At 40.7% G+C, this 288358-nt stretch overlaps 4 protein-coding genes across 8 annotated transcripts; 3 read left to right on the forward strand and 1 right to left on the reverse strand.

Moving 5' to 3' along the window:
• The first annotated feature begins 962 nt into the window (after positions 1-962).
• kcnk9 (potassium channel, subfamily K, member 9) lies at positions 963-48884 on the forward strand. Its single transcript, XM_069703375.1, has 2 exons — positions 963-2475; positions 41186-48884. Exons 1-2 carry the CDS (start codon positions 1863-1865, stop codon positions 42067-42069), a joined length of 1497 nt encoding a protein of 498 aa, XP_069559476.1. The 5' UTR covers positions 963-1862; the 3' UTR covers positions 42070-48884.
• A 16600-nt stretch (positions 48885-65484) lies between these two features.
• Positions 65485-126223, forward strand: col22a1 (collagen, type XXII, alpha 1). Its single transcript, XM_069703376.1, has 64 exons — positions 65485-65590; positions 65670-66236; positions 70181-70261; positions 78924-79035; positions 80743-80866; positions 81203-81478; positions 81576-81656; positions 82201-82317; positions 82432-82476; positions 82583-82645; positions 82865-82903; positions 84531-84584; positions 84681-84734; positions 84824-84877; positions 87360-87413; positions 87510-87554; positions 89568-89621; positions 89733-89786; positions 90297-90332; positions 91139-91168; positions 92185-92238; positions 92409-92462; positions 95365-95418; positions 97155-97208; positions 97315-97368; positions 97510-97563; positions 98815-98868; positions 99049-99093; positions 99189-99251; positions 99602-99655; positions 99823-99864; positions 99984-100016; positions 100202-100255; positions 100790-100843; positions 100916-100969; positions 101056-101109; positions 101199-101252; positions 101811-101915; positions 103546-103590; positions 104139-104216; positions 104297-104332; positions 105455-105508; positions 105736-105780; positions 108324-108359; positions 108452-108565; positions 108855-108908; positions 109181-109234; positions 109370-109423; positions 109570-109623; positions 109801-109854; positions 109943-109996; positions 110125-110178; positions 110265-110309; positions 112542-112595; positions 115229-115282; positions 115455-115508; positions 118298-118369; positions 118477-118512; positions 118628-118672; positions 119700-119879; positions 119954-120020; positions 120122-120304; positions 122320-122397; positions 122487-126223. The coding sequence occupies exons 1-64, from the start codon at positions 65500-65502 to the stop codon at positions 122678-122680; spliced, it is 4869 nt and encodes a 1622-aa protein (XP_069559477.1). The 5' UTR covers positions 65485-65499; the 3' UTR covers positions 122681-126223.
• A 1235-nt stretch (positions 126224-127458) lies between these two features.
• LOC138623699 (collagen alpha-1(IX) chain) lies at positions 127459-151309 on the reverse strand. Its single transcript, XM_069703356.1, has 37 exons — positions 151240-151309; positions 149764-149835; positions 148833-148962; positions 146679-147075; positions 146204-146284; positions 144486-144503; positions 143250-143339; positions 143094-143129; positions 140668-140739; positions 140361-140405; positions 140224-140259; positions 140105-140128; positions 139940-139993; positions 139093-139164; positions 138198-138236; positions 137882-137938; positions 136684-136737; positions 136462-136515; positions 136302-136355; positions 136173-136226; positions 136024-136077; positions 135874-135927; positions 135732-135785; positions 134656-134709; positions 134046-134090; positions 133832-133885; positions 133659-133712; positions 133486-133539; positions 132414-132485; positions 132285-132320; positions 132128-132172; positions 131991-132023; positions 131579-131725; positions 130812-130866; positions 130528-130722; positions 129955-130041; positions 127459-128214 (listed from the first exon to the last, which is right to left on the reverse strand). The coding sequence occupies exons 1-37, from the start codon at positions 151307-151309 to the stop codon at positions 128012-128014; spliced, it is 2805 nt and encodes a 934-aa protein (XP_069559457.1). The 3' UTR covers positions 127459-128011.
• A 12599-nt stretch (positions 151310-163908) lies between these two features.
• fam135b (family with sequence similarity 135 member B) lies at positions 163909-214914 on the forward strand. Of its 5 annotated transcripts, none has more exons than XR_011311094.1 (21): positions 163909-164270; positions 172087-172183; positions 175284-175363; positions 186418-186557; positions 190422-190492; positions 191923-192096; positions 194152-194278; positions 197931-198090; positions 199422-199471; positions 200499-200654; positions 202501-202574; positions 202655-202809; positions 202904-204893; positions 206673-206839; positions 207144-207235; positions 207341-207438; positions 208345-208496; positions 208629-208739; positions 209285-209398; positions 210953-214529; positions 214586-214914. XR_011311094.1 is itself a non-coding variant. In XM_069703377.1 (20 exons), the coding sequence occupies exons 2-20, from the start codon at positions 172107-172109 to the stop codon at positions 211156-211158; spliced, it is 4194 nt and encodes a 1397-aa protein (XP_069559478.1). In that variant the 5' UTR covers positions 163909-164270; positions 172087-172106; the 3' UTR covers positions 211159-214914. The 5 variants fall into 5 exon arrangements, 2 of the variants coding, with proteins under 2 accessions (XP_069559478.1, XP_069559479.1); XR_011311095.1 differs by having other exon boundaries at positions 210953-214523; XR_011311096.1 differs by having other exon boundaries at positions 210953-214509.
• The last annotated feature ends 73444 nt before the right edge of the window (positions 214915-288358 follow it).

Below are 288358 nucleotides of genomic sequence, written 5' to 3' on the forward strand. Positions count from 1 at the left end.
AAAAAGATGATCACTGATTAAGTTGGTGCTCAAACAGGAACTTCGTAATGATTCTCGGATGAAGATCCAAAGTGAGAGATGAGTTTGACTTTAATTTTTTTTGTCTGAAATCTTGATCCTTTAAATTTCTATGGCTCAGTGCTTTCAGGTAGTTACAGTTTATACCATAACATCAGTTCAATGCCAAATCCCACCTCTTGTTTCTCTCCCTTGTCTCCTCTCAGGTCATAAAACACCCAGAAACACTTTACAGAAGACAACAGACTGACTTTTGGCACCGAGTCCTGGAACAAAAGTGAATCCCTCCGATGAACCCGAGTCAGCGAGCAACACTCTGCATCATTCATGCTCTAACATGCTCTAACAATGGAATCCGTACAAACACTGGAGATCAATGGAAAACAACAGAAACACAAATGGAGGAACAAATGTGACCTGTTCATTAGTCTGGTGCCGTTGCCTTCAGCACCATGGACAGCGCACCGACATGTGCAGCTGCATCCCGGCTTGCAAAGTTGATTTTTCCCTGCAGTTGTAATGCTATATATATATATATATATATATATATATATATATATATATATACACACACACACACACACACACACACACACACACACACACACACACACACACACACACACACACACACACATATATATATATGTATATATGTGTGTATGTGTGTACACAGCACTAATATGAGTCCAAGTGAACCCTCTGTGTCCATATCATGAGCACAAGTGGTTACTGTGGGAAGGGTCGCGCGTGTGTGGAGAGATGAGGTGTGGAGGAAAGAGGGTGGGGGTTGAGGGGGGGGGGGGGTTCGCCCGGAGAGAAAAGGCTTCAGGGAGTCAGGCAGCTTCTCAGGCCACAACTCGGATGATTCGTGACACTTGGAAAACAGAGAAAAAGAAGAAGAGACGGGAGGAGCAACGCCCACCGATTTAGAGTCTGGAGTGTGAGGAGACATACAAATGTGGAGACTTCAAAATACGAGCAGCTCGTGACACGCATGGTTAACTCCGAGGCCCCCGCGCGCGACGAGGAAAACCACATGTGTGCGTGTCTTTTTTCTTTTTTTTTTTTTTTTTTTACAGCCTCCAAATCAGCTCAAAGGGATCCGCAGACAGTTCGGGAGAGGAGCTGTGGAGTGCGCTTGGATGTGCGCAACGGAGCATGAGTGCCACTGCGGGCACAGAGCGCGTGCTAACCTTTAGAGAATATCTCTTATTCCTGCTCTAAAGTGTTTTTATTTCGTCCCTCAGATTCATCCCTAAAATTCATCCGAGGAAACTCATCTGTACGATGGAACCTGTTGTTGTTTCGTGCTTGGAATATTTTTTTGTTCTTCTTTTAACAAGTGGTGAGTTGAAGCAGGAATAGAGCAACAGATCAGGGAAATAAGGCTGTGATATTTTCTTTCATGTCAAGTAACATTTCCTGACTTAATGTTCCTCTGTGACCCTCTCGTCTGGTGGACGACTCAGCACATTTCTGCTGAGGATGCTGCCTGTTGTTTGTGAGGAAGATTTGAGGATTTCACGGACAGTAAATAGATTTTTTTTTTCCTGTCTTTCCTGTCTAAGCAGAATGGCTTCTAAAAATAGCCTGAATGCTGATCAGGTTCCAGTGACCGGGGAGCTGTTTGGCTAAAACTTAAGAGACGTGCGAAAAGATGCCCGGTTGTAGGACATTTTAATTCCCATCACAGACTAACTTAGAGTGGAGCATCAAAGAAAGGAGGGAAAAAGAAAAGAGGATCTGTTGCCGCTGATTAATTCGGTTGGAAGCCTTTATTCAGATCAGTGTAGGGTCGAGGAGAAAAGAGACCAACAGGCGTTCTTGGAAGCAGCTTGTTGATGGCACTGCGCACCGGGAGGACTTGGTTTGGGCAGGTCTTGCGCAGGGTCTCTCGGCTGCAGGGCTCCTGGTCCAGGCGATCCAGCAGTCTCTTGTGTCTCTCTGCGAACCAGGAGCAGGATCTGGGGGTCTGTCACCGGGATCACTACAAGGCGGCGGATATCCACCGGTGCTCCGACTCCGGCGTCCGCCGCGGCCACCGTAACCGGAGTGCACCTTACTGCGCCTCCGCCTCCAGGCGCTGTCCACACGGCTTCCCTCACGCTTGCTGCGCCTTCCCGGGGAACCCGAGGGGACATGAGCCCCTCGGTCGCCGGTTCCTGTTGGCCATGAAGCGGCAAAACGTGCGGACCTTGTCCCTGATCATTTGCACGTTTACATACCTGCTGGTCGGGGCCGCCGTCTTTGACGCCCTGGAGTCCGACTTCGAGATGCGCGAGAAAGAGCAGCTGGAAGCGGAGGAGAAGCGTCTCCAGGGGAAATATAACATCAGCGAGGATGATTACCGCAAACTGGAGAGCATCATCATGGAGGCTGAGCCCCACAGAGCCGGGGTGCAGTGGAAATTCGCAGGCTCCTTTTACTTTGCCATCACTGTTATAACCACCATAGGTAAGCATCAGTCTGTTTGGTGAGTCCCGGACTCTAACGTGTGTGTAACCGACTTCTTATTACAGGCAGCGCAACAGGATGGCTTTGTTTTTTTTGTGTGAGGAAAACTACAATTTCAAAGCGATAAAAGGGTTTGTCGGCGCAGCACGTGTTCATCTTCAGAGCAGTCACACAGAATCAGACCTGAGCAGATTAATCGCTCACCGAGTGTTTAGATAAAGTTTTTAAGCAACATGTTGCAGCACTCACGCTGTGCTCCTAAAGGGAGCTGCGCTGCGAGGACGCGTCACTGTGTCACCATCACATGACACTAGTTGGATTTAGGCTTCCTAAAAAAAAATTTTTTTTGAAAAAAAAAAAAAAAAAGAAATCACATAGGATCCATAACGCTAAGGGATCACGAAGCGTGACGGACTCGCGTGCTCAGCTGATGCACACACACATCATTTCTTCTCGTGCAGCTGCAGAATTTGAACTTTTGTGCGTCACCAGGAAAAGTGTGAGAGAGCAGAGGGGGAGTGGAGGGTGGAAGACATGCCGAGGTTATTATTGTGAAAGGGCTGCAGAAAGGAGACACACGGAGCTGTGCTGCTCTGTGAAAGCGGCCCTGACGGAGCAGCAGGCGGTGTAGTGGTGCTGAAAGGACAGCTCCTCCGAGTTCAGCCGCAGGCAAGAGAAAAGTTCAGCAGCCTGACGTCACTTCAACTCATCCTACTCACTTTCTTTTATGTTGTTCTCTAATATAACATTTTCAGGCTTATTTCTGAGGTTAGATTCACATTTTGAAGTTTTTTTCCCCAAAAATAAGAGAATAAAACCCAACCTGGATGAAAACAGCTGCTCACGCCTGGCTGAAATCACAAATCAATCTGCTTTACATTTGTTTTTCTGATCCCCCCTCAAAATGCAACATACATTACATCAGTTTGACTCTGCTCCCTCTGATGCATTTGCGTCATAAAGGTTTATTTCAGGCTGGAAAGGAGGGGGTAAATCTGAGTGTCTCTTTGTTTACACTCCACAATCCAGCCACACTGCTTTTTGCATTTTAATCAGCATGCGTGCCGAGAGAAGCTTTGTTGAATTGACTTGGACTAAATTGGATTAATTTAAAGCGTGCGTGGCCATGTTACAAAAAAAACTAAAAACTAACAAGTTTAAATCCAGTCTCTCAATCAGCTGAGTTTAGAAGACGGGCCAGACTTTTTGTAAAAATGAACGCAGGTCACAAAGACGCGCTTTCTCCATTTACAGGAGTCAGACTCTGTTATTCAAGATGAGGACTTTTTAACTTCAGTAGGGGGAAGAGCAGGGGGAGGGGTAGGAGAAAGGGGGGGTACTAATGCACCACAAGGCCTGTCCTCCAGTTTGCCAGGCAACACTTAAAAGGGACAACTGCGCCGCACTGTGAAGCTGGATCTGCTGCTGTCTCTAGGCTACAGCAAAGAGAGCCATTGTAATATTCATGTTTCTGTGAAGTGGTTCCATTTACTGCGGCCTCCTCTGTAGGAAACACACCCGCTCTCTCTCTCTCTGTGTGTGTGTGTGTGTGTGTGTGTGTGTGTGTGTGTGTGTGTGTGTGTGTGTGTGTGTGTGTGTGTGTGTGTGTGTAAACGAGGAGTTTGAACATTTCAGGGGACATGCAGACTTTTTTTTATTTTCCCACTGCAACATGTGCAGGACTGACCTTTATTTGACTTCTCCGAGTGATGCAGGAAGCAGCGACAGTTGTTCAGAATGATTTCACAGCAGTGGCTGCTTTCATTAAGTTCTAGAGAGAAAAGATGTGCGGCCAGAGAAGTTATTGATTGCCAGAGTTTCATTTCATCGCTTTAGGTCCACCAAAGATTCTGATGACATAGTAAAACCATTCTGCAAAGTGGGGTGGAAATTAGTTTGATGCGCTTCCAGAAGAATTCAGAGAAAACTGTCACTAAAAATAAACAAATATAGCTCTTTAAGGGTTCCTTTTTACTGATCATAAAACATCAGCAGAACACAGTTCAATGCACTGACCGTCAGTTTGATGATTTTCCATTTCGACTGCCAGATGAAAACAAGAAAAAAACATGTGATATTGACCAAATTTCCTTCACACAGCATCAATAAAATCTCATCATACCTGATCTTAATGAATAAGTCTGGACACTATTGTCACCAAAACACACGAGAAACCTCAAACCAAAAAACTGATCCTACTAACATGTATTTTCTGTAAACCTGAAAATTGTTATATCACAATCCTCTGTGACGTAGAGCTCCACTGTTGCGCTGACTGGTTCGTTTTACACCCTTATATGCTTACTTTTTTATGAACTGTGTCTCAATCTGCAGGCAAAGATAGTCCCTGACAGACACAGAATTCCCTCCTGGTTCAGTGTCCAGCTGCTTTAAGAAATAATTCAGTCTGTTTTGAATGAATCCAATCATCTGAAGATTTCAATATTTACATCTCCATCAGGAACCAGTGAGTTTGAGACCAACACGCAGGCTAAACCGCCGTTAGAGATAAACACAATTTGACAGAAGTGTTAGACGTACTCTGTTTAAATGGCCAACTGTCCGTATTCAGCCCAGCAACACAGCCGTCAGTGTGCCAGAGGGCACCATGTCAGTGTCACGTTTTGTCTCGCCTAAAGGTGAAAAGTGATTGGAGGGATCAATGATCAAGAACATCTTTATGATCCCCGTTTTGTTGTACAGTCAGCGGTAACAAGACAGGTAAACAATTATAATGTAAAAAAAAAAACATACAGTTGTAAAATATAAAACCAAAAACCATATAAAAATCACAAGAATCAAATAGAAAATAAATACAGGCTAAAAATAACATTGAATTATTTAAAAGGCCAACAGCAGCTGGGACTAAAGAGTCTATTTGTCTTGCATGTTGGCAACTTGCACTGGCAGCCAGACGGACACAACACGAACTCTTTGGACAGGAGACGGCTGAGATCAGCCGAGAAGTCTTGTACAGCTGAGTGAGGTCGTTCAAGGTCGTGCCAGCACACTTCAGCATTACTCTGTAGTCTATTCTTATGTTTAATGTGACCCGTGACCCGTACCAGGAGATAAAGGAGAAAGTGATGACAGATTCAATAAAACATTTTCATAAACGTCTTGTCAGCAGTAAAACTTCAGATTAAACCGGAGCTTTAACCCAGGAGATCAGGGTTCGAGTCTGTTAGACAGCATCGTGGATTTAGTCAAAGAAATCTTTGCCTAAACCGAATCAAGCAGTTTTTGTGCCTGAACCAAACCACGTGTTTTTTTTTTTTCTTGACTCTAACCACATGGGTTTTTTTTTGCTACTAGGGTGAAGCTGACACTGACACAGTAAGCATAGTGGACTGATGGGTGTTACACCAGGATGACATGCAACGCCTGTCTACTAAAGCAAAATGTGTTATTCTCACGCCTCGACGCCACGTAGCTATTGCACGTTTTGCTTTTTTCTATGGGCGTATCTATTACATGGGCGCTTTATAGGAAAATTAAACCTAGTGCTAACCCATGTGGTTATTGGTCCAGGAAAAAAAACACGTGGTTAGAAGGAACAAAAACGAGACAAAAAATAAACAAAAAAACATATTGTGACTGCCTGGATTCATCCCACCAAGCTACCTCTCTTATATCACACAAAAAATGTACTTTTCATTTTGTCTCAAGTCCTTTGTTGTGACATGACTGTCACATTACCTTTGTCAGGTGATATATTTACGTGCGTGTTATTCTCATGCCTAGACACCGGTGTGTCTATTACACGCTTTGCCGTGATACCGGGCTGTGACATATTCGGACGTGGCCAGCAGTATGTCTGGTTTTCTATAAAAGAAGAGATGACTTTCTTTAAGGTAAAAAAGAGAGGCTGTGAATGGACGAAATTGAGCGCCATCATTAGATGAAGCAGTCATCGAGTGCGATATGTTCAGCGCTCTCAATGATATTACTGTAGGCTTTGGACAGATAGAATTTTCTCGCTGCCTCGGGGACGATATAAGACTAGAAAGTTAAGACAATCACAGGAAAGTGTCCTGATGTCAGTTTGATATCTCTTTTGTGATTTGCCAGCCATTTCATCCGGCCCTTTGAGTAGGTTAAACCCAAACCCAGAGAATTATTTGCAGGTAGTTTTTGCCGCAGCCATCCGTGTCTTTAGGCAGCCAATCTTTGATTTTTTTTTTTGTAAAGTTTTGATGAGTTCACCCGGTGATTGAAAGGCCGTACTCCAACACACCATTTAGCTGACAGAATAAGATTCATACTCTCACCTGTTAATACCTTGGAAGGGAATTTTCCTCTTAGAAATAATGAAACTAGATTTGTCCTCCTGCACTTTATCAAAAGATTTTCTAATCATTATTTGGGCCACTAAAAGTGAAAGTAGCTTTGTGTGAAATGAAACTCTGCCGCAAAGATAAGGAAACAATTTGGGCTGTGTCAACTGTGAGCTGTTTGTGGAAACTAATTAAATTCAGTGTCATCATGTGGGACTGTAAAAATAAGGTACAAAGATGCCCATTAAGATATGTGGTGCTACATGCTGCGCTGCTGGATGTGAACATTTAGAGCTGAATGAATCGCACAAAACATCAAATATCCCGGGACAGTTTCCACAATGCAGTCCACCACGGTGCGGTTAAAGCTGTCATCATTCAGCCAAACACGTTTCTCATCTGTTTAACATAAATGTGAGGAGATATTTCCATTGACATCACAGCATCTTCCATCATTATAATAAGATGGGGATACCAGAGTCTTTAATTACTCATTAGCGACAAATGAAAGGAAAAACCTGAATAGTTTAATGAATATGAACGATTTAAATCATTTTCAGATCTCACCTGAACCAAAGATCTGCTGTGTGAGAGCCAGATAAGTTAAACACACTTGTAGAGTCTGTGATAAAGAGCGCTGTACTGCAGATATGTATATACTGCAGATATGTTGGCTTGGTCTAGTAGTGTTTGTGACAGCATTAATGGTAATAATAACAATAATAGTGGTGGTAGTAGTTGTAATAGTAGAAACAACATAGAACATAGCTACAGGAGCAGGAGTATTAGCAGGTTTAGTGCTAGCAGCAGGAGTAATAAAAACCCTGAGCAGAAGCTGCCATAGTAGCTTTAGCAACAGTACGAATAGTGGCAGCCTGTTTTGTTCATTTTCAAGAAATAGTAATCCAACTGTAAAGAAAAATACAATAACATGGGAGCAATTTTATGGAAAACTGATACTCCTCATGTCATCTTAGTTTTTGGAGTACAAAAGAAAATAGTTCTCACTTTCCATTTATTTCAAATCCCACCGCTGACCCAATCGGTTTCTTCCTCCAATTCTTAACAAATCTGCCTGAATCCCTCAGCAGCCTGAGGAAGAAAGGACAAAGCTGTGTACTCAGCAATCATCACTTCTATATACACAAGATATAATACATGTTTTTATTAGTTTGGATTGATAATATTCTTTTAGACAAAGAACATGTGAGTCTTAATACAGTACAATCCAAATGTGGATAAAACATAGCAGCTGTACTGTAATATTAGCAGTATAAACAGCAGTTGAAGTAGTAGCTGTGGTAATAATCGAGGAAGTCACAGTATAAAAATGCTGAATCTCAGACCTGCACTTTAAATGGAAGCTGCGAGGCTGAGCACTCGCGGAGGATTAAAACATCTGTCATCTACAGCTGGAGTCCTCAGCTCCCTGTTAGCAGACCAAACAAAGCAACATCAGTAACAAGTTCGAGTGAGAGTCAGTGATCAGGTGCTCAAACTCACTGTCACCATACCGCCATAAACTGAGGGGAAGAAAAATGTCCCAAGGTCCAGCTGTGATAATGTTAGCACATGTCCGACCAGATGTCTGGAGGGGCCCATGACGGCTGCCAGGATGAGTGTCTCTCCACCCCCCCCCACACACACACACACACACAAACATCCACACCGACCTGCGAGTTGACTCTATTTATTCCCGGTGATTAATTGCACCAAATGTGACACTTAGTGATGGCAGCATGTGGCGAGGTGTTCTTGCTGGAACTAACCCCTGGGGGGGGGAGGGTGGCGTGCTACAGTGTGTATATGTATATATGTATATCTACACCTGCCTGTTGTTGCGTGTTGCCGGGAGACCGCAGACGGCTTAAGAGGTGAAAGTCATCTGTGCTAAATGTCTGGAAATATCAATATGTGTTGTACACACATGCAGATATGTGGAGTTCAGGGAATGACGACTGACACCGGGGAGGTTTCTCAACTCAAGTTGTAGCAAAAATGATTGTCGATAGAAGAATTCAGTGTTTCCTTTCTTATACCAAAACACCATCACAACTCTCCCTGAAACTAATACAGCTTAATCAGGGCAAGCAGCACTTTCAGGCCGTACTAAATGGCAGACAAAAACATAATTACTTTTTAATCAACAATACATTTGCCGCTAACAATTGAAGATTAAAAATACTTTGTTTTTAATTCAAATGAATCGGAGATTTGTTTCCTGCTGTTGGAACGTTCATTTCTTTGAATGTCACAACTGACAATTACTGTATATGTAATTTCTAATAAAAAGCAAATATCATCCAAACGTAATGGAAAATAATGATGTAGTCCCAGTAATATATTAGCATAACAGTGTTTGCTTAGTATGAGCGTTAGTTTCTGAGAAAGGCAACGAAAAGACGCCAAAGTGATGAGCCTTTTCACTTCGCTGCATTTTATATTGAAAATAAAAATAAAAAATAAAGTCCTGATAATGACAATGAGCACTGAATATATTTTAATAAAAGTGTGAACCTAGTACACTAAAGCTGCATTAAAGGGGCATGAATGATTTTTTTTTCTACTTTTTTCTACAGCTAGTAAAGTTGAAGAGTATCAAAACAGGACAGACAGACGTGATCATCATCAGCGGTCATTTTTGGTGTTTCTGGTGACCTGACAAATCTAAATACATCATTTACCTTCACTTTAGCTCTGGTTTGGTCTCCACCTACTCCAAAGTAGAGTCCAACGATGTTGCATTTTTGAGGCTGATACCAAAATTATGTACTCAGAGTTCTGATATATTTATATTTATATTTATATTAATATTTCACAGTAATCCCTCAATTGTTGTCAAGTGCAAACATGCTTGACACTTGTGACAATGGAGGGAGATATTTTACAGTTTATGGTCCAAACTGACATCAGTGCACTGAAATAATGAAGTAAACTGGGAATTTATTCATTATAAATAAATATAAAAAAGAAAAAAAACACAAATGGAACAATTTCTAAATTGCTACAAGCATCTTTTCCTGCACTAGGTTCTGTTAAAAAAAAAGAAGAAAAAGTACAACACCCGTACAAATATCTTTTGTTGGCCAATACAATCATCCGGTGTATCGATCGAGCTCTACTCTTCAGGAAATTATTTGTCAGTTTTGCCTCTTAAAAGCTCATTTATATCCTCCAGCTAGCTGCTGATGAACTTCATCTATCAGCTGTTTTGTGCTGGGAAGGTAGAGCACCATGTGTTTATTTCCTCCAGAAAACAGCTGTCAGCCGGGAACAGGTTGATGCAAACAGTTTGTGGGCCAGGACAAAACACAATTAGCTAAAAATACAACAATATCATCATCAACAACAACAACAACAAGCTCCATCGAGCTAAGATATGCTGCAGAGTGTGAAGATAATTATACGTGGGTTTGTCACTAGAGCTAACCATTGTGGCCATTGTTAACATTAAAATATTGATTATTGCAGTGTTAAAGCTCTACATAGTAACATATTACTTTTGAGTGGTGGTTATAAAACACTGCTTTTAAGCCCAGTGAGACAACAATTTAAGGAAACCCCTGATAAATGTTCAAAATGTCAACAGCCTGAAAATGAAATGCTTTTATTTTGTAGTGCTCCACAAGTGAACAGCGTCCTTGCCGATAAATGAATCAGCCGTCCCTGCTAATGAAAGCGCTTTGTGAAGATGAGTCAGGCGCCGTGTCTTTGTTGGACCTGTTGTGGCGGCCACAGTTTCCGTTACGCCGCACAGCGGCTGTCCCTTCCAGCTCAGGTCTGTCTGCAGGCTTTCTTAACCCGCACTCATTAAATTCAGTCCATATCAATTTTACAGAATTAAGTATGTGGCTTTTAATAATATCTAGAAATAATATCATGGCAGATAAACAGGGGAAAACTCTGTATTCCAGTTAATGATAGTTATTATAAAATCAAGAAAGAGCCACCCTCTGCTTTTTGGTGTTATGTTGCAAATTATTTTTATTCATGTATTCCACAAAAGATCAAAAGAAAGGTGTGTGTCCAGAAGCACATAAAAGCATCTCATATGTGAATTAAATTCTATAGAGACGGTGTCTGCAGGGCTGGGCGTGCAGAGAACTTTTCGTCAGGCCCTTTGCATAGAGCAGATGCACTCTGTGATTAGTCTGACGCTCCACGCAGGCCAGAGGCTGCTAAAAGCTGCACTTTGCCCCCGGTCAGCTGTCGTCCCCTGCTTCGACAATAAACATTGTAATCTTGCCAGGGATTGTTCGGTGTGAAGACGGTGATTGCCGTGTGTTTACATGTGTGTGTGTGTGTGTGTGTGTGTGTGTGTGTGTGTGTGTGTGTGTGTGTGTGTGTGTGTGTGTGTGTGTGTGTGTGTGTGTGTGTGTGTGTGTGTGTGTGTGTGTGTGTGTGTGTGTGAGAGGCTCTGAGTGGAGGAATACACAGATTCTCCATCTCTATGCTTCCTCTCGACAAGGACTGATTGGAGAGCTGTGCGTACAACATCAACACAGTTTTTGTGCCACAGCTGTAACACCCCCATGTTCGTTAGTATGGATTATGTGAATCTCCACTACATCGAGGCCACGGGAGGCCATGATGTCTCTTCTCAAGCATCAGTCGATAAAATGATTGAGCATTTTTTAATCCAGGTGATTTGCTCATTCATAATGCATGACACTGAGTTGCGTAACAGGTGTGTATATATGATGATTAAAAGCTTACTTCATGTTTTTTTTTATGGTCCGATTAAAGCGGCTTTGATTAACGGAGCAATTAGTAAATGCTATGGACGAGGTTTGTACTGATTGGACAAGACTTTAGTTTTAATCAAGCAACACAAATGTAGAATAATAAATAGATAATGTGACAGCGAAAAGCACACTCAGATCATTTTATCTTCTTCTGTGAAAGTGTGAAACTGAACCTTCACAGTCTCAGGATTGATCGCTGAGAAGCTTCTTTGGGGGATATTTCAGAAACATATTTTATTTCTATGCCAAACCATGTTGTTCACATAACCATGTTCACAACAGTACAAAAAAAAATCACCAGATTTTGAGAAATATCTCAAAAACTTCTAGATGGATTGAATTAGTACAACAATGACTACCGCCTGACAACACAAAATATTTGTAGAATGTTTTTAGAGAACGTTATCCCATCTTTAAGAAAAACGTTCTAGGAACGAAAAAACAACAACAACAACAACAACTTCCAGCTGAAGAAATAACTGGAACATTGAATAATATTTATATTCAACATTTTTAGAACAAAAATATTATAGCTGGCAGTCACTTTCTTGCTTAGAATTAGATGTGAAGGTTTATACCACTCTCATGTTTGTGAGAAATTGTCTGTAACTTGCATCTGGAATTTTGAGTAACAATGGAGAGACATCCATTAAAACAAGTTTATTAAACAGATGAAGATTGGCGCCAGCGTTCTATTAGCTGTACCTCTCTCTATGTATCCAGCATCTATGATTCAGTGGTTTTAAGTTTTTATGTTCATGTCCCCAGTTTCTAAATTCAAATCTGTGCTGTAATTTGACACCTTCCTGTTTGGCAGCTGTTACTACCCTACTTCATCACGATGGCTGAATTTGTATTCACCTCTCTTCTGAAAACAAGAGAGTTGTTAATATACTGTCTGACTGCTTATTGAAAAATTATTCGAGGCGTTCACCCCAGTTGCACTTTTCAGCGGGTAGATTATTTTCACTTTGCTGGAGCGTCCTACCGGGAGCCTGATGGAGGTCTCCACACAGATCGATGGGAGTGTGTTCCTGCGGTGCTGATGCTCTCTGTGGGAGTCGCTGGCTCTGGAGCTGGCGAGTCTGTTTTCACTGCTCAAAGGGTAAACTGTGCACACAAGGTCCCTGTGTGCAGCACAGTTCGGCCCTGCAGCTTTATCCTAAAAAAAAAAAAATGACGTGAAGTATTGTTAGTGAAAAAGACAGATTTAAAGGACTCTGGTATGTCAAACTATCTTCATCTTAAAGGGCGCTCTTCCTCTTTTCTAAATCAAAGGCAGTGTATTCGTTGTAAGAAGTGCCACTCAGCCTCTACAGACAGCTGTATCATTGAGTCTGGGGCTCTGTAGACAGATTTTCCAAGGTCTATGAAAATAACCTGATGATGTCATCAATAATTCTGATGATATCATCAGGGTTATTGTTTTGGCTTTGAGGCAACAGAATGCCTTTGATACACACTGCAGATGTGGTGTATGAATTAATTACAAGGAACAGGGTTTTACAAGAACAACAAATCATTTTTTATTACTTTTAAAAAATGAGTTTATGACTACTGAATAAAAGAGGTCTGGTGGATTAAAATAGTGAAGGTTGATCTGGAAGAGAAAACAAAGCTGAGCAGTAAAAATAAATACCCAAACTGTCGATTGCAAACATTTATTTTCCCTGTGCAAATTGACAGAGGCACTTATGTTAGGATTGTTTGATTCAAGATTTAAAGTTGTGTTTATTTCATGCTTGTGTTTTGGGCTGTAACATGCAGAAAGGTACGCTCTGTAAGGCTTGTGTGCAATGGCCACTTGTATGAATAAAACTAAACTAGGAAAAAAAAGATATGGAGGCAAAATAAAATAATAGAGATATTAAATGTAATATATGTATTCAAATGCTCATGTGTTGCTTGGCCCACTGTGTAGATTCGCTGTGCAATTAAATACTTTAAGTTTGCACAAAAAAGGAGAGCAATGTTGTTACTCTCAAGTCAGACACTACGACAACTGTGCTGAGAAGCTTGAATGACATCAGAAAAGTATCATCTGTAGCAGCCAAGCGAAGCCACACAAAGAGACAAGACCCTTAAAGCTACAGTAGCTGACTCCTCTTCACCTTTATGCAACACGTGTTTCTAAAGTTTTGCTGTATACTCGCCTCTCATCCGTCTAAATCCTGGTTCAGAGCTTTTATCAGTCGTCTCGAAGAGCTACCAACCTCGGAGCAGCAACTATCCTGAGGTTAAAGAAAGCAGCATCCATTGGGCTACAGTAAGAGGCGAGGGTTAATGTAAAATAAACAAGGGGAACAGATTCTATTTGCAGCTCATTTAGCTTCAAAGGACTCTGCTGTTCTTACTGCTCACCTCCAGTTCCGGTGGTACGACTTTGCTGCATCGTGTCTCTGATTTGATCCCTGACAGCTATGTTAGTTGTTGCATGTGAAGAGAGACGCCTCTGCCACAGAGATAAACGTGTCCCAATGCCCACAGGGCAGCAGGGATGGAGGCTTCCTCTCTCCCTTTGAGTTTCATAGAGGACTCAAGTGGTGGATGTTCCACTTCAGCATGGATGAAGCAGCAGCAAGCACAGTGGGCTCATCCAGGCTCGAGTGGGCTGGTGGGAGTGGAGAGTGAGCTGTTGCTTGATGAACTGCAGTGCCTCTTTGTTGTTGGCTGTGGAAAAAAAATGGGAGGATGAAGCAGGAAAAAAAGAAGATAAATGGAGAAATCCAGACAAATTAGGGGTCACAGTATGTAAAGATTAACAAGAAGAATTTTGATTGTCTTCTTTCAGAATTAAATGGTGACAAAAGGGCTCCAATATTTGGCTTTGGGAATCTTTGTTAGAAAACAAAAATCATAATAATAGCCTATATATAAGTGTTCGTAGCTTCTGGGTCTGAAAAATGAGGCCGATAAGCTGTAATACCACTGAGGGCCACTAGATGTTTGCTCCAAAAAGGCTCCGGCTCCGTAGACTCCCATTTAACTTCCATCACGAAATATGAAGTCAATAAATTCTTTCCATGAGTAATTTTGGTGTTGCTAGCTATAGTTGCTCCTTTTTATTAGTTTTTATCTAAAACTGATTAATCAGTCATTAATTAAAAAATAAGCTTCAAAAAGCAACATTTTGGGGGCTATCAGTTTGATTGACAGGCCTGTGGTGCAGTCAGGTTGTGGCTATCGGTGGGCGGGACGTTGTGTCGAGTTTCCAATCACATCGAGTCAGATCCACCGCTCGCTCCCCCGCAGCTCGACCAAATATGGTCACTTCCTGCTCCAAACTGCTCCAAACTAGCAAGATGGTGAAAATCCGAACTCGAGGCTTCATAACAGCCGTTCACAAACCAACGGGTGACCTCACGGCTGGTTGCCGCTTGGTCCAAATACAGTACAAGCAATCCGATGTCCAACACACCTGCTCCACCGACTTTACAGTCCATATAACAGGCACACCTTTTGCCACCTGTCATAAGGTAGCAGCACTGGTTGACAATATGAATGTGATATTTGACAGAAATAGTGATGCTGGAAGAGAGAAGTTTGCGCCAGTAACCTCTTATGGCCTGCATGATGGGCTACGTCATGCACGGTATGTAACGAGATTATATCAGACTAAAGTTTTGAACTCAGATACAACACTTGACACAAGCACACAGTAAAACATTTCAATACATTTTTTTCATGCTGTTTGATATATGATGAACTTAATAGATAATTTCAATTTTTTTACGACCATAAGGACCAGACACAAGAGACCCTATAATTTACATGTTTACATTTCAAGGTCTCACTTTCTAAAGGTTTCAGCGGTAAGTCATCATGTTTATCTGTCTTAACAACAGTATTTTCACCAAGTTAATTGCTGCAATATTACTAAAAGGAGTCAGATGGTGGAAGAAACACAAGCAGCATGAAGAGCAGGTGAATAAACAAACCTCCAAGTTGGACAGACTAATTTGGAGGAAGAAACAGAAGCAAATGATAAAATTATTACCCAAACCGGTTGTTTAAACATCCGTTAATTACACATTCTAACCGACATTTCGGGTGCCCTCACTTTCAGTTTGACCTCCTAATAAAGTGATCTATAAGACCTGTTGGCTTTTTTGTAAATAGTCATCAGACCGCTCACTTTTCTTGCCTCGTTGGACTCATCAGCATCATGGCTGTAAGCAAACAGAAACATCTCAACATCGACAGAAAATATAGACATGAAATGTTGTACGTTTCATCCAGCCTGAACACTCCCTTCAGTGACTCAATGCAATCTCTCCTTCAGCTGGTTTTAAAAAATACTTTCCTTATTGTAAGACAAATGTGCATCCACGAAATAAGTACTGTATTTGTCTTTGTTTTCTGCTTCTGCAGTGCGTTTTTGGTTGTGGTGTTTTAAGTTGCCCTGTGCTGAGCTCTCAGGTATTCATATTGGTTCATTTTTGAGAGTGCCAGCTGTTTGCTCCAGCCTCTCCAGTCTCTATTATAATATGGTTCTTGCTCCATACATAACGGACAGATAAGAGAGTGGTATCGATCTCGTCATCTAACTCTTGGCATGAAAGCGAAGACGCTTATTTACCAAAAAAAAGTCTTCAGTAGCAACAAATAGGATTGGATAGGAAGTCCAAAACTTTTTGGAGACAAACTAGTATGTTGTTGCTTTTCTTTATTTTTACTTGATATGCAAACAAAAAGAATACACAGAATATAACCCTTTTTTTTTTTTTTTTTTTAAGTATCTTACATTGTGAGGATTTCTAATGCAGCCATGTAAATGTAGCAAAGCGTGTAATACAGGCGCCGGTCCACTAGAGGGTAGCGTGTCTGTGTGACTGCGTCGTCCTAACATGAGAAGATGTATGTTACCCATAGACTGTATATAAAAGTGGACAAAGCTGGGTCTGAAAATTGAGGCCAAAGCGGAAGTGCAATACTACCATGGGCAGCTAGAGGTTGGATCCAAAAACCCTCTGGTTCCATAGACTCCCATTCAACTTCAACAATCAAAAAATACAAAGTCAATACATTTTTTCCACAAGTCAGAATGGTGTCTTTGGCTGAAGACACTCCTTCTTATTAGTTTTCTGTTGGTCCTTCTGAAAATAAACCTATCATTAAATATATTTTAGGCTTCAAAAAGCGGTATGTGGTGCTGTCAGGTTTCCGCTACAGGTGGGCGGGGCCTAGTGTCCTAGGCCTCCCTATCAGATCAAGTTGGATTCACTGTTCGCTTCTTCCTTCCTTCCCTGTCCAGTAGTGGACTTTCATTCAGAGGGGAGGAATTTGAATCCCTGAGAACGTGAAACAGATTTCTTTAAAGCATCATCATTTTGATGTGCAAGTCTAACCATGTGTTTTTTGACACCACATGAGGCAAAGCTGTGTCTTCCAGTGAACTGGTGAGTGTATTACATGCTATGACCTTATACCAGGTTGTCTAATGTGTAATACCTGAAGACCTTTGAACTTCTACTCCTGAATCTAACTCCTATTTCCCAGCAGTCTGGGAGTCAAGTGGGCTCTGCAACATAAGATCTGACATTTACATGACGTCATCCTTTGGCTGCTAGTTGCATTTTGATCCGCTGTGGCCGCCCCAGGCTGTGAGTCAGCATGACACAGTACCCAAACTTCTGGGTCTTCCTGCCCGGACACAAGAAGGATCTGCATTTTGTCCCGTTGTTCCGGTCCTGGAGCCATACATTGGGCTCATTTTCCCACTCCGATATGTTATTCCCTGAAAGAACCTGCGTGCCAGATGATTTTATGTAATTTGTCAGCAGATAGAGAAAGAGTGCAGATGAACAATGCTACTCCATCACTACCACCTGCTGTTAATTCTGTCCTGCTGGACCCTGACAATCATCTTCCCTCTGTAGCTCTGCACTGTAATACACTCCCACACGGTCTTATCGCAACCACTTTATTCCATCTGTAGAAGGAGTGGGAGTGTGTGGTCTCCTGTATGAGTTATTGCCACGGAACAGCAGCATGAAATCCGCGTAGGCGGTTTGTGCACAGTGTGTGGTCCGCTAGCATTTTTTGATACAAGAGTAGTGTCTCTGATACTAAATGCGGGAGCCCTGGAGGGTGGAAAACAAATACAGTATGGTAGCACAGTGACAAGAGAATTACATTGGTTGAAAAAAAACAAATAAACCAGCGTAATATGGGCAATAATTTTTCCTGCATCACCTGCTATTTGCATTATAAAATGACAATAGTGCAGGTGAATAAAGTTGGTTCTTAGTTGCAGGATTACTTCAGAAGAGGAATATGAACTGCTGCTTAATAATCATACTGAAAAATATGCATCGTGTGCTTTCTGCTGCAATATTACGCATGCAGGTGTTTGTCATTTTGTGCTGTGATATACAGCCCTGTGAAAAAATATGTACATCTCATATAAATTATTGGCTTTTTTGATGTGTTTGGAGAAGCAACCATTTGATCCTCTTTGAAATGAAACAGTGCCTACAGATAAAGGTGGTATACTTGAATAACACCAAAAGGAAAACCTTTCTTTGTCCTTTATTCAACAAGAATATCAGTAGATGTACTTTTTCTGTGTAAAAGTAACTCCACCCCCGGCTTCAGAAGCTGCTACTGCCCCCTGCAGCAGAAACTTCCACTTACTGAAATTTCCTTCCATACGTGCAAAATCCCTTCATTTAAAAGATATTTGAGGGATCTCTTGCATGTGGACTACTCCCCGTTTCAAATCCCACCATAACATTTCAATTGGATTGAAATCGGGGCTTTTTTTTTTCTTGACTGGTCATTCCATAACCCTCAATTATTTATATTTGAGTCATTCCATGGTGGATTTGTTCGTATTCTTATAATCATTATGTTGTTCAAAGGTCCACCTCCGGTTCAACTTCAACTTTCAGATAGATAGACTTTCACATTATTTTAAAGCAGTCTTTAATATGCTGCATTTGTAGATGAATCAGTGACTGTGAGCTGCCCAGTCCCTGAGGCAGCGAAGCAACCCCGAACCATAACACTCCCACCACCGTGCTTCACAGTTGGTGTGGGGTGTTCTCCTGAAAAGCTGACTTGTCGGCTGTTACTATGGCCAAGCTAACTCTATGTTCGATCCATCGTTCCAGACATTACTCTAAAAGGCCTGTTCTCTGTGTTCATTGGCAAACTAATTTCACTCTAATGTTTTTTTCTGGACAGCAGAGGCTTTTCCTATTCAGGTCAACTTTCTTTAATGTCTTTCTGACTGTAAACACTGCACTTTGACGCCAACGGATGAAAGAATTACCTGCAAATCTGTGATGACATTTTAGGGTTCTTTGAGATTTCTTTATACATCAGTCAGTCTGCTTTAGGGCTGAATTTTCTGGGCAGCCAGTCCTGTTGGCAGTTGTTTGAAATCTACATCACTTGAAGATGATTTTCCTTCCAGTGGAATGATTTATTTCAAATAATTTGGAGATCTGTTTAAATCCCTTGCCAGACTCAGAAGCATCCACAACTTTTCCAAAGGCCGTAGAGAGCTCTTAAGATCTTAGGTATGATGACTTCACACACTTCAACAGCGCAGGGAACAGTGGAGCCTGCATGTGAATAAATAGGTTCCACTATATCCCTCGTGAAGAAGGTTATAATCAGTCGCTCCTAATCTGGAACATCTGATTCTAAAATTATAGATTTGAAGGTGAGATAAATGTACTTACTTTTTCCATGTGGCTGATCTGGTTTAGGATGAAAATGACAAAATGTCAATTGTACAGTATGCGTTGTTTGTTCGAGTATATCACAATTACCCGTAGGAGCAGTTTCGAAGAGGATCAAGTGTTTGCTTCTTTAGATATGTTGAAAAGGTCAACAATGTATAACAAGGCACTTTAGATGTTTACCTTTGGCCTCCTATGTGTTTGTTTACTCTCTTCTTCTCTAGTTTTTCCTTGACATTTGTATTTCATTATGCTGTTTTCCTAGTCTGCGAGGTGTATTGGGATGGTGTTACATGGTGATACTACACTCTATATAAAATAAAATAGAAAAACAAAATGATGATAGAGTATCACACAAACATTTTAGCCGCTAAATGTAAAGTGAGGATGGTTTAAAAAAATTAAAATGTATCAATTAATTTCATTCAAATCAAAAAGAAAAAAGTGCTTTGCCTTTAAAACAGTACCAGTTCCCCTCGATCCACCTGCACCTAGTTTTACGAGGTCGGCTTTTATAGTGTCTCTGAGAACTTGCCACAGTTCTTCTGTGGATTCAGGCTGTTTCGGTGTCTTCTGTCTCTTCATGCAAACGCAGACGGACTCCATCATGTTGCGAGAAAGGTTCTGTTGCTGAAGAAAGTTCTTTAAGGTTCTGGTGTTTGGGCTCGTTGTCATACTACAGAATGTGAGACTGATCAGACTCCTCCCTGACGGATACAAATCGATACATTTCGATGTAAATAAAAAGTTTGATTCACTTCATGTGTGTGTGCTAAACATGCACATCTGCCATTAAAGTCCCAGAAAAGCAGTTTGAAGTATAAATACAAAAGTGAAGGTGGTGACCTGGAAAGCCAGTTTGCATCCTCGTCTTTCAGCCATGTGACAGACGAGCTGTAATCTGGAGCCATGAGGCGACTCGCCGACCATTCGTGAAGGCCGCACTGCTGCTGCACTTACACATAATCACAGACCTGTGATGAACATCGCATGTCTCCGTCTTACAAAAAAATACCACAGCAGACATCCGTTTGAGATGACCTTCTGACTACGGCCAAACACACCCCTGTTCCAGGTCTGTGGTCAGGGAGGCAGCAGGGCCACGCCAGGCCAAGTGGTGTCAGCTTCTCCAGAGAGGCGATTTTAGTGAGAACAGCACGAGTGCTTGTTGCTTAGCAGCACTCAGTGGCCATGTTCCCGATGCCGGACAATGAGCTTCATTAGGTAAAGTCTAACAAGAGGATTGAGAGTGACACCTGGGACAGCTCAGAGTCCTGCGAACACAACGCAACTTTAAATATGTGAAGAAAATGTAATGGTTCTGCACTGGGAGGATTTGTGATGACCACACTGCTGCAGCACGTGTTCAGCGTAATCTTCCCTCCAGAGGTTGTAGGAAGCACAAGGAGATTATACTTTGAAGTTAATGACGGTTATCAGCAGCGAGCAGAGCGGATGCTCCAGGTTTCCCTTCTCGAGTTCAGCTGGTAGAACGTAACACGACAATTAATCTCGCCTGAAGCTCATTCAGAGCAGTTTGTAAGAGAAAAACACCCATTTTCATATGATGCACTTTTACAAACAGACATAATTCAAGTAAAAGATGGAAAATGGATCCGTGTTACAGGACATTCAGTTTGTCAAGTTTTAGTTAAGCAATATTACACAAGAGAGTAACCTGACCGCATCACTTGTACAAATAACGACGTTAAAGCTCACCCAGGAGTGTAATATTGCGATTATACAAGTTGCCAACTAAATATCATACGTAATCAAAGAGTATTTATATTGTGGAGCATTTCGCTCTCAAAATATAAAACTTTTTGTTAGTGTGATCTCCGTTTCCATGGCAGTAGTCCGACCCTAGCAACAGAGACCATCTGTAGTTCGTTTTATTGCTTTCTAGAGATCTTTTCTCAAACTGAATAACTACAGCACATAGAAACACTCAATTTCTTAGTTTAGATTTAGCACCGTGTCCTGTGTTAAACCAAACCGGTCCAGCTAGCCGTCGCTAGGATTTTAAGTGTGCGACTGTTGGTGGTGTTACGGTACGGGTGCTCGGAGTGACACAAAAGGAAAAAGAAAGACCTGATTTTGCCAAATGGGACACATTTAATAGAACTATAACAAGTAAAAACAACATAATATTGCATATTATATAAAATTAAATTCCAATTATATATTTGCCTTGGAGATGGCGGAGTGATATTCAGCTCTCATTCTGATTTGAGCCCGTTCCAATGATCAGTATCAGATGTCTTGGTCGGAACTACTTGATGCATGATTTAAAATCAGTTTAGAACAACAACTGTATTATCAGTATGGAGGATGTAGTTTGTGGTGCTGTCTGTAAACACAGAGGTGTTTCTGTTATTAAGCTTAGCTTCACTGATTTAAATCGGGTGGTCAGAATAAGAGAAACACCTGTCAGTATACATCTTCTTTCGGCTCTTCCCATTAAGACTCGCCACACTGGATCATCTGTTTCCTGTCCTCTGCATCTTCCTCCATCATGCAGGCGCCAACCGCCTGCATTTTCTCCCTCACCACATCAATAAACCTCCACTTTGCCCTTCTTCTTTTCCTCCTCTTTGCCTGCCAGCTCCATCTTCAGCATCCGTCTCCTGATGTACCGAGCATCTCTACTCAGCACATGTCCAAACCATCTCAATCTTGATGATCTCACTTTGCCATCAAATCCTGAGCTGTCCCTCTAATATACTCCTTTTTTAATCCTGTTTGTCCTCGTCACTCCCAATGAAAACATTTTGCATCTTTAGCTCTATTTCTAGGGCCATCTCCTGTCTTTTTGTCAGTCCCACCGCCTCTAAACCAAAGCTGGTCTCACTACCTTCCCTTCACCGTACCTGCATTCCTCGCTCCACCTCCTCGTTACTTTGGACCGTATTTAAACTCATCCCAACCATTAGGCTGCTCTCCCTCTCCTTCACACACATGTATTTCCTTTTAATCCTACAGCCTATCATTCCTCTTCTCTCTAGTACAAACCTCCACCTCTCCGGCCTCTCCTCAACTCGTTCCCGAATCTCTCTACACATCACACTGTCATCCGCGAGCATTTTAGTCCACGTAGACTCCTGTCTGGTCTCGTCCATCGACCTGTCCGTCACCACTGCAAACAGGAGAGAGCTTAGGCCTGATCCCACCTCCATCTCGAACCCATGCGTCACTCCGACTGCACACCTCTCCACTGTCCCACATCCACATCCTGCACCACCCTTACTTTCTTATCTGCTACCCGTGACTTCCTCAGACAATACCACACCTCCTCTCCGATCACCGTGACATGTACTTTCTCTGAATTGACAAAACGTTCCAGGCAGCTCCCTTTGATTTTCTCTATTCTTCTTCATTGACATTCTTAATCTCATCCTTAGTGCACCATGAAAACATACTTCTGCTCACTACCTTCCTCTTAACCCAACTTCCTCTTTTCCATAACTTCCTGCTGTGGCCGTTTTACCTCCGTAGTGACTACATATCGGATTTATGATCCGCATATTTGATTTGGCACGGGCATGCCCTTCCTCATGCAACCCTCCCCATTTAGTATATACTGACCATATGAAAATAACATAATACGATAAATGAACTGAACACAATAACATGATTGAAAATGCGGTCACAATAATAAAAAAAAAAATTGCAATTTATGGCAAACTCATTATGTATTTAGAATTATGAGAATCAACTCAAAAGGTAGTTTAAAATAGATAATATCCATATTTCTTCCACTAAATAATACAATACATGACTATATGTATGCAAAAGTGTTGTTTATAGTGACAAACATATCCCAAATGTTGGAAGAACTTGACCCCTTTAGATTCTAAGATTGCATTGATTCGTATGAGAATAATGTGTTTCCTTTCCTTCATACCAGACAAACATTAGTGATATAAAGTAATTTGTTAAATTATCTTTTTATATTTTAAACAATGCTCTGGTTTTAAAATGTGCTGCCTGATCCATCTGCTTAATGCTTACATGTGCTCAAATTAAAGGTAATATTCTTACAAATATCATGTACAGCAAGTACTGAGCAGCTGTGTTCCAGTGACTGAGAGAATAACCACAAATTGAGTTTCAAGCTGTTAAATCAGGTGCAAACTGTGTGCTGCAACACGGTGCAGAAGCTCGCTCTTCAACGATGAGGAAGAAATCCATACGGCTCGTGCCCATTATTGTCAGGTAAGAACAAGTAAGCCTCCCTGCACAGCACTAATTACTGACCTTTAATTTATTGACAGTGTATCGACATTTTCCTTGACTGTTATTGGTGAAATAACTTTAACGTCTGAGTATCTATTTCTTAAAATAGCTTTCGTTTTCGACTGCCTCTATAATCTGGCAGCTCTCTTTCTGCTAAATGCCATTTAAGAAGGTGATATCTTTTGCTGTAAACTAAAACGATGCAATAGGAAAGTATGTGGAGTGGTGTTGATTACATGAGTTCCAGAAACTATATCATCCTGAAGTGTGTAATACACCCGTCAGTCCACTAGATGATACCGTGTCAGTGTCACGTTTTGCCTTGGCGTGAAAAGTTTGGGCACCAAAAACCATGTGGTTAGGTTCACGAAAAGATCATAGTCAGAGTTAAATGAGACAGAAGCAATTGGATTAAGTTACCCGAACCCTGGTACCTAAACTATTGGGTGGGAAGAGATCATGGTTTAGGTTAAAATACAAAATAATATATCTTATTTCAATGCAACTTTCTGAACTCTCATTATATGTAAAGGAGGGAAGCTAAAGTTTCACGGTAAATGGTCTTATGCGGTTGCTATAGCTAACTAGCACTTTCTGCTGACCTGCAGGTTGGGAGGGCTGCACACTGTGGTAAACAAGTTATTTCAGCTACAGACGATGTCCTTGTCTGTCTGGCAATCTTTGGGTTTTAGAGGGAATTTCTTCGTTGTAGCTGCATCTCCAGATATTCAAAAAGAGCCAATTAAATATTGGGACAATGTCTCATTGATATGGACAAAGGACAGGACAAAGGATAAAAATGATGTGAAGTCCCATATAAAATGAGACACCTGGTAACCCTGCTGACCAACTAACTAAATAAGTTAGTTTGAATGCTGTAGTAACCGAGTATTACATGTAGTCATTTAATTGAAATAATATGTAGTAAACACAAATTATGCTTTAAAGCTCTCTTGGACAACTTGACAGGTTGGCAGAGGCAAAAAGCAGTGAAAGGTGACTTCAACTTCTTTAAGTTTGGATGCTCAGTAATGGTGCGAAGTTTTAGTGTGCGTTCAGGCACTCGACTAAGCTGCTCTGCTCTACATCATGTGACGAGCCTTGTGCTCCATAATCATCAAACATACGCATCCTTCCAATTTGGCGGTCTGTTTAAACTGCTAAAATTTCCCATCTCTCCCCATAACAACTGTTTGGCCAACTGTTAACTCTGCTGCCCGGTGTCAGTACTGCTGCCTGAACTTTCAGCCCCAGCATCCACCTGCAGGCTCCAGGAGGTTAAAGATACTTGTTCGTCACTCCTGAATATCTCTATGTAATCACGTCAGCGGGGACTGATGAGTCTGGAGCCGAGAAGCAGACCTCTATTCACGTCCTGCTGCTGGAATAAACCATCGAAACTCGAGTTCTCTGACTGAAACCCAGTAAGCGGACATCTCAACTGCACACTGCATAGTTAACTTTTACCACTCAGGCTTGTCGGTGGTCGTTTTTATATCAAAGAGAAAGTTTCATTGCAATCGACCCTGAAAACGCAGCATTTCATCTAGTGTGGCTTTAATATCATGAGTTCTAATGTAGCAGACATAAAAGTCTTGACAGCCAAACGTCAGTCCAAAAAGAGTCCCAGGTTAAAGAAGGTTTCACTCACACTTCAGAACAAATCATACTTTTTTTGACCTGCATAATGACTCCAAAACCGATTTGGTCGCCCGCTGTGAATTTCAAATGATCACTTCGGCGTGCCGCTGACAGCTCAGCATCTCATAGTGAACCCCTCCGCAGCAGCTTTGTTTACAGTCTGAGATCGTTGGCGGCACACAGACACAAACAGTCCTCAGAAGGGAGACTTCAAAGACAGCTCCCAGCATGCATTCAAAAAGGAGAAAATTAGTAAAACATTCCCTCAAATGAAATATGGAATTGTGATTTGCCTTGAAGGTTGCAGAAGCACGAGTCACCTTTGTTAATGCTCGTCTCACCCGTGGTGTTTTATCACTGAAATTACTCGCAGGCGGCGCTGCGCTGGGAGCTGAGGTGGGAAACAGAAGATTGAAGAGCTGTGCTACGGCGATTATCTGATAAGATGTTGGGTGACTCATTGTTGATTGGTAGTTTCAGGAGATAGCTTGGCCTCCGAGTCCCCTTTGTGAAACTATGTGTGTATGACTGAATGCATATGAAAGCAACAGTGTCAGGAAGATAAACAGAATTGCAGATGTGAACCTGAGAATAAGCAGATTTAGTCGTTCTAATATCACAGCTGTAATAAACACTACAACTTTATGAAAGCCAAGCCAATCTGCCAAGGCTGTCTGCCAGGTCAAAACTGAACAAAGGCAGGTAAGAAACACCTACCTGATGGAGGATGAAAGTGACGATGCCGAGCTAATCTCCCTTCATCCTTCAGCATGTGTCTGCTCAGTATGTTTAAAGTGGGATTTACCCACATGACCGTGCGCATACCTGAGACAGCTGGGGTATTTTGGGCCTCTGCCGCAGCTTGCCTGAGACATCATGAGCGCAGACAACAACAAAACACAACAAAGGAGAGGACGATAAATAATTCAGCCAGAGTTTGAAGCTGCGCACCAGAACTGAGGTGGTGAGGAAGCATGGGTGTGATGAGGACGCTCTGTGGATGTGGGTTACATCCTTCAGCAGCAGTAAGAATGTAGCCCGAGTCTGTGTCTTCTTGAGGCTGCTAATCGATCGGAGGACGTTGCTATGATGTCATGGTCTCACTGGTCAGGCTGACCAGGCAGAGATGCTGTTTGCAGCGGTATTGTAGAAATGGGTTGCCAATGACTGCATTGCTTTCCAGCATGAAAATATGTTGTCTGTTGAAGCAATGAAATCAAACGGCGCCCGCTTGTCTTGTCAACACGACTGGTGTCACTACACTCCATCATACAGGGTGAATGTGTATCATAAATATTTCTTGTTTCAAACAGTCCCAGCAGAAGCTCTTCAGTGTGGAGTATGTTGTATGAATCTGGAGTCAACAGTACGTAGACTCAGCCAGAGTTGAATGAGAGTTCAGATCCTATATTTACAAGGAAATACGAATATCGCAGGGTAAAACTACTCCACAAGGAAAATACATAATAAAATATTCTGCAAATGACCCATAGAGCATTGACATGGTCCTTAACTTGCACTTGTCCATAAAATATCTGCTCTGCACACTGGTTTATAAACTGCCATGTATTAACAGAAGGTAGACCAAAAGTTTCAGTTTCAGTTCTATTTAAACTGATCACATCAAGCATGATTTTGGCCATTTACAGCACAAATCATGTCTTGACATGCAACTTAAAACTGAAAAGTTGTTAAATGCGTGAGTTACATGTTACCATTGTTTCAGCAGCATCTCAATAACGGTATTCAAACCATGGATTAAAAATGGCTGTAGCCTCCATGATGTCACTCATAACTTTGAAACTCACTTCCTGGTGTTTCGGGTCATTGCCATCTTGGCAGTGTGAGACTCCACTTTACTCCTGGCTGATCCAAAAATTTGCGAAAAGAAGGTTCATGGGTTGAGCTGAGGTAGGCCGAATGAAGCCTGGTGCAGAAACCTGCAGGCAGCGAGCCAACTGTGACGACAATGGTCAACAACAGTGTTTTCACGCCGGCAAGTGCGTACAAAGGTCCAAACCAAAGTTACTTTTTAATTTTTTTTAATTTTTTACATTGGCCACGAAATTTTATGAACTTGTTAAAAAAAAAAATAAATGTTTGCATGACATTCCTACATCCTGTCAACACCACTTATGTAGGCAGTGTCTCCCTCCACTTGACATTTATTGGTTTGTAGAGGAGCGTGCATCTGACATCAGCATGCTGTCAGTTCGGCCGGTAGCCTCGTCCATTTCATTGGAGAGCAATGAACACACACATCGATTTTGTTTCCACGTGTCATTTTCCTCCCAGGAAATAAGTAATATTTTTCGAGAATTGTATGCGTTTTCCTACCGTGGACCACTTTTACATGTGTTCCACTTCTTTTTACTCTTCTGTTGTTTAATGACGGTAGCCGGCCTCAACTTCCTGCAATTGGTCCGACATAAGAGTGTTGCCGTAAACCAAACAATAGGTCAGTTTTATTTGGACCGAGACCTCCTCCTTTATTCTGGTCCTTTGGTCCGGACCCTTTTCATGTGTGCTGTTTTAGTTCAAACCAAACGGAAAAGTTCAAAGGTTCGGACCACACAGAATAGGATTGAAAAGCACCTTGAGAAAATGAGATGTACTTCTGACAATGTCAGTAACATTCATGATGCCATCGTTCAGGTCTAACTCCTGCTTGTTGCTCCTGCCTGCTACACATTTCTGTTTCTCCCTATGCCACACCGACTTCTTCTTTTCTACCGTCTCATTACCATACTTGGCGATGGCATCTCCCGCCTTGTGCGTTCAGTGTATCCCGTATCTCGTTGACATGTGTCTGCTGGCTTCTGTTGTATACAGCCTCAGGGGGTTGTTTGTTGCGCTTCCTGCTGCATCCTGCACTGCTGCGCGGATTCATCAGGGAACATCCTCATGAGAGGAGACTGTCTCACAAAATAAGGGTGTAACCATTCATGGAATACATGGAGCTACGTCCTCTGATGCTAGTGTCACAGAGAGAATTACAGTCAGGAGAGACATAACAGGACTTACTTATGAGATGGATTACATACCCAGTATACATCGGCTCTACCTCAAGGTTTAAGAAATCTTCAATTCTCTGAGGAGCTGCAGCATCGAACTTCCACAGGCAATACTGAGGATTACCAGCTTTACTGTTCACGCTGCTCAGCTTGTAGCTCACACTCCCTTTCTATATACCGTCTACCTTGTCTCCACAAGAAAAAATATATAAAATTGAACTCGCCAGAGCAAACAGACGATTCAGGGACAACACATTTGAGGCAGGACTGTCCTATTTGTAAGTTGACTCTGCAAGGGTACACTTGCATTTCTTAATCCATCTGGCTTTATATTTTATGCTTGACGGACAAAAACCTAATGACCCCACACGCTCAGAATTCAGTCTTGTATATTTATCCTTAATTGCTGGAGCAGGCGGTCTGACACTTGCTCATGCTGTGACCTTGAGAACTTCTCTACCATCACTCCCAGACAGGAAATGATTAAATAAGAATGCGTACTGTGTGAGGTTGTTGATACGGTGGGGTAAGAGCACCTTCATTGCATACTGTTTCAGTCACGTGATCTGTCTGTTGTTGGTGTTTGACATCACCTACTATGACTGATTTATCAAATTTATAAGGATGTTGTATTTGGGTGTACTCCACACTGCCATCTCAATAAATTCAGACATTTATCGGAATTCTTCTCCTCTACCTGTTACAGTAATTATTGTCCTCCTCAAGTCTAAAAGGCAGGAACACTGGATTGTAATAGGAGTAGTATGGCACAAAATAAATCACGGGAACGAGGTCCGGTTGGGTCGTCAAAACTTTGACACTAGACTGTAGTTCTTGTGTAGTTTAATACCATCAGCAAAAATGGTTTCTTTTAAATATGATGGCAATGTTTTCCTAATATGTTCATTATGTGGCATGAAACATTACTTTAAATGAATGCTAATAATACTTTACGTGTGGTTCAAATGTGTAAATAGTCATGTCTCAGTGTTGTGTTACAACTCGTTTCATATTTTCAAATATTGTAGTTTTACCATCATCTAGACACATGTTATAAAACCTAAACTGATTGTTGAAAAAGGTTTGACATGAAGCAGCAAGTTGGGTGTACAGTATTCAGTAAAACTGCATCTTGCTGTAGTTGGATGTGATAACATGGAGATGAGTGACTGAAGGCCCTTTTCACCATCTTTCCCCCCCTTTTTCTCTTAGACATCCTGCCGCTCACAATAAATGGAAAATCTATAGTTTTGGTTGAAGTAAGCAGCAAAAATTGATTTGCTTATTATTATTTTATGAAGCATTCTGTATGTTAAATGCTGACTTTAAGGTGAATCTGCTTTTTGTGTGTACGTTTTATGTTACTCTATGCCATTCTGTGCTCATTGTAATTCCTGAATAAGAGCTTCAGACAAAACACTTAAAATGTAAATGTGATCTTTCTAAGCTGCTGGCAGGCATCTCTGATGTCGGTGGAATTGACTCTTCGTCGTCATAGAATTTTACATTTGACATTTTTCCCTTAACAATAGAGTTAAGGTGACTAGCAGCTGAAAGACCATAACCGTTCTCGTGCCATAACAAAGTGGAATTGCAGGGAGACTTAGTGTTTTACAAAACATTGAAAGTGAAAGGTTCCCAGCACGTAGTAGGTAACCATGGAGTCATCACTTCCCAGACACATTAAGCTCTTGTCGGTGACGTGGTGGAGACTCAGGCGCAGAGATGAACAAGGTGTTTTCACCTCTGTGCCCCCTGCTCTTCTTGGCCTTCATTAAAATGCCATGGCCCGCAGCAATTAATGCCACCGGGGCATCTGAAATAATACGAGGCAGATTAACCTGTGGTTCAAACGAGCCAAAGGCGTTGGTTTAAGCAACTGCTCGACACTTGTAGAGTAACAATCCAGCCTGTGAGTGTGTGCTAATGAGGGACTACCTTGCTGGCATTATGAATTATGGATGAAACATATTGTATAACCAGCTATGTGTGAAAATAAATCTAAACCATATGGAGATATCCACTTCTCTATTTCAGTGTCAGCTAAAATTACTGTGTTTAGAGGATCACATCCTTAGCAGGTATGATTCATTTATGGTTTTGTTGTATTACTTGTATTGTATTTCTATTGCATACTGTGTTCTACATGGATAACTTGTGCTCTCAATGCAATATATGCATAGTTAGAGTACAACAAAGCAAAGTGATATATTTACAGCTGTCTGATAAAGAATATAAATGGCATGAAAGTCAAACTTAAATTTCAAATCCCTACAACTGTTAGCCTGATGCCTGTTTTTGGTAACACAAAGATTACAGAAGAACAACACAAAACAAACAAAAATGAAAGCTGCTTTAATCAATATTTTTTATTACAACAGATCAAATGTAAAAAGTGAAATGGGTTAATTGTAGTGACAAATCTAAAGTTTATCTTCATCATTGTAGTTTCTCTCAGCCGTGCTAAGGTGTTTAGCATCTTTCAGCTAATTGTTTTGGTTTTCAGGTGTTGCCGTTTTGATTCATGGGCCTCGTTTATGGCCACAGGAGGAAACTGTTTTATGTAAACAAGACCAGTTAAAAGCTTAGTATATGGCTGCACCATGTATGACACGCTATAGGGATTTTAATTTGAAACGGATGGAAGAAGTTGTGGGATTCAGCTGACCATTGGTGATGGTGTAACTTACAGACACTCACCTTCATAGTGATGGCTATGCTGTTGCAGTCCTGCCAAAAAGCTCAGGTAAACCTCTGGTATGCGACCTGCCCACCACCTAACGGCTTTAATCTGCAAAGGAGCATCACATTGTTTTTCTCAGAAATCAGTGGAACCCAAAACAAAGCTCAAAGGAAAGTAAATATGGTACATTTATGAGATGGACAAAAAATTAACTCAAAATGAATGCCAGAGCTAAAATGTATGCTACATATGTAAATAAGCAACGACTATCAACTATCAATCTAATAAACTAATATTAGGCTAATCTTGTGTTGTCGCTTCTCCACCGTCTCCAAGTGACTGACAAAAATCTATTAATGCAGCTTTAAAAAAAAAAAAACGAATCAAAGACAGTTCACAGGTGACTGTATTATTTACATGAACAATGTTTTTATGTTTTTGACTTTACTCTCCTCACTGATCTCACCCAGACATTTCCATGCCCCACTCAAGATTTAGCATGAATATTTAATGATTTCAGTTGCTGTAAGGATTAATGTTGAATCACCAGGTAGGAGATGAGATGCAACTGGGTCTTTGCATCTGTCCTTTCACAAGAACCCGTACTCTTTCAAGGTGTCGGCTGTTGGTTAATTCATTAAGCCACTCGATGACCGTGGAATGTTCCCTTTTCTTCGAGTAGAGGATAAATTCAATATTTATGAAATAATACTAGAATGATATAATAATTGGACTGAGGCTGCCAGCTGTGTCAATTTTGAGTTTGAAAAACAATGACTCACGCTCACTCACACAGACCTATAGAGCTCACATTGTGGGTGTGGGCAGACATTCAAAATAAGTCATAGTAAAGTGGATTGCAGCCAAACAAAGGTTGAGTCATGCAATCTATGATGAAAGCTGCTTTGGTATGTTCATTAATGTGTAAAACACAAGAAGCACTTTGGATGCGACTGGATAGCCACAGGGGATGAATACATGGATTCAGTTATGGATTGAATTTAGTGATAGCTGCATATGTGCATTTTGTTTGAGGGAATATATCATTCTGTTCACATATGTGGGTTTGAAGTGTTGATGTAGTATTTGTCTAATGTTATCCTGTTTAGTTTTCAACAGTGATCATCTTGGTCATAATCATATTAAGTTAGTCCACTATGTTGGTTCATATGAAAAATCCCCACCACTGACTGCCATGACATATCCTACAGCTATTTAAGGTCCTCAGAGGATCGATTCACAGTACCTTTAGCAAATATATTTAGAGTCCCCAGAGGATTGATTCACCGTAACTTTGGTACATATATACAGTATATATATATATATGGTCCCCAGAGGATAGATTACAGTAACTCTTGTGATGATGGTGATGATGAACAATGAGGATGATCTTTTTGGCTTTTAGTAACATTCCTTGCGGTCAAATGTCCACCATTAGATGGACTGCCATTACCAACATATACAGATATTTATAGTGCCCAGAGGATGAATCCTACTAACTCTGGTAATTCCTTGAGTTTGAATCCAGCATCAGCAGCCGGTTACAGTTTTCAGTTATCCAGTTAAACAATTTTTGGACGAGTTGGAATACAATTTGTTTAGATTTTCTTGGTTCTCAGATTGTGTTCTTTTGACTTTTCCTCTATCGTTGAATTGAAGTTTCTATTCAAATGTTATTCATTTTTAAACCAAATTTTGTGAAACTCAGCAAAAGAGTTCATGCCAATTTACATCCACAACTCTTTTGCATATTAGGAGTTGATTCATCGAGATCAACAGCTGGTGGCCGTAATTCTCCAGGCAGCTGCAATTAAACCACAAAACACCATTCACACAGGGCACTTAAAATGCTTTATAGAGGCATGGAAATGCATCAGAAACAAGATATTAAACATAAACTAAAGTTGTAATTGTAATTTAAAGACAATAAACACAGGACAATTCAAAGTGCTTTAAAGAGGCATAGAAATGCAAGTCATTGAAATTACATATTTATTCATGGTAGCCACAAAACAATAATGCTTTAAGACCTGATTAAATGAGCTGCCCATTTTAGCAGACCTCAGGTGTTCAGGAAGATTGTTCCACGGGGGGGGGGGGGTGCTTCACATTACTTGGTTCTGATTCTGGGAACCCTGAGTAAACTGTCCTAGATGACTTGAGGGGTCTGGATACTTCACAACGAGCAAATAAAGTGGATATTCTTGGTTCTGTATTTTGCAGACGATGAGGGTGTGTACCTGAAAGACCACTAATCAAACTTCAAACTGTGAAAAGGTATGTAGAGAACATGATGGAAATAGGACATTTGTGTTTGTGTTATGTATTACTTTGAGGAAGGTCCACACAGATCTGATGCTTTCGTCTGCAGATGTTTATTCTCTCTGGATTTTGAAGTCACATCCTTCATATGTGTCAGAATTTAGTTGCCGAGTCTGTTGTTGTTGCATTCTGGCGTTTCCACTAAAACATGGTGGTTTTGGATAAAATGTATTTTTTTCATAGCTAGTACACTGATTGTGTTTGCATCCTGGGTTTGAAGCACATTTACTCAAGTACTGTAACTAATTACAATTTAGAGATACTTGTACTGTTCGAGTATTTCCATTTGATACTATTTTATACTTTCATTGGACTACATTTCAGAGGAAAATATTGTACTTTATACTTCACTGCTCCATTTATTTCACCGCTTTAGTTATGTGTTACTTCTCAGATCAATATCTTACAAATAAACCGCATGATCAGTTTGTTATACACGTAATGTTATCTGTAGATTAGACAATTCAGCAGCATCACGTGTTAAAATTAGCTTTAGCTATAAATTAAAATGTTGCTCAATATTCCAATAATTTAAATTCAATAAATGTAACAATCTAAATTGAGCCATTTTGAATAATAAGTACTTTTAATTTTGATACTTGGATTGATGAACTGAGTATTACTATTACCACTACTTAGTATACAGACATCGATGTTCCCCTGTGTTCATCCCCTGACATTTTGTCTTGTGTCATCATGATGTAAAATTTGTATTTGTCTAATGTTGACTAATGACATTCCATCAGCCTGAGCAGCAGTGTTAATTAGCAAATATTAATATGCTAAACTAAGATGTCCACCACAGTAAACATCGTGCCTACCAAACATCTGCATGGTAGCATATTGACCTGTTGATCAGCACAGCCTCACACAGACTAATTTGATTGAAGGGTTGTAGAAAAAAGAGCGGGACATGAAAGTGTATCGAGCTGCAGCTTTCTACCTCCTCCTACTCCAAATTGATAATCGCACTATTTTCAGGAGGCACCTTTGTGTAGACATGTTATCACACTTCCCACTCTGGCTTGTTCAAAGATTGGTAGAGTGACTCAACAGATGTGCAGTGATACAGAAAACTTGTTAAAACTGAAATGTTTCTGTGGGAGAAGCTGCAGCGCTAAATTTAAGCTCATGAAGATGCACAGAAAAATTTGATTATCACTTCATTTCTTTTCTGTTTACTCTTTAATAGATGTCCTGGGGATTTATTTTTTAATTCACTTTTGAATGCCAGGTTTATGCAGCAAATTACACAATGTTTCTCTTTTATTAAAGCAATCAATTATTGTATTGTTTTTTATAATCCTACTACCTTGCATATTAATATGTTCAAAAAGGAAGTACCAAAAACATTTCTGCCGAAGGAAAATCTGCTTCGGAGATCATTTTTTTCTGAGCTTCCCCACATCAGATTGACATTTGAGCATACACAGCAAATTTACAGCATCTCAATTAATGGATTGGGAGCTGTTCTCTGTTGCAGCCTCACTTTGTGGTTGCGGCTGATAAGACTGGTGTGTTTTTACAAACACATCTTGTCTGCCGCAGCTTGTTGGAGAATACAAATTAAAACACATTACGTCTTCTTCCTCCACCTTCAGGAGGCCTGCAGAATATAACCCCTCCATTTTTAAGATGAGCCTTATTATGTAATATTTGAGTGACCCCACCCCCTTTGTGCTTTTATCCGTCACTAAACAGTGTGATTCTCTTTCTGCCGTACACAAACGTTCACCTGTGCACACATGAGCACAAAAGCACCTGTGCATGGCAGTGCTCGGTGTGCGGCAGGGCAAATATGTCTGTTCCCAAGACGACAGCAGATAACAGAGTCGTTATAACAGGACAAACAGATTACACAGCGCAGGGCTGCAGCAGAAACTGCACATCCCATCAATGACATCAAAGAAATTCTTTAAGAGACATAATCACTAAAAAGGCCATTTTTTTCTTCTCTGTTGTTTCAGGCTTTGTAATGCCTTTTTGACTGTTTCTGATTTAAAGAGACCACATTTGAGAAATGCATCAGAAGTTACGCAGTTGAGGATATTTTTCTCAGAGTCCCTTGACAAAATGTATTAATGTATCATCTTATTACCTCATATCAATCGATGACAGACAGTACCCATGTGGACAGTATCTGATTCAATAAATGTCAGATGATTACTTTTACAAATTAATATGCACTCTGTGGGTCCCTTTAAATCCATGTTAATCATATTGTATTTATTGCCCAGGAAATGTGAGGACACTAATGAATGTTGGGGCAGGAGACCTCAGACTGACAAGAGGGGGCCTTTTGTTTTATTTGTTTACTTTTAATGCACTATTTTCATGATTCCTTAGAAGTCCAGACTTTGGACAAGGCAATGCTATCAACCATCATCACACACACTTTGTCGTCCAGCTTTAAACTTCAAAAGAGCATTATAAATCAAATAGGGCAGTGATTTCCAAAATGGGGTACTTGCACCACCAGTGGTACGCGAGGCTCCAACTAGTGGCAGGCAAGAGAATTGCTGAGAGGCCTTAACAACTCCACTCCAACTTGCCCAAGTCCCAAAAAATGTTCTTTAACTTTATTTTATTACTCATGGCTTTTATATATACACATCACTCTTCAATAATATAAACATTTATGGTTAAACATTTAGATATTTAAGAAACAAAATTAGCCTGCGCGTAGTCACATCGGATCCAAGATCACGCAACGCTAACGTGAGCTCGACAGAGCTGGGTTTTAACACCTTGGTTGTTGATTTTAGCCAGTAGGATGAGCGGTATTTCCAAATGGTTACGAGGTACAACAAACAGTCGAGAGGCAAGTTAACAACACTGGACCTGATGGGTCAAAAAACAAACAAATGGCAACCCCACTGTAGCGCCCCCTATTGGTTTATGAACTATGGTTTTGAAGCCAGGAGTTTGGCATTTTGGCCATCGCCACTTTGATTTTTCATGGCTAAAAGTGTCCATATTTGTACGAATTAGGAAGGCGCGAGGGGTGGATCTGACCCCGAGTACACTCTGCTACACCCACCTATACAAGAAACCTGACTGCACATCAGACATGTCAATCAAACCAGACACGCACCAAAGAATACCTCTCTTTGAGGCCTATTATTTAATCAATTTGAAAAACATTTTGAGAAGGACCAGCAAAACACTTATCAGAAGTAGTGAATGTAGCTAATGAGACCATAATGTATTTACTTTGCATTTCATTAAAGAATGTGAGTCTTATGGAGTTTTTTTTAGGAGCCAGTCCCTAGTGGCCCTCAGTGGTATTGCAGTTTAAGACTGACATTACCTTCACTCTTCAGCCCGGGTGCCTACATTTATTTGTAGAAACAGTCTGTGAACGAACCTTTCACTGATGAAGAAGCTTCGGTAGTTGAGCCACTGAGTGGTGCCACTTCTCTGTTTTTGAAACAGTATCGTTACGTCGTTGTTATATAACCTTTCTGAGGATTTTGCATTGTGAAATCAGTGAATTTTATTTTATGAAAAAACCTTTGGTATTTGCAGTAGGAAGTGGAACTTGGGTCATTCAGTTTGGTTCATGGTCTGAAACGTTTGGGAACCTCTGAAATACAAAATATATATTTTGTATAACAGATATATATCTATTTTGTATTTCAGAGTTTCTCTTGAATGTATAGCTATTACACTGTGTGATTGCAGCATGGAGAGCCTGCTGAGAAAAAAAAACTTAAATGACCACACAGAAAGAGTATTTAGTCGGTATGACGTCTCCCAGTGTAAAATATAACGTTGAAAGATTATCTGCGGACTAGATTTGTGGTAATCTGCCGGCATAGTCGAGTTGGAGCGCGAATCAAATGAAAGCTGTCACTTCTTCACAGCTGCCACTGTACTTCATTATGTCATAATTACTTGCCGAGAACAAATTTAAGCAATAAAAATCAATATCAATTAATTTGCTAATTTCGAGCAAGATGGGTAGAAGACAGATGGCTGGGTATACAAATCTGTCCTCAGATGCAATTATAATTGTGTAATACTTTTAGGATGCAACAAGCATGTTTTGCTGCCTCGTGTAGATGATATTTACTTTGTCCATTCCATTTTTTGTTCTCCTACATTACTGGAATAAATTATGTTGGAACAATGAAAATGAATTGTCTATGAATTGTTAATATCTGTTGTGAGTTACAGATTTGCTTAATATCTTTCTTGGTCATCTTATATTCACAAAGCGCATTACCATTAATATTCTATCTGTGCCACAAGCGAGAGCAACAGAGAGTTATGTATTTGGGATATTTTCAGTGAAGTTGTTTTGTTGATAGAAGCGACTCTCCCTTGGCTGCATGTAGAAGTAGCGTGCACCTCGCTGCTGATTGGTCAGGGAATGTAATCAGTCCATTTATTGTCAGCACGCACCAGCAAAACCTCCTGCATACACATCAAACTTCAAATATTTTCAAATCAGTAATGCGGCATGTTTCTTTGCATTTAAAGGCAAACACTTTGTTAAGATTTGTGCTGATTATTTTCCAGAACCAGCCACAGTGATGTCAGGGATTTATTTTTAAGGTCCAATCAGCCCCCTAAATTCTAAACACCAAACTCTCACCGACTTAACTGACATCACACGTGTTCGCAGCTGGAGAAAAGAGTATTATATCATATATATACATGTACTATAAATATATATAATGTATGTGCCTGTCTAACACATTTTAACAAATTACTAATAACATACACGCAATGCAGCTGTTTGACTTAAAATAGAAACAACTTTACAAACCATAACCACAGCGGCAAGTAGCCAGGTGCTCTTATACTTCTTAGTGGATTTCCTCCCGACACCATCCATGCTTGGTTTGTTTACATTTTGTGTCGGGACAGGACAACCACGTTTTATAGGCTACATTACCAATTTCGCTATGAACTAAGGGAAAGTCCCTCAGGAAAGTCTGTGGATTGCAGACTCACAGAATGTGTCAGAAAGTGCACATCAGTGCCTTCATGGATTTAACAGTTTGACATTGGGAAAGCCCGAGGCCCTTGTGGACTTACAAGGAACTTGTTTTAAAGTCTGTAAATTAGCGGATTGGGCCGTTGACTGACATCAGCTTAAAACACTGCAGAACTATTTAGGTAGAATTATTGCTGGCTTCATTTGGAGATTTCAGCTGTGTTTTCTGTCCTCATTAGCAAGTGAAGTTCGATCAGTTGATATGTGATTTTAGTGTGGAAATTCAGTCACAGATAATAACAGGTGGTCGTAGAGCACAAACTGAATGAGGCAGATTGTAACATACGTTAATGTTTAAGGTTTCTTGTTTTAATAAGTGAACCGTATGTTAAGAGCATTCTGTTTCCAAGGTAAAAATGATCGATCAGCCTCGAACATTATTCTCAGTCGATACTGTACTGCACTTTTCTTATTTTCATCAAGTTCATTTTCATTAAGTTGATTTCCACTGTGTTTTGAAATAACAGAAGCCAATAGTAAGTGGAAGGTGTGCAGAATAAGGAAAGTACATTCTGAAACTAATAAATACAGTAAACTGTACAAGATTGTTAGGTAAAATGTAACTTCACATTAACTTTGAAAGTAGTAATATCATAGCTGAGCTGGCCTACAGTGACATCACGACTGCCTATCGTACTTCTCTAGCTCGGTACTGTGGTGGCACGACACATCGGATTATTAGACTGCCTGCAGTTACCGTTGATGGCCATTAACATTTCAGATAGATGGATGGATGCTGGCGTGTTTATTCATGGAGAAAAGGCTCTCACTTTTCTTATATTCCCATTTGTCATCTCAGAAGTGAACAAGTGTCAGATCTCTACATCAGATGTTGCTGTGAATTAGGCAGCCAGTCCTCGGCCGGATATATGATCTACAATTGTTCTTTTCCTGCAGATACCAACAAGGCTGAGGAGGAGACTCATCCTCAAATTGGCTCCCATTGCTGTCATTGTATCGTAGAAAAGTTCTGTCACTGCCACTGGTTGCACTTGTAAAATGTACTGTCAGTGTGCTTAATGTAATTTTAGAAAGACAATAGAACAGCAGGAGACTACAGTGCATGCTGGGAAGTTAAATATTTGAGGGTTTTTTTTGGTTAACATAATTAATAGGAAGCTGAAAGTTGCAGGATCAATATATATATATATATATGTATATGTATACATATATATATAGTGTTGGCTTTTTTTTGCAGGAGAACATGCTGGAAAACAATTGCTTGTTTACACGTTACTGTTTATCTGCATTTTTTATATTTTTTTGCCATGTTTTGTTCTCCACCTCCTCCTGAGGGAAATATCTCGATGTTTAGTTGTTAAATGCTCCACTTTGTTAATCTGCTAAAGTTTGTCTGTTTGCTGTTGGCTGTCACAATTGTGAAATGTTGGTTGACGATTGTCATACAAATAATCGGGATTTCATTGTGTTTTTTCTTTCATTTTACGCAACAATTTTAGTAGAAACCTAATCATTATTATAATAATACACATAAACCTTGTGAATAAGAAGAGCAGATTTTAAGCTGTGGTATTCAGCTTTGCAGCTAAATCCATGAGGTTAATATTGAATGCTCATTAAAATACAGTCATTTTGAGATAAACAGCTGCTGGTGCTAATTGTACACTTATGTGCCATTTACCATAGAAGAAGAAGAGGGGCGTGACGAGATGACTTCCTTAAGGGAAAATAACAGTCCAACCTCAAATGTTGGGAAACAATGTGGCGATACTGATGGATTTCTGCTAGTTTCATCCAACTGTAATGAGAAATAATTGATGCCAGTTTAAATACTTGTGATCAGTCGATTATGTAATACTTGTGAGATGCCAAGTGAGGAGCAGGTATAGTAGACCTGTGATGATGATGATGATGATGATAATGATGATTATTCATTATGGGTTTATCAGTACCAATACACCCTTTCACATTATGCAAAGTCATTTAGCTAATTGTTAATATGAAAAATAATGAATGCGTCTCTAAATTTATTTAAAATATAAAGTTAATTGTGCTCTGAGTAAAGATGAAGAAAAAATGGCTCAAAATTTAATAAAAATATGTAAACCTGCATTTTAATCCATTGAATTGCAATGCTTACTGTATAATAAAAACAGTGTGTTGCTTTAAAGTCCACTTTTCAAACTTCAGGTCAATAACATGCAAATATCAGCTTTCTGCTTGTTGCTGCAAATCAGAATGCTCGAGCCAAGATTATTATTTTTTTAAGTGCATAACTAAACACATGCCCGTGTGGGTGGAAACCATATGGAAAAAAAGACAGAATCAATATTTGAGAGTTCAAAAACACAGAACTTGTTCAGGACATGTAAATAAATAAATAAATAAAATGTTAAAAATTGCTGTACAGCACACCAAAAATATGTTGTCTCCTGTTGGAAGGCAGTTGTTGAAATGGTCCACATGCCAACTGATGGTGGGTGTTTCTTGGCTCTGAAGTTGGTGTTTAATACTCACAGTTGGAGGCTGTGAGGGAGGAGAGCTAATCAATAAGACACTGCTTTTGAAAGCCTGCATATTCAGGAGCTCCATTCATGCTGTAATCCCTGAAGTAACTTCGTGAAGAGCCCGCCACTCACGTAAATTCATTAATACTGCATTTAGAAATTAAAGTGAATATAGTGTATGAATCCTATTGTTGGCCGTACAGGTTGATTTCCAAAAAGTCTATTTGTGTGTGAGTCAGCAGCTTGTGGTCTAAAGATAAAGTCTAATTAAGCTAAAAGCTTCACTGGCTCTCCCATGACTCCCTTTTCCGATCCCTCCTCCAACTTCTTTTTACCTCACCGGAAACTTCTGACTAATTGGACGCCCCTCCCGTCATCTTTGAGCCCAAATAAGATTAATGAGCAGACACATTTCCGTGCCGTGCACCTATTCAATACCTCTTTTGGCAGCGCTCGCACACTCTTAGGCAGATTTCTTGCTTGCTCATGTTTGTAAACAAAAGCTGATCCGGAGGTTGTTTTTTTTTTTTTTTAGAGTAGCAGTCGAGGCCGCCTCAACCACCCGGCACTTTCACCAAATTTGTTTCCGCATCACTAATTGCTACTGTCTGTCTTGTCTTCTTCTCAGGCTACGGGCACGCAGCGCCGGGGACCGATGCAGGGAAGGCTTTCTGCATGTTTTATGCCGTCCTGGGAATCCCTTTGACTCTTGTCATGTTCCAAAGTCTGGGCGAGAGGATGAACACTTTTGTCAAGTACCTCCTGAAACGCATCAAGAAGTGCTGCGGCATGAACATCACCGACGTATCCATGGAGAACATGGTGACCGTGGGCTTCTTCTCCTGCATCGGCACGCTGTGCATCGGCGCCGCCGCCTTCTCCCATTACGAGGACTGGAGCTTCTTCCAGTCGTACTATTACTGCTTCATCACATTAACAACTATAGGCTTTGGGGACTTTGTGGCCCTGCAAAAGAACCGGGCCCTCCAGAAGAAGCCCCTTTACGTGGCCTTTAGCTTCATGTATATCCTGGTAGGCCTGACTGTCATCGGGGCCTTCCTCAACCTGGTGGTGCTCCGGTTCCTGACTATGAACAGCGAGGACGAGCGGCGGGACGCCGAGGAGCGGGCCTCGCTCGCTGGCAATCGGAACAGCATGATCATCCACATCCAGGACGAGTCGCTGCAGCGGGGCCGGCGACGGCGCGAGCCCTACCGTGCAGAAGTGACTGACTTGCAGTCGGTGTGCTCCTGTATGCATTACCATTCGCATGACTTCGGCAGCTCTGGGGGAGGGATGGGAGGCCTGGGCTGTGCCTTCTCCCATCAGAACTCATTCAGCTCGCAGCTGAACCCCAATCAGTACTTTCACTCGGTTTCCTACAGGATCGAGGAGATCTCGCCCAGCACCTTGAAAAACAGCTTCTTCCCGTCGCCCATCAGCTCGGTGTCTCCGGGCCTTCACAGCTTCACAGACAATCACCAGCTCATGAGGAGAAGGAAATCTATCTGAACGCTCACAGGACAAATGAGTTTCCATGTTTTATACACAAGGTCAAACATTTCCAATGCTGCTCCTTACCAAATCTTATTTCAGCACTTTTTTTCCCCGGTTTGGTTGTATGTAATATACGTATTCTTGGGATCAGATAAAGGACACTACGCAGAACAGCAAGCGTGGACACAATGGGATGCAAAGCATGAAGCATGGATGTCTATTTTTTCAAGAGATTGCACCATTTAAAAGACACTCAACACAAACTGCAAAACCTTCCTTATGACAGATTTACACGACTAAATTGATATATTAACTTTGGTTTCATACCAAATGATGCACACTGGGGAAATGCTATTTTTCCAAGGGGAGTATGCTTGTTTCACCTTAACTTGAAGAAACATTTCTGTACTTATTCCATGGCCTCACTGCAGACATAGAATTTAAAATGACTTAAAGCATCAGGTATTGTTTTCTATAAGCAATCATATATTTCAATGGTTTCGTCACACATCAAGCCAAAATATTGTTGCCAATATTAGCATGTGCATTAGATGTCATTTAATAGTATGCCATGGTTTTGTGACATTGTTTAGTCTGTTTTCAGAGCAGCTGTGTGTGAAGGGTGTGTGTTTGTCTTGGATTCAAAGGATCATGCTGCTGTTATTGATATTTCCCTCTCATACTGAACGATCCAATCTGGACACAACAGCTCTAATTTCACCACGCAGCCCTTTTAAGTTAATAGCGGCCTAAAAGAAAAAAGAAAAAAAAAACACCTTCCACGCCATTCTGTTGAACAGATTTTCCCATTTTTGGGTTCAACCAACCAAAAGGTTGATTGTGTGTCTTTCGCCCACCGAGCTTCACACTAAATATGAGTTCAGTTAAAGTGCCCGTGCTCCGCTCTACGATTATTATTTTACAAAGATATTAAACAGTCCTATAGGGATACAGCCTGGTATCAAACCAAAGTGTGTAATACACGTGCCAGTCCACTAGAGGGCATCATGTCAGTGTTTCATTTTGCACCGCTTCTGCATGAAAAGTATCACATGTATTAGCAGGGTTAAAAATTGATGTTTTGTGACAGAGGTAACGTGAGGAAGTACAAAGAGTTATAAAGTCTAAGTATACAGGAAAAAGGATAGGGGTGGTTGGTTGGAACAAACAGGGCTTTCACTCCGCAGATCATTTGAGTTCGAGCGAAAGATAAAGTTAAGGTGTATTTTTTTTTAGGAAAATATTAAAGTTACATATATAAGTATGCTAAGTAACTTATGTGACATACATTATGCTAGTTACATAAAATAATTTATAATAATTTAAACCCAAACCATGATCTTTTCCTAATCCTAACCACGTGTTTTTGGTGCCCCAACCTAAAGCACTTTAGCTTTCATGCTTAGGAGAGGCAAAAACATGACACTGACACAGTGCCCTCCAGTGGACTAATGGGCGTATTACACGCTTTGCAGTGATAGCAGATTGATTTTATAAAAGAGACACCAGGTTTTTTTTTTAAATTAAAAGTTGCCTTAATGGACCAGCATGCAATGCAACCAAGATCTTTCAGGGATTTAATATTCAGCTAATTTGGGAGACACACAAAGAATGCATGTAAAAAAAAATAATGATTAATATGGATGTAGCATAGAATTTTAGTCTTTAGTACAGATTAATCCCTATGAACAACGGGATCCTACAATTCCCATGATGCAACCCAAGAGCATTTTTCATTCAACCCTCACTGTCTCCTAAATGACAACATTTGACAAATTCTACAACTGTAGAGTCACACAAGCTTTCTGTTTCAAAATTTAAGTTTCAAGCAAGTCTGATGACATCACTATGACTTCACCTGGGTTATTTCTTACCAATAGCGTCTTAAAGAGCCACATTATACACCTGTTATCACAGACAGTACTGTTCATGACAAGTACATTTAATGTCATCAGAAACATAAACTGAAGCATTATGGGAGTTTGTAGTCCATGACTCAGGCTGAGGGAAGTTAATTTACGGGTTCTTGGAAAATCCTCGAATGAAGATCAATGAAGAGAGCATTGCCGAGTCATGATGTAAAACAGTGTAAGAGGATCAGAAGGTGGGTTTTCTCTTTAACCTGCAGCTACAAAGTGCAATTAAATGACTCCAGCTGAGTTTAAAAGCAGTACATATTTGAATCAAAGGACATGCATGGTCATGGCTCCGGAGCACTGCACTTCATAACGTGATGCTTGCCTGCAGCAACTGACCCCCGAGTCTGCTGCTGAGACCTAACCACAGAAGTGTTCGCCGGGACCGGGAAGCATGCAGATCTAAACTGACAACTCTTGAGGTTTGCATGCACTTTGGAACCATTAGGGAAAAACAACCTGATAAACATGCCAACACGGAAATAAGCTGAATTAGTTAGTATGAGTTTATGTGAGGGTACAGCGGAAGATCCCAGATAAGGAAAGCTTAATAACATCAGGATGATCCTTTCAGTGTCTGTAAAATATCTGAAGAAGAATAAGAGATGTGGATGATTACTTATATGTTGGAAAGAGCTGATAAGTGCATGAACTTTATATGATGAATGGGGAAATTATTTCATATAACAATGTATCTTAATGGCAAATAGTTAAGAATGATTTACAACATGAGCTGTTCCTTTTTTTTTTTTTGCCTATGTCCGGCGGTTGTTTACCTGCTTCCTGATTTCCCCATTCAAACGAGCTGTACAATGATGTTTGTTCTCAGGTTTGAATGAATCACCGTTTCCTTTGGTTTGCTCCTGTAACCAACACGATCCCAGAAGTGCATCAGCCAGAGATTTTTCTGAGAAACGTGACTGAGATGCATCATCTCGCTGTGTCTAATGCAGATGTGTACACACCAGGAGTCACTTTGCATTATAGATTTTGTTTGGGATAGCTACAGGGCTGGGAAAATATTTGATACGACTTGGGATGTTTATGTTAATTGCAGGCTTGTGTTAAAGTCCGGTCCGCTTTATGTGGTCACAACTGTTGAAATTTTCACCATTTAAATGAATCAGGATTAAATGACTTCTCAATACATTTAACCTGTCAATTTAAATATTGTTTGTAAAGACTGAATTAGGAGGGGAGCTTTTTTAAGTTAGCTTGGACCTCTTTTGTTCCCATAGCGATTTATAGCCTTCAAAATTAATGAATACTTCTACAAACCAACAATTTTTAGGATGTAAACTTTCAAGCTAAACTGTTACCTTTAGTATTTTTTTTTTTTTTTTTTTTCCAGCCTAGTGTTTAACAAGCTTCTTATTCATTTCCTGGCTAGCTGAGCATGCCTCACAAGCTGAATGCTGCTCTGTTTGGGCGCATGGTAAAATGCCATGGACCCTATTCATTTGTGATAAATGTGACCAGGCGTGGAGTCCGAGATAAGCCCGCAACACATTGTTTCATTATTGGAACTATACCGGCTTATCTAAAATATCCTGTACAATATGTTTATAACAACCTTTGGAATAAAAAGGCCTTTTCGTGGCTGATATGCATATGTATTTTTACACATTAGCATATGTGCCTTGAAGAAACAGCGGTCAGTGTTTCTGTTGAAGTGGGCACATCGGAATACGACGGCTGCAGATCTGTTTGTGCTTTTGCAAGCCTGTTGGACGACTGTGGGGGTCTGGCTTTAAGGCTAACAATAGAGCAGAGGAGGTTAATGTACAGACAGATCTAAGCCCTGATATACAATACAAGCTCATATGACGAGATGAAAACCAACAGATGATCTTATACTTCTAGAACTTAGTACACACCCAGCGGCAAAGCAGACTGAATCACTTCTTTACCTTTTTAAAAGGCATAATCGTCTTATAATGGCTTAAAAGATAATTCCGGGTTTATAGCAACTTGGGTCTCCTTCTCATAGTTTTGGCCATCACTCCTCTCTGTAATAATAACACTGTGCTTGCAGAGGTAATTGCTAGGCTTTGGGAATACGGCAACCTCGCTCACAATGCAGGCAGATGGTGCAAGAAACACGAGCAGTGAGATGATTAGACAGATTTAAAGGATAAAGCTGGTAATATTCTGGCAGCAAATCCCATGAAAAGACCAAAACCAAACAAAAAGTAAAGTGTGTTTGTGCAAAGCCTGACATATCTTATTATAATCTTATATTTTTTATCAATAAATCATGTGTGTATTAATCCACATTTGAAAATACTTAACAAATGTTTCGTTTTTTTCCTGCTTGAGTAACATTTTCTAGAAGCTACACTCCTCAGCTGTGCAGTCTGTGCTTTTTTTTTTTTTTAAAGCTGCATCACTTGATTTTGTGGCCACTAGGCGGCAGCAGTGCAAGCCAAAAAGAAGATGGACCCATTATTGCCTTTTAAAAATGATTAAGACTGACCACTGAGAAGTTTATTTACACAACCAACAGTCATATAAACATTACATTTTATTTTGGCTACAGACGCCTGATGAATTCATGTACAAGATGAACCCTTTTTTTAAGTACTGAGGAAAATATCTGGCTCCTTATCTTGTTAGTTGCTATGCTACGTTCACCAACAGGTCAATACCTTTGTCTGCCTGCTGTTTGGTACTGAGCAGAGTTTTTTTTTTTTTTAATTAGAATTGTTTCACTGAAAAAAGTTGCCTTCTAAACCTCAGAACAAAAATGTTGAGGTCGGCCCCGGAAAACCAAAACAATCATCTACAATAGAACATATAGAACTTGTAGCAAATCCACATTCAAGTGATAATTCTCTGTGGGCATGTCACTCCAAGTAACTGTTTTTTTTGTCATATGATCCATGTTCACACAAAAATATTTACGAGTGCAGCTTTAAATGTTTAGGGAACCAACGGTGTCACAAACAGTGTGGGTAAGTCTGAGAACACTGACAGACCGATTAATGCATCGGTGGTTTTGATCTCTTCATGGCATTTGTTCATAATATGAAACACCTTATCTGTGAACCAACTTAAAGGACAAACTTGGAAGAGAAAATTGAGAAAAACAGGAAAAGGGAGACCCAAACTGTTTTTGTTAAACATTCATAGGTTTCCATTCAGTGTTTTTCTGTGCAGTGAGGGATTCCCACCAACAGTTTGGGTGCTCACACTTTGAACTCCAAATAAAGTGGTTTAGATCTGAACCATTGGCTTATTCAGATATTGTTGTTCCATCGACTGAATATAAAAATAGATGTAGTCTCCGGGACTGAAACGTGAAGCCAATGCAGAAGTGCCTTAAAGTGTAATACCACTGAGGCTCCGATATTCCTCCGGCTCCAATACACTCCCATTTAAAAAGTGTCAACTTCTCTCATGAAATACAAAGTCTATACATTTTCTAAACAAGTCATTATGGTGTCATTAGCTTCATCCACTCCTTCTGATCAGTGTTGAGGTGGTCAGTCTGGAAATAATTCAATCATTAATTATATATTAGGCCTCAAAGACAGGTATGTTTGAGGGCAAACTGGTTTGATTTACATGGCTGGGGTGCAGTCAGCCTTCCTAGTGTCTTTCTCAATCCAAATATGGTCATTTTTAGTGCAAAAAAACACGATGGCAACAGCCAAAATTCCTGACTCAAGGCTTCAAAACTGTTGCTTAGGAACGAGCGAGTGACAGCAGAGTGGATTGCCAGTTGTGCTGTTCATTTCTTGGCTTTCTGGACTTTGCTGTAGTGATGTTCCAGTTTTCCCAGATCTGACATATTACTTTGATGATTACAGTGTTAAGAATGATGTACCAAGTTGTGATGAACCAGAATTATAATTTACGACACTGATAGGGTTGAAGGATTATGTACCTGCAGTAGGTGATTAGTTTCATCTGCTTTGCATTCACTTCACAGTTCAACTTTTCCAAGCAGAATTTTTTGGGGGAATGTATCAGCCATAATAGATTTTTTTTTTTTTTAAATTTTTAAAGGAAGAAGCAAACAAATGAACTCATTTGCTCTTCATGAGCTGCGAGTTATGCCGTTTTTCACCCACCCCTTCTCTCCCACACGCTCGCGTATTACTCAGATTTGTCTGCCATCGTGCCACATGTCACACTGATGGTCCTCGACTGAATGTTACTCTATAACACAGATGGCGTGGAGAAAACCGCCACACACACACGTCATTGCTCTCAACAGACAAACACACGCGCTACATTTTGTCTTCTGCTACGTGGCGTCAAACAATGCTGAGGTGAATTGATTCCTGGTGGTTTTTTAGCTGTCGTTTGTTTTTTGCTGCATTTCATGCTCGGCTTCCAGGCGTCATTTACTGCATAGGTAGGCGCGGGCCATTTCTCTGTCAACAGTGCCATGTTTTCCTCTAACAGGGACAAAGAGACACAAATTGCACTATCTGTGTAATACGATACAGTAGAAAGGCTGTTTTCCACAACCTCTATTTGTGAGCTATCCTTTGCAATAGGTTCTTCTGTAGGTCTAATGAACAAATAATACCACGTACCATATTCCTCGCTGGAGATTTATATCCTGTCTCGTTGGCATCCATGTGGTTTGACGGTCATGTTAAACCGATTTTACGTCTTATGTCGCAAGTTTGAAACTGATGTCTGTACAGTCCACTCCAGTATGAGTCCCCTCTCTTTTCAACACGCAGAGAAGAGATTGTTGAGATTTGTTCAGAGTGAAATGAACATTTTACATAACATTTTACATTTGTATGTTTCCTTTATTTTTTTCTTTCTTTGACAGATTTTTTTTTTTTTTTTTTTTTTTTGGTGAGTGTGTGTGCATGATTTGGTGTGGATGACTCACCAGGTTGAACGGCCCAGGTGAAGCCATAACGCACTTGAATAAAAATGATGAGCCTCCTTCTGAAACCTTTTGTCTTTTTTGTAAGTGCCTAACATCTCAAGCCGCTGGACTTTGAAGTCCAATTACAAATTCAAAAGCGATTTTTATTTTTTATTGTTGTTGTTTCGGTTAAAATCTGTAAAAATGCACTCATTAAAAGAAACGTTTCATTAATTTCTAAATGTCCGTTTTTTAAAGCCAAACTAAAACAATTTAGTATTTCAATATCAACTTTAATAATTCATTAAAAAAACGCTTTTTGGGATACTTAATCTACAAAGTTTAAACAAATGTCCTTTAGATGTTGTTGATTTTATTTGTACTGTTTTTTTTTGTAGAAGGTTGACCTTCTAACATCTAAGCCAGAAGTTTCTGAACCCCGAAAGTATCTGCCGATGAATAAAAAGAGACACCTTGACCTTAACTGCCTCACTGTTACATATTCAGGCAGTCAGGCAAGGATCAGATCAGATCAGAAAATCTTAGCTGCAAGTAAAAAAAAAAGAAGAGGTATTATCATATGCAAACCCAATCGCCTCTGCTTTAAATATTTAACTTTTACTTTATTTCCATAAATGGCAGTGTTAAAGGAATAATTTTAACCTTATGGGAAATAGACTTATTTTCTTTCTTGCTGAGAGTAAGATGTTAAGATTAACATTCGCAGGTTTTTTTCCCAGCAAAGTTAAACTTAGCAAATAAAACTGGACAGCTATGGCTCCATCCAAAGGTCACAAAATCTGCAAACCAACACCTTTAAAACTCAATAAATAACTATTCATTTCTTTTATTTTGTAAAAATTTGTACAAACCCAAAGTGTAAAAACAATATACATAATAAAATAATTAGACATGAGTTATTTTGTGAGCTTTAAAGCTGCCTTTAGGTGGCTTTTGTTTCGAGCTGTTTAAGCTAACCAGCTGTTGGCTAAAACTTTAATTTAATCGAACTAATCAATAAAGTAAATTTTGTGTTGTTTTAATGCAAGCATAAAAAAACCAGTTTGAAGTGCAAATTTCTTAAACAAGTTGTTGTTTCTCTTTTAGCTGGCTAGCTATCAATGTTGAGGATGAGAATCTTTAGCTTTTTCTCATACATTCTTGTAGAAATCACTACCATAGTCATAATCTTTTCAACTTCATACTTCAGTAGCAGAAAACAATGTGTTGCACATGAGGAGCTAACCAAACCTAACAATCTGACAAAGTGTGTAACGTCAGCCAACAGAGGTGTTTCACGTGAAGATGGCAGCCATCTATCTCGTGCTTTGAAAAAGAGACTCTATGACATTGACAGCATGAAATAGAAATATAATATAAAAGTTTATAATTGTGCAATGCTACAAAAGAGCAGTACAATGTCAAGTGACCTCAATGTAGTTCCATACACTGTCCTTTCCTGTCGAATCTTTACAGTGGGAGCGATGGGATTGTGTATGTTTAGCAATACTGTGCAAGTCAAATCCACCAATGGAAACTTGTCTCTCCTCCATCAGTGTAGATCGGTTTTTAAGTCCAATTCAATGTGCAAGCAAATCAAGGTTTTTGTGTCATAATAAAGTCTCGCTTCATGAGCAAGATTTTCTCTGTGATCAAAACCAACAAAACTGTAAGTCATGATTTGTTTGAAATCCACATAATTTAACTGTCAGTTCATATTCTTTTGACTTACAATTATTTGTCATTATTGTGCAAGGAATTTTCTATCAATGCTGTTTTTTATGCTTGGATTAAAATGACAAAAACATCTTCATAATATCCGATCATGGAATTCTTGTCAAGTAAGTAAATAAGTGTATTTTTAAAAAAATGTTGAACTGAATCCTTTCAGGAACATTGTGTCAGATTTACATCCATCAGTGAGTACAAAATATTTGAAACAATTCACACAAATTGTGAATTCATTTAATTGTTTTTAAACTCTTGTAATTGTAACATTTGGTCTGAAAGTAAGTCGAGTGACATTGACTTTGCAGAACAGCTTGTAAGTGTTGGCGCATTTGCCTGATAAAAGGATCCCTGCCATGCAGTCGTCTTGTCCTTCCGTCCGAGCGGCCCGTGCAGTGCAGCTGGATGTTCAGTAGGTGGGAGAGTGGGGGGAGCACACAACATCCATTTTTATCCCTTCCCACACCGCGGTAATTATACTGTCAGCCACGAACGTCAGGCAACGCAGACGGCGACACAATAAGAACAGTGGCAGAGGGGCGGCAAGGCCTTCTCTTGGCGATAAGCCTGTAATTTTACATCTCAAATGATCATGCAAGCAGAGCCAAGTGGTGTTGCAGGGGGACCGTCTCACACCGTACCAATGATATGATGAAGCCTTGCAAAATGCAGGTGCTGACGTGCTTTTTTTAGGGACAGTGTGTGTGTGTGTGTGTGTGTGTGTGTGTGTGTGTGTGTGTGCGTGCGTGCGTGTGTGTGTGTGTGTGTGTGTGTGTGTGTGTGTGTGTGTGTGTGTGTGTGTGTGTGTGTGTGTGTGTGTGTGTGAAGGGTGTGTGTGTGTGTGTGTGTGTGTGTGTGTGTGTGTGTGTGTGTGTGTGTGTGTGTGTGTGTGTGTGTGTGTGTGGGGGTGTGCGGGTCTATGTCTGTGTGTGTGTGTGTGTGTGTGTGTGTGTGTGTGTGTGTGTGTGTGTGTGTGTGTGTGTGTGTGTGTGTGTGTGTGTGTGTGTGTGTGTGTGTGTGTGTGTGTGTGTGTGTGTGTGTGTGTGTGTGTGCGTGCGTGTGTGTGTGTGTGTGTGTGTGTGTGTGTGCATGTGTGTGTGTGTGTGTGTGTGTGTGTGTGTGTGTGTGTGTGTGTGTGTGTGTGTGTGTGTGTGTGTGTGTGTGTGTGTGTGCATGTGTGTGTGTGTGTGTGCATGTGTGTGTGTGCAGTAGAGGAGATTTTCAACGATGATTGAGTTTGTCTGCCTGATGAAACATGGATCTACTGTCTGAAGCACAAACTGCACACTAACACCAGTCCCATCCATCCCGGCAAAACTCTGCGACAGTCTGCCTCTAAATACAATAAATGAGGCTGACGTCGGAGCGGCGGAGCTCACATTTAAAACAAGCCGCTGTCAGAGGGTGATTATGATCAGCGGATAATCCTGCAGGCAACACACACACAACATCATTGTCTTATCTTGCCTGTCTGAGGATATTTAGAATGAAAAACTATTACCAGCACTGCAGCTTGGAAGAGAATTTGATCAAAGTAAACTCCAGTGAATGTAGATAATATTAAGGACATCGCTCTGATTATGCACCTTCATCCTCTATTCAGTTGGTTTGAAGGTTACAAATCCCTCTGTAACACTTCTGCTTTTCCTTCATATTAACTTTTTGTGGCTTGTTTAAATCTCTAAGTGAAGTCGATAAGCTATAAAAGCCTTTACCCGAATACATCGGGAACATCCGCTGTTTAAATGACTATAAAAGGCTATAAAGTTATTGTATTTTATAGATGAACATAACACAGCACGGTGATGTACATGGAGAACGGGGGAACTAAAACCTTCTTAAGTAAGCACTCCAAGTTACATCACGTGATCAACGTCAAAACCTGCGCTACACATGTTTTTCTGACGACTGGTACATGCGCATTTGCGATTTAAACTCAGACCAGAAGGATGAGCTGAGAGCATGCAAAACATTTTGTGTCAAAGTCCCAAAGTCCCAGGGAGCTAAATCTGGAGAGTAGTGCCATCGTGCCACAGTTCAGTGTTTTCCATCAGACGCGTCATAACATCAGAGTAGAACTTCTTGTTGACAGTCTGAAACTGGGGAATGAATTCACAATGCACAACTCAGCAGCTGTTGAAGAAAACCCTCCTGAGCTGACGTGCCTTTTTCAGACTTGGACAGTGATGTTCTGCCCCACTTGACACACAAATGTCACTTGAAATACCTCGACTGGCTCATTGCTACATTGCCACAGGCTTCTGAACCATTTCAAGGGTCTTCATTGGCGATTTCCTGAGTTTGACATAAGATCTGACATGCGCTCTCTGCAAAAGTCCCGGGTGAAATTGCAAATGCTCACAAAAACGTGTAACTCAGCCTCCCCCTGCTCTGTTCACGTCCCTGTGCTGCCCTCTGTTCTCGTGCAACAGGAACAGTCTTGGAATATTTTGATTGCCCCTCATATAAGTTGAAATCCTCAAAATGTTGTATTTTTGGCCACAACCCAATCTTTGATGTCACAAGGGATGGTTTCCATTCAGTACTGGGAGCAAACAAATGGCATTAACCACCTCATACCCCTTAATACTGTACTGTCTAAGAGCTGTGGGCAAACTGATTTGATTCACTGATTTGAGTGATGTCAGTCACTTCAGTCCCTGACTGTAAATAAAGTAGATATCGGTTTCTGGGTCGGAAAAATGAGGCCGAAGCGGAAGTAACTTTAGCTGCAATACCAACGAGTGACACTAGAGGTTGGATCTGAAAAGCCTCCGGCTCCATAGACTTCTATTCAACTTGTTTCATGAAATACGTAGACAGTCAATTTTTTCCACAAGTTATTTTGGTTTTGCTCTGCAAAGTCACGCGTCTTTGGGGAACGTGTCTGTTTGATTGACAGGCCTGTGGGGCAGTCAGGTTACAGCTATCTGTAGGCGGGATGTCGTATCATTGGGTTTCCAATCAGATCGAGTCAGATCCCCTCCAGCTCGTCCAAATATGGTCACTACCGGCTCCAAACCGCTCCGAACTGGCAAGATGGCGCCGGGTGGAATCTGAACTCGAGGCTTCATAACGGCCGTTCACAAACTTGGCTACCGCTTGGTTCTGTCATAAATTCATTGTTAGTCAGAGCTGTTTAATTCAGATTGACTCTATGATGTGGAGACCAGACCATCTGTTGCAGAGGTTCTCGTTCTCTTGTCGCTGATGATCGTTCTTTATGACTCCGGCTGAATGTTTGGGTTCAATGTCTTGCTGCAGAGGGAACGTAGGACCAATCAGACGCTTCCTTGGTGGTACTGTGTGATGGATTAGAATCTAAACATGTAAGGCTCCTAAAAGCAGCTTGTAAGTTTAATGTGACACGTGAAGAAGGAAGTGGAAATTGTACATAACTGTACTTTTGCAAAACCAGCTTTAGATACTGTGTATAAATATTTGAGGATAAAACAAACAGATTCATCACAAGGCTCTGCTGTGCTCCCTTTCCTGCAGCTCACTGACAGCTGGCCGTGCTTTTACAGGAAAAGAATATGAGGTCACAAAACTCCACTGTCGATGCTAATATGCAAAGGAGGTCTCTGGCACCATCTAGTGGCCAATTAAATACATCATTATCATTTGAACAGCATGGGCGCCACTCCTTTTATATTAGTATGAAATCCGACTGGAGAGGGTAATGAAATCCAACTGTAGTTAACAAGGCCCTACCGTGAGTGTGTCCAGCACTAAGCAGGAGATCATTAGAGATCACTGTGACCCTAATCTGCCTAATGACACTGCTAAGACCCAATGGAGCTATAGTGTCAGTGCCTTTGGCCAGGTGGCACAAACCAAACAACAACAAGGAAAACAACACCAGCGTTCCTCTTCGCGGCTCGATAGGAATCAACAAAAATTCAAGCAAGAGCTGTTCGCCAAACCGGTGAGTATGCTGTGGTAGATTCTCATCTGTCACCATTAGAGGAGGTTAAAGTGCATCTGGACATGTAGCAGTAGTCTCCTGCTGTGTTCGAACTGTCTACTCGTCCACGAAACAGCGGGAAATAAAGTGGACAATCTGAACACACCAGCTGTCTTAGAGAAGTCACGGTACCACCTTCTGAAAAGGCTTCATTTATAACTAATGACTACAGTCTACAGTAGTAATTACAGTAATGTCGTTCATTAGGAACAACTGTTTGGTCTCCTGGGAAGTCAGAAAAATCTCCCCTTTGCTTCTGATGAAGATTATATTTTGATAAGCAGCTATTTTTTATGTTCTCTTGAGTTAGATTTAAAAAAAAAAAAAATCATATATGACAGTAAATTACATGTCTCGTAGTTTTAGACCGTTAGTGGGACAAAACAAAGAAACCGCCGACATCACTGCAACCTCTGATAACCATGATTACCATTTTTTTCCCCTTTCATTTAATGGACTAAACTAGTAAATACTTAATTAAGAAAATAATTGGTGGGTTATTTGATATAAAAATAAATATTGCAGCTTCTGTTCAGAGCATTTTAATCAAAGGCTGATATTTGATTTAATTATTTTAGAGTTCAAACTAAAATATTTCAAAACAGGAAAGATGAAAAATAAATCTAATAAAACAATTTCTCTGAGCGTGTCAGAGTTTTTCTGAATATTAATATCTCGACCCATTAGAGTCGTCTTGTGGCCCTGGGTAGGGGTCCTGACCTCCAGCTTGAGAACCGCTGTTCTACAAAGGAGTTGCAAAGCATCTGGTTGAAAAATATATCGTTTAACAACTTATGAGCATCTACATGTCACGACTCAAAGATTATCACAGGGAAAGAACCATTTAGTAATGACCTCATATACATTTCTGACTGCAGCCAAAGCTTACTGCAACTTATGATAATAAAATCCCATATTTATACAGCACTTTTCCTAAAAAAAAAAAAGGTACAAAGGGTAAAACAAAACAATAAAATAAATAAAGTTGATTAAATTAAATTATTTAAAGTCACTGAAATTACAGCTTTTTTATATGTGAAGACCAATTTAAGAAGATTTCAATTAAAATACAATTGTAGGATTCTTTATCAATGGCTCACTATTTAACAAAAAAAAAAGCTGTTACGTAAGTTTGTTAAACCAGAGTTTCTCAGTTTCTGAGAGACCTTCAGGTCAGCAGCTGTAAATATTCTACAGAAGGATTCCTTTAAAAGGTTCTACTGATGAGCTGTAAGAGCTTTAAAAAGATAAAGCAACTAAGGGGATTTTCTATGACTAAACTCATCCTGATTAATGGCTTGTCGAGTGATTTGTTTTCATTAACAGAGACCATAATCAGCGTAAGGGTTGACCCTTTCATAGAACGTGTCTTAGTTAGAAAGTGGAGGACATTATTCAACTTCCTGATAGTATTGCTTGTTACTACATTGGAGTGTTGAGTTGAAACCTGTCTCTGTTTATTGGATGATGAAAGTAGTCATTTCAGCTATATGACTGATGTCTTCTTTGTTCAGGACCCTCAGCAGCAAGAAGACATGTTGACCATCCAAGTTAAAAATAACATGTTGCAACTCAACGGTCAAAACCTCCGACTGGCAGCTAAAAATGGCCGCAATTCAAAAGCACCTGGCCTCCATCTGTCAGCCACACATGGGAAGGAGGCAGTGGCTCGATTTACAGCCTCCTCGCCGACCCAGGAGGGCACGGCACAGTTGGACTCGTTGGTGCTGAAGTCACCCAAGCCTGACTCAGAGAGGCTGGCTGAGAATCAATCGGCGAGGCGCCCCCTGAAGCTCACCCCGCTGGGGCTGGACCTGCCGGAGGAGGTGAGTGAGGCTCAGAGGCAGAAACTCAAGTTTATCCAGCAAGAACCTGCCTCCTGTAAGCTGGATGGGGCGCTGAGTGAGCCCCGAACAAGGAAGGTGAAGTCCTGCGTGAAGCAGAGGCTGGTTAAAGCGGCAGCGTGTCCTTCAGCTTCCACTGAGTCATTTAAATCCCAAAACAGATCCTCCAGGCCCCAGCTGACCCGCTCCAACCCCATGGAGCAGAATGGAGACAGGCATCTGGACGCCGTGGTGTGTCGAGGTACCCCGGCAGCTCTGCACAGCAAACCTGCCCCTCCTTCACTGTCACCCCGAATTAAAGCTCAGTCCCCACGGGCGTGCAGCAGCCCCGGCACCCTGCCGCACGAGACGGGGAGGAGGCGACTGAGGCTGACCAGAGAGCAGTGCCTCGAAGAGGATCAGTGCAATTCAAACACGTCAACCGGGGGATTATCTGCAGATGAAGGCAAGCTGGCCCAAGTTGTTCAAGGCAAAGGGCAGAGGATTCGGAGAGGTCGGCCGCACGCTGGAAAAGGAAACAAAGAGCCCGCTGCACCCGCGGTCTCCTGGGAGAAAGGAGGTACCGCGAAGGGCCGTCAAGAAGATGGCGGACAGCAGTCTGCATGGTGCACTCTGAACCGACAGTCGGCCAAAGGAGGAAGCAGTGAACACGCGCTCGATTGTGTTCAGACAAGTGCTTCCACCTGCAGACCGAAGAGGAAAAAACCCTTGATCACAAAGCGTTAACAGCGCAGTCCCTCTGAAATAGACCTGCATTCCAGTTTGGAGGCTGATTTATAATCTACAAAACAGACATAAATGAACCAAAACATTTTCTATGAAGGTAGTTTTGGATCTTTTTAATGCAAACATGAAAGACAGTTTCGAGAGAAAATTTCTAGCACTGAAAAATCAAGTTTGTAAGTAAAACTTATGAACTGAGAATACATTTAACAATTAATTTGTTATTGTTCTCATAGTTTTGTTGTTAGACTTGAAAATGTTGCTCTTAAAACGTTCTTTTATTCTTGCAAAAAAAGGAGACAAAACAACCTTTATAATTTTCCTCAGCAGGTGAATCTCAGCGTAGTAATCTGATCATGCTTTCTGAAGCTGTACCATCATAAACTGCTTTTCAAAGTTATTGCTTTTCATGAGCTCAAATATGCAAAAGAAACTTCTAATGACAACATCAGCAACTAAAGCCAACTCTAGAAATGACACCATGAAATCTCTGCGGTGTATTTCAACAACATATTGATGGCTCAAAGCCTCAATGGCTGGGCACAGTTTCTCTTGTGCTCCCAAAATAGAAAAAAACATTTTTAAAAAATTTAACAGAACACTTTTTCTTAATAAAAGCGGACGCCAGGTTGCTCTAAGTTCTGGACTGTCCCATTTCCAAAAGCTATTCCCTGGATCACAGTGTGCACTGATTCAATTAGGAGAAGCAGCCATGGCACAGACCGAAGCTCCTGGCACATCACAAGAGCCCCGAGACTACTGCAGTTGATCCAAGATAATGAAACAACACAGATATTTTTTAAAGGGAGAAAAATCATGTGGACTGTGAGCAGAAGTTTAGAGGAGTGTTTGATGTTTACCTAGTCATTTTAAATGGCGGTCATGAAAAAAAGAGCTCCTTTCCATCAGTTTAAAACTGTGTTTAATAATGAAGATGATACAGTATGTACAGTACAATTAATCAATGACTAGTTTTCTCCTTTATCTATGAATCATACACTGTAACATTGAAAATGTCACTTTCTCTTCCTGCAGGAATTTATTCAGAGTATTTCTGCTTTTCTTATTAAAAGATGACCTCTAAGTAGGAGCAGGAGTTTCTGAATGCCAGCCGTGTTTTTGTTGTTTTTGCTCGATGGTCCTCTTCCACACTGGAAGTGCTTAATGTGGCCTTTGGCTATTAGCCAGACAGGTAACATTAGTGATATATAACTCAGCCTAAAAGAGGAACTGACGATGTCACCATCTGCTGTCAGGATACATCGTATGGTTCATTCTTTAATCTATCTTTGCTAAATGAAGGAAACACCACCACGGCCAAAACATCCACTGAAATCTACTTCAGGAGTAGAGTTGTCCCAATACCAACATTTTGGTTAATTGGTATAAATTCCCCCTAAACTCTAATTTCTCAATACCAGGGCAAAAAAATGAATCAATGAAATCTTTTTTTTAAATTGAACAGCACATTCAAGGCACAAGACCGGGGTGGAGCCTTCAAGTTATAAAGAGGACATTACTGTTATGTCAAACAAATATACGATCCAGCTTGAGCGGGCTTCGGTTGCTTAATGCAGATAAACAATCCGCGTGGAGAATAAAATATTATCTGTTGCCCCCAGAACCAAAATCTTATCAGACTGATGGTCAATGGGTTTCCCCATTTCCAAATGGTGTTATGGAAAAATGGTAAATGGTTATATTGTGTTTTATCACCTTAGCGGTGTCAAAGGGCTTAACACCATTTCCCATTCACACACTAATGTGACAAGGTGCTCACTTGCCTTCAGGAGCAATTCAGAGTTCAGTGCCTTGCCCAAAGACACATCAGTATGCGAACAGGAGGAGCAGAGGATAAAACCGCCAACTTTTCAATTAGTGGGCAACCCGCTCAACTGATCCCCAATCTTACTAAACACATTAGTCTTACTAAGTTTGCTGTGGTTAAGTACAGGCCATGATAAATGACAGTGTAGGAGGGAGGTTCAGTGGGGCTGAGTGTCAAACTTCTTTTATGGCACTGACCGAGTTGCTTCAACACTCTGTGGTATTAAAAAATGTCCTGTGATTCGGTACCATATGCTGTTGCCTCTGCTCGTCACTAACACCCACAGTTTTGTTTCAAATGTATATCTTTTGATGTGTTTAAGCAGGAGTAAATCTAATCAGCGTTATTGAGCTAAAGGGTTTACCAAACACAGCTCCACAGCTGTCCCTGGACAAACCACCCACACAGATAGAATCCATCAGTTTTAACATCGGTAACTTAGTCTCACACTAAAAATGCCTTATTTCACTCTTTTCAAACAAATGTTTGGCTACAAACCTGTCTGAGTCGTGTGCGCTGTAGTAACTGAGGACCGGATGCTTGTCTGTGTGGAGCAGTTGAGGAAACATCTACCGATAAACGACATGTGGGATGTTTCGGAAATATTCGTAAATTATAGTGTCTGCCAATAGCTTGCATATGAGGCATTCAAGGGACTTCTGTAAATTGTAGCAAGAGAAAATAACCTGGGTCATACTCTCCCCCAAAAAAGAACATAAATATAAAGATTTATACTGCAATGTGTACTGTGACTTTCAAGGTATTAGTACCAGTAGAAGTATCGAACATTTTTGAACGATACCCAGCCCCAGAGGGCAGGAGAGACTATTCAAAAATGTCTTTGTCTTTTTTTTTTTTTTAATAATAATCATACAAATGAAATGGACGAGGTAATTACTGTGTTTAGGTGGTAAAATATGGTTATTTCCCAAAAAGTGTTCTGCTTCACCACTAATTTACACATTAATATAATATTTAACACATTTGATTTTGGAAGGACAGTCACCGCCTGTGATGTGGGAGGTTGAAAGCTGGCTGTCAGGCAGATGACAGATGGCTTTCTCCGCCACTACACGGTGCTCGCAGCCTCTCATTCACCCAACGCACCGGCTACCTCTTTAGCCCACTCAACCACGGCGACAGACGCTTCCTCAGACTGACACCATCGCTCATAACGTGCATCTGCCCCGAATCATCAGCCCACTTCCCTTCGGCTCCACACGGAGCCTAAACATAGCCTGTCCCGCGCACACGTTCCTTGGCTACAAAGGCACCGTAAATAGGCCTGTGTGTAATGGCCAGCTTGTTTGTTGTCCGTGACATTCAAATATTGACACTGTGTTTCAGAGCGTTTTGGAGGCCTCGAGAGCTCCGCACATGATTCGGGTGTGTTTCCGAGTCCAGCAGCAGCATGTGGGGGACAGCTGGAGGAGCACTTTAAAAAAAGGGAAAGTTCAACCGAGAGCCGTGTGATGAACGGGAGAAACAGAACGTCTGAGCAGATGGGGACTGAGACGGGGCAGCTGTGTTTCACTGCAGCTTCCTCTCCATGACCACACATGATAAGGACATCACCGTGCACCCAAATGTGAATCCCACTCATCCTGTAGGCGTCTAAATCAAATCAGAACAAATGTAGAGCTACAGGTTCACAAGGAAGCTGGTACGGGGAGTAAAAAACGTTGCATGTTGCATGTGTGTGTGTGCGTGCGTGCGTGCGTGCGTGCGTGTGTGTGTGTGTGTGTGTGTGTGTGTGTGTGTGTGTGTGTGTGTGTGTGTGTGTGTGTGTGTGTGTGTGTGTGTGTGTGTGTGTGTGTGTGTGTGTGTGTGTGTGTGTGTGTGTGTGTGTGTGTGTGTGTGTGTTTGTGTGCTTGTTGTAAATAAAAGATCAAATACATCTTTCACCATCTCTGAGGAACTTTGGATACCACAAAAAGGAAACAGTAAAATGTCTCGATACAAGAAAAAAAAAAAGACCAAAGAAATAGAATAGGAAACATATTATTACCTCCAAGAAATAATTATGGCAAATTCAGGCACTATTTAGGATACTTGCAATTTTCAAAATTCCTGCGATTTTTCCGCAACAAAAGCTGAAACTATAACAGCAGAGTAATACTTTGAAAGTAGTCTTTCCAAACAAAACTCGCTTTATTAACAAAAATAACTCCTCATTTAAAATCAGTGTGGGTCTGCTCCCTCTCCTCATCAGTAAAACAAACTTGCTAATAAAAAAAAAACGGCATGATGGGCGTTGTGGGAAATGCGGTTTTATCAAAATGAGGAATGCTGGATGTTAAATTTGTTTCATAGACACTTTAAGTTGTAAGAGAATGCACTTTGTTTTTGTGCATAAAGTACAGTGTGTGTTGACTTGATAATCATTAAACAGCATCTAAAGCTCTTATTTTGACAGAGATGTAGCTGTTGTTTTCTTTGCTGCAGTCACAGACTTTCATGAATTTTTTGTACAATAATTTAAAAAAAAAGATGATAACTACAATGTCCCTGTGATATGCAGCAGGAAGCAATTACATGACTCTTTATTAGATAGTCATAAATTAAGTCATAGATACATTTTTTTTCCTCGACATGCGTGAGTCTTGGAGGGACTGCTATATGACAAACCGCGGCGGGAAAAATAAGGAGTACATGGAAATATATGTATATATATGAAAATGTATTCTGAAAAAGTGAAAGATGTACGGTCTGACAGGAACTTAAACTTGTCAAAACAGCACCACAGGAGTAACATAGATCACAGAGCTTTTACTGTAAGTCAGTGCAAGGACAGATATTCAACCCAAAGCTGTGAGCACGAGTGTTCTGTAATCATTTCCCAAACTTAAATACAGCCCTTTCCATAAGTGTGCGGCTGCTTGAAGCCAACGTGGCCCGGCCCACCACCAGCCTCAGGGCGGCTCCGCTGTGGCTATCGCAGAGGCAAAGGCCGGACAGTTGAGGAGGTTGCCAAAAAAGCTGTGCCTTTTTCTTCTTGAGGGTACCACACGACTTCACGGAGGAGAGGGTGGGGACAGGAGGGGGTGTAGGGAGGTGGACAAAAATATCCAGAAAGTTGAGTCTATAATTGGCTGCGCCTCGCAGCCTGTTTTTATGTGTGCACAACCCAAGTCAAGAGCAGCAGAAAGCCACCTCGTCCCCCAGTGAAACCCTACACTTTCCCCTTCGGCTGCTCCCTCCCACTCCCTCCAACCATCCACCAGGGTGCTGGAGCTCACCTCAGCTCACTTTTTAAAAACACTGTACACTGGATTGTCACCCTGGATTATATAATAACCTCATCTTGATTTCTGGGTGCCTTCAGGGGAGACGTTTTGGGATTATTATCACCTGATAATGATGCTGCCCCGCTGCTGATTCAGGGTGTGAGAGCTGGAGGCAGAGAGAGAAAGACACCTCCAGTAATACTGACTGAGTGACAGGACAGGTGAGAAAAAACAATCATCCACGTGTTACTGCTGTTTTCTTCTAAAAATCAGTGCTTATTTATTCTTTAGTTCTTCTGAATTGTTTTTTGTTTGTTTGTTACTGTTGTATTCATGTTGCTCAGACACTATCAACAAACAACACCTCCTCTTTTTTTTTCTTCTTCTTCTTCTTCTTGGGTTGCAAATGGAAAATAAAAACCCCTCTGTTTTTTCCATTTTGGGAATGATAAACGCGCTGCTTCTGTTATAGACATCTACTGTATGTTGCAGTCCCAGGTCTACCATTGAGAGAGGAAGTGGAAACAGGCCTGATGATGCAGACCTGCACTTTGTGAGGTGTCTGGCTTCAGATTCAGATGTTGAAAGAGGCGAACCAGCTCGTTTTCAGCTTTACAGCTGATACTGTATCGTAAAGCTGCAGATTTATTCAACGCAGCACTGGAAGAGCCATACGGTGTGTTTAAATGTAATCAGTGATGAAAGGGAGACAAATTGGAATATGTTAGACTTGTACAAAGTTGGGTAAAGAGGATTAGGAGCATGAATCCAAATCTTGTTCAGTTGCTTTTATAGGAAGGCTGAGATATTTCTTTTTTTATTCATCAAAGTCTTGCTGGGCTGAATTTCTCTGATTTTAAATGCACACTAATGGGGGCAATTAGAGCACGTCAACTAGCGTGCCTACTCTGCTCATTAATAGCAACAGTGAATGCAAGTAGCAGAAATAGCCCAGTGGAGAATCAGATAAGGAAAATAGTGCCTGGAAACCAAAGCACTTTGCTTTACCCACGGTAAATAATGCACTCTCTATTTCACAACCCACTCAGGCTAAACCACAATCAACAGGCTGCTGTTCTTAAACATATCCACAACATTTCCTGGAGTCACTTCCTGCTCAAATTACTTTGTATTTCTAAATGAGACATCCATATATTTACTGTAATTACATTCATTACTTCTTCATTTCTATTCATTATCCACTAAAAAACGTCTATTCAAGATTTAGTTTGATAAATTGGGTAACACTTTAGATAGTGTTAGATAGAAACTGTCACCAACAGTGTATGTTTGTTGAATACAAGCATACAGCCTGGACAGCTTAGCTGATCTTATTTTAATGGCTGGAAATGGGGGTAGGAGGGTGTGTGTGTGGGGGGGGGAGGGGGGGTGATCTACCCACCATCATTTATTTACTCATTACACTTAAGCTCACTTATATATGTGATCTCTTGTTCATGTAAAAGTGAAAAAAAAAAAGAAGACAAATTGTGGTTTTATGGATGTATTAAAGACATCCTGGACACTGTGTTGGGACTCTATTGACTCCTTTATGAAAGATGCTAACTTAGGCCATGTGCTGAAACAATTCAGTATGACGCTAAAGCCTGTAATACACCCATCAGTCCACTAGAGGATGACGTGTCTCGCCTGGCTGAAGGCACTGAAAGCCACGTGGTTAGGTTTAGGAGAAGATCTCCGTTTGAGTACAAATAAGTCACTTTACATAATTAACGTTACGTACATCACATAAATCTAGTGGACTGACGGGTGTATTACAGCATCCTTTCCATTAAGTCCATTAAGCACGCTCAACAGAGTCCTTCTCCAGCTGGACTTCCTGTTGAGGGATAATGTAATTGATTTAAATGATTGATTACCAAGTCACATGGCTCTTCTACTCTTTTTAAAAGTTTTGGTCCAAATTTTATGAGGTTTGTGAAACTAAAGTCATTACTTTTTCAAGGACTTTGATGAAGGTGGAAGTTGAAAAACCTGTCCATCACAGCAAAATGGCTTCAGAGCCTAGCTGTGTTTCTGAAGGCCTTGAGCCATTGCACTACGCTTATATTTTGTACGAATTAGACATGATTAAATGCGTTAATTAGTAGGCTTCAGATACTCAATTTACCTTGGACCTTGCTAAGCTACCCTAACTAAGAGATACGCAAGTGGTTTTGACCCTCTCACATTATTCTTAACAAGAGTAAATGAATTACCCAAAATGAAGCACATACTCAAATCCGGCCTGCAGATTTCAATGCCTCTCACTTGTGGAAAACAAATACATTAACAGCATAATTTGGTAGAAATATCAGAGCGCACTGAGCGGTGGTGAAGGATGGTGAAGAACTTTTCAGTTCCTGATGTATGATTGCTTTTCAAGTTGTGCATAACTCAGACTTTCCTCATCCTCCCCCGGCGACCCCCCACAATGAGATGCTCTTCCAGTCAGGACAAGCCCATGTTATGGCTACGGTCAGTCACACATCGGTCCTAATAGCAGGCTGCTCAGCCTATATTGTACAACAAGTGCAGGAATAATTTTGTGTTTATATGACAGGATCCTGTCAGCGCCACCAGGGCTAAACAGAGACTGACTGATTGGTCCTTTGCAATACGATCAAACTTGTGTAAATTTCACTCCAGCAGCTGCAAATATCTAGAAATACCTGAGTGAACTTTAAAGAAATCACAGTAAAGAAATCAGGCAGTGAAAACTGCACACTCCTGATGTTATTCTTTTACTGTCTTGTGGGAAGAGGCGGCAGAAAAAAAATAGTTTGGCAGCAAGTTCCAACAGTCTTTGGTGAGTCCAGATTTCTCTGGATGAAGCCTTCACTCGCTGCTGTAGAGAAATGTGTATTTCAATCTTAGGTTTCAATTATCACATCCTGAGAATGGAGAACATTTCCTGCCAGCTTCCATACCAAAGAGAGGACAATAGAGACACTAGACAATAGTGGGGATGAGATAGAGAATTATTTTTCTATGTTGGAGACCAAGTTTCTTTATAAATATAAAGTGCCAAATGCAATTTAAAATCAGCTTTGCACCAGGCCCCTGTCAAAGACAAGATGTGGCAGGAGCCTTTGTGAGAAGCCTGCGTTTCACAGCAATCTCTCTGCACTACAGGACGTGTTTCATCTGCTTTGGTTTCTGTATTGGAGGTAGCTAGTTGAAAATTATGTTTGTCTTTCATTGATAAAAAAAAAAAAAAAGGTGTGAGGGACAGCTTTATATTCCAGGTTGTACATTTACAAAGCAAGGTAACTGCAGTGGTGAATTGTTGATGTTTTCCGCTGACTTTTCCGCAGACTGGACAGTTTGATGGTGGTAATAAACTAAACAAAACAGACACAAGCCGAAGCCGAGATGGAATTACGAGTGGGATTTAGGATCACCCTGGTCTTTGTCATCCTGGTCTTGACTTTTTCCAGAGAGGGAGTAGAAGCACAGAGGGCAGGTAAGACCATTATAATCAGTAGTCGTAGAGCTTTTATTGACTGTATGTGACTTAAACTGACTGTATCTGCCTACTGCAGGGTGTAAAAATGTCCACTATGACTTGGCATTTATCCTGGATACCTCATCCAGTGTGGGGAAGGAGAACTTTGAGAAAATCAGGCAATGGGTGGCCAACCTGGTGGAGTCTTTCGACGTTTCACCTGACAAGACGAGAGTAGCCGTGGTGCGCTACAGTGACCGACCCACCACGGAGTTCAACCTGGGCCGACACCAGACCCTGGAGGACGTGAAGCGAGCCGCCCGTAACATACGCTACCTGGGTGGAAATACAATGACCGGGGATGCTATCAGCTACACCACCACCAACATCTTCACGGAGCGCAGCGGAGCGAGGCCGATCGCCAGAGGCATTCAGAGGGTGGCCATCCTTCTCACAGATGGCCGAAGCCAGGATTACGTTCTGGAGCCCTCGAAGGCGGCTGCCAAAGCTGGCATCAGGATGTTTGCCGTTGGCATCGGCGAGGCTCTGAAGGAGGAGCTGGAGGAGATCGCGGCCGAGCCAAAGAATGCCCACGTCTTCCATGTGACCGACTTTAACGCCATTGACAAGATCAGGGGCCGGCTGAGGAGGCGGCTCTGCGAGAGTAAGTCAGCGATCGGGTTCATTGCCAACACATCATTCACACTGCACGCCGCATGGCTTCTCTTTCAAGTTTCACTTTAAAGAGCCTGCCTCACCCTCAACGTGCACTTCATCCATTTAGACGCTTATTTTAACCTTTAGCCACTATTGCGGAGGAAAAGACCCCACCCGCAAAAACCCCACCCCAACCACAAAGAGCTGCACATGTTCACTGTGCTATCCTGGCTGTCTTTGATCACTTATGAAGCGTGAGGGGGCTGCTGCTGCAAAAAAATTGGCTCGTAAATGGCGGTTTCCTAACCAAGACATATCTGTGGTGGAGCTGCCTTTTTGACTGCTGCTTTGGTGCAGAGGTGTTTAGCACTGGAAAGACGGTCTTATGCTAACCTCGATGGTTTTTCCACTGGTGTGCTGAGAACATCTTTCAACACAGGCACACGCAGGCTTAGAAAGTAGTTAACATAGCCAAATAGATTAGCTAAACTAGGCTTGAAAATAAAACATTTAACAGCTTTGCCTTGTCGGTTCGGAGAAGTGTAGAGGGGGTTGTCAGAGTGTTTTCATGGAGAAGATGGATGCTTTGCACTCCAGCGCTTGAAATTCCTGCCTAAAATTAGCCAGACAGGAAAGAAAAGGATGCCATGAGCCTTAGCCACAAACAATAATGCAAAAATGGGAATGACATGATTACATGGTTTGCTTAAAGATGAACAAACTCTCAATGTTAACGTGGCTTTTAGTTGTCAAGTTTGACAAGGCAAAAGAAGAGATTTCTGAGGAAAGTGATGATTCAGACTACAATGCCTAAATTCTTTTTTTTTTTAAACCAAATCACTTCGCACAAGTTACACACCACTTGTGCTTTAGAGGCAGCTCAGAGATTCATTTTAAAGTCACTGATCTCTGACCTTGCTCCTTGGCTCCATAGACTTTCAGTCTGGCAACCAATAATGATGTATATTATGAAGCGTTAAAGCAATACAAGTTTGTAGGCTTGAACAAACCAAAGGCTAAATTTACAATGAAAGAAAAAAGCTCCAAAGTCCTCTGTCTGTAATCTCTAAAATCGCCATGACTGAGCCTCCAAGTATATCAGTGGTCAGCACAACTGGCTCACTGAGTGATGCGAGTTATTTTCACCCAGAAAATTACAGCTCTAATGTTTCAAGTGGGTCCAGCGCAGCCGCTCAAATGCCCATGTCGAATGTTTTCACCTTTTAATCTATAGGTTTAAAAATGGACACTGCGCTGATTCATTAGAGCATGTGTGGCCTCGCCTCTGAATACAAACTCATAAGATCCCACACTTGACCTCACACGACCTGCGTGACCGAGAACCAGCACCTGCACATCCGAGCGACAATTAAAAGTTTACCAATCTGCGCTGGCAAAATATATTGCTTGTAGTAACGCTCAAGCCTCTGCTGATAACTTTGAACCTGTCTGAGACATTCACTTCCAAAGGCAGGTTTTACGTTTCTTTCCATTTAACTCGCAGCCGGATCCCTAAATTATAGCTTAAGGGCCACAAGTGCAGGGAGTAGCTCGGATATCTAGCATGCTACGTCTCAGGACCGGGCAACAACACCTTCTTTAAAAGACTGACGCATTTCCATTCATTCACAGAATGGTAATTTGTTTTTGGTAGACTCGCTGGCCTTATAAACAATATAAAACCAAGTATTCTTTCCGAGATCTTCCATTATCACTTTAAAAAAAGACTTTTAGACAGAAGAAAGACAACTGCTTCAGTTTTGACTGCTAAACAAACCCAAAGCAGACGCAAACAAGAGCAAAGTATACGACTGAAATTAGAAATAAAGCATGAGAAATGGAGATAGCTCCGCCGCATGTGGAGTGATGAAAAAGTATACAAATGCTGACAGTTAAATTAGCGCCTTTGATTTTTCTCATTAGGCATGCTCTGGGCTATGCATGGAGCAGAAAAACAAGCCATGTCAACAGAGCCGTCCTCACAATCAACGACGCAAAAGTTAAAAGCCTCTCTGATGTGATGTTTTTTTTTTTTTTTCTTACAGCTGTGATTTTCAGAAAATTGCAGTGTTTCACAGGAGATCTTTGCCAAATATTTGATCCGTGAGGCAAGCTGCAGTGTCTCACTGGGATATTTTCAGTCACAGATAACATTCAGGACTGACAGTCAGGATGCCGACAAATTGTTGGGCTAATAAAAGTCTTAATGAGAAGTTCTTCTGTACAGATTGTTTACAAACTGCTGACGGGGTCGTGAGTGGGGTGGGTGAGTGTACGGTCATATTGTAAAGGTGATTTTTATCGACGAGTCCACATATATAATGACTGAAGTGGGATTTAATTTGGGCAAATAGTGGAGAATTTATTCTGTCAGTAGAGTTTCTTCTCATCTGAAACGTGCGCAGTTTTAAAGGGTCAGTTCACCCAAATGTGAAAGAAAACATTATCACTTGTCCCTTCTGATATTTTGTCATTCAGATAGTTTCAGGTTTCAGGTTTTTGCCCAACCTGAATATAATGAGTTTGGTTTATTGTGCTCACAGCATTCACTATTTTTGTTTAGAGTGTTAGCATGCTAATGAGCATGAATTACTTTGGGGGCTACTTTAGTGCCACTGAATATGGTGCTTGATGGAATTAAGTATTTACAATGAAGCAGAGACTTCATGTTAATCCTTCCAACAGTTCACCTCTCGCCACCTACTGCTCACAGCTTTAGTCTTAGCTATGATTACCGTCTGTAAACCCTGTTGGCATTAAGATTTGTCAGATTCAGCCACTCTGTCGACCGTACCAGTCAGCAACCAATCAGAGCGGCTGAGTGTGTTGACGTCGAATTAGTTTCAACAATGGGGGCAGTGGTATAATTTCAGCACACAGCGACACTACAATTGGTGGTCAATGCCAATTGTTTAAAAACTTCAAAATGAACCTGAGTTTTCTGCCCATTAGAATGCAATGGTGACGTTGAAAGAGTCGGAGGATCCCCAGAGTCGCTAGGATTCATCCTCTAGCAACCGTGAATGTCTGCACAAACATATAAAGCATACCATGTAGTGGTTGTTGAGCTATGGGAGCCTGGAAGAAATGATTTGGACCCAGTGATCAACCAAGAGACTGATATTGCAGCAGAACAATAATGTTGTTTTTACTTTACTGGGGGAATCCAGACTCACTGGTTGACAACGAGACATTGCTGTAGAAATATAATTCATTTATTCCAGAAACTTCCAGAGTCTTGATTTCTCCATAAAATCTCCAGACTTCATTACAAACAGTTTCCAGGAGGTTTTCTTTTTCTATTTTTACTGCTGTGAGAACCATAAACACCTCTAAGTGAGATTTTTCTTTTTGGAACGCACCCTTTGAAAAAAAAAAAAAAAAAAAAGTCACTCAAATTAAGCCAACATTCACATCTATTAAACCAAACAGCATCCCTCTCTGCGTTCATCGGTAGCGAAGCTGGCATCTCGACAGAAATAGAAAACAGCCCTCCTGCCAACACAAACTCAACCTGAAGGTGTTGCCTTTCCCACTGTCACCACCAGCACTGAAATACACGTGTGTGGAAATATAAAACTCTGACTGCTTCTCGGGTGTGTGGATATTCCCCCGTCTGGTCGTGATTGTAGATCCACCTCAGCCCTCACTCACCCATCAGCACACTTCAGTGCCCCAGACTTCAGACAGAAGGGATGGAGGGCAATTCGTCTGCTCGTCAGATCACATATCAGACTGTGTTCCAGTGAGATCACCGCTTCCTAAAACAATCCGCCACTTTTTCATCTAAATTCCTTGTAAAGTTTCTGACTGACTGCTTCTTCAAATAAAACAATAACACACGATAAGATTTCAGGAAGTGTTTGAACATTTCTCTGCCCCTGTGCTCCAATAAGAGCATTACTTTTAGCCTTACAGCGTGTCTAACCCAACGATTGTCTTTCTCCTCAGATGTCCTGTGTCCCAACATGAAGGTTCAACCTGATCGCTTTAAGCCCGACAGCACCAGTTATGGTCTTGAAGAGGTTCCTGGTATGTGCAAACTGCTGCTTTCCTCATGGCAACACGTAGTGCTGGCAATACTTGTCAACCACAAAGTCAGCTCTCTTTTCTTTCAAAACATTTCCTACATCCACACTACATATTTAACTTGTTTTTTTTTTTTTCACACAAAGGGAGACAAAAAGATTATTTCTTATGTGCAAAGATTTAGACAGTTTTGACTCATACTTTCTCTCTTTCCAGCTCATCTGAAAATGAATTGGTTTTATTTTTGGCTTTTCTGACACACTAATTTTCTGTCTTATTTTAGGCTGCCATCATAAAAACTCAATATATTTGCAAAAACAAAATGCTGTCGCTTTATATCAAACCAATTTGAAAATCAAGTTTCTGTGTTTCGGGGGAGCTGTTAGCTTCCATCCATTTCCATAAAACTTCAATACGTGGGCTAGACTATTTAATCTTGTATGAGCAATCCCTGCAGCAGCATAATGAAAAGTTGTCATCATTTATAGTAAAAAGAAAATGTTTGGGAAATACTTTCTTTCACTATCTTGCTAAGAGCTGGATGCCTCCACAGTAATATGAAGCTGCTGCCAGCAGCCAGTCAGCCTATCTTAGCATAAAGACTGCAAACAGGGCTCGGTGCACACAAGTTCTGCTAAAAGTCACTAAGAAGTGAGATCTTGTTTTTCTTTAAACATCTTAACCTTTGGATGTAGCCAAGCTATATGTTAACCCCTGCCTCCATTCTTTACACTAAGCTAAGCTAACAGTCTGCTGCTGAGAGCATCATATTTACCGCACAACTACACATGACATTGGTGTCGTCTTGTCTGGTAACTTTAAGCAAAAAAGCCAATTTCCAAATATGTCATTATTTCATTTAGTAGGTACAACTTGCAATCAAACCAGAAACATTAATGGGGTCTTTTAACTACACAGCATGTAATTGCTTCCACTTGAGTATCTCACTAAAAACAATAAGAAAAGGCTGAGTTTGATGACATACTGAAATAGCACAGGCTCAGGGTTGCACTCTCCCCCTCTAAAATACATGAGAGCTAATGTCGTTTTCTTTCTCTTACAATGGATTTGATAAAATTGGTATCACAAAAAGTACCAGTATTAAAGACAAGGTATCAGTAACAGTATCGAACATTTTTGAACGATGTCAAGCCGTAGTTCGGCCTGTCTTACATTTGGTTATTCCTCTTTTGAAATGTTGCTTATTTGCGATGTTGCAGGCGAGGCTAAGAGAGTTAGAAATGTGCCTTTGGGTGTTAAAAGCCATTACCAGTAGTTCGTCTGCTTTCAGGAGCCAGTGTGAGCCGACCCGTTGTAGTTAGTAGTCTGTATGATATATAACATAGGTTTGGTTGTTTTGTATATTTTAGTGTATAAAAGTTACATATCAAACCCTTAAATGCAGCTGTTATTTTCAAGATTGGCAATTAAAGAAGTCTTTTACCAAGTGAGGAGAATTACTAGTCCTCCATCATTTTATGTTTTTAGTTCATACATTCCAAGCTGCTGTGTTAGAGGTTGTTTTTTTTCCTCAGAAATCTTGAATAGCGTTTATCCAGAAAGGTCGGATGTTGTTACAAGAGTGTCTTTTGGGGGATCTGAGTTCCTGTCTGTGTCTTCCACCCACATCCATCTCACTAAGAGAAAAAGCAGATGCAGTAGCAGGACTGTTTGGACTCCTGCTTTGTTCAAGTTCAAGTAGAAAGCGATGTCAGCGCAATGAGCTATGTTTCAGAAATGTTGACTGTGAACACGCTTGGCTGGCACAGTGGAAACTGATCATTTGGTCAACTGATACGTGTTTTTGAGGGCAAATTACTGCAGTAACACGTGTTCTTGTTAGACTCTTTTGTGCCAGTATTTATTTGCTATTTTCTAGTTGTATACAAAGTGGTTCAAGTAGTCTGTTTGGCCTCTAAGACTGTGTTCTTCTTAATAAAACCATCATAGGCCACTAAAATAACAGTTTTATTGGTCTGCATTTAAAACATTTTAGAACCTTTTAAAAGAGAAAAATAATGCTGTATATATTTAAAATAACCAATAGCTGAACGATTGAACACCCTTGCATTGATCTATTTTGCATAATCTATGGTCGGCGTCATAATGGCGGTGGAGCCTACACTGCAGCACACATAGGGCAAGAGACAGGAAGCTCGTCAAACAGGTCCACACGTGGACAAACAAACACATCGCTCCTACGGTCCGTTTAGAGTCTCCAGCTCAGCGAAGCTGTGTCTTTGGACTCTGGGAGGAAACCAGAGCCGATGGAGGAAACCCACTTAGACATAACATGTGTACTCTACACAGAAAGACCCCAGCTGGAAAGTGAATTCAAAACCAAGAACTCTGCTATAATGCTACCGTGGTAACCACTGAGTCGAAAAATGAAAAAAACAACAACAAAAAAACAACATTTTGGAAAGGAAATGAAATGTCTGTACAAGTTTCATAGCCTGTTGTTCTGGCTGTAGATGTGAGGAAAGCACTATCATATCAGTGACGGATGACACACTGGCAGATATTTGATGTGTCATATTGGTTCTGTATCTTCCTGAGCGCCTGACTGAAACCCAGACATCCTCTTCTAGACTGCTGCTTCATATATAGTAATGATGCAGCCATGCTGAGCTCATGTGATTGTTTCAATCAATGGTCAAAATACTTTTTTTACATCTTTCACTTCAGTAAAAGTGTATTTTCTAATTACAAGATAAGATTTCATAATTACAAGAAAAGATTTCGCAATTCAAAGATCAAGATCTCGTAATTATAAGAAAAGGTTGAGGGGATTATCAGTCATCGCTAACCTTGAAAGGACAGGGACCGTAGTGCTCCCTGATCTAATGTGATGAATGTGAGCTTGACGATAAACATACGTGGGATTTCACTTTTCAAAGAATTTCAAAGGATTTATTAATGATGGAATTATTTTCTGACACACCAACAGAACAACATAAGCAGGAGTGAATATAATTAAAAAAAATTTAGAGGATTTTTTTTAAAACTCAGTGGTATTGCACTTTAAGGCACTTTCCACACTGGCTTAATTCTTCAATTCTTCAGACCGGGAGACTAAGTATATATATATATATATATATATATATGTCAGTGTATTCATCACTTTACAGATGTAAAGTTTTACCAGAAACAAGAATCATGATGTTGCCATGGACACTGACAGTTGAACTATGGGCTGTAATAGGGGCCTCATTGTACAGCCTTTATTTGTTTACACTGTGGAAAATGAAGTATGACGGTTCAGCTATTAACTGTTCTTTCTTGTGATGTCCCATCGGATGTACTGGCGTTTTAATTCCTGCTTAATTAGTCAAACTTTTATGAGATATAATGAGATAATTAGCCAAACTTAAGTCCTGAACCATCTTTTTCTTTTGTGAATGGAATGCACTTGGCACTTAGCAAAATGGTCGTTTCCCTATGTATTATATTATCAGATGTTTCTATCTATAACAAGGCCTTATACTGATCATACATTATTCACATACAGTCTAACTACTTATTTCCACCACGCAAGAGGAAGCATTAAGTTTGATGTCATGTTCCTACACGTTAAAGATACTTTTTGATCCAAGTTAGGTAAAGACCATCCAATCAGCAGTGATTAGACAGGACACAGTGGAAGACTGTGTGTTCATGATCACAGACGACAGCAGCACTTCGCACTGTCGAGACACATTATCACATCCTCGTTACAGGGCCGGCGCAAATTACGTGGTTTTGCTTTTCCTCTCAGCCACAAAAACAAATTAGAAGAAACTTTTTGATAAATCACTGAGAACTGCAGATGTTTGCTTAGGCACTGGGATTGAAGTAAATCCTCCGGAGCTGTGTTTTTTTTTGTCTTTCTTTGTCAGATCCAAAATCTAAATGTTGTTCCACTGGAAAATTATATGAGTTATTGTGGACCTGTCCATAAATACACTCCACTGATTTATATTTCTTTTACATTTAGCTACCAGCACCACAAATGAAATGGTGCTCCTTAAGAGCTTTGACCCACTATAATTTAAATACTTAGGTGCTGTCATGATACAAGTTTACCTATCTAAAAATGTACTTCTATACTTAATCGGTTCCCACAGTATGGTGCAGGGACCACCAGGAGTACACGAGGAAGCCAAAGCAGGTCGAGTGAATTTTACTTTAGATGTTGTCACAGTGAGAGAAAGTAGAAGGATGGTTATTGGCTTTCTCCTGAGGGAAGCACAGACAGTTGTGTCATAATCAGATCTACTCGAAGAGCCAAAACCTGCTGTGGGGGCCAACTTGGGGCAAAATGTTATCGAACAGGCGGTCTGAGGTCTGAAGCTCCCTGACACGACAAAGATGTCCGGGGATTTCCAAAGTCTATAACTGCAGCCTAACTCTGAGACGAACACTGTCAAACTTGCTTGAGTAAAGAACTTTTTTTTAAAGTTTTTTTCAGTTTGTGGCAAAGCACATGAGAGATGTTCTGTTCATGCAGTGAAGAACTAGACAGACAGTATTTATCGTCACTACCCCGGCAGCTCCCACTTATAATTATACAACAAATGCGTGAGTGCAGTTCTCCGGGAGAAATGTCAGGACTATTTGCCACTGATTATGATTTGACAGCCAAGAGACCTGCGGTTTGAGTAAGACTCGTATTTATCACGGGCTGTCTAGTCTGACCCCTCGGGCTGCTGAGCAAACACAAGAGTGCTGCACAGTGTCTTTGCGGCTCCGCGCTCGCTATCTGCTGCACAAATGTTGCCATCTGCTCCGATCAAATGAATGCTGTGTGCAGCGCGCTGGCCTCTCCCAGTCGGTGCACTCATCTGGCTCTCACCGCAGATCACCCTATTGGTCGCTTTTTTTTTTTTTTTTTTTGGCAGTCCAAAATAACTTTTTCGGGCTGATTATAGGCTATCCGCTGCCAGTCCAAATTACAGCTCTGCGCTCGGATGGCCCCCAAAACAGCCACACAGAAACGGAGCAGTGAGCGAATGTGCGCGATGCACAAGAGCGCTGTGACAAGGAGAGCAGAGCACAGCTGCAGGGCTTCCTCCAGCAACCCATAACCAGAAAAAAACAGCACTTCTGGTGCAGAAACACATCACCAGGGCTCAAAAGATCTGAAGAGCTGAAACATTTGCAGTTTCACCTGCTCATTTAGTTATTAAGCTGAAGTGTTTTTTTTTTAATTTTTTTTTTTTTTTTATACAAGAACTCGCTGATTCTTGATTTCTGTTCTGATTCAAAAGCAAGACAACAATTGCACCTCTCTCAGCACACTTCATTAACATCTTTAAAATACTCTCCTTTGATTATAAACATGGGAAATGTCTGAACTTAAAGCCTCCACGGGTCACATCATGGAGGTACAGGCAGGGGTTGAAGGAGTACTCGGTTCTTTTAAGTAAAGGCAGCAATACCACAATGAATTTTATTTTTATTTTTAAGTAAAAGTCCTGCATTTAAAATTGAATTTAAGAACATCACTGTCGGCAAAATGTAGGCTACTTCAAGTATGAAAAGTAAAGGTACTCTTCATGCAAAATGTCACACTTTCCAGTGTTATATTTATCATATGTTGGAATATTGCTTCATTGACATGGAGATGCGAGAAGCATTTCATTTCAACACTGCTGAATAATTGTATAACAATGCAGATACAACAATCTAGTCATGTGTTGAGTCCAAGCATACAATTGAAAAACAAACTGCACAAGCATGAAACGTAGTAAGAGCAAGTAATGTATAGATGTATAAATGGCTCTAACAAAGATATTGATCTGAACAGTATATAGCTGTGAAATAAATACAGTGAGGTAGAAAGTACAAGATTTCCTGCTGAAATGTAGCAGAAAGGAAGTATAAAGTAACAGAAAATGGAAAAACTTGAGTAAAGTACAAGTACCTCTAAATGGTACTTTAATATAGTACTAGATTACATGTACTTAGTTACATTCCACCTATGGCTACAGGCTTTTCAGGTGAAGCAGTTTTAAAGTAAAGGGAACCCGTTCTGTGACAATTAAAATGTTATTCTGCGTTGGATAAAAGGTGAGCTATACCAAATACCTTGAAATAGATATTGTGGGATGAATATAAGTGTTTTCAAGGACATTTACGCAATAACATTTTTGATAAATAATCATCAGAAATATGGACATAATGTGAAAGCGGGTGAAGGCAAATAATTGAACTGCCAGAACAAACACATTACTATAATGCAGCCTTTAAAACCTGGAAAAGGCACTTATGCTCAAGGCTCTCACAATATTACAATATCCATATCACAATACCATGTAATATCAATATATCTCCCAGCCACACTCTGAACAGGAAGTTTCACACTCATAAATCACAGACAAGACTTGAACACAAGCAACACACACACAGGTGTGTTCGCATTTCAGCCTCAGATATCTCAAAGTCCTGCAGCCAGTTACAAACACCTGAATCCACAGACCTGATGCTACATGAACAAGCATCACGTTGAGATAATATGTGCCTTAATAACTGAATGCATTACATTTATACACACAGGCAACAGTAGGTAAATAAAGTCATGTACTGACCATTCGTCTCTGTTGAAGGCCAACAGTCAACAGCTGTTCAGAAACTGCTAATAAAACGCCGACAAGCGAAACAAACCGCTGCGTTTTCTGTCACACTGCATCTTATATATTATAAATCCAGGTGACTTCCGCTGATTCCTAAATGTCAGTGTGGCGTGTTTTTGAAGAACTGGGCCGTCCTGAATGCTAAGTTTTTGGCTAAGAGGAAGTGAAATTCAGGTTGAAAGTTCAACCAGGCGAATCAGGTCACCTGTCATGTTTTTTATTATTATTATTATTATTATCATTGGTTTTTAGTCTAAAAATATTTCATTTATTTCATGAATGTATCCATTCATTCAAAATACAAATACTGGTATAAAAACTAAAACTAAATATTATAAATAAACACATTTCTTTGGGGGTGCAGGGCGGGGAGAAGGGGGGTTGCTATGGTTATCTTACAGACATACACAGGTACAGGTAGCCTACACCTTTAGGGGAGATACACAAATTACTAACAAAGTTCAGCATTTAGCATCAGGCTTAACAGCTTTTGAGTGTAAATCTGGCAACAATTTAAACTATCAAGATTAAACTGTATTATAATACTCATAGTTCCCACAGGGACCCTATAGTGATGACAATATCACCAAAGAAGTCAAAGAAGACTTGATCAAAACCTGGTATGTGACTGGACTGTGTATGCAACGCTACAGGGCTTTTAATTTGAAACAAAGGCTTTTAATTTGACAACTAAGTCACACTGCAGTTGGCAGACAGGCGGTGTAACTTCATTACCCACTCACTCTGTGACAAACATTCAGGTATGAACTGGTGCTACATCGGAACAGCAGGAAGGACACTCTGCTTGTGATTGGCTGTTGCTTTGTTAGAGGGTTTAGGTTTGGGTTAGGATTAGGGATCAGCTGATTAAAAACAACCAATCACAGCAGCGTGAGTTTAGAACGAGAATCCTTCCGGCTGATCCAATCTACCACCAACCCTCAGTTAAGTAGTGCTTGCCCTATTGGTCCCGCCAATAACTGAAAAGCACCGATACAAATATATCTTTCTGCATTTTTAGCCAAAGAAAAAACAGCACCACCTTCTGGCCGGTACATATCAAAGCAAATACTTGGCATTCAAAATAAATTGTGGTGTAGAAGAAATGTCTCCTAAAAGGTTTTTCATATTGATAGAACTGGCACAGACACTGAGACACTTTACTGACAAACAGAGGAGCTGTCGGCCGGCGGACCGAGGATCCCCTCAGTTATTCAGTCTGTTATGACGGCTTTTGTTTTTAATGTTATTTTTTGCTCGGCTGCTAACGGCGCGGCGGCAGCGCATGTGTCTTACCACCTGTTTCCAGGCTATTTCTAATGACATCCTCTAAGCTTTTGCCAGACTCTCACATTACCACCTTCACGCCCCAGTTTCCTCTTTGAAAGATTAGTGCGCTGCTGTTAATATTCCCACCGGAAACCTCACATCTCACAGATTCTGCTGCATTACTGAGGCTGTGCAGGAAAATGTTGAGGCTGTCCTGCTTCTTGTTGACTCACTAATGGCACAGTCTGCTTTCAGAAGAGCTCAGTCCACACAACATAACCACCGGCTTTCAGTGGTATCTGCTGGACAAACTGGCAGCAATAGTGCTGTACAAGCTCTCACCCTGCTGGCATCGCCATAGCTACAGCACTTGTTTGTTGTACAAGGGAGTGTCCTTTTCTAAACCACCTAAATATGGTCTGTGGTTGCAACCACATCAATTCACAAGCTGCAGGGCAATGTACCCACACGTGCACACACTCTCAGACCCACACCAGGACCTTATGGCAACTACTTTATTCCACTTTGACTTTTAATGGCCCAAACAAATAGCTCTATTTTCCAGTTATTCAGTAATACGGTCATTTTAATCTCTTTCCAAAAAACCCACAAACACAGTGGCTGCAGGGTGTGGTGCGACTGACCCACTTAAACCTCAGTATACCCCGAGAAATCTGACATAACCGTAACTGAACCTCATGACTGGAGAGCCTGGCTGGCTCGTTTATGAGTGTGGGAGACTGTCCAGAGTCCAACTGGACTATTTTACTGTGTTGCTGCAGGGTTCGACCTGATGGACTACTTCAAAGTGAAAGATATCCTGGGAAGCAGAGATGACGACGGCCAAAGTCCCTACGTTCGTCTCGGCACCATGCCTATCGTGCAGCAAACTGGGTGAGTGACCAGCTCATACTGCAGACAAGTGTGTATAATGCACACTTGCTTCTGAATATTTGTAAATGTGGGACTTAAAAGCGAAGCCAGACTGAGCTGGTAGAGGAACAAACATGTCCATCTAAGGCCCTTCTGAATCTACTCACCCCCTTCCACTCACATGGATTGTTCTAAGAGTACTATTATGTTTCCTGTGGGTCAATTGTTTTGCAGTGATTTGACACCAAACAATTGCGTTAAGAATATTCATTAAAGAATTCAATTGACCTCATTCAAATCACTTCAGCTTTGTATCATTCAGTTCATTTCAAGTCAAGTCAATTGAATTGAATCAATTCAGCTCAATTCAGTTGTGTTGTATTCAATTCTAATCACTAATCTTAAACACTTTACAATCCCAAAACAACACACAGCAATGACACAAAATAACAACTGGACACATTAGAAACATTAATGTTTAAAAAATCAACCTTGGCCTGTAGCAGCATGACTATTGGTTCATGGTCACTTCAACCAGCCCGAACTATAAGATTTATCAAGTAGGATATGTAAGCCTGCTCTCTGCCTCCCGAACCCAAACTGGGAGGTGGTCCCACAGGAGAGGAGCCCGACAGCAAAGGCTCGGCCTGCCGATCAAAAAAGCAGAGTATTGCAAAAATATTTGATGGATCGGTTTAAAAGATAATATTTACAATAGGTAATGCTGCAGGGACTTCCTTCGGTAATATTGTACTTCAGTGATCCAAGTTTTCTAATAAAACAATGAATCAAAGTGCAGTGACATGCAGTGAATGTGTGGTTTCAGTTTTAGCCCAGGACAATTTCCAGCTATCTCAGACTTAGATGGAAATATTCATACCACTCTCATATCAGTAAGAGAAATATGAAGCTTCAGTCAACAGCCAGTTAGCTTAGCTTAGCACAAATACGTGAATACAAAGGGCAAGCCTGGTGCAGGCTAAAGGTAGAGATATCACACTTGCACTACTACAGCTCACTAATTAGCACGCTAAATCCTTGTCTAAAAAAAAAAAAAGAACAAAGTGTAAAAATGACAAATCTGGTCTTAAACTGGAAGGCAGATTTTGTGCTGTTTCCACCTCATTTCCTTAAAGCTAAGCTAAGCTAACCGGCAGAGCTGATAGCTTTCCGATATAGAAATGACAGTGGCATTGATCATACCATGTAACTTCCAGGAAGAAAGTAAATTAGCACACTTCCCAAAGTTTAGAATTATTCCTTAAGAAAAGAATGAAAAATTAACCACAAATTTAGAAATATTTTTTGGGACTTTCTCCAATTAGGCTTTTTAAATATTTTAATAAAAAAAGAGGTCTTCAAAGGTAACACACTTTTTATTTTTTTATTTTTTTTTTTTTTTAACACAAATAGCTCAAAATCATCTGAAATAATACATACAAAGTGTATATAATACATGTGTAGTGCATGTAAGATGGGTTTGATTTGCCACAATTAACAAAATAATGTCAAAGCAATTTAACATCATCTTACCTCCTCTTAGATATTAAATATCAGTGTCAGTCTGCTGAGGACAGCAGGATCAGTAGCTATAAAACAGAGTGGTTGTTAGGTAAAACATAGACAATGTCTATACATAGGCAAAAATAGACATATTTAAACAGTCACTGCAACAGTGTGTTTGTCACGTCCGCTACACGGAATAACAATGTGCTTTTATTCCCGCAGAGACGTGTTTCCTCAAGGTCTGCCAGATGAGTACGCCTTTGTGACGACATTCAAATTCAGGAAAACCTCAAGACGTGAAGATTGGTACCTGTGGCAGGTTTTTGATAAATATGGAATCCCACAGGTGAGTCAGCCAAATGTAAACAGTAATAAACGTGACTGCATGTGGCCCAATTTGGAACAACTTAGAATAGACTCTGCTCGCTCATCATTCAGTTTCCTTTTTAGGTTACTGGGCTTAAAACATAAAAATAGTGTCATAAAAAGTTAAATTCAGACAAAGCTGAAATGTTCAGTAATGCAACCTACTGTATTATTGTCAAACTTTTTCTTCTCATCTGTTCCCAAAATCTGATATTGAAAAGCAGAATAACTAAACAGTACAGTAGGCCTCCCAAACATCAAGCGCCTGCATGCTTCCTCTCTGGTCGTTAACGTCGTCTTGCCTCTGACCCGTCAGGTGTCCATCCGTCTGGATGGCGAGAACAAGGCGGTGGAGTACAACGCCGTCGGGCTGACAAAAGATGCCGTCCGAGCTGTGTTCAAGAACGCCGAAGTCGACAACCTGTTTGACCGCAGCTGGCACAAGATTGCCCTCAGCGTGGAGGCCAAGTCCGTGTCCCTGTACCTGGACTGCAAACACATCCAGACGCTGCCCATCGAAGACCGGGAGGACATCGACATCCAGGGGAAGACGGTGATCGGGAAGAGGCTGTATGACAGTGTGCCGATCGATGTGAGTTTTTATCTCTGCTGTGAGGATATTCTCGCTATCCAAGGTTGTTTTCTTATGGTTTGATCTGTTCATCAACTGTGTGTCTGTGTTGGTGCAGTTTGACCTCCAGAGGATGATGATTTACTGCGACTCCAAGCATGCAGAGCTGGAAACCTGCTGTGATCTCCCCAATGGGCCTGTGAGTATTACAGTCTGTCGACTGTCCGCCTGCACCTTTCTACTGACTGTGAAACCGTGTACATGGTTGTCTACAAATAAACTAATGCATAGTTATTATGAAAATTACAACAGAGAAAAAGACTGGATGATGTTACTGTTCAAAGGAAATGTGGCATCCAAATAAGTCAATTTATTTGTAATTGCAAGTTGCTTTAAAACAGTAAAGTGTCTGCTCGTTGGCTTAACTCAGTCTCTAATTTGAAGATACTGAACCCGAAGTTGCTACCAATGGCAGGCGAGTGCCTTGCACGGTAGCTTTGCCAGCATAGGTGTGTGAATGTGTGTGTGAGTGTGTGAATTTGAGGCAAACTGTAAAGCGCTTTGTGAGACCACTAAGATGATAAAGTGCTGTTTAAGTAAAGACTATGTAACGTTTAATATTTGATTTCACCAAAAAACAATAATTGTTGAGTCACAGTAGTATAAATCTCATCAGACAGTCCTGCCACTCTGTTCACACAAGTATGCTGCAGTTTTTTTGAAAAGACATTGTTTTGTTGCAGTGCCCTAAGAAAGTGGTGACAGAGGCCCCCCCCGTGGAAATCCTCACTCCGACACCAACCGTGGTGGAGCAACAAAGAGGCCCTCAAGTGAACTGCTCCTGCCCTGCGGGAGAGAAGGTAAAGCCACCTAATTTTACCCCTCTCTTAATCCCCGTCTATTACCTCCACGGATGAGTGGGAATCCTTTCTTCAACGGCTTTCAATAGACGGCTGTGTTTTCATTTCCCGCAGGGAGACATCGGTGCACCCGGTGTTGCAGGTCCTAAGGGTGAAAAGGTCATCTACCATTGCCTTTCAGCACTAGTTTGTGTGTGACAAACTTCCATTATGTTGGTTCGGCTTTCTTTTTTTTTTTATTGTGTGAACATGCCTACCTTTTCAGGGTGACGGTGGCCCTAAGGGTGGCCTCGGATCGCCCGGCCTCAGAGGAGAGAAAGGAGAAACTGTATGAAACAGTCAACATTCACACTATTTATTTCTTCTAAGACGTAAAAATCAGCTAATTGCTAATGTATTGAATTTCACTTTACCATGTGATCATAGCTTCAAAGCATTTAGTTAAACAGACTGTCAGGCAAGTCATTACATACTGCATGCCTTCCAGCTCTCCTGCTTTTCCTCCTGCCTCGATAATAATTGATCCTTATCGATTAATTATTTGCAGGGCAAAGTAATCTCTGTCAAAGGTGACAGAGGTGAGAAGGTAAGTAAACTTGATCCTTCCCGACTCTGCATGAGCATCACCTTTAACCCAAAGACATGTTTTATGCATATTTTATATGCATGTAGACAAAAACCTCTAATCTGCTGCTTGAAATATATACTTCTTCTTTCCTATCTTGCTTGTTGTGTTTATCTTATTTATGTATTTCAACAATTTCTGGCAGGGAGTGTCTAGGAAAATGCTCATTCAGCTGTTATTGTCAGAATTACAGGACAGGTTACCACAGAGGATGTGTAGCGGAGAGGGCAGTGCTACGCAGACGCCCACCAAGCCTTTAGAAATCACAGCCTCTGCGCTGCCTGCCAGTGCCAGCTCGGAGTCTCACAGTATAATTTATTCCTTGAGACAAACTCCCCTGCATGCATCATTCATGTCCTGTCCTGAGAGGGACACTTAAAGCGGCCACAAGAGGTCTGGCAGACAGGACGTAGACCTCTGACTTGTCTTATGTGCTTCGGTTGTGTTGAGAGTGCGCCTGGAAATCCTTTTTGGATGAAACAGGTGCACTGCAGGAAGCAGTCAGGCACTTTTTCTTTCCTTTAACAATGCAGTCAGACAGACAGCAGAGCTCATTTCATGATAAATTTATTTTCATTTTGTTTTTCTCGCTGCGAGAAAACCCCCTGCCTGGTTTGGTAAAAGTGCATTAAATCAAACTTTAATGCACAGTATTCCCGCTGCTTTTTCCATTTCTTACTTTCTGCGAAAGCATCTGGCTTCACTTTTGTTTTTGTTTTTTTTATCCCTGAGAAGGCTGCAATTTGTTGCTGTAAACTTTTCTGAAGCTGATGCAAACACATGACGTAAGTTGACTTCAAGCTGCGGTCGAAAGTGGCTACGTCGGTCATCAAGTCGCACGGGGTGAAAGTGAATTCATCCCGCTTTGATGGCGTCTAATTGCATCTTTAACCAGCTCGAAAAGCGACAATTCCCCCACGTAGCTGTGTTGTTATACAGTTGATGATGTCTTTTTCTGTTAAGGGGTGCAGCAGAGCACCGTCTCCTAATCTCTGTGATGAAAGAAATGACATGCATTAATATGATAGAAGCCTTAAACTCAAATTAAAGGGCAACCTTCTGTGACTTGTAAAGTGGTTTATGAAGCAGAGGGAAGTCTTGCAGTGGGCAAGAGCTCGTGGTACTGTGTAATTTAACAGCCATTGCTTTTCTTTACTTTGAATTCCACGGGATTCTCTGGCACAGAAGATGACATCAGTGTACAAACCAAAAGTGCAACTCTTTGAGGACAATGGGAAGCCATTGTTCCTTGAGTCTTTGGTTTGAATGTGCGACCAGACCGTTGCGGCTCCTGGTGCAGCTGTCATCGTATTCTGGCTACCAAACCTTTACTCAAAAGTGTTTTGTTCATTCCGATCTCGTGTGACTCTTTGTGTTCCGTGTGTAACTCCTATGTGTGACGAATGTAGTCCAATAATACATCTCTAACCTTTGTACTTTGTTCTACATTAATCCACCACGTACTAAACCGTATTTTGTGATGCCACCAGGTTGACTTTCTGACACCATCACCGCCGTCCGTATCGGCCAACTTGCATGCCTGTGTTTGACAGATATATAAGAATAAACACTTGTTTTCCATTTACAGGGTGATAGTGGCAGGATAGGGTTGACAGGTGCTCCTGGACAAAAAGGAGAGAAGGTGTGAACCTGGAGATGTCGACTGTTTTCCTTTTTAATTTTGAGCCTTAAAATGTCAAATACTGGTATTCATTTTATGTTTCCAATCATCTTACAGGGACTTGGTGGCGTGCCAGGTATCGATGGCTTATCTGGCGACAAAGGAGACAACGTAAGAAACAGCATTTGTGTATTTCTGTGTAAAACACAATCTTTGTAACACTTCAGAAATGTATAAATGTGTATTTCTTTTGTAATTAGGGTGCAGCAGGAAAGAATGGTGATCCAGGCCGAGCAGGTCCAGCTGGACCAAAGGTGGGTGAAATGTGGTTCTTCCAGTATTAAATCCATTCACAAAACAGTGCACATGTATGTGGCTCAGCATTGAACGTTTTTTTTTAAAATAAATTTCAGGCAGTTAAAAAAAGAAGAAAAATAACACAGAATGTCTTAAGTTTTTCTGGTTTTGGCTCTGATCTCAGAGACAAACTTGTTCTCTTAAGTGGGCGTACATGCGTTTTTATGGACAATTACCTCTCAGCCTGGTATTGATTTCCTGTGAGAAGAAGTCAGAGGGGTGCAGTTTGGTTGACTTTCCTTTGGATGAAGCAGCAGCTGGTGGGAGAGGCAGCAGGGGAAGGGAGGAGGGTGGTGGGAGGAGGGAGGGGTGGTGGCTTGGGTTGGGGCAAGCGACTGTGACCAGCTGCCCAAGTCCATAAGGGAACAATTGCCCCCTTTTGTTCCAACATAGTGAATACTATCACAGAGCAATGGCTTACGGGAAGGAAACACAATCAGAACGTTGATCAGCTCCTAATCTCAAGCTGTGACCTGTTGTGAACAGTAGTAAAACCATTTCAGTCTAAAATTAGACGCAGAATAAATAAAGTGACTAAAATATACACTCAACTACTCAAATAGCAGCCTCTGAGATCATTTTTCCTAACCCCTGTTTTGCAAATGTGCTAATCTGCAGCATTTACAATCATATTTTTAATGTTGTGTGTCATGAAGTTTTATTGAAACTACTAATTAAAAATAAAATGTTATGAAGTGAAAGGGATCAGTCCCAAGGTTAAAGTCGCAGATAATTATTGCAGGCTTATTCAGTCTAATAGGCCAGATATGACATAGCCAATATATCTACATTAGTGTACATAAATGTAAGAGTTATTCATAGCCATTCATTGACAAAATATTTTGTGTATTCCCAGGGATTTTCCTGTGGCCATCTTGCTTTGAAATTGAATAGCCATAGTGGATTATCTTATGTTATGTTTCAACCCAGTATCACACCAAGGCGTATGGTACACCCAACAGTCCACTACAGGATACCGTGTCAATGTCACATTTGGCCTTGGTTAGGTGTGAAATGGAAGAAACCTCTGGTTTATGCACCAAAAAAACACTTAAATTTAGAAAAAGAAGTTATATTTTGTAAATAATGCTATGTATTTAACGTATTTAAGTTCAATGTAAGTACATGACGCTATATATGTATGTATGTTACATTAAGTGGAGTCCATTTTGACAGTGGTTTTCTCACTGACTTGATCACCGATTTCCTTGGTGAAATTCCTGTGTTTGTTCCATCCAACTACCCATGACCTTCTTCCTCAGTTGACGTTTGTACCACTGGGAATGAGAGCAGTCATGCATGAGTGTACTTTTCATGCCTAGGTGAGGCAAACAATTACACTGACGACGTATCTTCTGGTGGACTGACACAGGTATATTATATGCTTTTGGGGGATGCTTTAGTTCGTGCTGCGTCCATTTCTAATAGTAAGACAAATCTCTGATAAACCAGCTTTATTCTAACTACAAACACAGACTACCTAGACAGAAAAGGTTACCCAGGTTATCTAATGAAAACAGACATTAAGCAGCTAAAGAGAAAGACATTATTTAGCAGCTGGTGGAGACCAAAATAGAGCTTAAACAAGAATGAATATTGGACTTGTTGTTAAATTATCATTATAAACTCATTAATATCTGATGCTGCACATGTTGTGTAGAGCCATTTTCATGTAGAGCTTTGAAAAGGGGCTGATTCACACATCAATATCATCATATTCTTTGAAGCAAATCTTATGTTTTCATTAATTCAGCCTTTAAAGCCAGGTGCCAGGTTATAAAGTTAAAAGTTACTGCTTTAAATATCAGTCAGACAAACTAGTGCGGTATGCTGTGCAATGAGACAACAACCCAATTCAGGGACGTTTCCACCAACATAAAACCCATACTATTCTGGTTTGTGAACTTAAATTTGAACTGTTCCACCAGAAAAAGAGACAAGTTGGGTCAGACTGGGAATCAGAAAATAGTAGGGCCTGACAAATGAACCGTGGCGACATCACCTGTTTGCTTTTATTTAAAGGGAAAATAGTCAATTGTAACAGTGACGCATTGGTTTCTCTACAAATTGATGGAAATCCACAGTTTGGTCCTGGATTTGGAGTTGAAAACTTTCAAAGAGAGAGAGTAAACTACCTTACTACTGAATGTCTGAAAGAACATTTCTTTGTTTCTCTGCTGACAAAAGAATGAAAGTGAGGTCAGAGTTCAAGTTTCTCCTCTGTGAGGGGGTCTTGTCACTGACAGCTGCTGTTTGTTTTGGGGGGTTTCAGGTTCCTTAGTTGGTCAGTTGCATTTTCTACATTGATTCAGCTCTGACTCAGCAGCCCCGAGTTGGCCTGTAGTTTATCACTGAGTCAGCATTGCTGACACTTTGGTGAGAGTCCCGAGTCGATAACTAATACACTCATACAATTGTTGTTCATTTTCTTTTGTACAGGGGATTCAAGGGGATGCGGGAATCCCTGGGACACCTGGGCCAAACGGTGTCACTGTGAGTATAATCTGAATGCATTTCATTAGTTAAAGCCTGATGGTGGTTAATTAAACTTTGTAAATGATAATATGATGTTGCTTTGTGTTGTTTTAGGGTGATTCAGGTATTAAAGGTGAAAAAGGAACACCTGGAGCCACGGTACGTTATACTGTAACCGTTTTGTGATCTAACATCTCCATCTAATGATGATGTTTTAAGCAGTTGCTCCACATATTCATCCAGGGGGGGCTGCCTGCTACAGCCATTTGTTTTTTGGCGACTCCGCTCCATTGCAGCAGATACGTGCTCTGCATTTGGCTCGAGAGCACTTGATCAAAACAGTTGTTGCTGAGGGACAAAGAGAGAGATACTCATTTGCGTTCGCTGTCCGTGTTTACCCAGCATGCCCTGGGAGTTGAACCTTGAGTTTGAACCTGTACAGAAAAACGGGGTTAACTTCTGTGAGAGAGAGAGACCATTCATCTCACAGGACCAAAGAACTGAGGTGCATAATTGTGCAAACAGATGTGGCTTCCTTGATTCACTCTCCACATTTCCTGTCTGGAACTCTGTGGGGGCGTTTGGGGTTATAATGCACCTCATTCAGGCCTGTTGAAGCTTCGTCGATGTCTGAAGTTTCCTCTAAACCTCTAACATTACATTGATGTTAGAAAGTAATTTGGATTCAGTGAGAGGTTATTGCTCTGCATCGACTGTGGTTTCCAAATATGGTCATTAGATTTGTTGATGCTTTAGATGTCAAGATGTTCTTGTGACACCAGAAAGATTAAGTTAAGTCGAGTTAGAAGACTTCAGCAGGCAGTTTGTGTAAGGCACCTGAAACGGAACCAGTACATTGATTACTTTGCCATATGGCATGAGGATGTGTAGCAGGCTAACACTGTAGCTCCATTCAGACATGCTGATGCCAGATTTAAAGCTGTCTGTCAGCCAGTCACTCAGTCAGTAAGCAATTTCCTGTAGGTGCTGGAAAAGTACTTGAGTCAGTGGAGTGATAAAAGGAATAGGTGGTTGAGGAGGGACGTGGGGTTGAAGGCATCAGGACAGTGTTTGTTGACTAAAAAGTCAGAGCTGTTTTTTGGGTTACAAAGCATTCTTCACCGCAAGAAAAAAAATAGTCTTTATTAGGCATGCGAGTTGCACTGCTCTAGGGATGGCATGTTGGTTGGCTGATCCACCACTTTGGTCCAGATTAATATGTCTGAGCCACCATGAAATTTAGTAACGATACCCTACAAAGCCATCGGATGAATTCTAATGGTTTTGCTGAACCCCTTTTACTCTCGCATCACCAGGAACACTTGTGAGTGAAATTCCTTGACTGGATTGCGTTGAAATTTGCTCCAGATATTCAGGTTTCCCTCCAATTGAATTGTAATAACTTTTGTAAACCTTTAACTCTTTATCATACTAATAATGTTGTAATGTTTAAAAAATTTCCCCTCGGGGATTAATAAAGTATATACCTACCTACCTACCTACCTACTTATTAATACATTCTTGGCTGAAGTTTCTGAAGTGAAGAAGGATGCGCAGTTTGATACGACTGTTTGGTCAGCCATGTTTTGTAGTTTGAAATAATTTACCCAGCATTCAGTGAATTAGCCATAAGACAGTCCATTTCTGTATTTTGAAGTCTGACCATTAGTTCAATTTAAACCACAGCAAAAATCGATATTTGTGAAAATGGCTCCACTATTGTTGCACATTGTTCCCTATTGTGAACAGTTTAGCATGCTAAAGTTAGCATTTAGCTGCCAGCATGTCTGGAAACCACAGTCTTGTTTTTTGATGTATCCTCCATTTCACTTCGACCTTTGGCCCAAGCAAGCCCAGTGATAGAGCCTCAAATTAGGACATTATACAAACATGAATGCCATATTTCAATCTTGCTTTCCACTGCCGGTTGCTTCCCCTTTTATCACATTACAATGTTGTTGTTTATTAATGGTTTAATGTTTCCACCTGAAGAATGACCCCGAAACGTCTATTTGTATTACAGTAGTGGATAGAAATAAGTATTGTTATGGATTTTCTTTTGCCAGTTTTCAGAAATGAAATTCTGTTTATCTTATTTTATAAATTTGTTTTGATATATTATGGAAAGCTGATTGTCGTCTTCAGTTAGGAATACTTTGGTTTCCATTTTAGGGTGGTGCAGGACAGGATGGATTCCCTGGAAAACCTGGTGTTCCTGGGAAAGATGTAAGTTGTGATTCTCCGTTTAAAATGCTGCAGTTGCAAACGGATACCGATATTAAAATGTGACACATTTGGTGAGAATTATTTATCAATCTTTCGTCTAAAATTGTTTAGGGGTTGAGAGGACTAGCTGGAGCACCTGGTCCCATTGGAATCAGAGGTGACAAGGTACAGTCACCCCGCTGCTGTTCTGTATGCAAAACAGCCTGATCACTTGATTAGAAACAATTCATAGAAGATACACTGTGCTGATATGAATCATTTTCAAAGAGGTATCATCAGAGGTTTCCCAGCTGTTGTCTGCCCTCTCCAGACATTCCTCCGTCTCTTCCGTGCATCATCAAATCCAGCCCACTCATTTGTCTGAGTAAATAAAATGCAGACATCATTTGTCTGTCTGTAATTACGGACTTTGATGATTCTTCCAGCGGTGCACACACATGCTTACGCCACACCCATACGCATGCACACAGATCCACAAAGAGCTGCAGTGGTACTTCACCCACAAGTTTCACTTTCCTTCAGCCTACAAGGAGCACATGCAATCTTTAACATGACTAATCTCATGAATTATGGTCGTAGCTGTGTCATTTCTAAACTGCCCGAGGGGCTTCACCCGGCAAGCCTCTGGAGTCTAATGACGGGGTGTTTATCCTTGTTGTGTGAACTGTGTCACAGGGCGAGAGAGGCCTTCCCGGATTACCTGGGGATGTGGTGAGTACCACAAATACACCAAAGGGATATAAGAGTTGTGTTCATAAGAATTACAAGGTTGAAATGAAGAACGTAGTGAAGTTATAGAGTTAAAAATATGAGCAGCATTTTAAAATATACATGTAAGAAATTCAGTTTGTACATTTAATTGTACATGTTACCTTGATTTTTATGGTTATTGCTAAACACAGACCAGGTAATCATGGACAAGAGTAACCTATTGATCTCGTTTTTTTAACTGAAGCCCATAACTTTATAAACTAAATAATTGTGTCTCCTGTATTTATGAAGTATAGGACAAGAGATGAAACAGTTAAACAAATAAAAGGAATTAAAAAAAAGAAAAAAAAAAAAGGCAATGTTGAGGACTGATTCATTATTTAGGTTGTTTTAAATACATTTCTTTGGATTTTGGTCTTTTAGTCAGATAAAACCGCAATTTTAATATTTCTCATCATATTAAAATTGCAATGCGGGCATTTTCTTTTACAGTAAACAGATTCATTAATAAAGAAAACAAATGTCAGTTGCAACCCTTTGGCAGACAAAGGAACATGTCCTTCCACTCTTTATTTTCTTTTGTAACAAAAAAAATGGGGGATAATCTGACATAAAAAGCAACATTTTCTTTCATGACACCATAAAGGAGTTTTGTGACAAATGAAGTGTAAAACACATTTTTAGATGAGTATGGTTATCTTGCCCATTGCTATTTCATCACAGTAATTAGGAGTAATGAATTTGACAATGACACACTCATATGGAAACTGCATCATGTAATGATTTCTTCGTTGTTTTAATTGCAGGCACAAAGAGAAGGCTCATGGGGTGGAAAGGTGAGTAAAACAAAACAACATTTATCATGTTTAGTTCATTGACAGATAAGCACACTAAATAATACCTGGTAGTATTGAACATCAAGTATATGTTAGTTAACCACTGTATATTAGGACGAGAGATAAACAGCAGGTGCAGCGTTCGTCAAAACATACAGTATCAAAATGTATACAAACATTTGTGTGTAAAATATTTTATAAACAATTTCACAATGTATAGTTGTCTCAAATACTCGCACAATAAAAATCATTTTATGATTGGAAACTGTTGCCTTACAAATTTGAGTTGACTGCTCTTAGGTTGATGAATTAGTTCAAAGTCATTTTGAGTTGAAGTTGTAAAACAAGCTAACAAAATTACTTATCTTGAAAAAGAAGTTCAGTAAACTTGAGATATTAAGTTGAATCAACAGATTTTGTTCTCAGTTTAAAGAGGGAACTTGCAGATACAGCTGTTTCAGTTCTTTTGTATCAGAGCCAGTAAAGACAACAGGTGATGCTGCTCACAGTCATTTTGATTTATTATAAGTGTATACAGGTGGGACTGAATTAATCTTTGCCATGGTTTGAATTATTTTCATTGTTATGGAAAGAAACAAGCATGACTTAATTAATTAACACATATTTACATTAAATCCATCATGCCATTGTTTTTTTTTCACTCTGCAAATAATAGAGTCCCTCGGGAGCTTTAACTCTCAGCACTGCATTCTGGGAAGTCTATTGAAATGCCACTTTTGTTTCTTATAAACGTAATTTAAAATTATGTAAATTTGGAGCAGTTCATTCATTCAACTCCTCATTTCAAGTCAAAGAAGCTCAAATTCGAACTCATGTTTTTTAATTCTCAAGTGGTCGAAATTTTCGAGAAAATACGACTCTTCTATATTTACATAAAGTCAGTTTGAAAAGATTAACATGAAGTTTGATCATACGGAATATATTGTCTGTATTAATAGGATATATTGATATGTCTGATATATACTCACATGCTCATCTGTTTGACCTGTTTCCAGGGAGAAGCTGGACCTCCTGGTCTTCCGGGTGCCGAGGGCCCTCCAGGGCCTTCGGTAAGATTCCTGATTTATTACTTCCTTCCTACCCGCTTCCTTCTTCCTGCTGTTTTGCTTTTGATATTCAGCTGTTGTGGGAAGGCCACCTGTCCACATGTGATGACAGTTTATTAAAATACCAGTCATGCTGCATGGATTCTTTCTAACGGCGACGGTTCATTCCTCAGGGTCCTCCTGGTGTACAAGGTCTACCTGGTGAACCCGGAGAGTTTGGCCAAAGGGTAAGCATCTCATTTCCATTGAACATAGCTGACCTGATTGTACCAGCAAATCTTAAAGAAGTGCGTCATTTACCTGAGATCTGTATCAACACACGCTGGAAGTGATGTTTTCATGGTGTTTCTGGGTTCCCATCACAGTCTGGCTGACTCAGTATGGCCGGTTTAAACTCTGAAAAAAGTATTGATTTAAATGGGAAACTTCAGTCTTCAAACACTTCACACCAACAATGGGCTCATCCCAAATACTTGCCCCGCAGCTCAACCCAGGCGATGTGCCGAGCTGCTGCTGAGGTCAGGTTTAACAAGAGTTTAGCAACTTATTATCCTTGTTAAGCATACGGTGTCTTTAGAAAACCTGAGAAGATGGTTCCGCCTAGAAGGCTCAGTTCAGGGCACAACATTCCCGGTCATATTAGCTTCCTCCTGTCTTAACCTCCTCCTGTATGGAGTACCTGACCAGTCAATACTACTCACTTTGTCACACTGTAAAAAATGTAAATATATATGTTCTCATCTCAACAAAATGCAAGAAAATGCCCAAAAATATTTGAAAAAATGTACTTTAAAAATATTTTAAAAGCTAAACATGTTTTGCCTTCACTTTAATGTTCAAATCACAAAACAAGAATTTTGCTCTAATAATATATATTTTTTTAAATAAAGCAGAAAGAAGCCTACTTGACCAAACTGGAATTAATCTGCAATAACGGGATGCTTAATGTCCAAAAACAGAAAATTATCATATTCCAGCCACATTATTTTGATTTTGAAAACCCCAATGTTTACTCCTCATGCTAATCAGCGCTAATACTGTAGTTGGTATTTGTGCTTTGTAAAATTATCTACAAAAACTGCCCCTTGTTTTACATGTTCCCTCTGTCTCTCTCCACATTGGTCCCATTACACAGCAGTATGAGATGAAAAACAGATGCAGAGGTCCAACATAATTTGCTCCCCTAAAACATTAACAATGATGCTGAACCACCACCACCCTCTCTCACACACACACACACACACACACACACACACACACACACACACACACACACACACACACACACACACACACACACACACACACACACACACACACACACACACACACACACACACACACACACACACACACACCACCCCAATCCACGTCTCAGCAGTGTGTTGGAATCAACATTTGCAGCTGCTCAATTGGACAGCAGAGTCAAAGCAAACCTCCTCTGACCACGAATCAAAGTCATCTCTACCACCAGAGCTTCTCAGAGACCCAGCATGGATTTATAGTTTATTAACATGAATAAAGCGATTACTCTAGACCTATTTATGCTAGTACATTCACTGCACACAGGGGCATATAGAAAATGCCCCTGTGTGCAGTGTTGTTTTTATTTTGTAGTATCACTGGAGGTCTTGCTGAAGCATTTTGCTGCTTCTTGGGAGGCTTTCCAGGATGATCCTTAAATAAAGAAACAGATTTTGAGGAGCTTGACCCATTTTCTTGAGGTTTAGGGTTGTTATGCCTGAGTTGAAGATGCACAGGGAGAAAGTGTGTGTGTGTGTGTGTGTGTGTGTGTGTGTGTGTGTGGCAGTGGAGGAGAGGCGGGCGAAGGCAGGCTGTTACCTGTGATAATGGGGTCTCCTCTACTGCCAGTGCTGATAGAGTTGGCTGGATGGTTGACTTGCTGTAGATTGAGCTGCTCTCACCTGCACTGCTGCGAAGCTCTCGTTACTCATCCGGTGTCACCTATCTATTCACCTTTATCCTGATATGACAGCTGAGGGAAGCCTGGGCTGTGGACAGACTGTCTTAAAGGACTGCTGAGGATGGCATCAGCAAACGTACAGAAAAATTACGGGAGAAAATAGATGAAGGGCCTTTGCCAATATTTTTTTGGGGGACTTGAATGGAACGAAAAGGGAAAACAGTATCAACACAAATATGTTCTTTTAGCTTCCTGTCCATTCTAATAAAATAAAATAGTTTGACTACTCAGACTTAATGGGGATAAAATGGTTTTGTTTTGAAATATAAACTCTATAAACATATACTGTATATCATTTAGATTTAGCTTGACCAAACTAAATCACCTGAATTCCACTGGAGTTGAAAGCTGAGGTCAAAATTACTGCTGTTAGCTTCAGCATCAGTTTATTTCTTATTTATTTCTCCACAAACCTGGATTTAGTTGGTGCCTTTTTAGCTGAAAAAAACAAAGTACATGAGCAAGTTTTAGCTCCCCAAAGTGGATATTATTTAATTACCATTAAAAGTTAGTGAGTGGCTATCTCCCCAGTTAGTATGCTGCCTCGATGTTATCTCCCTCATTATGTAGTTATCCGTTTCTGTGAAGAGTGCATGTCACAGTTTCTCGAGTCTACAGAAATGTTTACAGAAACTGAACAAATTTATTGTGAAATGTTTTTTTATGTCTTTGCTCCATTTTGATCAAATGACCTATGTTTTGGCTTGCAGGATAGAACTTGAACTTAGTATCACCACCAACACCTTATTAAACTTAACAAAAAGCGATTGTCTCAGAAGATTCTGTTTTCACTGTTATATGAACCTAGTTATAGTTACGTAGTTCTTTTCAGGAAGATTCCTAGAGAAATAAATTACGCAGCCATAAATGAAGGCTCATTTCTCAGCTTTGAGGTATGAATATTGTTCTAAAACCTGACATGGTGGAGAAGTACTGAATACAAAGACACAGGGTCTAAAATTAGCCGACTGAAGAAAATTTTAACTGCAGAATCTAAATTCTTCCAAATTGACTAAACTCCCTGAATGTACAGAAACCTCACTTTTCTCAATGGTTACTACAACCCTGAAAAATGCTCACATTATGTCCGTACTGTTTTTTATATTATATTATTCCGTTTTTAATTCCACACTGTTGTCTTTCAGGGAAAGAAAGGTGAAAGCGGACTGCCTGGAGTCGATGGTCTTCCTGGACCTCCTGTAAGAAGAATTTGAATTTGCTAATAAAGAATGGGTTATTGTTTGTTTGGTTGTTTGTGGGCACATTATAGACAACACAGGTTAAACGAATATATACATACTAGAATCACGACAAATGTGCAGACAGCATCCCTGTATCCATTTGTAGCCACCAGAATCTACAATATTGTTCAAAATAAGGTACTGAGTTTTCCAAATGACTGGAAATTGAATTCCAAATATGAGGATCTGTTTTCTAAAAAACGGATTTTCTGCGGTTCCTCCTACATTATGCATGTTGCAGTAACTTTCATAGATTTTTAAAGCAACATGAAAACCAAACAATAATTTATTCTGTTTAAAAAATAAAAAAAAATTGTAACAGTGCCTACCTTTAAAACGGGGCAGAGTGTAGGCACTTTAGCTACAACTATGTTGTTACGTCATTGCCCTCTGCTGGACAGCACATGGTAATGGCTAATCTTGGAGTAATGGATAAATAATGTCCTAAAAGGCTACCATACTATTCGGCCAGGTGTGAATAGTTTTTAGGTGAAGAGTGCCCTTAGGGCTTTCTGCTCGGGTCCGGGTTAAAGAAAGAAGAAAAGAGTTGGATTTCTGTTAGAAAGAAAACCCTGAGGGCAAAACGGCTCCTGCCTGCGGGAAGAATGTGGAAAAGGTGAATAAAGTTGGAGCTCAAAGTACAGCGATGTGTCGCCTCCTGTTGATATCACAAATATTCAAAATTTATTTCTCCAAAATAAAGATTCCAAATGCAGGGTTGCCATTTTGTAAATGCTGCTTGTTAATGACCTTTTGGGCTGGAAACAACACCTGTTCAACAAGCACAAAATAAACTTTAAAAGATGACATCTTAGGCTGCTATTCCTGCAGTCACTCCTTATTCACAGCAGAGCTGTACTAATAACAACTTTAAAGAAGTAACCAAAATATAATGCTAATTGTAGGTAACAGCTGAGCCTAATTATGCATCTTAAACGGAATCGAATGCTTGTAAACTTTAAAGGCTGAGACCGACCAGCACACATCCTGCCAACCAGCACCTGTCACATCAGCAGCACAGTAGTGGAGTCCAACGACTTAACCATTAATTAGTCTGAGAGTATGTGAAGTTATTCTAACAGTAAAGTCTCTTTTGAACTCCTTGAGGTTTTTTTAAAAAAAATTTTTAGCTTTTTTTATGGTAGGAACAATTAAAGCTCTTTAAACATTTATGTTGTTTTTGAAAAGTAAATGTCCCCTTTAATCAAAAGATTCATTATTATTTAAACTGACCTCTTGTTTATGCGCTGCTCTCATCAGTGCTTCTTCCAGCACCTTAGTGACCTCTCAAGGAGAGCTGAGGAGAATTAATGTGGTGCTTTAATTGTGCGGGCAGCTCATTATTTGATGTGACCCACAGAGCACAAAATTACTACTCTCTCAAAGGTGTCCTCATTGTGGGTTTTAATAGAAGGAAAATAAACAGCCTGGATTCAAACCAACAGGTTATGTCAATTAATTTTACAAATTGCTCCCTTGAGCAAAATAGAAATCCACCCGTATTCGAGTGGAATTGGAGGTTTAACGAGCTCTAAACGGTGCTACAATACCTCCCTCTAGTGGCTGCTCTGGAGAATAGACATGTAGTATCTTGTGGACAATATACAAATCTGAATATTTGGTTTGAACAACAATTAAGAAAATGAGAATGAAATAAAATATTTCCACATGATCAACTTGTTGTTGTTTTGCAGGGTCCTCAGGGTCCTCCTGGACCACCAGGAAACCAGGGACACACTGGACCTCCTGTAAGTGACCAGAAAGGCAGTCGTCATTAAATATGTTCATTTGCGTTGGCATCGAATGAACGTCTGCTGTTGAACATGTTGACACGCCTCTTCTTTCTATTTCAAGGGTCTGCCGGGTGAAATTGGATTTTCAGGCAAACCCGGAGAGTCTGGAAAGCCAGTGAGTTGACCTTTTATATTCTCAGATAAAAATAAACATAATTTTCTGTTAACGCTACTTTTCGTCCTGGGAGTTCAGTGTGTGTTGCTGTTCTTCTGTTCGTGTCACTAAATGTCAGCGTTTTGTCCCTGATCTTCAAAGGGTCTTCCTGGTAAAGATGGTCTGGATGGTCTTCCTGGAAACGACGGCGCCATGGTCAGTATGACCTTTACATTTCCATGAACAAACACTTTTAAAGCACTAAAATTTGATATGAACAAAGGTTTGAATGACTGTGTAATGTTTAAGGGGTCTTATGTACACACAAAAACAGAGAATTATGCCCCACATTTTCAGTTTTGCTCCAGGATGTGGAGGTTCTTTAGTGTCCTTTAGCTCATTGTTTTGTTTTATGAACCCTAAATGTACTGTATTGCTATACTCTCCCTGTTTTCATCAACCTTGTTTCTCGCTGCAGCAGGTGGACATTTTCAGTCAAACAGCTCTGATAAGCTCACTGATAACTGATGAAGTTATAGCAAGTAGCTGGTGTGGAAAGTTTATCATCGAGCAGATTGATAGCCACGTGTATTTGTGAGGGGTTAGAAAAACCAAAAACCAAGGCAAAGGATCAGTGAGTGTTTGTCAAGAGTCAAAATTCAATCGGCGGGTACTGATGTAGCTTTCCGCCGGTTATAAAATAGGCAGCTGATTACTAACATGTTAGCCATGGCAAATTTACAGGTCCAGAATATGTCAGTGTTGTTCAGGATCTGGAGTTTTTATACAAAGTGGATCAAAATATACACGCACCCTTAAATTGGTTCACTGTCGGCCCTTCAGTAGACCTTTTTCACAGCAGGCATGGTAGGGAAAGTACAAGTGTTTGAATGATGGCGGGGACCTCCCCTACGTGAAAAGCAGCCATCGTTAATACACCTGCGCTTCCCCGAGAATGACAAGACCACATTTTTTTTATATTTATATATAACGTTAGGAAGGTTACTGTGAAATGTACAGATTACTTGTTACCTTATGAAAGATGTATTTAGTAAGATAACTGTTAATAAGGAGAGGAGAGGAGAGGAGGTGCAAATTCAAACAAGAGAACCAATCAAAACAAGGCTCAAACATTGAGCACATCCTGCTAAATGAATGGAGCCTGCCTGGACGATTAACTTACTGATTACGATCACATTTATTTTGTAATTTATATTATGTAACTACATTACATGTGATTAGTTACTCCCCAACACTGTTTATACATGAACTACTTGTGATTCCTTTATTCATTTTTTAGATTTATTTTTGAAAAACCTTTTGTTTTAAACATTAACTTTTGACTGACGTATGTAAATGTAACACTGGGACTAAACTGACTTGTAGGACATACACTTCCTGGCAGATTGTTTAAGCTGGTACAGGGTTTGAAGCGATGAACTCTGATTCGTAATCTTGTGTGTGAAGGGACCCAGGGGAGAACGGGGAACAGATGGTTTTCCTGGCAAGCCTGGACCGAAGGTACTTTGACTTAATCTCACTCAGAAACACACACCGCAATGAAATAAATACAGTATGCAGCTCAGGAGATAGCGTGTGTATTTTCCATATGTAAAGCTGACATTTTAATTTGTGTGTGTGTGTGTGCGTGCGCGTGTGTGTGTGTGTGTGTGTGTGTGTATGTGTGTGTCTTCTCCACAGAGTGACGACGGGCCTCCTGGACCAAGAGGACCTCCAGGGGAGAGAGTGAGTTCACAGCTGTCTTTTTTTGTGTCATTATTGGGATATATTGTGTGATAATGAAACCCATTTTATGACTTTGTTTTTATTTCTTTCTACAGGGAGAAGCTGGTTCTCGTGGACAACCAGGTGCTGACGGAACAAGAGGTGACAGGGGAGTGCCGGTAGGTGTGACTCGAAGCTTTAACAACACCAGAAATATATACGTTTACAGCTAGACTCATCATGTAACGCTCAATGTCTCATTTGCATCTGCAAACATGGATAGTTAAGAGATTGCACTTTTACACTTTATAGAACTGAAATCATTTCTGGAAAAATCAAACCTCTCAATCAACTTTGTAATTGGTTTGGGCCCCCTACTGGTACCCCTTAAGGGACTGCTGGGTGTCCCCAAATACCACTGTAGTTGATTTTCCAATTTAAAAAAAAAAAAAAAATCCCCATTTGCCTGTTTGTAATCGGTAAGAAATAAGTAAATTATGAAATATTAATTTTGGCTTCTTTTTTGTAGGGAGAGAGAGGACAGGAAGGGCCACTGGGGCCAACAGGTGAAAAAGGTGACAAGGTAAGTGATAGAAAAGGAATCTCTTTTGTGTGTTTGACAACTTTCTGAATTGAAATGAGCATCCTGCAGTGTTGGTGTAGTTACAGTGGTGGTCACCCTGCAGTGTTAGCTGTAACAAGGTCATTAGCATGCAGACTCTGTGAACATATTGTCTCATATTGCTTCAGGGTGAAGTGGGAGCTCGGGGACTGCCCGGCACTCCAGGAAATGTAAATACACTTTCTAAGAGTGCATGTTAACATAATACACAGTTACAGTCCTGCAGTATATTCTCAACCATTTATTATTCAGTGCAGATGTAATAAATTATCATCTGTCCTCCTCACAGGTTGCAAACGTCATCCCAGAGCCCGGCGAACCTGTAAGTAGCCGTCACCCACCAGACTTCATTGTAGGATTAGGCATTTTTAGAGTTCCTTCAAAAGCAGTATATCTGGTTTTGTGTGTAACCGCACGCTGTGTTTTTTTGTTACTCCTCTGCACACCAACTTCTTCTTCTTTGCCGACATCAAAACTTGTCATTCCTCTGCTTGTTCTTTCCTCCAGGGGACACCCGGACAGACGGGAGAGAAGGGGGATCAAGGGAAACCAGGAGAGATGGTGAGTCTTATTTCTTTCCTTCAACATAAAACCAAACTTCCTCTGGCAGTACGCTCAATGATCCACTAGATGTTAGCAGAGATTTGATACAAGTGAGGTCACAAAGAAAGCTCGGAGTAAATTAAACTGTTGCAGACAGTAATGCGCTGACCTGATTCTCCATTCACTTTTAGTTTATAGATGTATTAAATGGAGCAGAATAGAAATTATTGGTAAATTTAGCAGGATATACACTTCTACTTATACACTTACAATTACACTTACTTATACAGTTAAATGTATACATAGTCATACGTTTGATACACTACAAAAAGGCCAGCATATGTTTCTATGATGTTCTAGGATTACTTTTTCAGGTCAGCCAATGAAAGTGTTTCATTAATAATTAAGTCCCAGAATATTTTCTTAATGTGTGGGTGTTGTTTTACCTTTATTATATTTTACCTTCTCTTCTTTCTGGAATCATAAAAATCCTTTCAGAGTTCTATGAGAAATGTTAAAACACATATTTGAATAAATGTGTCTTCTCTAAAGGGTCCGAGAGGTTTACCTGGTGAACAAGGCTTTAAAGGACAACCTGGACTCCCGGTAAGCAGGTTCACTCTTTTACTGTCCACTCATTTTAATTGCAGTCCCTTTCATTAGCTGTGTTGATTTCAGGGTCCGCAGGGTGACACCGGACTTACAGGAGAGACCGGACGTGTTGGAGACCCGGTAAGTGGGTCCGTTTAATGGGATTCACCTTTTTTTTTTATACAAGATGTTCTTTACTGTACTGACTGTAATGCCTTATCTTCCAGGGTCCACCTGGCATAGCTGGCCTTCAGGGTGCTCGTGGATTACCAGGAAATGTGGTAGGTCTTAATTTAACGTTATTGATGGGCATAGGAATTTCCTGCTGTACATGCTTCAGTTTTAAAAGTAGCTGTCACCTGTTTTTAAGGGCATACCGGGGATCATCGGGCCTCCTGGTCCAGCCGGACAAAGAGGAGACAAGGTCAGTCACCTGTCCTGGGTATATTTGGTCGGATATGGTTTTTAAATAAGATTAAAGATCACGTTGAGAACGGCTTTGGCGGCGCAGAGAGAAAATCAGACTGCAGACAAGAGAGAGCGACCTCGTGTATCCTCCATTATTGTTTCCAGTCTTTGAATTAATTTCAGTCCTGCAGCAGCAGCGACATGGAGGAGGTTCACACCAGAAATTCAGAGCACTTTCCTCTGCCTCTTGTGGCTTTATCTTTTTTTCTATTGGCTTTTATCCACAGAAGGAGCTGCAGTGACATTTTTAACCGTGTCATTACTGCTCATTCTCTATTTTAGAGCAACTGGAAGCAGATCGTTTTCTCAATACGCAGGACATGATACGCATAATTTTCAATGGATATGATCCTGTGGTTGTAAAGTGCAGTGTTATCCTTAAAAATCGCCTAAAATTTGCAAAGTAGAAATCACACTGTTCCAAATTTGGAGCAATAAAGGTATGTAAGGCATCTGCTAGTGTGTCTGTTGGGAGGCAATACCAAGTCTCTGTATTTCTTGCTTTTTATTTTAGGGTGAACCAGGTAAAACAGGACAAGCAGGCCCCCAAGGCCCCCCCGGAGATCCCGGTTTGACTGGATCCCCTGGACCAACAGGGAAGGGGAAAGACGGCCAAAATGTAAGACATTTATTTGACCTGCCAGGCTATATTTAAAGTGGAGCATCCCTCAGACATACAGTATTGTAGATTTGTTTACCTAAATTCACGAGACAAACATCAGGGCTTTTTGAATGATTTAATGACAATGAAACAGATTTGTGTTTATATCACATATTATTTTCCTTTAGATGTTTTTTTTACTCATCACTGTGTTCCAATATTTAAATGATAGATTCAACATTTTTCAACCAAGCCACAGATATTAAAATGTTTCATATTATCAATAATTCAGTTTAACAAGAGAAGCTACAATTCTTCAATTAAATAACCTCTGTGCTGTTTAATTACATTATTATCACATATAATATATTCATATATATATATTATACCCCATGTATTGCCATGGAAACGGAGATCATACTAACAAAAAGTTATATGTTTTAAAGGCGAATTGCCGCACAATATGAATAGATTTTCATTACATGTTTTATTTAGACTTGTTGTTAATTGCAATTTTATACTCGAGGGTGAGCTTTCACTTCCTTATTGACACGACAGTGATGCAGAGCAGAGGGGCTTGCGCAGAGCATCCGTAAGCATCACCGAAGTCATTTGAAATGAGTCATTAACCATTAGCTGCACAGCAAAAAGGAATGAACAGTTTCTACCCCGAAGCCATCAGCATACTAAACTCTCCACCTAAATGCCCACAATCAAAACCACTGAATGAACCCCGATAGACAACACTTACACTGTGCATCACCACCTGTGTGCAATACCAGAACTGTGATGTGAAGTAACTCTGTATAATATGTAGCAATGTGTGTGTGTGTGTGTGTGTGTGTGTGTGTGTGTGTGTGTGTGTGTGTGTGTGTGTGTGTGTGTGTGTGTGTGTGTGTGTGTGTGTGCTTGTGTTAGGTTGTGTACCGACTTTTATATATATTTTTTATACTTTTATACTTCTGGTACATGTATAATATATATTCTTGTTTGATTTGTTGGAGCTACACTTGGGTGATGTGCTTGAAAAAGAATTTGTAGGCCAGGACAACGACAAATAAAGAAATTCTATTCTGATCTATCGACTGACACAGAAAACCAGAAGATTAAAAGCAATTGGAACCAACATTTCAATGCCTGGTTTAATATGCGGTTATTAGTATGAGGATCATTATATCTGATATGTTACTGAGCCTCCTGTATTCCACGTGTTGTGCTTGTAAACATCTCCCTTCCCCGTTGAACCGCAGCGTAATATGAGTATGGCAGAAAAGAAAAAAAAAAAAAAAAAACGAGCCTGAGTCGGCACTTTTTTGCGCTGCAGCTCAACATGTTTCTTCATAATTTTTCACCACCAACCAGACATGTGGCCGTCCTGCTGACGAGGCAGGCGCAAACAGGAAAGACATTGTTAAGACATATCACATTAAAGCAGCGCGGGGTCTCAACAGATTATTTTTTTTACAGCTGCCAGGTGCGGCCCCAGGGGCCCCCGGCTACAGTTATGTGCGTGGAGAACAGCGGCTCACTTTCAACCATAAATGATTTATTGAAAAAAAAAAAAAAAAATAAAAAAAAAAAGGTGTAATTCCAGTGTTTCCAGTGTTTGAGGAGCAAGCAATGATTTATGTCATTTATGATATTACAGGGAGATCCAGGACCACAGGGAATTCAAGGACCCTCTGGGCCAAAGGTAAGATCATTTCAGAAGTTTGCAACAACTTTCGAGGTCGCCTGAGGTGTTTTTTTTATTTTATTTTTCTCATGCACAGGTGCTCTTTTGTTGATGTGAAAAACATCATCTTTTTTTTTGTTTCTGGCACGGATGAGAAAAACAATTCATTTTTGTTGAAAGCAGCAAAAGCAATTTCTGTGCCCACTGCTCTGTGACCGTCGCTCTGATTATGACTGCCTGTTTGCCGTGAGGAGCTTGATGTCGGGGGCACAGAACGGGTGAGGCTGGACAGGCGCATTTGCTGGATTTATGGTGTCAAATCGCTCACCCTCATCACCAATACATTTTCTCTTCTGAGCACCAAAATGTCAACTCTAGATTGTTTTTTTTGTTGTGTTTTTTTCCATCACAGATTAAAAACAGTGGTATTTCTGGGATCAGCAGTCATTGCTGAATGGAGCAAGCCCAGACTCTTAGTCAAACATTAAAGCTGAATTGATATTACTTAAGAGGCAGGATGGTGAAGTAAACTTAGATTTTTTTTAAAATATTTCTTTGCCCTCCAGGGCCAACCGGGCTCCCGAGGAGAACCTGGGGTGCCAGGGGACAGAGGTTCTGCAGGAGAAGGCAAAGTGGGACCACAGGTATGAACACCGATACCAGTGTGTTAAACTGATCCTCTTCCAGTGTATTTACTCACACATATCTATATTGTCTTTCACAGGGGCCTTCAGGAAATAAGGGGGAACCTGGAGCTGCGGTAAATATCTGATAAAAATAACACTGAATATATTTACGCTCATAAATTGTGTTTCTTTGAAGGTATAATTATTAATCTTGTAATCTGACTTTGTACATTAGGGGGCGATGGTGAGTCACTGTAGCGTTCATGCTCCAAACTCTGTGACCCGTCAGATTAAGTGACCTGCAGTGTTGGTTGGGTTGGTTTAGTCATGAGGGTGAGAGCACCGGCAGGTCACAGAGTCTGACAGGAGACAGACTTCAGTGTAACACCAGTTTCATAGAAATTACATACTTCTGCCGTGAGTTGTTGTTTATTTTTTAACGGATGATTGTAAAGTCAGATTGTATGCACCCCCTAGTGGATAAACTAGGCTGAAAAATTTGGTTAATGCAAAAGCGCCTTAAACTGCAACACCACTGAGGGCCGCTGCTCCAAAAAGCCTCCAGTCAATGCATTTTTTCCACAAGTTATTTTAACTGTTGTTAGCCAAAGTCACTCCTTCTTATTAGCTGTTTTTTGGGGGACGTGTCTGTTTGATTGACAGGCCTGTGGTTACGGCTAGCAGTGGGATCCACCGCTCGCTCCCCCTCAACTCACCCAAATATGGTCCCTTCTGGCCCCAAACCGCTCGCCACTAGCAAGATGGCGACGGTCAATATCTGAACTCGAGGCTTCATCGCGGCTGTTCATTAACCAATGGGTGACATTACTGTTGGCTGCCACTTGGGATAAACAAAAAAATGGCGATCAGTTAAGCCTATAGTTTATATTATTGGTTTTTCATCTCCATTTTTAGATCATAGCATCAAGAAAACAGCCACACTTATTCTATATATTTTGCCAAAAGTTTCAGCAATAAACAGGTTAAAATAACCTTCTTCTTCCGCTCATGTTTGACTGAGAACAGACTCGACACTACAGCGACTCACTATCCCCTCTTGTGGTACAGAGTGGTATTATGAGATTAGCGTGCTCACTTTAGTAAACGTCTCTGCAACACAATAAATAGACTCCTTTGAAAAAAAACATCAACGCTTCGATTTCTTTTCATTCTGTGGATCATTTTAGTTCGTTTTTGAATGTTTTAAACTAAATAGCTTACATAATGCCCCTTTAATGTGTGTATCTGGGTTTCAGGGTTTGAGGGGTCAACCTGGAGTCCCTGGTCCTCAAGGCCCAGCAGGACACAACGTAAGTCCAAAAATGAATTAATTACACAAAAATCTGTTAATTAATGAAGTGAAAACGATCTGAAGAATTTAGTTACTAGCCTTGACTCTATTTGTATTCCCATTTACCATTTTAACTTTCCGTAAAAAAAAAATAATCAAAATTTTGTTGAATGACAATACATGCCTGTAAATTTCCATTCATGCTCAGCTAATCAAAAATGTAATTTTTTTCTTTTGCAACTGCAGGGTCTGCCAGGAAGACCAGGAGAGAAGGGGACACCAGGAGAGCCTGTGAGTAAAAAGCCAGAGACCAACCAGTGCTATCGGAGCTTTTGATTGAACTGACAGTAGGACATGAAAATAGTTATTTTTCCAGATGTTTCTCAGCTGAAGTCCACTGAATATTAAGTGGAGTATAAGGAGACTGTCTCCTTTGAAAAATAGTACACACGAGGCTTATCACTAAAGAACTTCCATCAGTGGCTAAAATGAAACCGTTTTCTTGTCCGAGCGCAGGTATTTTAAATAGTTTTAGATTTCTGACCCACAACTTTAACGTTCTGGTTCATGTTTCCACTGAAAGGGCACCAAAAAAACTGAACATAGCAGAGCATTTAGCAGCTAAATATGTTTCTCAGGAGTTGGTGCGGACCAAAATCAAGGTAAAAGGAGAGAGGATATCAAACAGGAAACTAAAAGAATAGCACGAGCTGCTAACATCAGAACATCTTTTTAAGGCTGTACTGTGTCTCATATTTGTGATGTTCAATTTATTGACGAGTTCTGGCGGAAAAAAACACACACTTTCAGTTTAGATCTGAGGAAACCAAATCATTTAGTGGATGCTACTAGATATAAAGAGGAGTCCACAGTCGTTCTCCTGATTGCGGTGACAACACTCTCTGTGACGTGGTTTGGCACCGTAGTACCACCTCACATCCCAACAACAACAGACCACAGCCAGTTGTGATTTAAAGGTTCAGTGTGTAGGATTTAGATTCATGTATAATCACCAAAAACTAAGAACCATTGAGTTTTAATTACCAAATGAGCTATATCTTCATAGTGTCCTCTTCCACAGGGCCCATCATATTAAACTGCTATGTTTCTACGGTAACCCAGAAGGCACAAACCAAGCACTGACTCTTAGAGAGTGTTTCGAGGTGACTATATTCTCCTACACGCATTTGAAAGGGAGGATGAAGGCGGAGGATAGCAATGAATTATATTTTGGGTAGTAGATTGGTTACTGGTTGGAGAGGGTCCCCTCCTGTCTTAAAGGTCCCATATTGTATGAATTCAGATTTCCATTCCTTGTTTGATTATAAAGCAGATATTGGTGCTATATAAATATTGTGACAGTGTCCAAACACTCAGTCCACAGAGAAATACACACAGTCCGTATTGACCAACTGTGGCATTTGGACTGTTGTAAGTTGGTGATGTCACAAACTCAGGCTCATGTCGTACGTCCGCCCTCCCCACGACCCACTGTCAAAACCTTTATGTGGAAGAAAACACTGAGTGGTCATTCTGTCATGAGCTAAAAGATTGAAGAAAACCTGTTGTTGGTCCGGGTGTGTGTTTGCCTGAAAAGAGTCAGCCAATCAGAAGAGAGGGTCATTAATATTAATGAGTCTTAAAGGCACTGACACACAACAGCCTGTTCTTGGTTGAGTTTTAGATTAAAGCACAACAAAGGGAGATATAAAACTATTTAGGTTTTTTTTTTTTTTTTTTTTACTTAAATCCAAGACGATTTCTTCTTATGTTCGGGCAACACGGATGTCCTCTTCAAGAAGGGCCAGAGTCGACTCCATCTGCTGAGAAGACTGAGGTCCTTCGGAGTCTGCAGGACTCTGCTGAGAACATTTTACAACACTGTGGTGGCGTCGGCCATCTTTTATGCAGCAGTCTGCTGGTGCTGTACAGGTACAGAGAGGGACAGGGGGAGAATAAACAAGCTGGTCAGTCCTGTCCTGGACAGTCCTCTGGGCTCCATAGAGGAGGCGGGTGAGAGGAGGATGTTAGCCAAGCTGACATCGATCATGGACAACACCTCTCACCCTCCATGAGACTGTAGGAGCTTTAAGCAGCTCCTTCAGCGGCAGACTGCTGCATCCTCAGTGCAGGAAAGAGTGCTACCGGATAAAATAATGTGGCACTATTCATATTCATTTCATTTCATTTTATTGCACTGGTCACTTTTTCCGTTCATCCCAAGCTGTATTTATTTGTTTTTTGTGTTTATATGGTCTGTGTGTGTGTGTGTGTGTGTGTGTGTGTGTGTGTGTGTGTGTGTGTGTGTGTGTGTGTGTGTGTGTGTGTGTGTGTGTGTGTGTGTGTGTGTGTGTGTGTGTGTGTGTGTGTGTGTGTGTGTATTTATTCATTGCTCTTTTTCATATTGTGTGCACCTTTTTGTTCTTTCTATGCTGCTGTGACGACCAAATTTCCCCACTGTGGGATCAATAAAATGCCCACATCCAAAAGTCTAGGTCCATACAAAAATCTGTGCTCAAAGCCCTGACCTCAAGTCCATCCAAAACCTCTGGGATGAACTGGAACACTGACTGTGATCAAGACCTCATCAAACAACATCATAGTATAGTTGGACTTTCACAATTCACTTGTGGCCAAATGGGAGCGAAATCTGGTGGAAATGTTGACTCCAGAGGAATGGAGGATATTAGAGCAGCTCTGGAGCAAATGTTCAGCAGTCACAGTCATGTGGCTTTAACCTACTTCGGCCATATACTAAACCTATTAAGACATCTTTGGACAGTTTATTCTGAACAGAGCCTCTAACGTTGCTTCTTTCATTTGCTGTCTCTCAGGGGAAGGCAGCTGACCTCTCTGATCTGAACCTGAAGGTAAGGACCATCTCCGCTTCAGTGAGGAATAACTTTACGTTTGGATCCTGGGACCAATTACTTTATCACCAACATGCCTGTGCTTTCTTTAGGATGTTTGCTCAGACTGCCCTGCAGGTCCAGCTGGACCTCCCGGACTCCCAGGAGTCCCAGGAGATAAAGGACACGCGGGACTTCCAGGGAAAAACGGCCAAGACGGATACCAAGTAGGACAAAGTCATTAACATCTCGATATTGTTGTTACTAAGCCTGCTTCTCCTGTGATGTGAAGGCAGTTATAATAACCCCGTTCATCTTTAAAGGACTAGTATAAAGTGCGTGTCTCTGTGTGAGGGATGAGTGCTGAGTTTCGTCATCATTAGTCACGGCCGCGGTGACGGATGGCGAGGCTCTGCCTGCATCATTAGCTCGGCTTCCTCTGGGGGCAGCAGTGAACGATTAGGACCCGGCGTTGTCCTCCCGGACAGAGACTGATGGTCCGCTGTGTCATTACAGGGCCCGCCGGGACCCGCCGGACCTCAAGGGCCCCCTGGAGCTGACGGCGGGAAGGCAAGTTTGCACACTAACTGCGCCTTAAATTGCTCCCATGGCCGAACGCTAATTAGTGGCTTCTGCCTACAGCTTTTAGTTTTGTTTTGCATCACAGAGTTCAGGTAAAAGTCTGAACAGGTGCTGAACCATATTTCAAAACCAACATTTTTTATTTTTTTTTCCATCCTCCTCCTCCTCGCTGATCTTTTGAACTCTTAAGGTTTTATTTTTTTCAGCTTTCCTCTTGAAATATAACATTTCACACAATCTTTCTTTTTTTCTCACCACAGGGTACAAAAGGGGATCGAGGGCCCGTGGGAGGCCCCGGGGACAAAGGAGACAAGGTATATTTGTCATTTCTGACTCATAAGTCTCCTCTCTGGCTTTTCCTGTCTTCTTTCTCTCCGTGCTTAAAGAAACAACCATTTGAATATTTGCTGCAAAATTATATTTCAATCACTATTGTCTGTATCAAACAGGGTCACCCGGGTCCCCCAGGACATCCGGGCCCTGCTGGACTCATGGGTATACCCGTAAGTAACTACTCTGGGCCGGTCTTTACATAAGATGGTCCAAATACTTAATTATGTTTAAATGGGGCTCATTTGTTTGGATATGGTCTCATGGTTGGCCTTTCTATTTCTGTTGTCCTCCACTGACTCTGCCCCTTTCTCTGCAGGGTACCGATGGACAGCCTGGCCCCGTGGGTCCCCCGGGGCCGCCTGGAGAAAAGGTCAGGCCGCTCTCCATGTACTTTCCCCTCAGAAAATGTATTACCCATGTGTCATTATTGTACAAACCTCTTCCCTCTAGCATGTAGGTCAGGCAGCCTGTGCGGTAATAGTGGCTATAAATCATTTCTTCTTTCTTTGTTGACGCTGACCTGTTTGTGTTTGTTTGTTTTCACCAGGGCAAAGAGGGTCTCAAAGGAATCCAGGGACCACCGGGTCTTCCTGGCCTGATAGTAAGAAGAATCATTTGATGTGCAGCATCATGAATATACGTGGAGCTCCTGCAGTGAGGTGTAACAGGCTTGTTTCTTTCATGTGCAGGGCCAGCCTGGAAAAATGGGGAAAGATGGCCGACCAGGTGAAACAGGAGACCCTGTGAGTAAATGATCCAAAGAGCATGCAGAGTTTGAACACCAACTGTAACACATCGTCTATATTTAGATGAATTTGATGGGTTAATGTGCACAGACTTGATGCTGTATTTGTTTCTGTTTTCTTTCCAGGGTAAACAAGGTGAACTTGGACCTGCAGGAAACCCTGGTCTCCGTGGACTCCCTGTAAGTAACCACTGGTAAACAGATGTGATGGAAGAAGCGGTGCAAATTACAGTGGCTGATTGTCTTCGTCTTGTCTTCCTGTTCAGGGATTTAAAGGCCACAGAGGAGAACCTGGAGCTCCAGGACCGAAGGTCAGTTTGGGTTTTCATGGATTGAATTTGAGCAGCCCTGTTTGTAACTAAGTTAAAAATTACTGTTAGCTAATCTTTGACACTGTTTTCCTGCCTAATGAGCTTCAGCATCGTAGGGGAACCGCATTGGTTTTCTGTCTGGAATATTTTTCACAAGGAGAAAAGGAACATATTTAACTGTAACTACAGGAATATCCTTCTTTACTTTGCGCTGTTAGACTCCTGAAGCACTTCCAACAAATTAAATTACGACCACAAATTAGTGTAATGCAACTGCAATGGACTTTGTCCGACTATGCAACAGAAAAAACACGAGTTTCCAACGTTTACCACATTTTGCAAGATAATATAATAATAATAACATTGGAATTTACATGGGCTTCACACATTACACCAGCAAATGTTCCAAAACCACATTTCCCATGAGCACAATCACAGGTGTATGTTGTCACGAGTTTTTGCACATGTGAAATTCATGTTGTGTTTTTTCTGTAAGGGATGACATTAAAAAAAACACATAACTGAAGACTTTGAGGGGCAACATTTCCTTTTATTTTGACAAGGCCATGTAGAGTTTAATTGTTGTAGTTTAATTACATTTTATTTAATTTAATTATTCTATTTTATTCTATTTATTGTATATACTGTGCATTTTTATATTTTCTATCTATCTATCTATCTATCTATCTATCTATCTATCTATCTATCTATCTATCTATCTATCTATCTATCTATCTATCTATCTATCTATCTATCTATCTATCTATCTATCTATCTATCTATCTATCTATCTATCTATCTATCTTCTTCGCTGAACGTTCTGGGTTTTTTGTGGTCGCTAAGAGTTGAAAAATGTGAAACGTTGCGCTCATCACTGTTAGTTGTTACCCAGCCATCCAATCACAGTGTAGGAGGGGCGGGACAAATGCCCAACGTCATGTCTTTTTCACCTCTGCACAACCTTAGACTAATGGAAAGACGTTCCTATGAGCTGATGGCTTCCTGGTAGTTTGTGTCTTTTCCTTGAAACTTAATTTACGGAGCAACACTTGAAACCGTGCCGTAGATATTTGGTGTCATAGCAACCGAAGCGTCTCAACTGAAATGAACGCTAGGACTTCCGAAGTGCTCCCAAGCACTCCGTGCTAGTCGTTTTGAGAGCGGCTGATGTTTTCAGCTGCTGAAAAACACTTAAAACAGTTTTGAGAATCCACTGCTGCATCAGTACAGTTCTGTTTATGTTGGTTGACAGTGTTTCGATGAGGTGTGCAGTTTCCCAGACAGCACAACAATGGAGTTGGATGCTGAAAAGAGCTTCTCAAAACAAGCTGTGTGTGTGTGTGCACGTCACAATCAATTCATGAAACGTCAGCAAAACACACAAATGGAATTGTTTACACTGCTGTCTCAGACTGGAAGCATCTTCATTTCTGGTGTGGCAGCTTCTTTTTTTTGGTATAACTGCACACAATAGTATTCAGCGTATATTTACATTGAGAAGAAGGTAATATCTTCTGCTCAGCAGCCCACAGTCTTCACAGCAGGAGGGCAGCGAGCAGCACGCAGACACACTCTGAGTTTGGCGTGCCGCACTGCGATGTCAGGATGTGTCTGACACCTGCAGTTTGTTTTGTTTTTTGTTTTTTTCCACACACCTTCTCTGAGAGAATCTGCCGCTCTGCCTCTCACACAGCACACACACCTGCAGGCGAGCTTTCGGCCGCAGCCCCGTGTCCAATCGCACGGCTCATTACAGGCGGCTCGGAAGGAGGCAGGCAGCCTCTCACGCGCTGCCACACTGCAGACAATTTACTACAGGAAGTGTGAAGTGTTGCCATAGACACAGAGATTTACCCTGCACTGCACTGCCTGTAATTACTGCCTGTAAGCGTCAGTCATATGGAAATGATATTCACTGTTATTGAGGAAAATTTAAATATGAATTAGCACGAGGCTTCAATTAAGTGTAGAAGTGTCCCAGATTATTTAACTGTGTGGAGATGCAGTAGTAAACTCTGTAAAACCAATGAAGACATAATGAAGCTTTTATTATGAGTCATCCGTATACTGCTGAAGTGACTCTGTATAAACTCTGGGCAAAAACATTTAAGGTAGTTCTGTTGAGCTAGTTAAGCTCAGTGACTTTTTGCTGAGTGTTTCAGTAAAACTTACTTCAACTCAGACCCTGAAGTTGCTCTTGCTGAGTCTGTATTTTTTTCATGCGCCATACAGGGAGAAGATGGAAAGTCTGGATCAACTGGACGTGACGGCAAACCTGGGAAAGAGGTACGTTCAACGTTAGCTGTTAGAGCATGTTTCCTAATTCAATGAATCATTTTTAGATTTCTTTTTAGATACCTCATACTTTCTGATAGATGGATACACAGAAAATGATGTATTTGTTTATTAACTACACAGATTAAAATAAGTACTTTTTGACTGATGTTTAATTAGCCTACATTTTTGGGGGGAATATTGGTGGTAAAATTATGATCATAGTTGCCATAGGTCATAGGTGTAGCGCTGCTAATTTTTTTCTCCAAGTGCGGAAATACAATTTTCAGTTCTCTTGACCCGCTTCAAATTTCTTTACATTTTTAATGTATTCTCTAAAACACATCATGCAAGAGAACCAATAAAAAACATATTAAATGGTCAAAGCTGTCATGAGGACATTTAATGTATTGATTAATTCACAGGGTCAACTCAAAGCCTTGTTTTTACCTGCTCATTTTTGCCCTGCTAACATTACTGCATGACACCTTAAATATAAACTCAAGACTTCCTGTATCCATTTCAAATGAAAAACACTCTAGTTTTTCAGTGGGCAAAAACCCCTTTATTTCATAACGAAGCTTTTATTGTGAAACATTTGCAGTAATGAATGAAATTGAACAATAACACTTTAGATGAGCAATCCAGATGAGCTGTTTAAAATCACATGATTTTACGGTTGATTTTATTGAATTAAAGCGAGAGAAATATACCTGAATCTGTATTGTATGTAAACTTGCCACTGTATGAACAGTAGCTACACAGACAGAGCAACGACTTCATCCTGCCTGTGTGTGCACGTCTCAGACTGCATAACAACCCACTGATCCTCACCAGTCCGACCGGGCAGCCTCTATGTGGCCGGATAAGCAATCAGTGGACAACAAGTGTTATGTGAAGCATCTGTTGTTGCTCGTTCAGGTCGTTACTTTGAGCACACAGCAATAAAACTTCTGTCCTCCAGACGATGGAGGACAACAGACGCTGCGGCAAGAAAACAGAGCTGAAACAATGAAAGCGAGGGCAACAGAAGGAGCATTTTGAAGTGGAAATTACCCCTTTATCCTTCTCATGCTTTACATTTGATTTTCACCCTTAAAAAGTACACAATAGAAGATAACTTTGAAAGCATGAAATGAGTGGAACAAAAAATATATCAATAAGTCTCTCTTGTAGCTTTTCTTAATGTTTTTTTAACCAATAATTTGTCCCCATGCAGGAAATCTGTTTGATTTCTTGTCAAATGTATTGTTCTCTGGCTCAGTCGCCCATAATTCTCGGGAGCAATCATTACGCTCGTCTGGAAGCAGCCGTACACTGACTGAGAGGAATGCAGATACTTCTCAGAAGATTAAAGAGAAGTTTTGGACAGAATGCAGAAATCTCCGTTTCGCCACCGACATCTTTAATCAGAAGAGTCGTGGTGCGGCGTTATGTCTTCTCACACCGTCTTCCATTCATCAAATGACAAAAACTTCCTCACACACACACACACACACACACACACACACACACACACACACACACACACACACACACACACACACACACACACACACACACACACACACACACACACACACACACACATTTAGAGGCACATTTGCAACACTTTTATTCCCCCGTTAGTCTAGGCGCTGGATGTGCAGTAAAAAAAACCTCTTTCACCAAACTCATCCTGAGGCTGAGACAGCCGTGGAGACAGAATGTTCTCAGGTAGAAATATATTTTCCACCTACTCCTTCAACAACCGATTTAACTCCCTACTACAGCCGAGCCCGGATTCAGACAAAGGGTAAAACAATCTGCCTTTTTATGGCCTGAAGATTACATATGTTGAATTATACAAATATATCCGACCCCAAGATCTGATTGGTCAACAGAACATTTGGAACGTGTTCAAATCAGCATGACTTCACACCCTGCTCATCACTAGAAATATCACTTCACCTTCAATGATAATATATAATTGGAATTTAATTTCATATAATATGCAGTATAATATTGTTTTTACTTGTTAGAGGTCTGTTAAATGTGACCCATTTTGGGAAATCGGATCTCTTTTGGACCTTATTTGTCGCTCCGAGCACCCGTAGAGTAACACCAGTCAGTTACGCATTTAAAATCGCATCACAAATCACATGACACGGTGCTAAAATCTTAAAAATACATGAGTCCATAGATTTATTTTTTTCAGCAGATATCTTTATTACTACCAGACTGAGGAAGCCAAGACGTTTAGTGTTTGTGCTGCATTTATTGAGTTTGAAAAACGATTTCTATAAAGCAATAAAACAGACTAGATCTTGTCTCTGTTGATATGTCGTTGCTAAGGGCCAACCTACTTCCTGGAGTAGTAAACATTGCAACGTTACATTCACTTCTACTGACGCAACTAATTGTTTTCCAGTTGTTAGTCATACTCCATGTATTGCCATGGAAACGGTGATCACGTTAACAAAAGGTTTTATATTTTGAGAGCAAATTGCTCCACAATATGAATACATTTTGATTACATATTTTGTTTACATAGTAACTTGTTTTATAATCACAACATTACACTCCAGGGTGAGCTTTAACATCATTATTGGCGTTTCAGTGATTTCCATGTGATAAAACTGTCTATGGTTTCTGTGTGTTTGCAGGGCCCGAAGGGACCGCCAGGCCTGGAAGGACTGATTGGACTAAGAGGAGAGTCGGTGAGTCATTTTCAATCACCAGCAGGGCTGCAGACACAGGACAGACGCAGGACAGTGTCAAGCAGATAGATAGATGTGGACATAAAGTGGCACTCAAGTCATTTCTCTTCCTGTCCTTCCCCATCAATTTTCTCATCCTTTTTGTTTGTTTGTCTGGTTTTGTGTGTCCCAGGGCAAACCAGGTGAACCGGGACCATCAGGGAAAGCAGGACTTCCAGGAACACCAGTGAGTCCTCACTACCAAACATAGAGTTTTTAAATTAGATTTTTTTTTTTACATCAGTTTAACAAAAAAAAAATGAAACAGGCTATTATAGCTTGATTTAAAAAAAGTATGTTTTGCAGAAAGTTTTACATTTTAGCAGAGGAAGAAGTGAGAGGTGGGAGGAACATTGTCAGCGATAATAGAGCCAGCAGTTCTTGTACGTGGGATGGAAATGAAGGCAGCAGGAGGATGTGAAGGATTTCTTGCAAGAAATAAGCTGTCAGATTGTGAAGGGAGATTGGAGTAAATGTTGTTCTGACTCGGGTTGAGGGAACATCACTTTCCTCCCCTCCCCGAGGGAGAGAGCTGGGAGTAAAAAAAAAAGAAAAAAGAAAGGCGTTGACCAGCTTGGTGCTGGTTGGAGCGTCGCTTTTTGACTTTGATAAGTGCATCCACAGACTGTTTGAGTCCCTGGTGACAAAAGCTCTGAATCCTCTGATGATGCAGAATGCAAAACAACATCGTGTGTGTATTTTGTTGCATGTATCAGGAAAAAAAACAAATTTGTCAAGGTCGTCGTAGAGCTTAAAGGACGTTAGCCTGTCACGCCAAGATGAACATCTGAAGCTGAACATCTGAAGCTGAGTGTGTAAACTGGGAGAAGAGTCAGCGATATATCGGTGTCCTTTGAAGGATACGTTCACGTTTATTTTCTCACATATGCCTTTTAATGCCCATTTGAATGTGAAACAGGTTGTTCTTGCTGGAATCATTCCTCTGTAACAGATTTCCTTCCTAAAATAACTGATGGGAGACTAAATCTCACATTATGAAGCTACTGAGGCCCCAGTTATATTTTTTACTTTCTAAGCTGCAGTAGAGATCAAAAAGGAATATGAAAAAGACTTTAGCGGAAACCCTCAAACTGTGACAATATATTAGTAATATACAATATCTCTAGATATAGGAAGGAGTGTGGATTTTGTCCCACGTCTCGTCCATCTGAACTGCATATGAAAGGGATCTCTCAATGGAGGAATAATTACAGCAACAAAACCTGTTTCAGTGTTGATAGAAAAACAATCCAGTGAAAATCGAGTTTTGGACTTTGTTCACCTGTTCTTAAGGTGTTTTTTTTATCTGGTCGAAGATATATCATGTCATAAATGTTATATCATAAATGGATTCAGGCAGCCAGGGTTTCATATGTCACAGACCTCAGCAGCCAATCCCGTCAACTTGGGGGCGGGGCTTACTATATCATCAAGCTGCAGGTGAGCAGCAGAGAGGTGGGTGCAGATAGAGGCGGGGACTATTAGCTCATTCATACATCCACGTGTACTGAATGAAGGCAAATCTGTAGAGTTTACATCAAAGTCATTTTCGGGCATTATGGTATTTTTTTCTTGGAAAAAAAACTTTGAAATATGTGATTTTGACAGAGTTGCGTTTTTAGAGGTTTAATCGATGCCTAAAGAGGGATTAAAAAAACCCCACATGAATTTATCCTTTAACATGAAATGCAATGAAATGCATCAAAGCTAAGGGTTCAATATACCAAAGTAATAATGTAGGTTTAATCAGTCGAACCAGCAGAGAGGAGCGGTGATCAATAAAATCCAATCCACTGTGGAAATGGCAGATTTTAATGTTTTGATCCCACCTTGACTCTACGTGTTAAAACCTTCATCTGAAGTTAAATGAAGAAGCAACTCTGTCACATGATCCCATTTTAAATACAATTTTTCATTTTGAAAAACAGAAGACTGTCCTTCATCCAATCCAATCAACCCTCAGTTCGATAATGAAACCTTCACTGACAGAACCATGGGCTCACACTCGTTGATTGAGCTGCTCATACAGTAATGACATGAGAGTGGGTGAATGAAAAGGTCGCCCACTGACGCTGCTCATGTGTGGGTGTAATTTGGTGCTCCGCCACTAGTGACAAAATGGGCACCATTTCTGTGCACCCACAGAGGTTCATGGTGACAAACAGGAAAATGCTTTGTGAACACGGTTGACATGTTGTGCGGTGGACTGTTACCGTGTAGGTGAGAGAAGCCCACTGGTCTGCGGATTCATGGGAGGAGGAGTAACTGTTGTTAACTGGAGAGCAGACGACACGCAGCCGGCCGTCAGAGAGGAGTCGATGATATCAGTCAGCAGAGGGAGCAGATCATCAGGAACAGCCGGGGGGGAGAGAGGGGAGGTTCAGAGAGGAGATGGAGAGTGATTTGAGAGAGTGCTGTAGGTATTAAGAGGCAGGGTCCGATACTGATAAAAACATGTTATCAGATGTCCAAATTTACCATGTAAAATAAGAAAGGAAGGTAGAGTGAGTGGAGAGAGGCAGAGCAGATGGAGGAGAAGATCTGCTTCTGGAATATAAAAAAGAGATAGTGAAGGGTTATCTGACTTCTAGAAGCATTAACAGATTCCTGCCGCTCTGTGCTCGTCACAGCCAGCTCATCTTCAGGCCCACATGTGTCCCCCTTGTAAATATTAATTTTAATCTCTTCAAGCTGGCGGGTCCCGCCACAAGAATGAGATTTTTTTTTATCCAGGCCACCGCTGCATGCTGAGCTGCAGCTCCATGTTAATCTGTCTGAATCCTGGGTAATGAGCGGGGCTTTTAGGAGCCGTGTACAGTGTGTGTGTGTGTGTGTGTGTGTGTGTGTGTGTGTGTGTGTGTGTGTGTGTGTGTGTGTGTGTGTGTGTGTGTGTGTGTGTGTGTGTGTGTGTGTGTGTGTGTGTGTGTGTGTGTGTGTGTGTCCTATATGTGATGGACGGTCTCTGATGTCTCACAGGGTCTGAGGGGAGACAAGGGAGAGGCCGGAAACCCCGGATTACCAGGCTTCAGTGGCCCTAAAGGCCCCGTGGTGAGTCATCCATGGATATTTTTTGTTTTTCACTTTTTTATATATATTGAATCACAACTCAAATATGAGCAGCTGTTGGTTATTTTAACCTTTTCTTTTATTTCCAGGGTCCTCCTGGTCCGATTGGCCCAGAAGGAAAACAGGTAAGAACTCCCGAAGATCAGTGATGACTGATATTATCTGATTATCTAATATCTGTACTGTACATTATGAGGATATTTCTCATTGACACACTCAATTGTCTGCGGTGTTTTGTAGGGGATGTCGGGCAGAGTTGGGGATCGTGGAAACAGAGGAGACAAGGTGAGAACGAGAGATGTAAACAAACATGTTATCAGCATCAGAGTCCGTTTTTATACAAGAAGTGTGACTTCCTGGCTCCCATGATGCACCTCAGGACGATATTTAGCTAAACAAGGTCAACTAAGATGAAGAAATTAGGCAAATTCTGTCCATATGACATTTTTTGACTTTATCATGATCTTAAAAAAATTGAAAACACCGTTTCAAAACTCAGCGTAATACTGAGGGTCTTGTGTCTTTTTATTATTATTAAAGACAGCTTTGAGAGGAAATCTATCATAGTCAGGACCTCTTTTGTCAATGTGGGCTTTTATTGCGTGAGCAGCAATTCTGTTCTGGGACCTCCCAGACCTTCCATGGAAAGCCTAAGACAGGAACAGCAGCAGCACCAAGAGACAGAACAGAGCAGGCATCAATAACAACAGAAACAACATTAAATCAGCATTGAAGGAGGAGCTGGAAGCAGGACGAGCAGGTAGGCTGAAGCAGTTTAAACAAGCTGCCATGTTTGAGATTGAAGGCATCACTGGGAAATCCGCTGAGCGTCAGCTGATGTGGGCCGAACTCAGGATCAGCTGTTGAGCTGTTGAGGGAGCTGAGCCTGCCTGAACCGATGCTCAATGTGAACTGAGAATAAAATTACAACTTTTTGTGACACAATATAGAAGCTGGTAGGTTTCATTAGTAAAATTCTCAAGTTTGTAACCAAAACCAACAAAAAAAAAGAAATAAATTGTTTTTTTCCTGGCATAAAAATTACACAAAACTACTTTCACAATCACAACTTTTTCTGTTCCACTTCCTCTGTAAAAAAAATGTGGAAGCCCTTCAGAATTTATCCAGAAATATAATTTGTTTATATATGGCCCATAGTCTTACGTTGAGCTCCATTAGTTTAATATATCTGGAAATGTCAGCAGAAAACAATTTAAGACAGAAAATATTTCAAACAACTTTCAGTCTAAACCAAAGAATAACACTCTGCTTCAGTCTCATGGAAACCGTCAAATGTTGTCGTCTAATCCAGGGAGACCCAGGCATGAAGGGAGATAAAGGACACGGCGGAGATCCAGGTATGCCCGGAAACCCCGGCCCCCCTGGCAGGAAGGGCCACACGGGCATGATGGGCATGTCGGGCCCACCGGGAGAATTAGGGGCGCCGGGGCCACAAGGACCTTCAGGAAACCCCGGACAGCCGGGACCGCGGGTGAGTCACACCTCAGAAATAAATAAAGTGAAGCAGCTGATTCAGACAGATCATTAACATCTCTGCTGCTTCAGGGGGAGTCGGTGTCACTGGAGCAGATGAGACGGCTCATCCAGGAGGAGCTGGCGAAACAGTTAGACGGTGAGGAGGCAAATTATGTTTTTGTTTTTTTTAAATTTGGGAGACAAGGTGTTCAGGATGACCTCTGGATGATACTTGGCCGACTTCGTGTTTATTTGCAGCCAAACTGGCCTACGTCATGGCTCAGATCCAGCCCGCCCACGTGAAGAGCACAGCGGGTCGCCCAGGACCTCCAGGCCTTCCGGGTAAGGATGGCAGCTCTGGACGTGCCGGCCCGCCCGGAGAACCGGGTATGCCTGGACAGAATGGAGGAGAAGGACCCAGGGGACCCATGGGCCCTAAAGGTAGGACCATGACTCAGAACAGGGTCACAATGTGGCTCTGTGTGTGTGTGTGTGTGTGTGTGTGTGTGTGTGTGTGTGTGTGTGTGTGTGTGTGTGTGTGTGTGTGTGTGTGTGTGTGTGTGTGTGTGTGTGTGTGTATCCTGTTACAAATGACCCAGCTTTCATGAAGTGTCCCGTTTCAACAGGCAAATTAAACGATGATTTGTGTTGAACTTTGTTGAACTTTTGTCACTGAAGTGATATTGTGATTTTGTGTATCGATCAGTAGCATTTAAAAAAAAAATGTTTTCAATCAGTAGCATTTCAAGGATGATCAGCATCAGAGGAAAGAAGAGAAATCTGTGGCAACATTTTAATTCTTAATAATCTCATTTATATTTAAGAGAGATTTGAGGGACTTCTGAGAGAAAACTAGAGAAATACATATGCTTATATGAGAGTAGTCAAACCATGTTATGATAGACATGGAGCTACTGTACTGCTGCTTAGTTTATCTTAGATTAGTTTAGATTATCTTAATTTAGTTTATTTTATCTTATTTTAGATTAGTTTTGCGTAAAGACTGTAAATGGGGATAAACAGTTCACCTGGCTTTGGGAAACAAAATTTGCCTTCAATCACCCCTAACACTAGCTGAGTAAAACATTTTCTACTTTTTTGTTTAAGCGTAAGAACAATAAACGAGGTCTGTGTTGGACTGATGTGACTATGAAGCTGCCAGGCAAGCAGAAGGAGTGAAGCATCCGTCCACGAGATGTTCACCTCCTGTGAAACGCTGTCATGTTTTACTCTGAACGCTAAACGCAGGTTGAAAATGCATGCAGGACCGGAGATGATGTTTTTAACTCCACTGATACGATCGCACACTTGACGAAGCGCCCGCAGGGCCTCGGGCGCTACTTTACCACTGATTTCACAGTTAGTGTTGAACTGCTGTAAACCAGTAGGTTGGCTTTGAAGTGAAATCAGTGGACTGGCCCTTTAAGTTCACTGAGTCACGCTGATGCGGCTGAGAGAAACAGCTGATATTCAAACAGTCAAAACGTTTATTTCACATCTGCAAGCATTGATTATCGACATTATGGATTCCTCTGCTGATCATTTTCTTTATAAACTAAACAATCATTTGTTCTGTAAGATGTCAGAAAATTATGCAAAATGTGCATCAGGTGAAAAGTACTAAGATATATATAAACTGTGAAAATTCTCTAATACAAGTTAAAGTCCTACATTTATAATCTTATCTCAATAAAAGTAAATATTATCAACAAAATGTACTTAAAATATTAAAACTGAAAGTACACACTGAGCGGTGGTAAATACTCCGTCTGTATTTTATTATTATATAAAATATGAAGTTTGGGATTAATAGTACTGCTGTATGAATGTGCAGCATTTTATTGCTGTAATTCCTTAAGTTTGAGCAAATTCTCACTAATTAATACCGCTGGTGTAATTTAATCTCGTGATTCATTACAATTCTATAAAATCGTATGTTTGTATTTTCACTGTGAAGAACTATGAATCTCCAAAGCTCAGGAAATATTCCTGTTTTTCAATAGTTTCATCAGCTTAAGAAAAAGGACAATGTTTTCCAACTCACATAAAGGAAGATTTCATTCTTAGTTTGTCACAAAAATACAAATTTAAAATCGTAAAATTTGGAGATACACTACTTTCACTGCACAGGAAGGGTATGAAAAATGTTCATCTCAAAAGTAAAGAAAGCTGTGATACAAATGCAGTGGAGTAAAAAGTAAGATTTGCCTCTGAGATGTAGTTAACTAGAACAGGTCAGGGAATTTCAGGGACTTTCATAAACTCGTTTCCAGTCGGGGGATTTGGTCATTTTTTGTGCCACATAATCTGAGAACAAAGTAAATTGCATGATTCAAAGGGGTTGTGCTCAGTCTCTTAATTAATCGCAGGTGTGTTTGAGGTGGAACAAGACGTCTCACAGCTGTGCAGAATTGTTGTTGTTAATTGCAGACGTCCTTGTGACTGTTTCCTTTCAGGTGAGAAAGGAACAACGGGAGAGAAGGGTGAGCCCGGTGTCGGCGACAGAGGAGAGCAGGGCCCTACTGGCCCCATAGGTAACAACCTCAGTCTTACTTCCTGTTCTGATTCTGAGGAGTACTGATCCACCTCAGACTCCCTGACTTTCCCTTCTCTCTGCTTTAAGGCCCAGCAGGTCTGCCCGGCTACGGCAAAGACGGGAGCCCAGGGATAGCCGGAGCCCAGGGAGAGCCCGGAAACCCCGGCCCCCACGGCCAGCCCGGACCCCCGGGTCCTACCGGTCAGTGCGACCCCAGCCAGTGCGCCTACTACGCCAGCCTGGCGCAAAGACCCCACACCAAAAACATGAAGGGGACTTAAAAAGAAGAGACACATGGAGTCGGAAAGTTCCGGCTGTATTTATGAACTTGGTCGTGTCAGTCTGAATCAAGAACTTTTCTTTTTCACGGTAAACCTCAGCGCGGCGGGCCCAAGCAGCGGGTGCTGCCGGTCCAATTCTTTGTTTTGTTTTTTTGGTACCAAGCTTGGGATGGAAGGGAATTTAAAGCAACATGGAACTTTTTTTTTTTTTTTTTTTTCCAGATGTATTATAGGGTGCAGAGGGCAGCTAAACACTATTTTACTCCCTTGCATGCTTCCTGTAAAACATATAGGGAGATACAGAGGAAGGTGCGACCCCTCCCCCCGTCAGGGGTGAAGATATTGTATTGATTATCTCTAAAGTGGAGCCGGGCATTTTCCCGCCTGCCTCACATGCGTTTACCATCCACAGCTCGCTCTCTGCTACACCAGCTACACCAGCGACTGCTCACTAAATCAATCTGCTCGGGATCTTCCACCGGTCCGACGGTAATTACTCAGTCAAGGGAATTATCTGTTTTACTGTCAATGTAGGAAAAAAAAGTGGGGGACAGACCGTGCGAGGCAAACACCAGCAGAGATCATTTTGTGAAGGCTGAGTGTTAATGAGTCGGTGTGGAGTGATGAATGGCCACATTTGTACACTTCTTGCCTCCGAGCCAGCAGTGGTGTTATTTTGTCGCCTTGTTTTTTGGGGCGGTGTTAGCTTCTCCAAAAGCAAGCAGAAAAAGAACTTCTAGAAAGAAAAAAAAAAATCCACCCTTAAACAAACTGCTTGATTTATAAAAAAATGAGCATGTCCGATTTATTTAGACAGGAAGGAAACAAGATTTGATTCTGGGGATAAATTTGAGGCGGCAGACCTCTCTTTCACAACCCATAGATTAAGTGTCTTTGAAGGATTTCATTTTAAAAATTATTGATGTTATAAAAACAAAACAAAAAATGCAAATCACGTGTCATTTAAAGGTGGAAATCTTTTGTTTAAAAAGGGAACAAAAATGATGTATAATTTGCTCACAAATCTGTCCAAAGTACCTTCCACGTAATGATTTGTTTCAGGCGTCGCCCACAGGGTTCGGTTCCAAAGACAGAGGTTGACACAGGAAGAAATGTCACAGCTAGATTTGTACTTTCCATGTTTAATGAAGTGGCTCCGGTCTGGTCTTCCCTCTCTCTGAGCCGTGCATAGACCTGACCAGCAAACAGCTCTGAGGAGGAGGTATAATTGCAGCCTTTGTTCACCTTGTCTTGAAAAGGCTGCCCGTTTCACACTGCTCTCTCTAAATGTGTCGCTTCCTCTCCGGTCGGCGAGGCCTTATTAAGTGGCTGCGCTGCGGCCGGACCCGGCCAGCTCAGCGCTGCTCGCAGAACACGTTGCTTTTCTTATTTGTCCCCCTAGGAGCTAAAATTGGAGAGCTGCTTTCTTGCATCTTGATGACCGCGCCATTGTGGTAACCACTTTGAAAGATGTTTTGCCTCATGTCCCTCATGGACCAATTACACTTCTCCCCAACCTCGGTCGTGCTGGTCATCTAGAACCTATTAACTAGCCTCCACACAAGGTATGGCATTCGTCTTCCTTTCAAAAACATGAAGAAACAGATCAATGCCCCAAAGAGCAAAACACAAGTGGGGGCCCCAATTTGTCTAAGAGAATATAAGGATCTTTAGAGCTCGCCAAAACGTACAATATGACCTGCTCTGATGGCCAGTCATACTTCTCATCTCTTGCTCAGGTTACCTAATGGAAGGTCATTTATGAAGAATGTGAAGGCGCAGCTCTGACACCATTTAGTTTTGAAGGTGTTGGTGAAGCAGACTGGAGTTTTCAGTTTGACTAATATTTCCTGAGGCTGCTCTAGAAGCACAAGTCATGTAAATTGTTGAGTTAAAGCAACATGGTTTTTAAAGACAATAAAGCACATCTTTTATCCTACAACTAAAAAGTTGAATTTATAAGCTACAAATCGCTGCCTTGATAAATTCACTACACTCAAGGAGCATTTTGTCCAAAGTAGACCCGGTACTGCTGTGGAACCGAAGTTTGAACCCTTCAGCGTGTTTCCACTTCAAAAAAAAAAAAGAAAAAAAAAAGGATCTCAAACAGTTGGCTCGCGTTGGGAACAGGAGGAACGTCATCAGTGTATGTATCTTATTTAAATGAAAACAAATATGGAAAAATAAATTCGAACATTTTACATACTGGGGATGAATCGTGATTTTCGAATTTCAGAATAGTCATTTAAAGATAAAATTAAAAAAAAAAAAAAAATCAAATAGCTTGCGCAACTATTGTCTCATCTTTATTTCTTAGTTTTAACTGGCATCTGATCGTAAAAACGCCACCACTGCCAGAAAGTTGCAGCCACGCACCTAGAAGCTGTTTTCTAACTGCAATTAAAGAATAACAGCAGAAAAAGGCTCCAGTAAAACGTGTGCCGCTGTGAGATTAGATGCTCGTACAAACAGCAGAAATATGCAAAGATGCCGACAGCCGTCAGAAAGCTGCGTGAGGAATAAACGAGTCTGGGGTGTTTTGTAAACTCCGCCAGGTAAAACTAGCATCGCGTAGCGGAGAACTTGACTCAAAGCTTGCAGGTAAACAATGAACAATAAGTTAATGGCGACACGTGTAAGCAAAAGTTTGAATCAAATTAAGACCATAGTGTTCATCGTCATTCTGACTTTTGGCTGCAGCTTCTGTTCAGTGAAGATCACTTTACTGTGGTGATGGAGGGTCATTTTTGAAAGACACATCTCAAATTAGGACTTCAAAATTAGTTTTAAATAATCTTTCATTAATTCCTGGTCAAGGTTCGACATTCAGCTATCTTGTGTTAACACCCAAAAATAGCTAGTTTAAAAGCATCCAAGCCTAGCGAGCCTATCAGTGTCGTTCACAACGCAATCCTTATATTTATGTTTTTCTTTTACCTCTTGACTTCTTCACTTCTTGACGTTACGTTATTTACCCAACAAAACGTTTGTCGTTACCTCTCAGGTTTAACTCAACAATTTGTATTGCCTTCAGAGCAGATCTTTAGCAAACAGTTCGCCGCAGTACATGATGGCTCCTTTCTTCAAAGCGGTTGAGAGCAGCTTTAAATGCAGTGAAATGTAAATGTACAGTATGCTCAGAATCAAGTTTGGTCCTAAACGGCCTGCTCTTTCTGCTATATAACACACCTGTCAGCTGCTTCTCTTTACTATTGAACAGCCAGTATTGCTATTTTGTGGTTTTGTAAATGCTCGTTGCGTTTCAGGGTGGGATGGTGAGTTGCTGCATAAAGCTTGAATTTTGTCATGCATAAAAGCCACACTTTAACTTTTTTTTTGTTTAAGTTATACAGCTAAATTATTCATGATTTGAACAAATACAAACATGTTTCAATTGCATTACCTAAACTGTATTAACCCTTTTCCCATTTTTTTCCTGATAAATTGGTGCTAAGATATTTTAAAATAGTAGCATATTGTAAGTATTGGAAAGACACCTGTACTGTACTGTATAATAAAGACTGGAACGGATTCATTTTATAATACAGCCTTCTGTTGTTGTTTTTTGAGTAGCCAGTGCTTGTCTCACTATTTTACATATTTCTGACATAAACTGTATATAAAAGCTGACGTAGCTTCCGGGTCTGAAAAATGAGGTCGAAGCTGAAGTGCCTTAACCTACAATACCACCGAGGGCCACTAGAGGTTGGCTCCAAAAAGCCTCCATAAACTCCCATTCAACTACTATCATGAAATTCAAATTCAATACATTTTTTTCTGCGACTTATTTCGGTGTTGTTAGCTAATGTCACTCCTTCTTATTAGTTTTCCGGCGGTCCATCTGAAAATAATCCCTTCATTAATTACAGAATAAGCCTCAAAAAGCTGTGTTTTTGGGGGTTTGTCTGTTTGATTGACAGGCCCGTGGTGCAGTCAGGTTACGGCTATCGGTGAGTATCTGAGTATTGACAGGTTTCCAATCAGATCGAGTCAGATCCATCGCTCGCTCCCCCCCAGCTCGTCCAAACCGCTCTGAACTAGCAAAATGGCGCCGGACAAAATCTGAACTCCGGGCTTCATAACGCGCGTTCACAATCCAACGGGTGACGGCAGCGTTGGTTGCCACTTGGGAGACCTTTCCATGAAATAAACATCAGCTTCATGTTTATTTAATGTATCTAAGAGCTTAGTTTTATCACTTTTAGAAAATGATCCATTTGAAGTATTATCTCTGCTAACATAAACTGAATATGTAAATCAGACACCAGTCTTTTACTGAATCCAATTTTATGAACCTTGAGCATCTTTTCACTTACAGCAGACAGCTTAAAATCCATTGTCTCTGAGCCGTGCTGAGATCTATTAAATCAACGGGATGTCCTTGGGCTGGCTGTGATGCTAACTCCTCTCCTGCAGTCCGATGAAGGTCATATTTGATCTGTGAATGTATTTGTGCTGTGCAGACAGAGGTGGGGATGATGTTGACTCTCTCCTTTGTAACCAGGCAACTGTGAAATGCTCCCCTGAATCAACATTATATCCATAACAACCTGGTCTTCAGCACAGAAGATTTACTGAGGAGACTATGGAATTTTACTGATCCTGTGCAAACCAATCTGCTCATTTCTCTCCGTTGTGTTGTCACACCAGAACAATAGAACATGTTTTAATTTCGATTCCCCCTGACAGAACATCACAGCACTGGGCAACACGTCCAAAACATAACGCTTTATTACAATGTTTGAAAAAGAACATTAATATAACAACAAAATCAGGCAAGCAAATGTATGATCTGAAATTATAGAGCACATTATTGGAAATGTCTGCTCAGGTCTGATGTCATGTGTCAAATAAATTTCCACATCACCAGATTTGGCTCCAAACTTAGTCAAAATGGCACCTAAGGTTCACGGTTGGACTATCTATCTTTAACTTGAGCTTACTCGAGGAATTAAAGAACATGCATGAGAGAAAATGAGTGAGATTTATAATGCTCTACAACCTCATTGCTGAGGGGCTGAATGCAGGAGGGTCAGCAGTTGCAATGGCTTATATTTGTATCAGACAGCTCGTGGGCCTGCGGGCGTGTCGTCAGCCGGAAGAAGCCGCTTCAGGAGCAGCGATAGCTCTCTCTAAAATCACATACAAGTTTAAAACGTCTTTACAGTACTCTACAAGTGTGCCTCGTCTCTTGTTTCCCTGTGCGTCTCTTCGATCCGTGGTTTCCGAATGGGGACTCCCGAAGATCACCACGCCCGGACTCGAGAGAAGCCCCCGGAACGTGGTCACTGGCAGGATGAGATCTGGAGCGTGTCAATGAGCCGGCGTGTCTCATTTGTTTTTGTAGCCGGTGGATTTCTTTCCGCTGACCATATAGAAGGGCGGAAGTCTGCCTATACAGGTTGAGGGGTCGCAAAGGCCTTGCGGTCCTGAGGGCCCCCGTGGACCGTTGGCACCCGGGACGCCGGGATTTCCCGTCTCACCACGCTCTCCGTTTTTGCCGTCCTTGCCGATGCCAGGAGCGCCAGGTGCACCTGAGGTGGACATAGAAAAGGTGGAGTACGTCAAAGTGATATTAAAATCTGGTTTACAACATGTCCCTAACATTTCAGCAAAGAATTTAAATTTGAAGGTCTGAATTTCCGTACGAGTGCTAAAATACTTTGCTATGTCCGTTCCAGCAGCCACAGAGGCGGTGGTGACCCAGCACAGCAGATGGGACGGCCAGCAAAGAGCTCACGACATCAAGCCTTAACTATCTGTCCCATCTGTGACTGAAGTTCCTCCATGGCTCTTAGTATGTATCTGGGTTGTGCTGAGGTTGTAAGTTTAGACGGTATGCTCCTGTCGCCACGGCCGCAGCTGAAGCCGTGAGAGAGCGAAGGCTACAGCTGAAAACGCACCGGACCCGTGCAGCAACACGTTAAGACCACACGCATGCTGTCTTGACAACTTATTTTTTTAACAGAAAGTAGCTAAAGTCATAGACTTCATACGAAAATGGACGTAGCCTCCAGGTCTGGAAAGAAATAGCCGATGCGGGATTGCATTTACGTGCAATACCACTGAGGGCCACCAGGGGCTAACTCCAAACGACATCTGAATCAACAGTAATCAACAATAATCACTAATAATATCATCTGCTTAATCTGCATATTAGTGATGTCAAACCATTACCACTGCCCTGGCATGCATGTATGATTAAAAAAAAAAAAAAAAAAATCCTTTTAAAAAAATGAAGTTATATTAAACTTAACTTTTACTAAAGTTAGCAGAGCCATTTCTTAAGCTGCTATCGTCTTTATAGAGACGGTTAAGACTGTGGAAGTATAATGAATGTCGAGGATCAGACAATGGAATTGACTCTATTAAACACAAGGTGCATTCAAAACTAAAATGAGTCACTGAAGAGGTCTGACTGGCTGCGAATGACTCAGCAAAGAGCTGAAATGACTTCAACAAAACAGTCACGAAGTAAAAAAAAATCAATGCTAACATCAGCAAGCCAGCTTAACTAACTTTTACTGTCCACTAGAAACTGGATAGCTTAACTTGTTTTGCGTTTACTTTCTGGGTTAAATTGAATAAAACTTTATTCTACAACAAGTAGTTCTGACCCAGCGATCTGATTGGTCAACTGAACATTTGGAACGTGCTCAGATTATGACATCACACCCTGCTCATCACTAGAAATATCCCTCCGCCTCTTCGACGGGAATATATGATTAGAATTGGATTTCATAGAATATGCAGCATATTGTTGTTTTTACTTTTTAGAGGTCTATTAAATGTGACCTGTTTGGTGAAATCTGGTCTCTTTTGGTCCTTTTTTGCCGCTCTGAGCACCCGTAGAGTAACACCACGGACAGTCGCGCTCTTAAAATCACATGACACGGTGCTAAAATCTTTAAAATCCATCCGTGTCTTTTTCCAGCAGATATCTTTATTCCAACGAGACTGAGCGAGCAAAGCAGTTTCGTGTTTCTACGTGCTGTATTTATTCAGCAATAGGACAGACTAGATTTCGTCTCTGTTGCTACGTCGTTACTAAGGGTCGGACTATTTCCTGGAGTAGTAAACGTTGCATACGTTACATTCGCTTCTACTGAGGCGTTTTCCAGTTTATAGTCATACCACATGTATTGCCATGGTAAAGAGTAAAGTGAGGAGAAGTTCTCCATATTTCAGTTTGACTATTATCAAATGACGACTACAGTAAATGTGGAGACATTTACAAGAGCCACGGTCCCCCGTCAGCGGTGTTGTGCTCTCACCTGGTGCGCCGGGTTCACCCGGGTTTCCTTTGATTCCCACACCGTTCTCTCCGTTGACTCCCGTGTCTCCCTTTACTCCGGCATCACCTGCAGAGCGGGGGGAGCACACAGAGGACACATTAACGCTGACATGTAACGGGGACGCATAATGTTTTCACAGTGAGGAGGACACAATTGGGAAACTTAATGACTCCACTATGACTCAGCCTTGTTTGGTGTATCATGTATTGTCTAATGTGATGCACGGCTGAATGTCCTCCGTCCGCAGAGCGCTCTGCATAACTTCATTCCTGCTGCGGTGTGAAGACAAAGGCGGTCTGTTGGGCTGACAGCTTTTGTTTTCTCTAAAAGCTTCTTTTAATTTCTTCTGTAGCTTCTGGACGCTCTCCAGGAAAATAGAAGAAAAGCAAAACGCTATCACAGCCTCACAGCTTATCTACCAAACGGGTGAAACAAATACAGTATCTGCAGACCACTTGCAGTTTTCTAAAAGCTGCTGAAGACAGCTGCTTTGGTTATTTTAGCTTTAATGGAGTTCATTAATGGGGAACGGCTTTGAAAGGCCGCACTGACCTTTCTTGCCCGGGATGCCTGGAAGTCCAAAGAATCCAGGATGGCCTTTGGGACCCATCGGCCCCGTAGCTCCTGCTGCCCCTGCATCTCCAGCTGGTCCAGGGGGCCCAGGAGGTCCTGCTGTCCCGGGGTTACCAGGGGCACCGATGGCTGCTGGTTTCTTCAAGAGCTCTTTCATGAACTCCGTTAATTGCTCTACGTGGGCAAAGAAGATATGAACTCAACACTTGATTATTCATTCATGTGAAGACAGATGGGTTCAAATTAAAGTGAACAAACTTCACCTTCAACAACAGCTGAGCACATTTCCCGAAGCTTCTCGTCGTTCACTTTTGGGCCCTGTGAATTCATGAATATTAGCACGGCATAGTAACTGATGGTCAATGCTACATTTGCACAGTTGCAGTTATCGTAGTTAGCATTCATCAGACATCTGGAAACATGATCTGAATCGGGTGCTTTGAAGGCAAAAACTTTTATAAAGGGTCTATAGTGAGCTAAATGCTAAAATGTTAGCATGCTAACATGCTAATGGTTTAGCAGGTATTTTTCTTAGATTAGCATTTAGCATGCTAACATTTGCTGCTTAATGCAAACTACAGCTGAGGCTAATGGGATTTTTAGTCTTGACGGTATTTGGTCATGAACAATAGTGCTGGAAAAATTGTAATTTTGACCTGATGGTAATGCTAAAAGTTGCGATTTATTAATGTCTGTTGAGACATGTGACTCCAAAACAATAGAAATAATTGGCTCATGATGGATAGAAAGCTTGGTAAAAAGTCAAGCAAAGTCATTGTGATACCTCGCATCGGCAACATGAATGTTTCATGTCAAAGCATCCAGCAGCTGTTCATATTAGTCAGAACCAAAGTGGTGTGTCAAAAGGCCAACGCTGCCACGGAAATGCTCAAATATTGCACAACACAACCAATTATTAATCAAACTGACAGAATATAGTATAAAACGTGTTCTCTGTTAATTCTCAGCTCAAGTACAATCTCGGCTGAACTGGCTGGAGTTCTTGACCATCACTCAAACATTCACTCACAGGTAGACCTCTGGGTCCTGGTGATCCAGGAAGGCCCGGTTCTCCCTCCAGTCCTCGAGCTCCCATCGGACCAGCCAAACCCTCGTGTCCCGTTTGGCCTGGCCTGCCATCAATTCCTGCAGCTCCTCTTTGGCCCTTCTCTCCCAGCTAAAGGTAAAAACATCAATCATTCAGAGGACTGGATTTCTAACAGTACCATATTGTGGTAGGACAGTTGGAGTGCCACTTCTCTTTGATCCTTTTCATTTCCTACCAGTTCTAATGTGTCTTTCTTTTGGTTTTTGTATACAGCACATTAAGGTGTATATAGCTACGTGTTTTCCTCAGTAGAGATATTATGTGTTGTTGAACAGTTTCTGTGTAAAAAAGGTCCTTAGGCATCAGTTTAAAGCAGACGGTAGTTTCTGAATACCTGTCCTCTGACTCCAGGAACACCAGGAGGGCCCTGAAACACACACAAAGATCAGTCAACTTCTTTTAAATCTAGAAACAGACATGTGTTTTGTTGCTTTCATAAAAGATATGCGACATTTGAGGACAGGAAAATACCTGATCTCCCTTGACCCCAATATCACCTGCCGCACCTATGTCCCCCTGTTTCACAAAGGTAACATTGTGAGTTTATAGCTATGACACTCTTGGACACTATTGAAATGGCGATGAAAGATTATTTACAGATGAAATTTGAAATGTTAATAATTCTTACTTGATTTCCTTTTGGTCCATCTGGTCCAATAGCTCCCTAAATGACACATATAGAATATGCATATACTTCATGGGATTCTCATTCTGGATGCTTCAAAGTAACATTGGTAAAACATGAGATTTGTCTCACCTGGTCACCTTTGTGCCCAGTGTAACCCTTCATTCCTTTAGCGCCAGTGGCCCCTTTATCTCCTTTATCACCCTGGAAACAGAACATTTATTTTACATCTATGCAATACGTTATGACATGTTTGTTTACGCCAGCAGAGTCGAGGAGATCAAGGTGGGAGTCCCCCACCAGTCCTAACATCTTTTGGGACAACTAATGAGAGGTATTTTGAAAATTGTGCAAGTCAGCATTTCTTTGTCATTTTCATTCTGTGCTTCTCCTTTTAAATAATCTGATTAATTTATGGTGTAAAAAACAATTTCCTCCAGCCTCAGGTACATCTTCATTTGCAGAGCCGTTGTCATCACTAACCTCGCCTATCGCTCACAGCATCAGTCTTTGCTGTGATTATAGTCTGGAAACCTTGTTCACACACTCTGAAAGGCGGACCAATCAGAGACCAGTGGGAGTGGCTAAGTGTGATGTTGTCAAAGTAGTTCCAACAATGGCTGCAGTGGTAGTTTCAGCGCATACATACAGTATATAGGTCAATACCGATTGGTTAAAGGCTGCTCCAATAATTTAAAAGTAATTTGAGTTCTACGGCCATCGTGACCAGATTTATATATTAATGCAGTGAAATTGGTTCTGGTAATAACAGGATAATAAATATACATTGATCAAATACAATGCTGTTCTTCATTAAACCTGTAACCCAGTTGCAGCACCATCTTGATACATTCACAATACGCTAAATAGACACACTTCTGTGTCATTATGTTTCGGTTTTCGAACTGTGACAGTGAGACACACTGCCACCATGAGGTCAAAGTGGAAATTACCACATATCCCTCTATAATTTGTAACCACCAGACTGTTACTAGATAGAAACATAAAAACAAAGATTCATGTAAGTTATGAAATCTTGACATGTGAATAAGGACCAATATATTGAGGTTTACCAGGAAGTTATGTGCTTAATTAAAAATAATATGAAGGAATTACATGGTGTGTAATAATTAAAAAATTTCCCCTCGGGGATTAATAAAGTATATACCTACCTACCTACCCTACCTAATATACCGTGTCTCACCTGGATTCCTGCTGAACCTGCAGGCCCCACTGGTCCTTGTTTTCCCGTTTCACCCTGTAAATCGAATTAAAGTTAATATGTGGAGCGTTAACACGAATCAACTCATCAATACTGATGTACCTTCACACGGAAACCATGAGACAAACATGAAGTCAGGTGAAAAGTAAACTCACAGTCGCTCCTTTAGCTCCTGGTTTTCCATCGCCTCCATCTTCTCCAGCCTCACCCTTCAGTGTATGAACACAAAGGAGTCCGGATGGGTTTGGAAATATGACATGCAGAATATGCATCAAAAATACAGATAAACGGACGAGTATGACCGGTAGTTTAATAGGAGAAATCTCACAGTTTTCCCAGGAAGCCCGACTGGCCCGACGAGCCCCTCGGCACCGGTGTTGCCCTAAATCCACAGCAGAAATGGCACCGAATTAATCAGAAACATTTCTACTTCTATCGGCTCAAACCTCAAAGAGGAAGCTCGACTGAAGTCGTCAGCAGCAATAACATTTTGGATATGCTATAAAGACACGGCTCATTAAACAGGAGAAGATTCCAATTACCTTTTCACCAGGGGGCCCGACTACTCCCTGCTTCCCCGGCAGCCCCTAGGAACAACAACAACAACAACATTTTAATATGAAGGGAAACTGAAAATGATCGTGTCATTGCTTCAGCCCTGTTTGTGTGGGAATTAACAGGAACAAGTTACATTAAAAACATCCATCCCTAACTGTGTGTGAGAAATGGTTCACTGAGAAAAAGTTCAAGGTGAGCAGTTAACTTCACACTGGAAATAAAACAGGAGGCAGCACATGGCTTATCTGAAGAAACTAAGATACGGGAATAAAATATACTGTCCTTTTTCTGCTGCGCTGTTTCTGAAGTCACTTTCAATATTCACGCCACCGCTGGAGCTTCTCACCTCAAAGCCTTACAACCAAAGCTTCATGTGCCCTTGGCTTGAGGATTTCCTTCCCGCTGGTTAGTTTGACTTTCATGTTTTATTTATCTGAGCCGCTCTGTGGCTTCAGAGAGGAGCTCATCCTCTGCTAGTTTTCCTCGCTTTGCAACGAAAACGTAACTCTTGAAAAGTCATTACGCACGTACACGATAATCGAGTTGTGGACCGTGGCAGACTCAGTGAATGAATGGAAATGAAGTCGAACTTACTGGTATACCCACAATCCCCCTGAGACCAGCAACTCCAGCAGTACCAGCCTCTCCCTGTTGAGTAGATACGCAAACAAGAATAATAAATCAATAGTGCTAGATCGATATACACAGTGTAAGTTCTATACTGGCTACATGACTTTTGTTGAACAATGGCCACTTCAACTTCAACTCCAGCGTGTGGCATTAAGTACAGAAGAGTACAAAACATTCAGTCATGTCAGTCACACTGTAGAGCCTCGCCTGTGCTAGCGTTAGCCACCATATGCTAACAGTCATATCAGACAAAGTGAGGCTGTCGGGGCGAAACCAGTGAGTGTACCGAGCTGAGCAAGTCCTTGTTTTATCTCTTGAGACTCAAACTTTACATTTGTAATTGTAATATATCTTCTGATGCTACAGGACAGACACTTCCTGCCTGATATTAAGGACTTGGAAACATGATTTCATCTCAGGATATAATTGATGATTTTTTTTGTAAATTTAAAGTAACATCACATTGTTTCATGAGCAATACGTTCAATACACTTGTAGCTTATGCTAATACAACCGCTCTCTGTCTCATATGACCACTAACTTAATATGTGGAATATTGTCGTTAGCAGACTGAACACATTTTTGGGTAACTCTCCTAGTTTTATTTTCCATTTTGTATCCCTATTTCCATTTTTCCTTGAATAATATCTTGCACATAAAAACTTTGGACTTTCCTCGATAACGTAAGAACTCTAAGTTTATGTTGCGGCCGCTAGATTTAAATATTTCAATGTAGTTTCAACCACGTTTTGTCTGTAATTCTAGGAATGACAAAGTCTACATCCAACAACAAGGCCAGTCAGAGTTCAAAATGTCTCATTTCCATTGTAGAAACTTCCCCCCCATAATAGGAACCTTTTGGAGAACTCCGTTTCTTTATCTCCGCTGGAAGAACCAGGGTCTGAATGAAGTTCCTTAATTAAGGGATAGTTTTCTCAATGTTCAGAAACTTTTGGGCTGATTGTTCAAGTAGTATTTTTCACAATTACTATAAATGTAGCATTCTTAAAAACCTAAAACTACAAACTATCTGTGGTCACCTTGGTGCCGTCAACTCCAGGAAGTCCATCCAGTCCGTTTGCGCCGGCCTCTCCCTGTGATGTCACACAACCCGATTAAACAACGCCGTGCTAAACAGTGAATGAGCCATGAAAACATTGGCTCACAAACCAACCAACTTACAACTTCTCCTTTGTCGCCTTTCGGACCCTGCACTCCTTCTGGTCCCACAGCTCCCTAATCAACATCGAAGAACAGAATTTTTTATTTCACAATTGTTTTTCAAATGTTGTGTAATTTTACCTCAAATCTAAGTTTAATTGTTGGACTTACATCGTCACCCTTCGGCCCCTCCAAACCCTGACGTCCACGGATTCCCTCCACACCCTGAGACAAAATGACTCATCAATTACGTCCTATCCTTTTTAATCTAAGAGCAAAAGCAATTAAGGACATCGAATATTCAAACTAAGACAGATTACAGGAGCTCCAGGTGGGCCTGTGGGTCCAGGGACGCCGTTGAAGCCAGGAGGACCCTGTGAACAGAGGAGTCAGCTTTTACCTACAAAATACGATGTTAGAAATGTGTGTGTTATCATGGCGACACCCACTCTGTCTCCCTTCTCTCCGTGGGAGCCGGGGAATCCGATGGGCCCTCTTTGTCCCTGAAATGACAGAAGAGCATTTTAAAAAATAATCCATCACTTCTTTTAAAAGACACATACATTCAGTAACATTGATACTTTGTAATAAAGGAATCAGTTTTCCTACATCATCTCCCATGCGACCAGGAGCCCCCTGAGAACCGGCTTCTCCAGCGTCTCCCTGTGGGGAAAAAACAAACACGAACAAAGTGATTCAATTATGAGAAGAATGTTCAAGCTGTTTGTAGGCGGTAATCAAATTAATTATGTTCAGGTTGCTCCTGGTATCAATATCTTTCCAAGGTAAAAGATGGATATTAAGAAGATGGATGGATGGATGGATAGATACCTTCTCTCCAGGCAGTCCATCTTTTCCAGGCTCACCTGCCAAACCTGTATGTCCCTGAAGGCAACAATTAATTTGATCAATCATTTTGTATTACTTGATACTCTTGATACTCCGTGCGACTTATTGTTGCTACACAGCTTAAGGTTTCCTTTTTTGGGAAAATATTTTAACTTTAAAAAAAAAATTGTTTCTACAGACTTTCAACAGGTTTTAAAACACATATGTATGCCAGTAACAACAACAAAAACCCAACAACACTGATACGCAAACAGATCCAACTTTCCGTACAGATGATTTCAAAGGTTTCCAGAGTCTCCTGAGTGTATCTGATTTCTGGACGGACATTTTTAGTCAGCAAAAGCCATTTTTGGTGGATTTTCATAACTTCAGGTACCTCTTTTGTTATTAATTTGCAGTCTTCGTTATATTGAAGAATGGAAAAGGACTACTAATGTGCTCACAATACTGTGATGTTAACAATGTTCATCATCTTAGTGCTAATATATGCTAATGAGCAATAGAAATTGGCTATCGGTGCGCGGGACGCAGCATCGTCGGGTTTCCAATCAGATCAGTCAGATCCACCGCTCCCTCCCTCCTTCCCCCAGCTCGTCCAAATATGGTCACTTCTGGCTCCAAACCGCTCCCAACTAGCAAGATGGCACCGGGCGAAATCAGGCTTCATAACGTCCGTTCACAAACCAACTGCTGGTTACCGAGTGACTTTTTCATCCTTCGCATGGTTTCAGAGAAGTTGTTGTTGTCCTCACACAGACTCTCACTGTGAACATTACATCACCTTTAATATGATGAAAATGTTTGTGCAAGTACAGCAAGTTAGAAATGACAGCAACTGCTTAAATTTTGGAATCTACAAGACGAACATGATCTATTTCATGGTATATATGTTTGCGTGGTATCTATTGTCTAAGACTGATCGTCAACGAGTCCTTGATATTTATATCCTATTGAAAATTGTAACTGTGACTGTAGAGCTGCTACTTAGGTTCTTTGAAGAGTTTTCCACCCTTTCAGAATGAAATTGGACAGATATAAATGGAGATTTTTCCAGTCCCTTGACAATCATAATGGTTCAAAACATTTCCCAACTTGACAAGAAAAGTAAGTTTAGTGTTTTTCAACCGGCTCAGCTTTAAATTAGCCGAATCACTCAGCATCCTCCATTAGCATTCCTCACCTTCATCCCTGGTAGCCCGGCCACTCCCTGAGGTCCAGCTGGGCAGGCGGCAGGACACTGCAAACGCACACACACACACACACACACACACACACACACACACACACACACACACACACACACACACACACACACACACACACACACACACACACACACACACACACACACACACACACACACACACACAGTCAGACACTCAACTGCACAGCCTCTCAAACTTCAGTGACTCATCCTGTTTAGATATTCACTGTCACCACTCCAATTACCATGCATCCAGGAAACATTTGGCAGAGTAAGACAGTAAAACACTCACCGCTTCCCCACTTCCCTCATTGCTGGCACCAGGCGGACCCTAAAACACAGCAGTGACATCTAAAAACAGCCATGGGCAGGGGGTGTAGATGTCCACATAAATCCACCACAGAAGAAGCTCCAAGTGTGAACGTGTGAATATGTGAAGAGAGACCGCAGCATGCAACACCGTCTCACACTCGTGATTTCACACAGAAATCTGAGCTGAGGACGGAGTGTGACCGTGTCCGAATAGAGAGGACAGATCACGATGAGGGATGTCAGGGTGAAACCGGTGAAGCAGACGGTCAATATGCAGCATCTGGCTCATATTGAGTTTTGACTAAAAGGCATGCAGATCCTGATCATACGGTTAGTTTGATCCTGGAGTATGTTTAGATGTGAACAGGTGTACGTGATGGAGGTCTATGAGAAGCTTCTGATGACACTCCAAAAAAAGAAAGTGTGGGGTAAATTTGCGTCTCAATGTCAAAACTCTTGAGCAGAGACTTTTTTATTTTTTCAAATGATAAATGAATAAGAAATATGGGACAAACCTAATTTAAGTAGGTTTTGGCATGACATTTGTGTACTTCAAACACAGTGCTACAAGGAACACACAAACCACGTGGATTTCACATGTTCAAAGCATGTGGTTTTGGGACACTTTCATGGCGTAATGTCTGAAGTCCATGTAGATTCAAATGTGAAAACTTTCCCTATATTTCGCCCATGTTGTCATATGTTCCTGCACGTGGAGGAAATCATGAGAAATGTGTGATTTTCCTGAAGGGGACAATCAGGGACTCCAAAATGCAACAAACTATAATATGTGTATTTGTGTATTCATGCTATTATTAGATTACATGAAAAGATGAATAAGTAGATGCAAGAAAATGTTTAGATCTGGTTCTTACCAATGGCCCTGGTGGACCAGGAGGACCTGGAGGCCCTGGGGTGCCAGCCCCCCCTCTAGATCCAGGTGGACCCTGCAATTTTATGACAACATTTTATATCAAACACATATCAGAAAAATCACAAACTCTTCATATGGAACACTTTTAAGATGGTGAAAATAGTCTTATTTGGAGATTCTTTGGAAACTAGAATGAAATGTATGGTAACATATAATTAAAGCGTATGAAGCCGTCTTAACTTGTCAACATGTTTACAACCATCAGAAAAAAACACTATTACAGCTATGTAAAAATATTCCATTCCATCCAAGCAGTATCATAAAATAATATCAGGAAAATTTACTGAAATTGTTAGACATTCAAATGTCCTCTGTGACTGCTACATCAGTATTCATGACACGATCAGGTTTCCAGTACAGAAATGGAGAAACTCTTTTACTGACATAGTTGGTTGATGGTGTGTCGTGGTTCTCTCATCTAGTTTTTTGTATTTTCTGTTTTACTTTTTAAACATTCATCTACTGTCTTGGTTTACTTCACTTCCTGCCCTTGTTTGTTCACCCCTTGTCATTATCTACCCCACCCTGGTTAGTTTCAGCTGTCCCTTGTTGTACTCCTCTCTCCTTTGTGTTTACTTTGTGTTCTCCCTTATTTTGTTCTCAGTTCATCTTTTACATTTCCATGCCTGTTCTTATTGCATTTTTGGACCCTACCTTATGGATTTAGCCTTCATTGGCTCCCATGATTACTGAAGGTCTCTATAGCTATAGGTTGTAATAAGCTGCTTGCACACACGACATGTGGGATCGACTGGTTTCACATTGATGCAAATAAACAATTTTCTGACCTCAGGTCCAATGTTTCCTTCATCTCCTGGGGTTCCTGGTTTCCCTGGAGGTCCCTGTCAGACACAGACACACATCAGGAAATACAGCAGCACGTTTCCTCGTAAGTCATATATCCGCATTTTTGAATGAGGTTTTGGGAGAGAACAAAACAAAAAGACACGTACAGCAGGTCCTTCACTTGCTGGGCCCTGTGAGAGAAGAGACAGAATGAGAAATTCATCATATAAACTTAGTGTCATTTCCAAACATGCATGTCGTTTCAACAAAATACTTTTTCACTTACAGGAGGACCTGCAGGTCCAGGAAAGCCAGGAAGTCCCTGCAACCAGAGGGAGGGAGAATCAACAACATTTGCCATGTTTGAAATAAAAAAGTTATACTTATTATAACTGGATTATTTTAAAGTAAATGTTGACTGACTCTTTCTCCAACAGGCCCTCTGGCAGCCATCTGACCAGGCAAACCCTGCAGACAGCAAACGCACACGTCAGATCAGCATTACATCCATTCTGTCACCACACTGTCACACATTCACACACTGCACACACACCTTTGTGACAACCTCCAGTGACAACTCTAGAAAACCTGCTCATCGTTTGGGATTTTGCTTGTTTGTGTGTGTTTTTTCATGTAAATAGGACCCAGGAGAACACATGCACACACACACAATCACACTAGCAGCAGTGACAGATATTATAAAGAGTGTGTGTCAGGCGGTGTGTCATACAGCAGATCCTGGAAGACCAGGCAGGCCTCTCTGTCCAGGGAGACCGATCTCGCCCTGCTCCCCTTTGCTGCCCTGGGAAACAGACACAACAAGAATATAACAGCTTTATCTCCTTCCTGCATCTCTCCGCGCTGTTGCTAAGATACGCAGAGGCAGAAGCCGGTCAGAGCTTAATCAATGAAAGGTGGGCTGCTCTATGTTTCTTAGATTAACTGCAAGACAGATTGTGTGAGGCTATGCAGATAACAAATGGAAAGGAGATAACAAATGGAAAGGAAAACAACGGCAGTAAATTACTGAAGCACCTGTAAACATGTATCTTCAGTCAACCCCTCCAGTTTAATCAGTAAAGGTTGTCTATAATTCAGGTGGGTTATTTGGGTAGTCACCTGCCTAGCTCCATTGTACGAGGTGTAGACCTCAGGTTAATTTGAACCAATCAGCATTCGCCAAAACCAACTCTACACCACCACTGCTACTACCTATCGTGTCCACCAAAGCTTTTTTTCCTGGGTACAGCATTTTTTTTTCCAGTTGTTTTAATGAACGCCAGCAGCTTGACAAGGTGCCGACCGTTTTTTCTGCGTTTTTTTTTCCAGTTAACGAGAGTTGAAAAGTATTAGCACTGTGCTCGTTACTGTCACCAGCCGTCTAATCACAGGGAAGCAGCCAGGCTAGTCTAAACTACTTAACAGTGTGGCTCCACTGGAAGCAAATAAGTAGAATGACACTCCTACTTCTTGGGGATAATACGTATCTTTGTTGATTAGTTCATTAGCAGATATTGTTGATGTAAGTAATCTTTCTTGAGGAACTGAATGTGATTTTGTACCAAGCACAACTTTTGTAAACTTGTAAAAATGGGTATCTTTATAAGCTACATAATCGGGTTATAGTTTTCGATGTGTCCAATGTTTTGTTGACTCATTGATAAACTTTGACCTCCTTCCTTTGTGCATTTTTTTTAATGTTCTCTACCTATATCACTTCGCTTCCTTCTTAGCTCTTCTTGTTACATTATTACAGCCACTAGAGGGCACAGCCACAATGAAATGTGAGTATGGGTCTTATGCGGGACTGCACAGCATACAAATAATGAGACGTGACCCGCATTTTGATTGGTTTAAGTTTCCAGAAGTCAACCCTGCAGGACAGACACTTTTCTAAAATCTGGCTTTCTTTCAAAGACTGTGAAGAAAGCAGGGAAGGCTGTTATCATGGGGATTCGTTTGATGTCAATCAAACTGTGCATATGTGGGTCGAGCGCAGGTTAGTCTGTCATCTGTTTGCTGCCAATGCCCAACGGGGAAAATCGGGAGTCACCAAGAAGTCACAAGCAATGCAGATTTCAGCAGGTTATGACGGGAGCTACTACAAAGAACACAAATGCTGCTACAGCAAAGACCGGGAAACGGCTTATTTTCGGGCGAAGCCGATGGACGGAGATTCCCAGAATGTTTTTTGCCTGTTTTTGTCAAAAGTTATGTTCCAATGTCACATGGGGAGGAAAATGAGAAGCAGCACAGTACACGTGAGATGTGCCGATCTGTGGATGCAGTCCTACTGAAACCCAAAGATTCTTACCAGACAGATGAGGAAACAGCAGCTGAAAAAAAGCACTTTACTTTACTACTATTGTGCCTACTGTATTTATTTAACATGGAAATTGGGAAAGTTGCATTGAAATGAAATACATTTGTGAAGTTCCTCATGTGCCAAAGACTTAAACCTATAACCTGCATAGTCTATTGTGTGTGTTTGAGTAGACATTCTATCAAAATCACCGACTGCCTTTCAGGATTATTAACATTTCCCGCATTGTTCGATACAAACATACTGTTCGCTTCACATTTAGTTTCTAGGGATCTGGTAACGTTCGTCATAATCACACTGTCTATAAAAATGGACGTCGTTTCCAGGTCTAAAAAGCAACTGAAGTGCCTCCTGAAGGCCAATAGGGGCTGGCTCCAAAAATCCTAGGGCTTCAATGGACTCCCATTTAAAAAACATTAACTTCTATCATAAAATACAAAGACATTAATGTCCCGGTTTCACGTTTTCAGGATTTGGGTTGATTTGTTACATTAAGCTTTGAGTTTACATGTTGTTTCATTGACTACATATAAAAAGGCACTGTTGATTTGTACTGGTGGTATTTTCTTCAATTATCCTAAATTGAAATCCTGTCGCTGTGGATGCACATCAGAGGTAACGTCAGCTTTGATTTCTAAAGAAGAGTCATCATTGAAAAAGCTATTACATGACGCTGATGCATGCTGTGTGAGGCAACGGCCTGAACAAAGACGTGAAGTGAATCATTTCCCTAAGGTATCATACGACAAACAAACAAATGCACAGAGAGAGGGAGGATGTGTCAACAGCCTGCAGGTGTATTGCCAGGAAATCATTAAGCATTAACTACTTACAGGAGCGCCTGGACTGCCGGGGGACCCTGGAAGACCCTGGAGAGAGAAATAAAAGCAGTGAAGAAAAGCAGGAGAATACTCGCTCTATGGAATGATTCAGACAATCAGGGACTGTGTTTGTAGATCTGGAATAAAATAGCTGAAGTCAACACTTACGTCTCTTCCGTCTCTGCCGTTTTCTCCTGCGGGCCCTCGGGGGCCCTCTGGGCCGGTGGCACCTGGGGGTCCTTGGAGTAATTTGTCAGGCTGAAAGAAGAGACAAACAGTCGGTAAATGGGGCAGACATTAAAAAAAGCTATGACAGTTACACCTTCAAGAAGTCAGTCCCTCCAGGATTTCGCAGAGTTTTTTGTGATTGTTGCGATCAAAAATATTTTATTTTGCGCATGATTTTCTGAAAAATTGCGATGTAATTTGTGGCGTTTAAAGTGAGTTAAATTATCACCTTTTAAGCACTACCTGATCAACAATGTTATGTAACCAATTTCTGCGATAAGAATCATGCTGCACATCACAGAAGTGATTTAGTTTGAACCTTTTATTTAATCTTTTATCAAACAAAAACAGTTTTAAAATGTGATGTAGCTTTACAGAACATATCCTGAGATTACAATGACTACATCAGCTGTCAAAATAAGAGCTTTAGATGCTGTTTAATTCATGTTAATTCAACACAGGCCGACTGTATGCAAAAAAACTTTGATAATCAGCATTTAATTTGATACTTTTAATGTGAAAACCACATTTTCAAGGTGTTATTTTTGTTAAGTAAGCAAGTTTGGCTTCAAAATACTTTTTTTTTCTTTCCGTAACGCTGTCAGCACAGCTTCTGCTGACAACAAATTTTGTGAAAAACTTGCAGCAATAAAAAAAATAAAATTGCAAGCTCAGACAAATATTGCTGAGATTGCTTGAATTTGCGTTAATTATTGCAATTTCCTGGAGGGCCTGAGAAGTGGACATTAGTTAATCTATCACCTTTTTGTTTTCACTATAGCAACTCAGAAAATTGGACAAATGACTCGACCGAAGGGGTAAACTGACTTTAAATCCTCAATTCAAATACTTGTACCAAATAGAAAATGACGTTTAAAATTCTTAAAGTGTCCTTTTACAGCCCAAATGTGAGCTTCTTTTTCAGATATGTCAGTGGTATTGTATCGTGCCCGAGTGCCCGCCTGATTTAAGTGGTTCCGGGCAACTGTCAAATGTGTGAGGAAATGTATGAACCGTCTACATCAACATTCCTAAAACAGGAAACAAACAAAAAACACCACCATAAATGAGATATATCACAAAGCAATGAGAGCAATTAGGCAACTGAAGCACTGAAATTGATTATTGGCTTAAAAATCACAAAGCAAAAAGAAGGTTGAGAAGAAAAATAAATACCTCCGCATTGGCATACATCTGAAGAAGCAAGAGAAATCGGATAAAAAGGAGAGTTAGTGAAAGTAGTCACACCACCCTCACCAAAAGTGTCAGCAGAAGCGCACCTGTTCATAATCATAGTAGTGAGTAATATCATGCTGTCATTCAAATACACCGCCTCCAGACACAGCACTCCCCATGTTAGCCTGAAATCGAATAGAGTGCACCAGGCCAGGAAATGCTTCTGTCTACAGGGGGTACAATCATTTACATTTTGATACCAGTGATTGGATAAAAACACTCTCTGCCTAATTCTAATTCATAACAAGGAAGACTTTCCAGATAATGAGATGTGAGATGATAGAGTGGCATATTCATTGCGGGCTACAAGTATTTCTCAGAGGCAGAAATCTCATTAATTGTGCTACAGCCGTGTAGAAATGAAAGATCATATTTAATCATAAATGCCATAAACTCACACAAACCAGCCTCGCACATTGTGTGTGTTTGTGTGTGTGTGTGTGTGTGTGTGTGTGTGTGCTTGTACAACTATCTTTAAGAGGACTAGTGTTCGTTTTAGACGATCAGAGCGAGGACATGTTGACAGAGTGAGGACATTTTGACAGAGGATATTTTTGGCCGATCCTCCCTTTGTCACACACCTTCAACGGTCTGTTTGAGGATTCAGACTTGGTTTTAGGGTTAAGATTATAATTAGGTTTAGATCAGGGGTTAGGGTTGAGGTTAGGCACCTAGTTAAGATGATTAAAGTTAGGGTCAGGAGCTCGGGAAAGCTCTATGTCAATGAATGCCCTCACAAAGATAGCTGTACAAAAGTGTGTGTTTTCATTTCAGGATAAACGATTATCCTCTAAACTTTGATGAAAAATTGAATTTTTGAAGTCATAAATAAATATTGTAATTTGGTGTTTTACCATTCAAATACCATTTCAGAAAAAACACATGAATTTCATATGTACATATGTGATTGTGCACATGTGAAACGTGGTTTTGGAACATTTTCATGGTGTAATGTATGAAACTCATGTAGATTCCCATGTGAAAACGTTTCCACATGTTGTAGACATGTTATCATGTTGCAACATGTGGTAAACATGTCATACATCTGATCACATGTGGCCCATGTAGAAAGCTTGTGAAATTAGTTTTTGTACACTGCATTAACTTTACAGTACTGGAACTTCTGTTCTTGTTGTTCCTGTTTAGCTGCCATCTGACACCCTTTGGTTGTATTCTGTGCTGAATTTATACACAACCACAAAACTCTGCCACTGTGCAGGTTTGCTCTCTGATCTCACTTTTAATGGGATCACACTTCCTCTGAGTTGCTAAAGTTTGCTAGTTAGCTAATTTGGGTTTGTGTTTTTACTACTTGATTAATGCAGCTTTCAATGAAATCATATTGTAAAGGATGTAAACGGGTAACCTTGGCGACGGGATAGCCTGGCACAAGGAAAGTCTGTGTATTTGTCAGCAATCTAGAGCAGATGGCTCAGATCATTTGACTCATTCAGCGCTGCCGCCAAGAAATGTTTGTAGAACTGTAACTCCGGTTTAGAAGTTTGCTCAAAATTGTTGTTATTGTTGTTGTTGTTGTTACACTTCTGCAGCTCCATCTCAGCAGTTCTGTTGTTCCTCCCTCAGCACGCTGGAAGCTCCACCGACCTGAACAAAACCACAAACCACAGCAGATGCTGAGCAGATCCTCGTTACTGTACCTCGGTGGCAGGCAGCTCATTGCAGCTCTCTCTCTGGGCCCTCTTTGGGTCGCAGTGAATCAACATCCACTGGAGCTCAAACTGAAAAGACATGAAAATGTTACTGCATATTCGTTACTAGGCGATGGAGTAATATTCATACGTGACCCAGGGAAAAGGTTCTCCAAATGCTATGTCACGGTGCCGTTATGTCTTTGTAGGTCTGCATCGGTGCCCTCTGTACGGCTTGCTGAGCTTGATTTTCCACCAATGCGATTTTCTGCAGGGGATTAAGTTTTTCCTTTTTCTTTTTTTCTGCAAGAACCCAGCTGAGCAGCTTTGCTGTGACAGCAGCACTTTAGAATTATAGCCGAGCTCAGCACACACATAAACCTGAGCGTGTGTTTGCAAAGCGCACCATTTCCCTGACAATGCTTGTAAGGAGACTCGGTGAACATTATTAAATGCAGCGGACGATTCTCCAATCCTCTCTTACCACTACGGAGGCGTCGGGATCGGCGTCCAGCCTGCCGATGAGAGTGTCCCCCTCTGTGTTGATAGAGCCTTTGCCTTTGATGGGTTTCTTGTCCACGGGCTGGCAGTCGACGTACAGCGTGACCTGGTCGCGCTCCACGCCGATCATCACCTTGTGCCACTTGGTGTTAAAGAGCACGGAAAGGCCGGGGAAGGTGACGGTCTGCAGGTTTCCGTCGGCGCCCGTCAGGAAGTACTCCAGAGCCTGCTGGTCTCCGTTCAGCCTCAGCCCGGCTTGCTTGTAGCCGTCTTCGTCCACGACTTGCCAGACGTTCCACACCTTGTTCACCGTGTTCTTGATCATGCGGAAGGTCGCCATGAAGGAGTACTCATCCGGGAAGCCGCGAGGGAAGTTCAGCCTAAAGGGGGACGTTGGGAACAAGGGTTCAAATCAGTTGAAGGATCATCAAACAAAAGACACTCTCTTTTATTGAATGACAAAGGAAAGCTCAAAGATGCCAGGGTCTATCTCTCCAAGTATCTTTTAAGTGAAGTCTTGATCACACATTAAACGCTACTCTGCAAAACTATCATCAAATCAAGCTCAAGACTCAAGATAAAAATAACTCAAGACTTTGTCATCGCCGTCTTTAAAATGAAAATTGAAGCTTCAAAGAAACAAAAATGGGTTTTAAGGCGTGCTATTATATCACAAATGAGACACTGAGGGAGAGGCCGTCTTAGTGCATAAATCAGTGGTTCAGTTACAACATGCAGTCCTGGTTAGCATCGAAAGTCTGGTGTTTTTAACGAGCCAGATTCTCAGTAGGTGGTGTGCTCATAGATGGGCGCTGCAGCCGGACTTTTACCAGCTTGTAAACGATCAAGGTGAGGCAATAAAAAATGAAAACCTCTTTCCCTCTTAGGTTTGCCTGAGGTAAGAAAGTCTGAAGTACGTGTCAGGCTTGCCCTGCAGGAGAAAAGAGAGGGAGTGCAGCCGAAGCAAAGGCACACTTCAAAGTGCAGAGTGTGTGTGCCATTGGACCGGTGGGGGGGGGGGGGGGATAAATACGTATTTACATTCAGTGTGACAGGCCCGAGTGGAGAAGATGCAGGGTGCCAGAGACTTACATAACAGCTTCTACTAAGGGGAACTGGCCTGCGGGAAAAGATTAGCCAAAACAGAAAAGAGCAGGGTAACACCGGGAGACGTACTTAGGTTATGTAATGTTGGTAAAGTCCTCAACCTGCACTCTCAATCCTGAAACCACTGAGTGGAAATTAGGTTTTCTAACACATGTGTGACACAAATGTGTGAAATAAAGTGTAAAATACTGAGATAAAAATGGTTGTGTTTTGTTGCTACAGATTCTTTGGGCATCCACACAAATCTAAAGGTTCACCATAACCCCATTTGGACAGGATTCACATCGCAGGGGGAGGAAGGGGATTAAATATTCCATCTACTCCAGGGAAAATTAACTCACAGTTTGGATAGGATGTTAAATTTTGTGGAATGACAGCAGGACAAACTGAAAACAGAAAGAAAACTTGGAGAATGTAAACCTGCTTGGAAATATAAGAAAAACAAGAGCGTAGAACTTGTCTGAGAATCATCTTTTTCTCCATAATTACCGACTGGAAATGGGAACTTTGACACATTACTTGAAAAGTTAAAAAAAATAGATAAAGACAATGGTAAGTATAAAATCCATCAGCGATTAAATAACCACCGTTGGTGGTGGTCGGGTTCCTCCACATATTGTTTTTGCCTCAAGGCTTCGAAGTGGGTTAATCCAGCAGGGTTGGTAAATCAAACCTTTAATTACAAGCTAGTGAAAATCTTCACAGGGAACCAGTGAAGTCGTCGGTACATGCTGTGTTCTGTTTATACAAAACACGAGATAAATCATTTCTAAAAAGGCACCCTGAAATATGGTTTCTTCTTTTTCCTGGAAATACACAAAGGCTTCAAACAGGGTTCAAGGTTTGTGTCTCAGAGATGCCAAATAAGTCCAGACATGTTTTTCTTCTACCAATTATACACTGCTCTACTCACAGTAACACCTGTGACGGACCTGTAATAATGCAACACCTGCATCAGGAGACCACTGAAGCTCCACGTTTGCGTGTGTTTTTTATCGGTTTTCCTTTAAACTGCCTCTACTGTACTTACGTGGTTGGAATTTGGAAGTTGGCCTCCCGGTCGAGGCGGTAGGCCACCTGGAGGGTAGTGGAACCGTCCACCTTCCTCACACCTTTCAGGGGAATCACGTCCAGCTGGAACTGGGTGATCAGATCAAAACCTGCATGGGATCATGTAAAAAAGTGCACGACGGTGATGTGACAAAAATCTTGTTTTTTCTGTAAGGGATATTAGCACTACTATTGACTTTATAATTGTATTACTGTTATTTTTGAGTATAGCAACAACTACTTCAGTGTTTTTGAAAATACTAAAAGCAATGAAATGTATCCTGTTGATGTTCTTTCCTCATTGATCATGAATTTTACACTTTGGAAGATCCTCTTGTCATATTTTGGTTTTATGATGATCATGAGAAAGTTCAATTTCATATCTTTGAAAACTTCTTTTAAACTTCTTTACATAGTTTCTGTTTAAATTAAAGTAAAGGTGGAAATCCGATACGGTAATGTGAAATGGTGTGAAGTAATAATGGAATATTATTTTGAGTTCACAGGAAATTTATGACAAAGTCTGTGTTCACATAGTAAAATGAGGAAAAAAACAGAAGCAGGAAACCTTTTCATAAAAAACAAAAAAACAAAACAAAAAACAGTCATTGTTTAATTAAACCACAGAGCAGAATGCGCACAGATGTGTTGAAGGGGTGAACAGGGCAGCGGTGAGCAATTACAATCTTGCTGAGTTCGTATTGTTCCAAGAAAAATTCAGTAAAACTCAAGTGGAACATTTTATTTGGCTCATTTGAAATCTCAAGGTGTCTTGAGGCACAAGGCGGCCCACCCTGTTCAACTAATTAAACTCACCGCCTTCCTTCGGATATTCTGTTTTCTCTTTTAGGGATTTTCATGGCTCAGGCTTTTTGTGGTTTCACAGCTGTTTCAAGCAGAGTGTGTTTTACCTGGAAGGTCATCTTGTCCGCTTCTCATCGGTGGGCAGACGGTATCGCCATCCAGTCGGTTGAGGTCCAGTTCTGATAGAAAAACACAACAGTAATGACCTTGTTGCACTTGTTGTTTGCTGAATTTGAGAAATGCACTGCATTAGTGGTCAGTTTAATTCAGTCTGTGTGTTCCAGGAGACAGCTATAAGGGAAGAGCAAGGTCTTTAACGTCACAGTGGATTAACATCGCAATGCACTTTGATGCATGTTTAATGCAGGGCTCTCGTACAGTGTTTCATACATCCCGAAGCATCAACGCAGACTAATGAAGGAGGCGTTTGAGATTCATAATGCAGAGCTGTCAGACACCCCTTGTGATCTAAATATGTCATCAGAGCCAGAAACATAATGTTGATGAATACAGCAGCTATATGTTATCAGAAACAGGATCAATATGGCACAATCATCTTTTCAGTTTGTGCATAAAGATGGAAGTCTGTGTTGATGGAAAAAGCAACCTGCCATACATCACACCACTGCTGTCTGATTTCTGCTGTCATCAATGTTTCACGCACTTGTTTGAAAAATCTATAATTTTATGTTCATAATAAAAGGCTGTCCTAGTTTTTTCATTTCCATTAACAAACTGATATTAATATAAATTGTATGTGACTTCAGAACAGTTTATTCTTGATAGAATGAGGCCTCATTGAATTTGTGTTTCGTACAGAGGAAAATCTGATTTCTGGGATGTACCGGAAGGGGGCGCTATCCTCGGGCCCTCACTCTGGAGTTGGGAAGCCTCTCGAAAAACTCCATTAAACATGGATGGTGACAGCCAGAGGGGCTCCCCAGTCAATAACCTGAGTCAGCTCGTTTACAGTGAGCAGCATGCGCACCGCACATCTGGAAGCTGTTCCCACATCCCACATAAAACTGCTGAGAAATGAGATAGAGTGGTGAGACGGTATTTATAATCCCATATTTTAACCACTGCTAAACACTTATCTGACTGCGCATGTGGGCCTCAAGTTGTTAAAGTTACTGCCTGCCGCGGCATTACGCTCAGAAAAGCCCGTCATTAGTGCAACGAGCTGGAGACGAACCACAGATAGGATGTCACATGTGTGCTCCGTACGTGGTCATGAGACGAATTTCACCGAGCCCACGTTGTCCGGCACTCGCTTGTGCGTTCATGTTGAATGTATTGTGTCCCCAAACAACAGCGCAGAATGGGTTTGTTGTAATTATCAGAGGGGACGTTTAATCTGATTTAATCCTACAACACAGACCAGCACAGCGTGTCTGCTATTTCTGGCCTTTGCTTTGTGAGTCCCGATAAAGAGAATGACCGAGCAGCCATCAGCACACGGACGCCAACGTCAACCCTCTTTGTCTGAAGACTTACAATAATGGTGGCATACATGCAACATAAAGCACTCTGACTCTGTGACGTGTCAGTGATTGTGCATTATTGCGCTGCAGGTGACTTACGTCCAAGAGCTGGAGCGAGGAAGAGGAGGAGGGACAGAAGAGTCACGCAGGCGGGGGAGTACGCCGACATCGATAGATGACACAGTTGCTTTCTGTTGAGGAATGATGGAGAAAATCAGTGTTCACTCATGCACCTCATTCTCTTTGACAGTTTCTTTGTGTGTGAATCAATAAAACAGCAGAGGGATGACAGGCAGCACTTAGAAACGACCTCAACGCTCGTGAAAAAGACGAAAAAGTTGACGCCGTTCCTTAGAAATTTTGTTTGCATTCCAATAAAGATAAAAAAAAAAAAGACGACTATAAATATGATGTGACAGTAAATTAGGGCGAGACTGTTTGACAAGTTACTTTTCATGAATGAGACAGTGGTGTATCTTCTACAGTTGAATGTGTTCAAGTATTTAATTGTGAAGGACTGCCGAGCATTGGAAGCACAGCTCACAATGTAATATGGTTAAATGTGAATGCTGCTGTAGTGTTTTTTCAAAGGAACTATCAATCTCAGTACAACTTACTTGTATTTTAAAGGTGTCAGTTGTATTAATGGAGTTACACAACAGTTAGTCAGCATCTTGTTCATAGCTGTTTTGTTTGAACTGTTTTGTTCGACTTGCTACCCTCTCAACAGCGATGTTTCCCACTTTAGAGCAGTCTGTAGGCAGCAAGAAATAATTCAGATAAACACGCTTAACTTGTCCTGCATCAAACGGCACACTGACATGGTTGGCGAATGGCCAGTGAATAATATTTTTTACTGTTATTTTATTGCTTTCCTGTATCTATAAATGCTGCTGTAGCGAAAGTAAGTATCTATCTATCTATCTATCTATCTATCTATCTATCTATCTATCTATCTATCTATCTATCTATCTATCTATCTATCTATCTATCTATCTATCTATCTATCTATCTATCTATCTATCTATCTATCTATCTATCTATCTATCTATCTATCTATCTAGACTAAATTAAATTAAATTAAATCTAGATTAAAAAATGTCCCCTCGGCGATTAATAAAGTAAATACCTACCTACCTACCTACCTACCTAGACTAGCCGAGGTTAGTCGCTAAAGCACCAGAGGATTGTGAAATTCTGCAAAAGAAGCCAAACAGGACTTCAAATGAATATTAACGTCCTCTGCATCTTCTCTTTAATACTTTTAAAAGAAAGCTCAAACATATCTTTTTGCATTAACCTTTAACTAGCTACTCTTGAGGCTCTCCTGCACTTGAACTACCGCGCCTTTAAAATGCATATTGCTTATTTCATATTTTAACTCCATTTGTGTTTAATTTGATCTGTTCTTATGCATTTTATCGGTTTCTTCTGCATCTCATTTCTTTTTTATATTTCTAAATGTTCCTTTATATCTGTTTTTATGTGAAACACTGCATGTGATTCTCTTGCTGTGAAGCACTTTGAGCTGCATTTCTTGTGTGAAAGGTGCTATACAAATAAAGTTTATTATTATTATTATTTGTATTTGCTAATTATTCTGCTATAACTGCATAATGGGACATGTCACCCCTGTGTTTACAGGTTTATTCTGATTCCCCAAATGGTCCAAAATTACTAAATGTACCAACAAGATCTGATTAAAGACTAACTACAGGTCTACTTAGCTTTTTCCAGACAAATCTATGCTGAAAAATTAGCAGGCTAGCTAACTAGCTGACAGCCTATAGATAGGCCTAATAAGTACGAGTACAAGTTTTATGTTTTGTTTTTATGTTCACAGCTCTGGTTGCTAAGCAACATCAACACAGACGCCATCTAGAAGCCACACAGGCTAACAATTTAGCAAGCTAACGTGACACAGGAAATACGAAGGCACAAACGGAAAAGATGAGGCCGTTGGAAAGATCAACATTTTCCTCAGACGTACACTATTATATAAGTTATGAAAACAGATGACTAAAATTATAATATATTAGCTTAACATCCAACAAAAAATAAACTTCCACGACCTCCGACATTTCTGTAAACGTCAGTAAACACGTCTCAACTCGTGAGCTCGCGGCTCGAAGAATATTTTGAGTCCTGATAGCGTGAATACCACAAGAGGGCGCCGTTCATATTGACTCTTCTCCGGTACACGGTAAATATGACCCCACAGCAAAAAGTGTGGTTTCTTGGCTCCTCCCACTTTTCCCTAACTTAACCAATCACATCATTTCTTCCCTCACCGCAGGCTCGTCTCGGAGGCAAATTCCCATCCATCTTTAGGACAGCTTCCTCATTGAGGACATGAATCCCTGCAAACCTTTGGAACAAATTACACAAATATTTACTAAATGCTTAAATAAGGAGCATAGAGGAAGTACTTCACCACTGCAGGCATTAAAAGCAGCGATTATCTGTGCGTGTACTTGAATAGTGGAGAGGGAGGATGATAAATGACCTCACAGCTTTCCAAGGTGATTTTTTTCCAGCACCACATGTATCTGAGCTGCGGCACAATTTGTCCACACTTTCACTCGTATTATCACACTCTCCCCCTCCAGCTTCTTGTCCGTGTCTCCTGAGTTGTGACGGCTCTCCACAGCTATCCCAAATCCATCATCAGCATGACTGACAGTGATAGTGAGGACTCTTGTCCGAGGGCAAAGGTTATAGCGCTTCAATCTGAGGAATGGATGAGGTCGGGGTGGTGTTTCTGAGGGCGTAACCCATCTCCGGTGTGTGAACTCGCTTGCAAACGTGTGTGCTTTGCTCGAGGAGTGTGTGCATGTGTGTGTGAGTGTACTGTCGGAGGAATGACTAATGGCTAAGTCAGCAAGGTCTCTTCAGAGGCAGCGTTGGTCTCTAGCGTTATGCCCTTCACGTTCAAAGAGCATCTTAAGAGCACGAACAGCACCGACTCTCTGCCTTCAACACAAAGCCATCAACAGTCACAGCGGGTGAAACGACACATCAGACATGACATGTGACACGAGGGAAACTTTCAAATGTACAAGGCTTTAGTTTTTTCAGATAATTAGCAATTTTCCAAATGCATCTATTGGCTTTCTGTGCAAAACTTAGATTAAGTCTGTCTGATTGTTTTAAATACGAAGGTGCAACTAGAAGATGGTTAGTTTACTGTAGACTAAATTATCATCTCTCCTGCAGGTCTGCACATGTTGGATCATCAACCAGGCAAAGTGGACAACTGCCTCTAACCCCTAAGGTCCCCAAAAGCCCCACATTGTTGAATTAACTGAATCAATCAAGTACAATTATCCACTATGTAGGAGGACTTAGCAGTATTAGGACCTGTTCAGACCAAAGATTCATGACCACATGATTTAAAATTCACAACTTATCCCAATTTGCCAGTCTTGACCTTCTGAAACTTGCAGGACGTAATACCTCCACAGCAACGACTCTGTGTACCTCAGTTTTAACTGGACTTTTCGGGCTTTTTCGTGGCTGAATATCATTTGTAACATCTGAAAACATGAATAAGAGTAGGTAAAGACAAATTTACTTGCAAAAGTTGCACCACAAAAGAGCATCCAGGGGACTGGAGGGGCCACTATTTTGAGATAGGAGATCTCCCCTGTTTTGTCAAGTTCTCTCATCTTTTTCCAGGCGACTCCGTCAGCAGATTTACTTTAAACTGAGACGAGCCAGTTCACACTGCTGCAACTTTTCCCTGCAACACAAATCTTTAGTCTGAACAGGACTTTGGGAAGGTCCTGTGACACTTATTAATAGTATATTTTTCTCAAATTCCCCCACTGTGAGGGTTTAACAGTAAATTTCTGCCCACGGCCCCCCTCACTGTTCGCTCCGGCCATGTTTTCTGCTGCTGGAAGTTTTTCAGAATGGTACTCTCTTTGCTGTAGAGTTCCTCTTCAAAGCGAAAAGTTTCTGCTTGATTTCCCGAAAGACGCTTTAAGTTGACAGCTGTCTTAATTATGTCTTTTGAGCTGCAGGCAGGGCTTCCTACATTGTTATTACTAAGACGAAACAAGCACCAATATTTCTCTAACAGTAAGTATAAATTTGCAAGAACAAAAAAAAGTGTCACACAGATCCTGTATTTAGTGCTGCAACAATCTAACATCAGAGGACCAAAAAAAAAAAAAAAAAATCCCCATATATTCCAGTAAATATGTTAGGTAATCAATCAGTCAAGTCAATTAGATAATGACATGTCATCTGCTATAATTCGCGGCATTAATCAACTTGTTTTGGGACTTTCCCTTCGCTGCCACCCATGTTGTGATGTGTCTTTAGATCTCCCAGAGAGCTGAGAACGAGCCAACACTGCTGGCATCATGTGTGCTCTCCCATTTGTCTTAATTACCCCAGAATGGATCGCTGTTGATCGGCAAGCAATCAACTGTTGAATGTCGCAAAAAATTTGCAGACAAAGACTTTAAGCAAAACAGTCGATACGTACAAATTTCATTGGAGAAGATGATGATGGAGGCATTAGTCAGATAGCAACTCTTGCGTTCAGGCTTTTTTCTCCTGAATGAAAACAGTAAAATGCTGAAGATCAGAAGCGTAAGAGGTTTTTACTTTACTGACATGTAGCAAAGATTTATAGGCTGCATGTGTGTGTGTGTGTGTGTGTGTGTGTGTGTGTGTGTGTGTGTGTGTGTGTGTGTGTGTGTGTGTGTGTGTGTGTGTGTGGGTCAGATTAAATGGCAAATGGCCAGTTTCTTTAGTCTACACTAAACTAAATCTTATTGATTCCCCCTTTGAAGTCACTGAGTTATGAGACAGCGCAAACTGTAGATGTTTCCTCTGTAAATGAAGATTAAAAATAGCTTATTCTGAAATGGCTTTTCATTACTATGGAAATTAGACCCCCCAAAAAGCTGAGAGATGAGAGGTTCTGATGAAGAGCCCTGACAGAAATCCAGCATGAGATATTTACCTCTTCAGACCAGAGCTTTGGAGGGCCATGTTTCACACCCCTGAGCAGACGGGGGCTCGGCAGAGAGGCACTCGGCGGTGAGATGCAGGAGCAGAAGGAGCCACGGACGTAAAACAAATTCCTCCCTTGAAGTCAGTCCTACCTGTGCATGTTGAGAACTGACTGAGAGAAGTGGCGCAGGGGATGCTCAAGCATTTTTCGGAGGACACATAAAAGTTTGTCCAATGGGTTCCCATTGGCCGGGAGTTCTCCGAGGAGGTGGAGGCTACGTTTTACTACCAACACTTAAACAGATGCAGAAGGCATTTATGTGAAACGCCTTCCACCCGCTTCTTCTTCTCTTTACGGTGCCTCCTAATGACATGTGCCGGCCGTGTGTAATTCTCATAATAATTATCGTCGGGATAGGGAAGCCAGTGAGTGATGAAATGTGGATTTCATAATCACGTGTGCTCGTCGCTGTAGCTGAAGAATGCATGTTAGCCCGTGGTGTTGACATGAAGAAAGCCTTGTTATTACCTGAAAGGCCTCAGGCAGACATGCTGTTTATGCATCCTGCATGCTATGTAATTGATCTCGGAGGGCTTTTGAGCTGCAGATTAGAAGATCTGAGAACCTAAAATGAACCACGACGGGCTGATTTTTTTTTGCAGGGATTTGATTCCTTGCACAGATTTGTTGACATTTCTCAAGGGAACGACTTTCTCTTCCCCCCAAAAAAGACATGTCAGCATACACAAACGATTTTGATGTGACAGAAACTGCTTCTCCTGTAGGTGCAGATCTTTCTGAAGCAAGTGTCACTTCAGTGTTTTAGATGTGTGAACGTGCTACAGCTGCTTTAAAGGAAACTTTCATCTGAAAAATGCGATAACCCCTTTCGGCTAGTCGCATAATGACCACTTTGGTTCGGACATTTTTTTTACAAGGATGCCTGCCACTGTGTTTTTAATTTACAACCTCAATTTAAACGCTGTGACGCTGTGTAAAATGTAAATAAAAACAGAATGCATGCATCTGAAAATCACATTAACCCATATTTTATTGTAGATAGACTAAAGACAACATATTAAATGTCTAAATGAAGAAATGTTATTGTTTTATGAAAAATATATTCATATTTTGAATTTGATGCCAGCAACACATCTCAAAAAAGTTGGGACAGCTTCATGTTTACCACTGTGCAGCATCACCTCTTCTTTTTACAAAACTGTATCAACGTTCAGGAACTGAGAAAACCAGTTTCTGGAAGTGAAATGTTGCCTCTAAAATGCTCTTTTTATACTCAATAATGTTACTGATCGATTGCCAATTCATCAAATTAGTTGTGAGATGTTCAACCAGGTGTTTTTTGGAAACTTTTCCAGTCTTTTGTTGCCCCTGGCTAAACTTTTTTGAGGCGTGTTGCTGGCATCAAATTCAACATTAGCATATATTTTTCATAAAACAATCAAATTTCTCCATTTCAACATTTGATATGTCGTATTTAGTCTATCTGCAATAGAATATGGGTTTATGTGATTTGTAAATCATTGCATTCTGTTTTTAATTTACATTTTTCACAGCGTCCCAACTTTTTGGGAAACAGGGTTGTGAAAGGTTACCTTTGTATTTCCAGTGTGTACATCTTGCGTTAGTGGTTTATTGACCGTTACAGTTGCTTTCCCTGCAATATGATATGATATTAAAGATCTTAATATAGATATTAAAGTCGCAGTTATCTGACACACTCCGGTTTACTACAGCCAATGATATAAAGGTCAGTAATGTATAGCTGCTGTATCATGTAGCATGAATCGACTGTTGTAGCTCCACTGAGAGAGCCGAGAGGGAAACCTGATGCCATGACTGGGCCTCCTCGCAGATCTGGCAGCGGGATCATGTGTCCAGCATGGATAATTGAGAGCTCCTGTTCTCACTGAGTGAGCAGTGAAGGCAGAGGGGAAAGAGAGAACAGTCGGAGATTATTCATCCACGAGGTTGGCCCCATGACTAGCACACTTGTGACCCGGAGTCACATACGCCGAGGGCCGGCGGTCCCAGAGTACAGCTGAATACTGTTGTGGGAATGTTTGAAGCTACAACAACAAGCTGTGGTCCACTGAAACTTTGTTTGGTTGCAGTCAAGGGCTTTCCAGTGTCCAGTGTTTTGGGTGTAATTGGCTATAAAGAAGTTTGTGGACCAGTGAGGATCACTGGTTCCCAAACTGTGGAGCATAATGACCAAACAGAGAACCTTTGAAGTGAGCTCTATTAGCCTGAACAAAAAGGCTCCAGTGCTGTAAGCTAACAAGCTAAACAGTGCAGTAACAAGGGAACATGTGCAACCAATAGAGCTGATTCCAGAAGGCCCATTTATTTTTCACATAGAAAATATTATGTGACACTGAGTTGCAACTTGGATCGGCACGAAACTTTCCGATGATTTGTCCAAATATATGAACAACTATGTGAGAACATGTGTGGTTCTTTAATTTAAAACAGTCAACAAGCTTGTGTGCATAAAAGAAATTGTGTTGGCAGTTGACTACAACTCCCACAGTGCCTTTCAGAGAGAAACACCCAATCACTGAGCCTTTAGGTATTTCACAGCAAGAGGAAGCTAAATATAATGCTGAGAGAACAGATTTTATCATCTGCAATCCTTAAGTCAATTCACTTTTAATGTGGTCATTTTGTGGTTGAATCTAGCGACTGTGATGCTGTTACTTCAACCCTGGCTTAGGTTTATGGGTATTGTAATTTAAGAGCCATCTGGCAAGTTAAACTGACAATGAAATGCTGTTATATAGCCTCATTAAAACTGCTTGTTTAATACCTTTTAAATGTTAGTTTATTTACCTTCAGCTGAGGAACAAACACTTTGGCAATAAGTAACAACAGTTATGGGATAAATGTTACGTTTGACAATTTAGTATGACAGTAGCTCAAGCAGAAAACAATCATAAAGTGAGCAAGGTGACCCAATAATGCCACTCACATGCAATATCCATCTACCTATAGGTCATACCAGAGTTTAAATAAGAACTTTTATTTTTCATTTACAAATATATGTTTTTATTTGTCGTTGGAGTTATCCACTTTCAGAAGTTATATAAACTTTAACTATAGCTGTTGTAGTTGGGGTGTGTTTAGCGTAGCTTAGCATACAGACTAGACAAAGAAGGAAATGGCCCTGGTCGCAAATAAACCCAAATAGTGGTGGGGACTGTTTGCTACTCATGACTACACATCAGGTGGATTAAATTTAACAACGAGACGTTCAGTATTCACATCTTCACACAATATGTGCCAACATTTCTGTCAAAACCAACAGTTGACTATTCAGATCAGAGAAATGGAATGTGTTGAGTTTGCTGTGGAACTCCAATATTGCCGCTTATGTTTTCACCAGATTTTTAGCTTAAGTCTGAGCTAGTCATTAGATATAAAATTATAGTCTATGAGTTAAATACAGACAATTTAAAACCCTCATAAAGTGTCTTTGTTGTTCCAAGACAGTTTATGTGTATTTTCTTATAATTAACAGTTTTAATTCATCATTTTACAGCTTTATTTTCAGAAAACCAGAAGAAAAAAAACCCTGAAAGAAAACGACAGCTGGTGGCGCCGATTCGATGTCATTAAACCATTACAGAAGATAAAACACATGAGCACCAATCGAGCCTCAAATGAAGGAAAGTGATGAGGAACTTTTTCAAAGTTTCTGGTATTCCAGCACTGTGTTTGTTTATGTGAAAATGAAACTCGTACAGTAAGACAGGTGAATGGAAACACACCTTTTGGAGTCCAAAGGTGTTGAATTATGTTGATTTCTGGTGAGTGTGAAGACCGGAGAATACCAATTTACATAATTTTCATATGCATTAGTCACGAGCAAGAAGTGGGCACTTCTGTGATCATCTCCCTCTGTACATTACGTCTCTACTGACATCTGACAAACAATATTAACAGCACAGCAGTCCATGTACTCTTTCTGTCGTACACTAGAAATATTTATCCATGTCTGATACTGGACTGTGTGAAAATTGGTGTCCTTGCTTTGTAACCTCACTGAAAAATCTGAAAGCAATTTTTTTCCCCAGACTGTATGATCATCTGGGCTCTGGCAACCGGCTGCAAAAAGACAGAGGAAGAAAAAAAAAAAAAAATCAATAGCGCTCCCCTCTTAATCAAGAGTGCTCGAAGCTTGTGGCTGAATGCCATGAGAGAAAAGCAGCAATTGACTTTGGGTTTTTAAGCAGAAAGTGAAGCTTAGAGCTCGAGAGGAGAACAGTCATCCAGCGCTCACTCTGTGAACCGGAGAGACGTAGAAGAACCAAACAACCTGACGGAGGAAACTGATGTCCTTCTGTGACACCAGTTTAACACACAGTTACCACAGACAGCAGCTTATGTGTCAGGAACATTTTTATTCATTTGTTACATAATCCTCCCCTCCCCCTGATCTGATTAGTTTGTGAGTTGTTTAACCAGGACAGATGGCATTTAAAATTGCAGTACCTGACTGAACAAACAAGACACTGGTTACTCTGTGGATTTGTTGTGATAAGAGGGAAATCTACATTAGATATCTGGACTGTTGTATCACTTAGATTATCAAAAAGAATCAGACAGATGATATCATCCTGCTGATAAAGGATAAGATCAGAACGTGCTTGGATGTGTCGTTCTGGAGGGCAGAGACTGACAACTTTGTCATGTAAATTGACAAAAAGTCACTCAAGCTTTCACCCTGTCATTTTATTTATGAAAAACTCGCTCAAGTCATTTTAATTAGAAACCCACCATACCTATTTATTTTCTGTAGTTTTTCCACTTTAACCACTACTTAAGTGTTTTTTTTTTTAACTGCTCTTACACTTTTGCATGCTTTGTGTAAGCTTTATCTTGCCTTTGATTTTGCTTGTTTTTGTTGATCAAGTGTATTTGACTGTTTGTTAATCTGAATCACTTTGGTCAACCTTTGTTGTGTTTTAAATGTGCTACATAAATATTTGACTTGACTTGACTTGAAAAACTCACTCAAGTTTTCACCCTATTTGTAGCAACTTCAGCATTCTTCAGCTCGTTGTTTTGTTTTTTGATTGTTTGTAACTTTACTGTTTTGCTTCAGGAAGATAATTTACAGCCACGGCAGGTAGCAGTGTAAAAGGACACTTTACTGCTGCGCAGACAAAGTTAGCGACTTTGGTCAACACAATGGCCCGTTTAACAGATAAAATATTTCCCTTGTAGATCGGTAGGGACCAAAATACACCTAAAAAAGTAAGTGGATTTTGGTCAGGAGGGTGAAAATCTCCAAACTAGAAGTGTACTCAGAGAACGCACACCTCCATCAAGGCTTATTAGTCCACTCTTATGTGATGTGAAAATCTACAGATGCAAGTAGTTGTATGTGGATTTGTTTCCAAAACTCTTAAAACAAATACATCCAAATGCGTATTTGCCTCAGATCTCAGCTGTGCATTTTTTTTTTTTTTTAATTATTATTCATTTCTTATCTCAAGTGTGGAACTATTACAACTCTAGTGGTTCCAGTTCTGCCCAATGAAACCATTGTCCCCTAGTGCTCCATTTCAACTGCTGGCTATATTAAATTTGAGCAAGTGTATTTGATTCCCTGAGGATTTCTGGTACCCATGAATGTGGATTGTGATATGGAGTCCTCGTATTCCTAGAATTGTCTGTTTTGTCACTATTGAACTTAACTATGATCTACTAGATTTTAATATGTATGGCATTTAAAAGGCCAAATGTCCTGTCTCGTAATGTTAATGAAAGTGGAAAATAATTTGTGGATCCACCGTGTGATTTGGAGATGCCCCAAAATTGAATGGCTTCTAACTCTAAATGCTAACTGGGGTTGCATAGAGGGTAACATTTTACTGAAGTAAAATATATATATATTGGCACTTAAACACTTCTACAACTACAAAAATCCAAGCTTTTGATAAGGAATGGATTTAGTGCAACCTTGAACTATTGTGAATTATGTGTCATTTTGGTTTTAAAGGTCACTTAAGGGATAGTTTTGTCGAGGTTTATTATGGTACATGGTAATTCTATATTGTTACATCAGAACTTTATTTATTTTGATCATATTTTCAGTAATTTTAAATTGAGTTCCCCTGCATGCACAAAAGATATTTCCTTGTACCATTCATTTTTATAATTATAATACAAATTGTGCCTAAATAACCCCTGAGTGGAAATGCAGAAAAAAACAAAAACAAGATCGTGATATCGCAAATCCTTTGTGACATTTCACCAAGGCTTGGCTGATGTGCAAAAGTTGGCATATCGATAGATGCAAAATAAGTTCAATAGAAAAAGACTTAAATAAAAAATGAAAATGGCATACTGGAAAACAAAAATGAGTTAATTTGGCATTTCCGTTTACTAATTTCTTAGAATTTGCATAAAATGTGTGCTTCTTTGTTTTAGAAACAATTCTATACAAGTCCACCAACCTGAAAGACCATGTAGGTTGCCTATCCCTAATCTCTGATGACCATAGACTGTAGCTTCCAGGTCTGAAAAACACAGGCCGGTGCCTTAATAAGCTTCAATACCACCGAGTGCCACTAGAGATTGGCTCCAAAAAGCCTCTGGCTCCATAGACTCCCATTCAATTAGTCTCATCAAATACCAAGTCAACACATTTTCTTATTTTAGTTTTTCTAGCTAAAGTCGCTCCTTCTTATTAGTTTTCTGGCCATCCATCTTAAGTGAATAACGTCATTAATTACAAAACAAAGCTCAAAAGGACGTGTTTTGGGGGTGTGTCTGTTTGATTGACAGGCCTGTGGTGCAGTGGCTATCAGTGGACCAGACGTAGTATTGTCGGTTTTTTAATCAGATCAAGTCAGATCCACTGCCGTCACTTCTGGCTCCAAATCGCTCTGAACTCACAAAATAGTGACGGCCAAAATCCGAACTCGGCTCTTCATAATGGCCGTCCACAAACCAATTGGTGACACCATTGTTGTTTGTTGCTTCATTATGACGCAAAAGGCGTAGTTCTAACCAAACTCCATTTAGGCACAAAAACGACTTGGCTAGGTTGTTGAAAAAATGGTTAAAGGAAAAAATAACTTTTGGTTTGAGATGAAAAAAGAACAGTTTCCTTCCACATTCAAGTTTAATGTTTTGTCAGCCCATCCATTGGCCCCAACCTCGTCCCGATAGAGTTTGCGGATCTGTAAGTAGGCTACATCACATCACTTCAATGTTTGTTCCTATTATATCACTGTGATCACTAAATGGCCCAGTGGAAATACAATTATGGGTCATAATAAATCTATTTTCCTGAGTGGACAGTGAACAGTGAGGTTGTTTAGAGGTCTCTTTCTTTATCATCTAGTTCTGCAGTTAAAATTTAAAGCTGTGAAGTCAGTCATGGAGCAGAAATAAGACCAAGATAAACAGCGAATCACCAGTTATTTAGTGACTCACGTGTTTTATTGATTCTTTAACAGTATTACAATACTTTCCCAGCGTGATAATGTCATCCTCTTGCATAAAGTCGAGTTTATTTTTTGCTTTTACTCAATCTGCCAAAAATAATCACGTGACACCCACGTGTTTTATTTTTTGCATTAAATGTTTGCATAACACTGGCTCTTTTGTTTCTTAGCATGGTAATTTCCGCGTGCACAGGTTCACTTTTAGGGGGCAGGCTCTGACGTCAGCTCGCCATGCTGGACGCACACACACACACACACACACACACACTACAGTGCAGCAGCAGCAGCTGCAGCAGCGGGACACACACACACACTGAATGGGTGCTGACTATTCATATTCCACCTTTTATGTAAACTATTTCGGATTTGATCGTGTGAAAAACACGTCGTGGATTAAAAACAAAACAACAAAACAGCCAGATCCCCGCGACGAGACGCTGCAGCACTTTCTCCAAATTGAAATCAGGAGAGAGACACAGAGTGAGAGGGAGAGCGAGAGGGAGAGGGGGGGACTGCAGAACATACAGGGTCTGGATGAATAACCATGGCAACAGCAGCAGCAGCAGGAGAAGCGGTGATATAAACATTGCAAGCCGCGCATCCATCCGCAAGCAGCAATTTACTGAGTGAAGGCTGGACCCGGAACCCCTCCGCGGATATCACACCACCACATCACTGCTAAGGTGAGGCTCTTTTTATTCTCAATGTGACACCCTGCTGCTTTAGTGGGATGGCCGTCCGCGCGCGCGCGCGCGCGCGCGTGTGTGTGTGTGTGTGTGTGTGTGCGCGCGGGGACACGAGAGGAATGGGACGCTTTTATTAAAGCAGTAAAAAGCTGCCTCACCGTGTTGTGTGCTGGTTGATTAGAGAGGGCTGCCAGGCTGGATGAGGAAGGGATGTGATGGGAAACATGGAGTCTAATGGGGTTTAATTTGTATGTGCTTCCTCTTGTGAGGCAGCTGAGGGTCTTTGTCTGACCTATTGTGCGTGTGGTCATTGCGGGAACAGACTTACAGCAGGTACACTCCTTACTGATAAGTTAAAAAAAAAAGCAGGAGGGGGGGAATTAAATTAATTGTACCTTTCAAAATAAAAGCTTTGAAATTATGTATTCAGATTTAGACTCACAAACTACTGTATTTGGTGCATCTTTATGGTGAGAAGGGATGTTTGTCTGAACTGCTCTACACTACAGTGTGAGCTGTTTGTCATCATCACAGACGCTGTATGGTCTGAAATAGTCCTACAGGCTGCCTCACATGAACAAAGCAAAGCCCCCCGAGCTGCGTGTTTGTCTGCTGAAATGATAAAAGCAGACGTAAACAATGATGCAAGGTCAAATGGATTGAAGTTAATAGGGCCGTTCAGGGTCTAATGTAAGTATGAGTTCAGGCACTCATGTGACCCAGTGATGTAAACATTTGATTTTAGGGCAGAAAACCAGAAAACCTCACCTCACCTCAAGCATTTAACACTGCTAAAGTATTTCATTTAAATTGCCATAGACATACTTTGTGACATTTTGTACTCACAGCTCACACACAGAGCGACCAGGACTTCATAAACAGGTTTAATAGAGTTGTGAATACAAATAGCGAGTCTGTCCATGATTGTTCTCTAACTTCTGAGCCAAAGATTGTAGGATTTTTACTTTCCTCTTGCGGAAAAGCTCTTTGATCACAACAGAATATGATTTTGGAGATCGCAAGGATGCCAGTCACATCCTCTCAAAGTCATACTGAGACTCATTTAATTCCATAATTCCATCTCCATCTCTTTTTTTTTTTTTTTTTTTTTTGTCTGTTGCAGAGGATTTGGAATTGTAATTTAACAACAAAGAGCCTGATACAGCATCATGGAGGGTTTTAGCAAATGCTTAGATTATACCATCACATGAGTGCTGGCGCTGGGTCAGTGGATTTCTTAAAAAAGGACTCTCCACTCAGCCTGTTTAGAAATAGCTTTTCCTCAAAATTAGAAATAGTGAAATTGTTGCAGGAACTTTGAACGGATCAGATTATTCTTCCTAAAAGGAGCTGCTGTAACCCGATGGTGCCTTTGTCCCATATGCATATATTTGGGTAACAGCCCTTTGTCTGTTCTTGTGTGCTGCTGAGGGAGGTGGATGTTAAATGAATGGAATAAGCAGCGATTAATTTCCGGCCCTTTGAGCTGCGCAGACGTACGGCAGCTTCCAGTCGTGGCAAACAATTACTCTGTAAGTAACAATGACACCTACGACAAAGCCTGCAAAATCTGCTCCTTTAGCACTCAGCCGCTGCGAACATGTTGCCTCTATATGTCCCCCCTCCCCCCCTTCAAAATTGAGATTGGGAGATGTCAGTCAGCGGTCCCAGCAGAGCTGACGCCGACAGCGGCGGCAGGGAGGGGGAGGTGGGCAGCTTAAGGGCAGCCAGGAGTTTTGAGTTCATCCGTACGCCGGTGGAATTAGTAGCCGCAAACTCTAGACCTCCAAAATCACCAGTGTGTGTGTGTGCGTGTGTGTGTTTGTGTGTGTGTGTGTGTGGCCTGCATTAAATAGTAATCAGACAGCAGATGGCTGTTTTGTAATGATTAGTCTTTAATGATTCGCTCCAAGGAGAAAATCAGAAAGAGATAGCTCGGAAAAGTGCACAGGCAAGCAAATTCGGAGGCTACAGGTTGTGCAAATATGTGCGCTGGCATTTCATCTGGGATTTGTTCAGAAAAATAAACAGGACTTAAGGGTATTGTGGCAAAATTACTTTTACTAATCAGTCAGGATTTGTGTTGCTGAAACATGTCTGTGTGCGAACATATTTAGCACATTTGCTATTTAAGTTGAAAGGTTTAGCAGCCTGAACCTTAAAAAATAAGACACACATGACCAGAAATCCCTGAGGCAGAAAACATTCCTGCAGCTTATACTTTGTTGGAAATACAGCAGATGAGCAACTGGTATTTGTTTACAGAGGAGCCAAATAAAATCAAACATAGGAAAGCAGAGGTGGTCGATCATCATTTCAGGGCAATACTGTGATATAAAAAGACACAACAATATGTAAATACATTGAAAGGCTGGTACTGAAAACGTTGGGTTTGATTTAATGAAAATGAAATAAAAAGAAGTCTTTCGAGTGTTTTGAGTTATTAGGATTCATAGCTGCTCTGTTCAACATTAATTTAATTCGAGTAGTTATTCCAAATCAAACATTCTTTAAAAATCAAAACCACTGAACTTGTTTCTGTTCTCAAGTTGTTCAGTAATTATAAGGAAATGTCCAGGCGAGTAAAGTGATGGTTATCTCCTCATTTCTCAGTATGAAAGTAGAAATGTTGCTGAGAAATCTGGGATCCTGCTTGAACAAGTATAAAAGTTGGTCTACTCGAATCAGCATAAATAAATATTTGTATCTGCCATTTCTAAATATCTTTTGAATATCTCATCTAGTAGTCAGTTGTTCAAGACTCTCGGTACATCTTTAGAATTCAAGGGAAACGTGGTTGATGTCTTCATAGGATTTGTTGACCGCTAAGGCTCTCGTCATCGTGAAATTTTAGTTTAATCGTAAGACAAATAATTGCGATTAACAATATAATTGTCTTTTTCTGTTCATTTCATGCCTTCTATTATTCTATAAACTTAATCATAGTTTGATAACACAAATAAGTCTTATGAAGAGGTGTCATTTATTGGCAGTGATGTTTGGCTTACCAACTAAATCCATGACGTTAATGTCAATAGATGCTCATCGGTTAAATGTTATAAGCCAATCGCCTTAAAATACAACTGTTGGTGGCGTTACTTTTCCACTCACTTGCAGTTGCCACAGCAGTAGAAGGGATGAGAGCAATAAGAGAACACCAGTCAAACCTTAAGCAACATGGCTGTAACCAACAGGACGTCACCAATTGGTTTGTGAACGGCTGTTATGAAGCTTCGAGTTTAGATTTTATCCTTCACCATCTTGCTAGTTCGCAGTGGTTTGGAGCCACAAGTGACCATATTTGGGCAACCCGGGGGAAGCGAGCGGTGGAACCAAAAACACGGCTTTTTGAAGCTTATTTTCTAATTGATGGGATTATTTTTAGACGGTCCGCCCGAAAACTAATAAGAAGGAGTGACTTTAGCTCGCAAAAACTGTGATAACTTGTCGAAAACCTTTACTGACTTTGAATTTCATGAGACTAGTTGAATGAGAGTCTATGGAGCCAACCTCTAGTGGCACTCGGTGGTATTGCAGCTGAAGGCACATCGGCCTAATTTTTCAGATTCAGAAGCTACGCCCACATTTATATATACAGTCTGTGGTTTCATCCAGCTGCTATTCCAACAACTATGAAAAATAACTAGCCAGTGCAAATAGTTGTGATCAGGCGATTATGTAATAATCGTGACAGTCCTGTTCACACTATGAAAACAAGTGTAACACCACATGTCCCTTTAAAGCTCTTTTGCTGCAGTTCTGCTTCCGCCAGTGCTTCGTTTCATCATCATCATCATCATCATCCATGTTCATCATTGTCATGGTCATCAAAGGAAACACAGCGTAGATAAGCTCCGATGAAGGACAGCTGTGTACCTTTGAAGCTGTCAGCATGGGTGCTTTGGTGTGTGCCTCGCTCATTTGATTAACTTATTGATGCGGCAGCGCGTGTCCCTGTGTCTTCTGGCCACGTCGAGATTGTTTTGGTGGGAATGAAAGCACATTACAGTACGTCCCTGCCTGTGAGCCTCCATTTAATCAAGCACACAGTGTTCATACTTCTCCTTTACTGCCTGCCTAACACATCGCTGGAGTAGCGAGCTGAATCTGAGACAGCACGTAACAGATAATAGGACGCTGGCTCACAGTACAGGTCAGTAAAACTAGGGAAGCAATGGAGCAGCTTCATCCATCTCTTAATCAACGCTAAAGAAACGTACTCCGGTGTCTCACGGCCTCTCCGTTAAATGACCTGTACATGGCTCGCGGCGTTATGATGACCGCCGTTAAATGCAAAACGTCCAGTCAGCAAAAAGATGCAAAGCAGCTTTGTCCTTTCTTTGTCTCTTCAGGCCATTTGTAGCAGTGGGCAGCTGATGTACCACATTGGAAAATGTTATTCTGGTCCTGCGGACCACACCGCCATGCTGTCATGATCCTGTGCTTTAATGTGGACACCTCTTTGTTCTCCCCCAGACTGCTGTGGTGTTGGGAGGCTGGGGTTTGGTTTATGCTGAAGATTTATTTGCCCTCTTCTTTCTCTACACTTGGCAAGATACTTATAATCCATTTTATCAGGATAAGTTAAAGAGGAGAGGAGTGTTTCCCTGCCAACTATGAAGACACCTTAGACTCATCCCCTTTTGCTCAAATACATTTGTGGCGTCAGGAAAGGACACTGAGGAAACAATTTCTCTGCTCACAGTGAAGTGACAAATCAAATCTGACTGCTGGCTTGCTCTGTACGTTTTTTGTTTTTTTTAACATTTATTTCCTTAAGCATCAGGCTATTTTTGAGATTTCCAGCTGAAGGAAAATCCTCAAATTCAGTCAGTAATAGCTCCTAAGAGACAGTTGGGAGAATGTTTAGCAATAATACGTCTCTGAAATGAGTCTCCACCACCAGGCTGGAGTGAGATTTGAAAATAGAAAATAAAAAAAGATGTTTTCAATTCAGCCTGATCTAAAATGTAGAGAATAAATAACAGCCTTATAACAACGAGTAAGTACACACTGAAATGACCAAACCTGTTAAAAGATTTTCATCTGCAACGCTGTCAAATTTGATGTGATATGCAGTGGTGGAGCAACTACTATATTATATAAAATATAATATAATATATATATATATATTTATTTATATATATTTTACCTCAGTAAAAGTACTCAGTATGCAACATATATCAGTTTTACATAGATAGATAGATAGTTTTATATATATTTAATCATATATAAATTATTGGACTTCCTTCATATGTGAGCATCATTTTAATGTTGTCATGGTCAAGCTAATTTAAAAAAAATAACCAAAGCTTTCAAATAAATGTTGTGGAGTAGAAGTATAAGATATTGTGTAACATCAAATGGAAATACTCAAGTACAAGTACCTCTAAACTGTAGAGTACTTCAGTAAATATACTTAGTTATGTACTTTCACCACTGGCAGCAGGACCTGGTCCCAGTGCTGCAATCTGCTGGCTGGAAATGGCTGAGTATGGCACGGTGGTGCAGTGGTTAGCACTGTCGCCTCACAGCAAAAAGGTTCCGGGTTCGAATCCAGTCCTGGGCCTTTCTGTGCGGAGTTTGCATGTTCTCCCTGTGCTTGCGTGGGTTCTCTCCGGGTTCTCCGGCTTCCTCCCATCATCCAAAAACATGCACCTCAGGTCAGGTTACCTGGCGCCGCGCTAGTGGCAGCATGCTGCAGCAGCTCCCCCCTGAGAGCCCCCCCTGCTGTAGCGAAGAAATTTCCCCTCGGGGATTAATAAAGTGAAATAAAAAATTAAAAAAAAAACCAGTCACCTCGAACCAAGGTCCTCAACCTTCATCCTACACTCCAGAGAAGTGAGTCCAACTAAAACATTAGTTATGGCTCCTATTAAACATTGTAGTTGTTCCCTTAACAGCAGTGTGCATTTGACTGTGGTAGATGGTATGTTTGGCAAAATTTATGTCCCCAAAACCAAAAACACAAGCTGTGAGGTTTAAGAAACGTTGATTTGTTCTAATGTAATTTAGCGTGTTGAACTAACGAGCTTCCAGCCGGCGGTAGTAACCAGCGTCATCCAGGAGTTTCTCCAAGTTAAGGCTAACGTTAGTATCCTGCTGGTTATTCAGCAGCATTATAGCGAGGATAGACCAAAACATTGGCGAGTCCTTTAAGCCTTTTCTTTTTAAACATTCAAACTGAATCACAGCAAAGCAGGTAAAGAGCTCGCATAAAGCAAAATACAAATATAAGGTTACATTTATAGTTTCTTCAAAACGAGTCAGCTGAAAACATAAAATTCTGCCAAAACAACATTTTAACCAACCCATCTGCCATTTCAGATGGCTGATTGACGGCTGCTAGCTGGAGATCAGAGGTCTGCTTTTGTCTTCCTCTGTTGGAAATTAAGAACCCCTTCTTTCAGATTTAACTACAACTGTACTTCATTTCGGTGATCAGTCTGCCACAGATATGTTATATTCACTTCATATCCACTGTGCAGAGATGGATAGTAACAGCGAGCTGGGACTTGCAGCTTTTATCAGCTGAAAGTTTTGCATTTTAGTAGTAGCAAATGGAAAGTTCAGACAAGTTCTGGTCAAAATAAAACCAGACCCTGTAGATATATTTCACTGCTTAAAAACAATAGACTGGAACAGTGTGAGTGCTTCAGCAGGAACACAAACCCAGTACCACACACATGCAGAGATTGTATTTCAAAGCCTTCAATGAGGGGTTATTTGATACACCTCACTGTAAACACTGCCAGTGTTTCATCTCTCTGTTAGCTCAGTTTTGTAGTTTTTCAGCTCTCAGGGCACTTTCTCTATACGCTGTCAAGTCATAGTTTCAGACAATGCACCAGCAAGTCAAATTATCTGGTTTATGTTCTGAGCTATAATTTCTCTTTTGTTCATCACACGTTTCGGTGTATTCAAGCACATTGAGTACTTTCCTGGATTTGTCTGAATGAGCGGAAACATTGTGTACCTATAGTGACTATGTTGCTTTAGATTGTACCTGTGAAGCTGTAACTTTTCTTGAGCAATGTCATGACTTTACATGTTGCGTTACCAAAGCTGATTGGAAAAGATCCAAGAGTAAGTCAACTCTGCTAAACGTTGAAAATAGCACTCTTTACTTGTCACTAGTCAACATTTTTCTTTTGTGAGAACTGGAACTTGTTCCACAGACTATATGCGCCACTTTAAACCTAAATGTCCTAATTTTTGTGTGAAGAAAAACAATATATTTGAATTTTTTCTCATTTAAGTGCCTAACATAAAGCATTTAAAAAAAACAGTGCTGTATAACGTGCCACTGAAATGCAGAGATATCTCTTGTATAAATTAGGCCTATAGACAAAAATATTCAACACATAATTGTGTAATGAAATTATCATTTAAATGTGCTCTGAAGATGCATGTAATTGCCATGATTGCAAGTATGTCTGACACTTACGGTAATAAAAACTGAACTCGTATCAGCTCACAACATTTTTATATACTGAGAACGATACACAGAGAAGCTGCAGCTGCTGACATCTGTGTTTTTTCTCTGAAATAATTTAATCACATTGTGGTGGTCATTTTTCCAACATGGATGATGATAACTACGTTCAGATCAAGGTGTCTGTCATGGTGTCATACAGTCTGTTCTCCACACCACGCTAGACTGAATGAGCCATACTGTATCACCACAGCAGACAGACGACATAACAGTGGGAGCTGATTTTAAAAATGTCTTCAATTGTCTTAACTTTGATTGTGGATTTTGTCTCATTTTGGCTCGTTTGTCTCATGTTACATTTACTTTCTCTTTCGACAGGTGATGAGTGGGATTATATCATGTCTGAAGTACAGGGAACACTGGAGTTTTCTCTAGAGTTGCACAAGTTTCACAATGTGGATCTCTTTCAAAGAGGGTAAGTAGTTTGTGGCTGTTATTTATGTGCCTCAACTGAATAAATAAAAATGAACCGAATATATAAGACACACAACTGATGTAGTTGAGTACAAGAACATTTAATAGACCGATATCTGATGATAACACTGATAAACATGACAATTTAAGAACTAATGAGGATACGAGTCATCCTGGAACGGTAAAGGTGTAATTGAATTGAATTGAATTAATTGGTTAATTTAAATGTCATGTACTCATTCACTTCTTTTACTGCTGCTGTACAAAGATCACTCTGGAAATCGGACTCAATCCATCTGAGAACAAAAAAATGAAATGGGTTAATGCGTTTCGTTTATGGACTTAGGTATAAATAGTTCCCAAAGATTCCCTCGATACAGTCTGTTTAATTTCAGCTCGTTATTTCACGTAGAAAAACAGCAGCTACACTGAAGCTGCTCTGACAACTGGCTAGCACATTTTAGCTGCTAATTCAGTTTTGGACTCCTAATGAAATTTGTGATATTTTGCTACCATGTATTAAATCAAATGCATTGTGAAGGTATTCATGATATAGACATACACTACACAAAACAAAGTGGCTGCAAGCTGCTAGTTACAATGGCCCAAAACAGGAGCTGCAAAAACAATTAGTTTGTATTTACAGAGTGCAAACTCAGAATATTTTCCACAGATTCAATAAGGCAATTATTTTTTAGGTTAGGAAAAATCAGCCCAAAATTAGCAGGTTTCTTTGTATGGATATGTATAAACACACAATGAATTACAACACTGAAACAAAACTTAAAATTACAATAAGCAGATTATTAAGGAATCTTAATTAAAGAGGTGAAGTCAATATTTTGTTCTTCTCCTGTTGAGTCTTTTGTGATATTCCATGACAAACAAAAGGGCCGTGTTCATCCTGCGATGAAGCGTCTGCAGGAAGATTAAAACCTCACATCTCTGATTCACCAGCTTTATCAAAATGATTCCCCCTCTCCAAATGGGATGGGTTTATCACAGTAATCCCTCCAGCTGAGTGCACTAATATGTGTGTTTTTACCAGGTTGCCATGTTACTTCAGATAGCAGCAGAAATCTGATGTGAACTGGATCTCAGTGTAGAAATGAACCACTGTGGAAGAAGAATAGTTCAGTTAGCAAGATCGAGACTGAAACGCAATAACTGAAATCAATACTCATCTTTGTACTGCTGGGCCACAGCTGTACACTTAAGGGTCCGGTTGTACACTGATTGCATTAAAAATACTGATTAAATCTACATTTGATTTGTAATTGAAGGAGATGAAGATAACGACAGAATTTTAGGTTTCACTAAAGGGGGCAAAGTTTGCGTCCAAGATCGCTTTAGATACTCAAAGAACTCAGCTCTGTTTTCTTAGTGAAATTCAGTTCCTTTAATTATGCAAAGAAATTGCAAATTAGTTTCACTATCCTCCAGCATAAGAACTATTTTACTCTAGATGTGTAACTTTCAGCCTCTTAAACCAATATTTACAGAAAATAATAATGCAGTTTCTGGCAACTTGAAAACAGCACACACATCGATAAATCCCTGTAATAAGAGTTGTGATTTAACCAGTCAGGGGCCGCCGAGTTGACCTGTTTCATTCTGTAAACATCTCTTATTTATTCTGTGCTCTTCTCTGTCGAGCCTCAATTTCTACAAGCGCTGTCGTTAACACACTGATGGGACAATTGTGTTCTTGAAATGTGCTTTTACTCAAAGCTGCTTTAACCTGAACAGTGAGACTGACCTGCTGCACAGCCTGGAATGTAAATAATCCATATTTAGGTTATTCAGACCGTCATCTTACCCTAAATCTTAAATTCTAGGTATGAGTCCTCGTCTGATACTATACAGGATACTTTACAGCCTTTGAGTAGAGGTGCTTTACATTATTAATAACCATTTGCCTGTTGTCCTTTAATAATTTAGCAACATTTGTACAATTCATGCCTGATTTTGTTTAACATGATTGTTAACTTCTCAGCCAAGTCATGAAAAGTACTTCCAAACCTGTCTCGTCACGGCTTTTACAAACCGTGCCCTCCTCCAATGCGACGTACAGTAATTATCACAATGAGTTTGTTTGACGTTTGAGGTCAGAGGTGGCAAGAAGCAACACCAGTGTTTTGACACTTTCACATCATTTACAGCACCTCGGCCTGTTTTATAATCAAAGAAAAAAAATTTAATCAGAATTTATACAATATGAGACACTTAAATTGGAAATTGACATGTCAAAATGTAAATACTAGTATCTTAAAACAGAGATATGACTGGTCATAAATGCATTGTGATTGTCTGTAATCTTAATTTTGTTAGTTTAATAAATGGGAAAAAGCAAGATACCCAAATTTGTTTAAATGTGTAAATATCTTTCTTACTAGTCAGATTGCAGTTGCAGAGATCTTTAGCTGTAATTTCAGCCTGTTTCATTGTAATTTTAAAAGTGATGAGTTCACAGCAACACATATCCTCACTGCAGGTCACAATAATATTTGTTAGGAGGTTTTATCACATCTTTTTATGGGTTGTAAATTTCAGCTTTCTTACTCAAAAAAAATCATGATACTTTGTCCTTGGCTCCTCCACTCAGGTTTTTAACTTAGTCCTCAATGTTTTTGTAGCCTATTGAAACAGTTTATACTTAAAAAGTTTAACAATGAAAAGCATAGCTTTTAGCTCCTCAAGGGAAGAAAATATTATATTGTATTTAATATATTAAATATTTGCTTTTTTTATACTAACAGAAAAAATCAAATGCCGTTAATGAGCAGCTACAGATAACATGCTGGCTAACATCTGTGTTGAAATAAAGCTGCTGTACTGCTCTAGAAATTACTCTTCTGATAGCTGTAAAGTTTATGGAAGTATTTATTTAAAAAAACATTTGTAAAAAGAGTGAGAGAGAGAAAAAAAAAAAGGAAAAATCCTGGTGTGACGTCCACCCGCTACTTTAAGCTTTTATTTTACCTTGACATTAAGACAGGATGCTGAACACCAGCACAGTTTAGTTTTCCCATATTTTTGAATGCTTTCAGGCCACATTGGATACAAGTGTTTGATTGCTGTGTTTGTATCCTCCACCTCAGGTTTTATCAGATACGAGCTGGGCTGAAGGTCTCACCTCGAGTGCCCCACAGGGTGATCACGACAACACGGGAAAATACAGGTAAGGGGAAACGATTTTCACACCCTGACACACACACACACACACACACACACACACACACACACACACACACACACATATGATAATATTTTTAGACATCACGTAGACTTAACCAGTCTGACAACCCTCTCCTCTCTCTCATCTGTGGATAAGCTCCCAGTTTGCTGTATTGGTTCTCACTTACCTGTTTTTGTACTTATGCTGGATCAACAGGAGGGCTGATACATTTGTTTACTGAATGCCAGCTGTGTGCAGGATTTTAGATTTTACAGGTCACAATTTACAGTATATTCAATCATAGGCAGATTATGTGACAACACAGACACGGTAAAAATAACCCTCCGCCTAGCAAGGACTAAGACACCCAGAACGAGAGAGAACTACCGGCAACAATGCAGCCTTTGTGGTTGTTCTGTGTCTGTTGAAGCCATTTTGTGCCTATTTCTAAATAGTTTTAATCATTTTGTGGTCACTATCTCTCTCTAGTTGTTTACCGTTACTTTGGAGTAATTGTGTGTGTCTTTGTGGCCTTGTGGGTGCGTCTTTGGTCATTTCTCAACGTGATTTGTGGTTATTTTCTATTTCCTTTCTGGCTGTCCTGTATCATTGTGGTTTTTTTGTGTCTCATTGTAGTTGTTTTGTGTTTCTATGTGGTTGTGGTCTCTATGTTCCGTTTCCAAACATTGGTACTTGCGTACCGTGCTGCGAACAGATCAGGTCCAGTGTACATCCAGGACATGGTCCAACCTTACACCCCAGCCCGCTCCCTCCGCTCTGCTTCTACCAATCGGCTTGTTGCTCCTCACTGAGCTAAACACTCAACTAAATCACGACTGTTTTCTGTCCCGGCTCCTAAATGGTGGAATGAGCTCCCCACCGACATCAGGACAGCGGAAACTCTGTACATCTTCCACCGCAAACTAAAAACACACCTCTTCAGACTTTACCTTGAACAGTAGAACTTTAGTAGAACTTACTGATAGAACTTTGTAGTTTGGCTTTCTGGAAGAAATTGTATTTTCTTGATTCTTGTTGTTCTGGGTTTTGTACCCTCATGGTTGAAATGCACTTATTGTAAGTCGCTTTGGATAAAAGCGTCAACTAAATTAAATGTAATGTTGTTTTGTGTCTCATTGTGGTTGTTTTGTGTCTCTATGTGGCTATTTAAAAAAAAAAAAAAAAATTCTGGCTGTTTTGCGTCTGTGTTAGTTTTGAGTCTTTGTGGTTGTTTTGGGCTTCATTGTGGTTTTGTGTCTCTTTGTATTTGTTTTCCATTTTCTTATAGTAAATACATTATCTCACAACATTAAATCTGACTCAATGAAATCCAAAAAATATACAGATTTTCCTTTCTTAAATGTTTCCACAATAGAAATATTGCAGAAAATATATGCTCTTAATTTGAAGTAATCAATTTATGGCAAAAATATCCTGTACAACCATTGTTTTATCACTCAATAGTAATAAATTCAACACTTTAGAATTCTGTGTGAGTAGTTTTTACACTGACCGTCCAGCAGTTTTAATCAGACCTGATCGAATGATGATATTAAAGCGACTAGTCCCTGCAGTTTAGATCATGTTAGAACAGGATGAGTTTCATCCTCAGCGGTCCTCCTTTAAAGGGAACTGAGTGTGAGAAAATCTCACTTGACAGAGGGAATGGTTTCATGACCGCACATTTTGTGCCTGAATTACGCACATTTTGTTGGACATGGCAGTCTTTGAAGTCTGTGTGAAAACCCTAATCTCTCCCAGTGTTTCATCTTAAAGTGCATGGTGGAGCCTGGAGAGGGCTATTATTCTGCAGCTCCACTGGAAAAAATGGGCATAATGTTACAGTATGATGTGAATGTGGGGAAAAAGGAACATTTTCAGCCTTGTCTTCTGGACTGCTGTCATTTCTGTGTCTCTGCTTTATTTTTGACATCTGCTGATTTAAAAGAGCTTCAATCAGAGACTGAGGTGGTGGCTTTGCAGCTGAATCTCTCATTGTAATTGTGGATAAAAGCCAGAGAATAAATACTTACTAAGCACAGTAGGTGATTGCGATCGCTGTCCAGGTTCCCTATCAGAGAATGAGAGTGGTGTCTGGGAGTTTTATGGCTCTGCCTTGTCTCAGTGATTCAGGACATTTGGCTGGCTTCGGGCTGAAGACTGACTGACTCACCCTGCAGAAAATCTTGCATCTCTCACATCATCCAAACTCACATTTTGAAATGAGATAACTTAATTTCAGCTTCAAATCCTGTGTCAGTTCCCTGATAATAATCATACAAATAAAACTGTATTGGAGCTCTTGTGTCCAAAGGGAAAACATTCACTCCTTAAAGAGTGAACGATTTAAAAATGACAGGTGGATTAAAGCTGGACATGTTTTTGCACTACACAATAGAGCAGCTAATCTCAAAACGTCCAAGTCTAGAAAACAACCATTTTAATTTGTAGCTTTTTAATCCTTTTTCTCTTGCAAAGTCTTCTCTTCAAAGGTTTCTTGCTTAATTACAAATTCTGTGAATAACCAACAACAACACGCAAATTAGACTGAAACCAATAGGTTGTGCTCTGTGTGCCTCACATGCACTGATTCCTAAATACAATTGCATGTACGGGCAGATGGTTACGATCTTAAACGATTCCTCGCATGTCTCTTCCTCTTTTGTATTCATGGCTTGTGACAGTGATGCAGTGGTTGGCACTGTCGCCTCACAGGGAAAAGGTTCCGGGTTCGATTCCAGTATGGAGTTTGCATGTTCTCCCTGTGCCTGCGTGGGTTCTCCCGTCCAAAAAACATGCATCTCAGGTTAATTGGTGATTCTACAAATTGTCCTTAGCTGTGAATGGTCTTTGTTTCTGTCTGTCTGTAAGTGTTGGCCCTGTGATGGACTGGCGAGCTGTCCACGGTGAACCCTGCCTTCGCCCTAAGTGAGCTGGGATAGGCTCCAGCCCCCCGTGACCCTGTTCAGGATAAAGCGGGTATAGAAGATGGATGGGCATGTGACAGTGTTTCTAAAGCTGCCTGAGCGTCAAAATCTGGTTCTCTGGTAATGCAGAGAGCTGTTTCACTGGCAATACTGATTCACAGTAATAATGGCTATTTTTAGCTTGTCATGACTGGAGCACCGTGTGTGTGTGTCTACTAGCTGTACTTGTGAGGACCAGTTCCTGACAGTGCAGCCTGCTGTTCCTCATATTATGGATTTTGTGGGCATTTTAACCTTCCATCATTTTCAACTTATTTTATGAGCTGCAGAATAGTTTCAAGTATTACTGTCAATGTAAATGTGCTCAACGCTATAGTGCAGTCAGTGTGTGTGTGTGTGTGTGTGTGTGTGTGTGTGAGAGTGATGGTAAAGGCGATGTGTGTGACTTCTCACCATGAACACAGTGAAGGGGATACAGCAGGGAACACCATTTCCTACCGCCTCGTTAGGGACGGAGAGAAATCCTGAGTAGCCATAAAGTCAGCAGACTGCAATAGAAATGATAAGAATAGCAGTTCAGCGGTCTATTTTTAGTTCGTTAAATCCTGGAGGGGCAGTTTTACCATCATGTCAGGTGAGGAAAAGGAGATGGATCATAATCCAGCAGCAGGAGGCTTCAGTATAAAACAGATATTTTATTGCTGTACATTTTTAGAACCATCCAGTCGGCCATTTAGTGTATTCGCTTCAACTAAATACTGATTAGAATTTAGAAATCAAAGATTTTGTGAGGTACCTTATTTTTTTTCTCTCTAGGAGTTGAGAAACTCTAAAGACTAACATATGAGTTACTGTATAAGGGGCTATTATCAATATTTTCACAATGCCAATGTTAAAAGAGTCCCTCATAGTGACTAACTCCAGTGGCATTAAAGTATCGGTTCATTGTTTTTATTTTCCGAACCATCACAGTTTGGTTCACACTCATCGGTCTCATCAGTATTATTTGCAAGAAGCACACGTCTTTTTTCAAACTAAAAGACCCAATTTTTTAAATAAGAAAAAAAATGACCTATCAAGCACCAAACATAGCGAAGCATTTAGTCTGCTAAAGGATCGTTTCAAAAGGTGTTAAAACTTTACTATAGTGTTCATGACTGTTGCTGCCCTCGACTGACAGAAGAAACTGTTAATGCAGGTTTATCTTTGAGCTAAAAACAGGATGCAGTTAGCCTAGCTTAGCATAAAGCCAGGCTTTTAGGAAGCAGAGGAAACAGCAAAGTGGAAAGAAAAACATATGCCTCCCAATTTTATGTGGCGATACATGCTCAAAGCTGACTAATTAAAGGGCCCTTATTTTGCAAATTGAGATTTTAGGTTTCAAATAATAAACAGGTCTATGTGCTGAATAAATACCGTGACCGTGTCAGAAACCTCAGTCAAGGAACATATTCAGCAATAGCCTGGCTGCACCGACTGTGGCCCTTCACTGGGATTAACCGTCTGGTAGCTCGGCTCGTTTACACAGCCACTCTGAAGGGCGGACCAATTAGCGATCAGTATCGGTGTTTAACCGTGTTTGTCCCGCCCCTCCTTCACTGTGATTGGATGGCCGGTGACAGTAACGAGGGCAACTCTCTCAGCACCTCGTCACACTGCTGGCGTTCATTAAAATAAAAAAAAATTAAAAATTAAAAAACTGTGGTGGACACGGTGGGTAGTTGCAGCGTGTCGGCCGGTTTCGTCGCGAGCTGATTGGTTAAAATGAACCCTGAGGTTTACGTCCAATAGGAAGGATTGTCTGCAAAAGACCCTCAATGCAGCATCCCCAGACCCACGTATTCACGCAGCGAAACTGGGTCGGGTTCGCACCGGGCTAATTCAGCAACAGAGCCAGTTGGACTTTTGGAAGTTTGTGATGTCACAAACTCGTCCTCACGTCATATGTCCGCCCTCAGCAAGGCCCACTGTCCAACCTTTCATTTGAAAGAAAACACAAAACAATCATTCTATCGCAGCTAACAAGCTGTTGGTCTCTGGATTGTGTCACTCAGAAAGAATCAGCCAATCAGAAGATCATTGACATCAGTGCATCTTAAAGACACAGACACAAAACAGCAGGTCGAAGATGAATAGAGATGATCTATTTTGAGATGGTTTTTGGTTTTGGTTGCTGAAGTTTGATATCAATCGGCTCGTCGCACACACACACACACACACACACACACACACACACACACACACACACACACACACACACACACACACACACACACACACACACACACACACACACACACACACAGAGTAGGAACATAATCAGACTGTAACTATTGTTTTACTTTCTTAACTAAAATATGTTGTGAGCACAGTATTGACTTTACTTTTTAGGTTATTCTTAGCTTGTTAGCACAGAGTAGCCTACCATATTTACACATCAGTTACGGAAACAACCTTATCATTCATTTGGAGTTGTGTTATGTTTCATTCACTTTATTACATACGCAGTATTTACTCTGTCATCTTTTTTTTATTCTCTTTTTGGTCTCAGTCCTTTTTTTTTAGATTTCGCTCTTCCGCTGCTAAAAGCTCCCCCGTGCTATCCAGCCAATCGCTAACTGTGTCTGTCGGCTGTTTGCTGTTAAGCAGGTCGTGTTCAGTGGGTTTTTCTAGCTTTTTTTTATTTTTTTTTTTAATGTTTTTTGTTCTGCTATGGCCTAAGTGACGCGATGAGATCTGTGAGAGTGAACCCAAACAGTAAAGTTGTAGCTAGATGTCTGAACAATTAGCTGGAACGCACTGTGATGTTCAATAAAGCAGAGGAGAGCAGCAGATTTGTGTGATATGTCTCTCTGTCTCATTAATACGATACACAATATCGATTGTAGCTGCTTTTAAAATATACACATCAACCAGAGTAAATACTCTAAAGCACTGCAGTACATCTCACTGCTATACTGTTTCACCGGGTGATCGCATACAGTACGTGACCAACACTGCAGTGTCCATTATAGTGAGGATCATGTCCATATTGTAATTGAAAGGGCTGCAGTCCTCCCCTCCCCTCTGCAGCTCCTTCCACAAGGTCATGCATTAAAAGCCTCGCACACCTCACAGACTGAATCCTGAACATAAACGCAGCAGCCGGCGCTCTTGCAGACGGGAGGTAATACATTCATCATACAGAGACACAGGAAATAATCCCTTTCTGTGTTCTGCTTCAAAGTGTATGCTTGACATTTCAATTGTCGGTGCCCTTCGAAAAAAAAAAAAAAAAAAAAATGAATTGTGTGTGAAGGATCGTGCCACACACTCGTCTGAAGCATTTAATGACTGTGATTCACGCACAACTAACAAGGGGATTTTCAGGCCAGAATGTTAACTGGGAGAATTGGATCGCTGTTTACGGTGTCTCGTACCGCACAGACGAAGATGCTCCCTCGCATTGGTATCGTGAAGAGCAGTTCTGCGCGGAGAGTGTTGTGTGTTTTACTGATAGGCAGTGAACAGCACACGCACGCAGCAGATGTAGAGCACCAGAGGCTGTAAGCAGATTATTTCCAGCACAGAATCACTGTGGCGAAAGCTTCAGGGCATTTCAGCAGGTTGTAATGTGCAGGATGTGATAACGCCCCAACACCTGTGAAAACTGCAGTGTACCGAGGCTGCCAGAAGTGGGTGGGTTTGATGGGTTTTGGTTCATCTGGTTCACTGTGAACATAATTTTATAGTGGGGTCAACTTTTTGTGAATAGCCTTTTACTTTGTAGGTGATGTATGGAAGACCATTTATGCAACACAGAAAAAAAGAAGACAATGCAAATCTTGTAAATGAGATTCAAATTTAAAAGTATCACATTTTAATTCCAAATTCGAACAGAATATGGATTTATTCACCCAAAATTATAGAACACAAAATAACTTTATTATTCATTGAGGTGGTAATTCAACTTGTCACATCTCATATTAAATCTGCATAAGAGTATGTCACATTTAAAACAACAAGTTATATTCAAGACAAATAAACAAACAAATAAATAAATGCCATTTTATACAGACTACACTACAGTACACCATTAGTAAAACTATAGAGTAGCAAAAAATACATACTATGGTATACTATACTAAAAGACATAATAGACATTTAAAAATATGTCAAAATTACAATATGATACGCCTTTAGTTTAGTGAGTCAAAATCATATGATACCAACATAAACTTGAGTGACAAAGTCAAAAAACTTGACTTGTCTTGAGTCATAAATTTGACTTTAAAAGTCACCATTTTGACATAGTTTTTTGACCATGAGTATTTTAATTTATTATCATTACGTTGACCATTAATATTTTTTTTCCTGGCAGTAATGGCCTTCCACATAATAGTGACACTTAATTCCTGACTCTGGCTAATGTTAGCACATTTTCGATAGAGAGAATTCTTTTAAAACAAAATACTCACCTGTACGCCACAATTCTATGCAACACCGATGTACCGTACAGACTTTAAAAAAACAATAAGCATCTCAACTAAACTCTATTGTTATGAGACTGACAAAAGCAGTGTTCGCTGCGTTGTTATTTATACTGCATTCATTATACAGGTGCTGCTTTCTGTTTTGCTTTCCCCTTGTGTGCAAACAGCACTGCTATCAGCATCAAAGCTGATGTCTCAGCATATCAGCTTTCGTATCAAGGTCTAATCACTTCTGGTCCCTCGGTGCATAATGTAACATTTTATCAATCTTGTATAATAAACTGGCATTGAAATGAAGTACAGTACGTGTGAGTGTGAGAAAGTGGCCTCTGCAGCAGCTACAGTTCATTGATTCGGTGACTTTGGCCTCGGTGGAGGGCCACCCAGTGCACGGGGAAGGCAACGAGTCCTTCACAGCTCAAATAAATGTAGACAATCATCTCTAATTCAGATCATTTATGTGTCTTTCAGAACACAAGCAAAAACAAATAGCAAACAACAATAAAAAAACATCAAAGGCACATTCATCTGACTGCGAGACGACAGTGCTAACAAAGAGCTACAACTCCTTCCACATGAAGTACGTCCCCAGCGGGATCGCGCCGCCTCTGTCACATCCACCACGTCTCTGACAGTAGTCATGCTTACGCACATCCATCATCCTGGCTGTGGTTTCTTGATGCTGCGAGTAGTGACAGCATTATCAGGCGGAGGCCTGCGGAGAGAGGGAGAGCGAAGACGGAGACAGAAAAGAGCACAACCTCAGCAGGGGATTTCAAAGACCTCTCACAGCTCGCAGCAGGACGGCAGCTCTGCCCGTCCTGCTGGGAAAAATGCATTAGTAGCAAACAGCCGACAGCCTCCACAGTGCACGCAAAAGTACTGCAACGTGGGAGCTGCTGACAATCGAAACAGCTGAAAGCTTCATTTATAAATTGGGGTTACACACAGCTTTATGCTTCAATTTGTAAGCTCATTTCTGCACATAAAATCCAATTTACCAGTGCTGGAAAATATGTGCACATTTAAAGGATATTAAAAAAAAAAAAAAAGGGCATAGTGACATACTAGTTCAAACCAATTATTAAATAACAGAAACATGAACCCCTACTTACAAACCTGTGTTTCTGGATTTTTCCATGTATTGGGAAATTATGCCTCCAATGCCTGGATATAGATTACACATTTTTGTTTCTTTAGTACCATACGACTGAGCACCTAATCCAGAGATTTGACAGTATATAAAAGGGGAAGTAAAGTCTGAAAAATGAGGCCGATGCCACCGAGTGCGACTAGAAGTTGGCTCCAAAAAGCCTCCGTCTCAATAGATTCTCATTCAAATTAAAATGTATACAATTAGAGTTATTTCAGTTTTGTTAGCTAATGTTCCTCCTTCTTATTAGGTTTCTGGCAGTCCATCTGAAAAAAATCCATTCGTTAATTACAGAAAAAGACTGCTTTTTGGGAGTGTGTCTGTTTGATTGACAGGCCCGTGGTGCAGTCAGATTACAACTATCGGTGGGCGGGATGTAGTATTGTTGGATTTCCAGTCAGATGAAGTCAGATCCATCGCTTGCTCCTCCCCAGCTCCAAACCGCTCCTAATTAGCAAGATGGTGACGGCCAAAATCCAAACTCGGAGCATCAATACGGACGTTCATAAACCAATGGGTGACATCACTGTTGGTTCCCGCTTGATTACAAGCAGAACCATAAACCTTTTGGTACCCTTTTTTAAAATGTGTTTGTCAAGTCTGATATATATACTGTAATGTTAAAAGCTGTTAAAACAAAGTGCTACAACTAAACAGCTCTCAGGAGGCTACACTGGCTTAAATTTAAAATCCCAAATTTGGTGTTTTGTTCTTGTTTAACCAGACGTATCACCACCACTGTGCCAGCACTGGTGAACAGCTTGGCTGCACCCATGTATCGCTCTGCTATGACGCTCTGGCTTGTTTGTATTTCTTTAAACCAGGAGGCTCGCGAGCTCAGATTGTTATTGTTCACATAAAATAAACTTTTTCAGCTGGTTTGGTGGAGCTCAGCTTTGTGAATAAATGTTAGCACATGAGTAGCTATCAGACACTCGGAGGAAAAAAGGTTGAAGACCTCTGCTCTAAACCTATCACAATCTTCTTGGGCGCCGCTAGGCCCAGGATGTAGTGACAGTGCGCTTGCAAAATAGTGTCAGGGAGAATTTGTTTGAGTGGAACCTTTGCAGGTGGGGAGGCGAATACCGGCATGAAAAAAAACCAGCTAAATCATAGCAAAAGATGGAAAAGAACCAAGCAGGTTGCTTACTGCATGATCCAAATGTTCACTAAAACATGGCGTTTTTAGCGTATAGGTTGTCATTTCCTTTTGTAATGGAGATTTTGTAAATGGTAGCACACAGATTGTGGAAGGGAGATGCAAAGTATTGCAGAGCTGAACTAGTTGGCCAGTGGAATTATAGCACCATCTTACATCCGTGAGTCAGACCTCGCAGATCCAAACTCCAATTCTAACAGCTAATTCAATCACTCTCTCTTGACTTCCCCTGACATTTACTTCACCATCAGGCTAAATCTTGCTCATGAAAATAACGTATTGAAGAGGGTCAATAAAGATCTTCACGTTAATAAGCTCGCTAATCGTTAATTAGCTGAGCTCGGTTGCAAAAAGGATAACAGTTTACTGTGATTCCTCCCTTATAACTGTATGTAGGATGTGTATTCATGTGGGTTCAAGTGCACCAAAACTGAATTTGACAAAAAAAGTTCAACTTTAAATTGTGAACAGGCCCCTAAAGGAGAACATTGATACTACTCTCATGTCTGTTCACTTTAAATATAGAAGGTACAGCCACCAGCCATTATCTCAGCTCAGCGTAATGACTGGAAACAGATGGAAAACAGGTAGCCTACATCTGTGTAAACCAAAATGTTTATCTTCTCTAAACCTCAATTATCAGTAAATAAATACCGTATGTGTTTTTTCAGAACAAAAGCATAAACACAAATATTTGAAAGTTGCATTTTTATAAGGCATCGTGCACCAGACTATTTCCTGAAAGGGTGGAGTGACTTTGTGACTCCTTGTGGGAGTTTTTCATCATTTTGTATGTATTAAACAAACCACATGCAACAGGTTAGATGGTAAGCTGTATAGTCTGGTTTTTTTGTATTCTTGTCTTACCATTGGACAGAGCCAAGATGGCTCTTCCTAGGTAAGTATCAAAGGATAAAGGACATCAACTTGTTTCCATCACAGTACTATATCTGTCAATCAGCATTACAGCAAAATGTGACTTGTGAATGTAGAGACACGGAGGAAACAGGAGCTACTACTGTAATACACATTTTTAATTCTGAAAACATCTTCACAAATCTTAGCACATGTTTCCAGATCTAAATATACACACTCAGATCCCTCACAAATCCCAGTAAACATTTCCAAAATGTCAGGTCACAGCCTTATTGTGCGTTTGAAACTCTGGGTACATTCAATAATACACAAATATCAGGTGATGCATTTGCCAAACGAAGGTCCCTGTTTTATTTGCGGTCTTGACACATAGTGAATCTTTGAAACGTATTGTTACATATCGAGTGAAATGTGCGCGTTCACTGTTGCACTTGAGTGAACCAGTGCGTTGTTGTTGTGTCCCACACCAGGAGAGTGCAGCTTCAGCTCTGCGGGGGTTTACGACGGCGCCGTGTTCAGCCGGATATTTCAGATCCTGTACAGAAATGAGGAGATCGCCGTGAATGACTGTATGATGTTCAAAGTCCACCTGTTATTGGACGGAGAAAGGGTGAGTGATGATGTTGACATTTACTAACACACACACACACACACACACACACACACACACACACACACACACACACACACACACACACACACACACACACACACACACACACACACACATGCGTTCAAAGTCACACTCACACACCCACACACTTGTACAGCTATCTTTGTGAGGACATTTATTGACATAAATCATTCTCTATCCATTTAACCTAAACTTAATGATAATTAAGTCCCTAATCCTAACATAAACCTAACTCTAACCTTAACCCTAAAACTGAGTCTTAACCCTCAAACAGCTCTTTGAAGGTATGTGACAGAGTGACGACTGGTCAACATGTCCTCACTTTGTCAGTGTCCTCATTGCGATGGTCTAAAACGAAACCAAGTCCCTCCAAAGACAATTGTACGAGAACACAGACACACATATTTCCTATCGAAAAAGGAAAAGAGAGAAATTTGAGTTTGATTTATTTCTTTGTATTTTATCAGTAGCTAAACCGTAAAACTGTAAAATGCCTGATAGATAATATGAGTGAAAAACACCTGTTTAATAGTTGTGCTCCACAGCTGCAGTTTGTGGCTTTACGGCATATTAAATGGACATTCATTTATGCATTGTATCATTCTCTATTCCCTCCTACACCCCTTCCCTCCATCATCTAACACAAACAAGTCTCTTTTCATAAGGGATTTAATCCAGTTAATCAGAGCAGAGCTCTAACGAAACCATGCAGTGAAGAAGTAATATCATTATGCTAAAATATTCGAATACAAGTGTCCTGAAATACAAATGGGAGGAGAGTTTTTACAGAGTCTGTTAATCTATTGTTGCTATACATTTTGCAGGTTTTCATACTTACCTCTCAAAGACTCTCTTATCTTTACATTTCTGGAGGAGGTTGAGAGTCTGATCTCTAGACTGCGAACAATTGATGGGTGTGTGATTTGTTCTCATTCCCAGGACGTTAAATACTGACGTTTTGTCAAAACCGTAGGCGTCACAGTGATACAAGGTGCTCTTCGACGAAGGCACTGTGACCAACGAAGGAAAAAAAGGAGGTCATGAGACAGAGATGAAAGAGTGACAAAGATAAAAGGAGCTTAGGCTGGTTAGATGGAACGAACACAGGATTTTCACCCAGAATACTGGTGTTCAAGTCAGGAGAAAGCAAACGTTAGCTGGGGATCGAACCGCCAATCTTCCTGTTAGTGTGCAACCCACTCTACTGACTGAGCTACGGCCTCCCTTTACCCCCACTTTGGTTTATAACCTTAAGGCACCATGTATGATATGCCTGCAGGCATGAACCACAGACTGCAATGTGGGAGGCAATGTTGTTGTTTTTGATTCCCAACCATGTTCCTTTTCCGAGCTCAACCATGTTTTTTGTCACAAACCCAAATCATGTGGTGATTTCCTAACCTCAACTGTGTTTTTCCTAAACGTTTCAATTTCCTGTGAATCACAAGGCTGTATGCGTGCAGTAGGTTTCATTTATGTCCACTACAGGAAAACGTGAAACTGTCACGCCGAGACAGGCCAAAGCCTGGCTGGTCCACGTTTTGCTGTAGTGAACCGATGTGACCATTTCACGTTTTGCTGTGACAACGAGTTGTGCTGAGACACCGGTGAACTAATAAACAACAGTATTTGAAGCCGTGGGATGAGAACAGGCTGGGTGTGCTTCACAAACTAGTTCGACAATTTGTTTTCAAATCGTAGGTTGCAGTGCTTTTGAAAGGTGATGAAACAAATTGGCTGGAGTTTGTTCCCACAAAGCCCCACAAAGAGAAGCCAGCAAGTGTAAAAGTTAATCCTCTTTTTCAGAAGAATGCTGCTGTAATCATCACAGACACTGGAGCCCTGTGAGGATTATTGAGTTCAACAGACTTGTCTCTTGGAATTAATGTGCTTTAATTGACAGACCCATGTAAATCGCCTGTGCCCCAGACTGCCCAAGTTTAGCTCAAATGATCAGGCGTGTAAACCTGCCAGACAGTTATTGATGTACTGTCCTTTGCTGTGTCACCGTGGGCGCGACCCCGAAAATCCCCTCTGCCTGTTTTTGTTGTCGGGAGCCACCGGAGCTCAAATTGATCAGCGGTGACAGCCATGACACGGGCCCCGGAGCTGGGGCACGTGGGAGCTGAGATGGCCCCCGCTCGAAGCTAATCATCCATTTGATAGCCCTCGCTCACACATTGACGTTACTCTGCGCCGTCGCTCGGCCGCTCTCTGACTCTCTGGCAGCAGACCTTCAGCTTACCGCCAGATCCTCTGCCTGATTGTGAGCGGTCTGTCTCACATGACTCCTAATTTTAGAAGATTTCATTAAATGTCGATGTTCACGCGGAGGTGTGGAGACGGAGGAGCTTAAAGGCGTATCAGATTTCAGCTGTAAGCCCTCCCGAAAGGCTCCCAGCTCATTAACCTTCCGGAGGTTATCTGCCGCTCACGGCTGCAGATAGCACCGACAAAAATAGACCCTCATTTCCCCCCGTGTACACCCGTGCGTATGCCCGATCAAGCTGACCATCAATATTGGACAGAACTGCGCAGATTTGTACGTTCACCGTAGGCGTGAGGGCGTATTTAACCTCACACGGCAGACAGAGAGCAAGAAACCGCGCCTATAACCTTAAAATCAACAACGGCCGCACGCTCGTCTTCAAAAGACTCCGTCACATCCACTCTGGGCACCGCTTTTGTAGTTTGCTCATTCATTTTGTTTTTCCACTTTGCTGACGCCATTATGTTCTCCGGCACTTTGAACTTGAGAGTAATTCAATTTCGTTCAGATCAGACGAAAAAGAAATGCCGGAGAACAGAGAACGTAAACACTTTATTAAAACGTGGCTACATCAGCATCACAAACAAGGTTGGTCACATGAGCTTTGAAGCCTGATAGCAGTAAATCCGTCATGTCTTCGGTGGTTACTCGTGACGGCGATTCCTCTCCATCGACTCGCACACGAGTGACAGAGAATAAATAAGAGGCGCGTCCTTCCCTGCAGAGCCACTGAATGGTTTGATGAGTGTTGTGAAAGCTGATGCTACGGCCGTCACAGTCAACTGATCGCCTGCAGGAGATTTTTGGACGTGTTAAACCGAGCCCGTCTCTCAGAAAGCACATTTACGTACACCTTAATTGTATATAAATGTAGTAGTTTTGACAGAAACGTAATTGCATCTCGATTAAGTTTTCTATTTAATCAAAAAAGAAATCCAGCAAGTTGTAATTATGTTTCTACAAATATTTCAGTCACATGTTCACGTAATTATTTTCATCAATCATTAAATCCGCTCATGCCGACAGCGCAAACCATTATTCAACTTAGAAATGATGTTTGTGTGCTGAGAGCAAAATAGAATTGTGCAACTTTAACCAAAATGATATCCTTCAGGAAGCCCTTTCACAATTATTACATAATCACCTGATGGTAAATACTTGAGTGTAATTGTGATTATAGGAGGAGGAATGGCTTCATAGTGTAAGTTATGGACCTTCACTTGATAGGATGAGATACGAGTGTCGAAGTGCTTTCCTACAGCATTTTCCCACCGTGGGATTAATAAGGTCTTATCTTATCTTATCTTATCTTATCTTATCTTATCTTATCTTATCTTATCTTATCTTATCTTATCTTATCTTAATCGTAAGAATTGTTTCCATTCACGTCTATTAAAACAGCTGCATGAAACTAACAGTGATGTCATATTTGTTAAGATCTCCAGAGTTGTTTTGATGAATCTGAATGGGCTCATGACTTTTAGGTCCATTTCCATGGACTCTGCATGTCACCATATTCCTGTAATGCTCATTTATTAACAGCACTCGACCACTCGACCACTGTTTTGCAGGTGGAGGAAGCCTTGAGTGAAGTGGACTTTCAGCTGAAGCTGGATCTTCATTTCACCGACAATGAGCAACAGTAGGTTTTTGGAGCCACTTTGAAATGTGTGTTTGAATGCTCGACTTTCCTTTTGTGCAGCTTTCATGCAGGAGTGAAAATGCGAACCAGGCATGAATAAGCGCTATTATGTATTTCGGCTCATAGCATCACTTTAAGCACCTGATCCTAACTGTTGTGCTCGCTCCCTGTGATTACTGTGATTTGTCTGTTTGTTTGGGACAAATAAAAATAGACATGGGTAGTTTGTAGTAGAATTTACTGCAAAGAGAACAATGTTTGGAGGTTAGAGGATTTGGATTTTGTATCAGCCAGCAGCTGTGCATTAAACTAACAGCAGTTAGTAAAGTGCGGTTCGTGTTGTGTTTGTGTGTTTAAACCTTTACGTTTTTGTTATACCTGTGTGATTATAGTATTTGTCAAAGCTACACAGACCTGAATTCTTCATATCTTGGCACAGATGCTTTTACTGAGAGTCTGACTGGCGCCATTACCATTCAGTCCAAATGCAGACTCTTCCTTCCACACCTGCAAGGACAACGTGCGTGTCCTCAAATAATGATATGACACTATTAGCGAGCAGCAGTCCACAATCTCAGACATCTTTTAAAAAGCGTCTGGCAAAAAGCAAACACATTTGTCAGTGATATTTCTCCCTCCCTTAAAAAAGAGCTGCTCCTTTTAGTGCCAAATTACTGACTCTCCAGGGTCACATTTTTAGTATTTGCAATAAAAATCACTTAACTTCCACTCCTCTAATTAATCTGCTCTCTCTGTACTTTTGCATCAGCTCTCAACACAGAGATAAAAGTAACTTTTAATTGTTATTTTAATGTGTTGTCAATTTTTCATGTAAAAATGGCGTAAACATTTAATGGTTTTAGCTTCTTTTTTTTAATATGTGGCTTCGCAGTTTGTCCTTTTAATTATGTTAATAATTCAAATGTATGTTTAATCATTAGATTCCTTCAGCTGTTAGTTGGGCAAAACAAGCATTTCTCGCTATTTTCTGAATTTTTTACAAACTAAAAAAGCAACTGATTCATCAAGAAATTGATCAGCAGATTATTCAATAATGAAAATAATCATTATTTGCAGTCCTACACAATAGTTTCAATTCGTTCCACACATTCAGCTGCAACATTAAAATGCTGCTTACACCGCTTATAAATGAGTCATAATGACATACTTCTGCTTAAGTAACATCTTGCGCACTAAACTAAAGATACTATTTTTACAGTGTGATTAATTCTTTAAATGGTCCGAGTCCTTCCCCTACCACCAATACCGGTTTTATTATGTTTTATTTGATGCTTTATTTTATTCTGTCCATTATTCTGTGTCACAAAAATGATGGTGAAAAACAGGATCTTTGCTGATTCCCACTTCAAAGCTACATCTTTTTTATTGGTGTGTTAATGCAGCATCTGTGCCTCCTTTCTGCCCCTCAGGTTGGCAGAGATAGCGACCGTCCCGCTGATCAGCAGTCGGACCCTCAGCCTCCATTTCCACCCGCGAAGAGGCCTCCACCACCACGTACCAGTCATGTTCGACTACTTTCACCTATCCGTCATTTCCGTCTCCATTCACGCTTCACTGGTTGCCTTACATCAGCCGCTAATCAGGTAATCAGGCACGCGACTGACTTTTGCACCAAGTGTTGCAGCGTTTTTTCAAGCTTTTCGTTCTTGGAACACAAACTGTATTTCACAAGAAGTGTTTTTCCATCCACCTGTTTTTAGGCACATTTGAATTGTCGTATCATTTTCATTCTCCTCCCAAATACTATAGGCCTGTATCTAAACTGACTTTTATCTCACAGATTTCAGACAGAGTTGTTCCAAACACCTCAATGCATTCTTGGCTGCACACATTTTAGATCAATTCCAATTTGGTCTCCATCAGAAGCATTCAAACAGCTCTTCTCCGAGTCTCCACTGACATAATGATGTCTTCTTATGTTGGTTAAAGTGCAGCTTTTGATGCTGTAGTTCACAGCATCCACATAGAAATACTTAGGTAGTGGTTGGGTCTCTCCAATATCTCAGATAAGAGTTTGGAGCCTACATGTTCAAATATGCTGCTGTTTTTTAGTGGTGTGCCCCAAAGTTCAGCCCTGGGTCCTTTAGGATTTAATTTGTATGCTACCTGCAGGTATTATCATTAGCTATTTAATGCTGATTTTATTCATCTGTTTGTCTTTTTTAAGCCTGATAAGACAGATAAACCTTCTCACTTGCACAATTGTATGATTGCTCTCGACTGGATCGCTAACAACTAGACGCAGATAAGACTGAGGTCCTCATTGCTAGTAAGGTTGCTCAGTGTGGGGCGCAGCTCTATTTAAGGGTGCTATCTGATCTTTGAAATGTAGGAGTCCCATTCAATCAGGCAAAATACTTTGATCAGCAATGGTTGAGGAAAACTGAGAGTTCACCTAGACTGAGGTGAAGTGTTATGAATCCTCAAAGACTCTTCGAACCCTCTTGATGAATATATATTCCGTCAACAGCACAAAACCTTATTTTACCTGTTACTTTAGTTAGCCAACTGTTTCTGGCTGTCACCTTTGTTTTGATTAGGAAAGAGATGGAACAATTTAAGTTAAAAAGATTTTCTTTTTTATTAATGAGTTGACTGAATATTTCATCATCGAGTTGGGTGTAAGTGTTTAGAAATACCTTTTCAAACAACTGTTTTTCAATGAGGGGTTTTCAAGAATTACTGATTAATGAATATTTAAAACAACAGTTAGCTCTGTTAGTCTAATGTATGCTAGGTAAGGGGCAATAGCTGGGGCTACAGCTATCTATTATAAAACAGTTTGTTGTGTATCTGACAAACATTTTCACTTTGAAACAACATTTTTTCACTTTTAACTGACTAGATTATTCGTTGCTTCTGTTTTTTGGCGTATAAACTTCCCCAAGAGCAGAGTCGCTAAGGTTAGCCTAAATTCTGATAGCATCCATCTTCCATGCAGTGGGGAAATATTACTTGAACAAGGTTTTTTATGTAACCTGTAACATTCACAAACAATGTTCTTGCAAGTGAATAATATGGTCCTTGGCCTGGACGTAAAGCGTGTGTTAAATTAGTTAACGTGCTTACATTACAGCTGAATAACATTGTTCAAATAAAATAAGACACCACCATGGAAAGTTGAACGCTGGGTACCTCTCTTACTACAGCTGAAGGCACACTGACGCACACTGGTGACAAAATTGAAACCTTCACAGCCCTGCTGGGACTCGATAAGGTTTCAAAACTATGGCTGCAAATACTGTTTGGGGAGACGATTAAGTGAAAGGTCAACTGTCTTCAATGAGGAGATTTTACGTTTTTAGAAAAAAGAATAGTTGCATTCGTATCCATACTATCAAAAAGTCAAGAGGTCGAGAACGAACTGCTGACACGGCCCTTTCCTCCATCCTCTTTGTTTTGGCTGTCGCAATTAACGGTGTATTTGTTAGCTGCTCAAGTGGATAGTTCTCCAAACACTTATATGATAAATTCAGCTATCAGTACCATGAACCCAGTATTTAGGCATGCATTACTGCAGCACTTGATTGATTGGAAGAGTAGCAGCACTCGTCTCCCAGCTTATGTCCTCCTTCACAGACACATGAACACACACTCATGGCTTGGCCCTGCATGTGTCCTCCCTGTTCTCTCTCCAGCTTTGCACGTACAGGGAAGGGCTCCTGGCTGGGGAAAGGCTCGCCGGAGAGCGCGAGCGACCCATCTGCCATGTCTGTAGAGAACCTTGTGTTCGGAGCTGGCTACTGCAAGCCTGTCATCTCTGAGGTATGTTAACCTTTAGCAGTTCAGCTGTGTTCAGATAGAAAGTCGTGGGAAAGTCAAAACCCATTTTGTATCACAAAGCTAGAAACAATTTGTCCCTGTTTCAGCAGGTTGTTCTTTTGTTGTCTGTAAGCAAGCGGCTAAATGCCAAGCGATGACGTAAAACGTGATGGTTTAGGACAGAAGCCGACGGATTTAGCCAGGATTTGTTTTGGCTTGTCATCCATAAGCAACAGGACTCTGAGCTGAGAGGAGAGCTGTTCCGATGTGGATTACAGATTCTAGACCTGTCTGTCCCTAAGAATCGGTCGTTTGTCGAGGCTCTGTGAAGTCTTGGAGGCTTAAAAACCAGAGAGGCCGACACAGTGATTATTACTGTGCAATGCTGTGGCTTTTCATAATATCTGATTAACCCACCTGCCCAGGCATGTAGGCTCTGGGCTTAGCATCTGGAACTGATAGGAGCTCCTCACTGGAAATGATGGTGGAGTCTCTCATGCCTTTGTGCTCATGTACACTTAGGATGTACAACTGCACAATGACAGAAATAGACAACCAGCTACTGTTATCATAATTGTTAATCATGATTATATATGGCTTACTTCAGAGTTTGAAAATATAAAATTACCCTTTCATCACCTAAACATAGAGTTATACTGTATTTTTAATGAAACGTGCAGTTTCATCATTTTCATCATCCATAAAAAGTATGAAAGGGGCTCTGACTCAAATTTATATTGTCACAAGGTGGGAAGGTGGTATATATACTCATCACAATCACCAACAGGCTAATGTTGCAATGAAAGGTTGAAAATAGCAGTGGTCTGAATGCTTAAGGGTCCGTTCCAAAATTTTAGATGGCCATTGCACCAGTTGCTCTTTTCAAAAACAAAAGCATACATGAGTCTTTTTTTCTTGCAATAACTTTAGCCATGTAGGTAGCTTAATTTCTGTTACTTAAGATGTGTAGTTGGTGCTACTCCTATTTATAGTTCTTTTCTCAAAACTTGAACAGTGCTCTGTCTGTGACTTCAGCTGTGTAGCTACCTGTCAGAGAGTGCAGTAATTGTGTTCAGGAGTCCTACAGCTGATAGATTACCAAGACAGAGAGCAGTAACTGCAGCATGCAGCAATCAAAAGACATAAGTGTCCTGGGAAGTATCCTGCAGGTTCCTGGAAAACAGTAAAACTAAATATCCATGCCATCTTCACACCCCAAGTTGATTTCAACAGTTTAAAGATCACCAAATATTCAATTTACAATACTTTAAGAAAAAGTGGCAAATTCTCAATAGACTGATCCTTTCAGCTCACATTGTTTTATTATATTGGAAAGTAGATGTCCGATAAAGGAGGACCGCATTTTTTTGCTAGCAAATATGTCATCAGTTTGTTTTGCCTTTTTAAGACACTACATTGTAGTTTTCCTGTGTATTTGCCGATTATTCCAACATACAGTGCAGTTGTAAAGCTGCAGGTTCCATTTTTTCTATCCTTTTATAACATACATCTCTCAGGTCCCCGCGGACGTCACAGTCTGCACTGTAAATCCTAATGAGCGCCACACCACCCTCGCTCCCCCCTCCCTGCTCCTCCTCCTGGTTTTTACTCCCACCCCTAGCTGGGCACTTTAATAAGCTCTGCATTTAGCCGAGCAGGGGGGTTTCGTTTGATCACTGTAATGAGTTCTACTCACAAGCGCCACGTACCACATAGCTGCAGGTGAAATCTGTATACAACGCCACCTCCTCCTTCACCTTTATTTATTTAGAGCTTTTTACCTGAGGCTACACTTCCTTTTCAGCACTTTCCCCCTCAACACTGCACCACTTCCTCTTCGTGATATGCTGTCATTTCTGAAAAAAAACAAACACATTGTACATATCTAATGATATCAGCTGGAAGAAATAAAAAAATAAAAAATAAAAAAAAGGATGATTCTGATGAAAATGATGCTGTTACAAGTGACACTTAAGATTACTTGGTGTGTTTGGTGGAAATGAAATAGAAAGGTGAAGATAACAACTGGAATCACGTCAGAATGAAGCTCTTATCTACCGATGCAAAACGTTTGTGGCAGCAGCAGCGATTGAACGCGACACGCGTAGTAAACAAAAAAGCAACAAACAAAAGCAGAAATCCTCCTGTCAGGTGAAGCGGTTCACATCCCAAGCATTGTCAGCATGGAGAGAAACTACGGCTATAGGATAATGACCGGTTCATACAGAAAAAATAGCTGTTTATCTGTGCGCCTCGCTCACCGACTGATCCCAGCAGGCCTCTATAAAGCTGAACAGAATTATGAAAGTAAACATACAGATGTTCCTTCCCAGGGTATAGTGCGCTGCTGCAATTACAGAGCGCCCAGGTATGATGATAGGGCCGGCAACTTTACTTGCTCCGGGCAAATTACAGTGCATCCTCGGATACTCAGGCATTGCATGCCTTCCTGAGCTGGGAGCCCCAATGGCGCTGCCAAAACATCCAAGCCATGGGGAGAGCTCGTAGGATGGCTAGGATGGTCAGGGACCAGCGTGAGGAGGGCAGCCGCTGGTCCTCTGTCTCTATATTATGACGAATTATGTGTACAATGATAGTTGTTTGGGTTGAGGGCCATTAGCTCTTCAAGAAGATAAATGAGAGAAACGATTATGGCATCAAGGCTTCGGTGATTTGTAGCTGTTTGAAGAGAGACTCGTGTTACACTCAACACATACTGTAAATTGCACCAGCGATGCACAGCCTCTACTTTTACTCCATTGTTAGAGAGCCATCTGCTGGAAAAATGCTCCACATTACAGCTCCTATTTAGATAGCTCACTTTAAAGCAGGGGATTGCACTCGAGCTTCAAATTGAAAATCCTTTAATTTTCTCTCGTTATATTCAATTCAAATTTATTTATGGCGCAAAATCACAACACAGGTTATTTGATGGCACTTAACACATTAAAGTCCTTACAATAGAACTTTCCAGCATTATACAGAGGAACCCAACAATTCAACAATTTCTACCTAAGCTCGGAAGAAAAAATGTTTCTGTATGGGAGAAAAACCTCCAACACAGAGAAGGAAAAAAAATAATTTTGACAGAAAGAAACCTCCCACTGAACCAGGCTCAGAGGTGGGTGGCCATCTGCTCCCTCATCAGGCTGCTCGCCACCTTTAACTATGGGCTTCACTTATCCTCTTCAAATGTTTCCACATATGATTTTAGTTAAACAAAAGTAATCTTAATCACCATTTCCACTTATTTTGTATTTCTCAAGTCCTTGATGAGCGACGACGCCTTTGATTCTGGGTCAACTGCCCACACTTGCAACCTTTTAAAGGCCGTAACAGGGATGCTTGGCATCCTCCTGTGTCACATAAATGTACTGATCTGCTTTTACAGCTCACTCCAAGCTGTGTTTAGTACCCATTTGTTTCTAACGTCCTATTTGATACTCTAAGTAATTATTGTGACTCTGCCGATGCAAGAGTGAGCTCCTTTTTACCACAAGGTCAGTGCAACAAGCCTGCACAACTGCTGCAGTGGAGGCTGTAAAGTTCAAGTATGTGTACATGTCCATCATTAAGGCAGGCCTTTTTTTTCTTCAGAGGTGACTGTTGACCTACATAGCAGCTGACATTTGCCTCTATGTCTCCTTCTCTGCAGGGAAGCTTTTATGTGGCCAGTGAAAACTGCCTGCAGAGAGCTCATACGTGGCACCGGCGGCTCTGTCGCCTCCTGCTGGTGGCGTACAGAGGCCTGCACACCTACTACACCGCACTGATGAAGGAAATCCCACAGCTCCAGCAGACTCCACTCGAATCAGGTTTGCATAATGCAAAGCTCTGTATTCATTAAAAATCTAGAGACAATTAGATATCTGAAATCCCGATATGAAGAAAAGTATCATTTTAATCAGCTAACAACCCTTTTCTTTCTTCTTTATGTCAGAGTAGAATAATACAGGATATGATTAGTACAGGAGCAATGGTGGGGGAAATATTGACATTGTTTGCTTAAGTCATAGTCATTTAAAAATACTCCTTTACAAGTGGAGATCCAGCATCAAACAGTTTACCTGAAGTTTTATTTGCAAACTACACCAGAAGTAGTCCTGATTCAAACTGACCCCCTTTCAGAGTTGTATTATGTAACATTTAATGTTATTATCCATGACACAGTGAGGCGGAGCTGATTTTAATTACAAAATATATTATATAATGGATCATATCTTTTTCAGTTTTTCATCTGCTTTGGATGGTAACTGTCCTCCTTAACCTGCAGCGCAAAATAATTATGATTGGCTCCAATGCAAATATTTTTCATGGGCCAAACGCCTCAAACAAAAGCCACACATTTAGCCTATGTTGCTAATTTCTTGTCCATTGGCTGTAGAGCTTGTTGCTGAGAGGTTTAACTGTTGAGAAAAAATTGACATGACATAAATTCTAATTATTACAAGGGAAGCAAGGTTATTGGACAAACACATAAGCATTTCCCAGCATGCTTTCTTCCTTAGTGACTTAAATCAACCAAAATATAAAGGTGTAAATGATGGGTAGAAATAATAGTATATTTACTTTTAATAAAAACATTTGGTTCAGGTAGTTTTTAACAAAGACAAATAAAGACACAGACGAGGCTGTGATTCAAAAGCATAAGTGTTGTACACAAGGTAGGAATGTGGTCTATAAAGTTATCACAGATCTAAATGTATTTATCTGAGAGGTGGTCTATGCATGAGAGGCGCTAATCTTAAAATACTTGTATTTATCAATGAAGCACAAGTACACAGTAAAATAAATTAGGTTTTCTAAACTTAAGTATAAGAACCTCATGACTGACTACACTGACTTTCCAGGTTAATAGTACACAACTTGATTTTATGGCTTAAGCAATTCATTTCATTCTCTCCACATTCACCCTTTTATAGCTTCAGTCTTCACTCAGCCAGAGGTTCATTTTACAGCTTTGTGTTTTTATTGAAGACTTTCAAATCTTCAGTCTTACATTTCGGCTCAATTAGCATTAAAGGATTTTTCTAAATCAAATGTGTGACTTTCTGTCATCAAATTAGCAGTAAGTTTGTCTTCTTGCTCGGTACACACAGTTAAATGAACCTTTGCACTAAGCTCTGCAAATAACTTCTTTCCACAGAGGTGCTGCCTGTAGAGGAAACGCTAAATCAACTGACAATAGAATTACAGGTAAGTGCAATGAAAACAGCCGCCGTCGGTAGCGATAATGATTATTTAACTTGATAGTTTGAGCACAGTTTTCTGTCGAATATTCATTAAAATGGGAGCTAAACAATATACTGTATGTTGCATCTGTTTGTATTGTGCAAAACGTGCTCAGTAACAGTTGATGATTGGAAGTGGCCTTTATTTAAGGTCTGAGCATTTAAGAATAATAAAGCAATTGGTGAGGTAATACCAGTAAAAACAAATGGCTGTAGTCAACTGCCAACAAGTCAACCTAGGGTGTGACTGTCCTTGACTTTGTTCGGACCAAGCAGTAACCAACCATAATGTCACCCATTGGTTTGTGACCCGCCGTTTTGAGGCCTAAAGTTTTCGGCCATCCGTCTTTGTATTTTGGACCATATTTGGACGAGCTGGGGAGGAGCAAGTGGTTACTCTGACTCAATCTGATAGGGAACCCAAGGACACTACGCCCGCCCACCTATAGCAGAAACCTGACTGCACCACATGCCTGTCAATCAAACAGACATGGCCTCAAACATATCTCGCTTTGAGGCCTAATATCTAATTAATTATGGAATTATTTTCAGAAGAACTACCAGAACACTGATCAGAAGGAGTGACTTTCGTGAATGACAACATGATGACGCGGGGAAAATTTTCTATTGACTTTGTTGAATGGGAGTCTATGGAGCCAGAGCCTTTGTGGAGCCAACCCCTATTGGCCTTTGGTGGTATTGCACTTTAAGGCACCTCTGTATTAGTCTCTCTTTTCAGACCCAGAAGCTACTTTTATACACAGTCTATGATTCGGACTAGCAGTTTTTCCAGTCCTTGATAAAACTATTAGTTCGCCCAACTTCCACAGACTTTAAGGTCAGACTTATCGCAGACACTGCATTGATAGTAGGAATAAATATGTCAGCAGGTAAACCAGGGATCTTAAAATAGAGTCGTTCAAGATGTATTCTGGGAGGTCTTTGAAAGCCGGTGCATTTAGTTTGAATTTACAGGAATATGTGTTTTTCAGCTGCAAGAGGGCCACGAGAAGGTAGCGGAGCAGATCAGCAGGGACGTCAGCCAGCTCTGCTCCCAGCTGGCTGCTCTGTGGAGCTGCTTCCTGGAGGCCGCTCTGCTCAACCCCCACATCCTGTCCTATCTGGCCCAGGAGCACCACACGCTCAGGGTGAGAGTCCATCAAAAGCAGGCTTATACAATGCTCAGACGTCAGCATTTAGCGCATGTTCTCCGAGTTACTGCGTCTTTATTAGAGCCCAGTGTAGATATATTTAAATATAGTGATTTTGATCTTCAGCACTCACACTAAAATATAAATATACTGCGGAACAATAAAAAGAGTTTCATAATCATTGAAATTTGAGCTCTGGAAGCAGCTCCTTAAGGCATGCGGTGACCAATTTTCTTAAAGGTTTTAGAAGCTGTTAAATGAAATTCTCTGAGGGCATGCAGATAGTAAAAAAAAATAACCTCCATGTTAGACCAGGAAGAAAGTTATGACTAGAGGTCAGTAAATACTTTTACTTTGTAAAAACAAGTACTCATTTAGAAGTAAAAATTGTCATAGAGTCCAAAAGTATCTCAACTTATATTTTGTTTTGTGTGTATACGTATTGCTGACATTGTTTCAGCCACCTTTCTCTGGTGAAAATGTGAACATTTACCTTTTTTTATGGTCATTTGGTGAAAAAACTGATTGTTGTCTCCTATATTAATGTATTATTAAACAAATAACTCACCCGATCAGATTATGTCACAAAGTAAATAAAAAACATGTCAACGTGTTTTTGTGTCCCTAAACCTGGGTAATTCTAGTACATGTTGAAGGAGTTAGGACCACATCCAAGCCTGTTTAGCCACATTAAGATAGTAAGACCACAGAAAGCACTAAATCATTATTTAGCCTTAAAGAAAATCAATCAGATAATTAGGATGTGACATTGTATCACTTTATCAGTCATATCCACATAGACTAAAAGGTTTATCTATTTTTCACGTCTAATTCGCTTTGTAGTTAAATGATTTACAGTTTGCTCCATAACATGATAAACCCTGGCTCCTTTCCAAATGACATACTTCCCTTACTATACTCACATATAGTACTCTTACATGTCAGTGCACTAACTTGTGCAGTACTTGAATTTTGAGAGAATAATGTCTCAAAACGCATCATTCTGCACTGACCAGAAATAACGGTAACATTTGAATGCATTGCCTGCCAAGATATCTGCTGGCTTTACTTATTTTACCCAGCACTGCATTGCACAAAACATTTGGCCAAGAATGCTTTGTCTTGTTGTCGTTACACTGTTATGAGTGTAAAAGTAATACTTTTTTCTTATATTTAATATATGCTGCAGCAAGGATACTCCAACAAGTATAATTTACTTGCGTGGGTGGTAAATATATCAGTTTCCACCCACATGATGATCCATGAGCAGCGAGTGTTACAAAGGGAATTAGCAAGATGATAAGATGTCATTCTGGACCATGGTAGCTTAAACCCAGCTGAGCAGGCTAATACAATTTCCAGTGCAATTTCGATCTAATCACTGGGCTGTTTAATATGAATATGTGCTTCACACTGGAGTAGCTCTCAAGGCTCCATTACGTGGCACTGTTTCGTCCCAGTTGTCTGAAAATAATGAACATGTTTGCTTTGGTATTAGATTACCCCAAGGGGATACTGTCATGCCTCCACCCCACCAGTGAAGTTGGAATTTCAATTAACACTTATTCTGTAATTATTAGTGGGTGGAAACACACCAGAAACAGTGTTCCTGGTTATTTGCCTGTCACGGTGGCTGACTCTCGAGGATGATGCATTTCTAATTGCAGCTAGTGGAGGAGGAAGCGTTGGATCTGGTTTATTGCACACACAGGGAAGAAGTTATTTTCTTCCAGATCTTGAATGTTTGACTCCGTTTTCATCATCTTATGTGCTCATGGCATTAAAGATGAGACTGAGGCTCTGCCAATGTTAAATTTGTTTTGTCTGTTTCTGGGAACACCAGGTCAGGAGGTTCTCAGAGGCGTACTTCTTCACCGAACACCCCAAAGAGATATCTCTGACGTTTCAAGAGGAACTGTGAGTCCCAGCGCCGTTAGAAAGTGAATTATCTGAGGGGAGATAAATGTATTATTCATGACAGAATTCCCCTGATTCAGAATCAACAGACATGGCCAGATAGCTGCAGAAGTGCGGAGCTCAGACTACCTGACCAAGATGCCTCCTTTACCTGTTGAGTGCCTGGACATCGATGGCGACTGGAACAGCCTGCCCATCATCTTTGAGGACAGATATGTGGAGTCTCCTCAAACCGGTAATATAAAATGTGCTATACACACATCATCACCGTTTGTCTCAAGACCCTCCTTTTGTTCTACGAGTGGACTGTCCTTGTCTTTTTTTTCTAGAGTGGGTATCACATGTGCCAACGCTTGCAACCACCGATGAGCAACCCAACTCAGATCTCGTCGTCACTCCTGCCAACAGGATTCTTGAAAGCAGCCAAGTAAACCGATCACCAGCAGGACCCCAGGATTCCTTGGATGGTGATGAATGCATGGACTTGCCCACGTATGTCTCACTCATGGCAGGCCAGAGTAACACCAACATCAGAAGCACCCAGGACGTCCTTCGCACTGAGGACAGTGCTGAACTCTCTCTAGCGGAGGCAGAAAACTTGAAGGAACCAGCAGAAAATCAAGGCGAGGAGAGCTGCAGTTCTGGTCAGAGGTGCATCACTGTTAAGCCTTGCAATGTGGATCCATATAGAGGAGAGGCAGTTCTGGTGATCTCCTCGAACCATAATCCCCTCATTGATACTGCTAACAGTAGTGATGAGTCCCCCGCTCATCGTGTAACAGGAAATATCCTCCACCTTTGTGATGCCACAAACCACAGCAACGCAAGAAAGAATGAAGACATTGAGGAGGAGTCTGACATTGTCATGCCTTCGACTCACTCCATGGATGATGAGAGTGAGGATCCCCCTCCTATTAGCCTTCCCACTGCCTATGTGCACCAAGTTATACCTCCCTTTACGGGTGATCTCAGAAAAGAGATGACTCATCGTGGAGGTTTGGTCAGCTCCAAGATCATGAAGCGCTCGTCCTCTGTTATTTCCGACTCAGGTATTGAAAGCGAGCCCAGTTCGGTGGCATGGCCCATGGAGGCTGCACTGCGAGGCCGTCCTCCTCTTGACTTTTCCAGCGAACGGGAGATCCCGCAGCAAATAGTGTGTCACCACCCGGTCCACCGCAGCTTTCTGGAAGGCCTGCAGATGCAGAGCAATGGCAGCCTTCCCAGTGGAGGTATACAGGCCTCGCTCACCTCTATTAGCTCCTTGCCCTACGAGGAGGACCAGCAGCAGAGGCAGCTCAGCAAACTGACCAAGTCGGTCTCTGCACCGCAGATAAGTAGCCCGGAAGATGCTGAGGAGGACCACGTGCTACTCAACCAGGAAACAGATGGTGAGAGCTTAGTTCGACACCAGGATTCATGTAGGATAAACTGTTCTTCTTATAACAGCAACTTGGATTCTGAAAAATCGGAATCATCTCTGTTAGACATAAGCTCAACAGTAAATCTCGGTCATATTCTCAAGGAAAATAGTAAGTCTGACAAATCAAACCCTCTACTGATCCTGTCAGAGGCAAACAGAACCGCGTCGGTGTTAAGTGGTGTGTCAGAAGGCTTGCTTTTACAAGACTCTGTAGAAAGCTCTCACGTGAAGGAAAGTGCTGTTATTTGCAGCCGGGGGGAGAATATGAGCCATCAAACACACATCAGTGGAGTAAGCGCCTCAGTTAAGGATGTGCATCTCGCTGAATCGGAAGCAGCGCCCTGCAGTGGTGGAAACAAACCATGTGTGCAAAAAAGTGGAGCAGACCAGCAGAGTATTAACACTGGAGATGAGTGCCAAAGTTTCCATCAGAGCAAACTGCTTGGTGTTGGGGACCAGAAGTGTCCGGATCCCCCGCGGACACCTCTGAAACCATCATACACCAATGGCCTCCCCAGCAGTACCACCACCACACAGAGGCCCAGTGACCTCACAGGGCTGACAGCTAGTAATGCAACGTCACCTGTTGACCTCAATGGGACATCGACCTCTGAGAAAGAGCCTTTGGACTACCAGACTAAGCCCGCTAAGATCCCTAACTCGGGGCTAGCCTTCGTCAATAAGAAGATGGTGGAGGTGGTGAACATGTCTGTGTCCTGTGCACCGACCTGTCTGCCGTTTTCGTCTGTCCTGAGAGACTCTCCCTCCATCAGTGGAATGTCCACTCGCCAGGCTACCTCACCTATAACCCACCAGCCGCTGGGCTCCTTCGGTATCATCTCCTCCTCGTCGCTCCGTCCCTTGAACATGGATGACGAGACCAATGAACGGATGCTAAAGTGAGTTTTTCTGAGTGTTTCTGCCAAAGTTAGTGACAAAATGTTCTCCAAATTTTCTCCAACTAAACCTTAATATTATGTTTTTTTCTGTCTGCTAAACAACATAAAAAGGGAAACAGGCTTTAAACTGCAACTGACATTAACTTTCTAAGCTTTATTGCAGACAGATGTCATTGTCTCTGTCAACATAGACGTATAGAGACATAGACTAAAATCCAGGCAGCATCTGACTACTCAAATTAGGTTTTTTTTTAGCAAGTAATAGCTTTTTATCAGGCAGAACGCTATTATATGCCAGTCTTTGTAGTGTTCAGAGACAATAACACAATCCACATTAACATTCTAGTTAATTCTTATTGATTTCATTCTTATCTACGAACAAGGACACAAGTCTTTAGGTGCGCTTTAGCTTGATGAGCATGCTGGCAAAAAAGGAGAAAAGCGCTAAAGTTCAGTAGCGAAGTTTAACCTTTTTTCCTCTCAGAGCTACTCTGATGAAGTGAAAGTCAGAAGGACACTGAAACATTTATTCACATAGCTGAGCTCCACCAAACCAGCTGAATAAGCTTTTTTTTAGGTGAACAATAACAAATTGATAATCGACACACACAATTTCAACCAGTAGCTCGCGAGCTGCTAGCTAGAGACCCCTGCTCTATGTTCACTTATATGAACAGAGCTGAATTGAGTAACGTCAAAGCATCTGGCTTTTCAGAGTGTATGAAATTGGCCCAAGTTTCCCGGATGTTCATACTTATTCTTTAAAAGCCCTTCCATCATAATTTTTTCCCAGTAAGAGGTCAGATATTTAAAGTGTCCAGCTGTTTGAAATGCAGCATCAAGACTCTTGTCTGCTCAGCTATCAAACAAACATGTACATTCACTTTCTGATGTGTCTACAAATGCCTTTTTATCCATAAGCGCGAAACCTAAAAAAAACCCCACTTTTTGGAAGAATTTCAGCTTCTATAAGAAGTGATTTTGGTGATATAAGTTGGACTTGAAAGCTCAAGCGTATGAAGATGTGTTATTTATGCTCAGGCTGGTGAGAATAATGCCTCTGACTCACTATATAATGTGTTTAAAAATGTAAGGCCCTCTTTCGAAGGAAAACTTTGTAGGAGTGAGATTATAATCCACACCAACTGCAGGAAATGAGGCCAAAAACACACGGTTTTATGGGCACCGGGAGACGTCTGTTGACATCTGGTGCAGGAGCTGGCAGTTACTCATGCTTGGAAAGTGTGGCATAGCAAAATGAAGCGAGGGCAAAATTTGAAGCCAGGAAGTCAAGACGAGGTGAAATGCCTCCTGAGTGTATTAAATCACTTCAAAGAGTGCGCCGGCAAATCCATCATGATTAAGCTGCAAGTACAGGAACTGGAATCGGATTTGTTTTGACTCCTGCGCGGCTAAAAATTGGTAACCTGGCGGGATGACAGGGTAATAAACTTTGAGGAGCTTACTTTGTGAGTCGGAGACTTTTGTTTAGCAGCCATGGTTTGCTCACAGATGGGCAAAGTGAACTGTTATTAATCAAATAAAAAATATGCAACACAGGTTTTCTATTATATTTTAGTCTAGTGGGAGAAAACTGTCGGATTAATTTACCTTTGAGAGATGCACTTTCAGTGTTATTCAAACTTTGAAAAGAAATCTTAGATCAGCTTGTCTGCACATTCCTGGAAAGTTCTTCAATTTACTGCTTGCTCACATACAGAATATAATATCTCTTGTTTTCTTTTTCTTTTTTTCCAAATGTTTTTCCCTGTTCTCCAGTTTCTACAAAGCCAAAGAGGAGCTGTTCAAAGAGTTGAGCTTCCAGGCCAGCTTGTACAGTGACCTTCCTCTCCTGGCGTCCGACCTGCCCTACTTCCCCCCCGAGGAAGATGATGAGGAGTTCGACGACGGCATACACCTCGTGGTGTGTGTCCACGGGCTCGACGGTGAGGCCGCACACAGTCAAAAATGTTCTGCTTCACTGCGGTCCAATTCCATTGCTGGAAATGTAATAGCTATTAACCTGACACATCCTGCTCTACATCCTTTTTTTCAGACTCCTATTAGCATTGTAAATGTAATATAGTCTCTGAGAGTTATGTCCTACAACCTGAAAATATCACATCGCACCGTACTGTCTGCATACTAATTCCTTAAAACGCATTTCAGGTACGTTTTAAATGATTAATGGACGCTCTCCATTAAAAAGCTGAGCTACAAACTGCGTATAACTTCCTCTCCTGCCTCCAGGAAACAGTGCAGACCTCCGGCTGGTGAAGACCTTCATTGAGCTCGGACTGCCGGGGTCCCGGCTCGACTTCCTCATGTCGGAGAGGAACCAGGTACGTACATTTGACAGCGGTGGGACCAAACCTGATGTCACGTGTGTGTAAGAACCCCTCAGGATAGTTTGCAGAGTGCTGACGGCCATGTTTTTTCTCTGCCAGGCTGACACCTTTGCAGATTTCGACACCATGACGGACAGGCTGCTGGATGAGATCATTCAGCATATCCAGCTGTACAATCTCACCATCGCCCGGATAAGGTCAGCCGCTCGGGATTAACAGCACTGACAAATCTTCTTTTGATTGATTTTGATTGATTATTTGAGGCAAAGCCGGAGCCGGAGTAGCCCTCCGTCCGGTCAGCAGATGGCAGCAGAGACTTTGCACTGACTTGTCCTAACTTGTGGAGAATCACTGTTTCCATGATAATGTATAGACTAGAACGGACGAGTGGCACAAAATGGATGAAAAGCTCTTATCATGTGGTGCCAATAAGCTTCTGACTCTCACTTGATAGACTGTGCCGGGCTGTTTGTGATTGTGCTGCCGAGCTCCAATCAAATTAAGCTATTCATCTTCCCGTTTAATTGCCCTCAATGTGCCAATTTATTTCTTTGTGAGAGTTTTCTACCAAAGTTTTCTAAACTGTCATTATTGTGAGGTGGTCTCTGGAGAGCACAGTATCAAAGACAAAAGCATTGAAGTGCCACAGCAGCATCTGGTTCCCTCCACATTACCTCTATATTTAGTTTGGTGGGAGACCGATGAGAAGGAGTCGGCGTGGTGATGAGGGATTTTTTTTTAGCAGAGCTGCAACAGTACAGTAATTAAACTCAGTGGCAGACATAGCTTGATGAATCTAATATTTCCCTCTGCTGGGATGATGCTATTAATTCATATGGTATGTCCTCTATGTTGGCATCATTAAGTTGTCATTGCCTTTGAGAGTGTTTTAGTTAATGAGTCTTCTGTAAGTTGTAGCCGGAACCTCCAAATAGCTGAGACCAGTTCCTGTTTTCCTTCCAGAGGAGTCTGTGATAAGCTATTGCACGGGGTTGTAGGTCAGCAGCGTTGGAGGCACTTATTTATATATATATATTTAATCCCAACCACCCACTCATGCTGCAAGTTTCTCTCTCTGAGAGTTGTTTGTCTTCGGCCAACAGCTTCATCGGCCACTCTCTGGGGAACATCATCATCCGCTCGGTGCTAACGAGGCCCCGCTTCCGCTGCTACTTGCCCAAACTGCACACTTTCCTCTCGCTGTCGGGCCCACACTTGGGAACGCTGTACAACAACAGCACGTTGGTCAGCACAGGTGAGGCCCCGGGACGTGCAGACGTGCTGCTGTGTGTTGTCTTCTGCGCTCCTCAGCAGCATTTAGTCTTTTAGCTGAGAATATCATCCATACTGCTCAGCTGCCGGCCCTGACTGTGTGTGTGTTGCTTAGGTCTGTGGTTAATGCAGAAGCTGAAGAAATCCGGATCCCTGCTGCAGCTCACCTTCAAAGATCACGTCGAACCACGGAAAACATTCCTCTATCTCCTGAGTCAGAAACCAGGTATGAAAGCAGGCCAGATCTGAAACACAGGCGCTGTGTATTGACTGCCTTTGCTTTACAGACTATTACTTGAAAGACAGTCTGTTCAAATATTCATGAAAAATGTTGTCATCTTGTCTTTTTTGTCATATTTTCTGTACGTGTGAGCTCGCTAACACTCAAACCCCTGCCAGCGAGCTGAGAGAGGCCTGTGAGAGGCCTCCCCACTGTGTGAGTGGAACAAAGCAGTCGTTTGTCACACAGGCTTGAAGAAGATAAGCCTGAAAACGCTTTTTTTTTTTCTTCTTTTTTTTCTTTCCCCCTCTAGAGCTGTGGCAGGCTGACAAAATGATCCAAACCCTGTCATTGGAAACCCACCAGTGCGCTCTCTTAAAAGCACACTGACAGGAGACTGAAGGGAAAAAAACACAGCTTTGCATTTTACAACCAATTCACTCCTTTCCTCCGTCTTGCCCTCTCTGCATCTTTCCCTTGCTCTCTCTCTCTCTCTCTCACACACATGCTGTTTACAGTCTCGTTTACTCGTTTGTTTTGTGTCCTTTTAGGGCTCCAGTTCTTCAAGAACGTGGTGTTGGTGGCGTCTCCGCAAGACCGCTACGTCCCTTTCCACTCCGCCAGGATAGAGATGTGCAAGACTGCTCTCAAAGACAGAACAACAGGTCAGAAGTGTATAAATAAACCTATGAAGGTTTTTCTGCAGTCTCACTATTTACAATATCTTTAAAAAAAAAAAAAAAATTCCATTACAGTACTTAATAAGGATCCTGTACTCATTCAAAAGGGCCACTTTCGAAGAAACTACACATCCTTCTTCTTAAATCTGAAATCATAATCATAATCTCTCGCTCATTATGTTCAGGAGTTTTAACATGAAGACTGGAAGCAGTGGGAAATGGCTAGCCTCTAAAACTATCTAAAAGTAATTACACATTTGTTTAATCCATTAAAAAAAAAGACTGTAAAAATTATGTTTTGTGATTTTATAGGGGAACAACAACAGAGAAATAGTCTAGTGCATAGTTCTGTAAAACAATAACTTGTCTGTACTGACTCTCAGCAAGGAAGCACAGTTTTCAAAATGTTAAAATGCACCTATAAGGGCAAATATTTTGTGTAACATAGATGTAGTGAGCAGTGAAATGAAAGTAATGTTGGAGTGAGGATGCAACTTTTGGGATAATGCTCCTTAAAGAGGCAGGTCAACATTACATTGCTATTATTGTTTTGGTCATTTTTGGGTAAAAATGTCAAATATTTGCTGCTTGTAGCTTCAGAAATATGAGGATCTGATGCTTTTGATCTGACAAAAAAAAAAGTGCATTGTCAGATGCCATCTTGATCTCAGTGAAATTGTACTGGAACAGGCGTTATCACTATCAACCGTCATTTTAAAACAAAACATTGTACAATTAATTACAATTGTTATGTATAGCCCTAAATTTACCTATTAACTGTATATATATTGACGGTACTCCTGGGCCTGAGAAATTAGGCTGATGAGGAAGTGCTGCAAGCTGCGATACCACCAACATTATTTTGAAAAATTGGTTTTAAAAAGCTATGTTTTTAGGGGGCATGTCTGTTTGATCGACAGGCCTGCGGTGCAGTCAGGTTACGGCTATCGGTGGGCGGGACGTAGTATCGTCCAGTTTCCAATCAAATCGAGTTAGATGACCAAATATGGTCACGTCTGGGTCCAAACTACTCCAAACTAGAAAGATGGTGGCGGCCAAAATGCGAACTCGAGGCTTCATAACGACCGTTCACAAACGTTTTGCCTCTTGAGTTTAACCCTACATTTCAATACAAATGTGTCACGTTAGCCTGTCTCTGCCTGACTGTTGCTCACAGCTTCAGTTTTCTTTACCGTGATTATAGTCTGGAAACCCTGTTCACATTAATGTTTGCACAACTGCCGGACCTATCAGCGACCGAGGGGGGTGGTTACAATTTTTATGTCAAGCTTTTTGTTTTCTAAATGTAGCTGCAGTGTTGGTAGAGTTTCAGTGCATATGGTGGTCGGTGCTGATTGGTTACAGTCTGCTCCAATAGATTCAAGGTTAACATGAGGTCAACATCCTGTAGGCTGCAACAACTGGAAACGATTCTCTGTGGCGGGTTTTCAGACCCATGTATTCACACGTTAAATTTGGGTCCGATAACAACAGGCTAGTGTCATATCATGAATAACTTCCCTTCTGCTTGCACCGCAGGGCCCGTGTACACCGAGATGATCAACAACCTCCTGCAGCCGCTCGTGGAGGCTAGAGAATGCCGGCTGATCCGCCAGAATGTGTTCCACGCTCTCCCCAACACAGCCAACACGCTGATCGGCCGCGCCGCCCACATCGCCGTCTTGGACTCCGAGCTTTTCCTGGAGAAGTTTTTCTTGGTGGCAGGGCTCAACTACTTCAAATAAAGGTGTTAGTACCGCTGGCTTACAAGGACGGATCCTGTTTGTGGTTGATTTGGAGGATAGGGTCTTTCCCTTCACCCTGTACAGTACATGTAATGTAAATAATCCCTGGTATCCACAAGGCCACACCTGTACATCACGTTTGTTAGGATTGTTAGCAGCTGTTATCAAAGGATCGGTGTGTTGTGACTGTTTAAAATTGCTGACTCAGAAGTCTGAGTTTGACGTGTAGCCATGCAAGTCAAAACATCTGACATCAATGACAGGACTGTTTGTAGATGTTTTGTCGGCCTTATGAATAACCTCTCTTCCAGAACACTAACAGATGCTAATCGTGGTCTACAGCATTTACGTACTTTCCCTTTAGCGTTGGTTTAGAGCCTTGTATCACTCTGACTTCTCCTTTAAGGCTTACACCGATGATGGTCTTAGACTGTCCTTAGAACCAAGGCAATTTATCCCCTTGATTGTACATGAAGTATTTTGTTGTACAAAACATATATGTTCCTTTATAAAGAAATGAATATATTGTTTAAAATTATTTATTTTTTATCTGTTCATGTGTAAGTAATCCATCTAAATGTGAATTTCCGTGTTTTTAATCATCAAATCCATCAAATGAAAAGTAAAGTGGTCTACAGTGCAGGCAGAAGTGTTATCCCACGTAGCCTCAAATTCACTGTTCAATGTAATTCTGCTTGTTTCATACAATCACTTGCGTTTAACCGTCCATCAGATCCACCCAACTAACTGTCACTGTTAGCTAAGTATCGGGCTGCAGCTAAAGTGTGCTCTACTGTATCTTTAATGAGATATGGCTCTACCTGGCTGGCACTGGCTGATTTACTAAATTCAGGAAGTGAACCGTTTGCTAAGCCCCGCCCTCATTGGTAACTGTTGCCACGCCTGTCAAGCTTTCCATCCTCACGAGGGGATGTACGATGAAACGATGAGTCCCTGATTTGAGACGTAGGACGACAAAACCAGACTTCTTTTTGCTCTTGGTTTTGTTGTCTTAAATTACATCCGTTGACAGAGTTTCTCTCGCTGTAGCTATCTAGCTATTTAAGCTGACATGAACAGCACTGACTTCTGGCTGAAATACGCAACATTAAATTACAGAAAATGTAGGATGATTTATTGAGTTGTAACATACCGATGTTCAAATTCTCAGCTTACCGTTTTGAAGAGCAGGACAGAGATGCTGACGTTATCTTCGACTCTCACACCATCATAAACCTTCAACCGTGCGTACCGTGTTCATGAGAAGAGGCCTTGTACACATGGTGTTATTCAGGACCTCCAGCATCTGAATTTTATGAACGTTTCAAGTTCACGAGTTGTGACATGTATTCAAAAACTTTTTCAAAAACATGGTTAAAAAAAGGCCATAGAAGTTCATTATTTGTTAGATGTTAAACGAGCGTATTATAATTTTAGATGTACAGAGCTCGATCCACCGACATTATCCTGAAGAGAATAGGAGGCGGAGCCTATCCCTGCTGACTGGACAGTTATGGCTTAGATTTGCCACATATGTGGAAGTACAACCAAATTAGCTGGAGATACTAACTCTTCCATTTCAACATGTGCAGAAATCCAAAGCTCGACAGGCTTGTGGTGCCTAGTTACGGTTTCTTAGCTATGATTGGACAATCGCTATTTGGGGGAGTGGTTTAACAAACTGGTTTTTTTTTTTTGATAAACATCTAACAATCTAATGTTATTTAAGTCAATTTATATAACTACGACTACCACCATCAGCCACTTGTCAGTAAGCTACTTTCATGATGCTCCTTGAGTCGTGTGGCAGACATGCAGCAAACAGGCTTACAGCAGATATAATGTGCAGATAATGTGAAGAAGAAACACGTTATCCATGACTATACGCTACAATATTGAGGTCTAATGACCGTCACTTTCTTAATGAGCCATTTAAAGCTGTAAATGAACATCCTCCTTTGAAATTCATTGTATTTTAAATGGCGTATCGAGGGCGTCGTGGCCGGAGGATTTTTAGCATAACATGGACCCACTGCCAAGACTCTCCCTCACACACTGTCTATGTAATCAATGTGACGCATGAGGACAGCAGGGGAGCCGCTGTCGTAGCAGCAATTTGTGACATGAACATGTGCGATTCTGAACATCTCATCAGCTATATCACAACTGTTTTTTTTTGTTTTTTTTAAATATTTTAATATCTTCTGCTGTCAAAGTGTTTTTTTTTTCTCCCAGCATCGTGGTGAGGTCGGTTTCCTTGTCGCCGTGCTGTCCATCAGACGATGTTTACATTCTGACATCGGAGAACTGTTATCTTAGTCGTCTCATGATTTGCTGCATATGTAGTTATGTACATAAAGAGAGCTATATTTTAACCTTTGCACTGGTTCGATGGCAAGTGCACTTTATTGACAACCTTGAATCAACCTCCACTGGCTTTACGAAATACAGCTTTTTTTTTGTTTTTTTTTTGCTTTTTTTAAAAGATGCACTGCTTTTTTACATCGTCTCCTGCACTCGTTGTAAGAACTAACCTCGGCCGTCCGTCTCGACCGTTCGAGCAGCGTATCGTCTTCAAAGTGCGCTGTCCCGCAGAACAACCGATGACATCGCAAAGTGCTCTTTTTCCGTGTGGCGGCGACCGTGACAGAGTGTCACCGTGATTGACTCTAATCAAATGGGCTCCTTCGGGATGCAGAGATCGTTCTCAAAAAGCCACTAAGCAAAGCTGCGTAAGCAATCTGTAGGAGCTGCCATGCATCATGCACCATTTCGCAAACGCCCACACACACACACACACACACGGACACTGTATATGGATGAGGCTTTGGCCTGTTTGCTTTTCCTTTGTGTGTGCGCTGACAGGCCATGTGTGTTTACCCAGAGGGGTCAGCGGGGAATCAATGGAGGGAAAAAGTGTTAGAGAGGTATTGAGATGGGCCCCCTTAAAGGGGAAATGCAGGTATGAAATTGTTTCATGGGATGGATGGCTGTCCTGTAAGAGGTTTCACTTGAAGGCGCAGTATTGGATCAGAAAGAATTGTATTTACATCACCCTGAACGCCGTCCGTGTGGAGGAAAATTCTCATTTTTTTTAGTAAACCTGTTTCCGAGAGTGTAACGTTCATGCTGCTGTCATAACTGAGAGTGAATTCAGAGGTGATCCATAAACCCAATTGATCCTTGCAAGTGTTGTCAACCTTCAAAACTAGCTGACTCGGACCTTTTTGTATTTGATTGCCCTTTACTGAGTCTTCTTCATGTGTAGCACGTGTATCAGTGTGTGTGGAGAGTGTGATGTGTGTGTGTGTGTGTGTGTGTGTGTGTGTGTGTGTGTGTGTGTGTGTGTGTGTGTGTGTGTGTGTGTGTGTGTGTGTGTGTGTGTGTGTGTGTGTGTGTGTGTGTGTGTGTGTGTGTGTGAACTGAGACGTGTTGTCATTGCCCGCTGGTCATCCTTCATGTGTTTGAACTGAATGTAAAAAATGTTGGACGTGACTGTGAGGATCATGTATTTATTTCATTCTGCAGTTCTGTTGCTGAATGTATAACATGTAAAGTACAGTAAATACTACTTCATCCGTGCCAATACTACTCAAATATTTTTCTATGTTGCTGACTGTACTCTATGTATTCCTTAGTAGCTTGTGTTCTATGTAAAAATATAAATACAAATATATATATATATATATATATATAGAATAGTATTACTATAACAGATATGATGTCAGAATAAAAACTGTTCCTTTTGCATAATTATTGTGTTTGTGGTGTGTGTTTGTTGAATCTGCTTTCAATTTCCTGTTTAATACGTCACATGCCTACAGGAAAATTAAAAAAGCCACTTTTATTTTGAAATATTATCCAGCGTCCCTATCAGTAATGACATCTCATTGCAGTTTCGGTGTTTGTTTTTTTTAACACCTTCAGACTCCGCATCTATTGTAACATAAATTAAATATTTACTAACTTAATCAACGAAAGACGAATTTGTAGAAACATCTTTTAACAAAGATTATTCTTGAAATGGATAGATGTTTTTGGACTTTATATATTATTAGCATTATATTTCAACATTATAGATTATTTCGGTTTGCATTATTTTTTAATTAAATGTCCACCTTTGTGAGGATCAAGTTTAGGGTGACAATAAAATGGTCACGTTTCAGAGCTTTGTTTTGTTTTCTATATCATATGATATGTGACCACCATAGTTTTGAACACATGCACTGTTAAAATATAACAATCATGTTCACTTTTGAATAAACTGGCAATTTTACTATTTATGTTGGAAGCTATAGGATTATTGTTGCAACAAAAAACATGTATGACTAGAAACACGGGCGGTGCCAGGGAGGGGCCTGGAGTAGCTGTAGCAAAAGTGGGATAGCCAAAGTATTCCTTGTTTTTTAATTATTATTTCTAGTAAGAGAATATTATAATTTATAGTTTGAAAACTAAAACACAAAACAATTATTTTCAGACAAAGAAAAACAACAAACACAATAAAGCCAACACAGGTGACCGGATTCGGCCAACGGACGGAGCTGCGTTGAACTTTCAACCGGACTTTCACTTCCTGTTAGCCCGAGCGCAATGTTTTGGTAGCTTAGCATTAGCAAGGTGGGTGTAGCAAATGGACGTTAATAAATGCGAGTGATAGTGAAGCCATACAGGTGATGTAATAAATAGATCTTGTGAAATAGTCAGTGACCGGGACCAAGAAGAGAAGAGGAGCACCTGCCCGCCTGCGTTGCTCTATATGTTAACAATCATGCGCAAGAGGCTCCAGGAACTGATGCATTCCCTGCAAGGCCATTTGGAAAAAGTTGAAACAGAAACTTTTTGGATCGATCGAAGGCGCAGAGGTTTGTAAAATCTTGAGCCGTGTGTACTGTGGAACCCGAAACCTGCAAAGAGAAGACGGGGCCATGAAAAGAGACAAACCCACCGCTGCATTCCCGCTGAACCACAACAACATACGTTTGTTGTAACGAGGAATGACCGATGGTAAGTGCAGGAGTTTTGTTATTCTCTGTTGCCTGTCATGAATTATTATGCATTTTGTGGTTGATGCGCATATTCTGACTCTGTGGTGCTCGTTCATGAAACATCAGGTTTGTGGATTCATCAGTCCAGGTGTTGGTGTTGGTGTTGGGAACTGACCTCTGACCTGTGTGTCTGCAACTGTGTGAAGTTTTTACATTCAGAGATGTGTTCACGTTGGCGGGCTTGTGAACCTCACACCTGTGTCCCCTGAGCTGAATATCCACTTTGTGTTTACTGCTGAATAGCACGAGCTGCTGGCGATACCATGTTTGTGTTGTGTGTGTGTGTGTGTGTGTGTGTGTGTGTGTGTGTGTGTGTGTGTGTGTGTGTGTGTGTGTGTGTGTGTGTGTGTGTGTGTGTGTGTGTGTGTGTGCGTGTTGGGATGCTGCAGTAGATTAAACTGTGGCGACCAACACAATACAGGGAAGCTTTTAGTGTCTCAGCGACCCGACAGCACCGCAAAAGACCAACTGTGGTGCGTTCACTGGCAAGAAAGTACAAATATAACAATGTTGGGACGTGTTTGGTACAATGATAAGTACATGCTGATCGTAAAACTTTATTTAACTGATATTAGAGACTGTTGTGTTTTTGTGTTTATCATCAAATCCAATGAAAAGCAACTGTGTGGAAGTCAGTCTCTCAACAACAACAACAACAACAACAACAACAACAGCAAATTACAAAAATATTTTTGAAAAAGATTCATCATTTTCCTAAAACAGCTGGTCACTGTAGTTTTTTGCAAATGTTATCCAAACAAGTCTGTGCAGTTTTTGAGGATTATTTCAATTCACATTTAATGGTTGAGTGAGTATTTACAACAAATCAACTTCAAATATGGTGTCCATGTTCCTCTTTGTAAGAAACATGTCAGTCTGTGTGTGTGTTTTAATAGTTTGTGGGCAGCATTTGACCTCTGGAGGAATAAGACATCAGGCCTAAAAACACACACCCACAACACTGACAATCATTACCACTTACAATTATGTGATTAGAATATAGTATTCCATATAATTTGGGTTACATTGAGGGACATTTGTCTTCCATGTTGAGTAAAAAGTTGTTTTGTGACAATTTATGTCATTTGGCGTTGTTTGTGTTCTGCCTTGAAGGCTTGATATTGTTAACATACAGAAATTCACCACAAAATCAATCTAAGTACAAAGAACCTGAGTTCTGTAAATTATGCTGGAGGCTCGCTGTCATAGCTAATATATTTGGATGCAATACAGTCATCTGAAAGAAATGTAAATTGATTTAAATGGTTTAAGATCTGGTTCTATTTTCATTTTATAAAAAGGGACTGAATGCACTGCTGATGCAGGTTGTGTTTTGTGTATCTGATCAATTGCAACAAAAAGAGAGCGTTTCCTTGAACAAATCACTAATGGTCTTATTACAGACGAGCAGACGAGCATCTGACTCATTCAGTCATAATATCATTCACTCAGATAATCACTGAGATCTCAGCACTTTCCATGGAAAGGATAAAAAGAAAATACTGTACTCGTGAATTGGTTTAGTGAAAAAAGAAAACCACAGAGTTTCCCAATTTACAGGACAGGATGAGAAAGGAGTGAACACTAATGAACTAATTTCAATCGAATGCAGAACAAAAGGGAACATTTCGTTCTTGTGTCTTCCTCCTTGAAAAGCAAGTGTCCACTCATCTGGCAATCTAGCACGTTGTCAGGAACACTACACTAATACTGCGCCTCCAGGACAGCCTCGATTCTGGGTGCCATGGACTTCACCAGATTTTGCTCCATCAAATATGTGCAGATGTGTCAGCTGCACATTGATGCTGATCTACTGGGTTCAGATTTGGGGACTGGTGAGACCACTGAACTCACTATTGTTCATGAAACCAGTTGGAGACGACTCTGTTGCACGGTGCGTTATCCTGCTGGAAGTATTCATTAGAAGGTGGTAAACTGTGGCCACAAAAGGCCATAAAGCATTCAAACTATGATTGAACTGTAAACATTCCCCACAACATCACCCCATCACCGCCCGGCTCAGGAAGGACTCATGCTGTTGCCGCCAAATTCTGAACCTGCAATCTGAGGCATCAGCAGAAGTCAGGCTGAATCAGATGTGGCTTCTTCCAGTTTTGGTAAGTTTTGTTGAGCCTGCGCTGGCTGCAGCCTCAGCGTTCTGTTCTTGGCTGACCCAGAGTGAACTTCTGCTGTTGTAGCCTCCAGGTTGGACGTGTGGTGCATTTTGAGCTGCTTCTCTGCTCAGCGCAGTTGTAAAGGATGGTTATCTGAGTGACTGTCACCTCCAACCAGTCTGGCTGTTCGCCACCAACAGAGAGGCGTGTCACTGGATGTTTTTTGTTTTTCAAACTCGGGAGACTGAAGTATCCTCATTCTGATATCTGATGTAAACATTAAGTGAAGTTCCTGACCTGTATCTTCAGGATTGTATGTGTTGAACTGCAGGCTGATTGGATAACTGATGGAGATGTTCCAATGCCATCTTAAAAATTGATATCGGGGCCAATCGCAGCATTTATTTAACTGATGTGCATCGGCTAAAGTGAGCTGTATTTACCCACAATCCTTTGTTTTACGTAAACTGTTGCACGTGTTTCATAAACGGAGAAAACAGTTTGTAGCCGGATGCAGAAGTGTATAATGACAGTTGGCATACGTTCAGGTATAAGATATATGCAGTGTTGAAATATTTTAAAATTAAAAACAAAAGCAGCACAACAGCCACTTGTGATTTCAGCAAAGCAGCATTTTGTGAGGCAGCTGTAACAGAGCTGCCTTCAATACCACTAATATGATACAGCACCTGAAAATAAAAGTGAAATACAGTGAGTTCTCTCAGGCAGCTGTGATAAAATAAAATTGTGATTTTTATTTGTTGCGACTAAACAACAGAAATGCTCCATAAAAAAGATGGGAGAAATGATAAGAACAAGGGAGATCTCCTGTCTCAAGTTCACAGCATACATTTTAATAAGCCACCAGAGTGTTCAGTTGAAGACTGAAGGCGCTCTTTCTTTTTTTTTTTTTTTAATAAAAATGCTTTTGTTGTCTCATCAATACCAAACATATCATCATTCATGTTTTAAGATGCTGCAAATTATATCCAGCTACAAAAAAAGCCTAAAAACAGAAGTACAGAGAGTTGTTGTCGTGGAGACGTGACTCCATCTCATCCTTTTGCTTTGGTGTGAACTGGAAGGTTTTACAGTGGTGCGGACTGGTGGTTCTCGTCGTAATTCTTTGGTTTGAATTAACCCTTAAAGTGCAATTCTGATAATAAGAGTCATTTTGAGTTCGTCTTTACTACAATGCCACACTAAGTAGAAATGATAAGAGCTATCGATATCAATGTTTCTTTGTCTGTTTACTTGGTTATTTTATTAAAATAATTGGAATTGTGATATGTATTGGAATGTTTTTGTTTGTTGACTTCTATTAAATAATTTAATTTGTTAATTATTTTGTAAAAAATCTCTATATATAAATTTAAAAAAATCATTATCGAACCACATGGATGCAGGCAACTTTGTCTTCATGCATTGGAGACCAATTCCGTTGTCGAGCATTGTCAATATATTTGATTTATTTTGATCATTTTAATGAACTTGTGGTGTGCACCGTGCAGCTGGATTGTCGGACAGTACAAGAATCGGTTTGGCTCTTTTTTATTGGCAGATACTCGGTATTAAATAACTCGGATTGGGTCTGGGGCCGTAAAAACATTCCTCATCGACCTGACCGGCATTATGTCATCAGAGCAGGTTCTCTTTACCACTAACCCAACTGGGAATTGAAGGAATTTGAAATTTTTCTCCAAAATGACTTTAAACTAACTGGTTTAAATGATGCCAGTATGTCGAAGAGTTGCTGTGAATTTAGTTGCACCAACAATAAAGTATAAATTATGAGTTCACATTTTTTCTAACATTGTTCTGACATGTCTTGGAAAAAAAAAAAAAATCCTGATAAAAGGGCTTCATGGCACCAAGCCAGGGAAGACAGCGGGATGCAGTGGGTTATCATGTAGCTTGGTCAGTTGTCAGAACGCCATGCTATTGTTTGCTGGTATACTGTTTGTAGAGCAGAACTGAAAAGTGAAATATTTCACTGGTAACTTCCTTCCCAGAACACTCAGTAATGTAAAGATGTCCGTGGAGGAGACCTCTGGCCACTGAGTGGGCTTACAGCACTCGCTTAATGCTGGCCGGGAGACCGAAGGGATGTAACTGAAGAGGGATCGAATGAAACTTTGCTATCTATTTAGCATATCCCACAGCAGGCACAGTGGACATATATTTACTTGACACGGTGTCTTTGGGCCATTTAATTCAATTAAAAGTTAAGAATTAATTTACGTAACAGCGAGTTTCAGTTGTCCCCCCCCCCCAAAAAAAAAAAAAATAGGCAGTAAGCCAAAGTTCGTGGAGGTGCCGGATGTGCCGGATGTGCCGGTCTGATCTATAACTGCATGTGTAAACAGGCGTTCCTAATAAAGTGCCCCGTGAGTGTCCCAGTGTGTCACTCCGTACTTTCCCAAGTAATTGCTTCCATGCATTTCGCCTGTGCAGGGCAGCGCACCTGGTTTCACCCGGTCCGTCGCCCTGTCCGTGTCCCCGAGCGGTGCTTGTGCTGTGCGCAGATTTGTGGCTGTTTCCTGCCCCCTCTCCCAACCTCCCCATCATGCACCCTGCCCACGCCACGCGGCCCACAGAGGCAGATTTGTCACGGCCTTTAACTTCTGCCTGTGTATATTCTATTAACGAGCCCTGCTGTGGGACAACAATGACTCGCCATTTGTATTGGCCGTCGGTGACACGCGCAGTAAACGAATCATAGCAGCAATTCCCCGCTGACGCCCCATTTCAACTGCATCAATTTATGACTTCCAGGTTTGGGATACCCCGGAGCTATAAATCCAGTCCACAACAATCCATACTCAATTTGATTTCAGGGTGTTCTCTCTCATTCCGCCGCCCATTTGTCACTGCATGTTGAACTCATGATCCAACCGAGGCTAGTTGGAGTCCCTCGACTTGCTTTTTCCTCCCTTTTCTTCCTTCCACGAAATCAATAAAGCTCATTTTTCCACCCTGACCCCAAACACATCGCTCCAAAAGCTGATGAGGGGCCTGCGCTCGCACATAGTAATTCATTTCATTTGCTGCGAGTTAACAGCAATTGCTTGGTCACATTCACTTATCATCAAATGCAATGAAATCACAGCAAAAACAAAAAGGCACGCTTTTGTTTACAGCCCGGCTCTTGCACAAACGCATCCCCCTCGGAGACCTTCTTATTCTGCATGTGTTGCTCCTCCTCGGCCGTAAAGCAGAGGAAAAATGAGTTTGTCATTAAATCCATCACTCGGAGTTGATTGAAGCGGTGTTCATTGCATTGTTTGCCTTGTGAAGGAGGGAAGCCATTAAGTCCCAGTGATACTTTGGGCAGGCGTCGTCAATAAGCAGGCCGCCAGTGGGAGTAATTATTGCTGCATGAAACTGTCGGTGCCGGAAGGTAATAAGATCTCACATGGTCTCATTATCTCCCATGACACTGATGAGCAGGATTTCACACCTAAATCTCAGGAAGATAAAGCAGCACAAATGCGACAGAACCGGACTTTTAGAACCGCTTTGAGTGGTGTCTCTCTGCCCCTCAGTGTTTGGAGGTGTACGAGTTGCTCAAGGGGAAAACCAAAATGCTACAGATTTTTCCTGCATAGTCATGTTTGTTTGCAGAAAGATTTCTTTGAAAGAAAATTCCAACTGAGAACAATAACACCCTGGCACAGAGTACATGCTTTCAAAAACAGGTGTAGTGTATTATTAGGAACAGCAGACAGGGAGCAGGAGACCTCTTTTTATGAGCCATTACTCTGTAACACAAACTAACCATAATGCACGACGACAGGGCTGAAAATCAATAACTGAAACAGATTTTTAGGTTTTCTAAACTCAGTTTCTGTCTTTTCTTCGGTCCTGTAATTGGAATATACTGTAGATATGTAACAGGTCAATTTCTGCTGGTTTTGGAGTCATAGTTTGGCATGTTTTTAGTACAGCAGAGACAATAAAAGAATGCATAAATTAATATTTTGGGATATTTTATTTAAACATTTTTTAACTTTCAACAGTGTTCAACTGGCCATAATTCTTGCTGCAATAATTAAGGCATCTGAAAATGCTGTGCACCGTCAGCCAGAAAAGACTCCATCAGGACAAATGCAACGTCGCCATATTGAAGTGAAATGAACTGTTTCAACCATCAGTGGTGTTTTTGTTCTACAACTGCACAAAGCCACGCTGCCTTTCTTGAGTACTGTCTTGTAGACTTACAAACATCAGGAACCAAAACACCCCTACTCCAATACCATACTGTATTTCACAAAAGTTATTTTATAACCGCAAACCTGAACCTGCAAAAATGCTAATTGGAAAAAAAGTAAGACTTTTTCACCTAGAAATCCACCACACCTATACAATTCTCCTAAAAACATGTTTTAACTATTGCACAAAAAAATACAGCAAACCTTTTCTGCCTCTTTTTATTCATCCAAACATAGCTGGTAGAAACAAATGGCATATCAGCATTCTTAAATTGAATTAATTAAACTACAGACAATCCACATTGAAAACTCTTTGGTAACATATTTGACATTCTTCTTCTATTGATTCACATTGATTGTGAGATGCAAGTGAGATGAGTTCACCCTAGAAACCTCTTTCCTTTTTAACAACAGACAACGTGTTCGGTGGAGGTTCTAATGGAGGTTAATTTGAATAGTTACTTAGTCAGAGGTCTGTATAAATAGTTACTGGAGGGTTTAATTAAGATTGGTTTAAATAGCCAGTTAGCGTAATAGAGGTTCTAATGGATGTTGGTTTGAATAGTTGGTCTAATATAAATTTCCTTTAAATTATAATTTCATCAGTCGCTGATGAGTTCATGTTTATCCCACAATTAGTGTCAAATTAAATTATCAGAGATGTCTTCTTAAAACTTGAAGACAGTCTATAATTGCCAGAGATTTCTGTGAATTCAAGTGAAGACTTGTCTCCTGCGAATATATATATATATTTTCAGTTTCTCCTTTGTCTTTTCCAGTGAATCAGACATTTATGCTGGCATTTCATATAGTTTACATATAGTATATTAATATGTAACGGCATTAATAGCTCTGGTTGTTTTCTGTCGTGACGAGTCTGTCCAGCAGATGGTGCTACTGCTCTCTGTTCTCCCCCGCTGAACGGCACAGGCTGCAGTTATTGAAAGACTCAGCAATGGAGCCATTTTGTATATAATAAGAGAGAAAAAAACAACAACTCAACATAATGCCCTATAAATTGTGAAAGACTGTCTAATTGTCTCTATGTTTATGTAGATCCTCTCTGTGCAGTTTTAAGGTTGGACGAAGCTGATGTAAGCCTATAGGTCAGATACTCTCTAATGAGCAGAGCAGTGAGAGAGACTCTCTGGGCAACGGTATCGATCCGGAGACATTTACTGTAGCATCCGTACAGGTAATAAAGTGTCAAGATGCCCCCTCATCCCTCCACTAAGTGGTTAGAAAGCAGGCAAAGACTTCTGATAAATAAAAGTGATGCAAAAAACTTCTGATAAATAAAAGTGATGCAAAAAATACATCAAATCTATTGGTCTTTGTCTTCAAGGTGACCAACCTCTTCTGGTGGTGGATAATAACAAGTCAACTTCCAAAAGCAATGCCTACGGTAGCCGGCAATTTTGTGGCGTTGCTGGTGAACACATTTCACCAGTCGCATCCATATCATTTCTCAGCTGGGGGTGGGGGCGGGGGGTGTAACTGTAGAGGTCAGTGAATCCTGAAACTAGATAGATCCATGGGGGATGACAAGCTGCCAAGCAAGAGGGGGGAGGGAGATGCAAAGATGAAGAGAGAGAAGAAGAAAAAGACATGGTTAAAGAAAGAGTTCAACATTATAGGAAATATAATTATTTGCCTGCGGACATATCTGGCCTAGTCATGACTCCTTGACTCGTTGGTGAACTCCCCTCTTCCCTAAAACTGGGATGTTTTGCTAGATATTTGCATAGTTGTGAATTAAGCAATATTACACGAGAGGGTGAGCTTTAACGTCATTACTGGCATGACAGTGATGCGGTCAGAACCGAGGCGCTTGCGTGTAATATTACAATTATACAAGAAGTTTCCAACAACATAAAATATGTATTCTAAATGTGTTCATATTGTGGAGCAATTTGCTTTCAAAATATAAAACTTTTTGTAAGTGTGATCTCCGTTTCCGTGGCAATACAGGTGGTATGACTTACAACTGGAAAACAATCAGTCGCATCAGTAGACTCATATGTAGCGTATGCAGTGTTTACTACTCCAGGAAGTAGGCCGGCTCTCAGCAACGACATAGCAACAGAGACGAGATCTAGTCTGTTTTATTACTTTAGAGATCATTTCTCAAACTGAATAACCACAGCACATAGAAACACTAAACTGCTTAGCTTGCTCAATCTTGTAATAAAGACATCTGCTGAAAAAAGAAATCGATGGATTCGTATTTTTACGATTTTAGCACCGTGTCATGTGTTAAAACATAACCGGTCAAGCTGGCCACCGCTAGCATTTAAAGTGCTGTGGTGTTACGATACGAGTGCTCCGAGTGACAAACAAGAACCAAAAGAGACCCGATTTCACCAAATGGGTCACTGTGGTAGTGGGGCATGGTTTGGGTCAGCTGCAGGAGGGACGGATTGGGGGAGTGGTTCAGGGAACAGTGCCAGGAAGAGGCTTAATTAGCCCAGCTAAATAAAAGACATGCGTAGGACGCCAGGCAGCGAGCAATCCTGGAGACGCGAGGAGCCGAGCGGACGAGACAGACCCGGCCGGGTGTGTGCTCGGAGGCACGGCAGGAGAGCACACAGACTTGGACTGAGCGAAGCTGTAGTTCAACAAAAGTATTATTGAACTGTACCGGAGCTGGTTTGCTGTCGTTTTTGCTGAGGGAACCCACCGTGATAACAGACGTCTGTTACAATCCCTTTTAACAGTAATGAGTAAAAAAAACAAACTGATTTGAGCCAGTTCCCAGTGTACAGTCGACCAATCAGATGTCTCAGAAGTACTTGTTGTATATTGTCTATTTCATTTTAAATAAGGTTTTCTTAATTCTGGAACAGAATCTCGTGTAGTTTATGGAAACCAGTGTTGCCACAGTAACATTTTAAGCTCCATGCCTGTACAAAGACCAAAACTGAATCCTGATTTAGCCGTATAGTACAGGTAGCTCCGCATGCTGCCCAGAACTTCACATTTTTCTTTTACAGCTCCAGTATATAACATCCTCTAAAGTCACAAATTGCTTTTTGACATGTCAGTTTATGGGTTAAAAAAACACAAAACTCCTGTACTTTTATCTACAGCAGAACCGGAGACATCAATTCCACCCATACTAAACCTTCTGGAAACATTTATTACTTTCCCAGGGTTTATGATGAACTGGAGGTGAAGTGAATTCATGACCCTTTACTACCAACACAGAACAACACCATTTAAAGTCTATGCAACATACCCCACAGTTATTTTACATATTCGATAATCATTATTACAAAAAACTGAAGTATTCATACAGACAAACTGGCATAAAAGAGTGGCTGAACTGAATGATAATATTGAATTCTGGAAGATGCCACATATATCCATGGTAGTAACGATTAATATGGCTGAGATAGTAACACTTTAGGGTTTTGATATCCAGTTAACCCCATCCTTAATACCATTTAAAGGTTTTGAGGACTAGACTTAATAGTTATCCCATTTTGTGAAACTATAAGAATCTTTTTTAAAAAAAAGGATTTGATCTTCCCAACTTAAAGAAACCTACTGGGCACCCTCTTCATTATTATTATAGCGTGGTAGAAAGAAACATTGTTGGACAAAGATAATGAGATCCCAGAGTGGATCTGATGAGAAGAAGCCTCATGTAAAAGGAAATCCATGAGATGCAATGCTCAATGGCCCATCCAAAATATAATACGACACAAAGCTCAAAATATGGAAACGGATCAAATCGTACCTTGAAGTTGCTGATACCTGTTTGAACAGCCTGGACCTGCAACTTCATTTCTGGAAGCTGGTCTGTTTACATGGTCCTTTGTGTTACTTTTAGCAAGACTTGAAGTTGCAGGGAAGAATTTACATAAAACTGACTCTTGCCCTAATTTGGCTAAAGTTCACATTTCATACATTTTTACAATGGAGGTCAAAGTCAACCTGACGCAATTAAAATGGCTACAATGAGATGAGAAAACCTAGTTTGATAAACTCTGGATATTTCCGTGTTGTGTTGGTAGATGATAATATATATATTAAAAAAAATGTGTACAGTGTTAGGCTAGCTGTTGTTTCAAGCTAGGCGTACTTGGAGGGTGCTAAAGTGAAGCTAATACAGAAGTGCCTTAGAGTGCAATACCACTAAGGGGAACTAGTGGCTGGCTCCTAAAAACCTCTGCCTTCAACCAACTTCCATGAGAAAAAAATTCTGTTTCTCTTATGAAATACATAGTGTCATTAAATTTACTCTTTCTGATCAGTGTTTTGGTGGTCTTTCTGAAAATATTTCCATAATTAGTTGTATACTGGGCCTCAAAGAGAGGTATGAGGGCCTACCTGGTTTGGTTTATAAGCCTTGGGTGAAATCCACCAGGATGGTGACGGCTAAAATACCAGACTCGAGGCTTCAAAACGGCAGTTCATGAACCGTTGGATGGGTTGTCGCCTGGGCAGAACTAATTCCAGCTCCAGCTTTATAAGAAAGCAAATAAGCGTGTGGCACGTAATATCCATTTCTAAGGGCATGTAATGTGTGCTCATTTTTCAAAGCCAGCTTCACATGTCTGTTTGGTGACAAGATTTTCATGCATCATTTTTATCTTCCGTATCATCCATGTAATATGTCAATTCTGTAATGACAATATCATCAGAACATGACCTTCACATTCTCCCACTGTAGCTCCCTGCATTGTTAATGAAGTGTTGTTTCCTACACAGAACAGCTACCGTATCTCCTTCGAAGCCTCGGGGACGTGAAACGAACAAGTAAAAGTCGGCGAAATGAAGACGGTTGCAAGTTTTACTGACGGTGAGAACGTGGAAATTAATTCTCAGAGAAGTATTCGGGATGTGGGGGAGACTCAGTGTCTTACCAAAAACTGCTGGATGGAAAAGATAAAGGCAGATGTGGCACGAGGGTTTTAAAAATATGAAGTAATCTCCCTGTAATCCTAAAAGATCCCTCCATGCAAAGAAATGGTAATCCCACGTAATGATAGATGATCCTTACAAAGGTCCACTCTCTATCATGCAAAAGAAAAGGTTTCGAATGAATGGTGAAAAAGGATATACTGTTATGGAAAAAAAAAACCTACAGGCTTTACATCTGGACTCCAAAGTAAGTCATCATGGCTTTCGCCCTTCAACTAAATGTGCTGCATTGGCAAAACCGCAAACATGCTGAGCGAGAGATATTGCGTCTTGATATGTTCTGAATCCATTTCATTTTTTAACGACAGATTAACCTTGATCCCGCGTATCTCGGGATTATCCACTCAGTGACAAGTGCATATGGTGTGCTTTTCTGAAATGCATCCAAATCCACCATCACAGCCGCATGTATTCACACATATTCAGGTTTTATTTTATTTTATTTTTTTCCCCCCTCCCCACCGGGATCTGTGTCCTGATCTGGAGCAGTGCTTGGTGCTCTTGGGACTCGACAACGCCATCTTTAGATGTCAGGGTCTGCTGTGATCCTCGCCTAAAACTTCACACAACTCCTCCGAGGCAGAATCAGATGCTTTCGTCGTGTAACATTTGTCCTCCAGATGCATTCTTGTTTACTTGTTTTTGTAACCGGCTTCTTTCTCCGGCGAAGGTGTAGCAGTCCTGGAGAGCTGTAGCCCTGTAGGCCAACTTCATGCTGCTAATACCGCCAAAGAGATACACACTGAAGATATGCTTTAGTGATTGACAACTACATAACAATATGAGCAAGTTGTGTATAATAGACCCTTTAGGAGAGTTATTCAGTGAAAATAAACAGAGGGGAAAGAGACTTCAAAGTTCAGACTTCAAAGCACGTTGAAACAAAACTATGGCTTTTATAAATTGTTTTAATATTTTATGAGAAAAGGATGGCAAAGGGTTGACAAGAGACAACAGATCTATTGTTGATAAATCCAGTTTTTTTTCTGGATTGAGTTTTTGCTGTGTAAGAGTTTGTTGTTTTTTGCTGAGGTTTTTATTTGGCAGAGTGTGGGAAAGAGACAGAACTACTTTTACTTGACACCTGTAATGACAAATAAGCAACAGCTCTGTCGGTGTGGATGGAATTGGTGAAAGGAACTGAAGCAATTCATGAAGATTTAAAAAAAAAGAACACAAGGCTAACACATCAGAGTAAATGACAAATGGGAACATACAATGTACTGACTGACCAAAACATTTTGACACATCAGGACTGGACAACTCACCATAACTAAAATTGTTGCAAATAAACAGATAGTTTATTTGTTAATTAGGCAGAAAACTCCAAAGACTATATCAAAATAATATGCATGCCGCAGAGGGAAGGAATTACCTTGAACATGTAGTTTATTGGTCAATGCAAGTTCAACATTTTTATCTACCCTTTTATAAGGCTGAGAGTACATAGTATTACATAATTTGTTAGACTGCTGGTCAGTCTTGTGATTAAAGTTCATTACATGTGTTTCAGTACATACAATAAAGCATCGTGTTGCTTTGCAGAATCGTGATCTTTCATGAAAAATGTAAATCTTCGCTGTAATATTTAATACGTTTTTCTCTGTATGTTCTCCTTTTCCACCCGCCTCTGACACTCGATAAGGATAAGTGGGGGAAGGGTGGACTGAGATGGATGGAGGGCCAGATGGGGAAGGATGGGGTATGAGGACCTGCCTGGCTTTCATTCGCTCTCTCCGGGAGGTGGTTATATCTGCCGGACCCTGTGACAAGAAACAGCGCACAAATTGGCTCATCTTTATTTATAGATTCCTCTCGCAATCTGAGAATATTTAGCGCTACATGTGCAGGTAAATAATTAAGCATCAAAGTATAATTCAAAGTTAATCACCAGATTAGTAGATGAAGGTCATCCTCAGAAGATTTCACTTGCCTTATACAGTTTCATTAAGAGCGAGGAGGAAGAGGAGCAACTGGGATCCATCAATTCTGAACATGTAGCCTCCCCTGCTAATGCAGTTAATTGGCAATTTGATTAAATTTCAGAATTGAATTGAGAAGTTTGCTATTCACCCCTTTTCATTTTACAGAGATATAGTTTTCTCTTTCCAGACTGAGGGAGAAGTCTATTAATAAAAAGTAATATGATTCTGAGCTCATTTTTGAAGCTGCTGAGCCGTTTAATCACCGGCAGATGTGGATTCTCGGTAAAGATAGTGAAGACAAAAGGATGACTTAAAAATGTCATCTCCACTAGCCGTAGTATGTCGGTGTGGAACAGAGCAGTTTGCAATGTTAGCAGAAATGCTTGCAAGGGGAATCATATGGAGATATTGGGTCAAAGCCGCAGTCAGTAGAGACATCCGGCAGGAATTCCAACAGAGAAGGAGGGATGGATCACTTCATGAATTTAAAAGGCGGAAAAAAAATTATGCTAACATATAACTGTGTTGGCCTACTAAGCCCAGGCTTCATTGTACCTTCATGCTAACCCTCACAGAGCAAAGTGACTTGTGCAAATTGCTGGCAGGGTTTTTTTTGTGTGCATTTTGTATGATCCCACATTACGCACTCTTGCATGCGACGTGGACAACAGCCCGCTGTGACCTCTCCCAGCTTCATTATCATTCGGTGTCGACGTGAGGTAACGAGTCGGAAAAGAGTCAGAAAAGAGGAGAGGAATTACAGTGGAAAAAAAACCTGTGAGGTGAAATAATGAGGAGCAGGTGATAAAAGGGTTACAGGGAATCTATGAACACAGGAAGTCCGGCAAGGAACAGTCAGGAGTCGGTTTTAATTGAAAGAGGGCCTCATCTCTTTTGGGTTGAAGCAGCGCCGGTGGCTTTGATGTTGGGGTATCTAACTGTCAGGATTACATTTTAATGGTGACCAGGTAGGACGACGAATGAGAAACAGAAATAAAAGCGGACAGTTTGTTCTGGAGAGTCGATGTTATGCAAGATTTGCAACAGAGCGGGGATCAATGGAGATGCATTTTTCATTATCCAACAGTTGGAGGATGTCAGAAGCTCGTACTCCTGTCGAGGTAGACTTACAGAGCAGGAACATTCAAAGTAACACCGTCTTCAATGGTGACACAACGCTTTCTGCACAATGGGGTCGTTCTGTTTACGATCAAATATGTGTTAGACTGAATTAGGGGATGGTGGTGACAAGTTAAATATACAGTATAAATATGTACACATGGGGAGATGAAACTCTTCTTGGGTCCTTACTGGAAGGTAGAAGGGAAGAACTACAGAGATTAAAGGCCCGGTCGCACCAGGTTTTAAAGTGGTTGAAACTTTGCAGCAAAATCAATTAATTTGACATGAATTGCAGCGACCAGAACATCCACCAGAGGAGGAGGAACTAATATTTTGAAATGTGTGGAGTTTGCAAATTTGCACTCTCGACCGAAAGCGAGGTAACACTTTTGACACAATACTCGTGCAGAATCACAAACACTCCTGCAAAATTACAGCTGACCCCCTCTCATCCTGGATGTCATCTCTTCCAGCCACTTCCATCTGGTCGGTCAGTTGCACATCATGGTTCCTCCAACAGGATAATGACCCAAAACACACAGCTAAAATCTCCCAGAATGTCTCAGGACAAAACGTGTAACTACTCTGATGTGGCCGTCTACGCTTCCTGATCTGAATCCTATCAAACATGTATGGAAAGAGCTGAGACATTAAGTCTGGAAGAAGCACCCTTCAAACCTGAGACCGCTGGATCCGTTTGGTCTGGAAGAGTCGACCAAACCACCTGCTGACAGGCGCAGAAGTCTCACTGAGAACTCATTTCTTTGCAGTGACTGCCCCTGAAGGTTGCGTAACAGACTATTCGGACAATGCTGTTTTTCGTCACAATTATTTTAATGATAATCAATTGTAAACTGAAACTTCATCATTTTGTGACGTCTCTGTACAAGTGTCGCCTGGATGATGACGTACGCATACCTACGAAACAATAAGGTGAATGATGGCCAGCAGGGTGGTTAGTAGGTGGGACAATCAGGTTTGGGCACAGTACAGATTAATCGTACCTCATCTGGAAGTTCCCCCTTTTTCAGACTTCCGTCAGGGCCTGATAAGCACAAATGGTTAGCTTACCATCGTGGCGAACTTCACCAGCTAGCCTTGAGAGTAATCAGTACATCACCAAGCTTCTGGAAACACCCTATTTTCCGTGGGCGTGCAAATAGGGTGTGACCATTGTTTAAGGGTGTAATAGGGGGTACAAATAAATCACGCACCTGAAATGAACAACTGGACATTTGATAGCGTCCATCATGCCACAATCCAAATAGTCATGTCAGGAAAAGGCTCCACGGCTTGTGACTTAAAGGTAGAAATATTTAAACATTACGTCGTTGCTAAACTCGTGAGTTATTCTGGACCTGTAAATTCTCTGACCTGTTGTTTCAGAGCGGTGGAGTTTCAGCACTTCAGTACAGCGTAGAGGAATTAGCCCTAAGCTTTACTCTGTTTCTTTTGCCTCTGAAGGAAAAAAGTCTACCAATACTTGACTAGAGAACTAGACAACTGACAACATGTGAAACAGGTTTATTCAGCTTCATCCAAAGGTTTCAAAGTTCAGTTCAGAGCCACGCATCTTCAAGCAAACAAATGGTTCTACTTCATCTTCACACTTGGGCATGACGATGGATAAGAGGCTGCTTTATTTTACACCTATTTTGAACATGACCTCTGCTGGGAAAAGTTGGTGCCACTGACATTATTTGTGAGTAATGAGTAGCTGCCAGGCTATTCCTATATCAGCTGTTTTACACATATATTTGTCTTGGTATCGGAAACAGAGCTGGCAGCCACACAGATGGGAGAATGTGTGGCAGCGTTTAGATTTCAGATATACTGAATCTGCAATATGATCTACTGTGATGACCAGAATCAATCCGATGTGGGCGCACCACCTCCCTCCGTCAGTGGAATAATGGTGAAGCCATCTGAAATTCGACTTAGTTCCCTTCTCTTCCCTTCCTTCTCTTTTTCTGTCACCGCATGCACACCAACTGTCACGGGAGAGGGGAGACTCGGGCGAGCTCCAGAACTTACACATTTCACTATTCAAACAGCACCTGTTCAGTAATGATAGATCAACACTGTGAGAGAATGAGACAGCATATTTAATTGGATGTTTACATGAGGAATAACTTCAACCATATGGATTAGATTATTGGACCATATGCACTTGGCACTTTATCTGGGCACCTCAGTCGCTAAAGTGACGTAAAGCTCTCCAAAAAAACCCTCATAAAAAACGGCAGAAGGGAAATAAAAGCTGCTTCGAATCCCATAAACACTGCCGCGTTCCTCCTTCAAAACCAAGAATGGTAAAAATAGGGACATAAAACACACATTGTTAAAAATCCCAACAAATAGTTGCCTGAAGACCTTACACAAAGAACAACAGTTATAACACAGAAATACTGCGAGAGTGAAAAGAGCACCTTTTGCTTTTAATGAGGGTCTTTTGGAGGTACTCATTGTTATCTCTGCACAGAGGATACTTACTGCATCACCGTGGGGACGGATTCAGACACGGCTGGATGAACCTGCGTGAGGGCCTTGGGGCAAAAATTTGTTTTAGGCCCCTACTGAAACTTACTTAAATACACATTTATTAATTAATATGCTTTTCTGTAGCAATTACTTTATTAGTTCATGAGTAGAAAACCTATTGAAAACTAGTTTGATAATCAATGATACAATTGTGAAACCGTTTATCGAGCAAAGATGCCGTTAATATTGCTGAAACATATAAAGATCTTGATAAATGTTTTTCTGAAAGTTCTTCTGATAAATGAATCAGATTTGTTTTCTTAATCTTAATTCTGGTGATTTTAGTTGGTGGTATTACAGTTTGGGTTTCTTTTTCAGAGATAGGACCATTGCTATAATTAGTCATATTAACATTGGAGTTACCAAATTCAACATGCTGCTAAAAAATAAGTCCAAAGGGCCGCAGGGCTCAGCCAATTAGACGTGTTGTAAAACAGAACTAACTATAGGTAACTGTTGTAATGTTTACCGTCATTTTTTATTTGAAATAAATTGGCTAACCACGGGTGGGATCCGGGATTGTCGGACAGTTAGTGTCTTGCTTTATTGATTTCTCTTTTGCAACGTTGCCATGTTCCCAGATCTATTGTTGGACCAATAGAAAGAAGGCTCAAAGAGGGATATAAATGTTTTTGGTCACAATTGTTTTGTCAAATGTTCTGGTATATAACATTTCGAAGAGCAAAGGTAACCAAAATACAGTGTCACGTTTTGGAGTATTTTAGGTACAGCAGAGAAAACAAAACAAAACAAAAAATGCATAAAGTGAGATTTTTGTCATTTGTTTTGTAAAAAAAAAAATAATGCATGATTTCCTACTTTGACAGCAAAGGGACTCAAACGGAAGCATATTTTATATATAAGAAAAATAAATAATATGGTAGCTTGCATGTTCACAGGATCACCGGTTCACAGGTTCACCGTGCATTAATGCTGATGAAAACATGTAGCGTGAGTTAACACACTTGTGTAATTTGCAAGAAGCAATAAAAAAATCACATCTGACAAGTACGTCAACACGAAGACTTCTGACAGAAACGGTTCGGGTCACAATAAGTACCACCGAAATTTAGAAGTTCAAAGACCTGAACAAACCTGATAGTCACTGGCGTCATAGTGGAGGTAAAAGTAGGGCTCAAGGCCCCATTGGGGGAAGTTCTTCAAAAATATAGTGTCAGAATAATATTAAAATAGGCTTAATAAATTGTTGACTGCACTTTATAACAAAAAAATAAATGTAATAATGGGGGTTCTGTGAGGCCCGTCTCACCCCTTACAAAAGATGCCAAATGGTTTAGTCTGTTCCTGTACTGGGATTCATCTCTAAACGCAGCTAATTCAAATGAGTTAGTCGTGATACTGGAGCAACAATGTGCGCTGTGATGGACTCGTCTTTCCCAAGAAAATAAAGAAAGGAAAGAGGAAGAAACTTGTAAAGCAACTGCTAACTTATTTCTTTCATAAAGAAGGTGAATGTTGTAAAATATTACTTTTGATTGAAATGCCATCCCTCGTAACTAACACAGTTTAAGAATGATTTAACCCAATATCAGCAGAGATCAGCAGATCAGCCAGAAGCCTAGCCTGGAACATATTGGAATTATGTGACATAAATGAATTAGTATCATAAACTATTAGCATCACAGCTACAGTGTCATGTGATGTTAGATTCTGTGTATTGACTCCCACCCCCAATTATAGCGTCCTAAAGAAAAACTTGGTATCCAAAACCAGAGGACCTGTGAAGCTTATTCCACAGGGAACGAGGCTGCTGTTGCTCCTCTGACATTAGTTACTTAATATCGCTCCTCTGCTACCTGACATTTAATCAATACAGCCAAACTTTTAGCAAACTACTCATACTAAAGCAGTCCCTACCGCTGCTTGGTGCCGGGGCCCGACAGATGCAGCTTCAGGCTCAGTAGCTCTCTCTCGCTGCCCGTCCACCTACCGATCAAGCAGCCCGACTCCCAGCTCGGGAGGGAGGTGTACTGAATGACATGTCAGTTGGCAGAACTGCAGGGTGTCCGTGGGCATTTTTTTTTTTTTTATTATTACTGTGGAAAAAAAAAAAAGATAGAATCCTTTTCAGTGATAAGAATTCAAACACTAATTATTTTTTCACATCATGATTATTATATGAAACAACAGCCGCCTGTAGTGTTTTGGATGCTGGAATTTTGAAGCTTTTCTTTCACGTACATGTAATTGGTTGAGAAATCTGCTGGAGATTTTATTCTTCTGCTTGTCATATTATTTTATAGATAATATTTTAGTTGAAGAAGTTTTTCATTAATGTTCAGAGAATCTTAACCATTAAAATGTTTTATAATAATAATTATTTATAAAGTCATTTAAAAAAAAATCAGTCTTCTTGAAATGGGTTTAATTTGTTTTTGTTCTTTTCCGGAAATTTCAGAAAAGCAATATTTCATCCATAATTTAGTTCAAGTAGTGCTCAAAGGTGATTGGCTGCAGCCACAAAGGTCTGCGCAGGTCAATGCACCACTTACAAAATAATCAATAATGAGGCTCAAAAGCTGCTTTTCTATGAGGTATCATCATCCAATAATGGAAAAGTTAAAAAAATGAAATGATAATAAAAAAAATATGTATGTGTTGCAGGTCTACTTTTGTTCAAAACCTACAGAGACACACGCATCAAGATGAGGGAATAATATAGGACACAGTTTCTGGCCTTTAAATTTGAAACCAACTGACAATTGATTACAGCATACCAACTAGTACACAGTGGTGTTTTTCCTAAGTTTGTGAAAGACTAAATTATGACTAAATTATTTACCGGGGCGTTTATTTTTCGTGCGATTCATTTGCATGTCAGTATATTTTTTTCAATTTGAATTGTATTTTCACAAAGAACGCAAATATTGCGTGGCAAATTTTTTTTGGCAAAAGTGTTGTACATTTTAGGAGGGAGGTTGATTTTTCTGAGATTTTACACCGCAAATAAAGACATCAACCAATCACATTAGGCCTTTCAGATACACATACACACACACACACACACACACACACACACACACACACACACACACACACACACACACACACACACACACACGCACACACACACACACACACACACAATTTCGTCCTGTTGGTTGGCTCATTTGTGTCGTCAGGTCTGAACCCCAAATATTCCAGAACAAAACTCCTCTCTCAGATCATTGCCTGACTACAATACATCCCCTGCAGCATCTCTGTATCAGTGTTACAGAAAAAGTAGCGCATGCTTTCAAGTGTATTGAAGGTTTCCTACTACAGTGGTATATTTTAATATTTTCCATTCTAAATCCATCATTTTCTGAAGAATGACCTGATGAGGATCCATTTGAACAACTGTCGCAATTTCACATCGCTGCCAGTTTGAATAGTTCTGATATGAAATGCTCGCCGGAGAATATTTCACATTTTTGTGTTGTTTATTTGTCGTGCACCTGGTGACATTTTGGTGAACATATTTAGGGCTTTTTCTCTTTTTCCATTAAAAATATGCAACCACGATATGTGCATAATCTTTTGACCATTATTATTAACATAATAATAATCTCATCTGTGGACGGGTGTGCAAGTATTTGGAAAAACTAGAGCAGGTTATAAATGAACAACACCCAAAAAGCTTTAAGATGAACCTCTTCTGAACAAGTTTTTCACAATTCTTTTATATTAATTTAGCTCAGGTGCTGCACTTGTGTTTATATTATTATTATAGAAGGGAAAAACTCTTCAGACAGAAGAGCAAAAAAGTTAAAGACGTAATAGATACAGCCTGTAATGGACATTTGTTTATGTTCTGTATTGACTTAACTTCACCGACTACCACTGACGTAGCATCTTGTTAGCTCGAGTTTAGCTGCGCTCCATTTATTTATCCATTAAATAAAATTGTCCATCTCAATTGCTCAAATAAACATGTTCTCTTATATCATTGTTTTAATATTACAGCCTCCTCATTATCCTCTGAACAAACCCCAGAAAGAACATATCATTAAAATAAAATTCAGCAAAATCGAATTAAGCACAATCATTAAATACAATGACTCTTTTTTGGTTCATTCAGCTACAAAGTCAATGGGAATCCGTGCATTACTGAGCGGCTCCACAAAAGATAAATATATGGTCGATGTATTGTTTATTTGATTTGATTATGCTTTGGTTCAACAGGTAAAGACTACAGCTGTTGTGATGGCCCGAGCTGTAAACAAAAATCCTATTAGGTCATGATAAATGATTGTGTCTCTGTGAAAAAAAACTGTTCAATCTTCCTCCTGTGTGCCTCTTAATTAAGTTCCTCGGCCCTGGTGGATTTAAAGAGGTAAATAATGATATGATTTTTTTTTTATCACGATTCATCAACTTTGCCTTTTGCTGCCGTTTGAGCTGGAGAGTGCCCCGAGTCATCATCTCTCATTAAGTAATGAATAGTGATTGGTATGAAATTACTTCACCCCACTCTGCTGCCTGTCCATTAGTCCGTTAATCAACAGCATATGACTGCCAGGCTGCACAAAATCCTCCTGAAAACAAATCACCCTCACCCTCCCTCCCTTCCCTTCCTCTAAAATACAATTCCTAATTTGCATAATGAGGGCCAAAGGAGGGCAATGTTTGCTCATAATCAAAATGCATTTATTCACAGGAAGCTGTCCTGTTGCACCCGCTTAATTCACACCTGCTCTTTTCTGTAATCAAAGCCAGGGTTCAGGTGGAAGCACAGGCCTTGTAGTGTGTTCTCATAGGGGCTCCAAGTCTATGAACTGACAAAAAAAAAAGAGATGTTTATGATTCAGCATCTCTCACAAGCTCACAAGAGAATCAGGAATGTTAACCTTGGCCAACAGTGTGCACACAACCAGGAGGGATTCTGAAATCATCCCTTTGTCTTTTGTGCTCTTAGTCTTCTTCCATGATAAACTCAGGAAATGTGACAGCATTTCAACCCCACTGACATTTTATAGATTGTTTCTTATTTTGTTTCAGTCGATACAGGCAGTTGGCCAAAATCTAATTTTAATTGCACTGATGCCTTAAAGTGTTGCTCTGTAAAGATGCTTTAATCAATATTTTTTTTTATTTTGTCAGTGGATCAAATACGTATGTGTAAAGTGCTCAGAGGGGCGGCCGCTAGGGAGAAACACACAAAGAAATCTCCGTAATTCCCCTCAGCTCCTCTCAAGGACCATTTTAGCATCTTTTAGCTCACAGTTTTGGGTTTGAAGGGGAGTACCTTTCCTGTCTTGGTTCAGTCTCACTGCTCTCAAATAATGAAAATAATATTCAATTGTTAACTAGTAAATGTAGTGGAGCCAGCTAAATAGCAACGACAGCTGAAATAGATATGAATATTGTTCGTAACATAACTCCATATGGACACTATTAGTTCTTACTATGCTATTAGTATCTTGTTATGTTTTGAGCTTGCTTTGTAGTGCCACATAGGCTCATTAGGTAACAGGGGTTTTGCTGTTGCCTAATATGTAACAAGACAAGAGTCTACAACCTTGCACTATATGGGCTATTATGGAGCTTTAGGCCTGTTAATATCCCCAAAACGATAGTTCTAACATGTTGATTCTAAAAAAAAACACAAACACTGTGCTAATGCTAAGTAATGATATTACAATAATATTAGAACTGTATATATATATTAAAGCAGTAATTTGCCTTTAAACAAACACTAAACATATTTTCTGAATCTGGCATTGTTTGATTGAAGAGAATCACAATGCAATAAAGCATTGTGGGGTATTTTAGCATCATGAGTTCACTTTAAATCACCCCTGAAGAGAGCACTGGGGTTAAGCAGACACACTGTAAGAAAACGGGTCAGGTGAGCGAGAGTGAGAGAGCGGCGGTGTGGCTGCTATCAGGGCAGACAGAGACCTGTAAGCTGATCAGCTCAGAACTGGGTGAACAGCATAAACTGTGAATGCAGCTGTATATGTACAGTATGATCCACATTTTTTGATAAAAATGTATGCAAAGCAGAGTTCCTGAACTTTGTTTCGATACATTTTGCTGATTGTAGTGAAGAATGATCTGTAATGAATGAAAAGGGGTGTTGAAGGGTCTCAGAGCTTTTCAACTAGCTGTTGATCACAAAGCAGGAAACTGTTTGGATCTTTAATCATTTACACGATGTGTTAAGAAACTACCAGTGCGTATGGAGCTGACAAAGAAGTTAGGGTAAAGTGTAAAACAAAAACGTTTTTGTGCAGTGGCTCAAGACCCTCCCAGCATCGTGATATGTCAGTTTGGTAGATATCGCCCGTGTTGAGTGTCTCCCTTTGGGCTTCAAAGCATCCTTGCGTACCAGTCTGAAGTCACTGCTGTTTTTATGGCTTTTTTGTTGTTGTTGTTGTTGTAGCTGTTTTTGCGTGTTTTATTTTGAACATAATTGAGTAATTATGACGGCAGTACTGTTCTATAGTTGTTGTCGAACCAACATCAGTAGATCCTCATGTAATACTGAAGGTTATTTCAACCTTGTGGCTTCAGAACCTTTTGTCCAACCTTCCATACAAAAGCAGAGCAGTGTGCGACCCACACATCTGATCTAAAGCGCTCTAGTCAACAAAAACTTCAGAGAGCTTAAGCTGATCCACTTTGCTAATGGTAAACATAAGTGCAAAAGGCAGCTGGAAATATACTATTCATAGTGCATTTAAATTGGTGGGCTGGTTCGGTGTCTGTGGTGGATCACATTTCATGAAGCCCCCTCTGCAAACAGCGTTTTGGTACAATCCACCTTTTGCTGGCTCAAATCACAGCAACAGACTGATCGTGATGTGCCTGAGCTAAAAATTATGGTTCTATCAGAGATATCTTAATTGCCTGAGTGTATTATATATTTTTGTGATAAGTGAATCAATAAAAGCTTTTAAAATACTTTATTGTGAAGAGTAAAGGCTTTGCGATGGTGTGTCTGGGTCAGACCAGGTCACATTTTCACCTCTTATATTTTATCCCAGTCTGCCACCGCTTGCCACAAATCCCAGGTGCTAATCCTGATTAGCATCTCGTCGCGGCGTTTCGGCACAGCACCTCCCAGAGGTCACCTGTCAATCAAGCAGCGTGTTCGGAGCTGTGACGTCGAGTTGATTTGCTTTTTGACTTTGTGTGGGGGAGTAGCACACGTTTCTCTTCTCGCTGGTCAGCCACGGTAGCTTCGGCTGTTCAGGCTGACCGACTTTCCCTGGAGAATTTTAAAAGCCAACCATGACGCAGCAGAAGCTCTTATGGAACTGTTCGACAATGATTTGATATTATGTTAATAGTGAGTATAAATAGACATTTATTTATCTGGAAATGTCAAATGTTCTTACTTCAAACATTGTAGACTTATAATTGTAAATAAATGGATGTAATGTCCTTATTTTAGTGAACCAGCAGCCCGTGTTCATCACCAACTCTCCTCAGATGTGACAGTTCCAGTGAAACATGTACATGTGAATATGCTCTGACCTAACAAGGACACCTTGTTAACCAGCGTCATTCTATATGATGAAATGAGAAAAAGCACGCTTATCCATCACTGTCAGAAAAACAAGCAGCCTAATAGACGCAATAAGGTCATCACCAAATGTCAAATGTGTTTACTCGGCAGAGGCAGACAGATTGGCCAGTATTCATCATAAACACAACAGGTTCCCATTACTGAAACATTCCCTCATCCCATTTTGAGCTGCTCTGGCCCCGTACTCTGGTTTAATTGTGTGAAAATAAAATGAAAAGAGAGGGTATGCTGGGAAAGTCCAGCAGGGTCTTCTCCAGCTCAACACCACATGGGCGTTTAGGGACAGTAAAGGTCATCTTTTCATGAATGATAACACATCGCGAGCTTATTAAGCAGGTGGTTGACCTGTAATCGTTCGAGGCGAGCGTGAGTAGAGAAAAATAGAGAAAGTGCAATTGATTGTTGCACACCTTGCTGTTATCCACAAAAAAAATTGGGGAACGGTGAGCCACTAAGTGAGATGGATTCTCCTGATTCTCCTCTCCGACTGGATAACGTACACTATGTCATGTTAGAATATTCCTAGACTGTATTTACTGCCTGTCTGCAGCGCATGGCAATCATAAGGTTGAACAGACTCCATGATGCATTTTGAATGATACAGATTTACAACAGGGTGATCTCAGATTACCTCTGTTTAATTCCTGTGCTACATTACATGTATAATAGAAGGTGAGTGTTTAAAAGAGTGCCATCGATGCCAGGACAATTTATTATTCTCTACAAGGCCCAAACTGTTGGAGATCAATACAACAGGAGTTAGGAGAGGGGCTACGGGTGCAATGTGACATCATTTTAATGAAATATAGATTTGGGACTATTAAACAGCCTGCTGGTGCAGGTAAAATTGCTCACTTTTTCATCGCTAAACAAAGCCATCCATTTAACTGTAGAAAAATCGATAGCAGGCTGTGACCAATATGTACTTTTCAAATGTGGCTACAGTTACATTGAACAGTAGCTAATAAATCAAAGCAAAGGGAACGGCATCTTTTACAGTCGTCGCATCAATATGAACCTCTGTGGCTCTCAGCAGTCTCTCCAGCAGAGTCTTTCATCAGACAGCATCGCTGAGACAAAACAAAGAAAAGAAGCCCCTGTGTTTTCTAGTTGCATGTTATGTGCAGGTATACACATTGGATTGTCTTGTGTAATGTATTTTACCCTGTTAGGAGTGGCATCGTTGAAGGACATCGCCTCTTATTGATCATTCAGGATATGCGGATTGTCTATTTGCTGGAAAACCTGCACGTAGACCTCATTTTTACATGAAAGAAAAGCAGCTTTTAGCCAGTGTAAATGTTACAGGTCTTTAAGATAGAAGGGTACTTTGTCATTCAGGCTTTTTACATACATCTTGTGGATCTTATAGTGAGCAATGCAGCATTTTGGATCAACAGAAGCATTTTCAGAGAGTTATTGGGACATCCTGATAACAAGGCTGAATTACAATAATCCAGTTGAGAATTGGTAAATGTATGGACTAATTTACCAGCAAATCTCGGAGACAGCATGTTCCTAATTTTGACAATATTGCGCGGCTGAAATAAAGCAGTAGAGACTTGATTTATGTGAGTTAAAGGACACAATCTGGGCAAAAATAACACCAACGTTTCTCACGGTAGCACTGGAGGCCCAGGCAATGTCATCCAGAGTAATTATTTGATTAGATAGTGAGTTTTCGAGGTGTTTAGGGCCAAATATCATAACCTCGGTCTGAATGCTTTAAAATGACAGATCATCCAGGCCTTTATGTCTTTAAGAAATACTTATAGTTTGACAGATTTGTTATATAGCTAAATATAGCCTGGCATCGTCTGCGTAGCAATGGAAAATGTACTCAGTGTTTCCTTATAATATTGCCTCCTAAGGTTAGCAAGTATAATGTGGAAAGTATCAGTCCTAGCACAGAACCTTGTGCAAATCCATGACTAACTTTTGTGTGCATGAAGAGTCTTCTGTGACAAAAAACACAGAATATGACAAATATGATTTGAGCCACTGAGGACTAGTAGCTGAAGCTATAAGATGACTGTCGGTGACTTTCGTTAGCGCTGTTTCATTGCTATGATCTATCTAAATTCGGACTAAAAATCTTCTAACATAACATTTCTAGAAATGGTCTACCTTACTTTTCAAGGATTTTAGATTAAAAGGAATGTTGGATATAGTTGGATAAAACACCTAATTAAAAAGTTACATAACATCTTCACATGTTGACAAGAGATTAAACTAAACTGTATATGGAATAACTTGCTTAGGACTTGAAACCTCAAATGTTGGACTTGGGACACCGTTGCCTTAACTTGAAACGTGTCCAGGACATGACTTGTTAAACAATCTTTGCCTCAAACAGCAAATAAATCTAAACATGTATTTTTCTCTTATTTTCAGAAATGTACAAGGACAGATTGTTAATGGACTTCATAAAACTGCAGAGCAGCTTGTAGGTTTAAGTTATGATACAGTTATGATGATTGTAGAATAAATCTCTACACAGCATGTACTTTACCTTCCTGACTTCTACAAAATCACTTGTTTTCACAACCGGGACTGAGAGACATTTTTGTCTCCAGTAAAATACTCTCAACAATCTTGTATGTTTTACATTTTGTTATTGACTCCCTTCCATACCGGTGACTCTGAAGAGAAACAACCAGAACAGCAGAATCCGGATATGATTTTCTGATCTGAACAAGATAAACTTTTTAACTGTAATTATTCATATCAGACTGCTTTCTCTTTATATTTATCTACAGCATTCAGAAAAAACATTTACATCAATTTTATTAAAAGCAAATTCATTTATCATTAAGTGTTATTGGGTTACAAATTTCAATCATTTCTTGCATCCAGAAAGCCTGCCGTTGTAAGTACCTGCTTCAGTTGGGACCGTTTATTACAAATCGAGTAAGAAATTGCAGGAAAACAGATACATATTTGTTGTCATAAACCGGACTGACTGAAGTAGAGTTTCTATTCAACCTGGGTAGTAAAGGAGAAATCAGTTTTATCGCAGGATCCTAAAATTATGACACCAACAAAACTCAGATGCAGTCTCACGTAGCCCTGCCTGTTTGCACACTGACTGCAGCCCAATCTCACTAGAAAAATTGTACTGAGCTGGATATGTAAACAAGTTTCAGATCATTGACTAAACCTGGTCATTTTTAAACACAACATAACAAAACCTTGCTATAACCTTCACGTTCAACAGACACAGAAGCATTGATGTATTGTATGTATTAACTACACTAAATTGATGTAAAAATAAAAACAACCCTGAAATAATTGAAAATGAACAAATGTGTTTATAAAATGTTGGTTTAAAAAAAGGTATTGTTACTTAAATGTTATGCTCTAAAGTAGAGTTTACAGAGAGTTGTAGTTACTGCACATCCTTTCTCAGTACTTGTAAAAACATTTTGTTTGTCTTTGGGGACTTTTGATTTGTACTTTTATTATTTTTGAATGAAGTGTTAATAATATAGTGTATCGGTGGATCTTCCAGTGTATTGGAAACAATACTTGAGGACAGAATTTCTCATGTTTGAATTAAAAATTGTTCTTTGAACATAATGCCTAAAAACATTTTGGTCGCTCTTGAGAAATCCTCTAGCTCATATTATTGTGGTGTAAAGGAAAGTAAAGATATCATCTTATACCTCAGCACCTGTCTGAATTTGAATGGAGTCCTGTGAGTCTGTGAAAAGTCTCTATTTGAAGTAAAACGTGTCAGGCAATTAGGAGAGTGCAGCACTCTCAACCCAACAGGCGAGCTGCACCAGTGGCTCCCACTGAGGATGTCTATGCTCTAAAACAAGCCCTCATACCAGCTGAGGAGCAGAACAAGAGGCTTCTCTTGGAAAATGAATCCCTGGAGCTGAAGGTTGCGAGGCTCAAATGCACCAGTATCAGCTCGGAAAATGAAACAAATAAACTGAGCCAGGAAATTAAGAGCTTGCAGAGGAATGTGAGCAGGACGTTAGTGGGTGTGAGAGGCCTTTGAGAGCTCTACAACCAAACAGCAGGAGGGTGACAACCAGCTCAGGAGGTCCAATGAGGTCATGAGAGAGAGAGAAAAGGTGGTGAGCACCCTTTGTGAAATTTTTGATTGCTGAAATAGTTCAACTGGACATTAAACTGACTTTACCCTGCCAGCTCTCTAGTAAAAGGTCCTTGTAATGTCCCGTTGAGCCCATGAGTGAATAGAGCAGGTCATGTAAGAGATTTCACAGCGAGAGATTTGGCAGGGTTTTGACGTATCAGTCTCCTACTTGCCCTACCAAGGTGTCACCCCTCGCCTAGACCAAACAGAGCACTTCCAGTAGGTGAGAACACGTCATCCACTAAAAACGTCTGACAATCGCCTATTGTGTGAACGGCCAGCTCCGGACAATGTCTGCACTTAATTCTCCGGACACTGTGATGGGGTTATATGAGAAAACGGCTTCACAGCAATAGATCAGTTTCTGCCATGATGAAGCCTAAGTAACACAGATCTTTTCTTTGTAGTACTCTACTGTGTTTTTTCCATTTTAGAGTAAAAATAAATCCAACTTGCCTGTTGTACTGTTGTCAGATTTTCTGTAGAGATATTCTATTGCTCCAAAACCTCCCAAAATGTTGTAGAACAGGGATTTCCAACCAATAGATCGCAATCAACTGCGTAGATCACAAAGCTCTCAGAGGAAAAAAGCTTGTTCTATCACCAGAGTTGCAAAATCTCACACTTTTGGCTATGGATACCCAAACAGGGTGCCTTAATAGTCAATACCAATCATGTGAATGTCACAGGGCTGCTTCCTGACTCACTGAACTACCAGTTCTTCGAAATCAATAATTAACATTTGTGTTTAATCAGTTTTATTGTTGCAGGATAGCTTCTGGCTATCACAAGGCAGTCATGCCAACCATGACACGTAGCATGTGGCAACGCTGTGATGGTAAGATTGAAATCATGTTTGTTTTTTTTCCCTACAAGTTTGGACAACTGCAAGTACCCATGAGCCTTAGCTGACTTCGCCGTGAAGGACTCAGAGAGGTGAATCAGAGCTGCAGCAAATTGATCTAAAAGTCCCAAAAAAATGAATTGATTTGGCCCGCTGAATGTGTTATCACATACCTGGGATTCACATTCTGCAGGCTTGTACTTTACACTGTTATCTGTTAACTGTTAGACAACATGTGTTCTGCCAGTCATTCATCTTTTATACTGCTGATTCATCTAGGAGAGTTTCCTACCGGTTCAAGCACTGAGACTGCCAGTCAACTAAAATTGCTAGGACTATTTTTTTCTGAAAACAGTTTGATACTTTACAAGCTGCTCAATAACCGAGTCTTTGTTTGAAGTTCAAAACAGATAGTTTGAATTTCTCTTCAATCGGATTCATTTTAGATAAGGTGGCCAATTTTAATAAAAAACAAAAACTTTTTGAAACTACTGAGACATGGGAATAATGGAGCTGCCATTTCTCAATGTTCATGCTGTATAACGGGTGCAGTATCATTTGGGGAGATGATGATGCTGACTTCTTGAATGAATTTAAAATGTAAGGGGGTTATTGTAAAGGTTATTTGGTGGATAAAAAACATTTCAGAGACTGCTCCTTTTGGGCGTTAATGGAGCAGCTGGAAGCAAAAACCTTTGCGAGTAAGTATTCCAAGTTTGATCGCTTGATCAGCGTCAGCACCTGAGTTGCATGTGTTTTTGTGACAACTGTTATTTACACATTTGCAATTTCACCGAGGACATGAGCATCAGTCATCAAATTTTGGTTTTCAAACTTGACAAATCAGCTAGGAAGACCCCTGCAATGCTTCAAAAAGCCTTCAACAATGACGGAATGAGCCAGGACAGGTGTTTTGAGTGGCGCTCACATTTCAAGAGGGGCAAAACGTAACTGCACAAGACTGAAGCAGGGGTGTCAGGTCAGGAATGCAACCACCTGGGTTTTCTTTGATGTTTGTGGGGTTTTGCTTCAAGAATTCGTCCTCCAGGGTCAGACTCTCAACACCGAGTTCTGTTGTTAGGTGTCTGAGGGAAAATAATTAGTGGAATTGACCTTAAATGTGGCGTGATCTCATTTGGTTTTCCAACACAATAGGCGAGCTGAGGTTCTTGCCTGCAACAGCACAATCATCGCTCTCCAGCACTCAACGGGCTTGATTTCCTGCAACTCCTTCCTATTCCCCAAATATTTGACATAAACTTTAATGTACTTTCTCTGCTCAACTTTCAGGTGCACGGTGACATCAGAAATGTGCACATGCTGGTGGTGACAAAAATGTGCGTAACACAAGTGATGATGTTGATCAAGCGACGCAACTTAGAACACCTCTACATCATCAAATGGGGTCGTATTTACCGTGTACCCTGGACATGTGAACGGCGCCCTCTTGTGGTATTCACGACATCAGATCTCTAAATTTGCAATGAGCCTCGAGGTCACAAGTTGTGATGCGTTTGCTGACGTTTACAAAAATGTCAGAGGCCATGAAAGTTCATTTTTCATTGGATGCTGAGTTAATATATTGTAATTTTAGTCATGTAGAGTTTGTCTTCGTAACTTTGATAATAGCCTACGCTTGAGGAAAATGTTATTATTCCCAAAGGCCTCATTTTTTCCCTCTGTGCCTTTATATTTCCTGCATTACGTTATCCTCCTGTTAGCTTGCTAAATTGTGAAGCCGTGTTCAGACCAAACGCGAAGGGAATGAGTCCTGCGAAGCGATTACATATAAAGTCAAAGCAAAGACGCGATTGTCCGCAAATTTGCGCTGGCTACGCGAGAGGACGCAAAGTTATATCAGCGCAAGTTGAAAATATTTAACTTGAGCGGCCGTACTGGCACGAGTAAACGCGAGGCGAACATTCGCTTTGCGTTTGGTCTGAACACGGCTTTGGCCTCTGTGGCTTCTGGCCGTCGTTTGTGATGCAGTTGCCTAGCAACGGTGTTTTTATGACTTAACCACTTCAACGCCAACCATACTGTGCGCATGACTTGCCTTGTTGTAACCACGAGCTCACAAGTTCAATTCAAACGCTGCATTAGTCACGAGGATTATGGCTTGCCCTTGCTTCGTGCACGTCATGCTTTTACACTCCGTTTATCTGCAAGAGGAGCACTCTGTGAACCTTTTCATCGCCTCCGTTGTATTACTGTAGTGCATTTTGGTTCAAAGCACTGGATGTCAGTCAGTTGACACTCTGTGAGGCAGCAGTTCAGTCAGGTCAAGTCCAACCTATTCATCATAGGCTTTTAAGCAAAGTAGACCAAAACAAATGGACTCAAAAACAACCCTTCAGAGGCAAATAAAAACCAGAGACAAACTCAGTCCAAGTTATGACGTGTCTACAATTAGAAGATGTGCATGAATGGCACACCAGGATTCAGGTTTTATTCAAATAATGATGCATCACATTGTGTATGTCATGATGCTGATGATGACAATTAAAGGCTGCTGAGTGTAAACAGAGTGCATTCACTTGATGCTTGTGGTATTAATGCATTTCCAGCAGGTTGTGATGTGTTTCCTGGACACATTCAAATTTAACCCTGCGTGATATGTTTGTTTTGGGGTTGAAGTGCTGCATTTAGACAGAAAGATGTGACAAAGGAAGCTCTTTGTATCAAGCACTGCTCCTAACAACAGGGTACTCGCTCTGAAAGCTGCGCTAATGGCCACTTTTAACACAACCTAAGTGACCCTTAAAAGTGTGGGAGATGTTAAAGTGGAATAAATGGCTCCATAAAAGCCAGCTAGGATGTTTTGTCATCCTTCTATAAAAAATATTTGTGAGAAACATGTGTTTTTCTGTGTCACTTTTTGTCAGATAGATATGAGACCAAGACCCGATACTTTGTTTCAAGGCTTTCAAATAACTGTCCAACCTACAACTTGGAGATATCAATTTGAGCTTGGCTGGACCGAATCTTTTTTCCATTTTGCATAAAATTGACAACCATCTGGGGAAGCCTTGGAAAATTGCCTCGTGCTGAATAAGTGATGAAGAGATGAGTCTACTGTCAGTTGTAATAATGTGTCTGCTTTAAATGCATTGGCACCATTGTGGTGCATAATTACAGCAGCAAGGGGATGGCATGTCTCTGATCCGTATCATGTAATGCAACCGAGCTACGAGTCTTTTCATAAGTAATGTACCTCATTTTGGGTGGTCTGTTATCGTATTAGTATCTCTTCATCAAACATAAATGCTGTCGATGGCTATTCACAAGACACTGAACAATGTCTGAACTGAGGAGGCTGCTGTGAGAGAAATGTCGCACCGAATCCAGCCGTTGTGTAAATAAGGCATTCGCATTAAGTTTAAAGCATAGCTGAGCCTAAGAGCAGTGCATGCTAGCGTTCTCTGACTATGAGATATGACGGTGCCTTGCTGAGCCTGATGAGCTCAGTCTGAAGTGTCATATCGTGGATCTCCTGTACCGAGCAGAGGATAAAAACAACTGCTTCCGCCAGGCCAAGCTTGAGACTTTGTGCGCTGTCAGTAGAAACAGTAGTGAGCACTTTATTTTGCTTTGTAGTGAGTAATTACATCCTAACAGGTTTGGTGGTGTGTGTTCGCTTGGACTATTAAATGGGGACGGGTCATGTTTTTCGAATATTCAAGTAGTCGTAAATCGATTAGCATTGGCGACTTCCTTATTTCCCCGTTTTTTTACTGGAGCCTGGTTGTAATTCTTTACTGCCGTCAAAAGGTGGCAGTAGTGCATCTAAAAGCTGGCTTCAGAGCACTGCCAGGTCAAATGTGGGTGCCCTTGTGAGGTTAGATACCACGCAGCAAACTGGAGACTAAAAATGTTTAATAATGGTCGAATCATTCTGAGCGATTATCGAATTTGCTGGAAATGCCCATCGTAAATGTTCCATCGTGAAATTAGCATGTCAATATAGGTTAGTATTTATTAATATGCTAATATTAACATGTAAAATGAGGCTGTATTAGCGTGCGCTTGTGGTTATATATGCTAGTGCATATTACAATGCCATATTATTAAACTATAATCAACTATGGTCAGCATTTAGTTGAAAGCACAGCCTGAGCGTGAGTACATCTATACCTCTGAAAGAACAGGTAACAGTAATTAAAGACTAAAAAAGTAAGAGGATTACCCGCTTCCCTCAGCTCAATGTTTGTGTGGGGATTGTTGAATCGTAGGGTTTCTCTCTACTATCATAAGGTTCTGATCGTACTCTGTTAAGTGCCCCGAGAAGATTTATGTGGTGGAATCAAAAAGTTCTTAGACTGCTCCTGTTGCAATCGAACGGATCAGAGTGTACATCAACTTGTTTCAAACTCGAGAAATCGGCAACGGAGATCCTTGAAATGCTTCAGAAAACCTACGGCTATAAATCACTGAGGCATTTCAAGGTGGCATTTATGTTTCAAGAGGGGCAGAACGTAACTGTCCAAGACTGAAGAAGGCATGTCGAGTCAGAAGTAACTAGGTGGGTTTTCTTCGACATTCGCACCGTGAATTCGTCCCCCAGGGCCAGACTGTCAGCATGACCTCAGAATGACCTCAGCTGTAACACAATGCTAGTTGTGTTGTTGCGATGGCATGGATTTGGCTCCCTGCGACTTCTTTTTGCCCCAAAATAAAGTTCAACATGAAAGGGTCACTGTGGAAGAGAACCAGTGCGAGTGGCAGATGGTGCTTGAACTTGCAGGGTCCGTTCCAAGCGTGGCCGAGCGCCGGAGAGCAGTGTATTGCTGCACAAAGGGACCACTGCGAAGGGATGATTGGCAGATTTAAACCAAGTACAGTTTTTGGTTATTATAGGCACAGGCTCTGAACGTTCTGGTCCCACGTCGTACATTTTCGAAATTCAGCATTTCAAAAGCGGGCTTTCTAAAATATGTCCTTGTGTAATCAGTCTGTATTGTTAAATAAAAAACAGAGAGCTTGATGCAGTTTTAATTAATTCACACACTGCAGTTGACTCCACAGCCTTGGATCAATACACATTTCTCTTCTCACTCCCCTTTAATGTCTATTGTTGGGTTGCATTGTATTTACACAGGTATACTTTTCACACTTTGTAGCAGACGCACTTTATCGCCGCTGAAGGCATCCGAGGGAGAGAGAGCCGAGCTTGAGCTAGGTGCTCGAATAATGGCTCGTGGAGTGTTGATAACCTTTCAGCTTATTATCCCAATTAGAGTACACAGCTGGAGGAGAAAATTAATTCAACAGCGGGCCATTTTGTTTGTTTATTTACCGATGTGTGCGAATTGGAATGAGGTAAACAGAGCCTGATGATCAAGGCTCTTGCTCGGCGCCACAGTGACGGTCATCGTTTTAACCAGACGCGCAATGCAACCATTTAATTTCCACGGCAACTTTAAAAAATGCTCGAGGTCTAATGAGCGCTACCCATTCAAACAGGGGTGATTCAATAAAGGCAATCAGGAGCGCATTTGTATAAAGTGCATTAAAGGATATTTTTATTGTTTGAAATATCGTGTCAGCATGGGACAAGTATAAAAGTACCTCAAGACAGATGACATTAAACACTTAAGACAAACGGTGGCACAGTCAAAAGGGCGACAGCACTAACCGTAAAGAGAAAGGAATTCATAATCAAGCAGCACATGGAACATTTTATTTTGAGATCACACAGTTGACGCATTTTAAACTGAAAGATGTATGAGAGGCGAGTCGAGAGGAAATGGAGCTTTCCTCTGTTCCCCTCATGCCATAATGTGGGTTTCCTGTGAACTGGTGTAATTCCCCTCCCAAGGGGACAAGGTTGTTCCACATGAGCTGGTTCCCTAATAACCAACCCAAGCCTCCCAGTGAAAAATCCATTAAGGTCAAGTCATGCATAGTTGATTGAACATCTCGTCTGGTGGTCTGCTAAGGAGAGCCATGAGCCTAAGAATACCACATTAATCAGAGGCAAAATGTTTTTATGGTTATGGAACCGCAGATGTTCTTTAGGGGACTTTTTGGCACATTTGTATCATTAGCACATGAGTCGGATTTCGCAGCATATTGCCAGCAATGAGTTGATGCACGAGTGCCAAGTCGGATGTAAACAAAAGGAAAAAGAGACCTTTAATTGCATCCCAAACCGTCCAAGGGGAGAGTCTCCGGTTCGAACTCCCAGGGAAGATCCGGCAGCTCTCGCCACTAAATATTACTCTGCTCTCCGAAAAAAAAAAAAACCCTGCGATGACAGTAACCTGCTGTTGTGCGAATGCAAAGAGGTGCTTCAAGAGCACCCTGATCTCTCCTCCACCTCCTTCTATTCACAGGCAGCTTGTGTTCTCCCTGCTCCATTAGTTCAGACACCACATCCATCCCGCCGAGCCTCGCACGGGGGAGGCAGAACCAAGGACGTCACTGTCTGATGCTGTGTGTGTCCTCCTGTGTGTGTGTGTGTGTGTGTGTGTGTGTGTGTGTGTGTGTGTGTGTGTGTGTGTGTGTGTGTGTGTGTGTGTGTGTGTGTGTGTGTGTGTGTGTGTTTTGTATTGTGGCGGTGGAGTGTAGCACCTACGAAATGATGCAGCCAAGCGTGAAATCACCTCTCTTCAGCTTTAAAGGGCTTACATGGATTTTTAATGATGAGCCCGTATCTTTTATATGCCAAATATACTCAATGACTCCATTCTTTTTAATGCATATTTAACAGTAAGAAAGGGGACGGCACTATAACAAGATTAATGGGATATGCATAGATGCAGGTGTCTCTCTCTTCACACTGAAGTTGTCATGTTACAGGAGGCAGCCATTTGCATTTTTAATTCAGTGATTTTTGCAGGTTAAAAAAATGGCCATGAGGCTGACAAGTGGACAAATTAAGCAAATATTCACTGCTAAGAAACATTTATTAGCATCAAGGAGCTACATTTAAGCATTTAATTAACAGTTTATAAAACAAATATAAAACACTGTGGTGACTTCAATTTATTAATGGTTTTTGTGGATAACTCTTAATCATCCTCTAATGCATCTATGACAAGTAAACACTGTATTGTACAATGTAACAAGGCAGTTACTATACAGTGTTAAGTCTTAAGTAGTAATATCTGTGGTTGTAAACCTGCTGTGTAAACATGCACAAGCAGCTTATATACACTTTAAAATAGTTATAAATCAATAGATTCACATCTTTTGATTGGGATAAATAACTTATAAAATTGAGCCTGACTGGATTTTTGCTGCCGATACTGATACTTATATAACGGATTTAAAGAAATTCCAATATCGACTAATATTGTTTTTATATATACACATATTTACACACACTGTCTCTAAAGTATACATAAAAGCATATTTTTTGCAATGATCCCTCAAATGTGGCTGAGCATGTTTGACACTTATGACAAAGATATGTTATAGAGGCATGTTTTCTACTGACATAATTGCACTGAAACAGTAAACTTCACTGGGGATTTTATAACTATAAAATACTACTAACAATCTAATTTACCTGACACACATTTCCCTGCATTATGGTCAGTAAAAGAACGTTTTCATGTGAGTGCATATCGGCCAACATAAACGCCGATACTAATATATCCGTGACAGGCTGATATCGGCCTTTACATCAGTTGGGCACCACTTTGACGGGTTACTGCTTGTCCATTGTCACTTAATAAATTATGATTGCGCTTATTGCAGAGTTGTAGACGTTGTGATATCTTGACCTTAAAACCCCGAATCAATTATGTGCATCCATCCGTCCTATTTTCAGAAGAGCAAAGTTCCCTGGAGAAGTACCAGAGGTAGGAATTATTTTTCAGCAGTCTGCTGTTGGACATTGATTATTTATACACCACAGTCGGTGTGTTTTTTTTTTTTTTACTGAGCACATCCCTGTACTTTATATTTAGAACGGCGGGCTGTTCCATGGAGCAGGTTTACTGAATGACACCTGAAACCTCATTAATGCACTAATAAATACTGTAAAGTTGAGGTAACTCAGTTACCTTTTTATTTATATAAAGAAGAAGTGGACATTTTAGTTTATACCATAAACATGAACATTCACTTTATAATCTATGCACTAGAAACAAAACATATCCTGCTACAGATGCTTTTGTCATATATTCAGTATTGTTCTACAAGCAGACTTATTAACCGTTTTATTTGACCAGTTGAATGTTTGTAATTTGGAGCAGCAGCAGGAGAAATGAAGAGTTTTCATTCAGCATTGTCATCTTATAACATTTGATTGGACCGTTTTTTTAAATATCAAATTTAATGCTTGCGAAATGGAGATATCAGGTGTTTATTCAATGCATTGGTCGTCCCTGTCCAAACCAGGTGCCTACATTACTCACAATACCATTCGACCCCCAACAGTTCAGTTGGATGTTCTGGTGTCCTTCTAATGCCACAAAGCCCAGATTTGTTTTAACCTTTCAAACTTGTAGCCTTCAGCCGCAGGCAATGCTGACAAAGGAAGTGACATCATTTGATGACATCAAATTTCACAACTGCTTGGGGAGGCACAAAAGGCTTCATGCACCTTTTTTTTTTACACAAATCCAGCAGTGCTGCCCAACTCCTGCAAACAGATTATGATGTGTAACATCTGTGGAGCTTCCCTTTAATACATTTCCGTAACAGTGGATTACAAGCACACGTCTTTTCTTGCAGATTTTTAATTTGACTCTCTCCAGTGCTAACATGAATGCAATGACAGATTATAGATACAGTAAACAAACATTGCTGAACAAATGCTGACCATGAATAGTATCCAAAACTGGGTATGGTTTCATGAAAAGCTAAAGGATTATTGCATCCTTGATGATGTTATATATTATTTGCAATAGCAGCAAATAAGCAATGCAAAATTAAACAAAGTTACTTATTATTTTTTATCCTCTTTCCTTACAGAAATATAAATCCTGGTTTTCATTAATACATATGTAATGTTTGCAGTATATAAAAAAAAGGAGGGAAAAACAGCTGAAACAGTATATATATAGGGAAGAGGTATAAGGCCTATGGATCCAAGTTTTCAAAGAACAGATAGAGACCAAAATGGAGGTAAAAAAAAAAAAAAGAAGAAAATACAAATAAATGTATTGTCTGTCATGGAAATATTTTAAAATGTTTCAGCATTATTTGCATTGTGTACTAAAAGATTTTTAAATAAATATTTAAATTACCATCGTTGCCATGAAGCTTTTAAAATGTAGTATAATGTAACCGTTTATGGCATGTAAAGCTCAGAGGCAAAAACTTGATTAGACATGTATTTAAAACCACTGAATCACATGAATATATGCTGTCTGGTTTTGGCTATGTTTTATTCAAAGTGTTTGTGCACCTGTTATTGTTGCTAATGGGGATTAACATCACGCAAAGCATTTCAAAGTTTTGCTTGTTTTGAATGCTATTCAAGAAAAACTAGGTGTTCAACAAGGTGTTTGTCAAACTGCTGCACAGAGGTGAGATCGTACTGACATACAATTTCATCAGGAGCGCAGTCGCAGCTCCCATCTGCTCAGCACAATGAAAAAACTCACGCCAAGTCTGAGGCTGTACCGCCAGAGGGGAAAGCCAATCAAATTAATCACCTGCTCTTCAACCCTACCGGGAATCACTGTGTGCATGAATAGAGAAAACTGTATTTATAATGGGCCATGACCCACTGATAAGTACTGTGGGTGGAGTGTATGATTAAATTAATGGGGGCCGGTCGCATGTTGCTTGCGGGGGACCAGAAGCCCGAAATACAGCTTGATGTGAAGGGGAAAAAAATAAAGCCATTATGGAGACTTTTAGAGAATTAAAATCACGATATGCTGCTATTGAACAGCTCTCGCTGGAGGAGTTTTACTTCAGGTTCTAACTGTGTCAAGAAGAGATGGAGGGCATTGGCCGTCAATGCCCCATTTTTCTTCAGTACGGACGTGCGGGAAATGTTTGCCTTTCTTCTCCTATTTAAACTCCACCTGAGCTACTGTGGCAGCACATTCCACATTCTGTAACGAGTCAATTTGCATGACATTTCTGCACCAGCGGCGCTTTAAATTTTTTTTTTGTTGTATCATTGTTGCCGTGCGTGCTGGTGGCGCTCTGAGGAAGAGGGAAAGCTTGTTTGTCTGGGAAAAAAGGAGCTTCAGCATGTGTGACAAACACTTTACCGCGAGCCTTTACACAGCCCAGGGCTTCCTCGCCACCACTCAAGCATGTTGCTGCTGTCAGTGGGAATACTCACCTCTCCGAGCCGCCGCTGTTCAGGTTACAATTCAACAGAGGGAAATTCTATGCAAATGTGACCTTCAGTTAAGTTGCCCATCTCCCTGCAATTTAGGACAGTTTGTTAAATTTGTATCTAAGTAACTCAATAATTGCTCGACTTTATGGACTACAGGGAGAGTCGCAAAAACCCACTTATGTTCAGAGAATTGTAAAAAAGAGGGACGTAAGGAAATATAAAGAAAATGTATATCTCCCCTGCCTGGTATTGCTGTAAGAGTGGTCGATGCTGCATTAAACAAGTACAAGTTTCTTTCCATTCTCACATTATAAACTAATATCACAATACATGTAAGGCCTAACTTCAATGTCTTTGATCATGGCAGGCAAATCATTTGAAAAGTCAATCAAAATTAAAATGCGCACAAGTCTTCTCTGTTACACCATGTAATATCTGCCATTTTCTTGCCCTTAGCACCAGAGTCTGAAGGTGTTTCCAGTTTCTGTTAGTCAGGTAACACATGTAGCCACCCACCGTGATTTCCCCCTTTGGTTGTGAACTTCTGTTTTTAAGCTTCAAGTCTGGCCGTCACTACCATGATTTTGTAGAGCCAGAAGTGATCACATTTAGACTAGCTAGGGAGAAGCGAGGGATGGATCTGATGAGAAACTGAGGAGACTATGCCCCGCCCACCTATACTGGTTACCTAATATCTAATAAATTATGGAATTCTGTCCACCAGAACACTGATCAGAAGAAGTAAATTTAGCTAATAAAACCAGGATGACTTTGTATTTCATGACATAATTTGATGCTTTTAGACTAGAAATCTATTGAAACAGAGGTTTGTTGGAGCGAGCTCCTAGTGGCCATCAGTGGTATTGCACCTCAAGGCACCTACACATTGGTTTCAATTATCATATATAGAACCTATTATAACATTAATATAGGTGCCATGTATGCAAAACAACATTACCCTGTACCTCACTAATCTAAAACCAGGTATTCTCCAGATTACAGATTGCTGCTGTGATGACATGCAGATCTCAGCATTTCATTTAAAAACAATTTTCAAAAAAAATAATATTAAATTTCACAAGAATGAAAAAGCATTAAAGTTTCTAGATTAAATGTATTATGAAAACCAAATTGTATTATGCAATATTAATAAATAGCAAGGGGAAAGCTGTAATTTTTACAAGAATAATGTTAATGTTAATGGTAATATGAAAATACATGCTTTGCAAATTTATAAAATTGCAATTTTACAAGAAAAGTATTACTGGATTTTATGGGACCAAGAACTTTGACATGATAATTTGTTGATTAATAATTAATTAATTGCACCATAAAATGGACTCTGAACTGTGAACATACTGTGTTGTTGGCTCTATATATTGATTGATATGAACACTTTTTTTGAAGCTCTTATTTTGAAACCTTTGTGTTGGAATCCTCAGAGGATGACTGCCACGTCGTTGAATAACTGTCAACGAGTCAGCTATATTGTGGTGTAAACAGGCTGGGCAAAGCCATGAGCTGAATTGTGTTGGCTGGATAAAGTCCAGAACATGTCTGTAAAGGACTCCTCAGGGGAGGCTCTTATATTGTTCTGTGTTCCAAATGCTGTTATGACACTATGTGCAACTTTTGAGGAATCCTTTGGACTGTGAGGTTTGGATCTGGAAGCACGAGGAAGCTCAGGGTCAGGAGCTGAGCAAACTTTTATGGGTTGCTTTGGTTGATGGAGATGCGGGCTGTTATAAACTCTGGATGCCTGCATAACGTCATCACTTATTGATGGCCAGAAGACTTTCTCTTGCCCTTCCTGTGCTGCTCCAGTCCTCGGTGTTCTTTGTGTAGCACTATCAAACACTCTGAGTGCAGTGATTTAGGTATAACCCACTCTGTTTCCTTTGAGGATAATGACGATTACAACAATGAACTCATGGGGGAAACCAAAGAATGGTCTGACCACATGTTGGGTGTCTCTTACCAAGGCAAAGTGGGGATAACAGCTGGACAGCTATCACCTCATATTCCTCTTCCTGCAGGTGGCTGAAATTTAGTTGATTTAACTGAACGAGTTTCAGAAGTAAAATGTCTCAGCCAAGCGGCAACCAACAGTGACGTCACCCGTTGGTTTGTGAACAGCCTTTGAAGCCTCGAGTTCAGATTTTGGCCCGCGCCATCTTGCTAGTTTGGAGTAGTTTGCAGCCATAGGTGACCATATTTTGACGAGCCAGAGAGAGTGCGTCGGGGATCTGACTCAATCTGATTGAAAACCCGACCCTACTACGTCCCACCTTAACCGTGACCTGACTGCATCACAGGCCTGCCAATCAAACTAACACGCCCCCAAAAACACCGCTTCTTAATGCTTATTTTCTAATTAATGACAGGATTACTTCAGAATGACCATCAGAAAGAAGAGATTTGACCTGGGAACATCAAAATAACTTGTGGACAGAGCGAGAGTCTACGGAGCCGGAGGTTTTTAGACGCCAACCTTTATGGTGGTTGGTGGTATTGCAGCCTAAGGTATTTCCGCATGGGCCCAGTTTTTTTTTACCTGGAAGCTGAGTCCATTTTTATATACAGTGATCTCAGCCTTTTGTGTAGCTCTGGCCAAAAATAAACAACCAAATCTTTTCTAATGGTATTTGGGGAGTTTGGAACTAACCAAATCTGCACTAGTGTGTATTGCCAGGAGGAAAAACCCAGCAAGATAGGCAAAAAAAACTTTTTTTACTTAAGAAGCTAAAAGCTAAATATTTTGGGAGGATAATGTTGCATTTTGTTTTACTTCCACTTGATACCCGCACATCATGTTGCGCTACACTCAGGGCCTGATTTACTAAGATTTCAAATAACAGGTACTAAATTGCGTGTTCTTTCCAAAAGTTTGCACATTTATTTTGCACCCGTTTTGCGGTGATTTACTAAGAGTAATTGCGTCATTAAAATCAGGTGCAACTCGTATTTAAATGAGTGGTTTGCGTGTGTTAAAGTGATTCCAGCCGTTCTAACAGAACGACCGCAAAAGGAAAAGCAAATCTGATCCCACTGAAATTAAGAAATATAAATATAACAAGAACAACACGCTTTATAGGAGATTATCAGCAAGAGAGTCAATACTGTGGGAAAAACAAAAAGGGGAAAAAAGGCTTCATAATAAAACGTCAGCAAATAAAAGAGGAGGGACGGTGGATGAGATCCTCTAACAAACACCGATCAGCAGGTCCAGATCTTTCTGTGATGAGCAGGTGACTTTTCATTCAGAGCCTCGCGGGTGCTCGTGAACCTGATGAAGCTACCTGTGAATTCTGTGGGAAACATTCAGCACCTGTGACAATAAACCTGAATAACAGGACTGGTGGGACGTCCGAGCAGAGATACGCTGGAACGACCCAGAGGCAGGAAAATGATGAGTCGGAAGAAGTTCATTAATTGCTGGTATTTGACAGTTATTGTCAAGCAGTTATTGAGTTATTTCAATAACTCAGAAATGTCATCGCTGGACAAACGATATGTCTGAATAATTTGTCTCTCTAAAATGTCTCCACAGGTGTAAAACCACATTCTCTACGTATTCTTTAGTTTCCTGTGTCTCCTTCTCACCACAATAAGAGCAGCCGTCTCTCCAGATTTGTGCATCTGATTAATACGTTCCTTTCAGTCGTACTAAAATACACAACAATCACTTCTCCTGTTTCTACTTTCAGGTTTAGTATATATTGTTGCAGGTGTTAAATTGTTCTATTTGCATGTTCCCTCCCAGTATTTTGCACCTTCAAGCAGAATTACCCAATATTACATATTCATTCAGGCGAACTCGCAAAATGGACAACGTGTGTTAAATTGCACATTTGAAAGACACAATCTTCACTGCACGTTGTTAGTGGATCTGCTTGGACATTTTTTTGCAGGTGGTTTGGAGTTTGCACGTGATTTTACACACGCAAACCTTTAGTAAATCAGGCCCTCAGTACTTAAAATACTGGAAATACTTCACAGATTTAGTATATATACCAAGTGAAAATGACACTTGAGGTTATTGGCACTGCTAATGAGAAACATGCTAAAATGTTGATAAATACAAAACGTCCTCCTGACAAGCAAAATCGAGCCTCTTATGATGATCTCTATTTGTGTAATTAAAATATTGGACACAAAGCTTATAAGACCTCTCTGCTGTCATATTCTTAAGGAACTCAATATATTAAGTTTTGATAATATTAAACTCATCTATAAATGCCTAAATAACTAGACTTCTGATGGGTCGGTACCGCAAGGTTCCCTTTTCTGAGTCTTCATTTGGCTGTTTTTTGTTTTTTTCCATTTGTGGGTCAACAGAAGGAACATTATTTAATGCATCATATTTGACTCAAGTTAAAACAGAGTTATTTTATATAGTCATGAATAATGTGCTTGTTGCCAGGGTTTACCAAGGTTCTGTATGTATTTTACTTTGTGTATTTCAAAAGGTACATCGAAGGACAGGTAGTGTGAATTGGCACTGTAGGCTACAAGGAGTGTGGTATGAGGCATTGGTTTATTTTGTTTGTTTGTCCTTGTGAAAATACACATTATAATAAAGGGTAATTTCCCCGTTTGCAGCAACTTTCTTTCCCTTCCCCCCCAATAGCCTCCGGTTCTGTCAAACAGAATATAGGCTCTGTGTTGGCAGTGAGCTTCATCTTCTTCACTACAGAAGATCATCCCCAGGTACAATAACTCAGAGGCACCTTAATGTTGTGACTGTGTTTAATAACAGTCTGCTGTTAACAGTTTTTACTCATTCTTTGAGAGAAAATAATTTTAACAACAACAACCCGCAGAGGATATTCTAGAAAAATCAAGAATCATTTGTAGAAAGAGATTTGGCCGTTGGTGTTCTTCAACACTTCAACTACCTCCCCGCTCAAACAAAAGAATTCACCAAAAAAAACACAAAAAAACCCCACAAAAAATGTACTTCATTGTACTGGGTATATAGATAGATCGATGTATGTGACAAAATGTAATGACAGACTTCTTATTATTTTATTTTTTTATAAATTATCGAGGATACAAATACACAATGGATCCTTAGGGCTTATTTCCATCCTTCACTGTGGGTTGTCAGTAGAAATCTCATTGGGTGACGCCTCAAAACTTGGCCAAAAGTATGTTTAAGAGAACTGTTTCAAATAATCCAAATCTCCATTGATGATTTTTGAGGTGACGATAAAGTAAATGTCATCCGATAGTTGCATGTTGCTCACTGCTTTGTGGTTTGAAAGTATAAACATTGCTTGTCAACAGGTTATGTTTTCTAAATAATATGTCTTGTGAGTTTTATTCTGCTGCCTACTCACTACATCAGATTTATTCTGATTCATTAATGCTAGCATTGCTTTCATATTCCAAGTCTGACTGATGCTTTTCAACTGTAAAAGATTTAAACTACAAAACACAGTCAGGTTTTATCTTGTCTTTAAAAAGCTGGATGCACATAATGTTCTTTATATTTCCACTTAAATAGTAGCATTATTAAGTAACGACGTGTCTCTATGAGTATGTAATGGGATAATTTGCTACAAAAAGGTGACTATTTGCATAATCCTGGATACATCTTCCTTTGATTTGACAGGAGTTAAACTAGCTATAGCTGTGCAGTTCAGAGTGGCTGGTAATTGGACTATTATTGGTTCTGGGCTATTTACAATGACAGAATAGTCTTTGCACTTTCATACAGGTGGTGATGCTGCAACTGTAACCGTTATGAAGCGTTGATGGCTGTTCAAACAGGTCAGATGTAAATTTGAATCCTGCTTTATAAAATCGATCCCATTTTATTTATCGCCCATGAGATTTGACGGCCCTTCCTCTTTCTTTCGACAGATGGATTGTTTTCTCATTTACATATTTTCCATAAAAAAATAAGCACATTTTTTTTACAAGAAAAAAACATAAATTCAAGCTAATGTTTAGGATCTGTCAACTCAGTGGGTCAGATTATTTTGCAGTAAACAAGGTCCTCATTCAGTCTTTACTAATCAGGAAAGTGCTGGTGATAGAAAGAGGTAATTTGGTTAAAAAAAAAGAAATGAACCCCCCCCCCAAAAAAAAACAAAAACAAAAAAAAAACAATAGAAGTATATTTTTTACAATTCAAAAATACAAATCTTTCCAATATTTAAAAATAAAACTGCAGATAGACAATAAAACTGTAATCCTATAATCAATTCACACTAATTCTGTTCTTTCAATTTATAATTTTGCCATTTTCGTGGTCATTTCTGCAAACCAGCTACTGACCTTTAGAATAAAATTCAGCATTTACAATTTAAAATACACGTTTTTAAAGATTCGGAAGCCAGTTTTCATATGTCCGTACAATATCATGTGCTTCTGCATTACTGTCACTAAGAGTATTTGAGTCAGCCTGCTTGCTGGTACTTTCCTTCAAAGGAAAAAGGGAAAAAAAAGACAGAAAAAAAAAAAAAGAGAATAAACTGAAATATGGTATTTATGCCATAATCTCTGAGCTCTGACTCCACATTATTTGACAGCTGAAAGTTTGTGGGCAGGCAGACAGATTGTCAGTCTGAGACGATTTGTCACGCAGGGCCTGGCGGGTCTCCATTCAGTTTCAGACACTCTGGCTCAGTGTTTGCACCAGCGACAGGACTGTCAGAGCTATTTGTCACAGTTCTGTTTAGTGATCAGATTGGTATTACCCTCTGTGGCCTCATCTTCTCCTGTCCACAATGAATGGCAGCAGTTAAACCATTGGCTCTTAATCAAATTATCTGCTCTCTGTATGGATGTTTGTTTCTTCCTTTCCAACTTCAGTGACATACAAAGGCAGAGGTCCACATTCATGTAATGATTGCCAACCAGACTGACCAAATTAGAATGCTATGGTTGCCCAGCACGGTGCGAGAAGCCATTACCCTGAATTGATTATAATTTGAAAGACTGTATAAAATCTCAAACAGTGGGTTTAGACTTCACAGTGACTGGTGTTTAAAAGCTACCAGCTACATAGTATCCATTTAATTACAATGTAGAAAGGCTTGGTTAAAGCACATAAATGACTTGATAGAGGAGGAGTTTACTAATTGTGAATTTGCTCACCTCAAAGACAAATATCAGAGGAAACATTTGACAATAGTTTAAAAAGATTCTTCTTATATAGACAAAGCCAAATGTAATACAATAAATAACTTAATTTGTCAATTTTCAATGATGCTGCATTAATAGTATTTTTATACCACAAGAAGGCGAGTAAAGAAACACAACACTGATATTATCATGCCATAAAGTTGATAGGGCTAACATGTTAGCAAAAGGTTGAAGGAGACATGAAGCAACATTAGCATTAATTTTGGTTTATGTTTCTGGACACCTGAACTATAATATTCACTCTACTTTAGCTGTGCTTTGGTCTTCAGCAACTCCTGAAATGTGTAAATTTAATGTGAAATCACCAGTATTTATCCCTAAAATATCATCGCAACACAATAGTATACAATTTCAAACATATTATCGTGATATTTCATTTTGATAATATCGCTCAGCACTACAAAAAAGTGGAACTGCAGAGTGTAAATCTCTTAAAAATTTTCCCTTTGAACAATCGCTTTCAAGTCATTTGACATGTTAACATTAATATAAAACTATCAATTAGTGCAGCTTTAATACTTTCTTGTACAACATAAATGCATTGAAAAAACAGGTCACATTCAAATGCTGGCTATTCTTTTTATTTTCTAGTACAAATAATAATATTTTACCTGCAGTGAATGCTAATAAGGATTTTCTGGAAGTTTGTTTATGTAACAATGTGAAATAGATGTATTTTCATCACTAAAAAGTCAATAGGAATTAATTTTCTCTGAGTTCTTCCATTCGCCCACTCTGAAACTGACAATCAGGTGAATGGATCGAACTGCTTGTATGCTCTGCATGCTTTGATTTCATGCTCCGATCATTTACTTTTTCCATTGTTAATTGCCTCCTCGCATTAGTCAGAAAACCTCTGTCTGTACTTCAGTCCAAATTATACCTCCATATTCTAACTATCCTTTGCACATTTCAATGCCTCGATCAAGACAAATTGCTTTTTGTGCTTGAAAAAAAGTATTATTGGTATCAAACTAGCAGCGGCTGCCATCAAATTCACAGTATGTTGCTGTAAAACCAATGGCAACCAACTTCAGCGCTATGTACCTTGTTTATTCTTCTTTTACTCACCCCCCCCTCCCCACCACTAACCCCTCCATCTCTTTCCTGCTCTTTATTGTTCTTCCTTTGACTCTCACTTCAAAAAAATGAACTGTATTAAATTAACAGTGTTGGCATCCACAGGGAAATCAATAGACAGAGGGGCTGGGAGTGTAAGACTTCACTGTTCCAAAGATATTTTCTTGATTGAACAAGGAAAAGTTTTATTGCTTGTATGGATTTTTTTTTTTCTACCTCCTCAATATTTCTTTTTCTCCATCAAATTAAACAAGCTGAACTCGGTGTAAAAAGTGCATATGGATAGGTGATTAACAAGAGAATGCGAGACAAAAAAGATCAAAAGGACACACACTCACCCTGACATTTCACAAAATGTGTTTTTGCTCAGATCCTGAGTAACTCGGAATTCAAATTCAGCACACAGGGTCGTTCTGGGCATCGGCGTCATGCGATCTGGTAGGAGCGGGCAACTCGGCACGACTGGATGAACTTTTACATTTTACATGATGCTGGAATCTGCTGGTGCACAAAGTACACTGAGTGAAGCTCTGCACTGACTGAGTGTAGTACTGCTCACTGATTTGATTTGTGGTAGCCGTCTTATCTAAATGACCATGCTGCTCAAGTTTTAGCCCATTTCCTGTGCTGCTTTACGCTAGACAAGTTTCATGGCTTTTGAAAAATAGTTCATAATGGTGACAAAAATATTCAAATAAAAAAAACGTTTTAGCATGTTATCTTTTGTTGCATATCTCAGACATGTTTAGTCTAAAATATAAACCATTTAAAAAATAAAGTTTACAAATGTGTAAAATAATGTTTTTCATAATTTTGGGTGCTAAAAAATGTGTTCAAAATCCATACACAAAAAGGCTACCAAGCAAGTTGAACACGTGTAACAATCTTACAAATGAACACATCACAACCTGAATAGATATGAATATTTCATATTATAGATAGATGTATAGATTTTTTATTTCAGTGAATTCATTTGTAGTATCTAATGTCCAGCCACCTATACTGGCAACCTGACTGCACCATAGGCATGTCAATACGTCTCTTTGAGGCATAATATCTAATTATTGTTGAATTATTGTTTAGAAGGACCAGAACACTGATCAGAAGAAGGGAATTTACATAATGAGACCCTAATGTATTTATTGACTTTGTCAACCAGAGACGTTGTTGTGTTTTGAATGGGAGTCTATCAAAGCCAGACATTTTTTGGTGCCAGCCCCTAGTGGCCCTCAGTGGTATTGTACTTTAAGGCAATTCTGCATTGGCTTCACTGTGAGTCTACATCTATATAGAGTCCATGTTATCAGGCAATGTGTGCGCACACATTGTTAATCTGTAAGTGGATACAAAAGAATGTCACAAATATTTTGAGAAATCTCTATACACAGTAAGCTTTTTAATATTGAGAATGATCCGATCTGTGAAGTTGAGGTTGAAAATCTGTACGTAAAATATTAATAGTCATTATTCAGGTGGTGCCGTGTCCATTTGTAAAAGTGTTTTAAGTGTGTTCAAAGTGTTTGGTGTTTGTGTGTGTTTGATTTTTATGGGAGCTCAGTCTAATGTTATTGATTCAGTCTTTCACCAGATTACAAAATCTTTCCATGACCTTAAAAAAAAGTTGTGCTTCTTTCATCCTCAAGCAAATATTAATAAAACAGTCAATGATTTGTAGATATATTCAGTATTTGGCATTCATTTATTATGTTTCCCATTTGTTACGCTCCCTGACTTAATTATGCCTCTGTTTAGAAGAGAGCTGCGTGTTTGTTTCAGGTCTGCCACGCCCCTTCCTGATTGCTGAAACACCCACAACTGAGAGTCCTCAATTCATCAGTGGAGCTGCATATCAACCCCAGATCCTGTGCTGTGTTGACCCACAGCATGCGGGTTGAAAGCTCCACTACTTGTGACCAGGATGTCTGCTGAATATGTGCCTGCCTACTTAGTGTCAGATGAAAATTAATAGACACAGATGTACTCCACAGCTTAGGATAATCACGTAGCCCTCGGGGCAGTGGGGAAAGAAAATCAATGTCTAAATATCTCATTAATTCAAATTCAGGGAGGTCACGGCGAGGGTTTGCCTTCGTGGCGCTGACATTTTAATCCGAAGTATGCCCAAGTCTCCATTAACAGAATAATGGAGATTGTGATAACGGGTATTGTGTAATAATACCTTTCCACGGTTGGGGTGAGGTTTTCCCTTCTTTCTTTTCTCTCCAGATCCACCTGTGTGAGATACTCCAACGCCGATGGCTGCTCCGCTGATACTGAAAAGATATTTTCCTCTGTATTCTGCCTGAGGTCCCGCTAATCGACACGCTTACACATTCGAGTTGCAAAGGAGGTGTATTGCAGTGTGAGACGAGTCCAACATTTTGATTCCAATCTCCCGGTGTGTGTGTGTGTGTGTGTGTGTGTGTGTGTGTGTGTGTGTGTGTGTGTGTGTGTGTGTGTGTGTGTGTGTGTGTGTGTGTGTGTGTGTGTGTGTGTGTGTGTGTGTGTCTCTCTCTCTCTCTCTCTCTCTCTCTTACAGAAGGAGAGCCCTCAGCGGTCCACTTTTATGGACCTCCACTCACTGTGTTGCAGCAGTGTATGAGAGCAGTGTGAAAAGACCTTATTGAGCTTTAGGTATTAATTTGTGGCATCTTCAATTCATGAATAATTTCACAGTTTCAAAGCTAATTAGCAAGACTTGCATAATGACAGCAGCAACCTGCATTAGTGGGAACACATTCGACTGTGTAACTATAACTGAAGCAGGAAATTCTTGTCGTTATTTCTACGATTTTGGCTGACTATCTACATAAATAATCTCATTTGTGGCTAAAAAAAAAAAATCTGTAAGAATCAGGTGAAGTTCTCTTTCGTGAAGGTCAAACTGTGCTAGATGACGTTTACTACATGTAGTGCTGGTGTGTGTTTTTAATTAGCAACTTTAAACACATTGGTGTTGACTCTGTGAAATGCACCTCAGGTGCATAAAGGAGAAAATGTGTCTTGCATACATCCCAATGGCGTCAGTGCAGATAAAGAGGAGATTAGAATACAATGCATTCCTGTTATCTAGGATGGATTATCACAGCAGGAGCCCGGGGGTTCATGTTTTCTGTTGGACCCCCATGTGTGCTCTGCTCGACCACCATTCAACCCCTCTCAACGAACCAAGAATGTGCATCATGGCTGACTGCTGTCATTTCATTCACTCAGGGCTGTTTGGAAATTCTCCCAATGCGGGATCATTTTATTTGTTTCCGATCTTTTTTGTATCATTTTATTGACTTGTACAGTTATCTAACTTCTAACGCCTTGTTTTTGATATGCTTTCAAACTTTGAATGTTAAAACTCTGCAGTTGTTGTGTTTAAATTGCTGTACAACAACCCTCTATCCTCAAAAGCATGTTTCTATACAACTTAATGGTTTTTCCAAGTGGCAACCCACCGTGATGTCACCCATTGGTTTGTGAATTGCCATTTTGAAGCCTCAAGTCTGTCATTTTGACCGTCACCATCTTTGTTTTTTTTAAACCAGAAGTGACCATATTTGAACGAGCTGGGGAGGAGTGATGGGTGAATCTGGATGAGAACCTGAAGACACAATGCCTGCCAACATATAAGGGAAACCTGACTGCCTCCCAGGTACGTCAATACATCTCTTAGAGGCCTAATATATAATTAATGACGGAATTATTCTCACCCCCAGAAAACCCAGAAAACGTATTTCATGAAAGAAGTTGACACTTTTTAGTCTAATGGAGCAGCACTTTTTTGCACAACATTAACTATGATGGCCAAGAAGAGAAAAACAAATCAATTAATGCAGCAGGTGTAGGGGCAGGCCAAATCTGACTTGATATTTGGCAACAACATTTCACTTCAAATAAATTAAATATGTATTAATACTGTATATTTTGAGCATGAAATTAAAGTTCTTTATGCTTGACGGTCTTCTCATCTATGTTGGTTTAAAAGTTCTATCCATCTATCCATTATCTATACCCTCTTTATCCTGAACAGGGTCACAGGGGGCTGGAGCTTATCCCAGCTCACTTAGGGCGAAGGCAGGGTTCACCCTGGACAGATCGCCAGTCCATCACAAGGCCACATAGAGACAGACGGAAACAAAGACCATTCATGCTCTAATTCACGCCTAAGGGCAATTTGTAGAACCACCAATTAACCTGAGGTGCATGTTTTTGGATGTTGGGGGGAAGCCGGAGTACCCGGAGAGAACCCACGCAGGAACAGGGAGAACATGCAAACTCCGCACAGAAAGTACCGGGCCCAGATTCGAACGGGGAACCTTTTTGCTGTGAGGCGCCCATGCTAACCACTGCACCACCGTGCCGCCCTAAAGGTTTCATTTAAAGCTTGATTATTTACATTGGAAAACTGAACTTTACATGATATGATGGAAAGCTCCAGAACTGGCTACACGATACACAGCTTGTGTGAGGCCATTTTGTCAACATGAATAAGGTTTGTGAAATATATATGAACATCCATTGAGTTGTGTTTGCGTGCTGACACATTGAGGCTACATTTTCATTCCAACAAAACCACATTAGTGCGTTACACGGTGCATATGGTTACTGTCAAGAGGAAGCTATCATTCAATCAGACAGGGAGAAAGGAACACTGTGTTCAATGGTTTATTCATGGGAACAGAGATACTCAGTAACAGGGTATCAAAAGTGCACATAAACAGCTTAACCTGAAGAACGTAACTGAAGTGAAGTCAGTAGCTAAAGTTATTTGGAGCATGTAAAGCCAGCTGATGATTCCCCTCTGGAAGTAAATGACATTTCAGACAAACTGTACTTTACATAGGCTTACTGTTTCCACCCTTGGCAGTGTCTGCGAACCTTCAACAACAGGTCACTCTGAAGGACCTTTCATTCACTTGAAGTGATATTTAAAGTCTTTAAAGCAGAACACGATGGGGCACAGGGCAGCGAAATGAGACCAGAATAACTAATTAGAATCTCAGTCGAGAACGTTCATAACTCAAGGCCTTGTCTGGGGTTATTGATTACAAATGTCAAAATCCAACAGAGACTTGAGTCATTTGTACGCTCATATCAAAAGAACCTGGTGCTAAATTTAAGAAGTGAACAGAAATAAAGATGAGAGATGATATGGCTGCTTCTATTCATAGAGAGAAGCTCCACACTAGCTTGTCATGTTGAAAAATAAGGAATATAATAGCTGCTAAACTGAGAAGACTATAAAATTTCACCCCCAAAAGTTGTAAATTATTGATATCGTGATATAAAAGGGGACTTTCACGTGACTGAGAATCTAAGGCAGCAATGTTCATTCTACAAAGTATTTGACTGTAGGGTTTACATACATGTAACAGATGACATATTACATTTAAGCATGTACAGTATATGGTGTGTTCACTGTGGAAAACTGAGTTGAAAAAAAATAGCATGGATGCTGAATTCAAAATTTTGGGGTCTGCTTTGATAACAACAAATCACAGCTTCAGAAAAATTTAAATAAATTGCAGATGGTGCGGAGACAGTTCAAAAAATATTTTCTAATAAAAAAAAATTTTAAAAGCCTCGCGTTATGAAATTTGAGTGTACAAATGTCATTATATTGTACATCTTTGCTGTTGCCTGGGCTTTGGTGATTGAATGTAAAGCTGCTTTCATATTTCCTCCGAAGCTCAAGGCAAAACTAGCACAAAGAAACCGTACCAGAGAACATTACTGACAGGACCTTTGCCGAGGTAAGGGTTAGATGTCCTTTTTTGGTCGGCATTCAGCACTGAAGTGTCAACCTGGTGTGTTGGAATGGAAGGAAATTACTCGCGTCTAAGCAGGGGGCATATTTTGATATTGATTGCAGTCTATCGTCGCTTCTCGAGGAGATTAGCTAAATTACCCTACCCATAATTGGGACTTGCACTTAAGCAGAACTCCACTGTGAGAGAAGATTTAAAATTCCATTAGCGTCAATGACAGCCAGGCGGCGGGTTTAAGACGGCTCTCGTCTGATCAGCGTCTAAAATGTTCAAGGTAATTGATGATGAAAAAAATGAGCCTGTCACTGCAGGGTGACTGATACCAGTGACTCTCTAATTACAGAGCAGTGCCTTTCTTACAGGCCCTCGCACTTATGTATTGTTGGAAAATCTTGACCCCTTTTCTCTCGACTCAAAGAACAAATGACATTGTACGAGGTACGTATGTGGTCTAACCACATAATGGCTCCTCAGTCTGTCATAAGACATGTGGTTTCCTGGCATGCCCTCCCCCACTATTCACAGTTGCGCTAATTGTGTCAAAAATACAGAAAACTCCATTTTTCCGCCGTGCTTCTCACCGACAGACATTTGACTGAATTCAACACTTACCGACACCGTCTTTGAACTGCTTGAATAACTTGGCACATACAGTAAAGCCCAGAACTGACTAGATAACATTCTGTGTTACACAATATATAATGACATAACAATGTTATTTATATAATTGTGTGCAAAAGATGTATACGTTTTACACTTTTCCTTTTCGAGTTAAACTTAAATTGTTTTACTCATATATTTATCTTTGACCAGTTCATTTTATTTGAATTCATTCCATTTAATTTAAGGTGTTCAGTGGAGCAGTCTCAACATGTGTGTGATTAGCTAGCAGCCTGCCATCGAGCTACCAAACCTCACACAGCTGACGCTAGCTTTCTTCATTAATCTATATGAGTGTAGGAAATATTAGTCATCTTTATACTGTCTTGTTTTTATACATAATCTCAGCATCAAACGTATTGTACCGTAGCTAAACCAGTTTACTGGCAAGGAAACTGGATTCCATCAAATTCTCCTAAATATTGTTTTGTTCCAATGTCCACATGGCTTCATATCTCAACTGACTTTGTTGATTTGATAATTTGGTCATTTTTCTTTTTCTTTTGTGGGTCTACCAAGGGTAAGCAGGCTATGTACTTTATTTATTATATGTACTTTATTTGTGTTTGTTCTTGTTATGTTGTTGTACTGTAGCCTACAGACTAAATCAATACAGTTTACAGTCTCTCACTTATTACCACAAATTCAATGAATCGGTATTTGCAGGAGCTTGGACATTTGCAAAATTCCCGTGATTCACTGCATTCAAAGTACTCAACAGAAACTCTGCTGAAGGTATTTTGATACAAAATAAGTCTTCCATTTGCAAGAGATTTGTCAGGTTTTGTGAATACACTGCGATGAATATTATTTAAAAAGCAGTTAAAGCACTTTTTTCTACAGCAGATGCATCCTTTGTTTTCTATATGACAGTCACAGACCGTTTTGTAGATCTAACACATCTAATCTTCTATAGTGACACAATTTTACCTGGTAGCAACATATTCTTCTTATTAATGGCAGCTGGCAGACACCTTTTTGGTGCATTTCTGCTACTTTTTGATGGGAGTAACTCATTACAACAAGTTGCCTGTAAAAACAGGGGCAATAAAGAAGAACGATAGTCGCACACAATAGGGATGAGAAGAGTACTCGGATGAAACAAGTATCCGGTGATCCTGGTTAATTTCTGGCATCGGCTCGCAACTCTGCTTCTGCCGGTTTGCCTCTGTCTGCTCGCTCCTACCTTGTTAAGATATCTTCACTCAGCTTACTGCTTTCAGTGAGAATATAGTGTAAGGTCGAATGCATTTTTCAATGTGGACTGTCTGCATTAATCACCCAGCTTCCCACTGTCAGTTTATTCAATAATATAATAAAACCAGGCTAATGATCTATACCCCCCCCCTACACACACACACACACACACACACACACACACACACACACACACACACACACACACACACACACACACACACACACACACACACACACACACACACACACACACACACACACACACACACACACACACTATTTGCTGAACAAAGTAGAAAGTAAGTTCTTATTTTTATTTTATTTTTTATATGATAAGTCTGAAATTTGTTCAATTTGTTTCATAGTTTCTGCCCACTTCCAGTTTAAGCTCTGCCCCATCCGAGTACAGATAAGGACAATTTAGTTGATTTAACAGATACAGATACAGATAATGCTGTACTTGCTTGTCCCTAACACATATTAATATTTTTTTTAAATATTAACTAATTGAATATTCAACAATCATGTCCCATCCCTAAGTGGTGTTTCTGGGCCACTTGTGAAACACGTGGCCCAGAAATGTCTGGTCGCATCGCAAAAAAGTCTTGAATGGTCGCGATCTGCTGGAATCCAGCCATTACAAAGTTATCTAGCTAACTCCCTATACAACCTTTTAGTTTAGAGGACAAGCCATGAAATCTAACAAAACTGTCAAGGACAACAATATATTTCAATTGTGAAATCATTAATAAAGATACAGGACATCTAATTTAATAGAAGTGTATGTTTTTGTGTATTATAGTCGATTTTTTTTTGTGGTTTAGTAGGTAGCTGCTTATATAAGCAATGAACTGACATTAAATCAGCGTGAATCATACAGATGAAACCATACAGTTTAAATACATTCATGACTCATTTCAGAGAAGTTGGATAAAAATAATCAGGCCACTATTTCTCATCACATCTCTGCAAATGTTCATGTAAAATGTGCTACTGAGTTTTTACATTCACTGCAAAGACTCCATACAATGAAAATGTAATCACATATTCAATATAATCCTCCGCAAGTTAGAGAAAGGAATTGTTTCAAAGAAAGAAATTTGAGCCAGTTTGTATTCGTGGTACCTCGGTTATGACAGTTACTCCCCACAACGATTTCCTTCTCCACAACCGCGAGAGAACAAGGTCTCATCTGCTGCTTTATTTCACACTTCACTTGCCGCACTCTTTACCGAGCAGGACCTCCGACTCATCAGAGCACCGCGCACCGGCCCAGAGAAATGTTATGCAAATGTTCCTGTGGTCTGTGAGAAGTGGAGAGAGGAGGGGTGGAAGCATATCTGCTCTCGCGCTAGTTTTCTTTTATAGGGCAAACTATTTCCTAGACGATACTGTAATGAAACATCTTCAGCAAAATGGGTATGCATTTCCAGAGACAAATAGCAGCAAGGCAGCAAGGTGAAGTGAAAAAACAAAGAAGTTAAATCAACGCGAGTTCGAGGGATTTAAAAGGTGAAGTAAGGTGTGGCGGTAAGGGCTTTGTATAGGCAATGAATTTGATAAATAATGGAGGATTTTTATGAGAGAAACTACAACTTGAACTCAGTTTCACCTGTGTCGCTATTTGCCCCATTTTTAGAACCAATCCTGGCCCACCTTTAACCGCTTCGCCATCAATAAAATATTGAAAGTAAGAGCAAACGACATGGTTAGATATTCACAGGTGGACATGGTGTAATGTTGACATTATGTGTGGGGGAACTGATGAGGATTTGAGAGGTTGGTGACTGCTGCTACAACCTGGTATTACTGACTGAAAATATGTCTCTGAGGAAGATTTTTTTTATCAGCCGTGACATGATACTGCACATACATAAGTGTCACTGTAATCCATGTATTGTCGTGTTTTGTGAATCAACGCCGACAGTTTTAGCCCTGCTCTTTGTTCCCAGTTGATACAGGGCTGGTTAACTGCTTCCTTCATGCTTTGAAACACTTGCCACTGGACTGATCTGATCCTTTTATATTGCCCTTGGCATCTAGACAGCGGGAAATGAGAGTAAATTGAATCAGTGTTGTGAGTGACAGAAGTATTATGGTCAGGGGTTGGTTGTCAGGAACCAAACTCTCAACAGGAAAGACGAACAAAAAAGAAAAAGGGAAGGCTTTGTAGCTCTCATCTATTAAGGTGCACACTTTCTAGAGATGCAAACAAATAAGGATGCATTATTGGTGCAACGCAGAGTAAAAATGGAAATAGAGACATAAAAACACAGTCGATAAGAATCAAGGACAAATGTCCAACATTCCCTCCGTTTAGAAATGCTTGTTGTAACTTCAGATCTTATCACGATCATCAGATTCAGACCTTTTCCTTCAGTATCAGCAGTACACCAAGTGACTGTACAGTGCAAACAGGAGATGTTAACCACCTGACGTTTCATGTTTTCCATGCTTTCATATAATTCAACTAAAGGCCAAAAGGTGTAAATAGTTTAGTTATGAATGTTTAGGCATTTAATTAGGCTCCCGATCAAAAGATTTTTGTCACCGTTACACACAGCTTCACCTTGGTGCCACTTTGTTTTTGTACGTAAACAATGCTGTGACATCACCCATTGGTTTGTGAACTGTTTTTAATCCTTGAATCTCACATTTGGTCTGCCACCATCTTGATTTTTTTGGAGCCAGAAGTGATTGTATTTGGTTGAACTCGAGAGAAGCGAGTGGTGGAACTGACTCAATCTGGTGGAGAACCCAAGGACACTACGCCATCCCACCCATATGGGAAACCTAACTGCACACCAGGCCTGTCAATCAAACCAGACACACCTAATATTTGATTAATTATGGGATTATTTTTAACCACCAGAACCCTGATCAGGTCATTACATTACATTACATTTAGCTGACGCTTTTATCCAAAGCGACTTACAACATACTGATGTTACACCATCGGGAGCAATTTAGGGTTCAGTGTCTTGCTCAAGGACGCTTAGGCATGTGGACAGGAGGAGCTGGGGACCGAACCACCAACCTATTAGTGTGCAACCCAGTCTACTGACTGAGCTACAGCCTCCCTCCCAGGGCCACAGAGAGATGGATGGAAACAAAGACCATTCACACTCTCATTCACACCTAAGGGCAATTTCTAGAACCACCAATTAACCTGAGGTGCCTGTTTTTTGGATGTTGGGAGGAACACGGAGTACCCAGAGAGAACATGCAAACTCCACACAGAAAGGCCCTGGCCCGGATTCAAATCCCGAACCTTTTTGCTGTGAGGCGACAATGCTAACCACTGCACTACTGTGCCGCCCTCATTGGTCATTGCCCCATTGGCTTCTCTCTTTGGACCCGGAAGCGGCGTCCACTTTTATATACAGTCTATGATTTAAACCTGGCCCTTTGCGCAACATCACAGTAGATGAATTGTAATTGGGAACTGTCTCAAAAGTAAATCCAAAATAGCAGAGGCAGATTCTTCATATTTTTGCCAGCAGCTTTCTCATTTAGAGGGATAGCAGTATCTGTCAGTCACTCTGGCACTTTGGTCCAGTCAGAAATATCTCAGCAATGATTGGAGCAAATTTTTAGTTGCAGTGTGTCTGAATGGTGCTCTATAAATAAACTTGTCTTGCCTTGGATGGATAGCCATGACATTTTATGCAGACAATCCTTTTCCCCAGAGGATGAAACCTGAAAACTTTGATGATCCCCTAATTTTACATCAGTTCTACTAGCTGGTTAATAGTTTTCATTCATCATCTAAAAGATCTCAATATCTTCTTGATCACCTGGAACAACATTCTGTAACATTCCCGATTCCTAGATAACATATGTATCATCTGACGCTACTATGAGATTCATATTTAGGGTTCTGAAATATCTCTGCAACTTTTGGACTGCTGGCCATGAAATTTGGTGAAGCCATTACTGTTCCCTTCAGGATGAAATGCAATTTAATGTAACTTGTGATCACTTAGTGACATTATCAGGTCAATACTTTAATTGGTCCACTCATTTCACTGATTTGTTACCAGAATGTCACAGTCTGTCCTAATTGTTTAGTTTTGTCTTCTGGTTTTTCAGTTTTTTCTGTTCATTTCCTTCTTTTTTTTTTCGGGTGACTTACCTCTTGTCATTATTTCTGTTGTATTCCCGCCTTTGTGATTGTCTTTACTGTGTGTAGTTATCTCCCTGCCCTCCTGTGTATGAAGTTTGCATCCTCCCTACCTCCTGTGTCTGATCATTGTTGTCATCAAGCTCGTCATTTCCAGTTATCTTCCAGTGTTTTTGTACGTTTTTGCGTTTAGATCTGTTTTCTCCTGGGGGACCTTGTTTTGTCTTGCCCCTTCCCTGTACCTCTGCTCCTTCTCTGTTCTTTGAGGTTATTGAGTTTCTGGATCAGTGACTGAGCTGTTGGGTTACCTTTTCAGTGACTTCTGCCTGTTTGAACTGGATTTCAGTTTGAAATCAGTGCGTTGAGTCAGTGCGTTTGAGTCCATCCATTAGTTTGTAACAATAGATAGACAACTTAAAACAACTTCATTTTCATGTGGACAATTTACATGACAACCTTCTAACAACGTGATACCCGGTTTTGTCCCTGGCTTCTTCCTTTGCTTGTTTTTTTAACTAAAGACACTTCAGACCTCCTCTCATTACATACTATACACCCTACTGTCTATGTATGCGTGGAATGTGGCCCTTTTAAGCATTTTTACATCTTTTTAGCCTGCTATTACCAAACTCGAATTCACTGCATATATATACAGTGTATGGTCCATGATCCGTTGAGGATTGTTTTCAGTCGTTTCATCCCACTAAGCATAGACCTCAAGTTAATTTTTAAACTATTGGAACAACCTTTAACCAATCGGCATAAACACCGTATATCGTATGTTGTATGATGAAACTTTACCACAGCCGCCATTATTGTAACTACTTCAACGTCATCACGCTTAGCCACCACCACTGGCGCTGAATAATGTGAACAGGGTTTCCAGACTATAATCACAGCAAAGACTTACACTGTGAGCAGAAGTTGGGTGGAGCCAGGCTGGTATATGTTGCAATTGCTATTTCCACATTTCTATCCACACCATTATTTACATAGATTTTGTAAAGGCCCAATGTAAACATTATGATGTTTTTGCACTTAAACATATACTGTAATTAGAATTGAAGAAAACAAAAAAATGCAATGATTTTTTTTTTTAATAGCTTCTGGCCCAGTTCTAGTGTGAATATAAATCCAGATTCTTTGTGACATAAACAGACAGATTGCCACTCTGCCATAGCCCATTAATAGTTACATACGTAAAAAATAATTCAATGAATGTATCATGGAAAAGCTCTTCTGATTAAACTACTGTACATAAAAGTAAATACTTCCCTGGGAAAGCAAAGATAAAGAACCGGAGGATATAACCTAAAGGTCAGCTATTAATTCACTTTCCCCTGGGGACACAACTGCCAAGGTCATGCAGCACCATGGCCCTGAGTCTTTCTCACCTCTGAAGCAAATGAGCACCGTGTCATCTTACATCAAGACGTGATAGCGTGTAGTTTCTCAAAAGCATCATCCTGCTATCACAATGCACACTCTTACTAGAGCGGTTCATCCCGGCACTTTAGCAGGATCTGCTGTGGGACTGATGAACAAAAGGCTAAACAGCACAAAGGATAAAAACAAATTCACATATTTGATGGTAATTCATGCTCTCTGAGGATACTGCTCTTGGATGTTGTTTGGGCTTTGATTATTTGGATTTCAGTATGAGTAAACGTCTTTTCCTTTTCGTATTAGTTAGTAACCCACACGTACATTTCTCACTACGGCCTGCCAATTGCTGATTTAATATTCAAGCTCTCAATACTCCAGATAACTCAGCTATAAACAAAAACGTTTTACTTTCCTGGAAGGAATATACAGGTTGAAAACATCTTTAATATATTTTCTATAGATGTGAGTTTGTGAAGTATATGCCAATAACCCTGTACTTTCATGGGAAAAAACAAAAACACTAATTTATAGTCCCATTTCACCTTGGTATCTGAAGAGAAGATAAGACGCTATTTCTCAGTGATGCATGCACGTCATGCATCAGTAAACAGATCTCTGGATACCTGTGATGGCCTGTCTGTTTTTGATCTATACGCTCTAGCTCTGTGTTGCAGGAGGCTGGAGCCGGCCATCAGACGGATTGGGAACAGCTGGGCCTGGTGTCGCCACATCATAAAGTCTCCACCCTTCTTCACTTCAATGAGACTTCTCCACTCACACGCATGTTTTTGCCATGCCACACAGCATCCATCCATCCATCCATCCATCCATCCATCCATCCATCCATCATTCATTCATTCATTCATTCATTCATTCATTCATTCATTACTGCCTGAACAGACTACCACACATCATGTGTTTTCCTTTGTCCTTTGGGGTTTAACTTTGTTTTTGAGGTTTTGAGCCGGACCGTGACAAACATACAAACAATAAAATGTACCTGTAAGGCTGTATTACATATTTAAAAGTTACATTTTTATATACAGATTTGTAACAGTTGATAAAGTTGTTGAAATTAGTGGGTCAGCATTTGTTGCTGTTGGCAGTTCACCCTTTGAAACCTTAACTCTTAGCTTATTGGTAACTCAATAAATAATTACGTTGCCACTTAAAAACAATTCCTCCAAACTAGATAGAAAAACATCGACTTTTGTGGTTGGCGTGATGCCATTGTTTGACGATACCCTTTAAACCATTACAAATTATCATTAAATAGTTAATTGAAGAATTCTTTTCATTTTCTGTGACCACATTTTGCTAAATTTAGGTCACAAAAACTACTTATTTCATCTTTTTCACAATCTTTCACTAACACTAAAGGAGACTGTGTCGAGCCATGCCAGGGACTCTTAAGGGTGTACTTAATATGTTCTCTTGGGACCATGAAGATCTCTGTCAAATTTGAATGGCAATCCATTAAATCAGTTAGATATTTCACTAAAAAACAAAAAGTTAGACCTCCAGGTAGTGCAAGTGGAAAAGTCAAGGAAACACTACAGTGTGTTCATTTAATTATCTCAGGATACATGATTGTCTGTGTGGCATTTCATTACAATCCATCCAAGATTTGCAGAGATATTTTTGTGTAAAATTACTGAACAGGACTACCATCCCGTGGGGTGTGCTGTTATGAAGCATGGCTAAAAAAAAAAAATCCTTTAGACAGATGGTAGGAGACCGGTTGCCAACAACATCCATGCTGGCGTGAAAGTGATCTGCTTTGTTAACCCAACCACCCTTGTGGCCTTAAACAACATCATACTTTACCTTCTGACAGTTATTATTCAACCACAAGACGTCTTTGTTGAACATCGCATGTTCACCTTTCTTATAGACAAATAGCTAATGGGCTTTTTTCTCTTGTGGGAAAAATCTACCAACTAAATGCTTCTTAACCTGGTGGATATTGAAGGAGGCTCTAATAGTCAGATCCAATGTGCCAAACACGTTTACCTATACAGGATGTAATATCTGTAATTATTTAACCTATCACCTCAGTAGCTCAAGGAGCACATGCAGTTTATCCATAACTCAAGAGAGAGAAAGAGATTTCCTTGAGACTACTGACAATATTTGCAGGCCAACAATATTTCAGATCCAGACTTGTGCCCATGTACCTGTTCATATACTTTCAAATAAGATGAATATATGTCTGTCTGAGCCACCCTGCCAATGACTAAGCCTACAAACTAATCATCTTATGGCTAGAAATATGCTGGAATGGGACTAGTGGTATCTGAGTCTTGGCAGCTGAATATGATCTTAGAAAAACTTTCTGTGGCAATTTGCCTTGATCAGTACTTTTAACTAAAAGAACAAAAATTCTCCCAAACAACATGAATCGGTTGCTATTTCAGGCAAGGCTACAGACAGTGCCATTACCTGATGTAAAATTGAGCCTAGAATATAACAGAATAGTTTATGGTGACGTGTTAACACCATAAAATCTAAACTTTTACCCAAAAAACTAAAAAAAACTAAAATGAAAATTTCTAGTCAAAGCTAATTTAACATTACATCTACACTCATTAAGGACGCACTAACCACAATTAGTTTTATATCAGCTAAAGGACCCAATGACTGGGAGTCATATGAATGATGTTGCTTGTTGAAACGCACTTGTGGTGAATTATTACCAACTTTGCAGTTCCCTTCCTGCACAGCACATTGATGCAGCCAGCTGCCGAACAAAGTGGAGCATTTAGGCCTGAAAAAGACCTTTTCCACAGGAGATGGTGAAGCCCAAAACGGAGTGTAAAGAGAGTGATCTGTGTTACACGTGTAGCAATTCCAGCACGGACCTAACACTTGAGCAGAGAGCACACAGAACATTTTGATTCAAATTTTTGGGGAGCAGAAAGAAAAGTTGAAGGGGGGACAAATCTGGCAAGTAGAGGTGGTGAGGAGACACGATTGGGCTGTTGCGCACAAGAAAGTCAACAGGCATATTGTTATGTTGGAGAACCGAAGTGCCATTGCACCACATACAGGTCATTTGCACTAAATGTTTTCCCTCAGAAATCTTAAAATGTTACAGTTGAACTCGAGTCTGACCTTGTGGGATGAATGCACGCAAATGTAATTGTATCATTGCCATAGAATTTCTGAAGTATTCCAAGTCTCCATTGCTGATTTCCTGAATAAAATTTGATCTGAGCTCGCTGCTCAAGATCATGGTGAAATCTCAAATTCGCGCATACAAGTGTTTACCAAGACTTGGGTAACACAGGTGTTAACATCAATCAAGCAATATCACTTGAAATCAGTTGAAAAAATGACTGCGTCCCCCTCCTTCATTCACTGCGTTGTGCAACGGAAACTTTTGTCAGAACGTTTTGATTGCAACTCGTATGTCAGTGGCACCTTTAGCTATATTTAAATGTATAAATAAAAAATGTACTGAATTTATGTATTTGCATTTCCCCTTCCAGTATTTTGCACCTTCAAGCAAAAAACACCCAATATTACATATTCATTCAGGCAAACACCCAAATTGGACAGCGAGTGTTAAATTGCACATTTGAAAGACGCGATCCTCACTGCACGTCGTTAGTAGATCTGCTTGGACATTTTTTTTGCGGGTGATGTAAAGTTTGCACGAGATTTTACACATGCAACCCTTTAATAAATCAGACCCTATGTGTGCTGAAAGCATCTGCCTGTTGAGGGCGAGAGCGGTGAGAACAAAACAAAACAAAGCTGCAGGTTGGAAAAACAAAAATAACGAGCTAAAAGACATTATGAAGCACTGTAGAGTTGATTGAAATGTAGTCCTGAGTAATAATTCTTTGTGGGATTGAATCATTCTTTTGATGCCATTTGGTCCACTGATGTGGTAAAAAAAAATGTTAATCATAGCCACCTTAATCTTTGCGCTTTGTTTATAATTTTCATTTGCATCTAATTTGAATTAATTTGCGGTGTTCTTGAATATTTATTTAAGTGACTAGGTAATAATACTCCTGATTATCACCACCTGAAAAGCTCATCCACTTTCCTCGCTGCAGGAACATTCTTCCCTCTCCATCAGGCAGCCAAGATCCCTTCCTGCAACTGCTATTTGTCAGCGTTCTTGACATTATTGTTGCGTGTGACACTATCTTGTTGTGTGCCATTAAGCTCTCATAAGTTGATTTGTCAACACATTGTAATGTGTCAAGTACAAAAGCATGAAGCCTGGGAGGACATGTATGAGAATAATAGAGGGCCGAGGGGGACGTTAACTCGCCCATCTATTAATTGCACTCGCTGTTGTCTGCAGCCTGACATTATGAAAGGCAGAGGCGGTGAGCAGTAAGACAACAACAAACTAAAGAGAGTGCATTATCTTTAAGAAAATGCATTTGATATTTCTTCAGTGCGATACTTAGAAAGCAGCTCTTGAAATGAATCCTATAACTTGTGACAGTTGCACCGCGGCACCCAGAGAAATCAATGGTTGCCAACTAAATGCTTTTATTAGCTTTTGATAGGAGCAAAGCAGATGACAGGAGCGACAGAGGGGCATGTCTGTCAACGTGACGCCCTCGTGAGAAAATTAATGCCGAATTTAATCCATTATTCATTATTTACATAATTGATGAGATTGTCTGGAGGCCTTATTGATATAAAGTAACAGTTCTTAAAATGAGAGGTTTCACAGGGCGACGTAGCCGGTCCAATTTATTGTCCTGTTGTCCTGATGCACCAATCGGAGAGTCTTAATCGAGTTAGGTAAATCACCACCTGTACACCAGCAAACAGGATGATTTCAGGCTGCGAGCTCCGCCGTCGTTTGTCTTCCTCCTCCTCCTCCGTTTCCCCACAAGATGACTGGGATTAAATGGGCCATATTTATCATCAGTGACAAATTTAAGGGACATGTTCCACCTGTCAGTTGGCGACACTTTGATAAAGTCAAAGCAAACAATGCGCTTTTAATCCTGCTCGGACTGACAGTGATTCACATTCGCAGATTTACAATCCATGACAAAGCAAGTGGTTGCACACGTCATTGTTGTTGCCACAAAGGTCCAATAAACCTGTAATAATTCAATCTGTATCAGTTCATCATCCTTCCTCTCCCACACTAGCAGACTTCTTGACTATCTGAAAGGCTGTGATCTATATTAGATTTTTATTTAACTTTTACTTTCTCTTTGCCTGTGGTAAAGAGACGCAGAGTGGCGATGTGCAAACGTGCTCTGACAGCTGCAATGATACTGAGCTGGTGTTAGCTGTTGGTGGAAGAGGGAGACCTTTGATGGCTAATTAGTGCAGGCAGCTGTCAGAACAGTAATGGTAGAGATTTGAAAGTTTTGATACTACGGTCATATTTATGCTTTCGCAGCTCGCTTTGTTCTCCCAGGGATTATTGGGTTGCCGAGGACGGCTGCAGAGAGAAGCAGGAGAGGAGAGGAGGGGGGGACATCAGATTTCCTCTTTCCCGCATTGGATGTGACCACATTAATTATAGATCCTGGGAAGCAGCAGTTACGTTCATTCGGCATATTTTTAGAATATGAGAGGCTGATTTATTTATTTAATCAAGGCGACAGGTGTCAGCTCAGTTCAGAAAAAAGATACTGAAAGCTGCTTAAAGTTGTCAGACGGTGGCATTTCGAGCAGGCTGAGGTGTGAAACATCTATTTGTGAATTCTTGCCTGAAGCTAAAGGTGTAGGTGAGGGCCTAACTCACTGTGGCTCTTACATTTAATATGGAGCCACTTACAGTATAACATGCAAATGTCATCATCAGTTATAACCAGGGTTTGACATAATATGAACAAAATTTGTTGAAGTAGAATGATACCAAGAATGAGCACAACTTTTTTAACGGATAGTTTGTGCTCAGTGCACTAAAAGCAAAATTTGCAGGCAAAGAGTTTTTTTTTCCATTATACAAGTAGTTCCGACCCAGCGATCTGATTGGTCAACAGAACATTTGGAACGTGCTCAAATCAGCATGACATCACACCCTGCTCATCACTAGAAATATCCCTCCGCCTCCTCAATGGGAATATATGATTGGAATTGAATTTAATATAATATGCAGTGTTATTTGTTTTTACTTGTTATAGGTCTATTGATTATTATTATTATTATTATTATTATTATTATTATTATTATTATTATTGGGAGTCTATTGAGAGAGAGGTTTTTTTAGAGCCCCTAGTGGCCCTCAGTAGTATTGCATTTTGAAGGCATTTCGACGTTGGCTTTACTTTTCAGACCCCGAGGCTGCGTCCATTTTTACATACAGTTTGTGACTTTGACCAAATCTGTCTCGTAAAAATGAATAATGAATCATTTCCTGATTAAATCTGACCTAACGTAAACATTTTGGGTTGTTGAATTGAATTTTATGTTTCTGTGTTCAGTAACATTAAGGATATTGTTTCTAGTCTTCAGGACTTTGCACCGTATAAAATCCAGGGCTCTGGCCAGATAGCTAGATGCTAATAGCTAAGTACACACTCTGAACTAACTAAGGGGGGAATAAACATTCCGAACGCTGGTGTTGGAGCACTTCTTTCTTTTGGGGAGGGGTCACCTCAGAGTAAGAAGCTATTTGAGGCGCTGTTCTTCTTCATACAACACTTCTTCTGTACCTGCAATTTTACGTATGCACGGGGCATGGATAGACCGATTTGTCCCGTATGTCTTTACCTGACAGAGTCACTTTCTGACACACTGACTGATCAGAGTGGAGGAGACTGAAGTCTAAAGCTGAGGTGTTCAAAGGAGTAAGAATGAAAAGTAATCACAGAAATGACCAAAGAGCGAAGAGTACAGTGCTTTGTGGAAGCATTTTGGACATCTTGTTGTTCTGTTAACGACTATGTATTGCCAAAAACAATCACTGAGAAGCACAAATCAAGATTTTCTACTTGCGTAGACATTATTGTCGATTTTAGTATTGTAGACCTCGCAGAAGAAAATGAATGTATTGGTGGATGCTTGCTTGCATATGGAAAGTCATTCTTCAAGGTTTCATATTTGGATCAGATTTCAATTAATCTGTAATCTCAACTGTATTTCCAGAAACACTTCTGAAAGGAAAAAATAATCACAACAAAAACACTGCATGAGAGCTTGGTTTTGGTTTTAATCTCTGTATGGAACGCACATTTTAGCTCATAATGGGACAATTCTATACAACAAGGCTATCCCCGACTAAAGCTAGTATAAGCCAATCGTTGACCAGTGATTGCATGTTTATATTCATTTAATTATTTAAATATATATATATTTGGGGCATCAGAAAATGGTTTGATTTCCAGGGCAGAGAAAGATTGTGATAAGTAACACTATTAACACTGTGCTGCATTATAGAGAAATATAAAACCATAATAATGAACTTTTAAAACATAACTTTTACAAGTGCAAGCATGAAGCGAGCCGCCTGTTCACGCCAATGCTAACGTCAAAAGCAGTAAAGATTCTGAATGTGTCCAAACAACCAGCGATGAGACTGAACATTTATTTATTGTATTTCAACAAAGTATTTTTATGTTATCCTGATCTGTCTCAAGGCTACAACCAGATTATTGACAGCCAGGACATAGAAAGACCTACAACCTGTGTGTGTGTGTGTGTGTGTGTGTGTGTGTGTGTGTGTGTGTGTGTGTGTGTGTGTGTGTGTGTGTGTGTGTGTGTGTGTGTGTGTGTGTGTGTGTGTGTGTGTGTGTGTGTGTGTGTGTGTGTGTGTGTGTGTGTGTGTTTGGTAACTGGCTTCATTCTGACCAACACAACATATTTGAAAAAGCTGTCAGACTTAAACTTTTCATTATGGGACACTTTATAGCTGATTACAGAAACGTAGTCATTGCTGTCGTAGTAGTTGCTGTCTCCTGCACTTCACAGTGGCTTCTACTAATGTTACTGCTCACACACTCTCTTCCCACAACCTGGACCCACTACACATAAATCAGTCCCTGGATTACACACAAGGCCACCTTACTAAAGAAGGCTTGTCCAGCGACAAATATCTCTGTAAATTGTTGATTACATCTCTGGCAAGACGCATCTTTTTTTCTTTCACCGACCAAACAACGAATGAAATACTGGTTCCAAAAACGTTTCTTGTTAACTAACGCTAAGTCTACCATTACGGAGCAGCCCCAGTAATAACCGATTTTTTGTTGTTGTAAAAGACAGGCATAAGTCTCTATAACACAGCTAACTTAAAAAAAACAACAACACATTATATAGAGTGGCCGTAGTCAGTGTCATTCCCATGATATGAAAATGTACTGCTTCAGTAAAATAACTGTATGTAGTTACTGATTACACAAACAAGCAGTGAGTGTGTTTACTCTGACACACTGGTTGCCAACCACGTCTGTCTGTTCATAGCGTATCCATTAGATAGCACTCTGTGTCTAATGGATGAGAAAGCAACTTACCTGTTTTTTTTTGTTTTTTTGTTTTTTTTGAGGGGGTGGGGGTGGGGGTTGTGGATGCCATTAATGAGGCCCAGCCGAGGGACTCTCCCATTCTCACATGGCACTTCAAACAATGAGGCCATTAGGACTTGGCAGGGAACATGATACATCCCAGCTCTAATTTGTTTAGTCCAGGGATTAAATTAACTCATCTAAGAGCTCATTTGCAAAATGAGAAGATTAAGTCCCACCCCATCTCTGGTGTTTGCTCGTGTCACCTTGGGTGGAATTTCCTCCAAATGTGGTGCAAAATGATCAATACCCTGAGTAGTGTAAAATGGCAGGTGACAACCTCTGAAGGGGAGATGTGATAATGGATCCCACACCACGTCTGATACCAGCAGCATGTCAGTAGCCTCTTCCTCCGACACCCCCCCCTTGCGGTCTGCGCGAGGTGTATCATATCAGCTGATTGTTTTCAATGTGACTTTGATTGATATCAGATCCACGCTGTTGTCTAGTTCACCGACCAGAAGCTGGCTCTCCCGGGGTATTGTGTACCTGCGCGTCACTGCATTACCTTCGCTACAACTCCGCTTTCATGCATGCAAACTCGCATCTGCTCCAGTTGCCCGTCCGGGATGTGTCATGTTGTGTAGATCAAAGGGAGTGAATGGAGTCACTCAATTTTGACAGATCAATACACCCTCTCAGGAATGTGTCCCACAGCATGACAGCTCGAATATCGGCTATTTCTTTCTGTCTCTATCGCTCTTCTTTTATTTGTCATTTCTAGACAATTTTTTTTTAACCACAGAAGGAAGAAGGCCCTGCTGTGGTTTGACGTGCTTCAGTGACTTCATCGTAAAGTTAAACGCTGTAAAGGTAGAATATTTCGAAGGAAGGACATACAGTTAATGGCCACAGGAAACTTGGAGTACATCACCATTCACCGAGAAATAGAGCATGAGTGCATTAAAAGTAGGACAAGATGAGGTGACGAAGGTGCTTCCTGATAGTGAGCAGTATGTGTTTTGCTGCAGAGCGACTTTGTCGTTCTGTATTTTGAAACGAGTGTCTACAAAGTGTGACTTACCCTCCATGTCCTTGCAGACCCAACTCCAGCAACTCATGATTTCCATCTAATGCAAACACTCCAACCTAGTCACATGCCAAAGCATGTTATACATCCATCAGTCCACTAGATGTCACCGTGTCAGTGTTTCGTTTTGCCTCTCCGATGCATGAAAAGTAACGTACTTCACGTAGAGACATCAAAACCACGTCGTAAGGGTCAGGAAAAGCTCACTGTTTGGGTAGAATCAACACATTTTACATAAGTAATGCTACTTACGTCACATTAATTACTTAACATATATACATTTAATACTTTATGTCAGGAGCTAACTTACATTACTTTAAAAAAATCCAAGTTAACTTGTGTTTACTCACAGACTTGAACAATCGTCTCCCATCGTCAATTTGTTTTTTTTTCTCCGCTGTGTATTTATTGTTGTTATTTCCCACTTTGTACTGAAACCTACAAACAACGTTAACACAGTTTGCTGTGATTTAGTCATTAAGAAAAAAGTATTCATCCTCCAATTTAATTTGTAACTATTGCACATGCAACCTGTAGCAGAGGCAGTACGCATTTCTTGCCCTACTTGAAAGACGCAGGATGGAGTGATGTTATGTATGATCAGGAGTCTAAACAGGGCGTTTCATTTTGCAAATTGACTGGATACCCTTCTGTTTATTCTCGAATGGTGGAAAATAGCCTTTATTGGGACTTAATGCATTGAAGGGTTAATATCAGTTTGGTCTCTGGGATCAGTGGACAGATTGGGTTCAAGGAGCACTGTGAACAATATAGTGACATCTAGTGGTGAGGCTACAGATTGCAACCATCCGAACACCCCTCCGCTCAACCTCCCCTTTCACGCATGTAAGAAAATCTTACATGCGTGAAAGCAGGCGTTGGTTTGTCCCTTCTGGGCTACTGTATAAACATAGCAGTGCAACATGGTGGGCTCTGTAGAAATAGTTCAATGTTTATTAATAATGTCCTGCTGCTTTTTTCCCCCAAACATATGCAGGAGCCTCAGTAATCCATTTTGATCACTCCAACCTGAGCTGATGATGAGTTGAGGTGAAGAAGTGGGGCAAAGAGAGGGAAGCAGCAACCGCCTGTCCGTCGACATTTTGTGCTAAGCAAGTTCTACATATTGACACACTTTCGAAGAGCCAAGGTGGGCTGACACTCTCACAGCTGAGGTGGTTGGCCTATATCTGGATCAAGGCCTCCAGTAATTGTAATCCAGTCTGTAATTTGAGGTATAAATCCTGATAGGCTGTTCATCCTGCTGCAGCCTGGCCTCCACCTGCTGCTGCTGCTGCTCCTCCTCCTGCTGCTGCTGCTGCTACTCCACCTGCTGTTGCTGCTCCACCTGCTGCTGCTACCCCACCTGCTGCTGCTACTACAACCTAGCCTCCTGTGGTGGCTGCGGCCTGGGCCTGTTCATCCTGCTGCAGCCTGGCCTCCACCTGCTGTTGCTGCTGCTCCTCCTGCTGCTGCTGCTGCTACTCCACCAGCTGTTGCTACTCCACCTGCTGCTGCTACCCCACCTGCTGCTGATGCTCCACCTGCTGCTGCTGCTACTCCACCTGCTGCTGCTGCTACTCCACCTGATGCTGCTGCTCCACCTGCTGCTCCACCTGCTGCTGCTGCTGCTCCATCTGCTGCTGCTACTACAACCTAGCCTCCTCTGGTGGCT

The sequence above is a fragment of the Brachyistius frenatus genome, unplaced genomic scaffold, assembly GCF_029030835.1.
Source record: "Brachyistius frenatus isolate BFR_SWC_R1_liver_20210118 unplaced genomic scaffold, ASM2903083v1 Contig_46, whole genome shotgun sequence".
Lineage (NCBI taxonomy): Eukaryota > Metazoa > Chordata > Actinopteri > Embiotocidae > Brachyistius > Brachyistius frenatus.

What these genes read in the sequence shown, in the direction of transcription:
- LOC138623699 (XM_069703356.1), bottom strand. Translation starts at nt 151,309, where the DNA reads ATGTCGGCGTACTCCCCCGCCTGCGTGACTCTTCTGTCCCTCCTCCTC. An exon ending in CTGGTCGCATGGGAGATGAT is followed by an intron (nt 136,356 to 136,461) that starts GTAGGAAAACTG and finishes CTGTCATTTCAG; the next exon opens with GGACAAAGAGGGCCCATCGG. An exon ending in ACGGAGAGAAGGGAGACAGA is followed by an intron (nt 136,227 to 136,301) that starts GTGGGTGTCGCC and finishes CTCTGTTCACAG; the next exon opens with GGTCCTCCTGGCTTCAACGG.
- kcnk9 (XM_069703375.1), top strand. Translation starts at nt 1,863, where the DNA reads ATGGCACTGCGCACCGGGAGGACTTGGTTTGGGCAGGTCTTGCGCAGG. An exon ending in CACTGTTATAACCACCATAG is followed by an intron (nt 2,476 to 41,185) that starts GTAAGCATCAGT and finishes TCTTCTTCTCAG; the next exon opens with GCTACGGGCACGCAGCGCCG.
- fam135b (XM_069703377.1), top strand. Translation starts at nt 172,107, where the DNA reads ATGTCTGAAGTACAGGGAACACTGGAGTTTTCTCTAGAGTTGCACAAG. An exon ending in ACCAATGAACGGATGCTAAA is followed by an intron (nt 204,894 to 206,672) that starts GTGAGTTTTTCT and finishes CCTGTTCTCCAG; the next exon opens with TTTCTACAAAGCCAAAGAGG. An exon ending in GTGTGTCCACGGGCTCGACG is followed by an intron (nt 206,840 to 207,143) that starts GTGAGGCCGCAC and finishes TCCTGCCTCCAG; the next exon opens with GAAACAGTGCAGACCTCCGG.
- col22a1 (XM_069703376.1), top strand. Translation starts at nt 65,500, where the DNA reads ATGGAATTACGAGTGGGATTTAGGATCACCCTGGTCTTTGTCATCCTG. An exon ending in CAGGTCCAGCTGGACCAAAG is followed by an intron (nt 84,878 to 87,359) that starts GTGGGTGAAATG and finishes TCTTTTGTACAG; the next exon opens with GGGATTCAAGGGGATGCGGG. An exon ending in AAGGCTCATGGGGTGGAAAG is followed by an intron (nt 91,169 to 92,184) that starts GTGAGTAAAACA and finishes ACCTGTTTCCAG; the next exon opens with GGAGAAGCTGGACCTCCTGG.